The sequence below is a fragment of the Thamnophis elegans genome, chromosome 17 (assembly GCF_009769535.1).
Source record: "Thamnophis elegans isolate rThaEle1 chromosome 17, rThaEle1.pri, whole genome shotgun sequence".
In the NCBI taxonomy this organism is placed as follows: Eukaryota; Metazoa; Chordata; class Lepidosauria; order Squamata; family Colubridae; genus Thamnophis; species Thamnophis elegans.
The window spans coordinates 7,918,881-8,202,860 of record NC_045557.1 but is presented as its reverse complement, the minus strand read 5'-3'; the positions used below and the strand labels follow the sequence as shown (position 1 = coordinate 8,202,860).

At 45.6% G+C, this 283,980-nt stretch overlaps 10 protein-coding genes across 14 annotated transcripts in view; 3 read left to right on the top strand and 7 right to left on the bottom strand.

Annotated features, from left to right (window-relative positions):
• LOC116519847 (solute carrier family 22 member 6-A-like) overlaps positions 1-13,395 on the top strand; it is a 13,951-nt gene extending 556 nt beyond the window's left edge. Inside the window, exons 1-10 of the mRNA XM_032233910.1 lie at positions 1-154; positions 4,242-4,345; positions 5,276-5,430; positions 6,951-7,119; positions 7,673-7,796; positions 9,152-9,267; positions 9,388-9,602; positions 10,257-10,365; positions 11,425-11,628; positions 12,263-13,395. The exon at positions 1-154 is cut by the window's left edge and continues 556 nt beyond it. Coding sequence (XP_032089801.1) covers positions 1-154; positions 4,242-4,345; positions 5,276-5,430; positions 6,951-7,119; positions 7,673-7,796; positions 9,152-9,267; positions 9,388-9,602; positions 10,257-10,365; positions 11,425-11,628; positions 12,263-12,362 — 1,450 coding nt within the window. The 3' untranslated portion in view covers positions 12,363-13,395. The remainder of the gene's footprint in view (positions 155-4,241; positions 4,346-5,275; positions 5,431-6,950; positions 7,120-7,672; positions 7,797-9,151; positions 9,268-9,387; positions 9,603-10,256; positions 10,366-11,424; positions 11,629-12,262) is intronic.
• Positions 13,396-16,221: 2,826 nt separating this feature from the next.
• On the bottom strand, positions 16,222-37,647 carry DPF2 (double PHD fingers 2). 4 transcript variants are annotated; one of them, XM_032233911.1, is made up of 12 exons: positions 37,395-37,647; positions 33,315-33,475; positions 32,732-32,839; positions 31,781-31,944; positions 29,939-30,031; positions 27,721-27,799; positions 26,629-26,670; positions 20,712-20,849; positions 19,874-20,002; positions 19,570-19,682; positions 19,183-19,264; positions 16,222-16,705 (listed from the first exon to the last, which is right to left on the bottom strand). In XM_032233911.1, the coding sequence occupies exons 1-12, from the start codon at positions 37,424-37,426 to the stop codon at positions 16,629-16,631; spliced, it is 1,218 nt and encodes a 405-aa protein (XP_032089802.1). In that variant the 5' UTR covers positions 37,427-37,647; the 3' UTR covers positions 16,222-16,628. The 4 variants fall into 4 exon arrangements, with proteins under 4 accessions (XP_032089802.1, XP_032089803.1, XP_032089805.1 ...); XM_032233912.1 differs by lacking the exon at positions 37,395-37,647 and adding an exon at positions 37,242-37,328 and having other exon boundaries at positions 16,513-16,705; XM_032233914.1 differs by lacking the exon at positions 37,395-37,647 and adding an exon at positions 36,106-36,230 and having other exon boundaries at positions 16,513-16,705.
• Positions 37,648-43,387: 5,740 nt separating this feature from the next.
• CDC42EP2 (CDC42 effector protein 2) lies at positions 43,388-60,238 on the bottom strand. Its single transcript, XM_032234074.1, has 3 exons — positions 60,150-60,238; positions 49,282-49,554; positions 43,388-48,198 (listed from the first exon to the last, which is right to left on the bottom strand). Exon 3 carries the CDS (start codon positions 48,185-48,187, stop codon positions 47,501-47,503), a length of 687 nt encoding a protein of 228 aa, XP_032089965.1. The 5' UTR covers positions 48,188-48,198; positions 49,282-49,554; positions 60,150-60,238; the 3' UTR covers positions 43,388-47,500.
• A 13,747-nt stretch (positions 60,239-73,985) lies between these two features.
• Positions 73,986-101,263, bottom strand: POLA2 (DNA polymerase alpha 2, accessory subunit). Its single transcript, XM_032233837.1, has 18 exons — positions 101,118-101,263; positions 100,279-100,403; positions 99,142-99,221; positions 98,422-98,479; positions 97,142-97,248; positions 96,414-96,595; positions 95,078-95,166; positions 94,764-94,919; positions 93,691-93,753; positions 93,319-93,361; positions 91,993-92,117; positions 90,384-90,422; positions 89,401-89,474; positions 88,030-88,135; positions 84,483-84,589; positions 77,980-78,039; positions 76,160-76,286; positions 73,986-74,536 (listed from the first exon to the last, which is right to left on the bottom strand). Exons 1-18 carry the CDS (start codon positions 101,212-101,214, stop codon positions 74,390-74,392), a joined length of 1,785 nt encoding a protein of 594 aa, XP_032089728.1. The 5' UTR covers positions 101,215-101,263; the 3' UTR covers positions 73,986-74,389.
• A 13,929-nt stretch (positions 101,264-115,192) lies between these two features.
• On the bottom strand, positions 115,193-137,059 carry CAPN1 (calpain 1). The gene is made up of 20 exons (XM_032234305.1): positions 136,939-137,059; positions 134,130-134,248; positions 132,832-132,965; positions 131,584-131,752; positions 130,753-130,836; positions 129,757-129,842; positions 128,745-128,819; positions 127,401-127,561; positions 126,157-126,332; positions 126,030-126,041; positions 122,607-122,818; positions 121,827-121,866; positions 121,510-121,575; positions 120,517-120,574; positions 119,287-119,351; positions 118,906-118,974; positions 118,322-118,400; positions 117,207-117,323; positions 116,545-116,603; positions 115,193-115,348 (listed from the first exon to the last, which is right to left on the bottom strand). Exons 1-20 carry the CDS (start codon positions 137,057-137,059, stop codon positions 115,322-115,324), a joined length of 1,929 nt encoding a protein of 642 aa, XP_032090196.1. The 3' UTR covers positions 115,193-115,321.
• A 4-nt stretch (positions 137,060-137,063) lies between these two features.
• SPDYC (speedy/RINGO cell cycle regulator family member C) lies at positions 137,064-144,186 on the bottom strand. The gene is given in 8 exon segments (XM_032234303.1): positions 137,064-137,158; positions 137,161-137,221; positions 137,915-137,982; positions 137,985-138,085; positions 138,986-139,071; positions 140,790-140,848; positions 141,809-142,066; positions 144,125-144,186. Coding segments are annotated over 7 exon segments (684 nt in total). The 5' UTR covers positions 142,023-142,066; positions 144,125-144,186.
• Positions 144,187-154,115: 9,929 nt separating this feature from the next.
• Positions 154,116-175,324, top strand: SYVN1 (synoviolin 1). The gene is given in 19 exon segments (XM_032233838.1): positions 154,116-154,160; positions 154,162-154,267; positions 155,719-155,746; positions 155,748-155,796; positions 157,811-157,963; positions 159,086-159,134; positions 162,857-162,960; positions 164,580-164,706; positions 165,858-165,957; positions 166,126-166,191; positions 167,635-167,751; positions 168,838-169,001; positions 170,522-170,674; positions 170,756-170,898; positions 171,066-171,083; positions 171,085-171,175; positions 171,178-171,252; positions 171,830-171,970; positions 174,188-175,324. Coding segments are annotated over 19 exon segments (1,872 nt in total). The 3' UTR covers positions 174,331-175,324.
• A 7,862-nt stretch (positions 175,325-183,186) lies between these two features.
• On the bottom strand, positions 183,187-191,668 carry SLAMF8 (SLAM family member 8). Of its 2 annotated transcripts, XM_032233778.1 has the most exons (5): positions 191,612-191,668; positions 188,805-189,134; positions 187,167-187,457; positions 185,365-185,481; positions 183,188-184,033 (listed from the first exon to the last, which is right to left on the bottom strand). In XM_032233778.1, the coding sequence occupies exons 1-5, from the start codon at positions 191,646-191,648 to the stop codon at positions 183,984-183,986; spliced, it is 825 nt and encodes a 274-aa protein (XP_032089669.1). In that variant the 5' UTR covers positions 191,649-191,668; the 3' UTR covers positions 183,188-183,983. The 2 variants fall into 2 exon arrangements, with proteins under 2 accessions (XP_032089670.1, XP_032089669.1); XM_032233779.1 differs by lacking the exon at positions 185,365-185,481 and having other exon boundaries at positions 183,187-184,033.
• A 5,043-nt stretch (positions 191,669-196,711) lies between these two features.
• Positions 196,712-207,226, top strand: VSIG8 (V-set and immunoglobulin domain containing 8). Its single transcript, XM_032234302.1, has 7 exons — positions 196,712-196,760; positions 197,769-197,944; positions 199,794-200,097; positions 202,002-202,166; positions 204,252-204,368; positions 205,284-205,428; positions 206,785-207,226. The coding sequence occupies exons 1-7, from the start codon at positions 196,712-196,714 to the stop codon at positions 207,224-207,226; spliced, it is 1,398 nt and encodes a 465-aa protein (XP_032090193.1).
• Positions 207,227-253,604: 46,378 nt separating this feature from the next.
• CFAP45 (cilia and flagella associated protein 45) lies at positions 253,605-272,611 on the bottom strand. The gene is made up of 12 exons (XM_032234152.1): positions 272,553-272,611; positions 269,761-269,892; positions 268,963-269,099; positions 265,720-265,864; positions 263,813-263,983; positions 262,225-262,403; positions 261,356-261,485; positions 260,365-260,511; positions 260,001-260,114; positions 258,683-258,876; positions 254,093-254,317; positions 253,605-253,798 (listed from the first exon to the last, which is right to left on the bottom strand). Exons 1-12 carry the CDS (start codon positions 272,553-272,555, stop codon positions 253,729-253,731), a joined length of 1,647 nt encoding a protein of 548 aa, XP_032090043.1. The 5' UTR covers positions 272,556-272,611; the 3' UTR covers positions 253,605-253,728.
• Positions 272,612-283,980: the final 11,369 nt, after the last annotated feature.

Here is a 283,980-nt window from a genome sequence, read left to right as displayed (position 1 = left end):
ACCCGAGAAATGCCTCCGGTTTGTGGCCCCCGAGGGGCCTCCACTGAATGCCAGCGCCGAAGTTGGTGGCAACGGCACGGGCACGGCGACCGAACCGTGCAAGGATGGATGGGTTTATGACCGAAGCATCTTCGCAAACACCATCATTATGGAGGTGAGAGGGCAGAGGTGGTGGTATAGTGTGTGTGTGTGTGTGTGTAGAACGACAATTGGGTTTGGGTTTTGTTGAGGTTTAGAAGTCCAGTTTTGAACCCCTGTGAAAATCCAGCCTCCAAAGTGTTGAGTTATCTTTTGTGGGTCGCTAAATTTTGGAAGGGGGGAGAGATTGCATTCTCAGAAGTAAGCCCGCGTTTTGAACCTTCTCCAGGACTCGATGGGTTGGAAGGGAACTCCAAAATGTCCCCCACACCCCCATGGTTGCAAAGGAAGCTTCCACAGAGGGAGGTGACCGCAATTTTTGTAGGGGCAGGGAGAGAGAAAATCAACATGTATAAGACTAGGATTGTAAAAACCAAGATTCTGGCAGAAACTTTCTTCCTTTTTTCCCTTCCTCCATGCCAAGTGTACAGAACAAAGAATGAAAGTGTTGGAAAGGAGCTTGGGAGGTTTCTAGTCCAGCCCCTTGCTCCAGCATCCAAGGCTTGACTTGGATTAGATGAAGAGAGTCGGAAGGGACCTTGTAGGTCATCTAGTCCAACCCCCTGCCCGAGTAGGAGACTATACACCATTTCTGACAGAGGGCAGTCCAGTCTCTTCTTGAAAGCCTCCAGGGATGAAGCTCCCACAACTCCTGAGTAACAGAATAATAACAGATTAACAGAGTTGGAAGGGACCTTGTAGGTCATCTAGTCCAACCCCCCCTACCCTACACCATTTCCGACAGATGGCAGCCCAGTCTCTTCTTGAAAGCCTCCAGGGATGAAGCTCCCACAACGTCCCAAGGCAACTTCTGTTCCATGGGTTGATGGTTCTCCCTGTCCGAAAATTCCTCCTTATTTCCAGGTTGAATCTCTCCTTGGTCGGTTTCCATCCATTATTCCTTGTCTGGCCTTCAGGTGCTTTGGAGAATAGCTTGATCCCCCTCCTCTCTGTAGCATCCCCTCTATCATTCTGGACAAATCTCTGTCCAATCACTTCTTAAAAACTTCCAGTCAAAGTTATCTTGGTGTGTATGTATGATGGCTTTATTGTAAGAATCAGGGACTTTATGCAATCCCCCCCCCCCCCACTAATTGCTGAAATTGACTAGGAAGGGAGCAATGGTATTTAACCCATTTATCCTGTTCTCTTTCTAGTCAGTCGAAGAATTTACACACAAAAAACCCCCTATGTTTTTAACAGGCATTCAGTCTCAGAGCTGAATGAGATGGATGTGGAGTTCACCGAACATCCTTAACTAGGATGCAAGGAGTGAAGTTAGAAGATCATGTGAAGGAGAAAGAGAAGAGATTCTACCAGCTAATCCAGAGAGGGTTTAGATGTAACCCTGAATAGATTATTCAGCCCTGGAACAATTTGTCTCCAGAAGTTGTGGGTGCTCCCATCACTGGAGGTTTTAAAGAAGAGATTGGATAGCCATTTGTCTGAAATGGGCATAGGGTTTCCTGCCTGCGTAAGGGGTTGGACTAGAAGACCTCCCAGGTCCCTTCTAACTCTGTTTGTCCTTCCTTCCTTCCTTCCTTCTCTTTTTCTCCTTCCTTTCTTCTCCTCCTCTTTATCCTTCCTTCCTTCCTTCTCCTCCTTCTCCCCCTTCCTCCTCCTTCTCAAATTTCTCCTTCCTTCTTTCCTAGAAGGTTTTAAAGAAGAGATTGGACAGCCGTTTGTCTGAAAATGGCATAGGGTTTCCTGCTTGAGGGCTAGAAGACCTCCAAGGTCCCTTCTAAGTCTGTCCTTCCTTCCTTCCTTCCTTTTCCTCCTTCTCCCTCTTCTTCCTCCTCTTTCTCATTTCTCCTTTCCTCCTTCCTTCCTAGAAGGTTTTTAAAGAAGAGATTGGACAAGTTTGTCTGAAATGCTATAGGGTCTCCTGTTAAATCAGGGGGTTGGACTAGAAGACCTCCAAGGCCCCTTCCAACTCTATTGTTCTATTAAATGAATTTTTCTGCTCCTATCTTCCTATGTTGTTTCCCCCTCCCCTTCCTATTGTTTAAGTAAGTTTGTGTTTTTGTAGCCTTTCCCCCCCCCCCCCCCGTTGTTTCTACTTTGGATACATTGCAATTGTTGCAAAACACCAGCAGTTCTTTGAAATATATTTATTAAATTTATGTGGACGCCTGTGGCGCTTTCCAAAGTGACTCTGGGCTGCCTGCAAATCGAGGACATCAGTCATTCCCTCACAAGTTAATGCCCCTGAGGCTGTCTTGATTTTATTGGCGGGCTAGATCCGGGGGGGATCTCCAAAACTTTGGGTGACTTTTAAGACTTGCAGACTTCACAAACCTAGCTGAGATGGCTAAAATATCAGCATATCCCAAGGACCATTCAAACGAGAGATATAAGCTGGAGTGGAGAAGATGGATTGACTATACTCAAAATAAATATGGGACTAAGAAATTCCAGATAATTTATGACTGAAGAAACAAGGAATGATATAATCTGTTTAGAGCTAGCCTAGCAAAGAGGAGTTAAAGCTCAAATGAAAGATGATACTAACTTTCTTTAAGTTCATTTTAGAATATATTTGTTAAAGATTTATACCCTGTATTGGTTCTGGGAAGTGGGGGGGGGGAGATTGGGGGGGGGGGTTGAGTGGTGAGGGCAGGGGGGGGAGGTAAACATTTGTAAAAGTTTTTTTCCCCTAAAATTTTCAATTAAAAAAAAAAGACTTGCAGACTTCAACTCCCAGAATTCCTCAGCCAGCATGGATGCAAGGAATGACTTAGATTAGATCACGGGAAGGAGGAAGAGGAGAAATAGACTCCGCCAGTTAACCCAGGGAGGGCTTAGATTCAGCCCTGGATGAATTACAGGTAGTCTTTGATTTACAAAAGAGGGATTCTGGGAGTTGAAGTCCACAAGGCTTCAAGCCGCCAAGATTGGAGATCTCTTGATCTAGAATGACCCCCAGAGCTTTCACTTAATGCCGACTGGGGAATTCTGGGGGTTGAAGTCCACAGGGAAATGCCAAATTTGGAGACCCCTGATTGACATCCCGCCTTGAGCTCGGGAGTTCAAGTGTTCCCTCCTCCCAGTTTCCCTGGCACAACAATCCTGCGAGGGAGGGTTAGCAGTCCATTGCACAATGTGCACAAATTAAAGGTTAATTTTGTTTTGCTCCTTGGGGGGGGGGTGTTTTATTTGCTTTTGTTTGCATGTTGCTCTTTTGATTGACTTATTTTTATCAGATTGTTTTTTAAAGTTGTTTAGGAGTCTAGTGGTCCACTTCAGGAAACTCAGTTCTGCAGCAATTCTTCTCATCCCCAAGGAGCTTACAACCTCTCTCCCCCCCTCTCTCCTTCCCTCCCTCTCTCTTTCCCCCCTCTGTGTCTGTCTCGTCTCTTTCCCTCCCTCCGTCTTTTTGCCTCCCTCTGTCTGTCTGTGTCTTGTCTCTTTCCCTACCTCTTTTCCCACCCTCTTTCCATCTCTTTCCCTCCCTCCCTTTCCCCCGTCTCTCCGTGTCTTGTTTCTCTATCTTTCCCTCCCTCTGTCTCTCTTATCACTTTCCCTCCATCTTTCATGTCTCTCTTTCCCTCCCTCCATTTGTCTGTCTTTCTGTCTCATCCCTTTCCCTCCCTCTTTCCCCTCCCTCTTCATCTTTCCTCCCCTCCCTCTTTCCTTCCCTGTCTGTCTTTCCCTCCCTATCTCTCTCATCTCTTTCCCTCCATCTTCCTTGTCTCTTTCCCTCCTTCTGTCTCTCATCTCTTTCCCTCCCTCTCTTTCTTGTCTCTTTCCCTCCATCTCGTCTGTTTTCCTCCCTCCATCTGTCTTTGTTTCATCTCTTTCCCTCCCTCTCTGTGTCTCGTCTCTCTTTCCCCCTTCCTCCCTGCCTCTGTCTCTCTTCCCCTCCTCTCTGCCTCTTCCTCTCCATCTTCCTTGTCTCTTTCTCTCCTCCTGTCTCTCTCTTGTCTCTTTCCCACCCTCTTTCTTGTCTCTTTCCCTCCCTCCATCTCTGTCCGTCTCTTTCTGTTTCATCTCTTTCCCTCCCTCCCTCCCTCTCATCTTTTCCCTTCCCTCTCTCTTCCCCCACTCTCTCTGTGTCTCTTGTCTCTCTCTCTCTTTTCTCTAACTGTTTTCCCTTCCACCAGTGGGACCTGGTTTGCAACCGGAAGACGCGGAGACAGATGGCCCAGTCCATTTACATGGGAGGAGTTCTTGCTGGTGCTCTTATACTTGGGAGCTTAGCAGACAGGTGGGTGTTTATAAGCAGAGCCATGCATTGAAGGTGAACATAGCCAGAAACTGGGGAATGCAACAATGATGGATTAGTACGTATCCCACTTCTGCCACCAATCCTGCCCCTCTAAGTTTGTGGAAGTCACTCTCTTGGCCTCAGCCTTCTCCCCTGCCTCTCTGCGGGAGTAATTGTGGCCTCTCATAAAAGAGAAGGAGTAAGAGAAAGGGAAAGGGAAAGAGGAAAAAGAAAAAAAGGGAAAGGGAAAGAGAAAGGAAAGAGAAATGAAAAAGTAAGAGAAAGAAAGAGAAAAGGTGAGGAAAAAAATGAAAAGAAATGGAAGGGAAAGAGAAAGAGAAAAAGGAAAAGGAAAGGAAAGGAAGGGAAAGGAAAAAGAAAAAAGGAAAGGAAAAAGAAAAGGGGAAAGGGGAAAAAAGAGAAAAAAGAAAAAGGGAAAAAAGAAAAAGAAGAGAGAGGACCAAGAGAGAGATCAAGTTAAGATTCCACAGGTGGAAGATGAATGGCCCCTCCCATAGGACATAAAAGAGGAGCGAAAGGGGAGTGGGCTTTTGCAGGAAACAATCCGTTTGTTCGGTCATTAGATTCGTTTCAGGAGTGTGGAGATCTGTCCCTGAATCTCAGAAACTCTGCCCAGTCTTTCCTTGCATTCGGAAAATATTGACATGGCAGCTTTCCAAGATAGATAAGGTCTGTGGTCATAAATACTCCTTTGAAAGATTGTTTGCCAGGCCTTGGCTGAAGGTGAATGAGAGGAATTCACATTCGTTTAATAAAAAGGGTTTTGTCGGGACCAGGACTCTGCCTCCTGCTTTTTGAGGAAGCCTAGATCAGAACCACTGCTAATAATATCAATATACCTATTATGACTGCAACCTCTGAAGAGGAGGAAATGGTTCCCATGGATTGACGCAGAATTCTGTGCCGCAGGTTCGGCCGCAAAGCAATCTTAACTTGGTCCTACCTCCAGATGGCTGTTTCGGGGGTGTGCACGGCTTTTGCTCCCAATTATGCAGCCTACTGTGCCTTCCGATTCCTGGTTGGCATGGCGCTCTCTGGCATTGTCCTCAACTGCATGTCTTTAGGTAAGAGGGGAGGAAGTTGGTCAAGCGTGGGTGGGGGGGTTGGACTAGATGACCTACAAGGTCCCTTCTAATTCTATCAATGTTAAACATCTGTTAAACAAAACCAGCTCGGGAGGGGGAGGGAGAGAAATGGTCAGGATGGGAAAAACAAGATATTTACAGGATTCCAGAGTATTAAAGGCCACTTTTAAGAGTTTGCAGCCTAAACAAGGGTTTCCCAGTCACTTTTAAGATGGATGGATTCCAGTTCCCAGAATTTCCCAGCCAGCCATACGTGGACTTCAACTCCCAGAATTCCCCAGCCAGCAAGTTTTCAAATGTATGGACTTCAACTCCCAGCATGCAGCTGGGAAATGCTGGGAGTTGAAGTCCACGTATCTTAAAGTTAGCAGAAACTTTTAAAATAGATTTTCCCAGGATTCCCCAACCAGCATGCTGGGAGTTGAAGTCCACGCATTTCAAAATTTGCTGGCTAGGGAATTCTGGGAGTTGGAAGTCCACATATCACAAAGTTAACTGAAACTTTTGAAATAGATTTTCCCAGAATCCCCCAACCAGCATGCTGGGAGTTGAAGTCCACGCATTTCAAAACTTGCTGGATAGGGAATTCTGGGAGTTGAAGACCAGGTTGGATTCGGGCCTGACAGACTGCTGTCGGGAGCAAACAGCTCGTGAGGAGGGGGGATGCCAAAGGTTATTTTGCAGGCTTGCAATTTTGCGCATTCCTCACTCCTCAAGCAATGTTTGGTCCCCAGCGTGCTGTCGACCTATCCAAATATTTATCTCTGCGGTTTGCCATACCTGACTCTTAATTTGATTAAGACCCACTGGGAACAACAGGTCATATGACCTGCAGAGATTGCAGGAATAATTGAGCGGGGGGGACACATCACGCTCCCTCAGAGCCAGGGAAGGAAATGATGCAAGCAGAACCTCAGTGTCTCTTGGATTGCCAATTGAAGTTAGGGAAAAGGCACCATGTGGTGCTGTTGTACGCTCTCTGGCCACTTTTGCATTATTCAGGAATGACTGAAAAAGACTTTTTTTTCCCCATGGTATGGAGCAAGGTATTATTGCTCGCAGAGAAAAGGGGTTTTAATGTTGGAGGAGAGGAGCCTTGGGTTGGAGGTAAGGTGGCAACCAATTTGGAAATCAGTAGTGTGTCAGCGTTCCAAGTATCATGTAGAATTAAATCAGAGTCCAAGGCAAAACAATCCTTAAAGTTCCAATTTAATAAAGCAGACATCTTAGCACAACTTGAATCAAGTTTTCTCAAGGTTGACAGCTTCAAGAGGACTTCAACTCCTGGAATTCCCCAGCCAGCCATGCTTTAAGAAGAGTGGGCTTCAACTCCCAGAGTTCCTCCACCTGCACGCATGGTCTTCAACTCCCAGAAGCCTGCTGGCTGGCTGGGGAATTCTGGGAGTTGAAGTCCACCCATCTTAATGTGGTCAACCTTGAGAAAACAAGGTGTAAACTAACAAGATTAATGCCCATGCTTTCTTCTTCCTTTGCACTAGTCCTGGAATGGGTACCCACCAACACCCGCACCATTGCTGGCACACTGGTGGGGTATTCTGCCACCTTTGGGCAAATCATCCTTCCTGGTCTGGCATACGCGCTTCCAGATTGGCGCCAGTTACAATTCACCGCATCCATGCCGTTCTTCATTTTCTTCATATACTCGTGGTGAGCAAGGAGGCCTTCCCTAAAAACCTTATTGTTAAGAGAATCACTGCAGTTGTCAAGTTAGCAACCTGGTTGTAAAATGAAACTGGCTTCCCCGTTGACTCGGATGGTCAGAAGGACGCAAAAGTGGATCACGGGACACTGGAAACCCGTCATGAATATGAGTCAGTTGTCAAAGGGTCTGAATTTTGATCATGTGGGATGCTGCAATGGCCGTTAAATGTGAAAAAAACGGGTCACAAGTCACGTTTATCAGCGCCGTTGTCATTTTGAACGGTTTATAAGTTGAAAGCTGTTATTCCTGGCCCTGGATTCAAATCTCACCTCCTCACCGCCACAAATTTACATTTTAGAGATTGATTTTGCTCGTTTTCCGCTCCTGGTTCCGAAGCCATTTTGAACAGTCGCTAAATGGACGGTTGAGCGGTCCCCCAATTTTGTGATGTGGTGGCCCAGAGAGGGGAGGGTACCCCGATCTAGTTGAAGCGGCCTGTTTCTGGTGGAAGAAGCTAGGTCTTTCCAAAGTCACCAGAATGGTTTTTTTTTCACACAGGTGGTTTGCAGAATCGGCCCGGTGGCTGGTGCTGTCCGGTAAAGCAGAACAGGCAGTCGACGTGTTGAAGAAGGTGGCTCAGCTGAATGGGAAGAAAGACGAAGGAGAAAAACTCAGCACCGAGGTACGAAGGGATAGAGCAAAGTAAATATAGATTAGTGGGGTTGATGGTTGATGCTCTTTGTTGTGGCCCGTCAGCGGACAGTGGATCTGGCAGCAGATTCGGAGAGTGAGGAGGGTTGGGGAGGAACCTGGGCCAGTCCTGGAGTCTGGGGAAGGCTCTGATGAGGGCTCTGTGTCGGAGGCAGAGAGGGGAGCAGAGCCATCCAACAGTTATCAGCTGCCTTCAGAGTCAGACATCAGTGAGGCAGAGGAACAGCTGGAGCCTGTTCCCAGTGTGCGCATGCGCAGAGTTGCCAGACATGAAGGGAAGAGCTAAAGAACAGGGGTCGACTTGGGAGTAAGGCCACAGGTGGACGGTGAATGGCCCCTCCCATAGGGAATAAAAGAGGAGCAAAAGGGGAGTGGAGCTTGCAGGAGTTCCATTCATCAGAGTGAAGATCTGTTCCTGACTTCTTGCCAAGTAATTGCTGCTACAGCATGGCGTTTGGAAGATATCTGCCTGCCAGCTCTCCAAGCCTGATAAAAGTCTTTAGTTGTGAAATCTCTTGAAAAGACTGATGGCCAGGACTTTGCTGGAGAGGAATTAAACTAAATAAAAGGGGTTTTATCAGGATGAGGAGTCGGCTTCCTGCTTTTGAGAAGCCTAGGTCAGAATACTCTCGTGGAAATCGTCAGTTCCTATTTGATGGTGGGAACTGCGTCTTTTAGAAATGGGAGGCTTCCGAACTTCAGTTTGAAAGAAACCAGTTTAAGGTTTGACGATTTAGTCCGGGGTGCCAAACCTCGCCGACTTTTAAGACCTGTGAACTTCAACTCCCCAAATTCCCCAAAATGCTGGAAGTTCATGGCCATGCCATCGTAAACAAACCTGGTTGCAAAACCTAAAACCCAGGTAATAATTAATCTCCTAATAATTAGCCACCCTGTAGAAACACCCAAGTTTCTAGTCCTTATGGTTGCTCCGAGAGCAGGATCTTTAGGGATGCGTGGCTGGGGAATTCTGGCAGGTCTTAAAAGTCGCCGAGGTTGGACACTCTTGGTTTAGTCTGAGTGGCACATTTGCTGAGTCAGTCCCTCGGTTTTGAAAGCTAGCAGATTCCTATTTGGTGGGATCTTATAGGGGTTGACATCGTTTTGAGAATCCCAACCGAATTTCTCCTGGTGGATCTGGTTCCAGAGCCAAGGTCCTTATGGGAAGGGATAACAGGGGCTGGGTCTTTCGAACAAAAATTTAAAAGCCAGTTCCATGGGGCCAAATGAGATAGAACCTTACGAGAAAATACTCCAAATGGCAAGAGACGCTGAGCAAAACACTGGTTGTGGCACTCGCTTCTCCCCTTTGTTGTTGGGTGTTAGGTCTTGAAATCCAGCATGCAGAAGGAAATGACGTTGGCCCAGTCGTCCTACACCTTCGCCTCCTTGGCCCGGACGCCCACGGTACGCCGGATCTCCTGCTGCATTTCCAGCGTGTGGTACGTTTCAGTGGGCACCCTTCCTTCTCTAACGACCTCGTTCTCGGAGCTGCCATGAGGACTAGAAACCTGAGTGTCAACTTCTACAAGATTCACGAAGATTCCAATTAATTTTTTTAGGTTTGCAACCAGTTTCGCTTACTACGGCCTGGCGATGGACCTCCAACATTTCGGCTTCAGCATCTACCTCATCCAGGTGGCCTTTGGTACTATTGATATCCCTGCCAAGCTGGGCTCGGCCATCGGCATGAGTTACATCGGAAGGAGGGCCACACAGGCTTCATCTGTTATCTTGGCCGGGCTGGCCATTTTGGTCAATATCTTGGTACCCTCAGGTGAATCATCTGAAGTTGGTTCAGGTGCCGAGGGAAGCCATTTTTAGCTCCCTGGGCCCAAAATTAATGTGACTTGAATGCCACCAGCTCACAAAGAACAGAGCTAGTCCTTGGGTTATGACGGCAAGTGGAACTGGAATTTCCAGATATACTGTAAGCAGTGCTGTTATCAGCCTCCTTTTGCAAAACTGGGTTGTTAGCAAAAGCTAAAATAAAAAAGGCACCGTTTTAACAAGAGGGACATTTTGTTAAATTTAAATTAAGGCTTATCCTGAAACAGGTTATCCAACTTTGGCAACTTTAAGCCATGTCGATGTCAAGTCTCAGAATTCTGGGAGTTGAAGTCCATCCATCTGAAAGAATGTCAGCTGGGGAATTCTGGGAGTTGACCCCCCCCCTTAAAGCATGCCAGTTGGGGGATTCTGGGAGTTGAAGTCCACCCATTTTAAAGCATGCTGGCTGGGGGAGTCTGGGAGTTGAAGTCCACAAGTCTTCAAATTACCGAGGTTGGATACCCCTGCTGTAAAAATGTATTGTGGCTCCTACTTTCCAATTTTGACAGTATAGAATTTGTTTTAGCATGGAGTGTCCGGGCATTCCTGTTTTCATCTCCCCTTTTTTTCCCCCTCCTCTGCTGTTTTCACCCGACCGAAGATTTACGGACACTGAGAACGTTTTTGGCTGTGCTTGGCAAGGGATGCCTCGCGTCTTCTTTCAACTGTCTGTACCTGTACACGGGAGAACTGTACCCCACAGTGATCAGGTATGTCGCCCTAATACCTCCGAGGCTCTTGAACCCTCGACTGGTTTTCAAGTCTTCATAACAGCACTTCGATGTTTTCTGTTGTATGATCCAAGTGGCCAAATTATTCCCTCTTTGAGTCAAGTTTGCACTATCACATACCTGGTGCAGAACCAGGAGTGAAAAATCAGCAAAACCAATCTCTTAAAATGTGAATTCGAGGCAGGTGGTGAGAATTTGAACCCACGGCCAGGAATGAGAAGTTATACAGGTAGATCTCGACGTATAACCAGAGTCGGGACCAGAATTTCCATCGCAGAGCAAGACGGTTAAGGGAGCTTAATGACCCTTTTTTTTACCACCGTTGTTAAGCAAGTCTGCAGTTGTTCAGCGAATCTGGATTGCCACACTGATTTTGGTTGTCGGAATCTGGCTGGGAAAGTCTCAAATGACAATCACGAGACATGGCACACATCGTAAATACAGGCTGCTTCATAAATACAGGTAGTCCTTGACTTACAACAGTCCGTTTAGTGACCGCTCAGTTACAACAGCACTGTAAATGTTACTTATGGCACATTTTGCAGAATCTCTCTGGTCATGTGATCAAAAATTCAAATGCTTGGCAACTGCTTCATATTTACGACAGTTGTAGCATCCTGGGGTCATGCGATTCCCTTTTGCGACCTTCCAACAAGCAAAGTCAATGTGGGAAGCCAGATTCACTTAACAACCGTGTTATTAACTTTCCAACTGCAGTGATTCCCTTAACAAATGTGGCAAGATAGATTGTAAAACGGGGCAAAACTCCCTTGGCAAAACGTCGCGCTTAACAGCATCAAATTTGAGCTCGATCGAGGTCGTAAGCCGAGGACTACCCGTACCTGAATTTTGATCACACGACTGTGGGGATGCTGCCCACAGTGGGGATGCTGCCCCCATAAGGGCAAGGCGGAAACCCACAACAAGCCAAGATCAAACATTCCTAAAAGGCAGGCCGGAGTGAAAATTCAGCTATTTATTTTTCCTTTCATCGGTTTGTGCCTTCTGTCCTTCAAAGGCGGTTTGTTACTGTTGCAGACAAACCGGGATGGGGCTCGGGAGCACCCTGGCCCGTGTGGGTGGCATTGTGGCACCCATGATCAAAATGACGGGTGAACATTGTTCCTATCTTCCATCACTCATCTACGGGACGGCCCCCATCCTCTCGGGTATTGCCGCCGTCTTCCTGCCCGAGACCCTCAACGTGCCGCTTCCTGATACTATAGACGAGGTGGAAGGGAGGTGAGTTTCTTGCACACTCAGAAAAGCAAGTGTGATGCCAATAGGGCTTGGGGGGGGGGAGGTGTTGGAGTAGGGTCCAGGAATGAGGAGAGCTGGGTTTCTCAAATTTTGACTTCAATTCCCAGAATCCCTATGCAAGCTGGAGAATTCTGGGGGTTATAGGGAATTCTGGGAGTTAGTTAATATATTTTATTCGTATCCTACCTTTATTATTTTTATGAATAACTAGCTGATAACATGGCGTTGCCCGGGTATTCATTTATCCTAATCCTCAAAAATCCTCATTTGTCCTCAAAAATAATCTTGGACCAAACGTAATGCCTAATGTTGGATTTTCCACCTTATCAGAGGGAGCCCCCTTGTGGAGGACTGTTAAGCCGCTACCATGCCAACTCCACTACGCTGTACAGTAGAAGCCATTTTACGACAGTACAGTAGAAGCCATTTTAAAGCACAACAGGCTGTATCTTAACAGAACACACCCCAAGGATGTTAGGGGTGTCTTACCCCCATACTATTAATTTCCAGAGAGTAAACTGGCTCTCCAAATCGCTCGCTGGGGAATTCTGGGAGAGGGAGTACACTCAATTTAAAAGCATCTCCTGAAATTTCTGCTTGTTTTTAAATATTCCAGAATAACCCCGGAGAGACAGTCCCTTACCCGTCAGAGCCAAGAACCAGTTTTGCTCCAGAAATTGGAGCAAAAGAAAACCCTGGATGGCGAAATTTGCTAAAATGGGGAAAACAAGGAATCAGAACTTACTGCAAGTTCATTAGATGTGTTTAATTGTCTTATTTTTTTTTTGCCTTTGGGTGGGAGGTTGGATTTCCAGATTTAAAAAAAAATCAACCAAATAAATGAATAAGAATTGTTGAAAATTGTAGTCATGCCTCTCTGATATTTTGACGACTGGACTAAGTCCCATCTCTAAGAATGTGCTAATATGCAAGTAGTCCGCAACATACAAATCATTCATTTAGTGACATTTCAAAGTTATACAGGTGTTTTCTTGACTTATAGCCATAGTTGGGACTCAATTCGCACTAAAATATGATTTTAGAATTCTGAACGAACGACCACCTTTTGCGATCACCTCATAACAAAGGGAAGTCAAGGGGGAAGCCTGATTCACTTAACAACCGGGCTAAGAAAATCCATAAAATGGGGCGAAACTCACTTAACAAATATCTCACTTAACAGAAACGTTGGGCTCGATTCGAGGATTATTTGTAACATTTTTAGAAAGTGAAAATATCAAGGTTGCCCAAGCTTTTGCAATCAATATTGGAATAATGCATCTCCTAAATATCACTCTTAACAGCCCCCCCCCCCCCACAACCTCCCACCCCAGTGTTGCCAATCCCCTCTTCCAAACCCAGACTGGCTGAAGAGGATCTCTCTGGCTTGGCCAGCTTTAAACAAACTGGACAATAAACAATATTGCCTGTTCCCTTATAGCAGCCGCATGTTAGAGACAACCTTGATCTGAGCTCTGTGGCTCAACTGTTGCAGCTTAGAAGAAAAGAATTAAAATCCACATCCAATTGCTGGACCGACACCACAGGAGAAAATAAAAGCAGTATTTATTCGCTAATGCTTATTACAGCCTTAAAATAAAATCAGGGAGGAGGGGAGGGAGCCAAAATATATCTCAGCTTCTACTGCAAGAATAAAAGATGGGGTCGGAAGCAGTGTTCCCTCTAAGCTGCGCACCTGCGCGGCCGTGCACATAACAAGAAAACACCGCGCACAAGTTTCAAACTGCAGCCCAGTGTCTCTTTAAATGTGACTGAAAATATCCCCCCTCCCTTTCCTTTTCTTCTTTCCCATTTCTTTTCCTTTCCCTCTCTTCCCTTCCTTCCTTCCTGGGGGTCTGAGGGAGAGGACCCTTTTCCTCCTTGCCCCCCCCCCCCCAACTCCTCTGATGGCAATTATGGCTAAAAACAATTCAGGTGCTCAGACATGAAAATGTGCCGCTCAAACACTATACTTTTCCGCACACACTGAAAAAAAATTAGAGGGAACATTGGTGGGAAGGTATGGAAAGTCTCAATATTTACTTCTTTATTTTTAAAGAAAGGAAGCCCAAATTCCAATCAAGAGGGTGCACAAATCAATTACTCGGAAAGGAAGGAGAAAAAAGAACAAGCAACCAACTCAATGGAGAACGGGTACTCGTGGGGGGGGGGCAATCAGACACATTGCAGAGGAGTTGCGAAGCTGCACAACTATTTGTGGGCATCACAATGAGAGAGCGAGAGAGAAATGAGGTATTACAGCCCATCCTACCTCCCACACCCCTGCAAACCGACAGAACTAACCTGAGCATGAAACCCCACAATGTCGCAGCGCTGAACAGATTCACACACTATTCCCCCCCACCCCACCCTCCCAAGCCAAAGAGCCAGGCTACCATAAAACTGGTTCCAAGAAGCCATTTTGGTTTTTTTATTTGGGTAGCTATTTTTTGTTTGTTTAAGACACAGGTGTGATGCTTCAAATGAGGACCTAACAACCGAGCTGGGGATGAGACATGTAAACCCCACCTCGCCCCACCCCACCCCATCCCATGGGAATGTTTCTACAACTTTCTCTCTGTTTGGTGCACGGGGCGGGGGGGGGGGGGGGTGACAGCCAGCCCTTGCTGCCTCTCCCTGGGGTATGGAGAGAGAAAAGAATTAAAATGAATTTTTAAAAAAAGAGTACAGCTAAAAGGGAATCCAGAGCCAAGTAAGTGCACAAGTCATAGATATCTCTCCCCTACGCATAATTCAGAGATATACTAAGTTCCCAAGAATCATAAGGGAATCTTTTAGTCCTCTAGTTTCAAGTCCTCTTGAAGGTGACTGGATCAAAGCTTCCACTGGTCACTTTGTTCCTGGCGTGGGCCAGATCTGTCCCACTAGGACCCACCGCTGTCCTTTCCACTATTGGGTATCCTCCAGCAGGCTGGGCCCCACAGCCCATCATCCTAGACAGCACAGCAATTAAAAGCGAGGCTCCAAGTCAAGAAGGCTGATCTCTCCTGCCAAATAGGGTAGGGAGAATCAAGGAGAGAGATGCCCCCGCCCCCAGGCCTTTGCGAAGTTCAACCTCGCATCAACAAATTCCAGAACTTGTGTGCAGACTCAACACCAGAGAGAGAGGGGGGGGGGGGGGGACGGACGGACAGACACAGAGAGAGAGAGACAGAGAGAGAGGTAAAGAGAGAGAGAGACAGAGAGAGAGAGCAGATCCCATTTGCTTTGGCAGTCCCGAGTCTCCCCTCGCTTTTGGCAAAGATGGAAGAAGAGAAGACGTCTTTGGAGAAGACGTGGAAGGATGCGTGTGAAGGGGAATGTCGGAGGTAGGTTTTAAAGACAATCTTAGAAAAATCAGGCACGTTACAAGTATAATATTACACAAAAACCCTATTCCAGAAAAAAGGCCTCTCCTTCTGCAAGTGGGGTCTTGCAGAAAACCTTGCCACTGGTGGGGAAAGAGGAATAGGAGTGGGGATTCAGATTTTTTTTTTAATTTTGTTTTTTTAAGAAAAGCATCACTTGTTAGCAAGACCAAATCCTCAAATTGGGGCCAAAGGGGAAGGGGGGAAAATATTGAAAGTGGGTTTGTTCCTGCAAGAGAAGTTCAACACCCTGAGTCCCATAGGATCAGGTAGCAGCAGAGTGGGAAGAAATAGCATGCAGCAGGGACATGGGTCACTCTAGGCCCTGCCTCTGGTGAGATGGGAGACTCAAAATAGATTTTAAAGCAGCTTATTTGAATAAGCTCAAAGCTTGAGGGAAGCAGAGGTGTCCAACTGTGGCAACTTTTAAGACTTGTGGACTTCAATTCCCAGAATTTCCCAGCCAGCTAAGACTTGTGGATATTATTTCCCAGAATTCCCAACAGCTATGCTGGCTGGGGAATTCTGGGAGTTAAAGTCCACAGGTCTTAAAGTTGCCAAGGTTGGGCACCCGTTTTAGAGTCAGCATCCACCCAAAAGTTGCCCAACGAATCACCAACCCTCCAAATCTTCCGCACAACTTACGCATCCCGGCAGACTCCCCGAATGAAGGGATTAACTCCGGTGTGTTAAAAGCCTGAAGGAGCTTTAAATGCCCGCGCACACCGACATATGCACAAATGGACCTCCCGAGGAAGAAAGCGTCTTGAAACACGGATGGATCGACGCATGTGGGATTGGTACCCAAGCCCCATACTTAAGGAATTTGGAGAGGAGAAAGATTAAACCGTGCAGGATTTTCCTAACTCATCCAAGACACGGATTTGGCAAAGTTTTGAGATGATTGTTTTGAACGAGGCAAATTGAATTACTTTGCTGTCGCGCTTGCTTGGGCCAAGCCTGGAGGATGCCTTTGATTTGGGTTTCCATGCCACCCACGATCCTCTCAAAGGCTGCTGTGGTGCCACTTCTGAACCACGTTAGGGGTGTGTGTGTAAAATAAAGGTTTCTTACAGGGACGAAGGAACAAGTGAAGTTTAGAAGCACGAGACGGCCCAGACCACTGCAATGGGGCTGAACAGAGGAAGCAGATGGAAAAATCAGTAAAAAACGATTCAATAGGTTTTCTTTCTTTTTGCTTCCGGTCTCGCTTGTACAAACAAAGTCCTCAAGCTGGGTGTCAGTCCGAGACCTTGTTAGTGAGAAAAGAAAGAGCATTTATGCTCCCAGGCCAGCTGTGGTGCTCCTCAGCCTATCATGGATGCTGGAGTATTGTTATTATTTTTGAGGAAAGGGTCTCAAAATTCTTAGGTAAAGGTTAAGGAAGGAGGGAAGGGGTTTTAAGCCCCAACTGCCAGAGAGGAGGCAGGGGGAATGACAGAAGGAGAGGCGGTGAGGCAGAGGTGTGAGTGTGTTTGTGTCTGCGTGCGGATGTGTGATCCAACCAACAAGGGAGACACTGACCCAAAGTGGGAAGTGGGCAGCAGGAGAAAGATTAGAAGCCCAAGAGAGAGCCTGGACAAGTGAAGGTTCTCGTCGAAGACTGAAAAGCCATCAGGAGGCATTCTGGTTCTGGAAGATCGAGGCTTTCTCCTTCAGCAAATCCAGGCAGAGGTGGCAGCTCCAGCTTCCTGCCAGGGGAAAAGCATTTTCATTAGTCAAGTCCTTTTTATTGTACATTTTTCTTTATAATACATCACATTTCCACTTGTGCTGGCTCTATCCACTGCTTTTTGAGTAGACAAGAGTTTTATACACCCTGATTATAACCAACATTCTCTTAATCATACATTTATAGTCTCTTTTAAATACATAATCTTGTATGTCATAGTTATAGGCATTATTTTCATAATTGTACCATCAATGCTATATATTAATCTCTCTCCTTTCACCTTTCTCCTTCTCCCTTTTCCTCTTCTCCTCTCCCCTCGTCTCTCTCCTCTTTTCCACTTCCCTCTCTCTTATTCCTCTCCTCTCAGCCATTTCCTTCTCCTCTTTCCCCTGTCTACTTCTACCTTCTCGTCTTCCCTCGACTTTTCTCTCCTGTCCTCCGCCCTGTGTGTGGGTAGTTCTTGACTTACACCCATAACTGGGCCCAAAATTTCAGTTGAGAAATTTGTCAAGTGAGTTTTACCCCATTTAACCCCCTTTCTTAGCCACGGTTGTTAAATGAATCACTGCAGGTGCTTAAGTCTTGTGGTTCTTAAGGGACTGTGGTTTCCCCCCATGGACTTTGCTCATCGGAAGGTCGCAAAAGGGGATCAGGTGGACTGGGGGCACTGTGACCGTCATAAATGTGAGTCACCTGCCAAGCATCCGAATATAAATCATGTGATTGCGGGGATGCTGCAACGGTCATAAGTGTGAAAAAGCTCACTATTTTCAGTGCTGTTATTAAACTTCAAATGGCCACTAAACAAACTGTTGTAAGTCGAGGACTACATATAATGTGACTCAGTCCCTTTCCCCCTTTCTCTGCTTATTCCCATTCCTTTTAGGATTCTCGGGTCAGAGCAGAAGCTTATGGGTGGTAAATCAGAGTGACAGGTCTGGAAGGGACCTTGGAGGTCTTCATAGAGTCACAGGCCTGGAAGGGACCGTAGAGGTCTTCATAGAGTCACAGGCCTGGAAGGGACCTTGGAGGTCTTCATAGAATCACAGGCCTGGAAGGGACCTTGGAGGTCTTCTAATCCAACCCGCTACCCAAGACAGGATTCCTGATACCACCCCAGACAAACCCAGTCTCTTCTTGAAAATCTCCAGGGATGGAGCACCCACAATTCCAAGAGGTTAATCTCTTCCACCGATTAACTGCTCTCACTATCAGGAGTTAGGGGCTAGAGATCCAATGTAAGCTGGTTTGGGACACTTTGGGATGAGCAAATCATTACTGCCAGGTTGGCATCGATATGTGTCAAATTCTCGGGCAGAGGTCGTTACCTCCTCCAAACTAATGATTAACTGGAGATGTAAAGATTAATTCCAGGAACTTTTAAACCGGACAATGCATTGGCTCACATCCTGTGGAGCCCATGCAATCGAGGGCCTTGTCTTCTAATGAGGAGGTGACTCACACAGAACCATCCCGGGATGGTTCTGTGTAAGTCACCTCCTCGTTAGAAGACAAGTTGCAACAGGAGTGAAGACAGACAGACAGGCAGAAAGACACACACACACACACACTGCATCTATAATTGAACCGGAGCCGTCATAGCCTGAGTGCGACTCATGATTTTCTTTGTCAAGTGATGTAAAAATGAACAGACTCTTTGAAATTCACATGAGCTGAAAGGATCCTCTCAAATCCCTGAGTCAGCCCTGGCTCTGGGAACAAGGAGCTTGCTGCAAGCCACCATTTTTGCCTTGTCATGATACAGGAAGTGAATGCATGTAACATATGTCTTAATTTTGAACTTCCTTCCCTTCTTCTCCTTCCTTCCTTCCCTTTTTAAATTCCTTCTTTCCTTCCCATTTTTAAACTCCTTCCTTCATTTTAAATTCTTCTTTCCTTCCCTTTTTAAATTCCTTTTTTCCTCCCCTTAAACTCCTTCCTTCCTCTTTTCCTTTCCTTCCTTCCTTCCAATCCTTCCTTCCTTTTTCAAATTCCTCCCTCCCTCCCCTTTTTTCATTCTATCTTAATTTATAATGCTGCCATTCCTCCAATAGGATGACCCTGGGCAGCTTGAAATCTCATGAGGTTTCGTGACGGAAGGCCTAAAATCTTGTAAGTTGGAGGCTACAACAAGATTCGAGGCTTCAAAATGCTATTTCTTACATAACATCCGGGTGCTGGCCATTTCATCTTGGAACATCACAGGCACTGAGACCCTTAATGGAACAGGTATCTAACCTGCAAGTTAACTCCCACATTTTGATTTTAAAAAAGAGAATGAGTCACAGCAGTGGGCCATAACCTGGGCTCTTCCTGATGAGCTGGACCACCAATTTTAGGGCAGCCAGGAGAAAGAGAAGGAGGGAGGAAGGAAGATCAAAATGAAGGAAGGAGGCTGCTCAACAATACTAGGGCTGCACAGCCCTTCACAACTCCAAAATCTCACCCAGGGGAAAGGTGGGGGAGCCACAAGAAGGGGAGCAGAATGGCACTCACCTTCTGGGGGTTCAGACATAGGTGGGGTGAGGCAGTACATATGATAACCACGGTCACAATCATCACAGAACAGCAGCTGGTCCTGAGGAAGATGGGGAGGGAGAAACAATGAGGAAGGATACTACTTAACTCCCCCTCCTGTTGGACTGGAGAAAACAACACCCAGAGGACTTAAGTACTCCCCTTTCTTTTTATGAATCCCCCAAAATGTGACATTTCCCAGCATGCAAAAGACCATGGAAGGCTCTCCAGAAAGGTCAGACCCATGCTCCTATCCAACCTCCTCACTGTCCGAATCTGCTGCCAGATTTACTGGCTGCTGGCGGGCCACGACAGAACCAGATCAGCCTTTGGGGGGCAGGAAGGTAGGGGAAGAAGCACACTCACATCATTCTCCGAGGTGCCACAGATGTTACAGCACTTGCATTCAATACACTGCCAGCGGTAGGTCTTCACGGCAGCCATCATGACTGGGGTGAACTGCAAGCAAGATGGATGCCCTAGAGAGGCAAGAGAGAGAGAGAGAGAGAGAGAGAGAGAGAGAGAGAGGCAGCGTTAAGATGTATCCTGGGAAAGGCGGATGAGTTATTTGGTAGGCGGGCAGCTAAGGTGAAAGAGAGCCTCCCCCCCCAACTTCCTTTTCTCAAGGGTGCACCCAAGGAGGGGAGAGGGCTCCCATTGGCTCGTGTACCTGATCGCCCACAGTCCGAGCACGAAACCAGCTCTTCGGGTTGACCCGTCTTCTTGTTGATCTTCGAGTCTCCCAGACAGAAGTCGCAGTAATTATTGGGCAGGGCCAAACCATCGGGACCCTTCTTGGCTATGGGGGAGGAAGGGGTTCGTCTTTCAAAGCAAGGCACAGAATCGTCCTCTTTAGCAGCACAGCTAAACCCTGAGACACCTCCCCCATCCCCAAAATGGGCAAATCCTGCACGGAAAACTTTGGGCAGCAAAACTGTGAGATCAGAAACATAACTTGGGCTCAGCAAGTTTCCTAACCAACATATTGGTTGCAAATTATTTCTGTTTTTTAAACCTTGGATGGTCCCTTTTAAACTGTTATAGCCGAGCCCATTTCTAACCGCGGTGGGTAACTGTAGCCTGTCAATTCTCACGGCTGGAGGTGGGCACCATGATCTTCTCTGAAAATGGGACCAGTGAGGGAATTGGCCGGGGTGGAAGAAAACCCCCCCCTTGCTGGAGAAGGTTCCCGTTGTTAAGCATAATTGGGCAACAGAGCTGGAGCCCTTTCGGACTCCGGCCGCTGCAGGTGATTCAAAAACAAGAGTCCCAGCGAGGAGTTGGGGGAAGGAGGGAGTGGAGGTGACGAATGCCAAAGTGGACCAATGCAACCTGACAGCAAGGCTGTTCCATGACCTCCGTTATGCAAGGACCAGCAGGGCTGAACAAAGGGGCTGTCCTGATTGGTAGGGAACAGGCTGAACAGCAGCACAGAAAATCAGCCCTGGGATTCGCCCCACCGACTCCAAACAAGTCAAAGGGAGGGGCAGAAGCTCCCCGCAGCTTACTTTTCTGCTCCTCTGATCTCTGGGAGACGGGTGTGGGGGGCTGCGAGTCCTCCTTGTCTTCCCCTTCTTCTTCTGCCAGGTGACAGTGAGCGTAGTGGTAGCTCAGGCCGGGACGATTCTTGTAGCGCTTCCCACAGACTGCCCAGGAAAGGATCAAAAGGAAAGACTTCAGAGCCACGTGGGATGTAAAAGAGCAGCCCCAGCCCCCTCCCCCCCACGCCCCTTCTCAGCAAAACCCACCAGTGGGCTAAGCCTTCGTTCAACATCCACCCCAAAGCCTGCTTCCCCAAACAGGTAGTCCTCAATTTACAACCGGTCACTTAATGACTGTTCAGAGTTATGACAGGCCTCCTCAGAGCTACCTATGACCTGTCTTGGGAGTTACGACAGCCGTACACCCCACCCTGCGGTCACATGATCACATTTTGGGCCCCTCGGCAACCGGGGCACTTTTGCAGCATCCTGCGGACACACAACTGCAATTGTGACTGGGGGGGGGGGGGGGGCTGGTTTTCAGCGTTTTCTTCTGGTTTCCAGCAAAACAAAAACAAAAAAACCCCAAAAACCAATGCCCATTGAGGAAAATGGATTCGCTTAACAACTTCTGCATTCATTTAATGATGATAACTTTGAACCCGGTCACCCGATACTTCGAATGACGGCTCCAATGACTGAACGATTGCAATCCGGCCTCAATTACGGTTGTTAAGTTGAGGACTACTTGCACAGAAGTGGAAGGGGTGCCTATATAGTTGCAGAGTTGCTGGTAGCAGGGTAAGAGGTATTCCCTCTTCTCACAGAACAGAACCTGATCCCTTCTGCGACACCCAAGTTCCGCCTGTCACCTTGTTCCAGGGAACTCGGCGAACTCCCAAGGCAGCTCATTCAGGGCCACAAGCAAAACAACTCTTGGCCACAATAGTGGAATGGCCAACATTCCGTACCCCAACCCAGCATTGCAAACAATCCATAAAGTGCATGCAGACGACAGATGATGAAATTCAACCTTCTGGTTTTCATGAAACAGAGGACTGAAATTCTACGGATGTTATCTGATGTCCAAAAAGCAAAGGTTAAGGATATTCAATGGACAGCGAGGATGTTTTTCTGCCCTTCCACATGTGCGGGAATAATGTGTCTTGGGGGGAAAAAATCATGTTTACTCAAGACTCCATCCTTTATGCAAATCTCAGGTATGACCCTGATTTGCCACCTGTTCTGACCTAGACTTCCTTAACAAGCATGAAGCAGAGAATTGGTCCTGGCAAAACCTGTTTTATTTACACGACTGTGAAATCCTTTCGTTCACAGCCAGCAAGGCTTAGCAAACAGTCTTTCAGAGGAATGTTTATCCACACGAACTTTATCTCGCTTGGAGAGCTGCCAGATAACTAGTTTCCAAACGCAGGGCAAGGCAACCCTTGGCACAGAGTCTCTTATAGTCACAAACAGAACTTTCTGCTCTTGAAGCAACCAAAGGGATGAATTGCCTCCTGCAAAAGCCCCCTCCCTGTTTGCTCCTCTTTTGTTTCCTATTGGGGTGGGGGGAATCACCTCCAAGGTGTAGCTTTACTCCTAAGTTGACCCTGCTTTCTTAGTTGTTCTTGTCTTCTGGCTGCCCTGCGCATGCGCACACTGGGAACAGGCTCCAGCTGTTCTTCTGCCTCACTGCTGTCTAGATCCCTCTCTGTCTCTGACGCAGAGCCCTCGTCTGAGCTTCCCTCAACCCCCAGGACTGGCCCATGTTCCTTCCCAACCTCCTCACTGTTCGACTCTGCAGGCCATAACACCACCTCCCTTCCCAAATCCAAGCCTTCCCTGTAAGTACTTTTGCATAAATATCCCTATTCTAGATTTTGCTATAATTAAGCCTATACCGCTGTTCTCATAATTAAAAAGACTTGCACAGTTGTTTGGTTTTTTATAATTTACCCCTATTCTATTTTTTGTTGTCTTCTTCATGCCGAATTTTGGCTCATGTGGTGCTTGGAACACGAAGCCACCCCCTGTACTTCTGTGCAGCCTTGTGCTTTCTAACTTAACAGTATTTCTGTCAGTTTAAGCCCAGCCTGGCAAATGAGCTTGCAAAAGCTATGCACTTGGTTAATGCATTTTAGCATTAACAGGTTAGAATAGAATAACAAGAGTTGGAAGGAACCCTGGAGTCCCTTCCAGTCCAGCCCCCTGCCTAGGCAAGAAACCCTACACCACTTCAGACAAATGATTATCCAATCTCTTCTCAAAAATTTCCAGTTGAAGCATCTACAACTTCTGGAGGCAAGTTGTTCCACTGATTAATTGTTCTAACTGTCAGGAAATTTTTCCACAGTTCTAAGTTGCTTCTCTCCTTGATTAGTTTCCACCCATTGCTTCTTGTCCTACCCTCAGGTGCTTTGGAGAACAGTTTGACTCCCTCTTCTTTGTAGCAATCCCTGAGATATTGGCACAATCTTATCATGTCTCACCTAGTCCCTTCTCTTCACTAGACTAGCCGTGCCCAGTTCCTGCAACCGTTCTTCATATATTTTGTTTGCACTTTTTCTAGAGTCTCAACATCCATTATATATCGTGGCGACCAAAACTGGATGCAGTATTCCAAGTGTGGCCTTACCAATGCATTATAAAGTGATATTAATATTTCATGTGATCTTGAGCTTTCTAACTTACGGTATTTCTGTCAGTTTAAGCCCAGCCTGGCAAATGAGTTTGCAAAAGCTATGCACTTGGTTAATGCATTTTAGCGTTAACTGGGATTTCCATGCCAGCTTTGGGGGGGGGGGGGGGGGAAGAGAGATTCCTTCTTCTGCACCCAGCATGGACTCTTTCGGTAATGCTTTAAAACTAGCTCCTTATTTAAGGGAAAGCATGGCATAAGCAAACATAACCACTCTTTGACTCTGATCATAAGAGGAAAGGTGGGAGTTAGTGGAACAGGGAATTCTGGGATTAAGAGATTAGGAATATGCCTGCCTCATATTGCTGAATTACAACTCTCAGCATCCATCATCAAGGCTATCCAAGGAGTGTTAGTTAGCAACATCCGCGAGTCCACAACTATCTATAGCAGGGCTCTCCAAATTTGGCAATTTTAAGTCTTGTGGATTTTGACTCCCAGGCAGCCCTGCTGGCTGGGTAATTCTGGGAGTTGAACTCCACAAGTGTTACAGATGCCAAGTTGGGAGACCACCTAAACTGCAGAAAGAGGCCCGGGCTACATTTTAGCTGCTCTTTTCTTCCCTCAACAGAAATGTATCTTCTTCATTGCTTACTATCCTTCTCTGCAAAATACTGGAACGAAGAAGACCTGATAGAACTAACTCCTAGCTTTAGATTGTGCCAGGAACATATTTAGTGGCAAGGAAAGCAGAATAAGTAATCCATCACCTTCTCCGCGGCTCAAATTAATCCACCAAACAATACCTCCTAAATCTGGAAACAGCTCAGGCCAGGAACAAGAAAACAGACCATATTTAGAAGGAAGCAGTAGAGCTGCTGGTGGGAGGGAAGTGGCGGATAAAAAGGAACAAATCCTTTCCAAATCCTTTTGAGCTATGTAGGTCTCACGACTCAGGGATGTTTCAGTATGGATGTGTGTGTGTGGGCACACATGAATATGGATATGTGTGTTTGATCAGCAACTGGAAATCTAATTTGCCAAGAAGAAAAAAGTGACAGCTCTCTTAAGGGTTGCGTAAACCCAGCTGATTACGGAAAGGCCATGCTCTATGCAGCTACTATAGTCAGCAACCAAAATGGATATGGAAAAAGATCTGACTCAGTTCTTCTGCTGGTGGGAAAGAAAAACCCAGCCCTTCTCCTTCAAACCTACACATTTACGTTCCACAGAGGAGGGAAAAAGGCAGAAGGGGAAGAGATCCTGATTATTGCATTTCTGTGACCAAGGATTGTCTCTCGTTATAGCACTCAGCACTTAGCCTTATATACCACTTCTTAGTGCTTTACAGCCCTCTCCAAGCGGTTTACAGAGTCCACCTCTTGCCCCCAACAATCTGGGTCCTCATTTTACCCACCTCGGAAGTATGGAAAGATGAGTCAACCTTGAGCCTGGTGGAATTTGAACTGCCGAATTGCAGGCAGCCAGCAGAAGTAGCCTGCAGCACTGCACTCTAACCACTGCGCCACCAAGGCTCAGTTATCGCTACCAACAATTGAATTCAGGCTTAGAACTGTCTTTGTCAGGGAGAAACCAGCAGCACTGGTTTCACAGGTAGTCCTCGGCTTGCAACGGTTCATTTAGGGACTGTTCAAAGTTACAACAGCACTGCAAAAGGTGACACGACCATTTTTTACACTTACAACCCTTGCAGCATTGTCATGATGGCGTGATCAAAATTTGGATGCTTGGTGACTGGTTGATATTTATGATGGTTGCAGTGTCCCGGTGTGTGTGTGTGTGACGTGATCCCCTTTTGTGACCTTCTGACATGCAATGGGTGAGCCAGATTCACTTAACAACCGGGTTATTAACTTAACAACTACAATGATTCACTTAACAACTGTGGCGAGTGAAGTCGTAAAGTGGGGCAAAACTGACTTAACAAATTTCTCACTCGGTTAACATAAAGATTTGGGGCTCAGTTATAGCTATAAGTTGAGGACTACCTGTATTCCCAACAGTCTGACAGAATTGAGAAACTTCCATTTTTGCTGTGAGCAGTGAGGAAATCCAGCAGATTATCTAGGATCACCTGGTTGCTGGGGAAAGAAAAGGGCTGCAAATAGCTCAGAGGTCACCTAACGAAGGGAATGAAGAGCAAAGACTCGGGCCGTTGGGCTATTAGTAACAGAATTTACAAAACCCGAAGACCTTTTGCCCTGTTCCTGTGCTAACAAGTCTCTTCAGCTGGAGAAGGCAAAGTCCCAACTCAGTTGCCCCCCCCTCCCCACACTCCATGAGGCATAAGCCCAGCAGGCCGGAAGAAAAAACAATCCTCTCAACGCCAATTAAGATTATTGGTGTATTAAAAGAGAATTTTACAGATTCTAGCAACGATGGAAGTAAACGCAAGCTCCTGCCACGTCCCAACATCCGGCAGAACAGATTTGGAATGGCAGCTGATCTGAATGACGCTGGGGGTTTGCCACAGCCAGTTATGCTCTACAACAGTGTTTCTCAAGACGTCTGGACTTCAACTCCCAGAATTCCCCAGAAACCGTTTTCTCTTTGGCCTCAATTTTGCAAAGCTTGACACTATCTCAAATCCGTCCTTCTCTAGAGGGAAAACGTCAAATTCTCAATTCAACACATTCACCACCACACTTCAAAAGAATTCATATCTTTCCCCAAACCCACAATTCGTGCGCAAATGCCATGTTTGCCCCCACCCCTCTCAATATGTCACATAATGTAAAGGTTCCCCTCGCACAAATGTGCTAGTCGTTCCAGACTCCAGGGGGCGGTGCTCATCTCCGTTTCAAAGCCGAAAAGCCAGCGCTGTCCGAAGATGTCTCTGTGGTCATGTGGCTGGCATGACGCAATGCAGAAGGCGCAAGAAATGCCGTTACCTTCCCATCAAAGGTGGCCCCTGTTTTTCTACTTGCATTTTTTACCTGCTTTCAAAATGCTAGGTTGGCAGAGGCTGGGACAAGTAATGGGAGCTCACTCTGTTACACGGCTCTAGGGATTCGAACCGCCAAACTGCCGACCTTTCTGATCGACAAGCTCAGCGTCTTAGCCACTGAGCCACTGCGTCACTTTTATATGTCACATACATAAAACCAAAATAGATATCATCGGAAGGGAGGGATTTTTGGCACTCTGCACGAGAAGACCCAGGGGTTTTATTTGGAAAAGGGGGGAAAAGGGGGGGGGAGGAAAAAGTGTTTTTAAAAACGAACATTTCAGAAGAACAAGATCAGGAGGAAATTAAACAGCAAGACAGAAAGAATGGAATACCTCGGTCAGGAGGTTTGGAGGTATGCTTTTGTTTGTAACTATCTGAAACACAGAAAGAGAATGAGAGAAAGGTGAAAGGCAGTCCGTAAGATCACACACGTCACATGCACACAAAGTCAGCTATTCAGAGCGATTAAAAAAGGAGGAGAGGAAAATAAAAGCTCACTGGTGTTATTTCAAATTAAGAGGGGGTTGCAGTATAAAATCCTTACAGGAGAGTAAAGGAGGAGAGAAAAGAAAAGAAATTTCAGGGTACTCATGATTTGCCCCTTAGAAAGGTCTTGCCAATTGCCCTTCACTCCCTACTTTTCCATTAATCACCAAGTTTTCATTCATGGGCATTTATTTTTTTTTCCTTTGGCAAATCGGTGTACAGAGAACAGGTCAAAGATCAAACCGTTGTGAAATGTGGAGCCAAAGGAGACGCTGTCTACCGTAACTCTGGGGGTCTGCATGTGAGGTGCAACAAGAGACATATAACAGTAGCAAAAAGGAGAAAGAAGCAGCCCAGGATAAAGACAGCTTCTCCTCCCTTTGCTGTGTGTGTGTGAGAGAGAGAGATCCAATCCCAGGATCTGCCAGAAGAAATGGGTTAGAACTTTTCCCAGAATCCCACGGGTGGGACGGAGAAGACGCCCAACTCAGAAATGAATCTGTTTCCAAGATGCTCTCTTAAGGGAGCCAATTTCAGGCAGCAGAGAAGCGGCCAATGCTGCGTGTTTCTGCATCTCACTGAACCCATTGGGGCAAAACTGGAAAAAAAAAACACCTCTTCATCAGGCAAAACTGCCATTTATTTTTGGGGAAGTTGGGTAAAGAAATGTTACCTCCTTCACACTGCGTGATAAATGATGTCTTTTGGCTCACCCCAAAAACGGCTCTCAGCCCAGTGCATGATAAATTGGGGGGGGGGAGGGGAGCAAGTAAAAGAAGGTGGGCGTAGCCAGCCTGTGGCACATCTTCCCAAGAGACCCCCCCCTCATCTGGGCAATCGCACACAACCCCATCCTGACACCAGGAGCTATTCCCGGCTTATACACCAGTAAAATCGAGAAGCTGTTTACTATAACCCGGCTCGCCCTTCTTACTCACTGTCGCATGCGTAAGGTTTGTCTCTGTCTTCCAAAATGGCTGCATCCAGCTTTTTCCGAGCGCTCCCAACTCCTTTACCCTATAAGGAAATTAGATATTTTTTGGGGGGGAAATTGAAGGTAGATACACAGTATGATTTTTTTCTGGGTTTGGAGGAAAAAGTACAAAATCTAAGATGGAACCACATTCCAGTTAGTATACATTGTACTGTATTTGATTTGTGGTCTCTCTCTCTCCCGTTCTCCGCAGAACAGAGACTCGAGAGAAAGGATTTGAAGAGTAAGCTCTTTGGTCTTCTGCAGTCACAACATAAGCCTAAAGACTGAAAATCAGGCTTGTCAGACGTTACGTCTTTTCTATCCTGCTCTACGGAGTAGAGAGTTGGTCTTGGACAGAAAACCACTTCAAGAAACTAGAAGCATTTGAAATGTGGATTTACAGTTGGTTGTTACGTATAAGCTGGGTTGACAAAATCAGAAACAAGGAGGTGATAAGCCGCTGGGAAAGCCAAGGAAAATCATCAAAACCATAAAAAAGCGAAAGTTAGAATATTTTGTACATGTGATGGGATACCCAGAAAAATATACCATCCTTCGCTTCATCCTACAGGGAAAGATTAAAGACAATGGAAGTCCAGGCAGAAGAACATCGTGGCTTCAAAATCTAAGGGACCGGTTTGGACAAAACTCAGCAGCACTTTTTCGTGCGGCTGTTGATCAAAATAGGATCGCCAACATGACCGCCAATGTCCGATGACGGATAGGGCACTATAAGAAGGAGCCGTTTGTGTAGCATGCCCACAGCTCTCAGCCCCAGGCTGTCAATGCAATCGCATTGCCTTCAATGGGTACAAGACAGGAAAAGCAAGCATTTGAACCTTCCAAAGGAGAGGGAAAGGGTTAGGAGGACGGCAAACAAAAGATGAAGATATGAAACTGAATAGTCTTGTCCGTTTTCAGCTAGAAAGCACAGTTATGTTCATGAGATTTCCTCATTGTCACGACCACTTTGCTTAGGGGCAAAGCAGCTGCTCCTGAGGAAGATGGGGAGGGAGAAACAATGAAGAAGGATACTACTTAACTCCCCCTCCTGTTGGACTGGAGAAAACAACACCCAGAGGACTTAAGTACTCCCCTTTCTTTTTATGAATCCCCAAAATGTGACATTTCCCAGCATGCAAAGGACCCTGGAAGGCTCTCCAGAACGGTCAGACCCATGTTCCTATCCAACCTCCTCACTGTCTGAATCTGCTGCCAGCTCCCCAATTAGCGTTAAGCGAGGACTACTTGCATGTAGGTGGTTAGTTCTGCTAATCACACTAAGAAAATATGTAGACCAAGGCTGCCACCCAGTGAAAGATCTTTGTAACAATCTTAAAATGAATATTTATTCATTTCTCTAAACCACTCTAAGATCTTTTTCAGACGGCAGGTAATAATAACTTGGATTAACCAAGACTCTCAGCATTTTGATTTTTAGATGCTCAGAGTAACACCTGCACCTTGCTAATGGCTTCTACTCTAAAGCACCTGTGTTCCCAGCATCTTTTGGGAGATTTCAGGTATCTCCTAAAACCCTAGTAAGATCACACCTGGAATGCTGCAACTAATTTTGGTTACCAGACTACAAAAAAAAAGATGTTGAGGCTTTGGAAAAAGTTCAGAGAGAAGAGCAATTAAGATGATTAAAGGCCTGGAGATTAAAACATAGGAAGAACAGTTGCAGGATTTGGGTTTGGCTAGACTAGAGAAAAGAAGGACTAGAGATGACACGATAGCAGTCTTCCAGGATTTGAGGGGCTGCCACAAAGAAGAGGGGGTCAACTTATTTTCCAAAGCAACAGAAAGCAAGACAAGAAACAATGGATGGAAACTAATCAGAGAGAAGCAACCTGGAACTGAGGAGAAACTTCATAACAGTGAGGACAATTAACCAGTGGAACAGCTGGCCATCAGAAGTTGTGGGCGCTCCGTCACTGGAGGTTTTTAAGAAGACACTGAACAGTCAATTGTCTGAGATGATATAGATTCTCCTGCTTGAACAGGGGGCTGGACTAGAAGATCCCCACGGTCCCTTCCAGCTGTGTTCTATTCTATTCCTTGCCTAAAGTGTTCAGAGGCCTTCCTTAGTCTACATTACAGAAGCAGATGTAGGATTCAGGGAGCCTACAGAAGTCGAAACGGAGGAAATTTTTAAGGGAGGCACGTTCACCCCTTACCTTCGCCTTTCCTTTGCCTCGTCGTTTTGGGGTGTCTTCCTCGTAATCTTCATCATCCAGATCATCCAGGAAGTCATCGGGTTCCAGGATTCGCTGAAACAAAAAGGATGCAAAAAGCTGTGAGAAACTGATGCTTTCATTCATCCAAAGGAATATTCCCATTAAATCACAGCTTTGCAGGCGTCGGGTTCTTTGACAAGCTATCTAATAACAACCCTCCCTTGTCTGGTCAATCAATGCATTGATAGTTTTTCTGTAAAAACCAGGCAAGCGCAGTTTGCAAGCAGTTGTGCAGGACAAATGCTAAGAGCAACGATATTCCTGCTCAATCAGGGACCATTTTCAGTGCAGCTTCTGAATCCAAAGGCAGATGTAGGTAGTCCCCGACTTACAACAGTTCGTTTAGCGACCGGTCAAAGGTACAACTGAAAAAAAAATGACTCATGGCCATTTTTCAGTTACGACCTTTTCAGCATCCCCCATGGTCACGTGATTTACATTCAGATGCTTGACAACTGGTTCATACTTATGACGGTCACAGCGTCCCGGGGTCACGTGATCCCCTTTTGCGACTTTCTGACAAGCAAAGTCAACGGGGAAAACCAGATTCACTTAACAACTAGGTTACTCACTTATAAACTGTAGTGATCCACTTAACTGTGGCAAGAAAGGTCGTAAAATGGGGCAAAACACACTTAACATCTGACATAACAACAGAAATTTTGGGCTCAATTGTGGTCGTAAGTGGAGGACTACCTCTACAGCCTGATTGATAAATAGGACTTATATAGGATCCAGGCTATTTGCCACTGTACCTCTAGGTTTTTTTAAAATCATCTAATAAATATTTTGTGTTCTCTCTCAAATATATGATGGAACCAGTGTATTTGTATGCTGTGGTTTTCCTTATTCCCCTAGTGGCTTCATACAGGTAGACCTCAAGTTACAACAGTTCATTTAGTGACTGCTTGAAGTTACAACGGCCCTGAAAAAAGTGACTTATGACGTGTTTTTCCACACTTACCACCACTGCAGCATCCCGGTGGTCAGGTGTTCAAAGTTCAGATGCTTGGCAACTGACACTTATTTATGACGGTTGCAATATCCCTGGGTCGTGTTATGAACTTCTGGCAGGTAAAGTGAATAGGGAAGCCAGATTCACTTTACAACCGCAAGAGTAACTTAACGACTGCAGTGATTCACTTAACAACTGTGGCAAGAAAGGTGGTGAAATGGGGCAAAACTCACTTAACAATTTTCTCGCTTGACAACAGAGATTTTGGGCTCAACTGAGGTGGCAAGTGGTAGAATCCTTGTCCAAGGTCTCTACGTCTCTTTGCACGGAATGTTAACGATCAGCATGAACCAAGGGGAAAGGAATCGAAAAAGATAGCTATGGATTCTCTACAGGATCCCAGGCAACAGCACTCAGAAAGGAATGAGGGGTGATCCATTTCTAATCCCACTCCCAACAGGAGATCCATGTCGCTATTCTCAAGGGGTGGCTATACAACCCTCAGCCTGAGAGACAAGAGTTGCCACAGGAAGATGGGTAGCATATAGTTAATAAATAAAATACAAATGGTTTGTTCTTGGCAGCTTTGTATTTATTATAATTTTTATATTTTACTTTTAATTTTCCTTGGTGGCCAGAGCAACAGTTGGATGGTGATAAGAAAGCAGGAAGGGAAGGGAAGAGAAGAGAGAGAAAGAGACAGGGAAAAGAAAGGAAGGATGGGGGGGAGAGAAAGAAACAAAAAGAAGAACAATATGTTCTATACATGAGCATCTTTCAAAGGAAAGATGTCTTATTTTACCACAGGCTGCCATTCTCTACACTACCTTCCGGGTGCGGCTATTGGCAACGGGGAACTCGCTGAGGCTGTCTTCATCGGTACGAGGGTCAGGCAAGCTGCGTTTCTCAAGGGGGTCTGTCCTTAAGAGGGCCTCCAAACTGCTGCCATCTTGAGAGATTAAGCCTTCTTTCTTTAGGGCCTGCTCAGTGTCTGCCAAAAACAGAGATTTCATTGTCTTAAAGCCATTAAGACAAAGAATCCAAGCTACCAATAAAAGGAGAATGTTGGTCACTTAAGGTTGAAATGGAGGGCCCCTTGGTGCTCTCTGAGCTTGGTCGTCTTCTGGCAGCTGTTTCCTGACCCAATCTAGATAACAGCATTGAGGATGTTACCTAGTTTGAGTAAAGAAAACATCTGCAAGAAAACAACCAAGCTCAGAGAGCACCAAGGACCCCATAGTCCTCTCCTCCTTTCCCCCCTCCCTTTTAGCATTGATGATGTTTCCTAGTTGGGTCATGAAATGTCTGCAAGAAAACAACCAAGCTCAGAGAGCACCAAGGACCTCTCAATCTAAACTTCCATTGACCTTGGCCAAATAACCTAAGAGACGTTTGATAGGCACCACAGGCCAATGCAGAAATCTACTAGGTCCTAACACAAGAATGACATGATCTCTTCTGTCACCTTTAATGTTGCATCTATACGGAATTCTTACTTGCAACCTGACATTTTTTTTTAAATGTCTGGCTGTCCTGTTGCTCCATTAGTATACAAGTAACAAGATACAAAGGTACTTTCTGTCTGATTTAGAACTACAGAGTTCTCCCCTCAGGTAGCCCCCATCTACCTGTCCAAATTACCCCGGAATTTGCCTGGACAATTTACAAATTCTGTAATATATGCCTGAATGATCACTTCAGCCAGGTGAAAGCTCTGTCATGATTCCCACCTGTAATGATAGAAATTTAAAACTTTATATAATACAGACAGGGCAAACCTGGTTTAATGGTAGGGAAAGAAAGTCTTGGATCCTCTGGAGGATGGGAACGGCGTTTTTTCCGCCAGCGTCGAGCCGGATAAGAATAGAGCTGGCCAGATGCCAAACCTTCCAAAAACAGAAAAAAGAGGAAATCAAAGCCTGCTTAATTATTCAATTTATATATAAAGGGGGGGGGGGGAGCTTATATATAAAGTTAGGCCAACTTTATGGCACACTCTTTTGGTTTGGGATATTGAACACTTCTAGAAGCTCTCTTTGCAGGAATCATTAAGCTGCCCAGAGTTTCTTGATCGCTAGATGGGCAAATAAAATAAAAATAAAGCAATTTTAGTATATACCAGCACTAATTCATGCTGCTATCACGGAAAACCACCACCCCCAAAATATCCCACAGCAGCTTCCTACCATGAGCAAGTGGGTTTCATGAGGAAAATGAGATTTGCCTTCAACCCAAGGTATATATACGTAAATGAACTGAAGCAGGAAAGATGCTGCCCGAAATTGACATCATGGAACTGACATCATGGAATTGACATCCCAGGTAAAGCCCAAGTTTTTGTATGCCATCCTGATGCCCCACCTGGTCCCCTGTGCCGCTTCTCCATCCAAATGTAGCAGTTACTCTGCGCCACCCCAGTCTGTGAATCCAGGAACGGTAATCGGACACTCCTTTCAGCACACAGCCGGGCGTTATAATTGTGACACTGCTCCATTGCATCCTTGTAATATTGTTCACCAAGGCTAGGACAAAAGATTGGGAGGGACATCATTAATGAAATGTCTTTCTGTAGTACAACAGTGTGCATTTGGGGAGTGGAGAATGTTTTAATATAAAGTGGCATGTTGGAAACAAAATTCAGGAAAAAGTTTATTTGATTTCATTTAAACATAATTACAACTCAGTTGTGGTACGGTGGCGTCGAGGTGGAGTTCTTGCCTCACAATCAGGAGACTGTGAGTTTGATCCTAGGTAGAGGGAGATATTTATCTCTCTGGGCACACTGAGAATATATCTGGTGAAAAAACCTTTGCATTGGCGACAGGAAGGGCATCCGGCCAATAAACACTCTGCTAGCTCCATTCAGTTGTCCAGACTCCACCCCGCAAGGGATTATGGGGTCACTAAATGAAGATGATGATGATGATAATTACAACTCAGTTGAATATGGCCGGCCACAACCCTTCTGTAATTTTCTTTCGCATTGTAAAGTACAAACCAGGCCCAGCTTTGGGGAGAATCTGCATTCATCCTTAGGTAGTTTGACTGTCTGAATTATGTCATTGGGAGGCCCTGGATGAGTTTGTACGTAACATAAAGCTATTTTTTTAAAAGCATGATTTATTGTTGAAGCTATAATGTCTTGATTCACTCATCATACTTGACTGTAAGTGTATCACTTTATCGCTTAGTCTGATGATGAACCTGCCTCCATTTAATCCAGGAAACTATAGATGGATGATCTCACTTCCTAAGCATTACAAGAAACCACCCCTAGCAGGATAGATCTTTTGACAGATTGCAAATATTGTATTTTGTTCACACAGCTGACCGCTCGCAGATATTGTCATAATTAAATGCGAAGAGGCTGGTTTGAAATTCAAATTAGAAGCATGGATTTAAGCTTTTCCCCCCCCCTTTCTTCAGAACAAAAGAAGCACCTGTGGAGCTGGTATTGTATATATGGCAACTGTCTTTCAATCTAGTAAATTCACGCGAAGAAAGAAAATGTCCAATTCTATTCAATAAATCCATTAGCAAATAGGCTTATGATGGAAACTTCTAAGAGAAAAGAATGCAGAAATATCTTAAGAGTACACACAGCTTGCATTTTTCCCTTGTTCTTCAAAAATCTGTGGTGCAGCAGCAATGAAGTCTCTCTAATTGAACAGTCCATAATTATAGTAATTTCAATGTTTAAACCTTGCCACACACTAAAAAAAGCTGAAGGAGGGTAGAGAAAACAATGCAACTTGCTTGAAAGAAAGTAACATTACAACTTTGCTGTCTGGGAAGGAAACCAAAGGGAGGGAGAGAAAATTAATGTAGTTAAATCAGAATCCCACTATGTTTACAGTGTTTTATAGTCAATCTTGATCATCAACTATCAACTGAAACAGCTTAAAGAAATTTACCAACACAAAACACATACACGCACAATGTTCTTGGCTCAGTTAGGATCCACAATTTCCTCAACAAATGGCATGGTTTTGTTCAGAAATGTGGGATAACACACAAAGCTCCTTGTTTTAACCATCTCTACTGCAATTCTTCACGGCATTTAGAAATACCTGAGTAGGACGACTGTTTTTACAATTCTGGGATTCTGAGAATTTCGGTTTCTCTCCTTTCTAAGGCCAAAATGCAGCTAGTCTTCATCCTCTCAAAAGAATAAACACATCTTAAACACTCAAAGATCCGCAACGGTCCTAACTGGAAGCTCCCCTGTTCAATTCTGAAGCTGATCGGAAGTCTGGTTCCCCTACTTCCTCCTTGTGTGGCGTCCTTTTCCCTCTACCTGTCCTAACCAAAAGCCCTATCAATTGTGGAGCTAACTGGCAACAGGGAGCCACAGCAGAGGGATGAAAGAGCCACATGCGGCTCCGGAGCCACAGTTTGCTGAGCCTTGTTCTATGGGGCAAACTGCTCCACTCCCACTTTGTCCCTCCATCTCCTTCCATATGTAAGTTTTTATTTCTCTCAAATATTTCAAGTCCACCCGTCTGTGTCATGGGTTCAGAGTTTTTTCCTATATCCTGCCTTTCTCATCCCAGACCAATTCACATAAAAAGCAGTGGATGGGATGTTATGAGTTTGCCTCACATGGAAAATATAACAGCATCCCCAATCATCCAATTTGGTCTTTGAAGATGGAATATCAATGCATTATACGTAATTCTCTTTACTTTCCCTAATCAATCAGGAACATTGGAGAGCTGTGGGAAGATTGAGAAGCTGCACACAACACAACTTGCAACTTCGCAACACTTTTTCCACTGGAAATAAGCTTTCCCAAATCAACTTCAAACTGATATTTTAAGTGGAGCTTGTAAATTTGTGCCATTTTATTTTTAAGACAGCTACTCTCGTCTCTCTTCCCACCATTATTTGTACAAGTTGCAATTACAGGCAGTCCTCGACCTTCAACACTTCATTTAGTGACCGTTGTAAGTTACAACAGCCTTGAAACATGTGGCTTACAACCATTTTTTCACACTTGCGACCATTGCAGCATCCCCGTGGTCACGTGATCAAAATTCCGACGCGTGGCCACTGACTCATATTTATGACGACTGCAGTGTCCTGCGGTCATTTGATCCTCTATTGCGACCTTCTGACAAGCAAAGACAAGGGGGAAGCCGGATTCACGTACCAACGGCAGTGATTCCTTTAACAACGGCGGCAGGAAAGGTCATAAAATGGGGCAAAATTCAATTCAAAACCTGGTTCACTTTAGCGACGGAAGTTTTGGGCTCCAATCGCGGTCGTAAGTCAAGGACTACCTGTACAACAAACCTCAATAAAAAATATTTATTAAAAATTGATTATTTTTTTAAATCTCCTTTTCACCCATGCAAAGAGACCCTCCCTTTCCAAAGGCTGCGTTTCTTCTCCAATCCTTTGCGTTTTCCCCCCTCTAAAACTGTAAATGCTTTAAAGAACAAGGGGGGGGGAGACCAGAAAAACTTTTATTTTCCCATTTTGTGGGGTGCCTAGGAAAGAAATTCAGGACTTTCTCTCAAACTTCCATTAAGGGTCTTGACCTTTTTTTGGGGGGGGGGAGCTCATTTTCTCCAAAGAGCTGCCCAAATTTTGATTATTTCAACCCCTTTTCCCGGTGAAGTTTGCCAGGAAGACAAGCTAAATAGCAAGGGCAGGGCTTAGGATGATGGGAGTTGTGATCCAAACATACTAGGTGGGAGAAGATGCTCCCCAAAATCTCTCAATTTTCCCCCTTTCCCCCCAGTTTTCCCCTCAGAAACCTACTCCTTAAGCACATTATATAAATTTATATATACGTAAATATAATGTGTTTAAGGCTTCTGAGGGGAAAGCTAGGTTGTGGAAGGAAAGGAGAAAAATAATACACACACACACACAAACATATATTAAAGGGGATTTTTTTTCGCCTCTACAAGTCCCTCTATTTACTGTATTTCATCCAAGGCTTTTTTGGGGGGGGAGCGGGATTTACCTCAGCCCCCTCAAAAGATTCATAATTGGGGTTCGGGGTTTTTTTTTAAGGTTTTTTTTTCCTCCTTTTTAAAAAGCTCCTCCCCATCTTTAAAAGGCATCTTGAGGTGGCCGGCCGGTCTTTTTTCCCCTCACGTACCTCACTTTTGAAACTTTAAGGTGCTTTCTTGCCCACCTCCCCCAAACATACACACACACATATATATATATACACATACAAAGGCTCCGTCCGCTTTTTAAAACCCACTTTTTAAAGATATCGCTTCAGTCCTAAGCAATGAGCAGAGGAGAAAAAAAAGAGATTCAATTGCTAACCCCTCTCCTTCCATTATCCTGTCAGGAACACCCCCGCGAGCGGAATGGACTCTTCCCCAACAACCCTCCTTGCGCGCACTTCGTCTAAGGTTCGGGTTGTACCATTGCAAGTAAAGGGGGGATGGGGGGAAAAGAGGGGACAGTTCCACTCACAGCTTCACCACATTCTGTACCATCGCCGCCATCTTCCCCTCTGCCGCCTGTGGCCGCGAAGCACGCGAGGGCGCATGCGCCGAGTGCCCGTTCTCGCTGACTCCGGCGACCGCTCTCCATGAAACCTTCCGATCAGGTTCGAAGACGGCGCATGCGTAGTGGGCCCCAACTTGTCCTCACGCTCCAGGAAAGAGAAGGCAATTACACCCACGCTCTTCCCGCGGTGGGAGAGGACAGGCGCAAAGAACACGCAGGCGCAAAGGAGGCCGTCGACAAAAATTCCATTCACGTGTGTTGCGCATGCGGCAGATCTGCCATCGAGAGCGCATGCGTGAAAAGTTCCGGGAAACAGAGAATTAAATTTTCGATGTAATATTTTGTAGTATTTAGAAAAAAATATATAAAAAATACCTCACTGCTGCCCTTACATATATCTGTCTAGAAAAAAAATACTAGGCATTTTAAATGATGCTTTTCTTTTGCAAATAAATATTTATAAATAGGTATTTCTATAAAAATACCTATTTATATATAAATATAAATAAACTTAATTACTTACATTTGATTGTGGGCTTACAACAACAGTTGGGGACCAGAATTTCCATTGCTAAGCAAGGAGATTGTTAAGTGAATTGCACCCAATTTTATGATTTTTTTGCCAAGTTTGCTAAGTGAATCACTGCCATCTTTAAGTGAATCATGCAGTCATTAAGCGAATCCAGCTCCCCCCAATTGATTTTGCTTGTCAGAAGTGGCTAGGAAGATCACGAATGACCCTGGGACACTACAACTGTCATAAATGCAAGCACCTGAATTTTGATCACATGTTTGTAGGGATGTTGTTAATGGTCATAAATGTGAGGACTTGTTGCAAGTCGCTTTTTCCAGTCCCGTTGTAACTCTGAATGGTTACAGTGAATGCTAAACGAATGGCTGAAAGTCGAGGGTTACCAGTATGCAAATATACATCCATGCATATTATGTTGAAGAATTAGAATCAAATGCACCACTGATTAAAGTTATACTATTCTTAAAGAGAAAATGCACAGATCCATGCTCTCCACCCAAAAAAAGCCACAGATTTCTACAGTCATCTAGTCTAACCCCCCCCCCTCTCCCCTGCCCAAGCAGGAGACCTTACATTTCTGACAGATGGCAGTTTGTGGATTTTCTACATGTTAAATACAACAACGGATAGTTAACAGAGGGATTTGACTGTTTGATTTGATGAGAGGCCTGTTTTTCCCCTCTGTTTTCTACATATATAATTCAATATGGAGTCAATTTGATTATTAGATATTCTCTCACCTGGAATATTGGTTTACTTAATATGGTATTTTTGTCAAAAATGTAGTATTTTTGCCAATTAAGGATGGAAAAATCTTAGGGAGTTTTCCACCTAGAGGTGGCGCTCTCGCCTCACAATCAGGAGGCTGTGAGTTCAATCCAAGGTAGAGGCAAATGTTTTTCTCTCTGGGCACAATGAGAATTTATCTGCTGAACAAAACTCTTCATTGGCAACAGGAAGGGCATCTGGCCACTAAACTCTCTGCTAACTCCAGTTGCCCACTCTACCCCGCAAGGGATTATGTGGTTGTTAAGAGATGATGATGAAGGCTGGGAAAAGTTATAAGTACAGCTAGTCCTCGACTTGCGACAAGTGAGCCCAAAATTTATGTTGCTAAGCGAGACATTTGTTCACTGAATTCTGCCCCATTTTACCATCTTTCTGGCCAGTTGTTAAGTGAATCACTGCTTGTGATAAGTTAGTAACCCTGTTTTTAAGTGAATCTGGATTCCCCGTGCTTGTCAGAAGGTCGCAAAAGGGGATGGTGTGACCCTGGGACACTGCAACCATCATAAATATGAACCAGTTGCCAGGCGCCTGAATTTTGATCATATGACCACGGGGATGCTGCAACGGTCGTTAAGTGTGAAAACTGATCATAAGTCACTTTTTTGCAGTGCTGTTGCAAGTTAGGTCACTAAACGAACTGTTGAAAATTGAGGATTATGTTAAAGAGAGAGAGAGAGACAGAGAGAGAGACAGACAGACAGAGGGAGAGAGAGAGAGAGTTATGCCAAAACACCTGGTATGCCCAAATATGGGAGGGGGCATACTGCTTCCCTTTGGCCTTTCAATACAATACAATACAATACAATAGCAGAGTTGGAAGGGACCTTGGAGGTCTTCTAGTCCAACCCCCTGCCTAGGCAGGAAACCCTATCCCGTTTCAGACAAATGGCTATCCAACATCTTCTTAAAGACTTCCAGTGTTGGAGCATTCACAACTTCTGGAGGCAACTTCTGTTCCACTGATTAATTGTTCTCACTGTCAGGAAATTCCTCCTTAGTTCTAAGTTGCTTCTCTCCTTGATTAGTTTCCATCCATTACTTCTTGTCTTACCCTCAGGTGCTTTGGAGAATAGCTTGACTCCCTCTTCTTTGGGGCAACCCCTGGGATATTGGAACACTGCTATCATGTCTCCCCTAGTCCTTTCAGCTCCACCCTAGGAGCCTTCCCGGCAGAAAACCATTTTTTGTGTTGTATTTTTGCTGATAAACAAATAAAGGGGAGTAGTTATAGTAGTATAGATCTACACTAGTCTCCCTTCATTTATTTATCAGCAAAAATGCAACACGCACAATAACACACACATAAAACGGCGGTACAATTCCACGTTCAATTGATTTCTCTATATTTCCTCCTTTTTCCAAACTGTCTTACTGGCAGCTTTCTTAGCCATAGGAAAACTGTGCTTCCATGCACCCTAACCTGTTGTTGCTTTTGGTTTCCTGGTAGGACACAACTAGGTGATTAAACAGCATTTTTTACTGCTTTCAGTGGCAATTCCAAGCCTTGTAAAGCTGCAAAGAAGGATCGTTTTCAAGCCAGGAGGTGGCAGAGCATTGCCAAAATTAATCTGATCCCTTCCTATAATTATTCTAGCGGATCTGTGTGCGTTTATGTCAGCAGTGACGTTTGAGGATATCCGAGACCCTTTCAATGAGGTTTCAGCCAAAAAAAAAACCCCATATTTTTAACATTGCTCATTTTTTAAAATTTCTAACACAGCCCAAAGTTTCGCCTCATTTTACCCACCTTTCTTTGCCACCGTTGTTAAATGAATCCATGCAGTTGTTAAGTGACTCGGGTTGCCCCCTTGACTTTTTCTTATCAGAAAGTCGTACGAGGAGATCACGCTGGAGTGCAGTTGAGAAGGGCCACCTGTGTTACTCTAGCAGTGTTTCCCAACCTGAGGAATTTGAAGAGGTGTGGACTTCAGTTCCCAGAATTCCACACCCGGCATGGGAATTCTGGGAGTTGAAGTCCGCCCGCCTTCAAGTTGTCTAGGCTGAGTAAGAGGGTTGTTGTGTCCATCGGGCGTCTCCTTCAACTTGGCTTGGCAGGAAGTTGTAAAAAGGGATCACGCAACTATTTGGATCGGGAGGCACTTCAAACGGTCACTCACGCCCTCGTCACCTCAAGACTCGACTACTGTAACACGCTCTATGTGGGGCTGCCCCTGAAAAGTGTTCGGAGACTACAACTAGTCCAGAATGCAGCCGCGCGAGCGATACTGGGTGTACCAAGATACACCCACGTTACACCTATCCTCCGCGAACTGTACTGGCTTCCTATTGGTCTCCGGACGCAATTCAAGGTGCTGGTTATTACCTTTAAAGCCCTACATGGCTTAGGACCTCGATACCTGCGAGACCGCCTACTGCCGCATACCTCCCAACCAGAGGTGGGTTCCTACCAGTTCGCACCTATTCGGTAGAACCGGTTCGTCAAATCTACCGAACCGGTTAGAAGAGGTTCCACCAGTGGACCCAGAAAGCAGGCCACACCTACAGAAGAGGTTCCAAATTTTTTTGAAACCCACCACTGGTCCTTGGATATGATTATTCTACACTATCATGCTCATATTTATAAAACTCAGTGCCTCTGTGAAAGGTAAGGATGACTACTGCATTTGTGGTGCAATCAGAACATTGCTTCCGTTGAAGTTGTTTTAACGCAAACCAAAGATGCCTTTTAAAAAACAAGTTTACATCATATTCTTATGCATGCCAGTGCTGTGTGTCAGGTAATTTAAGGTGGTTTTTGACAAGTGTCGTCAGCATCTTCATATCCGGTCACATGGGCGGCAAGCCACTCCCATCCAGTCACATGGGCGGCAAGCCACTCCCACAAAGGAGGCCACACCCACAGAGTGGGTTCGAACAATTTTTGAAACCCACCACTGCTCCCAACGGCCGATAAGATCGCACAGGATGGGCCTCTTTCAGGTGCCGTCAGCCAGACAGTGTCGGCTGGCGGCTCCCTGGAGGAGGACCTTCTCTGTAGCCGCTCCGACCCTATGGAACGAACTACCCCGAGATCCGGACCATTCCCACTCTCATGGCCTTCCGAAGGGCTATCAAAACCTGGCTATTCCGGCAGGCCTGGGGGCTGACCTCATGACTGAGGTCCAGGCCCGACCAGAGTGGGTGCATGATGTGGTTTTAATCTATTTTCTCTGGTTTTTTTAATTCTTTATATTTTTTAAGATTTGTTTCTTTTCCGTAAGCCGCCCGGAATCCTCCGGGATTGGGCGGCCTATATATCTATTAAATACAATACAATACAACTTTGGGGAAATTCTGGTCTTGGGTGTGGCTTTATTGATCGAGGGCTTTTTGTGTCTTCCAAAAATTACGATGGTCAAATCACGTATCGCTAAAAGGGTGTGTGTGTAGATTCCATCATTTTAAAAATAAATTTATAGGGGAGATGGCCAAAGGAGACGGTTTTTTTACCCTTTTTAAAATGTGCAGTTAAAACGCTCCTTGAAATAGGCAGTTAAAACATTTCTGCGTGTTTTAAGGAAAGAGAAAGGAAACAGTCTGCATAATTTAATTCTGGAAATTGACTTTTGACCATGCATTAGATTAAAATCCACATTCCTTCGGGATCCTTTAGGAATTCTGTGCATATCGTATGTTTTCGTGGACCAGCTGCTTCGAGACACTTTCTTGGCATATGGAGCAGAAAAGAGGAGGGGAAGGGAAATAAATTCCTTTTTTTTTTGTTTCCACGTTGATAATTCATTCTGTTTGCTTGGAAGGAACTTTTTAAGAGCCACTGTCTTGGGGAAAATACCCCGTTTCCTTAAAAATAATAAGGATAATAAGCCCTATTGGGCTTTTGCACTAAAATAAGCCCTCCCTGAAAATATTGTAACACCGCAGCAGCCATGCGGTGATCATGCTCACCGCCTCCTGCACCTCAAAAATAGTAAGACCTCCCCGAAAATAAGGCCAAGTGCTTATTTCAGGGGTCAGGGGTTTCCTCAGGGAAACACGGTAAATATTAGGGGCTGCTTTGAAAGAATAAGACGGTTTCTCTCTTCCATTGAAACATCCCTATGGGAAAAAATGTTGTTTCTAAAGTTTGTAGAAACTTCTACTATAGATGAAATCATCTATAGGTAGTCCTCAGCTTACTTACCATTCAAAGTTACAACGGCGCAGAAAGTGACCGATGACTGTTCTTCATACTTACAACCTATTGCCACATTCCCCTCCCATAGCCACAAAATTGAAATTTGGACACTTTTGTCTCAATAAACAGCTAGGATTAAGAGTGGTCAAAATGTATGTTAACATTTTTCTTTAGATAAATAAATGAAAGAGGCTACTTGAATGGAAACGATGCTGTTGGGCCTTTCATCCCAGAATCACTCACAGTTCCACCCTGAAAACTACTTAGCAACTTAGAACTAAGGAGAACTTTCCGGACAAAACAATTAATCAGTGGAACAACTTGCCTCCAGAAGTTGTGAGTGCTCTAACACTTGAAGTTTTGAAGATGATGTTGGATAACCATTTGTCTGAAGTGATGTAGGATTTCCTACCTAGGCAGGGGGTTGGGCTAGAAGACCTCCAAGGTCCCTTCCAACTCAAATCGTCACCGCAAAACAAAAACACCCAGCATTGGCACAGCTCATTTTAACACATTTTAATTTATGCTTTTATTAACTTTTTACAATGTCTGTTAGAGTTTAATGGAGTAGAATGGCAGGATATATAAATCAAATTTAAAAAAAAAAATAACAATTCGGGAAAAGGCATCTCGGCACCATATAATTCATAGTAACTAGCAGCAAACGAAACAGTGGCAAAATGCTTTATAAACCAATAGCTATTGTTTTTCATAGCTATTAGAATAGTCACCATTCCTATAGTTGAATCTAAACTTAAATATGTACACATTAAACCAGAATTTAACTTTTGTTTATTGAAAAAGAAAAAAAAAAGCATGCCATAAACCAAGAGTTTCAACCTACAACGGTTGGGGTATACTATGCTAAATTCAAACACTTGTGCCTTGAAGAGGTTGGACTCGATCTGTGTTGCTTAAACTTGGATATTTTCAGATGGGTGGACTTCGACTCCCATAATTCCACTGGCTGGGGAACTCTGGGAGACGAAGTCCACCTGGGGAATTCTGGGAATCGAAGTCCACGCAGCTTAAAAGTTGCCAACTTCCAGAAATACTGGACTAGGTGGTCTCCAAGGCTTTTAAATATGATATGATGGCTTAGTGAAGGGCTCTCCAACCTTGACCACTTTAAGACTTGTGGACTTCAACTCCCAGAATTCCCAGAGGAATTCTGGGAGTTGAGGTCCACAAAAGTCTTAAAGGGACCAAGGTTGGAAACTTCTGTTGTGTTGCGTGAATGCGTGAAAGGTTGTGTGTGTGTGTGTGTGTGTTGCAGAGAAGGAAAAAAGGACTTTCTCTAAAGAACTCATGGATAACAGGAATTGTACCATTATTTTCCTTTTAGTGCCCAGTTTTTGCACACCATGTGTTTCGCAACCTGCAAATTTGTAAACGGATGAAAATATTATAAAAGAGGAATTTACAGCAAACCAACTCAGCTATGGCCTTTACCAACTTCTCTTTCTTGGAAAAGTTCTGAGGCAAACACTGTCTCTTTGCTGGGGCCATTTCGCTTTCCTTCAATCAATGCTTCCCTGACAATTTTCCTGGGATTTCTCAAAAAAATTTTTTAAAAGGTAGAGACGCGGCGAGAACCCAGCTTTGCTTATGGTTGGGTTGGGAAGCAAATTGGCCAGGTCTGCCTGTTAGGTGCAAAGATTAAGGTGCAGAGGAATAAATTAAAATGAGTGAAATTACTCAAAAACTAGAAAAATATGCTTGTAAAATTGAAAAGCCTGCCTGTGGGCGTGCTCACAAAATGTCTGCCATGGTGGGCGTGACCAGGTGTGATAAAGCACTCATCAATCAGCAGGTGAGGAGGCCTTTCACCATCCTAGCGGAGCCTTGAAGCTAGTGCTTAGCTCTGTAGCAGGTCAAATTATCTGATTATTTAGAAGGATTTTTTGCAGACGAGACACACGGAGGAAAGAGACTTTCACAGCATCAGGCAGGCAAAGGATAAAACGATTGCAGACAAAATAAAAATTCAAATGAGAAGAGCTGATTTTGCTCCTTGTAGTAACCCTCCTTAAGGGATTTTATTCAACTGTCCAAATGGAAAGCGTAAATTAAAAGCGCAGAGCCAAAATATGGCAAAACTACAGACAGCCCGGTTTGGTCATTCGGGGAGGCCAAATGAAAGAGAGAGAGAGAAAGAAAAAAAAAACAGGAGACCAAGAGAAACATTTCTGTGGGTAGCCAGAAATGAACGGTGGAACTCCCTGCCCCAAGATTATTGAGTGGAAGGTAGAAAGAAAAGGTTGCCTTCGCGCACCGCACTCAACCGCAGCCAATTTGGGCTTGGCGTAGTGCAAACTCGGCCGTTGCAAATTGCAAAATGCTACAGGACACACGCCGTTAATTGCGGCTCATCCGTGATTAAACAAATCATAATTCATTCAAACTCGTTAACAGAAGCTAAAGCGATCTACAAAACAGCTCCCGGCTTAAAAGGAGAGCGCAGATTTGTGAAACTCCCCCTTTGCTCGTTTTTAAAACTTTGAAAGGGGGGGGGGAGTTCAGAGCGCGTCCGACTTGGCAAAAACAAAGGGAGAAAACTACAGAGGTGGCATTGGCAACACGCAACGGTTTTCTGCTTTTTATCCTTTTTCTTTTGCTCCCCAGCTGAACAATAAACCAGCTGCCTTAGGGAAAACAGCAGGGGCTGAAAAACAGAAGTGGGGGCCCAGAAATTAATTGGGAACATTAAAACCACCAATGCTTCTCTTCCCCCCCCCCCACCCTGAAAAAAGAAATTAAATTTTGAAACATGGATACAGTTCTAAATTATGAGAATTTTGCTACTGGGTTTTAAGAGCAAACATTTGCATCGTCGGGCAATGTTTGAAATCCTGGATTAGGCGCCTCGGCTAAATCACAATAAATCGACCGATTTAAGAGGCCCCGCTGAATTATTTTCGAGCGGTTAGACACCGTTTCCTTGGCCCAAGAGAACGGAGGGGTTCAAACCTCGCAAACCCAGGCCTCTCTGCATCTCACAAGGACCGTCAGCGTTATGCAAGCAGGACGCGCGTTCTCCCCAAGCGAAAACAGCTTTCACAACAGCAGATGGACAGGATAAAAAGGAGTGTGAAGACAACCACGAAGGGACAAAGAGTCCCTTTGTTGGTCGAAGGAGGGATGCGTTTGTGGCTCTCTTGAAAACACGCTCCACAAATCTTTCTAGTTTATCCTGGACACGGAGGCAGATGTCGGATAAACCGTTAACAAGACTCTCGGGGAAGAAGGAAGGGGCGGGGAAAAAAATGAAAGTAAATAAATAAACGGAAAACAGGAAGACCTCCCCCACAAAAAAACAGTTTTAAGTGTCAGCCGTACCTGGAGAAGTGGGGTGTTTTCCTGACCCCGTGTGTGTGTGTGTCTGTGTGTGTGTTTGTGTGCAGTTCGCTCTAAAAAAAATCACCCCTCCAAATTTCAGCCCAAAAGATTTGAAAAATCTTTACACCTTGGCTCAATTTAAGATTTAATTCAGACACATGGGGAAGACGGTGGCTTCGCCAGGGATCACATCGTTTCCCCGTCAAAAATAAAATAAAATAAAATAAAATCACGAATTGGCAGCCACGTGGGACGCTTGGAAAATTTGTGCAAGCATCTGTTCGGCATTCTGAGATGATGTAGAGCCAGAAATTGTGCAAGCTACATTGGGGGGGGGGGGGGGGCGATGTGCATTGTGAAACCCGAGCCTTTGTTACCCCAAGGAGCGCTGTGACGCTTCATTTTTTTTTAAAATCAAAACCACCGAAATTTAGCCCGATTCTGATTTTTCTTTGCATTGCAACACAGATGGCCTCTTGGTGTGTGTGTGTGTGCGTCACGCAGCTCTTTCGCAGGGGTGTTTCGAAGACTGATTAACAACCGTAGGCGACTAAGCCAACATTAACCTAATTCCCACCATCCCCATAGCACAAAAAGAAAAGTACGGCCGACAAAACTTTTGGCTGCTACGATTTGTGTTTCCCCCCCCATCCATCCGCCTTCTTTCTTTAGGTAAAGAAGGATGTGTCCATAATTATAGGAATTTGTGGTGCACGATTAGGTCGCGTGGCAGTGACGAAGGAGGAACGTGTTTCCAGGTTGGGTGGAACGACGGACTACATCTCCCATGCTCCTCCTCCTCCTCCTCTTCCAGTAGGCCAGCAGTTGTGCTGGAAGAGGGCAACAAAAGCAGTTTCGTTGACAACGTTGGGGTGCATAGTTCATGGAAAGCTGGGGACAAGAGTACCATTCTTAAATCGAACTCCTCGGTGATGATGAAGAAGGAACATGTTTCCAGATATGGTGGAAGGCTATATCTCCCATGCTTTTCCCTCTTCCTCCTCCAGCACACCTATGCTGGAGAAGGGGCAAGAAAGCTGTTTTAGGAGAAGGTTGTTGTGCCCGGGGTGTCAACATCGGGAGTTGCGACGCACAACGCGTCAAAGTTAGTTAATGGAGAGATTGGAAGCAAAGGTACCCTTCTTAAGTTGCGTCTTTCCTCAGACGTACACACAGAGCCTCAACTTCCACTTCACAAAGCTCACTCTACAACAACGACAACACCCCTCTTCCATACATGGCCTTGTTCTTAGGAGTCCTTTCGTAGACATGCCCTCATGTCAGAATCTCCTGCACATCCGCGTCCAAAGTCTGGTGCTTCTCCATCACCCCCAGAACATCATCCAAAATGGAGGGTCCCAGATCTACGTGAAGGGAGAGCAGGGATCCGGCGTGGGTTAATAAGGGTTCGTCTCTTTTCTGCCCCTCGGCAAAGCCGTTGAGAGGGGCAGGGGGCTTGGAGGCCTCCGGGGCTTCGGAAGCCCAACCGTTGTTGGCCAGATGTTGAGCGTGGGCTTCCGTCGGCGGAGCAGCATGGTCCTTCTCATCCAAGTGGAGGCGGGGAGGCTTGGGCGGGGCTTGGGCGGAAGGTAAGGTCAGCGCCTGCAGGCCGCCGATGATGGGCAGAGAAATGGCATTCTTGAGCAGCGGCGAAGGGAGGTCCAACGACAGCGGCTCGTATCCCGAGAGCGTTGAAGTCCGCGAGAACTCGAAGGGCACCATGTAGTGTCCGTTCCCGTCGGCGTCTACCTTCTCCGATCTGGGCAGGAGATGGAACTTGCCTTGAAGGAAAGAGATGTCCCCGAACATGTCGTTCTCCCCCTGACTCCCGATGTGGATCGTGTGCCGGAAATCTCCCAGGGGAGGGCTGATCATCTCGGAAGACAGAATGTCGCGCAGTTTCTCCTTTTTGCCTCGGCGGCTCCCGCGCTTCAGATAGATGGGCACTTTGGTGGCAGCCATCTTGCCCAACACTAGAAAGGGGGAAGAGAAGAAACTGAGGATTCAAGGGTCAAGGCGGACCGTCAGAAGCTAATCGAGTGAGCTATAGCTGTCCTAACTGGATCCCGCCACGTTTGAGTTTAGCGGTTAAAGGCTCCAAGCTAGAAACCAGGAGAAAGGGAGTTCTAGTCCCCATCTTAGGCATGAAAGCCAGATGGGTAATTTTGGGCAAATCACCAGGAGGTGGTGAATTCTAGTCCCGCCTTAGGCATGAAAGCAGACTGGGTGACCTCTTAGGCTAACAACCAGGAGACCGGGAGTTCTAGTTTCACTTTAGATATGAAAACCATCTGTGTGACTTTGGGTCAATCACCAGGAGACGGTGAATTCTAGTCCTGCCTTAGGCATAAAAGCAGACTGGGTGACTTCTTAGGCCAACCACCAGGAGACTGTGAGTTCTAGTTTAGATATTAAAACCATCCGGGTTACTTGGAGCCAATCACCAGGAGATGTTGAGTTCTAGTCCCATCTTAGGCATGAAAGCAGACTGGGTGACTTCTTAGGCCAACCACCAGGAGACTGGGAGTTCTAGTTTAGACATTAAAATCATCCGGGCAACTTTGGGCCAATCAGCAGAAGACAGTAAGTTCTAGTCCCGCCTTAGGCATGAAAGCCAGCTGGGGGATTTTGGGTGAATCACCAGGAGATGGTGAATTCTAGTCCCATCTTAGGTATGAAAGTAGATTGGGTGACCTCTTAGCCCAATCACCAGGAGACTGGGAGTTCTAGTCCGGCCTTAAGGCATTAGAGTCATCCAGATACTGCGGGCCAATCACCAGGAGACTGGGAGTTCTAGTTTAGACATTAAAACCATCTGGGTGACTTTGGGCCAGTCACCAGGAGACGGTGAATTCTAGTCCCGCTTTAGACATTAAAACCTTCTGCGTGACTTTTGGGCCAGTCTCTCTCAGCCCAACTCTCTCATCACAGGGTTGTTGTGGGGGAAAAACAGGAGGAGGGAGGTGCGTTGGCATCGTTTTGCCACCTTGACTCATTCGCAGAACCAATGAAGGCAGGATATAAACAAAGAAAATAAAAACGCAAGCAAAACTCACCTCGGAAAGACCAATTTCCCCAACACTGCTCAGCGCACGGGGGGGGGTCTTCTGGGGAGGGGTTCCCCCTTTCGGTGTGAGGCTTCGAAGAACCCACAGGTGTGATCCACAGATGTGAACCCACAGGTGTGATCCACAGGTCAGCAGGCACCCCTGAGCACCATTCTGAACTTCTGCAGATCAATCACGCTTCTTCTTGTGCTTCAAAAATGGAGGAGAGAATCTTGGCAGGATTTTCAGCCGAGTCCCATCATCTCATCCACGTGCCAGGAACTGAAAAGGGAAAATAAAAACAGCCCTGTGAAATTAAAGTAATCAGTTTTGAAGGCTGGCCGGATCTCTCAGTCAGGGATTTATACCCAGCTCTTGCCAGGCAAATGTTGCGTAATCTTTGGTTTCAGGAGAGAAGCCATCTTCAGGCTGAACATGACCTCTAAATCGGGGGGTCCCCAACTTTTTGGTCCTCAGGGACCACTAAATTTTAAATCCCGCGGACTGCTAATACGATCTGCCTAATGACCGGCTGGGTGGGCGTGGCTAGGTGGTCATGTGACTAGGTGGGTGTGACCAACTCAATGTCACTCGTGTTGAGGGGCGTCTCATCAGCCTCTACTCACCCCTCCCCTCCCAGCCCCTCCTTGCCTGCCCGCCCGGGCTCCGTAGGGCCCCAACAGGACGCAATTGCTGGAGCTAAGCAGCCACCCGGAGAAAGAGTTGGCAAAACAGCTCAGTTCAAATTGGATCTGAGTGAGAAGGAGGCTCAGCAGAAGCACCTCACTGAGGACTAGGAGCATGGGCTTTCCAAGCAGAGGGAAGACCTATGGGAGTGCAAGGCCAGGTACTGGTGCCTGGAGGCTCAGCGGGCTGAGATGGTCAGCCAGTTCAAGGCCATGATGCAGTCCCACTGGAACGAGGCCCTCCGGCTCTTGCAACTGTCAGCCTTCTCAGGTAGGCAGGAAACACAATCAGGTGAGCTAATTCCATTTTATGGCACGGCTACATTAATAAGAATCTTGCCAGGCTAAAAGGACGAACCTCCTTCCTGTTTTTTTTACAGGCTAAGAAACCAGGGAAGGTTTCTTTCTCCACCCTTGTACAGCTCCGGGCAATGTCCTCTCTTATCTGATTGTTCTAGCTTTTCCTTGCTCCGCCTTGCAATGCTTTTTTCCCCTCTCACCTACCACTTCACCAAAAATCCATCTGCAAAGCCCCTGAGCCACTTCCATTCCCAAAGTTAGGTTTGATGGAGGGAGGGAGGGATGGATGGATGGATGAATAGACAGATGGATGGATGGATGGAGACAGACAGACGATAGATCGAGAATAGATGATAGATATTTAGATGATAGATCGATTATAATAGATAGACAGATGATAGATGGATAGATAGATCGATGGATGATTGATAGATGATATAGATGGATGGATAGATAGATCGATAGATAATAGAATATAGATAGACAGATGATAGATAATGATATAGATGGATAGATATAGATAGATAGATAGATAGATAGATAGATAGATAGATGGATGGATGGATGGATGGATGGATGGATGGATGGATGGATGGATGGATGGATGGATGGATGGATGGATGGATGGATAGGTGGATGGATGGATGGATGGATGGATAAGATAGATAGATAAGATAGATCAGTGGTAGTCAACCTGGTCCCTACCGCCCACTAGTGGGTGTTCCAGCTTTCTTGGTGGGCGGTAGAGGTTTGCTGTAACTCTGCTTTATAAATTTATAAAGTAAAGTTGCTTCCCTACTTTATAAATCACCATTACTGTGAAACTGGTGGGCGGTTAGAAAATTTTACTACTAACAGAGATACAAAAGTGGGCGGTAGGTATAAAAAGATTGACTACCCCTGAGATAGATAGATAGATAGATAGATAGATAGATAGAAGATAGATAGATAGATAGATAGATAGATAGATAGATAGATAGATAGATAGATAGATAGATAGATGATAAATAGATCAGATAGATCAATAGATGATATAGATAGATGGATGGATGGATAGATAAGATAGATAGATAAGATAGATGGATAGATGATAGATAGATGGATAGATAGATCAAATAGATCGATAGATGATATAGATGGATGGATGGATGGATGGATGGATGGATGGATGGATGGATGGATGATAGATAGAGATAGGCAGACAGATGATAGATGATGAAGGTAGAGATAGATAGATCAATAATAGATGATAGACAGATGATAGATAGATATGATATACATTTAGTTAGTTAGATCGATAATAGATCGATAATAGAATATAGACAGATGATAGATAATTATATAGATGGATAGATAGCTAGATAGCTAGATAGATAGCTAGATAGCTAGATAGATGATATAGATGGATGGATGGGTAGATAAGATAGATAAGATAGATAGATAAGATGGATGGATAGATGACAGATATAGGCAGACAGATGATAGATGATGAAGATAGAGATAGATTGATAATAGATGATAGACAGATGATAGATATATGATATACATTGTTAGTTAGTTAGATCCATAATAGATCGATAATAGATGATACACAGACAGATAATAGATTGATATATATATATTTATATATATATACATCCAATCAATCACACATCCAATCAATCCACTTACTGAAACAAAGCCAGCACTCCACACACCCCCACCAAGATTTACAGAAAGACGGCAGTTCCGACCACGCTTTTAGCCGAAAACACCAGCCTGAAGATGGCGAGTGGGACCTCGCCGAAACGTTGCCCAGACAATCTCAATCTTCCACGGGAAAAGACCCGAATACAACAAGACCAGCATCCCTACCCTCGTGAAATCTACGAATATATAGTACTTTGACTTACAACGGTTTCATTTAGTGCCTGTTTGAAGTTACAAAGTGCTAAAAAAAAAAAAAGGACACAACCATTTCCCATACTTACGACCCTTCTACCACCCCCATAGTCAAAGTGATCGAAATTGGCAACTGGCTCATATTAATGATGCTTTATAAGTGAGCCACAATTTATGGCCAGCCCAGGGAAAGGAAAATGTGTCGTTAAACAGCACAGTCCTTAAATGAAGTAAATAATGAAATCAAGTGACTGCGTCCGATTTTCTTTTGCCACGGCCGTTCAGTGAAACCATGGCCGTTAAGCGAGCCATCACACAGAAGCCTGAGCTGGGAAGGACTCCAATGGTGATCACGCAACCCCGAGAAGCCGCAATGGTCACAAGTGCGGGGACCGGTCCCGAATCGCCTTTTTCTCAGCGCCGTCGCGACTCAAAACGGCGGTGGAACGAACGGTTGTAAGTCGAGTAATTGCCTGTAATTTTTGTTCTGAATTAAAGTAAACCAGAGCAACCGTAAAAACAATGATTATTTTGTAAAATAGGCTGTAAAAATCTTGCTCTTGAGCTGACCTGTCCAGTCCTATTTATTTTTCCCCCTGCTTGATTCAAGCTGCATTAAGTCCTACCCAGCTTTTAACTGAGATAATTACGGGTTTTCTCCAACTGGAATGATCATTAGTTTGACTCAGCTCTGAGACAGCTTCCTGGGTGGCCCAGGGCAGCCATCGTCCTTCACAACATCCCTTTGCCACTTAGCCCGCCTCGCTGGCTCGTTGTGCGGGGAAAGGAGCCTGGAAGGAGTCTGCTTGGGATGTTAGCAACAGGTAGTCCTCAACTTACGATACTTCACTTAGTTTGAAATCACCACGGCACTGGGAAAAGTGACTTTTACCAAGGTTTTTCGCACTTAACAACCGCCGTAGCCTCTCCCCACGGTCAAAACTGAGACACTTGGGAACTGACACACGTTGTTGACGGTTGCAGTCTCTCCCGGGGTCATGTGATTTTTGGCGACAAGCAAAGTCAATGCCAGATTCACTTAACAACTGTGGTTTTAAATTTAACAACTGCCGTGATTCACTTAGCAACGCAGTGGTGCAGTGGGTTAGAGTGCGGTACTGCAGGCTACTTCTGCCGGCTGCCCAGAAGTTTGGTAGGTCAAATCTCACCAGGTTCAAGGTTGACTCAGCCTTCCGTCCTTCCGAGGTGGGTAAAATGAGGACCCAGATTGTTGGGGGCAAAAGGCTGACTCTGTAAACCGCTCAGAGAGGGCTGGAAAACACTGAAAAGCGGTATGTAAGTCTATTGCTAGTTCTCCCCTCCCTCCCTCCCTCCCTCCCTCCCTCCCTTCCTTCCCAGTGATTAGTACGGCAGGCTAACTCTACACACTGCCAACAGTTCAACAATTGGCTCAAGGTTGAGTCCGCCTTCCATCTTCCAAGGTGGGTAAAATGAGGACCCAGATTATTGGGGGTAAGAGGCTGACTTAGAGAGGGCTGCAAAGCACTGTGAAGCGGTATATAAGTCTAAGCGCTATTGCTATGGCAGGAAAGCTCGTAAAATGGGGCAAAATTCACTTAACAAATGTTTCACTTAGCAACAAACACTTTTGGCTCAATTGGGGTCATAAGTTGAGGACTATCTGTGTCCAGATTTGGATGCTTTCGGGACTGCTAAGTGGCCAGGAGCTGGAGCTCACCCCATCTGTTGGAGGTTTCGAACCCGGGCTGTTCTCCAGCTGACATGCTCAGTGTCTTTAATAATCGCTGAGCTATTGCGCCCCTATCTAAAATATGGGGGGGGGGTTGCAAAAAGATTAATTTGGGGTCCCTTAAGCTCTCTACTTGCATTTCTTATGTGCTTTCGAACTGCTAGGTTGGCAGAAGCTGGGACAAGTCACGGGAGCTCACTCCGTTATGCGGTGCTGGGGATTCGAACCGCCGACCTTTCTGATTTCTGATCAGCGTCTGAGTCACAGAACTATAATTGCTGTAAAGAAGCTCAAAGGTTATTTCTATTTCTTTCGTTTCTATTTTTCTTTCGCACTTCATTTCATTTTATTATATAAAAATATGCGTATACACGCACATATACACACACACAAACACGTTAAGTATATATGTTTGCAAATACACAAAACCCAGCTGTAATTGACCCATAAAAGTGACTTCTGTGTTTTAATAGTTAATGGAACCTTTTCTTTAATTAAACCTTTTTTTAATTAAACGTAATTAAAAGCCTTCCTTTATGTCTGTTCCTTCCGGATGGCCTTTTCTTCCACTAATCAGGCCCAAGTTTGAAATTATCACCTGTTGGTCTGCATCCAAGGGATGAATCTCTGGTTAATTCTATTTCTATTTCGGACAGACTGGTACCCAGGGCTGTATTTACTGGGCCTCTGGCAAGGGCCGCATCCTGGTCTGAGGTCCAGCTGGTCACCTCTGCAGTTTTGGGCTGACACCGGATGTTTCTCAACTTCAATTCCCAGAATTCCCCAGCCAGCCTTCCCTCCTTCTCATCTATCTTCCTCCTTCCTTATTTTTTTCCCTTTTATCTTCCTTCCTTCCTCTCATCTTAATTCCTCCACCATCTTTATTTCCTTCCTTCCTTCCCTCCAATCTTTATTTTTTCCTTCCCTTTTTTTTCTTTCCTTCCTTCTCCCTTCCATTAATCCCATCTTTATTTTTTAAATCTTCCTTCCTTTCTTCTTTCCCTTCCTCTAATTAGGAATCTAATTCCTAATTCCTTCAATCTTTATTTCCCTTTATATTCCTCCCTTCCATCTTTTTTCCTTCCTTTTATCTTCTTTCTCCTTCCTCCCTCCCCTTCTTTTCTCTATTTCCATCCATCTCTTTCTATTCCTTCTCTCCCTTCCTCTCACTAACCTTCCTTCCTTCCATCTTTATTTTTTCCTTCCTTTTTATTTCCTTTCCTTTCTCTCTTCTCTTTCCTCCGCTCCTTCTTTTCCCTATTTCCCTCCTTTTATTCCTTCCTTTTCTCCCTTCCTCTAACTTTCCTTCTTTCCATCTTCTTTCCTTCCTTTTATGCGCTTTCCTTATGTTCCTAACCTCTTTTTTACCTTTTTACCTTCTTTCCTTTCTCTTCTTCCTCTCCTCCCCTCTCCTTTCCGCTATTTCCCTCCATATCTCTTTCTACTCCTTCCTTTTCTCCCTTCCTCAAACCTTCCATCTTATTTCCTTCCTTGTATATAGCTTAGGTTCTTAAACTCTCTTTTTAACCTTCTTTTTACCTTTTTACCTTTCCTCTTTCCTCCCTCCCTCTTCTGCTCTCCTTCTTTTCCCTATTTCCCTCCCTCTCTCCAGTCTCCTTCCTTCCCTCCGTCTCTTCTATTCCCTTCCCTTCCTTTTGCTCTGACTTCTCCCCACAGCCAATATTATTCGGATTACAATCGTTTTTGTTCTGAGGCCTTACCACCTTTTTATTCCTGCTAAAACAGCGACAGATTTTCTGCTTCCAAAGAAGCAGGAGGGCAAAGAATCTGGGCCAAACTGGAACCAGCCGGGGCAGCCTGCCAGCCTTGCCAACGTGCCCGCTTAATCTTTCTAGACGTTTCCGTGCGATTTGGAGCCACACCCAACGTTTTTACAGCAGCTGCCCTGGAAAACCAACTCAACCTTTCTCATCTGACCCAGGTTATGACCTTACAGGTAGAGAGAGAGCAAAGATATGGGGTTTTTTCCACTGCTATTCTAGGCAGTCCTCAACTTACGGCCGTAATCGAGCCCTGGTTAAGTCACTGTGGTCATTAAGTGGAACACTCTATTTTTTTGCAGTGGTTGTTAAGCAGATCCATTTTACTCAATGAGTTTTTTTAAAATTTTGCCAGAATACGTCAAAAATCGCGGCCACAGGATGTTGCAAATGGCCATCCTCACCTTACAGCCACATTCGTTTAGCGACCGTTTTAATTTAAACAAGTAGTTCGCAACCAGCCTTTGCACTTACGACCGTCGCGTGATCAAAACCCAGCAATTTGGCAACTGCCACGTATGTATGACGGCTGTGAACGCCGTTTTGCGGCCTTCCCAGCCAGCTTCCGAGAAGAGACGGGGGTGAAAAACGGATTCGCTTAAAGGCCACCTGATTCACTTAACAACCGCAGTGATTTGCTTAGCAACCTCGGCACACGCAAAAAGGTTGTAAAATCGGGCACAACTGACTTAACCCCCTTAAACAACCTTGCTTAGCGATAGAAACTCTGGCCGGAATTGTGGTCGTAAATCGAGGACTATCTGTCTGTGAATGTAAGGGCGAACTCAAGGAAATTTTCAATCGTGAACTTTCGGCCCAGATGCTGGCTGAGGGTGGGAAGTGGCTCTTAAAAACCTCATCCCACAAATACACAAAAACCACAATTCAACGTAATCCCAGACTGACAGATTAATGGAGCCCGCTGCCTTAACCAGGAAGCATTTATTTATACCAAACATATACACAACTTTTGTGTTTTACAAGCAAACCTCCCAGCCAAACCGGTAACACGGCATAAAAACCTTTCCTATCTGACTTTCACACACACACACACACATCCAAGTTGTGAGCACGGCCAGGACCACCGCTAAACGTGGCTTTTAACGCTGTTTCCGTAGCTCAAAACTTTTAAAAAGACTTTCGATCATCCCTTAAATTTCAGCAACTTCCTTCCACAGTCCGCATTCGAAAGGACAAGCCGGGAATTCACGGGTGGCTTTCATCGCAGAGCCATAAACCGCGGTTTGAACAAACCACAATCCAAACTTTGTGGCCAGGGGCAGAAACAAACACTCCGTGAGAACAACAAGCATCAAAATTGGCAATTGCATTGGAATATCCTCAACGTGGCCCCACTCCCGCCCCATGGCAAAACACGAGTAAACCTAGTTAATGCTTTAAACCGCCTCGTTTCACAATCCTGCAGCCACCCAGGGATAATCCAGACGCCCCCCCCCTCCTCTCTTTTAAGATCTGATCCCTGTTTTAAGTCCTGAGCACGAATCCAGCCCAGCTGTCCCTCAAATCCACCAGCAGGCCAGCTCTAAAAAACCCCAAACAAGCCACAATTATCCCACACCCAACTTTTCCGTATCCATTTTAAGAAGATCTTCCAACTTAACACCCCCCCCCCCCAAATCATCCCCACAACCACGCCCTGGCTTAATTGCAGCTTAAACCAGGATGGGGCAAAGCAGAACGGGGCGTGTAAATTATAGAGAGAGATTTGCACCAAAAGCTTTTTGCACGCTTGCATGCCATGGGTGTGTCTTGCCGCCGACCCGTGGAGCTGGACAGGGCCCAGCAGGGGGGGGGGGGAGATGAGGAAGGGGTGCTCTCCCCCCCCCCCGCGCATGACGTCGTTTTCTTGGGATGTGAGTCAAGCCGCTCACACACCAGAGAGAGTGTGTGTGTGTATGTTACACGATTTGGCTGTGTTTGGAGCCAAACACATCAGATCAGAGCGGCGTTAAGAAGATTCCACCCCTGTTGCGTAAGGCTCGGCGTTACAACATCTGGAAAACAACACACACACACACAGACACACACACAGACGCTCCAACCTCCCCACCCTCCCCCGAGCTGTCAGGTTGCCGAAATATAGCCAAGGGGTGCGAAACACGGCTCCCAAACTAGAGGCCTGTTCCCCCCCACACCCACCCTGCTGATTTTTCTGCTTCTTTTGTACAAACATTGTTATTTCGTTGTTGTGCTTGTTAAAAGCTTTCCAGAATCTTCCTGCACAGAAGAGAGGAAAGGGGGTGGGGGGCGGAAATGCCTCCCCCCACCCACGTTGGTTTGTGGAGGGGGGGGGGCTGAAAGGGGAGGAGGTTGCCGAAAGGTGGAAATGCTTTTGTGCTTTGCTGTTGGCAATGCAGTTTTGTCCTCGGTTTACGACAGCTGGTTTAGCGACCGTTTTCGCCACTGGAAAAAAAAGGGGGGGTGACTTCCCCCCCCCCACACTTTACGGCCGCTGTTGCAACATCTCCACAGTCAAAATCCAGGCCCTTGGCCACCGACTCAGATTTACGACGGCTGCAGGGTCACATGGTCCCCCCTCCTGCGTCCCCTTCAGATCGAGTCCATGGGGGAGAAAGCCAGATTCACTTTACAACCGGGGGACGGGGGGGACTAACTTATCAACGGCAGCGGTTCAGTTAACAACGGCTGCGAGGAAAGGTCGTAAAACGGAGCAAGGCTCCCTTGAACAAAATGTCTCGCTCAGCAACGGAAAATCTGGGGCTCGATTGCGGACGTTTTAAGTTGAGGACTACCTGAAAGGAAAGGGGGGTGGGTGGAAAAACAACCCCACAATATTTTGGGACCTTTAATTTTAGGATCTTTTCTCCGATCGGATGTCGCTCGGCGGATGTCGGGACTAGCAATTCCCAGAAGGGTCAAGATTTTGGAAAGAGGGGTGTTGTTTGAAAGGTTGGAGAAGGCTGATTCAGAACACACACAACACAACACACACAACACAAGAGTTTTCTCCCTCCAATTTTTCACCCCCTTGGTGACTTGCACCCATCCCCTATTATCTACGGCTTTGGGGGGGGGGGGAAATGAGACCAGGTTGAAATATTTGGGGCAAGGCCGGAGAGGAACAGGGGAAGCTTATCAACGGCTCCTTTTTTTAAAGCCATTAATGGAGCCTCCAGGTCCAGGAGCAGTCTACCAGGGAAAGAGGGCAAAACTGGGCAGGCATCCAGGAGGGTTTGTTCGCTTTCCTACAAGACCAACCATTGAAATCCTAGCAGCCTATCATTCCCTACCCACATCCCAAATTTGGATGAGATTTTGTCTGCAACGGCTGTTGGGCCCAGGGAAAGGACACCCCAGATGACAACACCCCCCCCCCCAGGCCCGTTTGCCAAACACTGGCTGGGTTCACACGACCCTCTTAAGATAAGGATCCCCCTCCTGCACAAACCCACCCAGCGATTCCACTTCCCCCCCCCCCCAGCAAACTAAGTTGATTGGCTTATGGTCCTGGAGGAGCAATCTTCCAGAGGATGAGAATCCTGCCTCCTGTAAGCCAATTAACCAGGGTTAGACCAAGATTAACCCAGCCTGGGTCACGGGGGGGGGGGGGGGGACGGGACGGGACAAGAGGGCAAGGCTTCCGAAGGGGATTTTGTTGGGTTTTCTGAATGTTGTGTTGTTTGTTTGAATTTATGGAGCGCTGCCGAGGTTGAAGTGTTTTGGAAAGAAAGAAACAAACTTGCGGAAACGGATCGCAAATAAATATATATATATATATATATATATATATATATATATATATATATATATATATATATATATATATATATATATATATATATATATATATATATATATATATTACAACATAACAGAAAGCGAGCCAGCCCGAAGGAGGGAGGGAGGGAGGAGGAAAAACCCGGAAAAAAATAAATAACCCAAGCAAACTTTAAATCATGGTTAGCGTTGGGGGCTCCCAGCTTTCTCACCCACCCCCTCAAAAATAAAGTTTAAACACCACATTATTTGAATTCAAGTGAGGGGGAAGCAAAATAAATACATAAAAAAATGCGGGTTTATCACTCCGTTCCCAAGAGGCGGGAGATGAACCCCGCGTTCACACGTTACGCCCCGCGGGAAGGTGGGAAGCGCGTCCGGAGCGCCCAAGCTCGAAAACGCCGAGTATCAGGATTGCAATTGATCCCCCGGAGTGGTGGGGTTAGTCCAGCAAGAGCGCCTCTGAGCATGGGCAGAGCGCTTTCTCTCCTTCCCAGCCACCTAAAACCGGACCTAATCCGAGTCGCGGGCCCGCTTTTTGGAATCAGTAAAGGAAGACAGGGACGGACGGACGTGGAGAATCTCCAGCAAGACCTTCTCTGAGCATAGGCAGAGCGCTTTTCTCTACTTCCCAATGGGGGGAAAAAAGAGGAATAAAGAAAGAAAAATGAAGAAGTAAATGCAAGGGGGAGGAGAAAAAAAAACCAAGGAATTTCCGTGCATGCAAACTGGCGTTTCTTGCCTTGCGCAAAGACTTACCCAGCCGAGCGGAGCACGCCAAGCGAGCTGCGTTCCCACGATCAATTCCCAGCAGAAAGATTAAAAGGCTCGCCGGGCTGCGCTCGCCACCCCTTCGGCCACGCCCCTCCTCGCGCCCCAGCCAATCCGAGCTGGCTGCGATAAATGCGGACCGCCTCTCCCAGCCCCACCCCTACACACACACACACGCACATAGAGAGAGAGAGAGAGAGAGACAAAAAGAGACACACACACACACACACACACACACACACACACACACACACACACACACTCTCACAGAGAGAGAGAGAGAGAGAGAGAGAGAGAGAGAGAGAGAGAGAGAGAGAGAGACATTTTTCACTTCGGAAGCTTTTCTTGAGAAACTTTTGCCCTCCGTCCTGGCTTCATTTGGCTCGATCGTGGTCAAACGCTGGCTCGGTCGTGGCTTATTCAAGGACGAGGGTGTGTGTGTGGTTTGCATACACACACACACACACACACACACACACACACACACACAGAGTTTGCAAATCAAAGATTTGTCTCTAAACCCAAACCCATCGATCGTGGTCAAACGCTGGCTCGGTCGTGGCTTATTCAAGGACGAGGGTGTGTGTGTGTGGTTTGCATGCACACACACACACACACACAGTTTGCAAATCGAAGATTTGTCTCTAAACCCAAACCCGGCGTGAGAGTTTTCGTTTCACGCAGGATGCAAAGTTGAGGGGTCCCTTCGTAGTGAACTAAACCATGGTTTGAGATTTAACCCTGATGTATGTTAGATGCTGAGCTTAACATTTTCCAACCGTTTTGTGGAGTTTACTGTCTCTGTGCAAACTTAGGGTGTTTCTCTTTTAGAGTTCAGGTTGTTTTCTTTAAAAGGAATTAAAAAATAGAAACTAATACAAATATAGACCTCGAAGGAACCTAGAGGTCTTCTAGTCCAACCCCCTCTGCCCAAGGCAGGAGAGGAGACCATATATCATCATGGACAAATACATTGTCTGGAATCTCTTGCCAGCATTCAGATGGTTTTTGAGGGGATCTTGGATCTATTATTCTAACGCTCCTTGAAACACCAGATTGGTTTAACCATGGTTTGATGTTCTATCTTAAGACATCAATTCTTGGCTAAGCCAGAAAGAGAATATGATTCTTCTCCCCAAAGTAGCTCTATTGATCTGTCCTTCTAAGCCAATGGTTCCCAACTTGGGGCCCATGCCCCACAGGGAGGGCAATTTGATTTTTAATGGGGGCAATTTGAACCTTGTTTAAACCATGTTAATGGCCTTTTAGGCTTCCTCCATGTGAGTACAGTTCACTTTTTGAGTAAAGTAAAAATTATATTTGGTAGGGGAGAAGGAACAGGATTTTAGAGATGCTTAGATGGGGCATGGCTAAAAAAAGGTTGGGAACCACTGTTCTAAACTCTTTGCAGGTTTAGAAAAGCAATCCCATTTTGCAAAAAGAAACTGGCAAGAATAGCCAATACTCCGGAAGACAGGTTTAGGATACAGAAGGATCTTGACAGACTTGAACGTTGGGCTCTATCTAACAAAATGAAATTCAATGGTGGAAAAAGTCAGGTTCTACATTTAGGCAAGGAAACCAAAATGCACAGGTACAATATATGCGGTACCTTGCTCAATAGTAGTAACTGTGAGAGGGATCTTGGAGTCCTAGTGGACAACCATTTAAAGAGGAGCCAGCAGTGTGCAGCAGCTGCCAAAAAAGCCAACACAGTTCTAGGCTGCATCAACAGAGGGATAGAATCAAGATCACGTGATGTGTTAATACCACTTTATAAGGCCTTGGTAAGGTCACACGGTTCCACCACAAAACCGCGTTCGACTAAAGTGCGCTCGATGAAACCGCGTAGCTGACGTCATCACAGGGCGACAACAGCGCGGAGACAGAAGCACGCTGTAAACGCTAAACCTAAAATTAACCCCTAAACCTAAACCTAACCCTAACCCTAATCCTAACCCTAAACCTAACCCTTAACCTAACCCTAAACCTAACCCTAACCCCTAACCTAACCATAAACCTAATCCTAACCCTTAACCTAACCCTAAACCTAACCCTAACCCCTAACCTAACCATAAACCTAATCCTAACCCTTAACCTAACCCTAAACCTAACCCTAACCCTTAACCTAACCCTAAACCTAACCCTAACCCTAACCCTTACCTTAAGTTGAATTGGCTTGCTTTCAAAGCGCTATTTAAAGCGCCCTTCTTTCTCCGTGCTCACTGTTGTCACCCTGTTGATGACATCAGCGACGCGGTTTAATCGGGCGCGCTTTAGTCGAGTGCGGTTTTGTCGTGCCACGAGGTCACACTTGGAATACGGCATCCAATTTTGGTCGCTACGATGTAAAAAAGATGTTGAGACTCTGGAAAGAGTGCAGAGAAGAGCAACAAAGAGGATTAGGGGACTGGAGGATAAAACATATGAAGAATGGTTACAGGAACTGGGTATGTCTAATTTAATGGAAAGAAGGACCAGGGGAGACATGATAGCAGTCTTCCAATATCTCAGGGGCTGCCACAAAGAAGAGGGAGTCAAGCTACCCTCCAAAGCACCTGAGTGTAGAACAAGAAGCAATGGGTGGAAACTAATCAAGGAGAGAAGCAACTTAGAACTGAGGATAAATTTCCTGGCAGTGAGAACAATTAACCAGTGGAACAACTTGCCTCCAGAAGTTGTGAATGCTCCAACACTGGAAGTTTTTAAGAAGATGCTGGATAACCATTTGTCCGAAGTGGTGTACGGTTTCCTGCCTAAGCAGGAGGGGGGGTTGGACTAGAAGACCTCCAAGGTCCCTTCCAACTCTTTATTCTATTCTATTCAACTTGGGGAAAATGTGCAATTTCAGGACGGATGTTGCTTTGCCTCTTAAATTCCTCTTTTGCAGGTGTCTGGGCAAGCATCACCCAAAGGGTTTTGAGAAGTGGTGCTCTGTTATTATCCGTTGAAGTCCTCAAATGCTACGGAACAAATAAAATGCTAGGTTCAAAAGTGAGAGCTTTCAACAACAACAACAACAAAAATTTAAGCTGCACCTTGGGTGGCCTAGGAGAACTTAGCATTTAAATTTCTGCTGGAGCCGATCCTCACAAGATTGCCGTAATCATTAAAATGCTATTAAGGGATCTATAGGCAGAATTCTTGGGAAGATTATTTTCCTTGATCGCATTTCCGTGTGCCGGTGTCTGCAACGTCGGAAGAATCGGGGGGAAATAATAATAAAAGCTAACGTCCCTAGAGCAACGGAGTGGAAAATAAACAGATTCAGGATCTGCTTTGAGGAAATGACTTTGCTGGATCAGCTAAAGATGTACAGTGTCGAGATCTCAAGGACGGTATTGGAGTCATATGGGTAGTCCTCTACTTACGACCACGGTTGAGCCCCAAACTTACCTTGCTAAGTGAGACATTTTAAGTGAATTTCGCCCTATTTTCTTACCACTGTTGCTAAGTGGGTTTTGCCCCAGTTCTTGCCACTTTGGTTAAGTGAATCACGGCGGCTTGTTAAGTTAGTCACATGGTCGCTAAGTGAATTTGGCTTCCCCCGTTGACTTGGCTCGTCAGAAGGTCGCAAAAGGAGATCACGTACCCTGGGGACACTGCGGCCGTCGTAAGTATGAATCAGATGCCAAGGATCTGAATTTTGACCGCGTGACCACGGGGATGGTGCAATGGTCGTAAGTGTGAAACAATGGCATAACTCACTTTTTTTCAGTGTCGTAACTTTGAACGGTCATTAAACAAACTGTGGTAAGTGAGGACTACCTCACTTAAATCAAGCTTTTTTTTCTGGGACAACGGATTCTGCTGTGCCTTGACAATTTTCCCACTGGTTGACTTAAATCAAGGGGAATTTTAAAATGACAGGCTGCAAGAATCAGGGAAGCTTTTATAGGTTCTAAATCACACGGGAGAGAGATAAAAAGAGGAAGAGATTCAATGAAAATGCCCTGTGTTGCAAAACTTTCCATTGAATTCATCCTTAGTGGCTGCTGAATGCGTCGCACTTTTGATTTCTCTATCCTGAAACTGGGTTTCTAATTTTGCATCGTGCCAATGACATTTTTTTTTCCCTTGGGAAAAAAACAACAACAACAATCTGAATTTCTAGCATCTTAAAGCGAAATTTAGAGCAGGGTTTCCCAAATGCTGCAACTTTAAGGTGAATGGACTTCAACTCCCAGAATTCTCCAGGTTTTGAGATAGGAGGACTTCGGCTTCCAGAATCCCCCAGCCAGCATGCTTTAAGCTGGGTGGACTTCAGCTTCCAGAATCACCTGGCTAGCATGCTTTCAGATGGGTGGACTTCAACTCCCAAAATTCCCCAGCCAGCATGCATTAAGATGGGTGGACTTCAACTCCCAGAATCCCCCAGCCAGTATGCTTTAAGATAGGTGGACTTCAACTCCCAGAATTCCCCAGCCAGCATGCTTTAAGATGGGTGGATTTCAACTCCCAGAATCCCCCAGCCAGTATGCTTTAAGATGGGTGGACTATAACTCCCAGAATCCCCCAGCCAGCATGCTTTAAGATGGGTGGATTTCAACTCCCAGAATTCCCCAGCCAGCATGCTTTAAGATGGGTGGACTTCAACTCCCAGAATCCTCCATCCAGTATGGTTTAAGATGGGTGGACTTCAACTCCCAGAATCCTCCATCCAGTATGGTTTAAGATGGGTGGACTTCAACTCCCAGAATCCCCCAGCCAGCATGCTTGAAGATGGGTGGACTTCAACTCCCAGAATCCCCCAGCCAGCCTGCTTTAGGATGGGTGGATTTTGACTCCCAGAATTCCCCAGCCAGCATGCTTGAAGATGGGTGGACTTCAACTCCCAGAATCCCCCAGCCAGCATGCTTTAAGATGGGTGGACTTCAACTCCCAGAATCCTCCATCCAGTATGGTTTAAGATGGGTGGACTTCAACTCCCAGAATCCTCCATCCAGTATGGTTTAAGATGGGTGGACTTCAACTCCCAGAATCCCCCAGCCAGCATGCTTGAAGATGGGTGGACTTCAACTCCCAGAATCCCCCAGCCAGCCTGCTTTAGGATGGGTGGATTTTGACTCCCAGAATTCCCCAGCCAGCATGCTTGAAGATGGGTGGACTTCAACTCCCAGAATCCCCCAGCCAGCATGCTTGAAGATGGGTGGACTTCAACTCCCAGAATCCCCCAGCCAGCCTGCTTTAGGATGGGTGGATTTTGACTCCCAGAATCCCCCAGCCAGCATGCTTTTAAGATGGGTGGACTTCAATTCCCAGAATTCCCCAGCCAGCAAACGGTCTTCCCCCCTCTCTCTCTTCTTCCCCTTCTAGACACACTTTTTGTATTTCAATATTTTTCTTTGCCATAGCAACAGTTGTTTTAGTTAACAACCAAGCTTCCCTCTGCCTGTTGAGGAAAATTAAACTTCTGAACTTACCAACTGTATCCCTGGTAAGAGGTCGAACAAGCTACGAGCACTGGAAGGATTCTGCGCAGGGAGTCCTTGACTTATGACCAACTTGTTTAGTGACCGTCGTTGCAACGGAACGGGTAGCCCTTTAGTAACCGTTCAAATTTATCACGGCACTGAAAAAAGTGACTTAGGACTGTTTTTCACACTTAACGACCGTTGGGGCATCCCCGTGGTCAGGTGATCAAAATTCAAATGCTTGGCAACTGACTCGTATTTATGACGGTTGCATTGTCCCGGGGTCATGCGATCCGCTTTTGCGACCTTCGGACAAAGCAATGAGGAAACCAGATTCCCTTAACTTAACTAATGTTGTTAACTTAACTGCAATGATCCACTTAAGAACGGTGGGAAGGGAGGTCGTAAAACGGGGCCAAACTCCCTTAACTAACGTCTTACTTTTAGCAACGTAAAATTTCAGTCTCCATTCTGGTCGCCACTCGAGGCACCAGCTGTTTTGTAAACACGGACCTATGACCGGACTTCGCACTCGTGACCCATAAGCATCTCTGCAGTCATGGGAACCAAATCCCGGGGTCACGTGATTCCCCATTTGTGACCTTCCCAGCTAGCTACTGGCCAGCCAAGCGAATGGGAACAGCTGTTTTCGCTTAAAGACCGGACGCTTTGCTTAACGACGGCTGCGGCCGCTGAATGATTCTTGCAAAAAAAAAATCTGCTTTGCTAGTTGTGGGTTTCTTTCCCCAAACGGTTTCCTTCCCTTGCAAAGGGAGGCTTCTGGTTTCCTGCCTCATTCTAGGGATGCTTGAGAAAAGGCTGCACAGATTTAATCTTGGCTTGGCTGCTGAATTTATATTTCAAATTTAAAAGGAAGAATTCAGATCGAAGAGGGGGGGATAGAGCCATTTAAGGCAGGGGTCCCCAACCTTTCGGACCTCAGGGACCACTAAATTCATAATTTTAAAACCCGCGGACCACTAATATATGATCTGCCTAATGACCGGCTGGGTGGGCGTGGCTGGGTCGGCATGTGACTGGGTGGGCGTGGCCAACTTGATGTCACTCACATTGAGGGGCGCCTCGCCATCCTCTACTCGCCCCTCCCCTCCCAGCCCATCCTCGCCTGCCCGCCCGGGCTCCTTAGGGCCCCAACAGGAAGCAGTTGCCGGAGCTAAGCAGCCACCCGGAGAAAGTATTGGCCAAACAGCTCAGTTCAAATTGGATCTGACCGAGAAGGAGGCTCAGCAGAGGCACCTCACTGAGGACTAGGAGCATAGGCTTTCCAAGCAGAGGAAAGACCTGCGGGAGTGCAAGGCCAGATACCAGCGCCTGGAGGCTCAGTGGGCTGAGATGGTCAGCCAGTTCCAGGCCGTGATGCAGTCCCACTGGAACGAGGCCCTCCGGCTCTTCGCCACCAGCGTCATTTCCCTCCAGCCTTCGCCCAAAGCCCCCCACCAGGAGGCTGAAGCAGACCCTGAGTCGGAATTTCTGCCCCCCTCTGACCCCCACAAAAAGACCCCGAAGGGGGAGACTCTCTGCAGCAACACAAACGTTCATTGCACGTATCCGTCCCAGGGGCCGTAGTTTGAGGACCCCCGATTGAGTGCAATATAAAAAAGGCAAATAATTTTTCTGAGGACCCCCAAAATTTTCTCACGGACCCCCAATTGGTGACTGCTGATCTTAGGAACCACAGGGCTCATTCCCAAAAACACCATTTGGAGCCTCTTAACCCTTCCAGAACTTCAAAGCCAAGGTGCTAACAATCCATCAATCAACTGAAAGGGGACTTGAGAGGTCATCTAGTTGCTGCCCCTTCCGAGAATTTTGCAAGCATTTCACTTCTGGTTAAACGTTTCCGCAGAATTGTTCTCCCGGTAGGCTTCGGATCATCCTCCCAAATTTCAGTGTCAGTTTTCCACATCAGCATTCAGATAAATTTCGGCGGAATAAAACCTTGGGAATATGTCTTGGCGCATAGCCTGCGGAGTTACGGCCGAGAGCTTTCCTTATCTATCTTTGAGCATGTCTGATTAAGTGTTATGTTTGCAGAAGCTGTTTTGTGTGTGTGTGTGTGTTTGTGTGTGTGAGAGAGAGGGGGGGGATGGGGGAGGAACTAATCTTTCTTTGAATGCCGTCCAAATTCTAGATTTTGCAGATTATCAGACAGGCCGGAAATGAGAACAAATTAAAAAAAAATCAGAGAAAGCGTTTCGGAAATTAAAGAGAGGATGTTAAAAAAAAAAAGTCAGCTTCTTCGGTTTTTTAGGAAAGTAAAAACATTGTGGGGAACTGAAGATTACAGAAAGAATTCTGGACAGAACAGACAAAATGGATTCATATTCTAGGATTAGCAGATTGCCTCGGCGCCTAAGGTGGGACATGATTTCAAGCCTTGGAAAGGAGACCACCAGGACATCATGCCGCCAGCTGCGGACTACACCCTGGGAACTGAAAATACGTCCCTGCCATGGCTCGTGGCTTCCATATTACAGGCAGTCCTCGGACTATGGCCACATTGAGCCCAACGTTTCTGTGGCTAAGTGAGTTCCCCCCCGCCTTTTGATGAACATTTCTGGCCACCGTTGTTAAGTGAACTGCTCCCGTTGTTAAATTGAGCAACACAGTGGGGTTAAGCAAAGCCGACTTCCCCCCTCCACTTGGCGCGCCGGAAGGTCCCAAAAGGCAATCGCGTGACCCTGGGACACGGCAATCGTCGTAAATATGAGTCGGTTGGCAAACATCCGAATTTTGATCCCGTAAATCCGGGATACTGAAACCGTCATAAATGCGTGCCAAGCGTCGGCAGTTTGGATCCCAAGACTGTGGGGTGGGGGGGATGTTGCAAGACTGAAAAATGTCCCACCTCACTTTTTCCGGCGCCGTTGCAACTTCGAATGGTCACTAAACAAATCGTTGTACGCTACTTCTATTTTTTAAAACCTCCATACGCATTAATGCGCGCACACTGAGGATTGAAGGGAAAATACATTTCCTGCGCTTACGAAGGACTTTCTGCAGAAAATGCCGCTTTAACGGGAAAGCTTTGGCAAGGGAAATCTGATTTTTTGATTTCCTCTACGGCTGGGCAGGGCTGGGCTAGGCGGGGGGGGGGGGGGGAGAAATATTCAGGCTGGGCTGACCTTCGCTCTGCAGATTATGGCCGGCTGACTTCTGACGTGTCTCTCCGTGTCTCTCCGATATGACTTCAAGATTTTGGCATTTGGGGCAGGAAAAACAGCCCGTTTGGGGGGAGGGGGTGGAGAGAAAGCCTTGGCCAAGGGTCCCTGCGTCACTGGAGGAAAGAGCGGGATGAGCATTAGACGGGGAGGGGGAAATCCAGAAATCTCTCAAATTAATTCAGGGGGAAAAGTGGATTTTCTCCAACAGCAAAAGGAAATATGTTGTTGTTTTTTTTCCTTCCCCCTTGTTCGTCTCTTGTTTTTTTCTGGGTAATATCGTACCCAGATTTTGCACTGGAAATCCCATCCTCTGAGATACACGGAAGGGGTCAGTTAACCCGAACAAAGAACATAGGGTTGGAAGGGACCTTGGAGGTCTTCTAGTCCAACCCCCTGCTCGAGCAGAAGACTCTCTAAACCTGGCAAGTTTTAAGACCAGTGGACTTTGACTCCCAGGATGCTGTCTGGGGGATTCTGGGAGTTGAAGTCCACCCATCTTAAAAGCTGCTGGCTGGGGGATTCTGGGAGTTGAAGTCTACCCATCTTAAAAGCTGCTGGCTGGGGGATTCTGGGAGTTGAAGTCCACAAGTCTTAACATTGTCAGTTTTGGAAACCCCTGCCCTCTACTATCCTCACTGGCTTGATTCAGGTAGTCCTTCGACCTACAAGTTTGTTGAGTGACCCTTTGAAGTTACGACAACAGTAAAAGAAGTGACATAACCATTTTCACCTGGCTTGGAGAGCTGACAGGCCGATCTCTGCAAAACTTGGCCAGGAGTCTCGGAGAGTCGCGAACCAATGAAGCGAATGAATGGTCTCCTGCAAACTCCACTCCCCTGTTGCTCCTCTTTTATTTCCTCTGGGCGGGGCCATTCACCGTCCACTTGTGGCCTTCCTCCGAAGTCGACCCCTGTTCTTCAGCTGTTCCCTTCGTCTGGCAACTCTGTGCATGCGCACACTGGGAACAGGTTCCAGCTGTTCTTCTGCCTCACTGATGTCTGACCCCAGCTGATAACTGTCAGACGGCCCTGGCCCACACTCTGCCCACTCTCTGCCTCTGATACAGAGCCCTCATCAGAGGCTTCCCCAGACTCCAGGACTGGCCCAGGTTCCTCCCCAACCCTCCTCACTGTCTGAATCAGCTGCCAACTCTGCTGGCTTCTGGCTGGCCACAACACATCCCTTTTAGAGCACACTCGCTGGGGGATTCTGAGAATTGAAATCCACTCATTTTAAAGAATGGAGGCTGAGGAATCCTCAGGAACTGAGGAACAAAATGTCAGCTAATCGAAGAAGCCAGTTTTGGGCTTAATCCCTAATGCAAAAACCAGATTCATGCTGAGTTTCTGAGTCATCTGTCTCATGTCACAGGATGCCAGCTTGGCTGATCCAAGATAAGGGGCTTATCTATGGGGTAGCTTCCCTCTTAGAACAGCTTCCCTAAAGAAATGAGTATTTTCAGGAGCGTCCGTGAGCTTCCAAAAAATGCATTGTCTTCCCCTTTCAATTACAGGCCGTCCTCGACTTACAACCGATTCGTTTAAACGACCGAAGTGACAACAGCCCTGAAAAAAGAGTGTCCTACAATCACACTCTTAAGACCGTTGCAATGTTGAAACACCCCCCCCTCAATCTTCTCACGAACACAATGCAGACGCTTGGCAACCGGCAAAGTCAATGGGGGAAGCTGGACGCGCTTAAGGACGTGATTCACTTAACAACGGCAGTGATTCGTTTGAACAATGAAAGCCAAAGAGTCGTAAAATCAGGCCCCAGGGACACGGCGACCGTCATAAATATGAGTCGGTGGTCGAGCATCCAAATGTAGATCAGATGACCACAGGTGATGTTGCAATGGTCGTGTGAAAAATGGCCATGTCATTTTTTTCAGCACCGTTGTACCTTTGGTCACTAAATGAATGGTTGTAAGTTGAGGACAATTGGTATTTATCGCATTCACATGTAAGAGTCAGTCACTTAGCTGAAATCGTACAGGTTCTCCTGCTTGAGCAGAGGGCTGGACTAGAAGACCTCCAAGGTCCCTTCCAGCTCTATTCTTATTGAAATGGTTTCAGGTTCTCCTGCTTGAGCAGGGGGCTGGACTAGAAGACCTCTAAGGGTCCCTTCCAGCTCTATTCTTATTGAAATGGTTTCAGGTTCTCCTGCTTGAGCAGAGGGCTGGACTAGAAGACCTCTAAGGGTCCCTTCCAGCTCTATTCTTATCGAAATGGTTTCAGGTTCTCCTGCTTGAGCAGGGGGCTGGACTAGAAGACCTCTAAGGGTCCCTTCCAGCTCTATTCTTATTGAAATGGTTTCAGGTTCTCCTGCTTGAGCAGGGGGCTGGACTAGAAGACCTCTAAGGGTCCCTTCCAGCTCTATTCTTATTGAAATGGTTTCAGGTTCTCCTGCTTGAGCAGGGGGCTGGACTAGAAGACCTCTAAGGGTCCCTTCCAGCTCTATTCTTATTGAAATGGTACAGGTTCTCCTGCTTGAGCAAGGGGCTTGGCTAGAAGACCTCTAAGGATCCCTTCCAGCTCTATTCTCTTCTGAGTTAATGTAGGGCAAGGACGCAGCAGCTGTTTCGGCAGATGTTGCCGGTTGCTCGAAGTGGTTTTAGCCATCGTAAATAAATTCATCTTGGGCCTCCCGGGAGGGAAGGATGACTCGGAGGGAAAGGAATTTGAGGGCGAGAAGGACGGCATTACCAGAAGCGCCTTCAGGCCAGGAGGCAGCGACCACGGGAGGCAACTGCTCTCGGCACAGATGTGGGGTGGCGGCTTTCGCATGCGTGCCCCGAAGGCTGAGGGGTGGAAACGTCAGAGGCAAAAGGGATCCAGAGGAAATGAGGCGTTTTCTTGGAAAAGTCAGAAACCGGAACACAATCCTGTCCCAACGCTTCCCTTTCTCCGAATCTTTTCTTCCTTCCCTCACTTTTCCCCCCTTCCTTTACTTTCTGCATTTTTCCTTCTCTCCAGTTTCCTCTTTCCCTCTCTTCCTTTTGTTTCCATGTCTTTTCTTTCTCTCCCTTTTCTTTCTGCATCTTTTCCATTCTTCTTTCCATTTCCTCCCCCTCTTCCTTCCTTCTTTCCCTTCCATTTCTTTCTCTGTATCTTTTCCTTTCTTTCACTCTTCCTTTTTTCTCTGCATCTTTTTCTTCTCTCCCTTTTCTTTCTGTATCCCTTCCTTTCCTTCCCTCTTCTTTCCGTCTTTTCTTCTTTCTGTATCATTTTCTTTCTTTCCCTTTCCCTATCTTTCTCTCTTCCTTTTTTCTCTGCATCTTTTCCTTCTCTTCCTTCCTTCTTTCCCTTCCTTTACTTTTCTCTGTATCTTTCCCTTTCTTTCTCTCTTCCTTTTGTTTCCATGTCTTTTCTTTCCCTTCCTTTTCTTTCTATCTTTTCCTTTCTTTCACTCTTCCTTTTTTCTCTGCATCTTTTTCTTCTCTCCCTTTTCTTTCTGTATCCCTTCCTTTCTTTCCCTCTTCTTTCCGTCTTTTCTTCTTTCTGTATCATTTTTCTTTCCCTTTCCCTTTCTTTCTCTCTTCCTTTTCTCTCTGCATCTTTTCCTTCTCTTCCTTCCTTCTTTCCCTTCCTTTACTTTTCTCTGCATCTTTTCCTTTCCTTCTTTCCCTCTACTTTTCTTTCTGTGCATCTTTTCCTTCTCTTCCTTTTCCTTTCTTCTTTCCCTCTTCCTTTCTTCTTCCTTTTCCTTCTCTCCATTTTCTTTCCTTCTTTCCCTCCTTCCCTTTTGTTTTCCTTCCTTCCTACCCTTCCTTCTTTTGCTCAATCACCGGGTGATTCACTTAACAACTGCAGTGATTCATTGAACAACTGTGGCGAAAAAGGTCGTAAAATTAGATAGGACTCACTTAGCAACCTCTTCGCTTAGCAGTGAAAATCCTGGCCTCAATTGCCATTGTAAGTTGAGGACTGCCTGTACCAAGGAAAGACACTTTAATTTTTCTACCCTGACCTAAACCTTTGCTGCCAAAAGGAGCGAATTTATTCATGACAGGAAGGAAATAAAATTAAAACTTCTCACCAAGTTTTCAAACCTGCCTCTGACGCCGAGGCGCCTTTTAAATTGCTTCCATTAAACTCTCCCTGCGTGGACTCCCTGAAAACCGGAGCACTCTTATCTGATAGGCTGAGGGCCAGGTCTCTTATTAAAATTACTGGGCTGTGCTCCAAAAAAAAAACATTAAAATATAAAACGTCAGAGGAGGAGCAAAAAATAATCAACAAGGTTTTAAAGCCCGAAGGGTACCAAGCAACTTTTGCATGCAAGTCACCTTGTATAAAACAGTCCCCTGAATTTTGCAAAGGTGTCGGATTCAGGCAGGCCTGAAGCTAAGATTCACTTTCAAACAATTTGCTAATTGTTATTTAGCACTGGGGTTAGGGGGCTTTGCGGGCCTTTAGAGTGGGGGGTGACAGGGGGGATCCAAATTGGATTTTGACCAGGGCTTTAAAAACGGATCAGATGAATAATTATGGCAAAACTCAAAACTGGGATTTTATTCACTAAAAAACCGACGTGACTCCCTTTCCAAAACTTAGGATTTAACTAGGTTAATTCTGGCCGGCAACCTTCCTGATTGCAGGAAGGTTGAGAAACTGTTTTTAAGAGTTGAAAGATATATTTCAGCTCATCATCAACTTCATTCTTAACCACAAGCATCCTTCCACTAATTTTAATTATTTTTTTTGGCCCATCAAAGGCAACAAATGGCTTAGCCTTGGTGGAATTGTGGAGGGGGGAAGAGGGACCCCCCCCCAAATATTTGCCCTCCTGCTATGGATGTACTTTAAAATGAGACAAATGGATGGCAGCGATCCGTGTTATGAAATTTATGGTATGAAAATCACTGCAGTGCCAGGATTAATGCAGAGTTCTTGATCCTGGCAACTTGAAGAGGGGTGGGCTTCAACTCCCAGAATCCCCCATCCAGCATGCTTTAAGATGGGTGGACTTCAACTCCCAGAATCCCCCATCCAGCATGCTTTAAGATGGGTGGACTTCAACTCCCAGAATCCCCCATCCAGCATGCTTTAAGATGGGTGGACTTCAACTCCCAGAATCCCCCATCCAGCATGCTTTAAGATGGGTGGACTTCAACTCCCAGAATCCCCCAGCCAGCACACTTTAAGATGGGAGGACTTCAACTCCCAGAATCCCCCAGCCAGCATGCTTTAAGATGGGAGGACTTCAACTCCCAGAATCCCCCATCCAGCATGCTTTAAGATGGGCAGACTTCAACTCCCAGAATTCTCCTCCTTGGAGAATCAAAGCAGCCCATTGCACATCTGCCAAAACTTCATTTGTGGGGCAATTCGGATTCCATAGGGCTCGCTGAGAAGCAGGATTTGAACCTAACTAACCCAAATCAACAAATTCATATATTTATATGGTTTGATATCAGAAACAGGCCTGGATAATATATATATTTTATCCAGAAGAACGATGGCGACATTATCCAGCTGCAGAGAATGAAAAAACCAACATCAAAGAAACTCAAGGAGATGCAGTCCAGATGTTTAGGTCACCCAGATTTTGGGATCTGCCCATTGCTGCCGAAGTCTCTTAGCTCATCCCCTTGATGGCCTTTTGTCCAGCTTCAGATCTAACCTGGTTAGATCTTGATCACTTGTGCAGCGAGGCACGGGCTTTTCCGCTGGGCCCCAGGGAGCTGTGGCTGGATCCACAGCTGCGCGTAGCTGCCCCCCACTTGTCCTTTCGTCAGCCGGCTGGGGTTAATGCAGACACACCCCAATATGTCCTAGAGGAGAAGGCGAGAGGTTTTAAACCAAGTTTGTTTGTGTTCTGACCGAGGCTTCCCAAGAGGATGAATCAAACTCCTTGTCCCGATAAAAAACCCTGTATTAATTTCCTGTGAATTTTGCTAGAATTCTATTCTATTCTCTCTATTCAATTTTCTATTCTATTCTAATTTTCTTTTCTTTTCTATTCTATTCCACTCCATTCTCTCTTCTCTTCTCTCCTCAATCCTATCCTATTGTCTATTCTATTCTATTTTCTATTCCATTCCATTCTATTCTATTCTACTCTAATTTACTCTCGTCTCTCTACTCTTTTCCCCTATCTTATCCTAATTTCTATTCCATTAATCCAATAAACCTAAACCTATTCTATTTTCTATTCCATTCCACTCCACTCTACTCTCTATTCTATTCTACTCTATTTTACTCTCTTCTATCCTACCCTATATTCTATTCTACTCTATTCAATTTTCTATTCTATTCTAATTTTCTTTTCTATTCTATTTCACTCCATTTGACTCTCTTCTCTTCTCCTCTATCCTATCCTAATTTCTATTCTATTTTCTATTCCATTCCATTCCCTATTCTATTTCACTCCATTTGACTCTCTTCTCTTCTCCTCTATCCTATCCTAATTTCTATTCTATTTTCTATTCCATTCCATTCCCTATTCTATTCTACTCTATTTTAGTCTCTTCTATCCTACCCTATATTCTATTCTACTCTATTCAATTTTCTATTCTATTCTAATTTTCTTTTCTATTCTATTTCACTCCATTTGACTCTCTTCTCTTCTCCTCTATCCTATCCTAATTTCTATTCTATTTTCTATTCCATTCCATTCCCTATTCTATTCTATTCTACTCTATTTTAGTCTCTTCTATCCTACCCTATATTCTATTCTACTCTATTCAATTTTCTATTCTATTCTAATTTTCTTTTCTTTTCCACTCCATTCCACTCTATTCTCTCTTCTCTTCTCTTGTCCTCTATCCTATCCTATTGTCTATTCTATTCTATTTTCCATTCCATCCCATTCCACTCCTCTCTCTATTCTATTCTACTCTACTTTACTCTCTTCTCTCTACTCTTTTCCCCTATCCTATCCTATCCTATCCTATCCTATCCTATCCTATCCTAATTTCTATTCTATTTTCTATTCCATTCCATTCCACTCCACTCTACTCTCTATTCTATTCTACTCTATTTTACTCTCTTCTATCCTACCCTACCCTATATTCTATTCTATTCATGTGAACCCCAACATGGAATCAAGGAAGGTTCAAACTCAGCAAAGGACACCTTTTGCACGGCACAGAGTTCCAAATTTGATCCTGCGATAACGTGGGGAAGAGCTACGCCCCTGTGCCCCCCACCCCACCCCACCCCCCATCACCTCCCACACGGCATGAGACACCCCGTCGCCCTGGGTGCTTGCTATCTGAGCCCATCCTTCAACGAAAACCATGAGGTCTGGAATCTTGGGTTATTTTTAGGAGCCAGGCCTAACAGCTTAGGTATCCGGGCACGAAAGCCCCAAGGGGGCGAGGCTGCCTTCCTAATTTTTCTTCCCCCCCCCACAACCCCCCGAACTCAGCCGCATAGCTGGCGTCTGCCCCCACCTTCACGAAGTATTTCAAGTCGGAGGGGGTGATCAGAAGGTCCGGCGTGACGGGCAGAGATGCGTAAGGGTAGAAGCGCTCGTAATCCACACTCATGTCCTCGGGGGGCGGGTAGAGAGGATAGTAGCTGTTGAGAATTTAAAAGAGGGGGGTGGGTGGGAGAAAAGAGATCGAGTTATACCCCCCATGAATGCTTTGCCCGAGCTTTGGCTGGCATTCAAGGCCGCGCCCGGCAGCTGTTTCTTCTCCTCTACCCATTGAGTGCCAACGCAATGCCAAGCTGGCATTCCAGGATTGTCCCCTCCTGGGGTTGGGGAGGTTGGCATCTCAAGCCTCAGGGCCAAAAAAAGGGGGGCAGTGTTCCCAAGGCCGGCCGGTGGCACGTTTCGTCCCCGAGGAGGAGAAGCAGCTGCGTTTCTGGGGCTTTTCGACCCGAGGGCAGCTGGCATCGGAAATGCCCCCTGGACTTCTCTTTGGAAGGGGTTCAAAAAGAGAACGAGAGAGAGAGATGGAGGTGGAATGAGAGGAGCCATAATGGTTTATTTCAAAGGTGGTTTGTCGATCGGCGGCGAAGGGCAGAAGTTATCGGAGTGGGTCAAGCCATGTTTACAAACCACCATGGCTTGTGGGGATTTGTGAGGCACATGGAGGCAAAACCAAAGGAAGCATGATTGGCCTAAGAAATAAACCAGGATGTAAAGAGGTTAATCTTTAGGGGCACTCAGGGATGGGATGGTGGCTCTTCCCGCCCTCTGGCCAGTATTGTCTGATTTCTCCCCTCCCTCCCTTTTCCTTCCTTCCTTAGCTCTTCTTTCCTTCCTTCTATCCCACTCTTTCTCCCTCCCTTTTCCCCTCTTTCCTTTCCTTGTCTGTATTTTTCCTCCTTTTCTCCATTCCCTTTCTTTTCCTTCCTTTCCTATCTCTTTCCTTGCTTCTTTCCCTCTCCCTCCCTTTTCCTTTCTTTCTTTTTCTTTATCTTTCTTCCTTTTCTCCATTCCCTTTCTTTTCCTTCCTTTCCTATCTCCTTTCCTTCTTCCTTTCCCTCTCCCTCCCCTTTCCTTTCTTTCCTTTCCTTTTCTGTATCTTTCCTCCTTTTCTCCATTCCCTTTCTTTTCCTTCCTTCTTTCCCTCTTTCTCCCTCCCTTTTCCTTTCTTTCCTTTTCTGTATCTTTTCTCCTTTTCTCCATTCCTTCTTTTCCTTCTTTTCCTTCCTTTTCTATCTCTTTCCTTGCTTCTTTCCCTCTTTCTCTCTCTTTTCCTATTTCTTTTCCATTTATCTTTTCCTTCCTTTCCTATCTCTTCTTTCCTTCCTTTCCTTTCTCCCTCTCCTCCCTTTTTCTTCCTCCCTTCTTTCTCCCACATCTCTCCTCCTCCTTTCCTCTCTCTCTTCCCTTTAACTTTTCCTCCCTCCCTCCCTTTTGCTTTCTTTCATTCCTTCCTTCATTCCTTCCTTCCTTCCTTCCTCTCACTCCTCTGATGCTTTTCTTGAAGCATTTTCCACACCATCAACAGCCATGCTTCTTTGTACATCTTCTGTTTGGCCATCTCCTGGAAAGCCACGTTTGAAACTTCACCAAGCCACGGCTGATTGGGCATAGATTTGTTTTAAAATACATAATTAACCAGTGCTCTATTCATAACCATGAGGACTAGAATCTTCCCTTAGTCCCATCCATTGTTTGAGAATGCCTTTTAAATCCCAGTCCTCCCCACCTGGGCCCAACATGGACACAAAACAGCATTTGGAGTTTGTTTTCGTGTATTTGTGGCAGGCTAAAAATCTAGGACAAAACCCAAACCCGCGTTCCGAAATGCCTTACCTCCGCTGAGTCAGGATGTGTTTGAGGATACGAGAAAAACGGTCCTGAAGATTGGAAGAACTGAGCAGGGAGGGGAAAAAACAGAGTAAGAAAGGTAGAAAAAAAATTTAAGAGTTTGATCACTGAGCTACCTTACAGGATTGTGTTGAGGGTAAAAATGTAGGGAGGGATTAAAGTTGACGGGGCTTAGAAAACTTTTTATCAAAGAGGGTTAAACCTGGGCTCTTAAACAAGCCTGTGATTGTATCCATTGTTTTTCCCCCCCTCCGTTGACTTTTCCTACTTGAGCAGGGGGTTGGACTAGAGGACCTCCAAGGACCCTTCCAACTCTCTGTTATTGTGTTGTACGTACTCCATATATTTATTCTGTTATTTATAAGAAGCTCTTATCTTTTTTATCAAAAAGAGGGTTAAACCTGGGCTCTTAAACAAGCCCGTGATTGTATCCATTGGTTTTCTTTCCCCTCTGTTGACTTTTCCTACTTGAGCAGGGGGTTGGACTAGAGGACCTCCAAGACCCCTTCCTAACTCTCTATTATACCTGCTCCACATATTTATTTTGTTATTTATAAGAAGCTCTTATCTTATTTATCAAAAAGAGGGTTAAACCTGGGCTCTTAAACAAGCCCATGATTGTATCCATTGGTTTTCTTTCCCCTCTGTTGACTTTTCCTACTTGAGCAGGGGGTTGGACTAGAGGACCTCCAAGGCCCCTTCCTAACTCTCTATTATACCTGCTCCACATATTTATTCTGTTATTTATAAGCTCTTATCTTATTTATCAAAAAGAGGGTTAAACCAGGGCTCTTAAACAAGCCCGTGATTGTATCCATTGGTTTTCTTTCCCCTCCGTTGACTTTTCCTACTTGAGCAGCGGGTTGGACTAGAGGACCTCCAAGGCCCCTTCCAACTCTCTGTATTTCTGTTGTACCTACTCCACATATTTATTCTGTTATTTATAAGAAGCTGTGGCTTTCCTGTCTCTTGCGTAACAGGAGAACAACTCAAAAAGAGAGCTGCCCACAGAATTAAGGTAATAGGAGCACAAAATGATATGGCTTTCCTTAGTAAGGTGGGTCACTTGAAATGGCTGAGCAAATAGAAACATACTTTTCATGTATGGCTAGCTTCGTATTGTGTGTGTGTGTGTGTTTTTAATGTCATGCCTATTGCCTAGAAATGTTACAGTGAGTTGGGCACCGTATAAACCAAATAACCAACCAACCAATCAATTAATATGTACCCAAATCTATTGTGTTTTTTTCCTTTTTGAACAAACTATGTTTTATATAAAGCATATCAAAGGAATCAGAAGTACAGCAGTAATCCAAGCAGGAAAGAACTAGGAATTATGGTTAAGTCTAGAGCCATAACCATTTGCTCCACCTCTCCATACTCCTTCCAAACTCATCGACTTCATTCAAGTACATAATTCTCCTTCTCTGTCTCCCTCTCTCTGCCCACTGCCAGGGAGACGGCGATTGGAAGTTACAACTGCCAAAACATCTTAGGGAGAGATTGACGCGAGCGGGATTCGAACCGCTTGACCCCAATGGTCAGATACGGAAGACGCCATTCTATACCCTAACAATGAGCGTCTTCTGCATTTGTGGAGTGGCAGAGGTAGAGGATCTGGCTCACATCCTATTTGGCTGTTGCTTGTATAAGGGGGTGAAAGACAGGTCTATATAACGAATGAATGAAACCCATTGAGATCCCCTATATCAAAACAACTTACTTTATATGCAGCCATAGCAATAGCAGTTAGACTTATATACCGCTTCATAGGGCTTTCAGCCCTCTCTAAGCGGTTTACAGAGTCAGCATATTGCCCCCAACAACAATCCGGGTCCTCATTTTACCCACCTCGGAAGGATGGAAGGCTGAGTCAACCCTGAGCCGGTGAGATTTGAACAGCCGAACTGCAGTCAGCTGAAGTAGCCTGCAGTGCTGCACTTAACCACTGCGCCACCTCAGCCATAATTCGGGAAATAATATTTAACGCAGCACAGTCCTTAAACAAAATGGTTCGCTTGAGATCTGCATAGGTGGGACTGATTGGGGGAGATTGTAAGGGTGACACCGGAATATAATTTTATGTCATTCCATTCTATTTATATATCTTATGTATTAAATTATATTGTACCTTATCGTATAACTATTGTATTTTATTGTACCTTATTTTAAGTTGTTTGTATAAGATTTTATTGGCGATAGGGGTTTGAACCTTGGGCTTTGACATGGCCTATGGGCTAATCAAGAAAGCTATTATATGGGCCTGGAGAGGAGGTGAGATAATTAGTAAATAACCTTTAGTTAACTACAATAACAACAAAATGTTAATGGGCAATATTTAATGATACATACAGGTGTGTTACGGGGAGGCGGGGGGGGGGGGGGAATGCTCAGATATCCTACTTAACCGAATTAATTTTAGAACATGTCATAAAGGAGTAATGGTATTGGAGATCAATTGAAATTGCAAATGAATGGCAGTAGGTGGTTGTGTCTTCTAATATAAATGATAAAAAACATGTTTAAACAATGGTAACCAAATGAGAATTATGGTACAGGGCGTGGCACGACAAAACCGCGGTCCACTAAAGCGCGCCCGATTAAAGCGCGTACCTGACGTCATCAGCAGCGCGACAAATACGACCGCGGAGAAAAAAGGGCGCTTTAAAAAGCGCTTTTAAAGCAAGCCGATTCACGTAAAGGTAAGGGTTAGGTTTAGGTTTAGGGTTACGTTAAGCGTTAGGGTTAGGTTTAGGGTTAGGTTAAGGGTTAGCGTTAGGTTTAGCGTTAGAGGTTAAGGGTTAGGGTTAGGGTTAGGTTTGGGGGGGTTAGGGTAAGGTTTTCACGTTAATTTTAACTTTACCGCTCACAGCGTGATGTTTTCGTCGCGCTGTGATGACGTCAGGTATGCGCTTTCGTCGAGCGCGCTTTAGTCTACCGCGGTTTTGTGGTGGAACCGGTACAGGGATAGTAAAATATATAACTTTTCTTTCTTGATTTAAAACTTACAACATGATTTGAATGAAGCATATGTTAAGGACTGTGGAAGAAATGCACGGAATATATTTGTAACCAATCGATATGCTTTCAGCAAGATGCAACGAAAGATGTTTTTTTTTTCTTATTTTCCTTTCTGTTTAACTAAAACAATAAAAAAATTTCTCAAAAAAAAAAGAAAGCTATCATATCATACTCTGTTATTCCTGCTTTGTGATGCTCCATTTTGAGCCCTGCATCCCTGGGTCGCTAATGATGTATGAGGTCATAAAAACGTAGTCACATTTTTAGGTTTTTTTTGCAAACCTTTCATATGTTAGTCACATTTACTTGCCGACACCCACGGCTTAGTCATGGCTAATCAGTAATTATTTTTAAAAATATCTCTTTGTCACATTAGCTCTGGACAGAAGAGTTCATCTCTTTTTTTAAAAAATAAAATAAAATAAAGCATCACAAGATTCTAGTCCTTAAGGCAGCTCTGCAAAGGCGAACAACCTACATCCTTTATTTACGACCACAATTGGGAGCATAAGGCAGTTGCTAAGTGAGTCGTGCCGGATTTCACGACCTCTTGCTTTTGTCCCTGGTTGTTCAGCGAATCAACTGCACTTGTCAACCACGCGGTCGTTAAATGAGTCCAGCTTGCTCCATTGATTTTTGCTAATTTAGGGACCGTTCAAAGTTACAAGGGGCTCTGGGAAAAGTGACTGAGGAACAGTCGTCATACTTACGACAGTCCTGGAATCCAGTTATGTGATCAGAGTTTGGGCACTTGGGAAACTAGCATGTACTTATGGAGGGTGGAGAGTCCTGGAATTACGTGATCACTGTTTGCGGCTTTCCCAGCTGGTTTCCGACAAACAAAGTCAAGGGGGCAAGCCGGGTTCGCTTAAGAACCACATTCCACTTAACGACTGCAGCAACCTGCTTAACCCCTTTGCTGACTTCCTGGCGGCGGCCAATGAAGACCAACAATCATATCTGTAATCTAGAAGTACGTTTATAATATTTTATATTTCATAGCTCCAAATATCTATAATGTTTCTAGATTGTATATAATACAAACTTTTTGTATTTTTAATGAAATGCGATGTACTCAGAATTCAGAATGGAGGTGGAAAGGGACCTTGGAGGTCTTCTAGTCCAGCCCCCTGCTCAAGCAGGAGACCCTGTACCATTTCAATCGATCTGAATAGAGCTGGAAGGGACCTTGGAGGTCTTCTAGTCCAGCCCTCTGCTCAAGCAGGAGACCCTGTACCGTTTCAATCAATCAATCAATCAATAGAGCTGGAAGGGACCTTGGAGGTCTTCTAGTCCAGCCCCCTGCTCAAGCAGGAGACCCTGTACCGTTTCAATCGATCAATCAATCCAAATAGAGCTGGAAGGGACCTTGGAGGTCTTCTAGTCCAGCCCCCTGCTCAAGCAGGAGACCCTGTACCGTTTCAATCAATCAATCAATCAATAGAGCTGGAAGGGACCTTGGAGGTCTTCTAGTCCAGCCCCCTGCTCAAGCAGGAGACCCTGTACCGTTTCAATCGATCAATCAATCAATAGAGCTGGAAGGGACCTTGGAGGTCTTCTAGTCCAGCCCCCTGCTCAAGCAGGAAACCCTGTACCGTTTCAATCAATCCGAATAGAGCTGGAAGGGACCTTGGAGGTCTTCTAGTCCAGCCCCCTGCTCAATCAGGAGACCCTGTACCATTTCAATCGATCAATCAATCAATCCAAATAGACCTGGAAGGGACCTTGGAGGTCTTCTAGTCCAGCCCCCTGCTCAAGCAGGAGGACCTGTACTATTTCAGCTGTGACTAGATTCTTCTTAAATGTGAATGTGATACTATATAATCCTCAATTTACAAGAGTTCATTTAGCGACCGAAGTTACAATTGCGCTGAAAAGTGTCTTACAACCATTTTTCACACTTACGACCATTTTTCACACTTATGACCATTGCAGCATCCCCCGTGGTCATCTGATTTACATTTGGATGCTTGACCACTGACTCACATTTCCGACGGTCGCAGTGTCCCAGGCTGTGTGTGTGTCCCCTTTTACAACCTTCCGGCAAGCGAAATCAACGGGGAAAACCAGACTGACTTAACAACCATGTGACTTGACTTAACCAAGGGCATGGATTCACTTAACAAACGCGACAAAGTCATAAAACAGAGCAAAACCCGCGGAACAAATTTCATCCTCAGCCACAGAAATTGTGGGGCTCCCTTGCGGTTCGTGGACGAACCTGTAATAGCGCTCAGCAGCGGAGGCAAAAAGAGGTCATCCAATCGGGTGCCGCTCCCTTCATCACCCACCCTTGCTTAGCAACGGAAAATCTGGCCGTTAAGGACTGGTTCCACCACAAATGCGCGAATGACAAAAGCGCGCCTGACTAAACCGTGGTGACAAAACCACGCCGACAAAACCGCGCGACGAATGAGCCCAGAAGCGCGCCGACAACAGCGCGCCAACAGAAGTGCGCTGTAACCTAACCCTAACTCTAACCCTTAACTTAAATCGCGCTTCTGTCGGCGCGCTTCTGTCGGCGCGCTGTTGTCGACGTGGTTTTGACATCGCGGTTTTAGCGCCGCGGTTTTGTCAGCGCGCTTATGACGTTCGCGCTTTTGTCGGGTCACATCGAGGACTAACTTCTAAAGGCAAGAGCAGCGTTTCTGGAAGGCACGCAAACTTTTCCTGACTGTCTGGGAAAGCCACCAATGACCCCGCAGTTCCGAGTTTCTTTCTTCTTCCTCCTGTCACTTGTGAGCTGCGTGTGAGTCACATCTTATCCCCCCACATCTGTGCGAGGGATGGCATTTGTATCTCACACTCGTTGCTCTCTCTGCAGATCACCAAAGTGTTTCTTGGCTTACGCAACTGGGATTGTGCAAGAGGCCAATCGACAAAGGGTTGACGCTCACTCCTGAATCACTCCACAACCCCATAGCAAGGAGGGAAGCGGGCAGTGTTAGCTTGCTTTGCAGGCTAAAAATCTCTCTCTATATATATAAATGGTGCTATGGGTGTATGAGTGTATGTGTACACCAGCATAACTCTGGAATGCCTGGAGCAATTTCAACCAACACACCGATGACTTGCCCTCTGGAGAAAAATACTGTGGGGGTAAGACATCCCTAACACCCCTCAGGGTGTGTGTTCTGTTACGATACACCCTGTTGTGCCTTAAAATGGCTTCTACTGTACTGCCGTAAAATGGCTTCTACTGCACAGCGCTGTGGGGTTGCCCTGGTAACGGCTTCACAGTACTCCACAAGGGAGCTTCCTCTGGTAAGGGGGAAAATCCAACATTAGAAATTACGTTTGCTCCAGACATTTTCAACCCCCCTATAAATAAATACCTGGACGCTTGGTTAAAAAAACGAATAAAAATTTTGAACCGCGTAAAACCTTTTGCCCTTTTCCTCGCTCGCTTGCTCGCCTGCGTGCAATTGAACAGGGTGTTTTTTGTTTTTTTTTTGCAAGGATCGTACCGGCTGATTTCTTCCGCTCCCATGTGAAAGAGCAAATCCACCGAGGTTAATCCGAAAATCACTCCGTCGATCTCTAAGGTGCAGGGATCGGAGACGAAAAGCACTCTCTGGAATTTGGGGGTGGGGTGGGGGGGAGAGAAACACCAATAGAGGGATTAATTCAGCAAACTTTTTTGAATACCGTCGCCAAAGTAAACTAAGGAAGGGGCTGGCAACCTTAAACACTCAAAGAACCACAAAGATCCTAACTGGAAGGCTCCCTACCCCCACCCCCACCCCGTTCAATTCTGAAGCTGACCACACCATAGAGTCTCCTCCTAGTGCAGTGTCCTTTCCCCTCTACCTGTCCTAACTGAAAGCCCCATCAATAGTGGAGCTGAACCGGCTACAGGGAGCCGCAGCAGAGGGATGAGAGCCACATGTGGCTCCGGAGCCGCAGATTGCCGACTCCTGAAGTAAGGAGTTAAGTGAGATTTTGTAAACCTTGGTTAGCACTGACAACCAAGCCAACGTTTCCCCAAGCCAACGCTCTTCCAAAGTGCTGGCATCGCAGCTCCCACGATTCCTCAGCTAGCAGGGGATTCTGGGAAATGAAGTCCCAAACCACCCCAGGTCTACTTTCCTTCAACAGCCACAGACAAGACCGTGGTTAATTCTGCTGGGGAATTTCGCCGCTTGAGCAATTATTATTCAGGGATATATTATTTCCCTAGGGAGTTGCCCCAGCAAAATAAACACCCCCGCAGCCAAGGTTGCACCCAGGGAGGTTTGAGAAAGTATAGTCTTCTTGCTGTTCTTGGATCGGGCCCAGCAGAAGGGATTCCCCTTGCTTGTCACTTTTGAGAAAAGGAACGGGTGTGTTTGTGTGTTCCTGATTGCACACCCAGTTCCCCGCTGCCTTTTCTGAAAAGGAGATTTAATACAGTGTTTCTCAACCTCGGCAACTTGGAAGATGTGAGGGACTTCAATTCCTAGAATTCCCCCAGCCACCAGTCACCACCCAGCCAGAATAAAAGTTGCCCATTTTCCCTTTTAAGAACTTTAATAAATACAGTAGAGCAGAGTGGAGTGGAATGGAGTGGAGTAGAGTAGGAAAGGAATATGGGAATATACTAGACTAGACTAGGAATAGAATAGAATAGAATTAGAATAGAATAGGGAAAAGAATATAGAATAGAATTCAGAATAGAAATAGAATAGGGATAGAGAAAAGAATATAGAATAGAATAGAGAAAAGAATAAAATAGGAATATGGGAATATACTAGACTAACTAGGAATAGAATAGAATAGAATTAGAATAGAGAAAATAATATAGAATATAATTCAGAATAGAATAGAAATAGAATAGGAATAGAATAGAGAAAATAATATAGAATAGAATTCAGAATAGAAATAGAATAGGAATAGAGAAAAGAATATAGAATAGAATAGAATAGATTAGAATAGAATAGAGAAAAGAATATAGATTAGGATAGGATAGGTTAGGATAGAATTTCTTTATTGGCCAAGTGTGATTGGACACAAGGAATTTGTCTTTCATGCAGATGCTCTCAGTAAACATAAAAGATACATTCACCACGAATCGTAAGATACAACAGTGATAGTCATAGGTTACGAATAAGCAATCAAATTATACTAGGAAACAAATAAAACAATATAAATTGTAAAGATACAAGCAACATGGTTTCCCCCCTAAAAATGTAGAGTGTGGCCTAAAAATAAATACCTGGGCAACGCCTGGCTATTGGCTAATATAAGATAGAAGGGACAGCAAAGCAGGGAGAGGGGAAGAATTTGTAAAAAAAAAATGCAACTGAACAACCACGTAAGTTTTCTTAAAGTTGAAAGGGGGTGGGTGGAGGAAAATCACAATAATTTCCTCCCTTCCAAAACGTTACGCTTTGCACTAAAGCCTGAGTCACTCTCTGTTGAATTGTCCTTTCCTGGAAAAACATCTTCAATTTCTCTTCCGAAATACAGGAAATTCCTAGCTTTTCTTGAGAGAGAGAAAAAGCACATTTTTTTTTTGCAAGTCAAAGCCAGAAGGTAAGCACTATCGCCCTCTGCTGGTGTCTGAAACATCTTTCTGAACCAGCTGGTGAGATGCAGCACCTGTCGGCAACACCTGGAATTGGGGGGGGGAGCCAACAGCTGCAAATCCAACATTTAAAATTGGCCTTTCAATCTAGATTTCAGACTGGTCTGAATTAATCTTTTGAAATTAAATATGAAATTTAATTAAATACAAAAATATAGGAACGCGGCAGCTCAGTGGCTAAGACGCTCAGAAAGTTTGGCAGTTCGAATCCCCTAGTGCCGCATAACGGAGTGAGCTCCCGTTCCTTGTCCCAGGTTCTGCCAACCTAGCAGTTTGAAAGCATGTAAAAAATGCAAGTAGAATTAGGAATTATGTCGGTGAAATACAAAAAAGAAATCCAGTATTTAATATTACATATACTTACGGCGGCAAGGATTGCCTTTGCCCAGAAATGGAAAAACAAATTGATTCCAAGCGAAGATGAAATAATAAGAAAGATTATGGACTGTGCCGAAATGGATAAACTAACTAAAGAAATCCGGGGAAAGGAAGAATCAGAATTCTACCAGATATGGGATAAATGGTATAGGTGGATGGAGGAAAGAAACAAGAATCAATGAAGGAATATAACAAAACTCAAAAATAATTATTATGAGTAAAATAAGAGGGTTAAGAATGGTGAAATCTAAATGAAATACAATAGAAGGGGAAATAATATAAGGTGAACGGTATCGATTGATGATTGCTATTATAAGAAACAGGAAGTTCCTGTTCGTACTGTATTGTATAAATGTGGTGTACGTCTAATTTTTGTGTGTGCGTATTTTACATGTTTGTTAATAAAAATCTTTTTTTTAAAATGCAAGTAGGAAAATAGGAGCCACCTTTGGTGGGGAGCGAACGGTGTTCCGTGCGCCTTTGGGGGTGTTGAGACATGCCGGCCACATGACCCCAGAGACGTCTTCGGACAGCGCTGGCTCTTCCGCTTTGAAACAGAGATGAACAGTGCCCCCTGGTGTCGGGAATGACTAGCACACATGTGCGTGGGGAACCTTTACCTTTACGTATATATAGGTAGTCCTTGACTTATATTCATTTAGTGACTACTTGAAGTTATAATAGCATGACTGTATTTCACTCTTACGACCGTTGCCGCGATACACACCGCCATGTGACCAAAATTCAGACACTTGTCCACTGACTCCTATTTATGACGGTCGCAGAGTCCCGGGGGGGGGGGTGTTGCACTTGATCCCCCTTTTGCAACCTTCCGACACATCAAGTCGACGGGGAAGCCGGATTCGCTTAACGAAGGTGTGACTAACTGAACCGCTGCAGCGATTCACTTAAGAACCGTGGTGAGAAAAGTTGTAAAAAGGGGCGAAGCTCGTTTTGACAACCGTCTCGCTTAGCCACGGAAACTTCGGTCTGAATGGTGGTTGTAAGTGGAGGACTGCCCGTAGAAAGCCCGAGGAGGTGGAGCTTGCCTGAAAGGTAGGGAAATTTACCTGTTGGTCCTCTTTGGCGAGATCGTAGACGAACGGAGGTTGGGGATAAATACACACGTGATGGACGTCTCTCAGCGAAGGTACAACCACAAGTTGGGAGCCGGCACTTTGTGGGATAAAGGAGAGACACAAGCTTGTGAGAATCAGGAATGCAGGTTAAGTCCCCGCTTAACGACCGTTCAAACTTACAACAGATCTTAAGAGCTAGTTATGACCTGTTTCTTTTTTTGTAATTTGGATGGCCACATGATCACATTTTTTTGGGGGGGGAGGGGTTGCTTGGTACCCCACTGCCTTGGTAACCCCATTCCCTACTAACCCTGATGATGTTACCTAATTGGGTGATTAGACGTCTGCAAGAAAAACACCCAACTCTGAGAGTACCAAGGACACCACAGTCCTCTTCCTCCTCTCCTTCTCCTCCCCCACTTCCTCCTACTCTCTCCTCCTCCTCTTTCTCCTCCCTCCCTCCTCCTCTCCTCCTCCCCCACTTCCTCCTCTCCCCCTCCCCTTTTCCTCTCCTTCTCCTCCTCTCCCCTTCTCCTCCCTCCTCCTCCTTCTCCTCTCCTTCACCTCCCCCTCCTCCTCTCCTTCTCTTTCCCACTTCCTCCTCCTCTTTCTCCTCCCCCACTTCCTCCTACTATCCTTCTCCTCCCTCCTCCTCTCCCCCTCCCCTTCTCCTCCCCCCTCCTCCTCCTCCCCCACTTCCTCCTCCTCTCCCCTCCTCCTCTTTCTCCTCCCTCCTCCTCTCCTTCTCCTCCCCCACTTCCTCCTCCTCTCCCCCTCCCATTCTCCTCCTCCCTCCTCCTCCTCCTCCCCCACTTCCTCCTCCTCTCCCCTTCTCCTCCCTCCTCCTCTCCTTCACCTCCCCCTCCTCCTCTCCTTCTCCTCCCCCACTTCCTCCTCCTCTCCCCTCCTCCTCCTCCTCTCCTCCTCCCCCACTTCCTCCTCCTCTCCCCCTCCCCTTCTCCTCCGCTCATTCTCCTCCTCCCTCCTCCTCTCCTTATCCTCCCCCACTTCCTCCTCCTCTCCCCTTCTCCTCCTCTCCTTCTGCCCCTCCTCCTTGCTTTATCCCCTCCCCCTCCTCCTTTCTACGACTTCCTCCCTTCTAGCACTGATGATGTTACCTAGTTGGGTGGTGAAACATCTACAAGAAAAACACCAAACTCAGAGAGCACCAAGGACCCTATGAATTTTTTTTTTTTTAAATTTCAGCTGTGGGCCATCTCCATTCTACCCCCCACTTAAACCCACAACTTTTCCAGGGGGAGCAAGGAAATATACTCCTTGCCCGAAACTGAGCTTGCAAAGACGCCCCCAGCCTGATACAAGCAACCCAGGTCCTCTGGACAGAACAAACCATCTTCTCACCTCCTTGTGCCTTCAATGATGGTCTTCAAACACCGCTTGAAGACCTCGTCGTACAACATGATCAGCTGCCCTTCCTGTAAACAAACCCATTCGGTTGGTTGATCAAGAACTGAATCTACGATCCCCCCTCTCCGCCCCCCGATTTAAATCAGGGTGTTCAGAAGCTAATTGGATTTTTTTTTATCTAAGATTCTGCCAAGCATCAACCTCTCTCTCAATTTAATGCTGTTCAGATTTAAGGAACTCTCATCAAGCGCAACAATTACTTTTGACTAGCTGGTGGCTCAGGGGCTAAGACACTGAGCTTGTCGATCAGAAAGGTCGGCAGTTGGGCGGTTCGAATCCCTAGCGCCGCGTAATGGAGTGAGCTCCCGTGACTTGTCCCAGCTTCTGCCAACCTAGCAGTTCGAAAGCAGGTAAAAAATGCAAGTAGAAAAATAGGAGCCACCTTTGGTGGGAAGGGAACAGCGTTCCGTGCGCCTTTGGGGGCGTTGAATCATGCCAGCCACATGACCACGGAGACATCTTCGGACAGTGCTGGCTCTTCAGCTTTGAAATGGAGATGAGCACCGCCCCCTAGAGTCGGGAATGGCTAGCATTCATGTGCAAGGGGAACCTCTACCTTTAGCTGGGGACAGGGCATCTGGAGAGCATCCCTCTTGTGGGAAAAAACAAACCTTTTTTTTGCTTTTTTTGGGTTTCTCTCTGCCAAGAGAAACAAGTTTGTTGATATTTGATTTTGCTTACTTAAGGCCAGCTGCAGGATTTGGCTGAGGTTGTTTGTTTTATTGTACTGTTTTCAAGTGAAAAAATGATGGTCAGGAGGAAAGAGAGAGAGAGAGAAAAAAGGAAAGCCCCTGCAAAGTTTTTAGGGATCCGGTGCCTTGGTTTTGACTCCCCAGCCAACTTCTGAACTCACACAGGGGCAAAACACTTGGGAGCCCCCCAACTTTTTATAACATCTGTGTCTCTTCTCCACTCACCTCCACTTGTTTATGCTTTGAATCGACGAAGGGACCGAGCTGCAAACAGTGAAAGGAAGCCATGGTTAAGGAGGATGGACAGAGGAGGGAAACGCATCCCAAATCTCCTGCAAACTCCACTCCCCTTTCATTCCTATCTCCTCTGGGAGGGGCCATTCATTGTCCACCTTTGGTCTCCTGCAAACTCCACTCTCCCTTCACTCCTCTTTTATTCCCTCTGGGAGGGGCCATTCACCGTCCATCTGTGGCCTTCCTCCCAAGTCGATCCCAGTTCTTTAGCTCTTCCCTTCATCTGGCAGCTCTGCGCATGCGCACACTGGGAACAGGCTCCAGATGTTCTTCGGCCTCACTGATGTCTGACTCTGAAGGCAGCTGATAACTGTCAGACGGTCCTGGCCCCCCGCTCTGCCTCCAACACAGAGCCTTCCCCAGACTCCGGGACTGGTCCATCTTCCTCCACAACCTCCTCTCTGAATCTGCTGCCGGGGCCACAACAGGACTCTCACACCAAACCTGGAGGTTTTTAAAGCCATCAATTCTTCCCAGTTGTCAACCCACAAACCAGACCAGGATGGTATAAAGACTCCTGCCTTAAACAGAGGGTTGGACTAGAAGACCTCAGAGGTCCCTTCCAGCCCTAGGACGCTGTATTCTATAGGCAGTCCTCAACTTACGACAATTGAGCCTCAAATATTTGTTGCTACCTGGGACATCGAAGTGATTTTGGCCCCATTTTACGACCTTCCTTGCCACAGTCGTTAAGCGAGTCACTGCAGTGGCTAAGTTAGTAACACAGCCGCTAAGCGAATCTGGTTTCCCCCCGTTTGATGTTGCCTGTCAGTCAGCCGCCAAAGGGGATCAGATGGCCCCAACCATCAGAAATGTAAGTCAGTGGCCATGCGTCTGAATTTTGATCCCCCGATTCTGCAACGGTCGTAAGTGGGAGAAATGGTGACGTCACTTTTGTCAGTGATGTCGTCACTTCAAACAGTCACTGTTGTGGTCCAGCAGGAGCTGTTGGAGCTGCCACCAGATTCCGACAGTGAGGGGCTCTATGAGTCGACTCTGGAGGATGTGGAGGACCCTGGACAGGGTTCCAACTCCGAGCAGGGCGCAGAGAGGCTGGTTGACCACCAGGAGGCGCCTGAGCCTTGGACCAGTGGGGAGGAGACAAGGGAGAGTGAGCCGGACGCCAGTAGTGAGTTGTTCCTGGATGCCCGGCACCGAAGAGCTAATGGGCATCAGGAACTTGCGCAAGTACAGTAGGTAATTGTACTCAACTGCTGGTAATTAGGCTCCTCTCCAGACTATAAAAGGACTGCTTGTGCACACGCCCCTTTTGCAGAAGTCAACGCATGAACTAATGTTGGAGAACAGTATTGTGAGCCTGGCAGGCTGGATTGCTGCCAAGGCTTATCTGTGCCGGTTTGCTGCCAAGGACCTGTCTGTCTGTTAATAAATTCCGTAAAGTATCTTTGGCTTGGAGTGTGTTGGTGTGGGACGAATGGGGGTCAGAGCAAGTCACTAAATGAACTGTTGTAAGTCGAGGACACCCTGTACGTTGTAAAGTTCTAACAAATCCTGCACATTTCAGAAGCGTCTCCATTACCAAAATGCAAACATCGGGCTTGTCCTTATTGATGGTCTCAATCAAGTCCACCATGGGCTCGTAGGCGATGCTGTCCGATGTGGTGTACGGCCCACAGGCAACCAAGACCAGCCAAGGTTCCAGATCTGGAAGGATTAGAAGCTTAGTTGGTTTTCATTTCCAGAAATCCCTGGGAGTGGTTTGGTCTGCATTGTCATCAAAGGATTATTAATGCAAGTGGATAAGGATATTTGCAATTTTGGAGAAATGACGATCCTTAATACATTTATTCGTTATTCATTAAAAAGTTGGCTTGAAACTCAACATTAACAAAATGAACATCATGGCATCCGGCCCTCTCAATTCCTGGCAAATAGACGGGGAAGAAAACCGCAGATGGGGACGGCAGCCAAGGAATTAAAAGAGGTTTGTTGCTGGGGAGGAAAGCAATGGGGAATCTAGACAGCATCCTAAAAAGCAGAGATATCACCCTGCCAATCAAAAGTATGTCTAGTCAAGGATGTGGTTTTCCCCGTTGCAATAAATGGCTGTGAAGGTTGAACCATAAGGAAGGCTGAGCGCCAAAGAATGGAGGCCTTTGAACTCTGGTGCTGGAGAAGACTCCTGCATTGAGTCCCTTGGACTGCAAGGCCATCCAACCGGTCAGTCCTAGAGGAGATCCACCCTGGCTGCTCTTTAGAAGGCCAGATCCTGAAGAGGAAACTCAAAGACTTTGGCCACCTGATGAGAAGGAGGAAGGACTCCCTGGAGAAGAGCCTCATGCTGGGAACGATGGAGGGCAAAAGAAGAAGAAGGGGACGGCAGAGAAGGAGGTGGCTGGATGGAGTCACCGAAGCAGTCGGCATGAGCTTCAATGGACTCCAGAGGATGGGAGAGGACAGGAAGGCCTGGAGGAACGTGGTCCATGGGGTCGCGATGGGTCAGACATGACTTCACAACTAACAACAACAAATTCATAGTTGTGGGCGTGCAAGCAAACCTTGCACATGGTAATTTTTTCCCAGATTTAATGTAAACATGATTAGATAATTCGTTATTACTGACGGCAGCGCAAGCGACCCATTCCGCTGTTGATTGCAACTTTGCAAGAAATAAAAATCACTGATGTATGTTTAGGATTAAGTAGATGGCAGCAGAGGCAAAACCATTGCACTCTTTATTTGCCATGTCTCAGCATACTGTGCGAACGTAGTCAACGTGGGAATGGCTCCACTAACCACGTTTCAACAAACCCATGTTCTTAAGGTAGGGAAATCCTGAAATAAGCCAGGATTGTATTTAAAGTCCCATGACGGTTGAACCAAGTTAACAAAAGGGGTACGATACCTGCGGCTGCTTCTGTGGGCTTGTGGAAAGGAAGGGGCACCCCCTGGAGAGAGAAGAAAAATTATTATTATTTTACATTTATTTATTCGCAGGGAGGTCAATTAAATTCAATTGCCGGCTGGAGTTTGTCACTCCTGCTTAGGAAATAAACAAGGAACAGTTCATCCCCTTTGTCCAGGAAAATAAAAAAAGACCACGAAAACCTCCAGAGCTTAAAACAGACATTACATACAGGTAGTCCTCCACTTACGACCATAACTGAGCCTGAAATTCCGGTCATAAAGTGGATCCGTCACCGCAAGTTGTAAATTAATAGGTAGATCCACTTTGAGGAGTATGGCAGAGCAGGGATGCTTAGCGTGTTTTAATCACCTCGTAGAGTTTGGATGCAATGAACTTCTTCCCAGTGCTGTTTATCCCTTCCATGACCACAACCTGGGAAATTAAAAAAAATGGAGGGTGGGGGAGATATAACTTCAATTCCCAGAATCCCCCAGCCAGCATGTTTCAGCTCCCAGGATCCCTCAGCTTCCAAGGTTTAAAGCGAGTGGACTTCAACTCCCAGAATCCCCCAGCTAGCATGCTTTAAGACGGGTAGACTTCAGCTCCCTGGATTCCTCAGCCTCCATTCTTTAAAATGAGTGGACTTCAATTCTCAGAATCCCCCAGCGAGTGTGCTCTAAAAGGGATGTGTTGTAGCCAGCCAGCAGCCAGCAGAGTTGGCAGCAGATTCGGAGAGTGAGGAGGGTTGGGGAGGAACCTGGGCCAGTCCTGGAGTCTGGGGAAGGCTCGGAGGAGGGCTCTGTGTCGGAGGCAGAGAGGGGGCCAGGGCCGTCTGGCAGTTATCAGCTGCCTTCGGAGTCAGACATCAGTGAGGCAGAAGAACAGCTGGAGCCTGTTCCCAGTGTGGCCAGACGAAGGGAAGAGCTAAAGAACAGGGGTTGACTTGGGAGGAAGGCCACAGGTGGACAATGAATGGCCCCTCCCAGAGGAAATAAAAGAGGAGCGACAGGGGAGTGGAGTTTGCAGGAGACAGTTAGTTTGATTCATTGGTTCGTGACTCTCCAAGACTCTTTGCCAACTTTTGCCGAGATCGGCCTGGCCACTCTCCAAGCCAGATAAGGTCTGTGACTGTAAATCCTCCCTTGAAAGACTTTGCTGGATGTGAATGAGCAGAATTCACAGTCAATTAATAAAAGGGGTTTTTGTCGAGACAAGGAGTTGGCTTCATGCTCTCGGGAAGCCTTGGTCAGAACAAGATGGATTTCAGCTCCCCAAATCCCCCAGCCAGCACGCTTTAAGAGGTGTGAACTCCACTCCCAGAATCCCCCAGCCTCAAAGTCACACCCACTCAAAGTACGTTGGCTAGCTAGGGAATTCTGGGAATTGAAGTCCAAACCTTACTAAAGTCACTATAGTTGAGAAACACTGGTTTAAGTTCTCACCTGTCCTGGGAACAGAGAATAATCCGTGAGCTCAGAAATGTCGACCGGGATGAAGCCCCCGGATGAGTGTTCGCGGTCCCCTTCTAGGATAACGGATTGGGCGTTCAGTTTCCCGTTCGAATCACACCCAATCTGGCCTAAGACGGTTACCGTGTCCTTCCGGTGGGCGTTAAAAAAAATGAGAATGCAGTCAGAGATGCTGATTTCTTCCAGACACGCCCCCCCAAAAGGGCCACAAGCTTGGGGCAATGGGGTTCTCCCCACCCTCCTTAGCCGCACTTTTGCTACAAGCTCGTAGCCGCGTTAAAACATACCTGCGCAGGGACCGCCACTGAGGAAAATTCGTCTATGTTGTAATGGGCCTTAAGAGCGTCACCCAGCTCTTCGATCTTGGAGGACAGGACTTTTAAAGGAAGAAAAGTAATCGAAAAGTAAAATAATAATGAAAGCATTTGCATAACCTGCCCATTAAAATATGGGCTTTGTTTTCCCCAGCGTTTCAAGAGAGCAGTTAAGACCTGGTTTTCTTCCATCTAGCCCAAATGTGTGCTACCTTTCATCTATCACTTATTTCTACGTCTGTCCATCTATCCACTTACCTTTCCAAGTATTTATCCATCTATTCCCTATTTATCTATCCAACCCTCTCTTATTATATCCATCCATCCATGCATCCAGTTATCTATGCATCCCTCTCCATATCCATCCATCCATCCATCCTGTGTCTATCTATTCTGTCTAGCTATCCTATTATCTTTCTATCTTCCTTCAAAATCAATCAATCAATCTATTCATCTATCCATCATGTCTCTATTTATCCATCCTATTATCTCTATCTTCCTTCCTTCCTTCCATCCAGCCATCCATCCATCCTGTCTCTCTACCTACCTATCTTTTCCATCCATCCACCCTGTCTATCTATCTATTCATCTATCCATCCTGTATCTATCTATCCTGTCTCTATTTACCTATCCTATTATCTCTATCTTCCTTCCTTCCTTCCATCCATCCATCCTGTCTGTCTATCTACCTACCTACCTCTTTTCCATCCATCCATCCATCCATCCATCCACCCTGTCTCTATCTATTCATCTATCCATCCTGTATCTATCTATCCTGTCTCTATTTACCTATCCTATTATCTCTATCTTCCTTCCTTCCCTCCATCTATCCTGTCTGTCTGTCTATCTACCTACCTACCTTGTCTATCCTATCCTATCCTATCCATCCATCATCTATCTATCTATCTATCTATCTATCTATCTATCTATCTATCTATCTATCTATCTATCTATCATCTATGGTGTCTGTCTGTCTGTCCGCCCATCCATCCTGTCTATCATATCCACGTGTCTATTCATCCCTCTTCCATCTCTCTCTCTCCCTCTCCCCCCATCTATTTATCTAGCTAACCCATCGATCCCTTCCCCACTCTCTCTATCATCTAGCTAGCTAGCTATCCACCTCTCTGCCTGTCTCCATCCATCCATCCATCCATCCATCCAGTTGCTAAGTGACTGGCTGTCAGTCAGTCAGTCAAGAACTGCCTGTAGAGTGGGTTATATCAATCAGCAAGAAGTTGTGCAAATAGGCTTGAAAACATGCCGGTTCTCCTCCCCCCCCCCCCCCAAGCTCCAAACCCCCCCTCACCATCACGGGTCTCCATCAAATCCAGGAACATGAATTTGTACGCTTTGGTGAGCGAATGGGGGGAGTTGTAGACCTGAACCGAAGGGGCACATCTGTCCCGTCCTCCAACTGGTGCTGATCCAAAAGAGGCCGCGACTTCGCCTCGGTTCTTCCTGGTGGCGTATTTTTGAGAAGGGGTCGCGCTTCCGGGGAGGAGAAGAGAAACACTTGAAAAGTCTTCCCCCCATGGGATAAAAGCCAACATGTCAGCGTTCTAAGTATCATGTAGAATTAAATCAGAGTCCATGGCAAAACGATCCTTAAAGTTCCAATTTAATAAAGCAGACATCTTAGCACATCTGTGTTAATCCCAATTCTGGAAATGACATCAGAATTCCACCCAGTTAAAAGTTCATGATCTTGTCCCCACACCCACAAATCCATCACATGGTCCAATCATCTTCTTCCTTGCTGGCGTCTCCACCCAGCTGCTTCCGGTCAGGTGTAAAAGTGCAGAGACAAAAGACGACCTTGGCTTCTAGTAGAGAATGACAACAATACATTCCACAATCCTACTCCTGTCTATTCCCCCCTCCCATCAACTATACAGAATAATGAAATAAGAGAAAGTGTGGCAGGCCAAAATTCTAAAAGGAATATAATTGCAGGCCTGACACAACGGTTGTGTGAACTTGCCTCCTCGAAGGAACGGGAGGGAAAGCAAGTCAGGGTCCTTTGAATCGGCCTACCTGGGAGAAAAGCTGTTGGGCGAGAAGTTGAGACGGGGGCTGCGGCCAGAGAGGGTCCGCTTGGAACGGGGGTTCTCTGGGGTGGTGATGGCTCGTTTCTGAGCACACTAGGAAACAGGAGAAATTCTTGGTTTTTTTTTCTTCTCTTGCTTCCTTCTATAGTTTTCCTCCCTCCCTTCCCTGTGTCCCTTTCTTTTTTCTTCCTTCCTTTCTTCTTTCTCCCATTTTTTTTCTTCCTCCCTAGGTCATCAGCTCAATAATACACAATGATCCAAAAGGAAGCGGGGGGGGAGAGAGAGAAGGAAATAGAAAGGAAAAGGAAGGAAACGATGGAAACGGGAGGGAGAGGAGAAAAGAAAAAATGGGAAAGGAAGGAAGGAAAACTGAAAAGAATGGAAAGGAGGAAAAAAAGAAGGAAAGAAATAAAACTGGAGAGAATGGAAAGGAGGAAGAAAAACTGGAGAGAGAATGGAAAGGAGGAGAAAAGGAAGGAAAGAAAGAAAACCGGAGAGAGAAAGGAAGGAAGGAGGGAAGGAAAACTGGAAAGAATAGAAAGGAGGAAAAAAGGAAGGAAAGAAAGAAAACTGGAAAATGGAAAGGAGGAGAAAAGGAAGGAAAGAAAGAAAACTGGAGAGAGAATGGAAAGGAGGAGAAAAGGAAGGAAAACTGGAGAGAGAATGGAAAGGAGGAGAAAAGGAAAGGAGGAAGAAAAGAAAGAAAACTGGAGAATGGAAAGGAGGAGAAAAGGAAAGGAGGAAGAAAAGAAAGAAAACTGGAGAGAGAATGGAAAGGAGGAAGGAAAACTGGAATAGAAAGGAGGAGAAAATAAAGGAAGGAAAACTGGAGAGAGAATGGAAAGGAAGGGAAAAGGAAAGAAGGAAGGAAGGAAGGAAAGGACAAAGGCCACATATCTATTTCTCAGAAATTTTAAGTACAAAATGAACAGCGAAAAAAAAAAGATTTTTCAGCAACGCTGATAAAGTGACTTCACTTTTCATCATGCCGGTTAAATGTCACTGAATCTTAGTTTTTGGAACTGGCTGCAGGAGACACAGAACAAGCTTTGTCAATCCCAGAGGGCTTTTCCAAAAGGGCTCCTCTTCGCTGCAATCATTGGAATAGAACCTCCACTTTGAGAGGCAATCTATCCCCAGATTTCAGTTGCTGAGCCACAAAAATAGGTTTTTGTGCCATTCTTGGGCCCTTGCCCCCGCCCCTCCTCCCCTCCTTCTACAAGTCAACCCTGAAGGGGATATGTGACTTGACTGTCACCCGCTTACTTTTGAGGGCGATGCGTAGGTATCCAGCAAGTCCTCGTCTTCCTCGTTGACCTCCAGACTGCAAAGAGTTAAGACGCAACCACAAAACAGAAGTGGCTCTCTCAAAACCACACAAAGCTGCAAGCTCTGCTTCAATCAAGCCAGGGTGGGTGGACAAAACTGACATGTCCATCAGATCAAAAACCAAATGAGCAGAGGGTTGGACTAGATGACCTCCAAGGCCCCTTCCGACTCTTGCTATTCTATGTTCTAAATTAACTGCCATTTATTCCCCACGTAGTCTTTGACTTATAAACACTCACTTAGCGACTGTTTGAAGTTATAACAGCACTGAAAAAAGTGACCCATGACCGTGTTTCACACTTACGACCGCTGCACCTGTGGTCACGTGATCAAAATTCAGACCTTTGGCAACTGACTCGTCTTTATGACGGCTGCATTTCCCAGGGACACGTGATTCCCCTTTTTATGACCTTCGGACAAGCAAAGTCAATGGGGAAGCCAGATTCGCTTAACAACCATGTGACTAACTTAACAACTGCCAGCGATCCGCTTAACAACCATGGCCAGAAAGGTCGTAAAACGGAGCAAAATTCACTTAACCACCATCTAGTTTAGCAATAAAATTTTTGGCCTCCAGAGTGGTCATACGTCGAGGGTTTCCTTATTGTCTGACCAGTAGGGACCACTGCCATGTTCTCCCATCTTTAAAGAGGATACGAGTCTTGAGCAGAGCCGATGTCCCCCACGTTGGACCAACGATCCTCCTTTTTCCTGGAGGGCTTTGTTAGCTTCTTGCTCTGAAAGGAAAAAAGAAACGCAAAAAATTGTGGTTGTGTCGGTTGTTTGTTCCAATAAAACATGGGAGTTGGAACCTAGGCAATTTGAAGTTGTTACGGTCTTAATAGTTAGCCTTACTGTAAGGTAAAGATTCACCTCGTACATATGTGTTGGTCATTCCAAACTCTAGGGGACGCTGCTCATCTCCGTTTCAAAGCCGAAGAGCCAGCGCTGTCTGAAGACGTCTTCGTGGTCCTGTGGCCGGCATGACTCAATGCCGAAGGCGCACGGAACACTGTTATTACCTTCCCACCAAAGGTGGCTCCTATTTTTCTACTTGCATTTTTTACCTGCTTTCGAACTGCTAGGTTGGCAGAAGCTGGGAGAAGTAGCAGGAGCTCACTCCGTTACGCGGCGCTGGGGATTCGAACCACCCAACTGCCAACCTTTCCGATCGACAAGCTCAGCATCTTAGCCCCTGAGCCACCACGTCCCTAGCCTTCCTATAAGTTCAGCTTTATTATGATGGAAAAGATCCATCTTATCAATATCATTTTTTACAATTACAGAATTGTAATAGTAGAATTTTCTATCAAGAGAGAGACCGGAAAAAAGATAAAATTGGTAAAAAATACAACGTAGGTGCAAATACAGGTGGCACTCGGCTTACAGCAGTCTGTTTAGTGACCATTTATTAACGGCACTGAAAGAGGTAACATAGGACTATTTTTCACACTTACGACCGCTAAAGCAGCCTCAATAGCCACATGATCAAAATTCAGATGCTTTGCAATTCACTCATACTTATGACAGTTGCAGTGCCCCCGGGGTCACGCGATCCCCTTTTGCGTCCTTCTGACAAAGCAAAGCCAGTGGGGATGCCACTGAACCGTGTTACTAGCGTAACTGCAGTGATTCACTTAACAACAGTGGCAAGAAAGGTTGTTAAATGAGGCAAAACCCGCTTTGCAAACATCTCTGTTAACGACAGAAACATGGGGCTCAATCATGGTGGTAACTCGAGGGCTCCCTGTCATTGCTAGAAGTGGGGTCAAGCCCACCGCCGTTTTTTTCTACCTCGTGTTCGAAGACAAGTAAGTTTTCCAGAGTCAGGAGAAGCACTTCCTTGCGCATAGCAAAAGCAATCAGCTCGTTTCCTAAGTCCGACTTCGGTACCCATCCCGTCATGCAGATTTCTTCCACTGTAAGAGAGCAAATGACAAGGAAACGGTCTTTTTCTTTTTCTTTTTTTTGAGCCAGCGGGCATTAAAAAGAGAAAGTGCCACTCCTGCCCACAACTCATCGCCCCCCCCCCAAAGCAGTGGGATCGGTCTTGCAGAATTCGAGTTGGTTTCCATGCTTGTTCATTTTTCTTGGATGATCTTCCATTTCATTCTTCTTGTCCTTTTTATACCTGGCTTGGCCCTCATTGTGTCAACGTGGCTATTTGCAATATAGTTAATTGTAGGAGGGAGGGAGGGAGGGAGGGAGGGAGGGAAAGAAAGAAAGAAAGAAAGAAAGAAAGAAAGAAAGAAAGAAAGAAAGAAAGAAAGAAAGAAAGAAAGGAGGTAGGTAGGTAGGAGGGAAATTGTGTGCGGGATTCAAGGTGGACTCGAAGAGCCAAGTTCTAATCCTTGCCTGAATTTCTTAATAAGGTGTCTACATTTCACACATAAACAAATCCATAAAACGGGATAACAATGGACTGTAGTATCTAGAGTTTGGGTTGTTTTCTCTGTTTGGGCTCACAGTTTTCTGAGCTGAATTCATTTCACTGTTCTATCTTTGTATTATTAATTGCCCCCAATCCTTGGATGCTTAAACCACGCCCCTATCCCAATATTTCATGAGGATAGCGCCCGGATTAACCCACTGCCCTTTATCTCCTTTTCCCCCACCTTCCCCCTTTGCCTTACATTTCTCGGCAATAGCGTCCTGGTCTTCCCCCTCCGCGAAATCCAGCCCGAAGACCTTGAGATCGGCCACTACAGCATCCATAATCCCCGACCCCATCACCGCTTCCTTTTCGCGCCACTACCGGAAAAAAAAAATCCCGAAAGAAAAAAAAACCCGCGCGTCCATTTGACTATTTACGGTCCCGCCCCGCGCTCTGATACCCAATCAGATAAAGGTGGGCGGAAGCCACGCCCTCTGAGGCTTCGGCTTGTGAGTAGGCGCCTTCCGGAGTGGGCGTGGCGACCGAGCCTTACTCCGGGGAGGGAGAGAGGTTTTGTTCCTAGAGCGGCCAAGTCTGTGTCGAAGGGGCGATTCAGGGAATGAGAGTGTTCATTCCTAGAGCGTAATGCACAGAAACTTTTTGCAGTATACCTGTCCATGAAAACTATGAAAATATCTAGGAAATTATAATTCCCACATTTTTATGTATAATTCAAGGTGGCCCATCATACTTAATGCACTCAAAAGGCAGCTGAGCCCCCAGCAAGAGGGTGAGGTGGGGGAGGGAAGGTCTGGTCTACCTCGCAGGGTTGACAGGAAGCCAACTAGGCTGGTTTTGAATGAGACACATCTTTCTCACTCAAGTTATTAAGCCTATAGGGTTTCTCCTTTTTAAAGTGAGGGGTGGGTGTGTTTTATTGCGGGTTTTTTTGCACACATTTTAAAAGAATATTTTTAAACTGTAATCTTCCCAAAACTGGTTGGAGTTGGGTGCCTTCTAAATTTAATAAAAAGGATAAGAGAAAGTAACCCAGCATGCTTATGAAGGGTAATTGGCAAAACCCTTAGTAATGTGAGCATCAGCCGTGTCTAAAACGGGTTTTCCTGCTTGAGCAGAGGAGGAATTAGACTAGAAGACCTCCAAGATCCCTTCCAATTCTGTTATTCTGAATGAGAGGGACTTTCTCACCCACATAGGTGGCAATATTGTTGAGCTCCTTGGATTTCCTTTTTAAAGTTGTGCGTCTTTTGTAGGGTCCCGTCCCCGTCCCCCCTAGTTTAAATACTTTTTAAAGTGTAAGTGGCCTACAACTTGCTTGGAGTCAGTTGATCTCTAAATTTAATACAATGGCTGGAGAGAATGGAATCCACCCTTCCTATCAAGGGGAAGTGATGAAACACGTTGTGATGCCAAATTATGTACAAACATGTGGACTCATGTCACACCTCCCGTGGCCCGTTTTGGGTCATCATGAGAATATTTCTAATAAAGTATTGTTTTTTTGACATACCCACCAATGGAAACAAAAATGAAAACGCAACAAGGAAATCGTAAGCACAGCAGGTTTTATTATAGAAGAATTTGTAGGACAGAAGTGCATTTTTCCCCATGAGGTTGTTGTTCCGTTTTTATTTTATTTGCTTAGAAGATGCAAGTGACCAGGCGTTGCATAAGATATGTCTGAAAGACCATCCACACAACGCCAAAGGGTATATACGGTAATTTATTTCTTTTTCTTTTCTTTTCTTTTTTATAAATGTGTTTTTATTTTCCATTTTCATTTCATACAGTCACATATATACTGTGCATAACCGGGGCCATATAACAATAAACAATAAACACAGCCATTCCTCTTGTCAACAATACCCCCCAAAATAGAAACCCAATGTACCTCTTCGACCCTCCATACACCCTTTCTTTCGCCCCCCCTCCAACTTTCCCTCTTCCCTCCATCATTCCCCTCTACCCTACTTCCCCTCCCCCTCTACCACTCCTCTCTCCCAGTCCACTCCCTCCCTTCCTTCTCACCCTCCCTCCCATCCTCTCTCCTGCCCTCTCTACCCCTCTTTCTACTTTCCCTCTACTCCTCCCTTCGGTGTATTTCTACTATCTATTAATATATTCAGCTTGTCCTATTTTTACAGTGGAATTAAAGAGCAACAGTATACAAGTGCAGTCGCGTTACTTTAAAATCTAACACATACTATATATCCCCCCTCCCCCCTAACACCCCACCTCCCTTCCCCCCCAACTTCCCAGAGCCCGTACACGGTATAAGTTTTTAACAAATACAGTCTAAAATATATTAAGACAAAGGAAATAAAAAAAAAGAAGTTAATAACATCTCTGCATTAAACTCAGCTTCTTCCTGTTGCACTAACTTTAAGCAGTTTAGATTATTCCTAATCTTAAGCATAGGCTATCTGTAATTTCTTAGTCCCGTATTTGTTTTGTATATAGTCAATCCATTTTTTCCAGTCTCTTTTATATCTCTCATTTGAATGGTCTTTAAGATATGCCGATATTTTAGCCATCTCGGCTAGGTTTGTTACTTTCAATGTCCATTCTTGAGTTGTAGGCAAGTCTTCCTTCTTCCAGTATTGCGCCACCAACAGTCTTGCTGCTGTTATTAAGTGCAGAACCAAATTAGTCTCTACCGCTGTAAATTCAGTACATATACCTAGTAAAAACTGAGGAGTAAACTTTATCCTTCTTTTAAAAATATTTTGCATAATCCACCACATTTTTATCCAAAATGCCTTAACCTTTTGACAAGTCCACCATATATGAAAATATGTAGCATCTAGAGAATTTATTTCTTATCGAATTTCTCAGTGGACAGGAAAAAAATGAGACTTATCCATTTTGCACAGCCTTAGAAACAAAAGCAGAAATTGAAAGGACAGAAAATCCCTTTTTTTAAAAAAACAACAGAAATACTAAATTACCTCTCCACCCCGTATAACAAGGACTGCTCCACATCAAAGCAAGTCCCGTAGGAATCCTGTTCCTGCCCCAGCATCACCATCAGATCCGTCTTGACCTCATAACCCAAAGCTGGATTACCCCAGCAGCCAAATCCCGAGTGGTACAAACCGATTCCCAGTGGAAATGAGATCTTTCTAGAAGGATGGGAAGTGGGGAAATGGCGCACTCACCACCCACCCACATTTCAAAACCGTGGGGATTTTGGAAGAGGAGGATCTCGTTGCCGTGGTCTCGGGAAGCCGTCGAGAAGAGGGAGAAGCTGCGGGTCAAGTTGGTGAAGAAGCGGAGACGCAAGCGTTGATCGAGGTTGGGCTTCCAGGAGGACGTAGGAGTTGGCAGAAAGCTTGGGGAACACGAGAGCCTTTCCATCCAAACCTGAGGAAGAAAGAAGGGAGAGAAGACCATCAAAAGGTGGACTTTTAGCTCACAGGGCTATTCAAACACACCTTGCGTGAATCCATGGTGCTGGGAAGGTGAGGTGAAAGTTCTACCATGAAGTCTTACCTGTGTTGGTCAAGGTTCCTGAGATGCAGAAGATCGCAAGAAGGACTGTATGAAGCAACGGGCGCCCCTTCGTCATCGTTTCACCCAGCATCGCCCACCGGTTTCTGGAGTCCGTTGCTTGAAGAGGCCACCAGTGAGGTCCTTTCTGTAGCTTGGCTGTCTTGGTTGAGGTAGAGAGACGTTCTCAACAGTGTAGAAGGTTCCTCCTGCTTTTGAACAGAGTCCTCAAAACACCCTTCCAGGGCTCGTTTGCAGAGATAGCAAAGAAGCACCAAGCAAGGGAGGCAGAGCAGGGGGTTGGACTAGATGACCGCTGAGCTCCTTCCAACTCTGTTACTGTTAAGTTGAGCCCAGAAGTAAGCAAATGTTGTAGTTATTAAGCCAATTCATTTTATCCAGTGGTGGTTTTTATGCCAGAAATGGAAATATATGCCAGGAACTGGCAAAAAAACCATCAAAAATTGCAGTCATGTGACTACAGGACATTGCAGACAACTGAAAAGATGAGCTGGTTGCCAAGTGGCCAAAATGCAGTCACGTGACAAGCATGGACCTGTCTGGCACACTATGGAAAGTCCGAAAATTGAGTTGTAAGTGGCTTTTGACAGGGTGTGTTGTAAATAACAATTGTTATAAAGTAAACAGTTGCAAATTCAAGACGACCTGTAAGAGAAGGGAATCCACCTTGCCTATGAAGGGTGGTGGTCTTACGTTTATGCAGAATTTGGCATATTGATGCACCCATCGCCACTGATTAGACCAACTCCCCTTCATGGGCTGGAATGGGACAATTGAACGCAGTGAGATTTTCGCACCCATGTCCCCCCATAGCATCTGACCTAGCTTGGGCAATTATTGGCCATCCCTGGCCACTGGGGTCCACTGTCCTCCCCCCCTCCCCCACAGCTGCATGATCACAGCCGATTTACACCCGGGGAGACTTAATAATGGCCAATTCGCAGTACAGGAAAACTAAATGCCAGCCAATACCCTTGCCGAGCGATCAGTCTCTGCCTTCTCAATGGATGGTAGAGGTCTCGGGCACCGGAGAGGCAGGGGACAGAGCGTTGGGGTCTGGAAAGGCCCACGGGGGGCGGTCTGGCACCACACCTCTCCCTTTGCTGCCCCGAACTTTGCATGAGCCCCGAAACACCTCTAACCCAGCACAGGAGACCTTGAGGGGGGGCAAGGTGGCCTGCAGCGTGGGAAGTGGAGTTCAGGGCTAAATGCAAAGGTCAGGGGCAGCAGTGGAAGAAGCATGGTGCCAGACCGCCACCGGTGGGCCTCTCCAGATCCCATCGCCCTGCCTCCCGCCTCTCCGGTGCCCGAGGCCACTGCCCTCCACCAAGGAGGCAGAGGCCAATCCCTCGGCACAGGGATTGACTTGGCCTTTAATTGTCCTGCAATACCAATTGGGCAGAAGTAGGTTTCCCTGGGTGAATTGGCCGTGATCACGTAGCAGGGAGGAAGGAAAGTTGACCAGTGGCGAGGGGGCAAGGGCGAGCACAGGGCCAGCCGAGAAAGAATGCCCAGGATAGCTCAGACTAACATGGGCGCGAAAATGTAACCGCAAGCAATTGTCCTTGTGGGGCCTTCTCAAGCTCCAAGAATCATCACCATGGCCAAATTACACCAGGCAGGAAATCTATAAAATCTTATCATCCTTCAACAGCTATGGCTAGCATTAAAATGAGCCGTTGAGGTTTTCTGTCTGGTTCTAAGAACCATCGCCATGGCCAAATTATTCCAGGCAAGGAAACTATAATATTTATTTCTGCCTGGTTCTAAGAACCATCGCCATGGCCAAATTATGCCAGGCAAGGAAACTATAATATTTATTTCTCTGTCTGGTTCTAAGAACCATCGCCATGGCCAAATTATTACGCCAGGCAAGGAAACTATAATATTTATTTCTCTGTCTGGTTCTAAGAACCATCGCCATGGCCAAATTATTACGCCAGGCAAGGAAACTATAATATTTATTTCTCTGTCTGGTTCTAAGAACCATCGCCATGGCCAAATTATTACGCCAGGCAAGGAAACTATAATATTTATTTCTCTGTCTGGTTCTAAGAACCATCGCCATGGCCAAATTATTACGCCAGGCAAGGAAACTATAATATTTATTTCTCTGTCTGGTTCTAAGAACCATCGCCATGGCCAAATTATTACGCCAGGCAAGGAAACTATAATATTTATTTCTCTGTCTGGTTCTAAGAACCATCGCCATGGCCAAATTATTACGCCAGGCAAGGAAACTATAATATTTATTTCTCTCTCTGGTTCTAAGAACCATCGCCATGGCCAAATTATTACGCCAGGCAAGGAAACTATAATATTTATTTCTCTGTCTGGTTCTAAGAACCATCGCCATGGCCAAATTATTACGCCAGGCAAGGAAACTATAATATTTATTTCTCTGTCTGGTTCTAAGAACCATCGCCATGGCCAAATTATTACGCCAGGCAAGGAAACTATAATATTTATTTCTCTGTCTGGTTCTAAGAACCATCGCCATGGCCAAATTATTACGCCAGGCAAGGAAACTATAATATTTATTTCTCTCTCTGGTTCTAAGAACCATCGCCATGGCCAAATTATTACGCCAGGCAAGGAAACTATAATATTTATTTCTCTGTCTGGTTCTAAGAACCATCGCCATGGCCAAATTATTACGCCAGGCAAGGAAACTATAATATTTATTTCTCTCTCTGGTTCTAAGAACCATCGCCATGGCCAAATTATTACGCCAGGCAAGGAAACTATAATATTTATTTCTCTGTCTGGTTCTAAGAACCATCGCCATGGCCAAATTATTACGCCAGGCAAGGAAACTATAATATTTATTTCTCTGTCTGGTTCTAAGAACCATCGCCATGGCCAAATTATTACGCCAGGCAAGGAAACTATATTATTTATTTCTCTGTCTGGTTCTAAGAACCATCGCCATGGCCAAATTATTACGCCAGGCAAGGAAACTATAATATTTATTTCTCTGTCTGGTTCTAAGAACCATTGCCATGGCCAAATTATGCCAGGCATGAAAACTATAACCTGTGGAGAAAAGTACAAAATCTATTATCAATCATAGCACCAACTACGAATCAAACTACAATGGGAAAACTCCTTAGTTTCACAACCTGCCAAGACACTCAATCATCTGAAATTTCTAAACGCCTGGCAGTCTGACAAATTAACCGTCAGCAGCCACATTGGCATAAACAATATCTATCTCTGTGCACAAGTGACCATCAAGAAGCCCAAAAGGAATCAAAAGGACCAAAACACCTGCTCAGCAGCAAACAACACGAATCAACAAGTAGTCCAATCAAAGAATCTCTAAAGACCATTTTTAACAACACTGAAACCACAAGCCACTGGAAAGCAAGTTGAGAACAAACCTCACTCTCTCCTAGCACTGATACTCCCTAAATAACAAAGCCTCTGCGAAAGAAACTACCAAGCTCAGAGAACACTAAGGACCTTTCAAACCGCAAGCCGCAAATCTTCTCCTTTGTTCATCACCAACTTCACTTTCAGCTCTAAGAAGTCTGACTGGTACTGTGGCCTTCTTTCTCAGAAAGAGAAGGTGGGAGGGGGGGTGATCCAGAAGGATCCCCTTCCAGTCGGAGTACCGAGGGAGTCCTCAGGGACTGGAGGAGGCTTGCGGCTGAGCGCCCGTTGCCTCCTCCAGGTTGATTCGCCCTCACTGCTCGCTCAGGGACTGAAAGGGTCACCCAGTGGAAACCCCCGAGAGGCTGTCCAGTATGAGTCTCTTCAGTGTGGGTGTTCAGGGACTGAATGACCTCCACATGGGGGGGCCATCACCCCTATCCCCACACTGTATTGATATGGGGAATGCTTGTGGGGGGAGGGGCTCTGGTTCTACCACAGCCAGTGGCTAAAATGATTTCACATCTGAAATTGTTTATACGTTTTACTTTTGTTACATTACTTTGCATTCCCCCCCCAAAAAAAACTTCGCTAAAGCATGCCTTAGGGCGCAACCTCTGCAAACCTATGGTATGCATGCCTAAAGTGCCATGCGGAGCCATGTCACTTGGCATGTGCGACATCACCTGTTCCTCTACTGGTTTCCAGCAGGCGCAGGTGCAACAGCCAGCTAGACTGCCGGTTATGGGCTTGTGGTCAGCTGGCCAGTGTGCATGCTCACGCCGGAAAATGGAATCCCGGCTCTTCCAGTTTCCGGCAGTGCCACACGCACAAAGGACAGCTGATTGTCGTGCGTGCATGTGCACCAGAAACCCGAGAGGAATGGCCAACACCACACAAGCCAGGCGACATGGCTCCGCATGCCACTTCGCACACGCATGCCTTGGGTTCGCCATCACAGCCTTAAGGTAAGCTTTATAGCAAGCCCCAAAGATTTTTGCAGTCATAAACCACATGTTGCCGATAGTACCTGTCAGGCTTCTTGGTTAAACCCAGCACTGAAAAGTTAGTACACCTTTGACTTAGCTTTGATGTCTTCGACTGCTTGTCTGAGGTTATTCCCTTCATGTAGTGCGCCTGTGAAATAAGAAGAAGAAATCAACATCAGCAAATGACCATCTGATATTCAGAGACTAGAAAACCAATTCATCAATTTTACAAAGCTTTTATGTTCTTTATCCTACGAGTGAAAGAAGGCAAGATACAATGAATTGGAAAGTTGTGCCCTTGAGAATACCAAAAACTATTGGTTTTTACTGTTCCCAAAGATATGACCTCCAGCTCCAGGAGTTTCTCTTACTCTCCAGGAACTGGAAGCCATCCCTAAAATTGCTTTAATTTACCTTCCTGCAAGAAAGTCAGGTCGGTTCCCGGACCTGATGCAATTTTAGGTAACTTTTGCCTAACTTTTTTAAATTTAACTAAATTTTAGGTAACTTTTGTAACTTTTGTTCCTTGAAGTAGCTAGCCCTCTACATGTTTTGTTTGAGGACTTATAATTACCTCAGGTCCCTAGAATTGACTATTTCTGAGAACAAGGTCAACTCCTGGACCTAAACTAATTTTAGTTAGGCTTTTGCCTTTTCTTGAAGTAGTCAGTCATCCACATGCTTATGTATACTTTATTTGGCCAAGGAATTTAAGAACTTGAGCCTTGACTTAAATCAGGACCTTAGGCCCTAAAAATTCACTTTATTCCTGAAAGCAAGGTCAGCTCCTAAGGTAATTTTTAATTATGACTCACCTGTGGTGGTTTGGTCCTTTTGAAAGGACATGGTTGAGATTACCTCAGGTTCCACTAGTATTTTATTCTAAAAAATTAAACTTTGGCTAAAAATTACCTCAGGCCTCAAGGTGGGATTATTTCAAGAAAGCAAGGTCAGCTCCTGGACCTGAAGTAATTTTAGTTCACTTTTACACCTTTAGTTCCTTGAAGTAGCTAGTCCTCTACATGTTTTCTTTTAAGGACTTGAATCTGGGCTAAAATTTATTTTCTCAGGTGTCAAGAGTTTAAATTTAATCAAGAAAGTAAGGTCAACTGCAGGACTGAAGCAATTTTGCCTTTAAGCCAATTTTAACACCTGTGGTAGTTTAGCTCTTTTAACTGCATCTGGCTATAATTGCCTCAGCTGTATTCCTCCTTTTAAGCTACTTTTAACTGATACTTGTCTGGGGTAGTTTGGTCCTTTGAACAGGACACAGCTGAGATTACCTCAAACTCCACCTAGTTCCACCATTTTACTCCTAAATACCAGAGCCTTGGTTAAAATTATCCAGGACCCAGAAATTTGCCTTATTTCCCTCAGGGGAAGTGGGACTGAGGTAACTCACCATAGGTGAGCTGTGGCTTTGGGAGGCCTGTAAATAAGATACCCTTGAGGTATTATCTCAGTCACCACTGGCATTTTACTCCTGAGGAAATATACACCCTGGTTAAAATCACCTCAGGTGCTGTCCTAACTCCCTGAGTAGGCTAATTTTTCCTCAGGAGCTGTCCTTACTCCCTGAGAATAGGCTAAAATTATGTCAGGCACCGTCCTTACTCCCTGAGAATAAGCTAAAATTACCTCAGGCGCTGTCCTTACTCCCTGAGAATAGGCTAAAATCACCTCCGGTGCCGTCCTTACTCCCTGAGAATAGGCTAAAATTACCTCAGGAGCTGTCCTTACTCCCTGAGAATAGGCTATTCCTTAGCTCCCCTCAGCATCCCACAACGTCTAAGAGCCTCAAGCAGGGATTACCTCAGCGTGCAAGACGCCACCTCACGGCCTAATCTTTGGCTGCGGAAACGCCGTAGGGAGAGGGGATATTTGCTCTCCCCACGGCCCGCAGCGTCGTCTCTTTCGAAGGCGGGGGAAAGAGACGAAGCGAAGGCGGCAGCGACGGAACGCGCTGCTTCTGCACCGCGCTCGCGCTTTTGCCTCAGTCGGATGAGCCCGCCGATTTTTTAAAGTGTTCCCGCCCCTCGGAGGAGGAGGGGGGGGAGAAATAGAGGCCGCTCAGCCAATCCGAAGGACGAGTTTCCAAAGCAGCCAATCGCAGCCGAGGTGGACGGGGGAGGCGTTCCGAAGGCGCTTGGCGGGAAAGGCACGTGGCTCATCAAGGCCAGGTGTGCCGCAGCCTCACAGGTGAGGGCGTTTGGAGGCAGGCACGTGGTCTGTGCACGTGTGTGTGTAAATAAAATAAGGTAATCTTGATTGTCATTTTTTTTTTACTTTGAGCACATTGTCCCACGTTAAAAAGTGAAATTCTGTTGCCTGCTCTCAAAAGAATATACAATCTATACATTTTAATCTATTTAGTCCAATAATGCTATTGCTTACAATATCTTATAAACCTTACAAATAAATATCTTGCTTGAGAGGTAACTTTGGGGTTTTTATTATTCAGTTGGAGGCTGCCTTACAACAATGGCGGCACTGAAAACAATGTTTCACTTAGCAACATAAATTTTGGGCTCATTTGTGGCTGTAGCTGGAGGACTCCCTGCACTGGGGATGCTTTGGATTGCAAGTCCCATCAGCCACTTCCAGGGTGGTGGGGTGGTGGATAGGGATCTTCCCTTCTTGCAACAGGTCCCTCCCCCCCAAACAAAATACTCATTGTTTAAAGAAAATCTGAACATTTAATAAATAAAATTAAATTATGATTCCTATTTTGACACACATACACACACACTATAGGAAATGCTTTGGACTTCAGATCCCATTAATCAGCTTTCCAGGGTGGGGGCTGATGGGGATTACAGCCCCCACCTAAAATTCAAGCCCCTTTTTCTGTGGTTTTTGTGTTTTGCTTGCACTTGTCCCGCCTTGTTACAATCTTGACAAGAAGCTTTAAGAAGTTTTATTGTCTCCTGCAAATATTGCATTTGTTATATTTTCCTGTTTCTTTCTCAAGAAAAAAATATATCCAGGACTGGTTTGCTTTGCTTTCTAAGAATTCTGCTGAACTGTTACAAATGGAGGAAGTTTGGATAAATGATGTCTTAGCCTCCTGAAAGAAATTGACCCAAATTTGAAACGGTTTCCTTCTTTCGCTATTACAGGAACTCTTTCCTCCCAGTACACCCCCAGTTAAATGTTTTCAGAGGGGGTGCTTGCCCCCAAATTGCAAAAGAATAGAGCAGCGATGGCTAATCTTTTTCTCCTTGTGTGCCAAAATCACTTTCTCGCACGCACCCACAATGCAATGTGCACCACCCCTGCGCATGTGCACAGGACCATGTGTGTGACCCCCACATATGCGCATGCGACCCCCCCCCCCCCCGGCAACCTGCTCAGCCTCCTGCACCACAGAAGGGAGACGCTTTTGCCTATCCCAGGTGCCGGAGGCTTTCCTTGAGAGAAAACAGCCTATCCTGGGCTCCGGAGGCTGAAAACAGGCCCGTTTCCGGAATTCTGGAGAAAGGGACTGGCCCAGTCACCCAGCTGACTTTCATGCCTAAAGCAGGGATTAGAACTCAACCTCTCCTGGTGATTGGCCCAAAGACACCAGCTGACTTTCATGGCTAAAGCAGGGACTAGAACTCCCCATCTCCTGGTAATTGGCCCTAAGTCACCCAGCTGACTTTCATGCCTAAAGCAGGGACTAGAACTCACCGTCTCCTGGTGATTGGCCCAAAGTCACCCAGCTGACTTTCATGCCTAAAGCAGGGACTAGAACTCACCATCTCCTGGTGATTGGCCCAAAGACACCCAGCTGACTGTCATGACTAAAGCAGGGACTAGAACTCACTGTCTCCTGGTGATTGGCCCAAAGTCGCCCAGCTGACTTTCATGCCTAAAGCAGGGACTAGAACTCCCCATCTCCAGGTGATTGGCCCAAAGACACCCAGCTGGCTTTCATGACTAAAGCAGGGACTAGAACTCACTGTCTCCTGGTGATTGGCCCAAAGTCACCCAGCAGAGGGGGGTTTTGTCCCCAAAGGGGTTTTTGTCGGGACAAGGAGTTTGTTTCTTGCTCTCGGGAAGCCTCAGTCAGAACAATTTCTACATCTACAGTCTGAGGACACCCCCCACCCCCCATTCTCGGTGGAAAGTACGACAATAATCATAAGTAGACAAAGCAAGTGTAGTGGTTGTTAAGCATTATACCAGAGTTTCTTTTATTTTTGGCATGGAAGTAAAATCCATTTCTACATACAAAAACACGCTGAAGAACATAAATGGTGCCCCCAGAGAACTTTTAAGAGACATCCTGAATATGGGACCATGTCCAAGAAGTGATTCTGAGGCTTTTCGGGGTTCTCCGATCATGGGGTACCAACGAACAACCCCGGATGGGGGCTATGACGCAAACGCTCATTAAAAAAATGTTTGGCAGCAACTGCATTAGACAGGCAAGGAGTGTGTAACAACTGAAATCTTTAGGCACCGAGTTTCCCAAAGCCACCTTCGCAGGAAGGAAAAATCTTACCGCAAAGGCCTGGGAGGTTGATGAGGCCCTGAAATGCTTCCAGAAGCTTCCAGGAAATTACATATATATATATTACAGAAGTGAGTACACCCCCTCAAGTTTTGTAAATATTTAAGTATATCTTTTCATGTGACAACACTGAAGAAATGACACTCGGCTACAATGTAAAGTAGTGAGTATAGAGTTTGCACAACAGTGTAAATGTGCAGTACCCTCAAAATAACGCAACACACAACCATTAATGTCTAAAATGCCGTAGCCGAGTGTCATTCTTTCAGAGTTGTTCCATGCAAAGGCATACTTAAATATTTACAAAATGTGAGGGGCTGGACTCACGTCCATGATCTACTGGTATATATTTATATATAAACACACACATGCATAACAAAAGGCATGAAATATTGCTTGCTCCGCTGGGGACAAGAAGGCTGAAGATAATCCCTGGTTTTTAGCACCCCTTGCAAACAGGAGGGGTGGCCTGTAAGAGAAATCCGAAGGGTGGACAATACGTAAAGTAGGTCATTTCGTTGGTCACTTGAGTTTATCAGCAATCATGGCGTTCCCTTAGCTGTAAATACAGGTAGTCCTCAACTTACGACCACAATTGGGAGCAAAGTTCCCATTGCTAAGCAAGGGCTTTGTTAAGCGAGCCACACCCAATTCTGCAACCTTTTTATGCCGGCGTTGTTAAGAGGATCACTTCAGTTGTTAAGTGAATCAGGCAGTTGTTAAGTGAATCCATCTTCCACTCTTGACTTGGCTTGTTAGATGCTGGCTGGGACAGTTGCAAATGGCAAACACATGACCTCCGGATGCTACAACTGTCATATGTGTGTGTGTGTGTGTGTGTGTGTGTGTATGTATATGTATGTATGTATGTATGTTTGTTGGCAATATAAGCCAATTGCCAAGTGCCTGAATTTTGATCACGTGATCATGAGGATTTGTGCAGTGGTTGTAAGTGCGAGGAGTTATTTTTTCGTAAGTTATTTTTTTCAGTGCTGTTGTAACTTTGAATGGTCACTAAATGAACAGTTGTAAGTTAAGGAAGTATTAAAAAATGAAAAGGAGTCACAGATTGAAGGGCTCAACTATAAATGCTTGATTCACCATCATTGTATTTATGTATGTATGTATGTATGTATGTATATATAATTTTGCAGTTCCCAAAAATGGGTCAGTTTTCCAGGCACAGGTAGTCCTTGACTTACAACCTCAATTGACTCCAACATTTATGTTGCTAAGTGAGAATTTTGTTAAGTGACTTTTGCTCCATTTTACAACTCTTCTTGCCACATTTGAATAAGGCTTCCCCATTGACTTGGCTTGTCAGAAGGTCGCAAGTTGGAAGTGTGTGTTGTGGCAGCAGATTCGGACAATGAGGAGGGTTGGGGAGGAACCTGGGGCAGTCCTGGAGTCTGGGGAAGGCTCTGAGGAGGGCTCTGTGTCGGAGGCAGAGAGGGGGCCAGGGTCGTATGCCAGTTATCAGCTGCCTTCAGAGTCAGACATCAGGGAGGCAGAACAGCTGGGGCCTGTTCCCAGTGTGCACATGCGCAGAGTGGCCAGACGAAGGGAACAGCTAAAGAACAGGGGTCGACTTGAGAGGAAGGCCACAGGTGGACGGTGAATGGCCCCTCCCAGAGGAAATAAAAGAGAAGCAACAGGGGAGTGGCGTTTGCAGGAGACCATTAGTTTGCTTAATTGGTTCCTGATCTCCAAGACTCCTGGCTAAGTTTTGCAGATATCAACCCAAGCCAGATAAGGTCTGTGACCATAAATCCTCCTTTGAAAGACTTTGCTGGAGGTGAATGAGAGGAATTCACAGGAAATTAATAAAAGGTTGTTGTTTTTTGTCAGGACAAGGAATCTGCTTCGTGGTTTGGGGAAGCCTACGGTAAGTCAGAACAGTGTGTTTGTGTGTGTGTGTGTGTGTGTGTGTGTCCTCTACTTGTAACAGAAAGCTGCGAAAAGCGTTAACGCAAGGCACTTGCAGGTTAAGAATCTCCTCCACTTTCAAAATAAAATGTCCAGCGAGAAGAAAAGTCCAAATAATTGCACAGGATGTGATCCGCATCTTTTTCAGGCAAACATGGTCAGTTGTATCCACTGTGAAAAAAAACACAGAGATTTTTTTTCCCCCAACAATGCCACAACCAAAAAAGATCCCCCATTCCCCCCCCAGAAAAGGGGTCTTTGAGAGCATTCTGCATTTCACACTTTGGCCCCCCAAAGGGCTGGTCCAAGAGGTTACAAATATCCAAGCGTTTGGGATCAGAAGTGGAAAGACACAGCACAAGAGGAAGAGGGCTGGGGAGGGAAGAGGAAAAGAAAGGATAAAGGGACAAAGAAGAGGAAAGTGTGCCCTGCGTGCAAATTTGCTCCAAATTTGTTGCAAGGGCCCTACAAGTGTGAATTTGCACACCCCGTTCCCAAATCTATTCTCAGTGCACTCAACAGAGTTACCGTATTTAACCTTTCAGACCTCAGGGACCACTAAATTCATAATTTTAAATCCTGCGGACCACTAATATGATCTGCTAGGCTGGGTAGGCGTGGCTAGGTGGTCATGTGACTGGGTGGGCGTGGCCAACTCAATGTCACTTACTTTGAGGGGTGCCTCGCCAGCCTCTACTCGCCCCTCCCCTCCCAGCCCCTCCATGCCTGCCCGCCCGGGCTCCTTAGGGCCCCAACAGGAAGCAGTTGCTGGAGCTAAGCAGCCACCAGGAGAAAGAGTTGGCAAAACAGCTCAGTTCAAATTGGATCGGACCGAGGAGGAGGCTCAGCAGAAGCACCTCACTGAGGACTAGGAGCATAGGCTTTCCAAGCAGAGGGAAGGCCTGCGCGAGTACAAGCCAGGTGCCAGTGCCTGGAGACTCAGTGGGCTGAGATGGTCAGCCAGTTCCAGGCCATGATGCAGCCCCACTGGAACGAGGCTCTCCGGCTCTTCATCACCAGCGGTGCTTCCCTCCAGCCTTTGCCCAAAGCCCCCCACCAGGAGGCTGAAGCAGACCCCAAGTTTGAATTTCTGCCCCCCTCCGACCCACACAAAAAGACCCCGAAAGGGAGAGACTCCCTGCAGCAACACAAGCGTTCATTGCACATTTCCGTCCCAGGGGCGTTTGAGGACCCCTGATTGAGTGCAATATAAAAAATGCAAATAATTTTTCTGCGGACACCAAAACTTGGTGACCGCTATCGTAGACAGCATGCTTTAAGATAAGTGGACTTCAACTCCCAGAATGCCCCAGCCAGCAAGGTTGGAAACTGTAGGCCTAACTATCTGGACACTCTGATGTGGTTACCTTAATCAAGTCAAATGTGACAATCCCGTCTTTATCCGTATCCAGAGCTTGGAAAAATCCTGGAAAGAAAAGAGAGGTAAGGATTGATCGACCAATCAATACATTCAGAAATCATTAGATTAGAAGACAGCATCACAGGGCTGGAAGGGGCCTTGGAGGTCTTCTAGTCCAACCCTTGTAATTAATAGAAGAGAAAAATAACGTAAAACCTGGAGGCCACCGAGAATACAAGCAATCCTCGACTTACAACTGTTCATTTAGTGACTATTCAAAGTTACAACGGCACTGAAAAAAGTGACTTGGGATCCATTTTTCACACTTATGACCATTGCAGCATCCTCATGGTCACATGATTAAAATTCAGGCATTTGGCCACTGGCTCATATTTATGACAGTTGCAATGTCTCCAGAGTATGTAACCATCTTTTGTGACCTTCTAACCAGCAGAGCCGGATTTACTTAACAACTGCGGCAAGAATGGTCGTAAAAATGAAGAGAACCCCCCCTTAACAAATGTCTCACTTAGCAATGCAACTGTTAGGCTTGCTTGTGGGTTGTAAAATCGAGGACTCCCTGTACAATCAGCCGGCTTAATTTGGGATCGTCTGGTTATTCAGCCATGCCCTTCCCTCCCCCAAACACCAGGGACGGGGAGAACTCACGGAACATGGTTTCGAGCCGCACCAAACAGCAGACAAAGTTGTCGAAATCTAAGGCCAGGTCAGGCTCGGCGTAGCGAGTGATGATCAACTCGTAGAGTCTCTTGTTCAGTTTGAAACCTGCCGGGGGGGGGGGGGGGGGGTCAAAGAGAGATGTCAGTTTCCCATTTAGGGGGAAATTAACTAAAGGGGAACTATGGGAGAAAAAGACTAAAAATTAACATGTGTGCAGAGTGCACACGTTTTCAATTGGGATTATAGTAGCTCAAGGCAGTATTTTCACCACCTCAGCAACTTTAAGGAGGTGTCCACTTTTACACCAAGCATGCTGGTTGGGGGACTCTGGGAACTGAAGCCCACCCATCTTAAAAAATACATGAGTAAGGCAATTCTGGGAATTCCACTCATCTTCAAGCATGCTGGCTGGGGGAGTCTGGGAATTGAAGCCCACCCATCTTAAAGCATGCTGGCTGAGGAATTCTGGGACTTCATCCATCTTAAAGCTTGTGCGCTGGGGGTTTCTGGGAATTGAAGTCCACCCATCTTAAAGTTGCTGAAGTTGAGAATCACACAGTGAAGACAGAGGATTAATAGCAGGAGACCCAATCCAGGTTCCCCACTTATTGCGGTGATGTGGGGCCAAAGAGACATTCCTAATGCAATCAACACCACAGGACTGTAATTAAAGAGGATTTAAATGCAATGGATCAAATCGGACTAAGCCGAGGTGGCGCAGTGGGTAGAGTGCAGTACTGCAGGCCACTTCAGCTGACTGCTAGTTCGACAGTTCGGCGGTTCAAATCTCACCGGCTCAAGGTTGACTCAGCCTTCCATCCTTCCAAGGTGAGTAAAATGAGGACCCGGATTGTTGGGGGCAATATGCTGACTCTGTAAACCGCTTAGAGAGGGCTGAAAGCCCTATGAAGCGGTATATAAGTCTTAACTGCTATTGCTATTGCTAAATTACATTAATCCTTGTCCTCCAATTGAAAACCTGGCAGGGCTTTAATTATCACTGGTTGTTTTGTTTTTTTTAGCCCTCCTTGAGGACTAGTCTGCTGCGCGGGCGGCTGAGAAATGGAAAGAAAACCCAATGTTCCAAGAAACGGGCATGTCACCTGTAGATTCCAGAGCCATTCGCATTTCATAGGAACTCATGCTTCCCGACTTGTCCAAATCAAACTTCCGGAAGACTGCCTGAAAAGTTTTTAAAGGGAAAAGAAATGAGAGGGAAATTCAACGGCAATAAAGGAGCTTATTGTAGAGAAAAAAAATAAATCAAATATATATAGAAAAACTACCAACAAGAATCAAACCCCAAATCTACACCAAGTCCCTAGCTTCAATCCTGATTCTCTTCTTCCCTGCTGTCCAGGTCAACATGTCTGAAATGTTATAGGGTTTCCTGCTTGAGCAAGGGGGGTGGACTAGAAGACCTCCAGGGTCCCTTCCAGCCCTGTTATTGTGTTACACCTACTACATAGCAATAGCTGTGTCCATGCCCATGTTTATACTTACACCTGCTGTCTCGTACATGTTTGACAAACTAAATAAAAATAATAAACGTTTTTGCTGAGAATGTCGTAACACCCTGAGAAAGGTATTATTTTAGCAGTCAATGGAACGCAAATATGGTTGGTGCAAACTTGGCTAAGATATTTCTGTTTGCTCTTTTAAAGCAGCCGAGCGGATGAAAACGTACCAGATACTCTTTAATCTTACTCCAAAGGACATTAAACTCCACCAAACCGAGTTTTCCATTCCCGTCTTTCTGAGAGAGGAAGGGGCTGTTAAGGAAAACACACTTGAGAAAATTCACCCCCAACCCTTCACTTAGAAAAAGGAATTTCCTGACTGTGGGGACAATTAATCAGTGGAACAGCTTGCCACCAGAAGTTGCGAATGCTCCCGTCGTTGGAAGCTTTGCTCTGAGCAGCCATTTGTCTGAAACGGTACGGGGTCTCCTGCTTCAGCAGGGGGTTGGACTAGATGATCTCCAAGTCCCCGTCTAACTCTGTTAGATTCCGCCACTCTGAAATGACAAACGGGGCTTCCCCTTCTCATGCTGTGAAAAATAGGATACATCCATCAGGTTCACCATACTTCGGCAGGACTCCAAGCTGAATCCTTTCGTGCGGAGGTCTTTATCTACAATTTACAACGAAGAAAGAGGATGACTTTATTCTTCCTTTTGTGTGTGTGTGTGTGTGTGTATAGTATATATATACATATACATACATACATACATACATACATACACACACACATACATACACACATACATATACATAAATACACAAAGGTAGTCCTCGACTTACAACAGTTTGTTTAGTGACAGTTCAAAGTTACAATAGCAAACTAAAAAGGTGAATAATGACCATTTTATATACCTACTAACCGATAACCCAGCATTGCGTCCGGGTATTTATTTATAGGGGGGAAATCTCTGGACCAAACGTAATTTCTAATGTTGGATTTTCCCCCTTACCAGAGGTTGCCCCCCCCTTGTGGAGTACTGTGAAGCCGTTACCATGGCAACTCCGCTGCGCTGTACAGTAGAAGTCATTTTACGGCAGTACAGTAGAAGCCATTTTAAGGGACAACAGGCTGTATCTTAACAGAACACACACCCCGAGGGGTGTTAGGGGTGTCCTACCCCTACAGTATTTGTTTCCAGAGAGTAAGTCATCTGTGTACCAAGTTTGGTTGAAATTGCTCCAGGCGTTCCAGAGTTATGCCGGAACACACACACACACACACAAACGAATACACACACACACACACACACACACAGCCATTTATATATATATAAGATGACCACTGCAGCATCCCCATGGGCATGTTATCAGAATTTAGATGCTTCGCAACTGGCTCTTATTTGTAACCGTTGCAATGGCCCAGGGAGTGTTACATGATCCCCTTTTGCGACATTTCGACAAGCAAAGTCAACAGGGAAGCCGGATTCAATTAACAACCATGTCACTAAGTTAACAACTGCAGTGACTTCCTTAACAACTATGGCAGGAAAGGTGGTAAAAATGGAGCAAAATTCACTTAAATGCCTCGCTTAGCAACTGAGCTCTATTGTGGTTGTTAAGTCGAGGACTAGCTGTATATAGGTCAACCCAATACTCCTGCCACCTATTTTACCCACAACAACCCTGCGAGGTGGGTTGAGCCGAGAGCAGCCTCCGCCACTTCCCCAAGTTCCAGGATTTGCAGCAAAACAGATAATTTTTCTCTTTTATTACGGCACTGTTTATTAAAAAAATAGAACGGCTACAGAGAGGTGAGATGTTATCTAGGCACTTACGTTTTCCAATTATCCTATTGAGGATGGTTTGCAGTTCCCGTGGGCTGATCTCCATATCCTGGAAGGAACAGTAAACCAGATTAGATTATCATGTGTTACTAGGGGGCGGTGCTCATCTCCGTTTCAAAGCCGAAGAGCCAGCGCTGTCCGAAGACGTCTCCGTGGTCATGTAGCTGGCATGACTCAACGCCGAAGGCGCACGGAACGCTGTTCCCTTCCCACCAAAGGTGGTCCCTATTTTTCTACTTGCATTTTTTATGTACTTTCGAACTGCTAGGTTGGCAGAAGCTGGGACAAGTAACGGGAGCTCACCCCGTTACGCGGTGCTAGGGATTCAAACCCCCGAACTACCGACCTTTCTGATCGACAAGCTCAGCGTCTTAGCCGCTGAGCCATCACGTCCGTGTAGTATAGTATAGTATTAGTATAGTATAGTATAGCCTTTATTGTCATTGTAAATCATGTATACAGCGAAATTGGTTTTAGCCTCATTGGTGCAATCCATGACAAAAAATACAAACAACATAAATAGTATAAAGAATAATCCCTATGCAAGTAATTAGGAAACGAAAAAAAAAGAAAAGAGAAAAAGAAAAGGTATCTGAACAGGTCTAGAGGTGGCGCTCTCGCCTCACAATCAGGAGGCTGTGTGTTTGATCCTAGGAAGAGGCAGATATTTTTCTCTCTCTGGGCACACTGAGAATTTATCTGCTAAACAAAACTCTGCCCTGGCGACAGGAAAGGCATCTGGCCAGTAAAACACTCTGCAAGCTCCGTTAAGTTGCCCAGACTCCACTCCGCAAGGGATTATGGGGTTGTTATATGACAATGATTAGAATCTCTCTCGCTTTAAGTAGACAAATTTAAATAGAGGCAAAATGATCTCCCACCTCCTTCTCTCCCCTTTTACTGGCAGCTCAAGTTTTAGTTTTAATTCTTTAATTTTAATTTTTTTTTTAGAATTGGTGCTCCTTTTCATCTTGGCATACTTACCGCCCCTGCCAGCTGCTTAAACAGCTGTTTAAAGCCTTCGTCGATCTCTCTTTCCGAAAGTATTTTCTAGAGAAACGGGGGAAAGGAGACGGCGTCAGAAAACGAGGACTGGATTTCCCAACTGGCTTCCGACGGATAAAATCAACGGTGGAAGCCGGATTAAAAAAAACCCATCTTATCTCAAGTGGATCGTCTTGGAAATACGCCTCCCTTTAAAGGAAGACGTGTATTTCTCCTTTCAATGGAGAAGGGACATTTATTTCCTGCTCCTGAATTCCCCCAAATGTCGAGAAAAATTTGTCACCGGAAGCTTCTACCTCATCGGGAAGGTTGGCTTGGATCTGATCATCCATCTCCCTGCAGAAGGACGGAAATTAAAAACAAAAGAACAAAATGACTTAGAAATAACCTCCTTGAAAAATACAGATAGCCCCTGTTTTACGATCTCAATTGAGCCTGGAATTATGGTCACAAGCCATGCTGGCCATTAAGCAGGTCACCGCGAGACTGGTCTGATTTTAGGACTATTTTTTTTTAATTCAGCGGTCGTTAAGCGAACACAGTTGTTGTAAGGTGAACATCACAATAATTAATTGTCTGCAATTTAAAAAACCGAAGACAAATTCCTTGTGTGTCTGTTCACACTTGGCCAATAAAGATCATCATTTGGATTGTGAGCCGCCCTGAGTCCCCTCCGAGGAAAAGGGCGGCATATAAGTGCAATAAATTCCAATTCCAATTCCATCATCATCATCATCTCTTCCAGAAAAACCAGAACTGAAGCTGCGTTTCCAGCAAAACAATTTAACTTGCAATCTTGTGACAGTAGGATGTAAATTTGCTTAGCGTAATATGATTGCACGATCGCAAGGGGTGGAGTTTGGCAGCCGTCAAAACTTTGAATCCAGATTATAAGTACTTTTTTTTGGGGGGGGGGGTTGAATGGTGGCAGCTCCTCAAATATTGGAGGGCTGCTATCATGTCTCTCCTAGTCCTTCTTTTCATCAAACTAGACATACCCAGTTCCTGCAACCGTTCATTGTATGTTTTAGCCTCCATTCCTCTAATCGTCTTAAAAAAAAGACGGGATGACTTACACCGTCCCAGCTTTGTTCTCCGAGAACACGCGAATTACGAAGTCTCCTTCCTTGTTGGGCTCGAAAGTCGACGGGACCACGATATATTCCCCGGGGGGCAGCCTAAAACGAGTGCTCACTTCGCGCAGGTTGATGAACTGCTCCGATCGGGCCCGGGAAGAGTTAGAGAGGAAGAAATCCCGCTTCAGATGGACGGACGGCTGCCCCTTGCACTGCCGAGGAAGAGGAATCGAGATTTTAAAAAAAATAAAGAAAAAAAGGAAATCCATTTTGCCAGAGATTCCCTCCCACTAAGATTCCCCCGGAGATCAAAAGGAATCCAGAAGCCAAGACTTGCCTTCAAAGATGGAGATTCCGTCAATCGTAAGCACAGAGCTGAATGAAATAGGTCGATTTGGACCTTCCTAAGCCTGGTAAAACCATGAGGACTAGCATCTTAGGGTGTTTTTTTTTGAAGCCATGGACCACACACAGCCCAAAATTACAGGTAGTCCTCGACTTACGACCCACATTTCCGTTGCTAAGCAAGACAGTGGTTAGGTGAGTTTTGCCCCATTTTACGACCTTCCAGGACACAACGCTTAAGTGAATCACGTTGTTAAGTTGGCAACACGGTTGTAAAGTGCATCTGGCTGACTTTGCTTGTCAGAAGGTCGCAAGAGGGGATCACACGCGGCAATGATCGTAAGTGTGAAAAACCATGTCGCTTTTTTGAGTGCTGTAGTAACTTTGAACCGTCACTAAATGAAGGGGTTATAAGTCGAGGACTACCTACACTGGGAGGGCAGGAGTCTACCTATACCCCACTGAGCAAAAGACTGAACTACATTTAACTCAGCAATTGCTCTATATTTGAAGCGAAGAGGTCTAGAATCTTAGAATCCCAGTTTTATTCTTTCCATGCTGGGGAAAAGATTTATTGCCCTGGAATCCTGGAAAATCTTTACTGACATTGAGACCCAAGTGGATCTGGCAGCAGATTTGGATAGTGAGGAGGGTTGGGGAGGAACCTGGGCCAGTCCTGGAGACTGGGGAAGGCTCGGACGAGGGCTCTGTGTCAGAGGCAGAGAGGGGGCCAGGGCCGTCTGGCAGTTATCAGCTGCCTTCGGAGTCAGACATCAGTGAGGCAGAAGAGCAGCTGGAGCCTGTTCCCACTGTGCACATGCGCAGAGCTGCCAGAAGAAAAGAACAGCTCCGAAATCAGGGTCGACTTGGGAGGAAAGTCACAGGTGGACGGTGAATGGCCCCTCCCATAGGACATAAAAGAGGAGCGAAAGGGGAGGGGGCTTTTGCAGGAAACAATTCGGTTGGTCGGTCGTTTTCAGGAGTGTGAAGATCTGTCCGTGAATTTGATTTGATTTGATTTTATTAATATTTGTATGCCGCCCTTTTCCCTGAGGGGACTCAGGGCGGCTCACACAAAATCAGGGGAAGGGAAAACAAACATTGACAAAGAAACATACAATAAAATAGTCAGCAACATACATTCATCATTCGGGAGGGGCAGCTATCCTTGTCCCCAGGCCTGACGGGCTAGCCAGTTCTTAAGGGCTGTGCGGAAGGCCTGGACGGTGGTGAGGGTACGAATCTCCACGGGGAGCTCGTTCCAAAGGGTCGGGGCTACTACTGAGAAGGCCCTCCTCCTTGTAGTTGCCAGCCGACACTGGCTGGCCGATGGAATACGGAGGAGGCCTAATCTATGTGATCTTATTGGTCGCAGGGAGGTAATTGGCAGAAGGCGGTCTCTCAAGTATCCAGATCCACTACCATGTAGGGCTTTATGGGTGACTAGTAGCACCTTGAAGCGCATCCGGAGATCGACAGGTAGCCAGCGCAGCTCGCGGAGGATAGGTGTTATGTGGGTGAACCGAGGTGCACCCACAATCACTCGCGCGGCCGCGTTCTGTACTAGCTGAAGTCGCCGGATGCTCTTCAAGGGCAGCCCCATGTAGAGCACATTGCAGTATTCCAGCCTAGAGGTCACAAGGGCCCGGGTGACTGTTGTGAGAGCCTCCCGATTCAGGTAGGGTCGCAACTGGCGCACCAGGCGAACCTGGGCGAAAGCCCCCCTGGTCACAGCCGTCAAGTGGTGGTCAAACGATAGCTGTGAATCCAGGAGGACTCCCAAGTTGCGAACCCTCTCTGAGGGGTATAAAATTTGACCCCCCAGCCTGAGTGATGGAATATTGATCGAATCTTTGGGAGGGAAGCACAACAGCCACTCGGTCTTTTCTGGGTTGAGCACAAGCTTGTTAACCCTCATCCAGTCCATAACGGCTTCAAGGCCTCGGTTCATCACGTCTGCCGCTTCATTGAGTTGGCACGGGGCGGACAAATACAATTGAGTATCGTCCGCATATTGATGGTATCTAATCCCGTGCCTGCGGATGATCTCTCCCAGCGGTTTCATGTAGATGTTGAATAGTAGGGGGGATAAGACCGAGCCCTGAGGCACCCCATAAGTTAGGGGCCTAGGCGACGATCTCTGCCCCCCCACTAACACCGACTGCGACCTGTCCGAGAGGTAGGAGGAGAACCACCGCAAGACGGTGCCTCCCACTCCCACCTCCCGCAGTCGTCGCAGAAGGATACCATGGTCGATGGTATCGAAAGCCGCTGAGAGGTCAAGGAGGACCAGGATGGAGGAATGTCCTCCATCTCTGGCTCTCCAGAGATCATCGGTCAATGCGACCAAAGCGGTTTCAGTGCTGTAACCGGGTCTGAAGCCTGACTGGAAGGGGTCTAGATAATTTGCTTCCTCCAAGGACCGTTGGAGCTGGAAGGCCACCACCTTCTCAACAACCTTCCCCAGAAAGGGGAGGTTGGATACTGGGCGATAGTTATTGAGAACAGCTGGATCCAAAGATGGTTTCTTCAGGAGGGGTCTCACCACCGCCGCTTTCAGTGCGGCGGGGAAGTTCCCCTCCCGAAGAGAGGCGGTAACAACCGCCTGGATCCAGCCTCGTGTCACCTCACTGCTGGTAGTAACCAGCCATGAGGGACACGGATCCAGTACACAGGTGGAGGTACTTACAGCCCTCATGGCCTTGTCCACATCCCCGGGGGCAACGTCCTGAAACTCAACCCAGAGATGTTCTACTTGATCCTCCTGTGCCTCGGCTGGAACTGCGGGGGTGGAGTCCAAGTCCGACCGAAACCGAGCAATTTTGTCCGCTCTGAATCTCAGAGACTCTGTGCCCAGAGTCTTTCCTTGCACAGCCCCTCGTTTGGGAAAATATTGACAAGGCAGCTTTCCAAGCTAGATAAGTCTGTGACCATAAATACTCCTTTGAAAGACTGTTTGCCAGGCCTTGGCTGGATGTGAAGGAGAGGAATTCACGTTCGTTTAATAAAAGGGGGGGTTGTCGGGACCAGGACTTTTGGGGGGGGAGCCTAGGTCAGAACAGCTCTTTGCAAACATACCTCCGGGGGCACCTGGCAAAAAAAAACAGAAAAAGAAAATCAGCCCGTTTCGAAAGAGGAACCATCCCAGTTCAGAGAGACTTCTGGGGAGAGGCGGGGTAGGGGGGAACCCCTTTGGAGAGACTACCTCATAGATGGCGTAACCAATGGTCTCCATGTCCTTCCCGAACCGCCTCTCTTTGCGACGGTTTTTCTGCATCAGGGCCAAAAGGAAGCTGCAGCCGGGCTCTCTCCGCCCATCCTCGTCCTCGTGATCGACCTCCTCAAGGCGAATTTTAAACTGGGGGTTAATCCAGAACGTGGCTGCAGGAGGAGAGAGCGCGGGAGAAGAAGATGGAAGAAGGCCAGCGCGAAAGATCGGCGTGGTCAGGCATTGGCCAGGGGCCCCTTAACATGTCTTGCACACAGGTAGTCCTCGATTTACGACCATAATGCACCCTGGAAATTACAGTCCTGTTGCAAGGGTCGTAAAGCAGGACAGCAGTCCTTGATTTACAACCATACTGCACCCCGGAAATTAAACTTCTCTTGTAATAGTCGTAAAGCAGATCAACCAACACTGGTCAACCCAACTTTGAGCGCTGGTCGTAAGCTGTTTTGTTTTTTTCCAGCACTGCCATAACTCGGAACTGTTGTTGGAACGAATGGACGATAACTCGCAGATTCCTTGCTAATTCAAACAGTGAACTCAACAGCTTCGCATCCCACACGTACATAGCTCCCTTAACAATTTCCCCTGCGTTTCATGATGACTGTCGGGCTGGAAAGAGATGTGGGTTTATTCTTGCAGGGTTTTTAAAAAATATATTATTTATTAGAGCTTGAGCAAGGGGTGGGACTAGAAGACCTCCAAGGTCCCCTCCAATTCTTTTATTGGATTTCTATCCTGCCTTTATTGATTTATAAGTAACTCAAGGTGGCAAATGTATCTAATATTCCTTCCTCCTCTTCCTTCTGCTCACAACAACCCTGAGAGGTGGCGTTGTGGCCCTCCAGTGGCCAGTGAAGCTGGCAGCAGACTCAGACAGTGAGGAGGGTTGGGGAGGAACCTGGGCCAGTCCTGGAGTTTGGGGAAGGCTCTGAGGGGAGCTCTGTGTCGGAGGCAGAGAGGGGGCCAGGGCCGTCTGACAGTTATCAGCTGCCTTCGGAGTCAGACATCAGTGAGGCAGAAGAACAGCTGGAGCCTGTTCCCCAGTGTGCTCATGCGCAAAGCTTCCAGACGAAGGGAAGAGCTAAAGAACAGGGGTCGACTTGAGAGGAAGGCCACAGGTGGACAATGAATGGCCCCTCCCAGAGGAAATAAAAGAGGAGCGAAAGGGGAGTGGAGTTTGCAGGAGACCATTCGTTCGCTCCCTCTGCCACGGGAGATACCTGGGAAATTCCTGCAGCCCCCAGCCGTGCTCCCTCGTCGCCAGGTGCCATCATACAGCGTGGTGTTCCATTTTCGGAATTTGCGAGCCTTCAGGGCATCGGGGGTGAGGTTGCAGATCTCCAGGCGGTTAAACTCACGGAGGAAATCTTGGAAGGACATCCTGCGAGCAAAGGGAAGAAGGGAATTCCGAAGTTGAAGAGTGCAAAGTTACAACAGGAGAGCAGAACCTGTAGGCTTCAGATGTTTGTCGGGGAGGAGGGAGAACTTGGGAATCTCTCGTGATATTAGAAAAATAGTGTCCGCGCACGCACACACACACACACCAATAACACAGATTTTTTTCAAATGACTCATGCATTTATTTTATTTTTTAGAAAAAAAAAAAGAAGTTAGCTGTCCACCATCCAAGGCCAGATATCGCAATCATTAATTCACCTCATTGAAATAAGTGTTATAACTTTTATCTATCTATCTATCTATCTATCTATCTATCTATCTATCTATCTATCTATCTATCTATCTATCTATAATCTATCTTTGTTTATCTTTCTATTTATCTATATCTGTTTATCTATCAATCTATCTATCAATCTATCATCTATCTGTTTATCTTTCTGTTTATCTATATCTGTTTATCAATCTATCTATCTATCATGTATCTTTGTTTATCTTTGTTTATCTTTCTATTTATCTATATCTGTTTATCTATCAATCTACCTACCTACTTACCTACCTACCTACCTATCTCAATTGTCCCTTCCTTCCCTCCCTCCCCTTCTTTTCTCCCTCCCTCCCCTCTTCCTTCCTTCCTCTTCTTTCCTTCCCCTCTTCTTTCCTTCCGTCCCCTCTTCTTTCTTCCTTTCTTTCCTCCCTCCCTCCCCTCTTCCTTCCTTCCCTCTTCCTTCCTTCCCTCTTCTTTCCTTCCTTTCCCTCTTCTTTCTTTACTTCCTCTTCTCCCTCCACTCTCTTCCTTCCTTTCCCCCTTCTTCCTTTGTTTCCTTCCTCCCTCCCCTCTTCCTTCCTTCCCCTCTTCTTTCCTTCCTTTCCCTCTTCTTTCTTTACTTCCTCTTTTCCCTCCATTGTCTCTTCCTTCCTTTCCCTCTTCTTCTTTTCTTTTCTTCCTCTCTTCCCTCTTTCCTTCCTTCCATACACCCCCCACTTGTGCTGAAAAGCAAATCCAGGCAGCTAAAAAATAAAAATCATAAATATTAAAATAATATTAACACTCGTTACAAAATTAAAAACCACCCCATGTGACAGTACGGCGGTGGCATCTTCCCCATTAGTTGTTCATTTTAAATATTTAATGTCCTGCTAAAACTCAGGTAAAAGCCAGGACCTACCAAAATTCCCCATCCTCCATTTTCACTCTCAGCTGCTGCCCCACAGCCGGCTCCACTGCATTCCACTCTCCAGAACTGTTAAAACAAAATAAAAAGAAGGGTTGTGAAAAGGCTCCTTAAATTCACCAGAGGGAAAAAAACAGATTTTAGCCAGGCTGAGGATGGTTAATGAGGCCGGCCAGAAAAAGAAACTGGCAGAAGCTTGTAAAATTTAAATTATGTAAACAAACAAGGAAACCAGAAACAAGCTCTTGAGCACCAAATTTCACTGGGCCTGGTTTTTCGAGTTTATCGTTTATCGATAAGACTTAAATGGTAAAACTCTCTACACTACAGAGAGCTGGGTCGGATTCTAGCTTATTAAAATGTTCATTAAGTATGATGCCCAGGGATGTTTTGAGAACAGGTAGGGAGACCACACACAAACACAAAAGGATTGATTGATAAGCTCTGGGTTGGTCTATTCTAATGTTTTCCAACTTTGGCGGCTTTAAGATACATGGACTTCAACTCCCAGAGTTCCCCAGCCAGCATGCAAAATGGCTGCCTGAGGAATTCTGGGAGTGGAAGTCCACCCCTCTTAAAGCAGGCTGACGGGGGAATTCTGGGAGCTGAAGCCCAAGGTGGCGCAGTGGTTAGGGTGCAGTACTGCAGGCCACTTCAGCTGACTGTTATCTGCAGTTCAGCGGTTCTAATCTCACCGGCTCAAGGTTGACTCAGCCTTCCATCCTTCCGAGGTGGGTGAAATGAGGCCCCAGACTGTGGGGGGCGATATGCTGACTCTGTAAACCGCTTAGAGAGGGCTGAAAGCCCTATGAAGCGGTATATAAGTCTAGCTGCTATTGCTAAGCCCACCCCTCTTAAAGCCACCAAGGTTGAGAAATACTAATTTATCTTTCTATTTTAAGACTGAGGAACTTTGATGGAAATGAATGGATAATTCTGCTTCATTCATTCTGGTGATTGGCAAGGCCACCTCAGGACAAAAGGATGCTGGGAGCTGTAGTTTCACCTGTCACTCCATGCTCCCGTCCATTCCACCTCTCCCCAAGGGTTCCGGATCCGGATCAGGTTGACGCGCTGTCCTCGGTAGTTGATCTATATCAGAAAGCAGAGATTGTCAAGAGTCAATGAATTCCCATCATGGTGGTTTTATGCAATTAAACCACAGCCAGTCCGATTCTTAAGACAGAAACCAGAAGTGAGCAAGTTGATGTCTTGATTGCTGAGTGCAAACCTTAACCCTGGAGTGGTTCTTAGTGCCAAAGAATAAATTCCTGAGAAAAATCACGTTACAGGTAGTAATTCTCAACTTACAACCCCAATTAGGCCGCAATTCCAAATTGCTAAGCAAGGGGGCCGTTAAGTGAGTTGTGCCTGATTTTACAACCTTTTTTTGGGGGCCCCCGGCCGTTAAGCAAATCCTTGCAGTTGTTAAGTGAATCATACGGTCATTCAGTGAACCTGGCTTCCCTTATTAACTTCGCTTGTCGAAAGCCCGCTGGGAAAGTCCCACAGGGTGATCACATGACCTTGGGATGCGGTAACTATTGTAAAATATATTTTGTAACAGTTGCCAACCGCCCAAATTTTGAGCGTGGGACCATCGGGGATGCTGCAACGGTCATAAGTATGAGGACCAGTCCTACGTCAGGGCTGCTGTAACTTCAAATGGCTGTTAAACGAATGTTGTAACTCGAGGACTACCTGTACATGGCATGCGATATTATGCTTCTATAGGAGATGGCCAACTGAGCGCAAAGGGTCAAATGGGTCACCAGTCATGAATCCCTTCGCACCCACTAGAGACCTAAGTCCAGCCCACCATGAATTCCTTATCTCCCGCTAATTTCCCTTGGCTGTTAGTAGTTCAGGTTCTCGTAGAGACCTTAAGCTTATGATAAATCTTTACATCCATTTGAACGGCCTGGATCTCCTGATTTCCCTTGGGCTTGACGTTACTCTTCGCTTTCTAGTTTGGTTCTTATGATGGTTTAACGATTCTCACCTGCTCACCTCCGGTGACTGAGTAAGCATGGCCCTTCACCAGTTTCTTGAAAGTGACGGCTTCCATGTCAAATGCACTGGTGATCTGGAATTCAAAATGGGAAGGAAGAAGGGTTAGAAGAGGAAACACCCACATCACAAATTTTGAATGCCCACAAAGAAGTGGAACGGAGCTACTACAGGTAGTCCTCAACTTACAACCAGTCTGAAGTCACAACAGACTTCCGCAGCATTTGCTTAACGATTGACTGTAAAATCTGGTCGGTCTTGTGGATGATCTGACTTAAGACTGTCATGAATTATGATTGAGATGATCATAATCATGGTTGTAACTCAAGGACTCGCTATAGAAGTCCATCTATTCCCTCTGGTTTTAGTACAGCCTTTAATATTTTAATCTGTGTAATTTTGATGTGTCCATGTTTTAATTATATTTACTTGCTTTGTCTCCTTGCATAACAATTCAATAAATAATAAAATAATGAGAGCAGGCATCATAATTTCATTTTTTAATGGGTGCCAATGTATTCACTGAAAAAAAGTGACAATAAAAGTTATCTTACCTTATCTTATTCCTATCCTAGCCTACCTTATATTACCTTACATTACCACCTTCTCTTCTCTACTCTCCCCTCCTATCATCTTATCTTAATCTTGCCTTACCTTAACCTCTCTCCTCTCCTACCTTCCCTTCCCTCCTATCATCTTATCTTAAACTCGCCTTATCCTACCTTCTCATCTTCTCTTCTCTTAGGAGTCGACCCACCTGTGCCCCTCTTGCTAAGATGCCCATCTTTAAGCGAAGGCAAGATGACCTCCCCAATGTACTCACGTCAATGGAGCATCCCATAAGAGATCCTCTCTCCAGGGCTTTCAAAATGATCTGGAAAAGGTCGCTGGGAGGCTTCCGGAGATCGTACCACTCGGTCACCCCTCCTGTAAAGTCCTCAAACCCCTCGGAGGTGCTTCCTCCAGATAAGGCCTCATAGCAGCCATTCACCCTAGGGAGACATCGAATCATAGCATCTATCCCATGGCCACACGAGGGTGATGTTATCACGGCTCGAACCTTAATTTAATACTGTTGTTTGCTGGTGCTGCACTTAAGACTTATATTTGTGATTATATGTACAGTATATAATGTGTTTCGTTAGATAGCAGTTAGCAATAGCAGTTAGACTTATATACCGCTTCATAGGGCTTTCAGCCCTCTCTAAGCGGTTTACAGAGTCAGCATATTGCCCCCACAGTCTGGGTCCTCATTTCACCCACCTCGGAAGGATGGAAGGCTGAGTCAAGCTTGAGCCGGTGAGATTAGAACTGCTGAACTGCAGATAACAGTCAGCTGAAGTGGCCTGCAGTACTGCACCCTAACCACTGCGCCACCTCGGCTCTTCCGAGTGGTGCGGTGGCCTAGAGGTGGAGCTCTGGCCTCACAATCAGGAGGCTTGTGAGTTCGATCCTTGGTAGAGGCAGATATTCCTCTCTCTCGGCACCATGAGAATATAGATGCTGAATATAACTCCGCATTGGCGACAGGAAGATCATCCGGCCAGTAAAACATTCTACCAGCTCCATACAGTTGGCCAGACTCCACCCCACAGGGGATTATGGGGCCATTAAAAGAAGATGATGATGATGATAATGTGTTTTATTACAGTGATCCCCGACCTTTCTGGCTCTGTGGACTGGCAGCTGTGGCGGTGGTCGGGGGAGAAGGGATGGTTTCATGCTGCTTGAGCCAATGGAGCTTCCCACACCCATCACTTCTGCAGACCAGTTCCCGATGGGCCGCAGGCCAGTACTGGTCTACAGACTCGGGGGTGGGGACCCCTGTTTTATTACTGTTGTATATCACTGACTGCATGATTCCTGTTGGTGTCATATGAAATCACAGACCATCAGGCTGCAATTTCTCTGCCCATTTCTCAGGCGGGGAACATGGAGTCCCCCTCCAGAAGCCAATTCTTGGAAGAGGGTGGAAGAATGCCAAATCTTCTGACGGCTAAGATCAACTCTGAAACACCTTCCTCCTCATCCCCTCTACTCCCCCCAAAAAGGAAAATAAAACGATACGTACTTGGCGTAAGCTTTTTCGAGCAGGGCGCTCCAGAACTCGTTCCCTTCGGCTGAATGAACGAAGACCAGCTTGCCGTCTTTCGTCGGGAGCAAATCGTCCACCACCACATCTATCCATTCCCCAAACTGCCAGATCTGTTTTCAGAAGGCAAAAAGAAGTCAGGAATCCTAAATTTGCAGGTCAGCCGGACTCAGTGGCTGTTCTGTTAAGGAAACGTGTGATAATAATAGACCACAATTGTGCAACCGTAATAAACCAACAATCTCGGCCCTTTTTTTTAAGTGCCTTTGGTCAATCCAGGTGGTCCTCGATCTACGACCACCACTGAACCCAAAGTTTCTGTTGCTAAGCAAGACTGTTGTGAAGTGAGTTTTGTCCCGTTTTTACGAACCTTCCTTGCCACCGTTGTTAAGTGAATCACTGCAGTTACGTTAGTGACACGGTTGGTAAATAGCTTCCTCAGTGACTTGGCTTGTCGGAAGGTCGCAAAAGGGGATCACTGTGACCGTCATAACTATGAGACAGTTGCCAAGCCTCTGAATTTCAAGCATGTGACTGAGGGGATGCTGCAAAGTTCGTAACTGTGAAAAACAGTCATAAGTTGCTTTTTTTCAATGAGGTAACTTTGAACAGTCACTAGGTGAACGGTCGTAAGTCGGGGACTACCTGTAGTTTTTCTCACTCTAAAGGTGATGGGGAATTTGCAAGATTCTGCTAGTGGAAAGTTATGATGCATATAGAGCTATACAACTCCCCGTTATAATTCTGGTTGGAATACCCTGCTTGTATTTCAAAATAGAATAGAATAAAATAGAATAGAATAGAATTTAGAATAGATAATATGGAATGGAATGGAATAGAATAGAATTTAGAATAGAATAGATAATATGGAATGGAATGGAGTAGAATAGAATTTAGAATAGAATAGATAATATGGAATGGAATAGAATAGAATAGAATTTAGAATAGAATAGATAATATGGAATGGAATGGAATAGAATAGAATTTAGAATAGAATAGATAATATGGAATGGAATGGAATAGAATAGAATTTAGAATAGAATAGATAATATGGAATGGAATGGAATAGAATAGAATAGAATTCTTTATTGGCCAAGTGTGATTAGACACTCAAGGAATTTGTCTTTGGTGCATTATGCTCTCAGTGTCCATAAAAAGACAAGATACATTCGTCAAGAATCTTAAGGTACAACACTTAATGATAGTCATAGGGTAGAAATAAAAGAAAGAAGAGATGAATCCGTAGGCCCTGGACAAAGGATGGGGGAGGTATTTACCTGGAAGTGGAAGATACCAGCATATCCGTTCTGGAAGCTTTGTCCGTGGGGGACCACGCGATGGAGAAGGGGGTCGTTCAGCGTGAGTGACGCAATGGCAGCTAACAGCCAACAGTCCCCTAAAGAGAACGATAGCAGAAAATTCAGCCAGAAAAAGCCCATAAAAATTAGAACATGGAATAACAGGGTCAGAAGGGACCTTGGAGGCCATCTAGTCCAACCCCCCCCCCCTTGCCCAAGCAGGAAACCCTACACCCTTTCTGACAGATGGCAGTTCAGTCTCTTCTTGAAAGCCTCCAGGGATGAAGCTCCCACAACTTCCGAAGGCAACTTTTGTTTCATCGAATATAGATTATCCACCCCCTCTGCCGAAACTAGAAATATACATCAGTTTCCAGGAGGGGAAAATTACTATACAGCCATTTGCATCATCCACAATTTAGAAAGTGTTTTACAGATCATCCATTTGCTTAATGACGTCAGTATTCGCTTAACGACCACTAAAAACATGGCCGCAAACGTGGATGCGGTTATGTGGTAACCCATTTAATGACTGGCACAACTTAGGACAACCACAATTCTGGTTGCAAATTGTAAGTTTATCTTTACTCTAAATCCATATAGACTCACATAGATTAAAAAGGCCTAATTTTTGTATACGAAAGCTCGCCGGATCCATTCTCGACATATCCAGACAAGACTAGACAAACTAAATCAAATAAAACTCACAGTGCTTCTATCGATCAAGAATGCTGGGCCACAAAAGTTTGCTTGCTTGGTTGACTTGGTTGCGACCTGATTCACACATCTTGTCAGTTTGAAAGGCTGTGTTGTTTGGAAACCCAGCCAGTTGTGGCTTGTTGGACACACTACGCTTAAGCCAAGCCGGGGTTTGCGTGCAAGATGCATCTTCCAATTGGTTTGCAATTTTGTAGGCTCACGATCGATCGGGAAGTCTTCTGACCTCGGCTTCCCCAACTGCACAAAGCCGAATCCTCATCCATATAAACCCCTTTTATTGAATTGACGGTGAATTCCTCTCCCACAAAAGTCTTTCCTCTCCCATAGTCTTTCAAGATAGTTTACAATTACCGACTTTGATCAGGCTTGGAGAAAGGCCAGGCCGGTATCTTTCAGACGCCGCAATACTTGGTAAGAATGCAGGAATGAACTAAATGCCTCCTGCAAGCTCCACTCCCCTTTCGCTCCTCTTTTATTCCCTCTGGGAGGGGCCATTCACCGTCCATCTGTGGCCTTCCTCCCAAGTCGACCCCTGTTCTTTAGCTGTTCCCTTCGTCTGGCAGCTCTGCGCATGCGGACACTGGGAACAGGCTCCAGCTGTTCTTCTGCCTCACTGATGTCTGACTCCGAAGGCAGCTGATAACTGTCAGATGGCTCTGGCCCCCTCTCTGCCTCCGACACAGAGCCCTCCTCAGAGCCTTCCCCAGACTCCAGGACTGGCCCATCTTCCTCCCCAACCTTCTCACTGTCCGAATCTGCTGCCAACTCTGCTGACTGCTGGCTGGCTACAACACATCCCTTTTAGAGCGCATTAGCTGGGGGATTCTGAAAATTGAAGTCCACTCATTTTAAAGAATGGAGGCTGAGGAATCCTGGGAGCTGAAGTCTACCCATCTTAAAGCATGCTAGCTGGGGGATTCTGGGAGTTGAAGTCCACTCGCTTTAAACCTTGGAAGCTGAGGGATCCTGGGAGCTGAAGCATGCTGGCTGGGGGATTCTGGGAATTGAAGTTATATTGCCCCCCCCCCCATTTTTTTAATTTCCCAGGTTGTGGTCATGGAACAGCACTGGCAAGAAGTTCATTGCATCCAAACTCTACGAGGTGATTAAAACACCCTCAGCATCCCTGCTCTGCCATACTCCTCAAAGTGGATCTACCTATTAATTTACAACCTGCGGTGATGAATCCACTTTATGACCGGAATTTCAGGCTCAGTTATGGTCGGAAGTGGAGGACTACCTGTATGTAATGTCTGTTCTAAGCTCTGGAGGTTTTCGTGGTCTTTTTTAAATTTTCCTGGACAAAGGGGAATGTTCCTCCCCAACCTCCTCACTGTCCGAATCTGCTGCCAGCTCTGCGGTTGGGCCACAACAGGAAGGACCACGGAGGGGTGGTAGAACTGGCAAATGCGTCTGGAATTGCTACAAGCTTCAACCTGTCCTTTAGCCCCAAAGTTGGCTGGGTGCCAAAGGGTGGGGTGGCAGCGCTAGGCAGCCGCTGATCAGATAATTGAGAGGAGGGTGTGGAAACAACCAGAAAGGGGGCGGGGGGAATTCCCTGCAACTTCTGGGGCCAGAAGAAACGGTTAGAAGCTGCTCAGAGGCAGATCCAACCTAGGACTAAGAAAGGATTTCCCGACCGTGAGAAAAATCAATCAGTGGAACGGGTGTTGCCTCCAGAAGTTGTGAATGCTCCAACACTGGAGGTTTTTAAGAAGATGTTGGATAACCATTTGGCTGGAATTGTATACAGAGTTAACAGACTTGGAAGGGACCTTGGAGGTCTTCTAGTCCAACCCCCTCTTCTCAGGACGGAGACCCTATTCCCATCTCAAACAAATGGCTGTCCAGCCTCTTCTTAAAAAGCCACCACTGATGGAGAACCCACCATTTATGGTGGCAAGCCGTTCCACTGAGTTCATTGTTCTCACTGTCGGGAAATCCCCCTGCCCTTAGTTCTAAGTTGCTTTTCGGTTCCCGTCTGATTGGGTGGGTTGGGTGGGGAGACAGAAAAGATCCCAAGGATGTGGAAACCCCTTGTGGTTAGGGTTAGGGTCCCACCACTCACCCAGAGCTCCCTGACAAACATCGGTCCGTGTGGCGCCGTCTACGATGAAAAGTGGGTTCCGGCACATTTCCTGAAAGATTGAAAGAGGCAAAGCTGTTGACAGAAGAACGAGAAACAGCATGTGACTAGTTCAGCCAGGCAGAAGAAAAGGCACACCGGGGGCGTAACACCAGGCCCTCTGGGGAAGAGTCGTCTTCATTCTTCAGGTAACTCCTCAGCCCCCGCTGTGGTGAGACGCCCGTTCACGGGACCAGGCCCAGTGAGAGGGCTCTCTCAGCATTATCTAGATAACAGGAAGATAACTGACAGTTATAAAGAGTCGGTTTCAGGAGACCGTTTTGTCAATATCGAACAAACATCTCCCTTTTCAGGGGAAGAGACCTGCTGCTTTGCCAAGGTACAAGCAGGCAGTTAGAAAGAAAAAAAAAAACATTTGTTTTGGTTTAACATACTGGAATTTACTGGTTCACATGGTTAACCATTAACATGCAGGAATCTTTCTGTAAACCCCATCTCTTTTCTCAAAACCTTGCTAAAGTTGGCATGTGTTTTCTTTTTTCTTTTTGTGCCTGGCATCTTCAACTTCTTTATCAACACGTAAAGATGCCACGAAAGGTATGAAATATCACTAGACTTCTAATACAGTATGTATTAAATGAACATTTGCATCTTGTAGTGTTTAATGTGGAATGTTACTCTTAATCTTACACCTAATGAGAATATTTGCAGAACGTCAGGGAAGTATCTTTCTTCTAAAATCTAACCCAAGGAGAATGACTCTGGACATACCATATGCATACCATGCACAACATTAAATTTCATTCCATTATTTGTTGTTTTCCCTCAGTCATCCTCCATCACTCCCCCATCCCACTGCCAGTATCTACTGTAGAGTTCCTTTGCAGTATTGGAAATAATTATGCCCTTCCCTCCATCATCAAGCCACCGGTTTTAATCAGATTAAACTGCAGCTGACCTCATCACAACATCGCTGGCTAACAAACGCTCTGTACTTCATTTTAGCCCAAAAGCCATCTCTCATTTTAAGAATTGTGGAAATAGTTTCCTCCAGTTGTCGCCAAGGGCCCAGGGGAAGATTTCATATTTATAGTCTTCCGTGTCTTCTTCCATGTCATTGGCTAAGTACCTATAATTAGGACAGAGAGATGTTGGAAGCAGGGAAAGCCGCCGGGATTCCTTCGGTGACAATACTACATAATTTTTTCAAGAAAAGCTGAGTCACTTTCTCAGTTTGAAATAACCCCTTTTTACAACTGCACAAAGTTATAATAGTCAGAGTAGAAACTCAGATTTTGTTCACATTCAAGGATAGCTTAGAGCAGGGAATAAGATAGTGGATCACCTATCTTCCACTTGTAATAACAGCTTAAATAGGTACCAAGGACAACCCCACCCCACAATGACGGCAAGTACTGTACATAACAGAAAACAAAACCCACTTCCTTTTTCCACTGAAGATGTTATCTAATTGGTAATAAAACATCTAAGAACAAACAACCAAGTTCCGAGCAATAGCAATAGCAATAGCAGTAGACTTATATACCGCTTCATAGGCCTTTCAGGCCTCTCTAAGCGGTTTACAGAGAGTCAGCATATTGCCCCCAACAATCTGGGTCCTCATTTTACCCACCTCGGAAGGATGGAAGGCTGAGTCAACCCTGAGCCGGTGAGATTTGAACCGCTGACCTGCTGATCTAGCAGTAGCCTGCAGTGCTGCATTTAACCACTGCGCCACCTTGGCTCTTAGGTCAATCCCTCAATCAGGGATTCCACAATTCAACTCTTAAGCTACAGATACCCTCTACTGTTAGCATACCAAATGGCTTATGTCAATATAATGCAGCAAATGTTTTCCATTTGTACAGTATGTACTTTGCTCTACATCATCTAAAGATTGCTTATGATTATTTCTGAATAAGAATGTGAAGTCAACAGCCTGAGCCAAACATTTTGGAAGTATTTAAAGCAAAACAAATGAATAACTATAGGACAAACATGAAGCTCAAAAGATAACTGTGCCACTTACAGAGCTATGAAGAAATTGATCCGTGTATATTCTTTTGTCTGTAGGCCAGCTCGTTTAAAGTACATCATAGTCATGGCTATAAGATACTGAATGAAAAAGTGAGTTTTAATATTTTTAAAGACTGGAATGGGGGAAGGAAAAAAATCATCCTAAGTACATGCATAGAAACAGAACTGAAGAGCCAAAATACCACCTGCTTTTGTTAGGAAAGCCATTATTGCTCTGTGGATTTCCAGATGAGGGTTTAATAGCCAAATTACCCTGATATCACAGAAGGTTATTGAAAGGGAAAACTAAGTGGCAGCTTGCCAGCTAAGCCCTCCCTAGTAGGCTGTTTTTTTTATTTCCTTTTCTAAAGAAAACCATTAACAACACAAAAGTCACGGAAAAACCCAACAACACGTTTTCAGTTATAGCATCAGGAGCTCTGCATTGGGAAACCTCTTCTCTTGAATGGTTGAGTTTGGGTTGCTAAATAACATTATCATTGTAATGTAAATGTTATGTAAACAATTAAGCATGCTGTTGCAATACTGCTTCCTGGTGCCAATGCAAAACATTGTGAATTTAAATCCAAACTAAAGATATCACTATTGTTAGCTGGTTTCATTCCTACAGCAGGACTAGAACTCATGGTCTATTGAATTTGATGCCTTTACCACTAACCAACTGGCTTTAGTTTTGGGTTACCAGTGTCCAATTTAAGAACAGGGTTTTATTTCTGACATGCTTCTAACTATGATCAGTACAGCTATAAAACAATTCTCACACTATATTGCAATTACTCACATAATATAAACAAGGAGCTTCTACCTTAAAAAGAAAACAGAATATAATAACCCTTCCTTGATATATAGGTAGCCCTCAACTTACAATTGCGCCTAACATTTCTGTTGATGAACAAGATAGGTAGATGAGTTTTCCCCCATTTTACCACCTTACTTTCCACCGTTGTTAAGTGAATCATTGCAGCTGTTATGTTAGTAACACAGTTAAGTGGATCTAGCTTCCCCATTGAGTTTGCTTGTCAGAAGGTTGCAAGAGGTGATCACGTGATCATGGGACACTGCAGCAGTCATATGAGCCGAGATGGCGCAGTGGTTAGGGTGCAGTACTGCAGGCCACTTCAGCTGACTGTTATCTGCAGTTCAGTGGTTCTAATCTCACCGGCTCAAGGTTGACTCAGCCTTCCATCCTTCCGAGGTGGGTGAAATGAGGACCCAGACTGTGGGGCGATATGCTGACTCTGTAAACCGCTTAGAGAGGGCTGAAAGCCCTATGAAGCGGTATATAAGTCTAACTGCTATAAGTATGAAACAGTTGGGAAGCGTCTGAATGTAGACCGTGTGATAAGGGAGATGCTGCCACACCATGCCACAGACTTAAATATGAAACACGGTCATAAATCACTTTTTCTGTGCCCTTGTAACTTTGGTTACTAAATTAATGATTGTAAGTTGAGCTCTACCTGCATTTGTTTAGGTGGGGGAGGCGTTTGGGGGAACATAATGTATAAAGAAAAGAGATAACTATTATAACCTATTTTTCTGGAAACTGGAACAATATACACTGGAAAATGGAGGCAACCATCATTTTATCCAATCTGCTGAAAATTGTTTTTTTTTTTTTTTTAACAACAGCTGTTAAGTCTCTTATGAAAACAAATAAAAGCCTATTCTGGAACATCCTGTCTTATTTGTGTGAAAAGTAAGCTTCCAATATTGTCAATTAAAATCGAGTTGTAAAACTACAATATTGATCTAATACTGGAAGTGTTGACACATTAACATAGCAGGAAGCATACCTTATCTGAGATTCTGTAACACGTGTCTGTGGACAGGAAGTCTTGTACCAAGCCATCCTCTGAAGAAATAGAGGGACCCAATTTAAGCTACACGATTCATATAACAGACAAAGTTTAAATTCAGGTAATACCTTACAGTATGTTATGCTATTTTATAGCATCTGAAAAATATTAAATAAATCCAACTGTTGATCATAACGCACAATAAGAGCATGACATCCTGTTACTATAGAATTTCCCATGCTAACGAAAAACAGGAAAAACTGGTGGAATTAAGAGATTCAATATATTAGCGCCACCCCCACCCACCCACCAAAAAACAACCACATACGGTAATGACCCATTTTGAGTGGAAAAGAGGAGATCCAATATTTTCCTGGACATATTTTAAAATTTCATTAACCTTAATTTTTGTTAATTTCACATAAACATTCCCAGACATAGCTTTTAGTGATACCACCTCAAAGCTACCTATTCTAAAAAATATTTTGTCTTTCCCTAATCAACTTCAAATCAAAAATTTTGCCATTCTGAAATGCGGATGTCTTAAATCAGCTAATCCATGATTTACTGGAAAAACACATCTCCCAAGGCCATAAACCAGAGGTTGGACAGCAATCATTTTGGATCCTATAAATCATTATGTGATTTTAATTAAAGATCCAACTGGCCTTCCATTAAATCCCATCACATTTAAGTGACTGTGTGATTGCATTTTTTATCATGGATTAGCTGATTTAAGTTCAGAATGGCAAAATGTTTGATTTTAAGTCAATTAGGGGAAACAAAATATTTTTAGAATATTTTAATGGGGGGGGGAGAGAAATTTGAAGGCAAGGTTTGCAATCTATCAGGCACTGTGCTGCCATACAGAAAATTGGACAAATGACACACTGGTTAAACTTTATGTATCAATTAAGTTAAAGGCTCCCTTTTGCAGGCCAGCTGTGCTTTGAATGCTGTCCATCTCTGTCCCAAGCAGAGCTGAGGCCTAGCACAAGTAGATACAACTACTAGACCTAGGAGATTGAAGAATGCTTCTTGTTCTTCTCTGCGTAGCAGGAAAAATGGCTGCTGCGAAATTTTCAAGGTTGTCGTGGAAAATTCCCTCTCAAGCCCCTGTGTAGAACCACCAGTAACCAAAGCACCCTGCGTGCTACGTTGTCGTGCGCTCCCTGGCTTCACTACAGCCGTGAGTGTAGGAGGAACACAAGTACTATGACTGTCTCGCATTTTTCTTTGAAGTGGTTGATAGTAGAGGCCTCAAAATGGCCTTCCTGGGAGGGGAAACACATTCATGCATCAAATGTAAAGCAGACACATTGAATATTAGTTTTTAGAAACTTTTCTTCCCAATACATTTAAACCCTTTCAAGACTCACCTAGCACTATAGTTAAATTACATTCCAATTTCTAACATCAGATTTACCCATGTTGTTTCTCCATCCCCCCAGCAGGAGAAATGAGAAAGTCTCAAAATAGCTACCTAAGGTTAAACTATTTGCTTAACACAAGATGCATATATTGCTGAAAAGACACAATTATTCCATATATACTATACACCAAGCATTGGTGTATACTATTCTACAGTATACTGAAATGCAATAAAAGACAAACTTATATTTTGGCCTTTAACCAAAAATAAGCAGCATAAAACTGTCCCCTAACAAAAACTATTAGCAACTACAGCCCATATTCTTCTCTATTGCCAGCTCTATAGGGACAGTCAATTGCCTGTCTTATTTAAATTTCTGGGGCACCTTAATAGCTTTTATCTGCATTGTTTCATAAATAAGATAAATTTATCTCTAGCAGTAATAAATTTTTGCTACATTACGTGTAAGTTTGCCCACAAATGATCACTAACAGTTCTTGTTGTTAGGGGATAGTTCTGTATTGCTCATTTCATTGATTGTATCTTTACTGGTCAATGGCTAAAGTTCTGTCTGCAACAAAAGCAACACTTCATTTAAAAAGACAGCTTATTTAAGGAGATTTCAAGACTCAAAAGCAATGTTGCAGCTATTCTGAATTTGTACCACCACAGCTTAATATTAGTGCTGAATTAACCCTACTATCCACTTAGACAAGATCTATGTTGTGTACATATATTTTTGGTAAACTCCCAAAACACTTAAGTAAAATGGGCAGTATAGAAATTTAAACAAATAAATAGGACACACACTGTACTAAGCAAGGATTTGCCCCAGCTGTGGTATAAATTATTCAACTGGCTTTATCAAACATTCTAGGCTACAAACCATAACACCATAATGGTGACATTTATGGGCTAATCTTATATTACAGATTATCTAGGAAAAAGGAGTATTATTCCTATTTCATAACTCAACGTACATGGACAATACAGTATTCAAAAACAGCTCCGAGTTTGTTTTGAATTATAAACTATAAAATCCCATCTAATTGTAGCCCTTAACACACTTTCTGGCGGAAATAACAGATTCATAACTTTGCCTGAAGCTCAATTAGATTTTTTTAATGCAATTTATAATACAAGGAGGATCTGTATGGAAGGGAGTCCATAAAACACAGTAAATAGTTTGCTACCCCCCAAAAAATCCCGTATTAGTGTTTTATGCTTGGGGTTAAAATGGGTCCAAGCAGGACTCATCTGAAGTTATTCCCAATTAATATCTACATTTTCATTTCTAACACCAACAGATACAAATTAAGTATTGCATGGAGATGGTCAATTTTAAAGATACATTTTCATACTATTTCCAAACACTAAACCTTTCAGAACTGGGATTATCTCCTAATCTTTAATTAGGAGATAATCCCTAATTGATTCAGCCTCAAACTGAATCCCTGCCATTTTTTCCTCTTTCGTTTTTTTTTTTTTAATGGGCTAGCCCATTTGAATTCCTCCTAGTTATAAAAAAAACATCCTTTGAGTTGCATTTCTCCCCCATTTGAATAAAACCACAGCAGGTACATTTCCTTTGGGGACTGCTTCTCTTGCTATCCTGACAGGACTGCAGAGTTTAGGATGAGGGGGAAAAAAAACCCTCAAAGATGCCTTATTTTGCTGTTTTCTGGGTTAAATTGAGCTTCAATTACCCCCACAAAACACACCCTCAAATGGGAGCGTATTCAACCAGGCTTTTTTTTTCATGCAAAAAGAGCAATGATTAATGCCAGTCTCTGTGGAGAGCGCGAGAGACACCAATAGAAGAGGAGGGGAAAATGGCCACGCTCCTCTTCCTTCTTCTTCTTCCACCACCATTCCCCACCAAAGCCGTTTCCCGCCAAAATTTTCCCGCCCTTTTTACACTCTTCCCCCCCCCCCCTCCACCTGAGCACAGCGAACCCACCCAAAGAACAGAAGCAAAGGGGGCGGTTCGAAGAGCACCGCTAGCCTCGCCCACCTCCTCAGCGCACCGTTTATAGGCTCGGCTGCCTCTCCGGCTGCACCAATCCCCGCGAAGAGGAGGCGGGGATAATTGGGATAAGTCTCCCTCTTGCCATTCGTCTCTCCCCTCCCTCCCGCCCCGTGTTTCGGGCGAGCTGTCAATCAAGCGTTGCTGACGTAGCTACTGCTTTGGGGAAAACTTTAAAAAAGTTTGCAAAAGTTTTTTTTTTTTAATGCCAAATTGTGCTTCGTTTTAGGACAGGTTTGCTTGCCAAGCCGGGAGAGCTTGTACATTTTTTCTTAATAGCAATAAAAACTTAAACTTATATACCTCTTAATAATTATCTGGTACTTATTTGGGGCTACCAGGCAACCAGCGTCAGATGGCAAAGCTATCATTTTTAAACAGTGTTACCCGTTCAAATGCAACCCTTATTATCCTTGGCTAGCCTAGCGTGGATTTTGCAGATGATACCACTCTAATGGCAGAAAGTGAAGAGGAACTAAAGAGCTCTTGATGCGGTTGAAGAAGGAGAGTGCAAAAGTTGGGTTGAAACTCAACATTTGTGACCCCATGGACCACATTCTTCCAGGACTTCCTGTCCTCTCCCATCCTCAAGCTCATGCCAACTGATTCAGTGAATCCATCCAGCCCCCTCCTTCTCTGCCGTCCCCTTCTTCTTCTTGCCCTCCATCGTTCCCAGCATGAGGCTCTTCTCCAGGAGTCCTCCTTCCTTCCCATTAGGTGGCCAAAGTCTTTGAGTTTCCTCTTCAGGATCTGGCCTTCTAAAGAGCAGCCAGGGTGGATCTCCTCTAGGACTGATCGGTTGGATGGCCTTGCAGTCCAAGGGACTCAATGCAGGAGTCTTCTCCAGCACCAGAGTTCAAAGGCCTCCGTTCTTTGGCGCTCAGCCTTCCTTATGGCCCAACCTTCACAGCCATCCGTTGCAAGTGGGAAAACCAGAGCCTTGACTAGACACACTTTTGATTGGCAGGGCGATGTCTCTGCTTTTTAGGATGCTGTCTAGATTCACCATCGCTTTTCTCCACAGGAAGAAGTGTTTTTTAATTTATTGGCTGCAGTCCACATCTGCAGTGATCTTGGAGCCCAGGAAAATAAAATCTGTCCCTACCTCCATTCTTCCCCATCTATTTGCCAGGAATTGAGAGGGCCGGATGCCATGATCTTAGCTTTCTTAATGTCAACTTTTGCACTCTCCTCCTTCACCCGCATCAAGAGGCTCTTTAGTTCCTCTCCACTTTCTGCCATTCGAGTGGTATCATCTGCATATCTGAGGTTGTTGATATTCTCCCGGCAATCTTAATTCCAAGGAGGAATCCTCCGGGTTCCGTCCACCAGCCAATGCCACCTGGCTACTACCCGGGGGAGGGCCTTCTCTGTGGCAGCTCCGGCCCTTTGGAACGAACTCCCCGCGGAGATTCGGACCCTCACCTCTCTCCAGGCCTTCCGGAAAGCCGTCAAAACCTGGCTGTGCCGGCAGGCCTGGAGTTGATGAGTTCCCCTCCCCTCTCGACTGGTATGGTTGTATGATTCTTGTTTATTTTAATCACATGTATTGTGTTTTATGTTCCCTTTTTCCCCCTCTGAGTTGTTCGCCGCCCTGAGTCCCTCCCGGAGAAGGGCGGCATACAAATAAACTAAATCTAATCTAATCTAATCTAATCTTTTGATTTGTCTAGACCAGGGGTAGTCAACCTTTTTATACCTACCGCCCACTTTTGTATCTCTGTTAGTAGTAAAATTTTCTAACGGCCCACCAGTTCCACAGTAATGGTGATTTATAAAGTAGGGAAGTAACTTTACTTTATAAAATTATAAAGCAGAGTTATAGCAACCCCCACCGCCCACAATTTATATTGTTTTGTTTCCTAGTGTGATTTGATTGCTTATTTAAACCTATGATATCACTAAGTGTTGCATCTTTTTATTCTTGATGAATGTATTTTATTTTTCTTTATGTACACCAGGGGTAGTCAACCTTTTTATACCTACCACCCACTTTTGTATCTCTGTTAGTAGTAAAATTTTCTATCCGCCCACCGGTTTTCACAGTAATGTGCAGGCGTTGTTGCCACACTGGCGGGCCGCTCATGTGTCCTTGGCCGAATTGAAAGGAAAACACAGGCAGAATTCCTCAGGATGAGCGAGCTTCGAAGTACATTCGAAGACCTCTTTTATTAGAAAAGTTAGTTACAGCGTCATCAAAAAGGAACGTATAAAGGCAATATAGTCATACACGATACAAGTAAACTAATGAAAAGTTCACAGCATTCTACAAATAAACCAATAGAAAATCACAGCATCGCATAGGGAGGGCAGAGGGGGAATAGAAAGTTACAGCCTAGCATAGGGGTGGGAGAAGGGGCAGGTGTGGGAGTAGCTGGCTCACATAGTTCATGTTACAGGAGGCTGCATAGTGAGTCCTGACCGTTAGGCCGGAGAGATGTTTCTGGTGCGATGTTTTTGCATCCCTGTGTTTGTGTGTTTCAGACACTGCCCTGCACACAGACACCCAGAATGAATTCCAACAGTAATGGTGACTTATAAAGTAGGGAAATCAATTAAATTAAAAGAAGGAAAGTGCTTCAGTATCGGACAAAACCCCGACTGCCCACCATGAAGAAGGAACGCCCACTAGTGGGCGGTAGGGACCAGGTGACTACCACTGGTCTCGCCCCACCTTTCTCTGATGTGCTCTGCAGGAAGTTAAAATAGGCAGGGTGACAATATACAACCTTTGCCTAAATGGCTTATTAAGGACAACATATCTGCACCTCAGCATTGAACTGGGGTCTTCTTGGGACCCTGGCCATGTTTTCCCAATGGGGTAATGAAACGCCTGCAAGCCAATAACCCAGAAGCACCAAGCATTCCATGGTTTGCACTGGGCAGGGGGTGGACTAGAAGGCCTCCAAGGTTCCTTCCAAGCCTTTGTTGAAAGAAATGTCCTTCTGGGTTCAGCTCCAAGTGGGGAAGAAGACACTGGAGACATGGAGGCTGCTTGGAAAGATGGTTTTAATGGTGGACAGGACCACATGGCTTGAGTCCTGAACAGAAAAGGTGATCACATGCTTCAACGTTGATGGAGAAGAAGAGAAGGGCTGAGGAAGGGGCTTGCTAGGCTTTTTATACCCTGTTTAGTCCCACCTCTGTTTCCTGTTCCTGTGTAAGAAATGTATTCTGATTGGTTGTCAGACTCCCATGGTGCCATGCAGGGGGCTACTCTCTAGGCTGTTTTGAATACAGGTATGAGTTCTCAGTTGCCATGTGGAGAGTTGAGTAATATCCCTTCCCCCTACAGCTGCAGTGGGGAAGTCTTTATTATGTAAAGTGGGCTAGCCTGGCCTTCTCAATGGCCTATTGACAAAGTGTGGATGGGCAGGAAGCTACAGGCAACTATTCTGTCTTTTAAAGCATGTTTCTTTTTTTTTCTCACATCCAGAGAAATATTCTGCCTTTTCATATTTCCTAGGATATTTCATTTTTCTGGGAGAGGGCTGGATGATAACTTCCCATACCTTTATGCTTCTATGTTCTAGAATGCATTCAAAGGGATATAAACACAGCCAGGAAGATGGAAATCAATGCCAACTAATGCATAGTTGCATTTTTTTTCAATCAAATTTTTATTTTTTATAATCTTTATACATATCAGTGTGTGAATGGTTAGGTAACTGGGCAACATACATTTCAGTACACATAAATATAGTCTTATTAATATAATATTTAGGAAAAAATAAGCATAACGTTGCATTTCTTGTAACTGGGCAGTGGGCTCGCTTCCCTCCCGAGTAACACCTCTGCTCCAGCGTAAAAGAAAGCTGCAGACAGAACACCGCGTCGGCGCATGCGCAACATCCCCATCGAATTCGAACCCAGAACCACCAGGCTTTTCTCCGCTGCCTTCGCTTCCTTCGCCTAGCAACAGTTATTCCGTCCCACTCGCCCTAACTCGGCAACCATTTTCCCATTGGAGGAGAGGCCAGACTTTCAGCCAATCAGCGGGAGCCACGGGACCCTCTTCCCCCCCGCCCCCGTCCAGCTCGGGAGGAAACACCTCGGGACCCTGTTATGGGCTGTACTATTAAGCAAGCTCTAGAAAGGGGTGGAAAAGGACGGAGAGAAGGCCGAGAACCTGAGAGGCGTTCGAAAAGATTTGGTTAGAAACCATCCTTCCGAGACGCTCCAAAAAAGCAGGAAAAGAATAGCGGGAGAGAAAGAGAGAAAAATAATTAAAAGGGCTCGACCGACGCGCTTGGTATATCCCGGGCGGAAGTGAGGTGTCTTCTGAGCGTCGGGACTTCCGGTTGAGCAGAGGAGAAGAGTTGGTGGTTCAGGCTGAGGGGCGCAGAGTCTTCCGAGGCTGGGTGAGTGAGGGGCCGGCTTTGTCAGCGGGGGAAGGGGAGGCGGGCCTGGCGCTGGCCGCTCCTGAGGACCCTGCGCGGCGGCTGTCATGGCTATCGGGGGCGAGGTTGTCTTCCCTCCTTCCCTTATGAACCCTCCCCTCAAACCTATGTAGGTAGTCATTGAGATAGGTAATAATGGGAGAGTAATAATCGTCATACTATCCTGTTTTATTTGCAGCCTTTTTATTTGGCAGCTAGGAAGTGCCAGCCAGGCCCAGCCAGCCGGGTACGCCCCATTCCTAGGTACCATTTCTGCAGCTAGGACGTGCCAGCCAGTCAGAGAAGCCGCCATTCCTAGGTACCATTTCTGCAGCTAGGAAGTGCCAGCCAGTCAGATAAGCCCCCATTCCTAGACACCATTTCTGCAGCTAGGAAGTGCCAGCCAGTCAGATAAGTCCCCATTCCTAGACACCATTTCTGCAGCTAGGAAGTGCCAGCCAGTCACAGAAGCCCCTATTCCTAGGTACCATTTCTGCAGCTAGGAAGTGCCAGCCAGTCAGATAAGCCCCCATTCCTGGACACCATTTCTGCAGCTAGGAAGTGCCAGCCAGTCACAGAAGCCCCTATTCCTAGGTACCATTTCTGCAGCTAGGAAGTGCCAGCCAGCCAGGTACGCCCCCATTCCTAGACACCATTTCTGCAGCTAAGAAGTGCCAGCCAGTCAGAGAAGCCCCCATTCCTAGGTACCATTTTTGCAGCTAGGAAGTGCCAGCCAGTCAGACAAGCCCCCATTCCTAGCTACCATTTCTGCAGCTAGGAAGTGCCAGCCAGTCAGATAAGCCCCCATTCCTAGACACCATTTCTTCATCTAGTAAGTGCCAGCCAGCCAGGTACGCCCCCATTCCTAGACACCATTTCTGCAGCTAAGAAGTGCCAGCCACTCAGATAAGCCTCCATTCCTAGCTACCATTTCTGCAGCTAAGAAGTGCCAGCCAGTCAGATAAGCCCCCATTCCTAGGTACCATTTCTATCTAGGAAATAAATGCCAGCCAGCCAGCCAGTTACACTGGGAGGTCACTTAACCCCAGGGTACTGAAACTGTATAACCAGTTTCCAAGCATCTGAATTTTGATCCCATGACCTTAGGGATGCTGCAATGATCGTAAATGTAAAAAACAGTCATAAGTCACTTTTTCAGCATTGTTGTAACTTTGAACAGTCACTAAATGAACTGTTGTAAGTTGAGGACAACTTGTAATGTTGATTCTTTCTGAATAGTGTTGGGGGTGTGTGCGTGCCTTTACCCTTGCTTATGAGTGTACCCATTTTTAGCAGTGGAAAAACTGATTTAGGAATATGCTAAAACTAAGCACCTCAAATAAATTTTCTTCTTTCTCTGTTCAATTCATTCTACAGATTCCGCACGTAACACTAACTGTTTGCAAGCCATTTTAATAATTCCCATATGTCATGTGACTGTGAGTCTGAGTGTAAATCATATGTACAGAGTGGGCCATGTAGATACAATAAGTGTTGTTATTGGTGGGCGTGAGAGCAGATAGGTCTTCTCAGCTCCCAAATCTAAACTGACAGTGATTAATATTAGTGCAAATTCTTACAATAAAAATGTAGTAATGAAAGAAGCGACTCAGGATTGCCATATGTTAATTAACACCTGTAGAACATAACATTGATCTATGTTATGCATCAAATATATCATGAACAAATGTAAAAACAGTAACCTAGAGTTTAAAATTGCCGTAGTCTGCTTCCTTGATACATAGACCTTTTTTAAAAAAAATAAGATTTATTGAGCTTAACTTTAGCCTGTTTACCTTTCTAGAATAGAATAGAATAGACTTATTTATTGGCCAAGTGTGATTGGCCACACAAGGAATTTGTCTTTGGTGCAGATACTCTCAATGTACATAAAAAGACAAGATACATTTGTCAAGAGTCATAAGGTACAACACTTAATGATAGTCACAGGGTACAAACAAGCAATCAGGAAACAAGCAAAATCAGTATAAATGGTAAGGATACAAGCAACAAAGTTATAGTCCTGCAGTCATAAGTGGGAGGAGATGGGTGATAAGAATGATGAGAAGACTAATAGTAATAATAATGCAGCCTTAGTGAATGATTTCACAGTGGTGAGGGAATTATTTGTTTAGCAGAGTGATGGCGCGGGGGAAAAACTGTCCTGTTGTCTTGGTGTGCAGTGCCCTGTAGCATCGTTTTGAGGGTAGGAGTTGAAACAATTGATGTCCAGGATGCGAGGGGTCTGTAGATATTTTCCCAGCCCTCTTTTTGACTCCTGCAGTGGGCAGGTCCTCAATGGAAGGCAGGTTGGTAGCCATGGTTTTTTCTGTAGTTCTGATTATCCTCTGAAGTCCGTGTCTGCCTTGTTGGGTTGCAGAGCCAAACCAGACAGTTATGGAGGTGCAGATGACAGACTCAATAGAACTGTATCCAATGTGTGTTATAATATGCTATCAAACAATTTTAAGTAAGTATAAACATGCTAAGGTACCAGTGGCTACAGATTACATAGCCAGGTTTATAAGATCTTTGATAAAGGTAAATATTTATAGTTTTAATAGGCATGGAAGCTGGCTGAGTGGCTTTGTCCAATCTCCGGGAGGCAAGGAGTTCTAGCCCTGCCTTAAACACAACAACTGGCTTGGGTGACTCTGGGCCAATCATCAGTAGACGGAGAGTTCTAGTACCATCTTAGGTATGAAAGCCACCTGGGTGATTTTGCACCAGTCGCAGTTGGATTGATAGAAAGTTAGGAGAATTTATTTTTTTCCTATGGGAGACCCTTCAGCCATTTTTCTGTGCTTGAAATTCTCTTCTCTCATTCAATAGTCACAGGTAGTGTCAGTTAAAGATAGTCCTCCAGTTATGACCACATAGGAGCCCGACATTTCTGTTGCTTAGCGATACAGTTGCTAAGTACGTTTTGCCCCACCTTACAACTTTTCTTGGCGGTTGTTAAGCAAATCACTGCACTTCTTCAATTAGTCACATGGTTGTTAAGTGAGCTTGGCCTCCCCATTGACGTTGCTTGTCAGAAGGTCGCAAAAAAGGGGACACTGCAATTGTCGTAAAGACACGGCAAACGTCTGCATTTTGGCCACATGTCCACAGGGATGCCTGCAATGGTCCTAAGTGTGAAAAACGGCCCATAAGTGTTGTAATATAGTTGCAGAGTCACGCTGAACCACACAGGAGAAAACAAACTCCTAAAATGCCATAACATCCTGATAATGCATAACATAACATTCTGATATGTGCCCTACCATTGACGTCCAGGATTTGACCATATATAGACTGAGCAGTAGATTAGAAATTGTACTTTTACAGGCTGTTTTTAAGCACATGCTGATTGCTCCTCCTGCCTTTGTCCTATCTCAATAAAAGGGGCTCTCAGACCCCCAATCTGGGTCGCTCCATCCCGAGAAAGGTTGTCTCCTGTCTTTTCTCAACATTGGCCTCATGGGCGAACCACGTTACACATAAGTCACTTTCGTCTGTGCTGATGTATCTCTGGACAGTCACTGAGCGAAAGGCTGTAAGTCGAGGCGCTCTCTTGCTTGCTGCACAGTGAAGGGACGATAACCTTTCCGTTTAAAAATAGTGTACTTCTCCCCGAATGAAACTTGTTATGCTTATTTATAGGGGTGTTATGCGTGCGTAGCTCAAGCACATTCCCAAGCATTAAGCATGTCTATTTCAAGAATAACACACACAGATGCTGTTGCGTCTTCCTGCAGTTCCTAGTGAACTCTTGATATATATATTGAGTTTCACATTACAGCTCATTATGTATTTTATCTTTTTCTTGTTCAACCCAAGTCACAAAGCTATCTCTTGCTGCAGAGGCCTGCAAATCCACCGTATCTTGTTTACGACTCCTTGGCCCGTTGGAAAGTAGGAAAACAGTCTCAGTCTAGTGTAGGTTTCTCAGCAGCTTTAAGATGCATGGATTTCCAACTCCCCAAATGCCACAGCTGGGAATCGTGAACCTACAATTTTCTGGTGGGTTTTGTTCTGACCCATGAAGCAAACTCCTGGTCCCGACAAAAATACCCTTGTATTAATTGACTGTGAATTCTGCTCATTCACATCCAGCCAAGTCTTTCAAGGGAGGATTTGCAGTCACAGAACTTATCTGGCTTGGAGAGCTGCCAGGCCGATCTCTGCAAATCTTGGCCAGGAGTCTCAGAGAGTCACGAACCAATTAAGTGAACTAATTGTCCCCTGCAAACTCCACTCCCCTTTCGCTCCTCTTTTATTTCCTCTCGGAGGGGGCCATGCCAAAAGAAACTCAACTTTGTTTTTCCTTGAAGACGTTTCGCTTCTCATCCAAGAAGTTTCTTCAACTTCTTCTTGTGATGAGAAGCTAAACATTTTCAAGGAAAAGCAAAGTCCATTTTCCCTTGGAAAAAGCATCTTTGGAACACCCATGACCTGGATGGAGAATCTACCTTTATTGTAAGGTCCCAGTAACAGAAACAGTTAGCATTTCAGATACAATCACAATTAGCAGAGGTCTGTCTGTCTCTTTCTGTCTGTCTCTCTCCCTCTCTCTGCCTCTCTCTCTCTGTCTCTCTTTCTCTTTCTCTCTGTCTCTCTCTCTCTCTCTCTCTCCTCTTTCTCTGTGTATCTCTCTCTATATCTCTTTCTCTTTCTCTCTCTCTCTGTATCTCTCTTTCTTTCTCTCTGTATCTCTCTTTCTCTCTCTCTCTGTATCTCTCTCTGTATCTCTCTCTGTATCTCTCTCTTTCTCTCTCTCTGTCTCTGTGTGCTCTATTATGGAGAACCGAGTCAAACATTAAAAATTGTGTTGCTAGTCATATGTTATATTCCTGTTTGACTTAACTTTCGGTAGCTTTTAAGATAAACTTTGAAATATGTAGGTAATACCTATTGTTATGAGCAAGATTTAGGCTTCAGGGTTGTTTTTTTTTTAACCAATAGCGTTTTCCCCATGGCTGTTTCTATAATTTTTAAGATAAACTCCGGCAACGTGTAGGTCGCACTTACTGAATTTTACGAGCAAGGTTTTTAGGATTCAGGGATTTTGAACAGTAGCGTTTCCTCCCCCCCCCCCCCCCCATGACTGTTGGCAGTAAAATCAGTCTTATCAGCTGAAGAAAGAGGCTGCTTGAATTTAAGTTAAACCCTGCTTGTTTCTCAGAGCTCGGCTTTCGTTATTGCTGCAGCTTTAGTGAATTCCAGCACTTGCAAGGATAGCTACAGAGGTGGCTAACCCAGGGGAAAACGGATATGACCGCCGCTTTCCCTCTGCAGTTGATAGGTTTGGGGTTAGTTGCCATGACAGACCCTCGTTTCCCCATAGGCGAGGGACGCTGGAGCACGTAAATGTCCCAGCAAGACACGCTTGTATGAAGCGGTGCGGTATGTCAGAGGTTGAGAATAGAAGCCTGGGTGCGCTGAGATGCAGCATGCAAATCCAGCAGCCAGCTCTGTTTTTATTTTTCAGAGAGTGTCAATTCAGGCGTGTCCATCATTCAGCTCCTGTCTCTCTTCTTTGCAGTGCGCCGGACGTTGGGGAGATGTTCCGGACCGCCATCATGATGGCTGCCAGCTTGGCCTTAACCCTCAGCCGTGATAGCTCACGCCTATACCTGAAGCAACCAGTTCTACCCCACCGTGGTCTACCTTACCAAGTCGAGTCCCAGCATGGCGGTGAGTCTGCCCCTCGCCAGTCGGTCCCCCGGGAGTAGCGCAGTAGCCCTTATATACCGCTTCACAGTGCTTTTACGGCCGTCTCTAAGCGGTTTTACAGAGTCAGCCTCTTGTCCCCCAACAATCTGGGTCCTCATTTGACCCACCTCGGAAGGACGGGAGGCTGAGTCAACCTTGAGCTGGTCAGGATCGAACTGCTGGCAGTGGGCAGACTTAGCCTGCAATACTGCATTCTAAGGAAGGAAGGAAGGGAGGAGGGAAAGAAGGGGTGGAAGGAAAGAAGGAAGGATGGAAAATAGCAACAGCACTTAGACTTCTAATACCGCTTCAAAGTGCTTTTACGGCCCTCTCTAAGCGGTTTACAGAGCCAGCCCATTTGCCCCCAACAATCTGGTCTTCATTTTTCCGACCTCGTAAGGACAGAAGGCTGAGTTAACCTTGAGCTGGTGAGATTCGAACTGCCAAATTACAGGCAGCAGATGTAGCACTCTAACCACTGTGCCACCGTGGCTCAGTGTAGCCTTGAAAAGGGCCTTTGGCTTTCTCCAGTTCCTTGCCCCTTGGGACGTGCTATGGTCTTAAGCGAAGATTTCTAGTCAACGTAGGCAGTGGAGTTGTAGTTCCAGCCAGGTTAAAAAATATTGATTCTTTATTACTTATATTTTATTTATTTAACCACCTAACTAGCTAAAGAGCCATGGTTGGCTCAGTGAATAGAATGCAGCATTGCAGGGTAATTCTGCTGCCTTAGGCATGGAAATCAGCTAGGTGCCTTTGGGCCTCTGGGCTGAATATGTGCAATAACGCTTGTGTTGCTGCAGAGAGTCTCCCCCTTTGGGGGTCTTTTTTGTGGGGCAGAAATTCGAACTTGGGGTCATGCTTCGGCCTCCTGGTGGGGGGCTTTGGGCGAAGGCTGGAGGGAAGCACCGCTGGTGGCGAAGAGCGGAGGGCCTCGTTCCAGTGGGACTGCATTCACAGCCTGGAACTGGCTGACCATCTCAGCCCTGTGAGCTTCCAGGCGCCGGCACCTGGCCTTGCACTCCCACAGGTCTTCCCTCTGCTTGGAAAGCCTAGCTCCTAGTCCTCAGTGAGGTGCTTCTCCTGAGCCCTCCCTTTTCAGTTCAGATCCAATTAGAACTGGGCTGTTTTGCCAACTCTTTCTCTGGGTGGCTGCTTAGCTCCAGCAACTGCTTCCTGTTGGGGCCCTAAGGAGCCTGGGTGGGCAGGCGAGGAGTGGCTGGGAGGGGAGGGGTGAGTAGAGGATGGCAAGGCGCCCCTCAAAGTGAGTGACACCGAGTTGGCCACCCCCACTCAGTCACATGACCACGCCCACCCAGCCATTTCATGAGGCAGGTCGTATAGTGGTCCACGGGATTAAAATTATGGATTCCGTGGTCCCCGAGGCCTAAAGATTGGCGACCCCCTCCTCTAACCCATTTTTCTTTTGCGATGCCAGGTGCGTACATTCAGGCTTCGTCTTGGTGTTCCTGCTCGGTAAATCATGGGCAAGTGTTTTTCGGACAACTCGAGCGGCCAGAAGAAATGGAGGTGAGTCTTGCCGAAGCATAGAGGGAGGACCTGCTTAAGTGGCTTTTAGCAAACTTCGCTCTCCTTTTGCAAAGAAACGTCTATTTTGAAGCTGGGAGCATCAGTTTAAGACATCCCTTTTTTCTATCCCCCAAACCACAAGTCTTATCTTATGAACTTCAGAAAGAGCCAATTTGTACACAGCTAAGTCTTTATTCTCTTGGCTACAATTTTTGTAGAGTGTAAATTAACATCCACACCACACACACTTAATAATTTGGAGCTCCTTTTGATTGGAACTGTTTTGACTGTGGAAATGAGAGACGTGAAGAGATCCAGTTGCAGGACTGAGGAATACAGGTAGTCCTCGACTTACAACGGTTCATTTAGTGACCATTCAGAGTTACGACGGTCTAAGTTACAAAAGAATCCTTAGGACTGTTTTTCGCACTGAGGACCGTTGCAGCAGCACCAGTGATCACATCCGGGCATTTGCGACTAACTCGTGTTTATGACGCTTGCAGCGTCCCCGGGGGTCCCGTGATTCAATTTTGTGACCTTCTGACAAGCAAAGTCAACCGGGGGGGCTACCCAGATTCACTTAACAACGGGGTGACTAGCTTAAGAACTGCAATGATTCCCCGTAAGAACCGTGGCAAGAAAAGTCATAAAATTGGGCCAAACTCACTTAACAGACATCTCGTTTAGCAACAGTTGCGGTCGTAAGTCGAAGACTCCTGTATTCAGGATCTTTGGTGCCCAGTTTTTTTTTTTTTTAAAGTTCATTGTTCACTTGGAGCCAGAATGACAAAAGAGTATACTTTTAATCATAGAAAACTACGGAGGGGTGACTGCTTCAGCATATCGCTTGTCGCTGGCTGGATTTCCTTTGTCAAAACCATTTAATTAGCTGTTAACCAATTCTGGTTTCACTTCCCTTCGCAACAGACACCTGGAAGGAGAGAGAGAGAGAGAGAGAGAGAAAGACAAAAAAAGCCCAGCCATTAAAAACCGATTTACATTTACAGCAGCAATTAAAAAGCCAGATTCATAAACGAATCTTGTAAGAAAAATGTGGGGAAAGGGAGGCAATTGTAGTAAATATTTAGCGATATAAGAAGAACCCTGTGAGATCCAGCTGCTGGCCAGTAGAGTCCCTTTATTTATTTATCAGCACAAATGCAACACAAATGTAACAAAAGGGCAACATTAAAATAATGGCTTTCTGTCTGGATAGTCTCTTGGGATGAGCCAATAGACAGAGAAAGGAAGCAGTATGTTTCCTCCCATATTTGGGCATACCAGGGGTATATATATATATATATATATATATATAGTGTCACAACCCCTGGTATGCCCAAATGAGGAAAACATACTGCTTCCTTTCTCTGTCTATCGGCTCATCCCAAGAGACTATACATACATACATACATACATACATACATACATACATACATATATATATATTCGATTTTTACAACCCCTAGTAAGCCCCAATTATGGGAGGAAGCTAACTGCTTCCATCATCTGTCAATTGGCTCATCACAAGAGTCCATCATGACAGAAACCCAATATTTTTACTGTTGCCTTTGTTATATTTGTGGTTTTTTTTATTTGTGCTGATAAATAAATAAAGGGAGACTAGTATAGATCTATTTCAAGCTATTTAGCTCTCATCAGCTAGCCATACCCAGGTTCAAATCCCAGTAAGGGTATATACATACATACAACGCAACTTACGTGTCTGGGATTTATGACAATTGGCATGCTACTTCCTCTGGGTGATGCCAGCTTGAGGGGCACTAGTGCATTGCCAGGCATACAAATTTGGAGGAATGGCACCAGCACTGGGTGGGATTCTGATGTAATTTCCAGAATTGGGATTTGCACAGATGTGCTAAGATGTCTGATTTATTAAATTGGAACTTTAAGGATTGTTTTGCCTTGGACTCTGATTTAATTCCACATGATACTTGGAGCGCTGACATTAGTTTGGATTTAGCGGCATCTTATACCCCCGTCTTTTCACACCCAGCATCTGCTCGAGCGCTCGTGGTACGCCGTGACCGAGACCTGCCTGGCCTTTACCGTCTTCAGGGACGACTTCAGTCCTCGGTTTGTGGCTCTCTTCACCCTCCTCCTCTTCCTCAAGTGCTTCCATTGGCTGGCTGAAGACCGGGTGGACTTTGTAAGTGCAATCCCTACTCGAGGTGATGGGTGCAGACACGAGACATTAACCAAATCAAGGGAAAGCTGGTTTCCCTGCTTGAAAGGGTTAAAGCCGTGTTTCTCTAGTCATGTAGTTTTTATTGATTTAAGGAGCAGTGGTTAGAGTGCAGTACTGCAGGCTAATGTCTGCTGACTGCCGGCTGCCTGCAATTTGGCAGTTCACATCTCACCAGGCTCAAGCCTTCCATCCTTACAAGGTGGGTAAAATGAGGACCCAGATTGTTGGGGGCAAGAGGCTGGCTCTGTAAACCACTTAGAGAGGGCTGTAAAAGCACTGTGAAGCGGTATATAAGTCTAAGTGATATTGCAGTTGCCCTTCCTTCCTTTTTTCCTTCCTTCCTTCCCAGTGATTAGTACCGCAGACTAACTCTGCACTCTGCCAACAGTTCAATCTGACCAGCTCAAGGTTGACTCAGCCTTCCGTCCTTCCTAGGTCGGTAAAATGAGAACCCGGATTGTTGGGGGCAAGAGGCTGACTCTGTAAACCGCTTAGAGAGGGCTGTAAAGCACTGTGAAGCTGTATATAAGTCTAAGCGCTATTGCTATTGCCCTTCCTCCCTCCCTGCCTCCCACCTTCCAAGTGGTAGAATGCAGTATTGCAGGCTAACTTTGCTCACTGCCAGCAGTTTGATCATGACCGGCTCAAGGTTGACTCAGCCTATCGTCCTTCCGAGGTGGGTCAAATTGAGGACCAGATTGTTGGGGGCAAGAGGCTGACTCTGTAAACCGCTTAGAGAGGGCTGTGAAGCGGTATACAAGTCTTAAGTGTTCTTGCTATAATGTGAAATGCAAAGAAAACACAAAAGCAAATTTTGGGGAAATTAGGAAAGGAAAAAGGGAAGTGGGTATTGGGGGAAAGCAAGGGGAAAAAGGGGGGGGGAAGCATTGACTTCCGACTCCTTTGGTGCAGTAAAATAAGGCATTATCATCTATCCTCAACCTTTTTTACTTTTTCATAATAATAGAAACCATTTCTATAACAATTAAAGCCATGGTTCTTACCCTTGGCCACTCGAAGAGGTGTGGACTTCAACTCCCAGAATCCCCCAGCCCCTTAAACCGTGATGTTTCTTCATTCTAGATGGAGAGAAGTCCCAACATATCTTGGCTCTTCCATTTCCGCATTGTCTGTAAGTACTTTTTTAAAATTTATTTTATTAAAGTTCTGTCAAGTTTTTTTTTTTTGGACTGTCCTGTGATCTCTTTCATCTTGTTTTCGCTCCAGCTGATTGGTTGTGGCTTGAGACTGGATCCCAGTTTGGCTTCTTGAGAATCGAGCCATAAAATCTACCTGAAAACAATTTCCCCGGGTAGAGTTATTCTGTTTCTCTTAGGGTTATTTTTACGTGTGTGGCTCATTTCACAACAGCTTCATCGTTTATATGTCTAGTTACAGCTAGCAGTCCTCGACTTACAACTGCAATTGAGCCCAACATTTCTGTTGCTGAGCAAGAGAGTTAAGTCAGTTTTGCCCCATTTTATGGCCTTTCTTGCCACTGTTGTTAAGTGGATCACTGCAGTCGTTACGTTAGCAACACGGTTGCCACAAAGGGATGGCCAGAAAGAAGAGGGTGTGTGTGTGTCAACCTCTTCTCCAAAACACGAGAAAGCAGAACAAGAAACAATGGATGGAAGCTAATGAAGTAGAGAAGCAACTTGGAACTAAGGAGAAACTTCCTAACAGTAGAAGATTGGCCAAGTGTGATTGGACCCACAAGGAATTTGTCTTTGGTGCAGATGCTCTCAGTGTCAGTGGTAGTCAAACCTGGTCCCTACCGCCCACTAGTGGGCGTTCCTGCTTTCCTGGTGGGCGGTAGGGGTTTTATCCGATACTGAAGCACTTTCCTTTTTTTTTTTTTAATTTAATTGATTTCCCTACTTTATAAATCACCATTACTGTGGAACCGGTGGGCGGTTAGAAAATTTTACTGCTAACAGAGATACAAAAGTGGGCGGTAGGTATAAAAAGGTTGACTACCCCTGGTGTACATAAAGAAAAATAAAATACATTCATCAAGAATAAAAAGATGCAACGCTTAGTGATAGTCATGGGTTATTAAATAAGCAATCAAATCATACTAGGAAACAAAACAATATAAATTGTAGAGATACAAGCAACATGGTTATAATCATAAGTGGGGAGAGAGAGGTACTAGGAAGGTAGAGAAGAAGAATAGGAATACAGTCTTAATAAATCGTTTGACAGTGTTGTGGGAATTGGTTGTTTAGCAGAGTGATGACATTCGGGGGGGAAAACTGTCCTTGTGTCTAGTTGTCTTGGTGTGCAGTGCCCTATAGCGTCGTTTTGAGGGTAGAAGTTGAAACAATTTATGTCCAGGATGCGAGGGGTCCGTAGATATTTTCCCAGCCCTCTTTTTGACTCCTGCAGTCTGTTAGGTGTCCAGTGAGGACAATTAACCAGTGGAACAGCTTGCCACCAGAAATTGTGGGTGCTTCGTCATTGGAGGTTTTAAAGAAGAGATCGGACTGCCATTTGTCTGAAATGATATAGGGCCTCTGGCTTGAGCAGGGGGTTGGACTAGAAGACCTCCAGTGTCCCTTTCAAACTCTATTATTTTGGTAAATGTTGGATCTAAAATAGCCCTTCGATGTCTTTCTCAGCTGAGTCGCTGCTTTTGCTGGTTGCCTTGTTAAAAATACTTGTAGCTGGGCAGTGACAGAGCCATTCTTGTCTGCTGTGGGTTATTTCCAAGGTTAGATGAGGTCAAGGGACTATCAACACCAACACTGTTTGAACTGTAACTGTAAATAAGGCAGATGTTCTGGAAGGCTAATTGTGGGTGGTGATTTGCATATCGAAAATATGCAAAATTTTGCATGCAAATTTTTTTGGTTATTTGCATGCAAAAGGCCCCAAGATGTTCTTGATAGTTCCTACTTTCAGTTTTTTTTATTATTATTTTCAAACTTGTTAGACACCTTCTGCACCTCATTTTTCCTTCTGGCATGTTAGCTGTTACAGAGAGTCCTTGATTTACAACCGTCACTGAGCTCAGTATTATCATCATTGAGCAGGTCACTTACACTATTTATACCACTTCCCTTGTCTATTGTGAGTCGCCCGGAGTCCTTCGGGAGTGGGCGGCATACAAGACAAATAAACTAAACTAAACTATATTGCCAAAAGTATTCGCTCACCTGCCTTTCCTCGCATATGAACTTACTGTAAGCGACATTCCACTCCTAATCCATGGGGTTCAACATGACGTCGGTCCACCCTTTGCCGCTATAACAGCTTCCACTCTTCTGGGAAGGCTTGTCCACAAGGTTCAGGAGTGTCTTTCTGGGAATCTTTGGCCATTCGTCCAGAAGCGCATTTGTGAGGTGTTGGACGGGTTTACGTGGCCTACCACTTCATGGCTGAGCTGCTGTCGTTCCCAAAAACTTCCACGCTTTTATAATACAGCTGACAGTTGACTGTGGTGTATTTAGGAGTGAGGAAATGTCACGACTGGGTTTGTTGCACAGGTGGCATCCTATCACACTTCCACGCTGGGATTCACTGAGCTCCTGAGAGCGACCCCTTCTTTCACAAATATTTGTAAAAACAGTCTGCACGCCCAGGTCCTTGGTTTTATACCCCTGTGGCCGTGGAAGTGATTGGAACACCTGATTCTGATTATTTGGATGGGTGAGCGAATACTTTTGGCAATATGGTGTATCTGACTTGATCTTATGACGTCGTTTGTGAGGGTGGGGTCATCCAATAAACCCTGCAATTATTAAGGGAATCAATTTTAACTTATGGGCATTTTTTGGCAGAAACTGGAAGTTACTTCCAGAAACCGGAAGTAAACACCAGAAACCAGCAAATAAACTGGAAAAAAAAATTGTGCTTGTGTGACCACGGGATGCTGCAAACTGCCCCAAAGAGTAGAACGTCTACACCTGTGGTGGCAAACCTATGGCATGCGTGCCATAGGTGGCACACAGAGCCCTCTCTGTTGGCACATGCGCCCTCACCAGCTGTTAGCAGGTGCCAGAAAATGGCCTGAAAATGCCCCCCAAAAAACCAGGGCGCTTTTTGAGCCGTTTTTCTTTGCAGCCAGCTGGTCTTCGTGGGTGCCCAGAGGGCCAAAAAATGGCCTCAAAACAGTCCCAAAAAGAGGCATGCGTGCGCTTGGGCGCTCGGGTGCCGAAAAGGTTCACCATCACTGGTTTACACCTTTAGCAATTGTCTCAGCGAAATCCACATCCAAAACCCATGTAGGTTTATGTCCCCTTCTTGGAGGGCCGTAGCTGAGGATTCATCTGATGAGGAGATGCTGGGAGAACTTCTGACTCCAATGAGGGTGGAAGCTGGGTGCTATCCTTAAGTGTTTGTCGGATGTGTGGGTGAAGCCCTTTGTCTCGCAGCTGTTTCTCAGACTCTGGGACCGTCAGTGCAGTGACCCCACTGTCGGCCTGAGTGACGCTATCTTTTTTTTAAAGTATTGAAAATGCCCCCAAAACAGGATATTTTGGGGGGTGTTTTCTGGGCCTTTTTTGAGCTGTTTTCAGGCTTTTTTCAGGCCATTTTTAGGTGCTCTGGTGGAAAAACAAAAAAACAGCCTCAAAATCACCCCAAAATGGCCCCAAAACCAGCCCCCCAAAACTTGCTGGCAAACTGGTCTTCAGGTTTCCGGTGCGCGCAAAGACCAGCTGGTCTTTGGGTTTCCAGCAACCCCTGCCTGTGTACACATGCATGCGCGATCCGGTTTGGCCACCTCGGTGCCGAAAAGGTTTGCCATCACTGCTCTAGGACGTTGTGAGTTCTCTGGCGTGTTGTTGTGTGTCTCCTTCGCTCCTTTCTGCTTTTCCAGTGACCGAACGGCCTCTCTTTTTTCCCTAGCTCTCATGGTCCTTCTGGCCATCCTCGATTTCCTGTTTGTCAGCCACGCTTACCACAGCATCCTGACCCGGGGGGCTTCCGTCCAGCTGGTCTTTGGCTTTGAGGTGAGCAGATACCCATAATAATAAGAATAATAAAGAATAATAATAATACCCTGTTTCCACCCCCAAAAAATAAGCCCTCCCTGGATAATAAGCCCAATCGGCTTATTATCCCCGAAAATATTGAGGTGACCACATTCACCGCCTCCTGCACCTCAAAAATAATAAGACCTCAAAAATGTTTATGGTTTAGGTTTGGGTTTATTGGTTTTATATGCCGCCCACTCCCGAAGGACTCCGGGCAGCTCACAATAAACAGGGGAGGGAATAAATAAGACAATACAACAATTTTAAAATCCACAACAGTCACAATTAAGACGGGGCTGGGTGCTTTAACAGCCCCCAGCCTGCCGGAACAGCCAGGACTTAGTAGCTTTCCGGAAGGCTGGGAGGGTAGTAAGGGTCCGGATCTCCACGGGGAGTTCGTTCCAGAGGGCCGGAGCAGCAACAGAGAAAGCTCTCCCCCGGGGGGTGGCCAGCCGGCATTGGCTGGCAGATGGAACCCGGAGAAGGCCAAGCCTGTGCGATCGAATTGGTCTTTGGGAGGTAATTGGCAGGAGGCCAGTTACCTCCCAAAGACCAATTTGGACCAATGGATAAATCAGCTAAATGTTGGAAATGTCGCCAATTGCCAGAAACGTATTATCATATGTGGTGGATATGTAGGCATGCAAAAAGCTATTGGGTTAAAATACAAACATGGTTAGAGAAAATGATACATCAAACCCCTGGAGTTTAAGCCAGAGATATTTTTATTGGGTATTCTACCAGAGAAATACAGTAGATCAGATTCATATTTGATTGTACAAATAATAACAGCAGCTAGAATTGTATTTGCACAAAACTGGAAAGCAGAGAAAATCCCATCGGAAGGGGAGGTAATAAAGAAGATATTAGATTGTGCAGAAACGAACAGGTTGACATTGAGAATAAAGGACAAAGAGGAATCAATGTACTACAGGACATGGGGGCGATTTTATGAGTGGCTTGAAAAAAGATATAAATAGAAGGAAAAAGGAACAAAACCTGAAATAAATATCTCAGCCGGCACATGATTAAAATAGGGGGAGGGGAAATAAGAAAATATCAAAATGTGAATATACAGGCGGAAAAATGATATGAATTGACATATGTTAAATAACAATTATAAGAATGTATATCTAAGAATGAATTTGAAAGGAAAAATAAACTTTGTGCAATAATAATAATAATAGGCTTTCAGGTGAGCAGAAACCTATAATAATAATATATAATAATAATAATAACACCCCATTTCCCCGAAAATAAGCCCTCTCCGGATAATAAGCCCAATCGGGCTTTTGAGCATATGCGTTAAAATAAGCCCTCCCCCAAAAAATATTGCAACAACAGCAGCAGCTATGAGGTGACCACACTCGCCCCCTCCTGCACATCAAAAATAATAAGACCTCCCTGAAAATAAGGCCAAGTGATTATTTGGGGGGGGGGGGGGGGCGGTAAAAAGAAAATAAGCTATCGCTGTCATTAAATAAACTGGACTGGCTTTACAATCTTTACTGCAGTGTTAGAAAGAAGCCAAGCCTGTTGGCATCTTGTTCCACTAAGTTTTGGTTGGAAATGCTTTTCCTCTTGGCTCTCCACAGTATGCCATCCTCATGACGATGGTGTTGACCGTCTTCATCAAGTACCTGCTGCACTCCATCGACCTCCAGAGTGAAAACCCCTGGGACAACAAGGCCGTCTTCATGCTCTACACAGAACTCTTCACGGGTAAATAGATCCGGGGGGTGAAGGAAAGAGACACGACCCCCCTGGCCCACCTATCCCAAGAAAGTAGGAACTCTGGCAGCTGAGCCATACAGGTGGCCCTTGACTTTAATAGCAATAGCATTTAGACTTATATACCGCTTCAGAGTGCTTTTCAGCCCTCTCTAAGCGGTTTACAGAGTCAGCCTCTTGCCCCGCAACAATCTGGGTCCTCATTTGATCCACCTCGGAAGGACGGAAGGCTGAGTCAACCTTGAGCCAGTCAGGATTGAACTGTTGGCAGTGGGCAGAATTAGCCTGCAGTAGTAATCGCTAGGAAGGAAGGAAAGAAGGAAGGAGGGAAGGAGGGCAGGAAGGAAGGAAGGAAGGGCAATAGCAGTTAGACATATACCACTTTGCAGTGCTCTTACAGCCCTCTCTAAGTGGTTTACAGAGCCTCTTGCCCCCAACAATCTGGATCCTCATTTGATCCACCTCAGAAGGACGGAAGGCTGAGTAAACCTTTAGGAGGAAGGAAGGGAAGGAAGGAAGGAAGGGAGGGAGGGAGGGAGGGAGGGCAATAGCACTTAGACTTATATACCGCTTCACAGTGCTTTACAGCTCTCTCTAAGCATTTTACTGAGTCAGCCTCTTGCCCCGCAACAATCTGGGTCCTCATTTGATCCTCATTTGATCCACTTCGGAAGGATGGAAGGCTGAGTCAACCTTGAGCCAGGTCAGGATCAAACTCCTGGCAATAGGCAGAGTTAGCCTGCAATACTGCATTCTGACCACTGGGAGGGAGGGAGGGAGGAAAGAAAATAGCTGGCTTCCGACATCAAGAAGACAAAACCATGGGAGCCAAGGACCCTTCTGCAGGTGTTTGCCGAAAACCAGAGACTTTTTCTCATATGACCTGCGCTAATAGAGGGAGGGAGAATCCTATACTTTAATGATGTGGGTTTGTGCGGGAATTATCTAGATCTGGTTTTTCCCTCCTCAGTGCCGAAATGATGTACTCAATAAAGTTTTGCACTCAGAGATCGGATCGTCTCGACCGTGCTTGCTTCGGTTGGGTCCGTCAGTCGGAACGTTGACCAAGAAGGGTCTTTTTGGCAATGACCTGGAAGTAAAAAACAAACAAAAAAATGAAAATATTATCCTTTCCTCCTCAGGTTTCATCAAGGTCCTCCTCTACATGGCCTTTATGACTATCATGATCAAAGTGCACACCTTCCCTCTCTTCGCCATCCGGCCGATGTACCTAGCAATGAGGTGAGTCCGGCGCGGGATAATTGCGAGGATGCATACCTGCAGTTCGGCACCTGTCTGCAGGTGAAGGGTCTTTTCAGCTCCCTTGCGCCGCCGCCCCGCCGCTGCCCACTCCCCGATTGCCTGCCTGTTCACCCCCCTGAAGCCTAACTCTCGCTATCTCCATTCTAGGCAGTTCAAAAAGGCAGTCACAGATGCCATCATGTCTCGTCGGGCGATCCGCAACATGAACACATTGTGAGTATTTGCTGTCCCCCAGGAGCGCCCGATACATAGACAGCAAGATTTTTATATTGACACTGGCTGACAACCTGGCTGTCAGCGTCCCAAATATCATCCAGAATTAAATCAGAGCTCAAGACATTGCCTGGGTATTTATTGATAGAGGGGAAATGGCCAGACCAAACGTCATTTCTAATGTTGGATTTCCCACCCCCCCTTACCAGAGGGAGCTCTCTTGTGGAGTACTGTGAAGCCGTTACCATGGCCACTCCACTGCTTTGTACAGTAGAAGCCATTTTATGGCTCAATAGGCTGTATCTTAACAGAACACACATCCCCGAGGGGTGTTAGGGGTCTTTTAGCCCCACAGTACTTGTTTCGAGAGAGTAAGTCATCTGTCTACCAAGTTTGGTTGAAATTGCTCCAGGCGTTCCAGAGTTATGCTGGAAAAAACACACACACGGACACACACACTAATCTATTTCCTAATTGAAGGTGTGTGTGTGTGTGTATGTGTTATCATCTACTTATCATTCATTTATCATCTATGTTATCCATCCATCCCATCCATCCATCCATCTACTGTATCTATTTCTCCGTCCATGATCTCTTACTGTCTGTCTGTCTGTCTGTCTGTCTATCTACATACATACATACATACATACATCTACCTCTTTCTATCTGTCTTCATCATCTCTCTCTATTTATCTATTTTTTTCATCTACATCCATGATCTCTTTCTTTCTTTCTTTCTTTCTTTCTTTCTTTCTTTCTATCTATCTATCTATCTATCTATCTATCTATCTATCTACATCCATCCATCCATCCATCCATCCATCCATCCATCTACCTCTTTCTGTCTGTCTTCATCCATCATCTCTCTCTCTCTATCTATTTCTTTCATCTATCTACATCCATGATCTATTTCTTTCTGTCTGTCTGTCTGTCTGTCTGTCTGTCTGTCTATCTATCTATCTATCTATCTATCTATCTATCTATCTATCTATCTATCTATCTATCTCCATCCATCCATCCATCCATCCATCCATCTACCTCTTTCTGTCTTCATCCATCTGTATCTATCTATCTATCTATCTATCTATCTATCTATCTATCTATCTATCTATCTATCTATCATCTCTCTATCTATCTATCTATCTATCTATCTATCTATCTATCTATCTATCTATCTATCTATCTATCTATCTATCTATCTACCTACCTACCTACCTACCTACCCACCCACCCACCCACCCGCCCACCCACCCATCTCTTTCTGTCTCATCTCCATCCATCATATATCCATCCATCCATCCCAAGGAAAGGGCATGAAATCACACAGAGCTGAGCAGAGGAAAATTCCCAGGCAGCCTTTCTGCTCTCCGCAATGTCCACCAGGTCAGCTGTAGGCCCGCTGGATGAGGAAGGAACTGAGGTGTCTGGCTTTATTCCCCTCAGGTACCCTGATGCCACCCCAGAGGAGCTGCAGGCCATGGACAACGTTTGCATCATCTGCCGGGAGGAGATGGTGATGGGTGCGAAACGCCTGCCATGCAATCACATATTCCATACCAGGTGGGGGAGGGGGGGAGGGGTGTTTTTTTTAAAATAGAAAACCCGAGTGAATCTGGGTGCACTTGAAAGCTTGATTTGTCTGCAGGAGTGTGTGACAGAGAAGGGAGGGAGGGAGGAGAGAGAGAAAGAGAAAATTAGAGATAGGGAGGGGGAGGGAGGGAGAGAAGAAGAGGAGAGAGAAAAGAAGAGAAAATAGAATGAGAGAGAGAGAAAAGGAAAAAAGAAGACAGAAGGAGAGAAGAGGCAGAAGGAGAGAGAGAAGAGGGAGGGATAGAGGGAGGGAGGAGAGAGAAAATGAGAGATTGGGGAGGGAGGGAGAGAAGAGAAAAAAAGGAAATAGAATGAGACAGAGAAAAGGAAAAGGAGAGGGGAGAAAAGGAGAAAGAAAGAGGGAGGGAGAGAAAAGGAAAGGAGAGAAAAGGAAATAGAACAAGAGAGAGAAAAGAGAAGGATAGAGGGAGAAAAGGAGAAAGACAGAGAGAAGAGGGGGGAGATAATGAGAGAGAGAAAAGGAGAAAGAAGGAGAAAGAGAAAAGGGGAAAGACAGAAGGAGCGAGAGAAGAGGGAGGAGAGAGAAAATGAGAGAGGAAAGGGAGTGGAGAGAGAAAAGGAGAAAGAAAAATAGAACAAGAGAGAAAAGGAGAAAGAAAGGGGAGAGAGAAAAGGAGAAAGAAGGAGAAAGACAGAATGAGAGAGAGAGAGACTGAGAGGCAGAGAGGAAAAGGAGAAAGGAGGAGAATGGGAGAAAAGGAGAAAGACAGAAGGAGAGAGAGGAGAGAGGGAGAGCTAGGAGAGAGAAAAGGAGAGATAGAGGGAGGGAAGGAGTGGCGAGAAAGGAGAGAGAAAAATAGAACAAGAGAAAAAAGGAGAAAGAGAAAGGAGAGATAGAGAAAAGGAGAAAGACAGGAGAGAGAAAGAGAAGGAGAGAGAATGAGAGGGGAAAAGGAGAAAGGAGGAGAATGAGAGAGGAGAGAAAAGCAGAAAAAAGAAAGGGAGAAGGAGAGAGAGAGGGGGGGGAGAGAAGGACTTGGAAGGCAGTTTGGAACTCACCCATTAGAACTGCAAGGGCTTCTTCATCTCCTTTAGCTGCCTCCGATCCTGGTTTCAGCGCCAGCAGACCTGCCCCACCTGCCGGATGGACGTCCTGCGCGCCTCCCTGCCCACCCAGTCGCAGCCGCCCCCCGAGCAGCCGGAAGGAGGGCAGCACCCGCCCCCCCATCAGGCCCCCTTGATGGCTCAGCCACCCAACTGTGAGTCCCACTTTGTCAGCTGCTGCTACGACTAATTAATCTTTCTCACCTATATCCTCTTTAAAGAGGGGTGGGGGGCGTAGATTTCGACTCTCAACATTTCCGAGACAGTCCCTACAACAACTCTGTGAGGTAGGCTGGGGTGAGAGAGAGGGACTGGCCCAAAGTCACCCAGCCTAAGGCGGAACTGGAACTCACCGTCTCCTGGTGATTGGCCCAAAGTCCCCTAGCTGGCTTTCCAGCCTAAAATGGGACTAGAACTCTCTGTCTCCTGGTGATTGGCCCAAAGTTCCCTAGCTGGCTTTCCAGCCTAAGATGGGACTAGAACTCTCTGTCTCCTGGCGATTGGCCCAAAATCATCCAGCTGGCTTTCATGCCTAAGGCAGGACTAGAACTCACCATCTCCTGATGATTGGCCCAAAGTCCCATAGCTGGATTTCCTACTAAGGCGGGGCTAGAACTCTCTGTGTCCTAGTGATTGGCCCAAAGTCACCCAGCCTCCTTCCATGCCTAAGAGGCGGAACTAGAACTCTCTGTCTCCTGGCGATTGTCCCCTAGTCAGCCAGGTACCTTTTGTGCCTAATGTGAGACTAGAACTCGCAGTCTGTCGTCTGGTTCTTCATCTTTTCGCCTGCATTTGTCTTCACTGTCTCGCAGGTACGATTCAGATTGGGCTTTTCTGATTCAGAAAAGGGGGCTAGGGATAATTTTAAATAATGGCAAATTGAAGTTCTTGGATGGCTGGGATGATCCAGTTCTCTTAGAACCAAGGTGGGAAACGATGGCCCTTTTATGACTTGTGGATTTCAACTCCCAGAATGTTCTGACCGAGGCTTCCCAAGAGCATGAAGCCAACTCCCAGTCCCGACAAAAAACCCTTTTATTAATTGACTGTGAATTCTGCTCATTCACATCCAGCCAAGTCTTTCGAGGGAGGATTTATGGTCACAGACCTTATCTGGCTTGGAGAGCTGCCAGGACGATCTCTGCAGAACTTGGCCAGGAGTCTCGGAGAGCCATGAACCAATGAAGTGAACTAATGGTCTCCTGCAAACTCCACTCCCCTTTTGCTCCTCTTTTATTCCCTATGGGAGGGGCCATTCACTGTCCACCTGTCGCCTTCCTCCCAAGTCGACCCCTGTTCTTTAGCTCTTCCCTTCGTCTGGCAGCTCTGCGCATGCGCACACTGGGAACAGGCTCCAGCTGTTCTTCTGCCTCACTGATGTCTGACTCTGAAGGCAGCTGATAACTGGCATACGGCCCTGGCCCCCTCTCTGCCTCCGACACAGAGCCCTCCTCAGAGCCTTCCCCAGACTCCAGGACTGGCCCAGGTTCCTCCCCAACCTCCTCACTGCCTGAATCAGCTGCCAGCTCTGCTGGTGAGCCAGAACACAGAATTCCTGAGGCAGCCATGCTGGCTGAGGAATTCTGGGAGTTGCAGTCCACAAGTCATAAAAGGGCCATTGTTCTCCAACGTTTATCTTAGAAGCAGCGTTGATGCCCTTCTTCTCTTCCTCCAGTCCCTCAAGGCCTGCTGCCTCCGTTTCCCCCCGGGATGTTCCCTCTGTGGCCCCCCATGGCTCCCTTCCCTCCAGTGCCGGGCGCCCAGCCCCCCAACAATGCCGACGGTGCCGCGGCGGCTGCGTCCTCCCCGCCAGGATCCCAAGGGGCAGGTGAGACACCCCCCCACAGTCGGCTGTTCCGCTGGGGAGCCACCCAAGGGGGGTCTTAACAGGGCTGCGTTTCCTCAACAGGCGCCCCCAGGCCCACCGGGGATTCGGCCACCACGTCGGACGCCACGACCTCCGCAGGGACCGCCGTGCCGGGTTTCCCCTTCCCTCCTTGGATGGGGATGCCGTTCCCCCCTCTCTTTGGTACGTTCCAAGGGTGCCTGGGCGTGGCTTCCCACAAAGGGGCGGAGAGATCGGTGGTCATGTTTTTCTGTCGGCGGCTTCTGATGCCCGGTTTGATGCCACTCGGGGGGGGGGGAATTGAGGGGATTGGTTTCTTTTTTGTTGGGGGCGAGTCCTTCTCTGCCATGTCCCCCTCCTCTCCTGGTTTTAGGATTTCCCTCCGATGCCTGGTTCCCCCCTCGGATTTTGCCGGGCTGACGGAGGAGGAGTTGCGGGCCATGGAAGGCCACGAACGGCAACACTTGGAAGCCCGGCTGCAATGCTACAGAATATCCACACCCTTCTGGACGCCGCCATGCTCCAGATCAACCAGTATCTGACTGTGCTGCCACGATGGGTGAGTTTCTTTCTCCCTTCCTTCCCTTGTCTCTTTCTGTGTTTCACCCCTCCCTTCCTCTCTTTTTTCCCTTCCTTCCCTCTCACAATGTACGCCTCTTTCTTCTTTCTTTCTTTCTTTCTTTCTTCTTTGCTTTCTTTTCTTTTCTTCTTTCTTTTCTTTCTCTCTTCTCTCTTTCTTTCTTTCTTTCTCCCTTCCTTTCTTTCTCCCTTCCTTTCTTCCTCCCTCCCTTTCTCTCTCTCTCTCTCTTTCCCTATTTCTCTTTCTTTCTCTCTTAAGTTTACTTTGTCATTTTACCTCATGCAATGAAATTAAATGCCATCTTCAATGTACAGTATAACTATAAAAATAAAACACAAACACACATCGTTCAGATTCTATACAATTAAATTGAAACACGATGTTGCCTTCTCTTTCTCTCTTTCACTTTCTTTTTTCCTTCCTTCCTTCCTTCCTTCCTCCCTCTCTCCCTCCCTCCCTCCTTAAATTCCTATTCTGCCCATCACACTTGTGTGATTCTGGACAGTTTGCAAACACATTTTCCCCCCCACCCACTGGGTTGCTGTGTCTCTTGTACAGGATGCCTCGAGCTGCCCCAACGCCCCCCAGTGCTTCTGCCCCTTCGATGGCCCCTCCCGAGACCCCGGCTAGCCCTGAATCGAATTCCAGCGAAGCCACCACCTCCACCTCCCAGCCGGCGGACAGCACCTCTTCACCAGGTAGCCTCATCTGAACTCAGGCGGGCGGTGACAAGGGGGAGGGAGCTTTAAAAGGAGGGGGGTCTGGAGTAGAAGCCCCGGCGTTGCTTCCAGTACAGGGAGTCCTCGACTTGTGGCTAGTATTGAGCCTCCAATTCCCGTTGCTAAGTGAGATGGTTGTGAAGTGAGTTTTGCCCCATTTTACGACCTTTCTTGCCACAGCCGCTAAGTGAATTGGTGCAGTTGTTAAGTTAGTCATCCGATTGGTAAGCAAACCAGGCTTCCCCCGTTGACTTTGCTGGCCGGAAGGTCGCAAAAGGGGATCCCACGACCCCCGAGAGGCTCTGCGACCGTCGTAAACATGAGCCGGTTGCCAAGCGTATGAATTTCGATCCCGTGACCATGGGGATGCTGCAACGGTCATTAAGTGTGAAAAACGGTCTTTTTCAGTGCCGTTGTAACTTCAAACGGTCACCAAACAAAGGGTTGTAAGTGTCCGCGTTCCAAATATTATCCAAAATTAAATCAGAGTCCAAGGCAAAGCATTGCTCTAAGTTCCAGTTTATGAAGAGAGACATGTTGGCACATCTGTGGAAAACCCGAATCTGAAAGCTTCCCAGTTGAAAGTTCATGGTCTTTTTTTCCCCCCAATATATTTTTATTATTTTTATATTTAAAACAATGCATATGAGCCGAGGTGGCGCAGTGGTTAAATGCAGCACTGCAGGCTACTTCAGCTGACTACAGTTCTGCAGTTCGGCTGTTCAAATCTCACCGGCTCAGGGTTGACTCAGCCTTCCATCCTTCCGAGGTGGGTGAAATGAGGACCCGGATTGTTGTTGGGGGCAATATGCTGACTCTGTAAACCGCTTAGAGAGGGCTGAAAGCCCTATGAAGCGGTATATAAGTCTAACTGCTATTGCTATTGCTAATGCATGATCTTGTCCCCACACGCACAAAGTCCATCCCATGGTCCCATCTCCCACTGCCACGCTGGCAGTTCCACCCATCCAATTCCGGTCAGGTGCAGAAGTGCAAAGACAAAGGATGACCTTGGCTTTCTAGAAAGAATGTTGTTATGGCTACATCGCATCTAACTCCATGCAATCCCCACCTCCCAATTACCCCACAGCATAGTAAAATAACAGAGAGTGTGGCAGGCCAAAGGTCCTAACAGGAATATGGCTGCAGGCCTGACAGTAAGTTGAGAACTACCTGTAGACGGGCGTTTCTCAACCTTTGGCAACCGTCAAGGTGTGTGGACTTCAACTCCCAGAATCCCAGTGTGCATTTGCAGGACAGTGGCAGCATCCCACGGCCACATGATCGCCATTCGCAACCTGCCCAGCCGGCTTCCAACATGCAGTGTCAATTGGGGAGGGGGGAGGGAGCCAGACTCAATTAACAACCAGAGTAAAGTGGTTTTAAATGTTGTGGCCTGCCAGCAGAGCTGGCAGCAGAGTCGGACAGTGAGGAGGGTTGGGGAGGAACCTGGGCCAGTCCTGGAGTCTGGGGAAGGCTCTGAGGAGGGCTTTGTGTCAGAGGCAGAGAGGGGGCCAGGGCCATCTGACAGTTATCAGCTGCCTTCAGAGTCAGACATCAGTGAGGCAGAAGAACAGCTGGAGCCCGTTCCCAGTGTGAGCATGCGCAGAGTGGCCAGACGAAGGGAACGGCTAAAGAACAGGGGTCAACTTGGGAGTAAGGCCACAAGTGGACGATGAATGGCTCCATCCAGAGGAAATAAAAGAGGAGCGAAAGAGGAGTGGAGTTTGCAGGAGACCATTAGTTTGCTTAATTGGTTCGTGACTCTCCGAGACTCCTGGCCAAGTTTTGCAGAGATCGGCCTGGCAGCTCTCCAAGCCAGATGAGGTCTGTGACCGTAAATCCTCCCTTGAAAGACTTTGCTGGATGTGAAGGAGCAGAATTCACAGTCAATTAGTAAAAGGTTTTTTTTGTCGGGACGAGGAGTTTGCTGCATGCTCTTGGGAAGCCTCGGTCAGAACAGTAAAATCAGATCTGGTGCCATGACAACTCACTCAGCAACCGCATCCCTTAGGGATTTGTAACTCCAGTCCCATTGTGGTCGTAAGTCGAGGGCTTCCTGCTGCGCCGAAAGCAATTTTTAACAAATGCAACCAAGAAGGGGGGGAGGGGGGGAAACCAGGCACTTTTAAAACCTCTTTGTCAGAGCCCCCAAACCCCTCGTCAAATTATTCTTCCTTTCCTTGGCCTTTCCAGATACATCCCCAGACCAAGGAGAGGGGTCAACACAGCCCTCCAGCCTCAACGGAGACCCTTCCTCCCCGGAAGAGCCCAACGCAGCTGAGCTGCGCAGACGCCGACTTCAGAAACTCGAACTGCCTTCTTCTGCCTCCCATTGAGCGAGAGCCGTGACTCCCTTGCCAGAACCGATGGACATTTTTCCCCCCCTTTCTCTTTGCCCCACCCCAAAATAAAATGGGGAAAAAAACCCCGGATCTAAGAAGACCCAAGCCCCCTCCCCTCCTCCTCTTCCTCCTCCTCTTCATTGCGGCCGCAGAAACCAGAAGAAAACCCAGCTGTCTTTTAAACTCGGGCACCAAACGTGGACCATGATCCGTTCTACAGGACCTCCGTGGTGGGGGGACAACAGGCCATGTTTTAATCACGGCTTACACCTTTCCGAGGAATAATTTAGCGGTGTCTTCTACAATAACAGAGACCGCGCAGACTGGCCCTCGTGGCACCAGCCTAGCCTGCTGCCCGAGGTTTCAAAATCTCTTGCGTTTTTGACCCGGATGGAGCGTGAGCTCGCCGAAAACCGAGGTTGGAGGGCGAGGGTCTCATTTGGGGAGGGGGAGAAAGAGAGAGAGAGAGACGCTGTTTAAAAAACCGTGGTTCTTAAGCTTTGAGAATTTCTCTTTAATTTGACAAGGGTAGAGCTATTTTTCGACAACCCTATTTTGGTCCTTGTGACTCCCCCCCCCCCTTTTTTTTTTCCTTCTTCCCTAGGCTGGGAACCGCATTGCCCACCTGTAATGTTTTTGGCTGGGCCCGTCCTTAAGGGGAAGCAAGAAACGGTCCTTTTGCAAGAACGAAGGAGGAGCGGGACGGAGAATTTATATTTTTGTAAGGCGGGTGGGTAGGTGAGATGGATCTCTGGATCGTTTTGGTCTTGCGGAAAGTTTTAGTCCTGTTCTCTTCGATCCCTCCCCCCCCCCCCCCAATGCAGCCAGCCTGGTTGGGGTGGGGTGGGGGTGCAGAGAACAGGGGGCGTTGCACAGCTTTTGAACGAATGGGGGCGTTGCACAACTTTTTTTTTTCTCTCTCTCTCTCTCTCTACGGAGCTGAGCAATTTTGCACCGCAGTAAACCTGTGACTTGAATCTTTCTCCCCCCCCCCATGCTTCGTTTTTTGGCTCGCTCTCAAAAAAAAAAGTTTTAAAAAAGAACATTTCTCGAGAAAATGGGAGCAAGGTGAGATCTGGGCTTCGTCTCGTGTAGGAAACCGCTGCTCCGCTGGCATTGATGGGTCCCGGAAATTCGATTTTCACCGCTTCTGATTTGCAGCCGTGTGGGTTTTGTCGCCCCGAATTCTGAGCTCGGATATCTGGCCAGCAAGGAGAGAAATTGGGGGTCTTGGTTTGGAGGAGGGAAACGACACCCAAATCCTGGAGAGATTTGAGAGCATTTCCCCAGCAGGTTTTCAGCCCGATTTTTCTTTTCCTTCCTTCCTTCCTTCCTTCCTTCCTTCCTTCCTTCCTTCCTTTTTTATTCTTTCCTTTTATCCTTTCTTCTTTCTTCCTTTTTTCTTCCTTCCTTTTTCCTTCCTTCCTTCCTACCTACCTACCTTTTTTCTTTCTTCCTTTTTTCTTTCTCCTTCCTTCCTTTTTTCTTCTTTCCTTCTATCCTTTCTTTTTTCTTCCTTCCTTTTTTCTTTCTCCTTCCTTCCTTTTTTCTTCCTTCCTTTTTTCTTCCTTCCTTCCTTCCTTTTTTATTCTTTCCTTTTATCCTTTCTTCTTTCTTCCTTTTTTCTTCCTTCCTTTTTCCTTCCTTCCTTCCTACCTACCTACCTACCTTTTTTCTTTCTTCCTTTTTTCTTTCTCCTTCCTTCCTTTTTTCTTCTTTCCTTCTATCCTTTCTTTTTTCTTCCTTCCTTTTTTCTTTCTCCTTCCTTCCTTCCTTCCTTCCTTCCTTCCTTCCTGAATGGACTCAACCTGCTCTTTCTGGTTTTGCTGCTGTCTTTATTTATTTATTTGTTTATTTGCAAAGCTTTCTTGGCTTCTGCTGCTCCGCCTTGATATTGCTGAGATGATGTGATTCCGGGTCTTATGCCCATTTTAGTTTTGGTTCCTGGACAAAAATAGGCCTTTCCCAGAGAGTTTTTTTTTGGGGTGGTGGTGGTGGAGGAGGAAGCATTTCCTAATGAGGTGTGATGGAAGGAAACACCTTTGATAAGAGAGGTGTCCATTGGGGGAGAGGAGGAGGGAGAGAATCCATCCCCTATTCTGATAATTGGCTTCCCTTTGGGTTTTAGCCATGAAAAGGCTTGGAAGGATAGGAGAGGATAGAACAGGATGGAATGGGAAGGGAGAAGGGGAGGAAGGAAGGCAGTGGTGTATTAACCGTTTCGCAGATTAAGCACATGCTTAGGGCACCAGGCCCAAAGGAGGCACCACAAAGTTGAGGAAAAAAAAATGAAGATTTGTACAAAGGAAGGGGGGGCAGCAAGATTTGTCAGTGCTTAGGGCATCGGTGAGCCTTAATCCGCCACTGAAAGAAGGGCTAAGGGAAGGGAAAGGGAGGAAGGAAGGACTAAGGGAAAAAAAGGAAAGGAAAACAGGCAGGAAGGAATAAGAGGAAAGTAAAGGGAGGACTAAGGGAAAGGAAGGAAGGGAAGAAGGAAGGACTAAGGGAAGAGAAGGAAAGGAAAATGGAAGGATTAAGGGAAAGGAAAGGGAGGAAGGAAGGACTAAGGAAAGGAAAGAATGGGAGGAAGGAAGGACTAAAGGAAAAGGAAAGGAAAATGGGAGGAAGGAAAGAATGGGAAGAAGGGAGGACTAAGGGAAAAGGAAAGGAAAATGGGAGGAAGGGAGGACTAGGGAAAAAATGAAAGGAAAATAGGAAGGAAGGATTAAGAGGAAAGGAAAGGGAGAACTAAGGGAAAGGAAGGAAGGGAAGAAGGAAGGACTAAGGGAAGAGAAAGAAAGGACTAAGGGAAGAGAAAGAAAGGAAAATAGCAAGGATTAAGGGAAAAGGAAGGACTAGGAAAAAGAATGGGAGGAAGGAAGGACTAAGGAAAGGAAAGTGGCAGGAAGGAAGGACTAAAGGAAAGAATGGGAGGAAGGAAGAACTAAGGGAAAAGAAAAAGGGAAATGGAGGAAGGAAGGAAGGACTTAAGTGAGAGGAAAGGGATTGGAGGGCAGAGGGAAAGGAAAGGATAGAAGGATAGACTTGAGAGGAAGGTGGGATCAGATAAGAGAGAAGGAAAAGGAGGTTAGGATATAGGATAATATTCCAGGGCCTTATTTTTCTTCCTTTGAACTCTAGGAATTCTAGACAAACTGACCTCATGTTGAGGGAGTCCCCTGGCGTGGGATTTTTCTCCTTCCAGATGTTTGCTGCTGTTTGTACCACTCCCTCCCCTCCCCCCACACAGGGAAACAATCTCTGAATAAGAGGCACTTTTTTCTGCATAAGCAGCCTTCCTGCCAAAGCATCTTCAGTAACTTTAGTATTTTTCCCTTTTTTTAAAAAAAGAAGCCTGCTGCTTTTTCTTCTGCATCCCTTCTGAAATACTGTCTTTAAAAAAACCAGACACTCCCTCCAGGAAGCAAAAACAGTCAAATATTTGTTATTTGGGTGCTGTTTGTTTGTGCCCCCCCCCCTTTTTTTTTTTTCCCTGAAGGGCTAACATTTTAACTTGGGTTAGTGAACAGAATTATTCTTCGGCGGTTAGATCTGGGGTCAGGACAGGAGGGGCAGAAATGTCGATATCAATTTTAAAAAGGCATATGCTCAAAAACCTCTGTCCATCTGTCCGAGGGTGGGAGCCCCGCTCGTAAAGCGAGACAGAGTCACACACCCTGGGCAGGGTGGGGTGAATTTGATCCGTTCTCCGGGAGACCTGGGAAAGTAGCAGCAGAGACCGATTGTCCTTAAGACCGCAAGAAAATTCAAGGTAGCTGGATTGAGGCTTTTAAACGTCAGAGCAGCCTGGTGTGGAAAGCATAAAGCATAAACCTAAATCTTAGCCTATTTAACCAGCATCTCATTAAATCGTCCTGTGTTTTGAATGTTGTGTGCCAAAAGGAACAAAAAGCAGACACAGCCCCCAAGTCAATATTTTGAGAATTGCATGCTGGCTGGGGAATTCTGGGAGTTAAAAGCCACCCATCTTAAAACGTGAAGCCTAGGGAATTCTGGGAGTTAAAAGCCACCCATCTTAAAGGATGCTGGCTGGGGAATTCTGGGAGTTAAAAGCCACCCATCTTAAAGGATGCTGGCTGGGGAATTCTGGGAGTTAAAAGCCACCCATCTTAAAAGATGCTGGCTGGGGAATTCTGGGAGTTAAAAGCCACCCATCTTAAAGGATGCTGGCTGGGGAATTCTGAGAGTTAAAAGCCACCCATCTTAAAAGATGCTGGCTGGGGAATTCTGGGAGTTAAAAGCCACCCATCTTAAAGGATGCTGGCTGGGGAATTCTGGGAGTTAAAAGCCACCCATCTTAAAGGATGCTGGCTGGGGAATTCTGGGAGTTAAAAGCCACCCATCTTAAAGGATGCTGGCTGGGGAATTCTGAGAGTTAAAAGCCACCCATGTTAAAAGATGCTGGCTGGGGAATTCTGGGAGTTAAAAGCCACCCATGTTAAGAGATGCTGGCTGGGGAATTCTGGGAGTTAAAAGCCCATCCGTCTTAAAGCGTGATGCCTGGGGAATTCTGGGAGTTAAAAGCCACCCATCTTAAAGGATGCTGGCTGGGGAATTCTGGGAGTTAAAAGCCACCCATCTTAAAGGATGCTGGCTGGGGAATTCTGGGAGTTAAAAGCCACCCATGTTAAGAGATGCTGACTGGGGAATTCTGGGAGTTAAAAGCCCATCCGTCTTAAAGCGTGATGCCTGGGGAATTCTGGGAGTTAAAAGCCACCCATCTTAAAGGATGCTGGTTGGGGAATTCTGGGAGTTAAAAGCCCATCTATTTTAAAGGATACTGGCTGGGGAATACTGGGATTGAAGCCCATCCCTCTTAAAGCATATTGGCTGGGGAATTCTGGGAGTGGAAGTCCACCCATCTTAAAGTTGCCAATATGGAATACCCTTCATCTATTCTACACCAAGCCAAGTCTTCCCAATGCCGTATTTCTTGGAAAACAAGGGCCCTCTGTTTTAGGCAAACTCAAATCTCACATTCGTCTGGAAAAAAAATATGTGTTGAGGGAGGGGAAAAAGAACCACAAGTTTTCCCCCAATGAGGAAGTCAGTTTTAGTTCCGAACTAAAGCTGGCATTAAAAAAAAGAATCTTCAAAAATGTTTTATTTTCCCACAAGAAGGAAGTGCAATTGTTTAGGGGAGAAAATGCTTCTGGTTCTTCTTCAGCAACTTTTGAACTCCTATGTTACACATGGAGAGATAAATTTTAATTGAATGTACACATTGCATTCCTTTGAGTGTCATAAGTTTCCATGGCAAATGTAGACAGCCTACTAAAAAGCAGAGCCATCACCCTGTCAATCAAAAGTGCCTCTAGTCAAGGCTGTGGTTTCCCCAGTTGCAATGGATGGCTGTGAAAGTTGGAGCATAAGGAAGGCTGAGCGCCAAAGAATGGGGGCCTTTGAACTCTGGTGCTGGAGAAGACTCCTGTATTGAGTCCCTTGGACTGCAAGGCCATCCAACCGGTCAGTCCTAGAGGAGATCCACCCTGGCTGCTCTTTAAAAGGACAGATCCCGAAGAGGAAACTCAAATCCTTTGGCCACCCAATGAGAAGGAAGAAGGACTCCCTGGAGAAGAGCCTCATGCTGGGAAGGATGGAGGACAGAAGAAGAAGAAGGGGACTTCTACCTACCTATCTGTCTATCTGCCTGCCTGCCTGCCTGCCTACCTACCTATCTATCTCCTGAGAATCCCTTGGACTGCAAGGCCATCCAACCGGTCAGTCCTAGAGGAGATCCACCCTGGCTGCTCTTTAGAAGGCCAGATCCTGAAGAGGAAACTCAAAGACTTTGGCCACCTGATGAGAAGGAAGAAGGACTCCCTGGAGAAGAGCCTCATGCTGGGAACGATGGAGGGCAAAAGAAGAAGGGGACGGCAGAGAAGGAGGTGGCTGGATGGAGTCACCGAAGCTGTCGGCCTGAGCTTCAATGGACTCCAGAGGATGGGAGAGGATAGGAAGGCCTGGAGGAACGTTGTCCATGGGGTTGCGATGGGTCGGACACAACTTTGCAACTAACAATAAGAAGCTTCCATGACGGAAACTGGGCAGCCCAGCCTCATCTACTAACTTGATCAGGGAGATGTCTCTCTTTTAAAAGCATCACTGCCTCCATTTTCTGGTTGCAAAGGGTAACGGCTATTTTTCTGGAGTGTGTTTTGTTTTCCACCTGGGCCAGCAAAAAAGGAGCAAGGCAGAAACTTTTTGAAGAAGAGATTGGACAACCATTTGTCTGAAATGGTATAGGGCTGTGATGGCGAGCCTATGGCATTGCATGCCAGAGGGGTCACATAGAGCCTTCTCTATGGGCAGATGTGCCATTGCCAGCTTCCGGCCAGCTGGTCTTCACGAGGGCTGGAGCGCCTGAAAAACAGCCAAAAAATACGGCTGTTTCTGGGCTCCCTTCAAGCTGTTTTTTGGATGGTTTTCAGGCCATTTTGGGGGGTCATTTTCAGGAGATGGAAGAAAAGGACCTGTCTTTCCATCGCCAGCAGAGGGCAGTATTGGCTTATAAAATAACACATCTGCAGTCTCCTTAGAACAGTGTTTCTCAACCTAGGCAACGTGAAGATGTCCGGACTTCAACTCCCAGAATTCCCCAGCCAGCATTCGCTGGCTGGGGAATTCTGGGAGTTGAAGTCCGGACATCTTCACGTTGCCAAGGTTGAGAAACACTGCCTTAGAACAAACGGTCGCGAATTTTTTATAAAAAGGCCTTTTTCTTCCTGCTGATTTCTTTGCAATTGTGGTGTTTTTGGCGCTACAAATCGTCCCGGGTTCTTTCTCGGTGGGGAAACAACGAACCAGCTTTTGACCAGCCCACCGAGGTAAGATTTGCTCCCCATCGTTACAGCTACCTACACCTGGACCTACACCTGGCATTTAATTTCGTTGTACAAGGTGCAACGACAATAAAAAACTAAACTAAACTAGAAACTCTTTGCAAAAAAAAACTGTTTGTTGCCGTTTTTCATCCCCTTGATTTTATTCTCTGGTTTACCTCCGAGGAAACCACAGCGGATTTAAGCATGCAAGTGACTTTTGAAGGGTTGCAACAGAGGGCTGGGTGATCTCTCAGTCGGTCCTAAATCGAGGACTACCTGCATCTTTCCTATCAAGTAGGAAATATCCAGCAAGGTGTGTAGTAGGGCAATTGGGTTTGAATTTTGGCTCTCTGCCTCCCTCCCCACAAGTATGTAGAATAGAATAACAGAGTTGGAAGGGGCCTTGGAGGTCTTCTAGTCCAACCCCCTGCCCAGGCAGGAAACAACGTCCCATTTCAGACAAATGGGTATCCAACATCTTCTTAAAAATGACCACTGTTGGAGCATTCACAACTTCTGGAGGCAAGTTGTTCCACTGGTTAATTGTTCTCATTGTCAGTTATAGGTTGCTTCTCTCCTTGATTAGTTTCCACTCATTGCTTCTTGTCCTGCACTCAGTTGCTTTGGAGAATAGCTTGACTCCCTCTTCTTTGGGGCAGCCCCTGAGATATCAGAAGACTGCTATCCTGTCTCCCCTGGTCCTTCTTTTCATTAAACTAGCCGTGCCCAGTTCCTGCAACCGTTCTTCCTATGTTTTAGCCTCCAGTCCCCTAATCCTCTTTGTTGCTCTTCTCTGCACTCTTTCTAGAGTCTCCATATCTTTTTTACATCGTGGCGACCTAAACTGGATGCAATATTCCAAGTGTGGGTCTTACTAAGGCTTTAACAAGCGGCATTAACATTTCACGTGATTTTAAAATTATTATTTGACTGGGATTGTTTTTGCAAACTGAAGCTTTTGTATGCACCCTTTTTTTAAATAATGGACTGACAGGTCATTTTTCATTCTTGCGGAAACACCACAAAAGTCCAATAGCAATAGCAGTTAGACTTATATACCGCTTCATAGGGCTTTCAGCCCTCTCTAAGCGGTTTACAGAGTCAGCATATTGCCCCCAACAACAATCCGGGTCCTCATTTTACCCACCTCAGAAGGATGGAAGGCTGAGTCAACCTTGAGCCGGTGAGATTTGAACCACTGAACTGCAGATAACAGTCAGCTGAAGTGGCCTGTAGTACTGCACCCTAACCACTGCGCCACCTCGGCCTTTGGCCACCCCAAAGGCCACTGTTGTGTGTGATAGCATTTGAATGAATTGTTCATTCAACAGATCCCTCCTCAGAGCCTTACTCCAGGACTGGCCCAGGTTCCTCCCCAACCTCATCACTGTCCGAATCTGCTGCCAGCTTCACTGGCTGCTGGCGGGCCACAACAACAAGCAAAACTCCCCCGGGGGAGACTGGACTCGCTTAACAACTGATTCACTTAAGAGCTGCAGTGATTCGCTTAACAGCCGTGGCAAGAAAAGAGGTAAAACTGGGCACAACTTGCTTAGCAATGAAAATTCTGATCCCAAATCTGGTTGTAAATGGAGAATTAGCTTGGCGTCCAATCACGAGGAGTTCGGAGACTTGCAAATTCCTTTTTTTTTTTTAAAAGCCGATAGATGGTGCTGTTTTGGAACAAGAAAAGGAAGCTTTTTAAAAACAACAACAACCTGTGACTTCATTTGACCTTTGGAAATAAACATGACTAGTTCAAAACTCAAAAGTGAAACTGAGCACATGATAGGAAAATTCTCTGCTTCCTTTTGTGAAAATCTGAAGGTTGGGGGCTCTTAAAGGAATTTCCCCAACCAGCTTCCCGGGAAAAGAGAGAAAGAGAAAGAAAAATAAGAGAGAGAGAGAGAGAGAGAGAGAGAGAGAGAGAAAGTAGAGACAGAGACAGAGGATACACACACACACACACACAGTGACACACACAGAGAGAGACAGACAGACACAGAGAGAGAGAGAGAAGGAGGGAGAGAGAGAGATTTTAAAAATAGGCATTTATTTGTCTTACAGCTGATTAAAACAAAATGGGAACTGCTAGAATTTTGGCTCAGAAATTAAAAGATGGACTGCTGACGGATTTGAAGGGCAGTCTCCAGCTTCCAAAATTCTCAGGGGAAACCTGGGAATTGTAGTTCACAGTATGCTGGTCTATGGCTGTAATCAACCTTGGATTGATTTTAGTTCACAGACCTCAAGGACAAACTTTGGTTCCTCAGAATTCTCCGAAGTGGTTGTTTCTTGGCTGGGGAACTCTGGGAATTGTAGTACCCATGCCTGGGAGATAATCTTTGCTTCCCAGAATTCACAACAGCGCCTCTCTTGGCTGGGGACCTCTGGGAGTTGTAGTGCCAAACCCAAAGGGCAATCTTTGACTCCCAGAATTCTCAGGGGTTGCTGTGCTACCTGGGGAACTCTGGGAGTTGTAGTATTGAGATCCAGAGGGCAATCTTCAGCTCCCAGAATCCTCAGTGGTTGCTGTGGTGCCTGGGGTACTCCGGGAGTTGTGGTATCGAAATTCAGAGGATAATCTTCAGCTCCCAAAGTTCTCAGTGGTTGCTGTGCTGCCTGGGGAGCTCTGGGAGTTATAGTATCCAGACCCAGAGGACAATCTTCAATTCTCTGGAGGGGTCGAAGGGAAGTCTTTTCCCACCAAACACAACTTCCTTCCCTCTTCTCAATTCCCCACGAAACACCTTCCACCGTCTCAGTCGGAGTAACCCAAGGAAGATCCGTGTTCCCCATCTGCTAAAGCTGGATCGACTCATTTCCGGGAACCGTGTAGAACATTTTCTTCCCTATAAAGACATATTAACATTTGATGCGTAAGTATTCGCTCCCCTGCCTTTCCTCGCATAGGAACTTACCGTAAGTGACCTCCCATTCCTAATCCATGGGGTTCAATATGACGTCGGTCCACCCTTTGCAGCTATAACAGCTTCCACTCTTCTGGGAAGGCTTGTCCACAAGGTTCAGGAGTGTCTTGATGGGAATCTTTGGCCATTCTTCCAGAAGCGCATTTGTGAGGTCACACCCTGGTGTTGGACGGGTTTACGTGGCCTGCCACTTCGTGGCTGAGCTGCTGTCCTTCCCAAACACTTCCACGCTCTTATCATACAGCTGACAGTTGACTGTGGGGTATTTAGGAGCGAGGAAATGTCACGACTGGATTTGTTGCACAGGTGGCATCCTATCACACTTCCACGCTGGGATTCACTGAGCTCCTGAGAGCGACCCCTTCTTTCACCAATGTGTGCAAAAACAGCCTGCACGCCTAAGCCCTTGATTTTATACCCCTATGGCCGTGGAAGTGATTGGAACACCTGATTCTGATTATTTGGATGGATGAGTGAATTATTTGGCAATAGAGTGTATGACTAATTCAATGATGGAGAACCTTTTCGGCACCGAATATCCAAACCAGAACACATGTGCATGTACGTGCACTGGAGCACTGGATAACCTAAAACCAGCTTGCCGTGTGCGCGCATGCCTATTTTGGGGGGCAATTTTAGGCCAATTTCAGGCCGGTTTTACCCAACACCTGGCCCAAAACCAGCCTGAAAACAGCTCAGAAAATGGCCTGGTTTTTGGCTGTTTTTCAGCCAATTTCAGGCCATTTCTGGCCAGAAAAAACAGCCCAAAAGCGGCTGAAAAACAGCCTGGGAAACAGGCTGTTTTCTGGCCTTTTTCTGGTGCTCCAACACCTGCAAAGACAAAGAATGTGCGTACCGGAAACCAGAAGAGCAGCTGTCGACGGTGTGATGCCCACAGAGAGCCATAGGTTTGCCATCATGGGTTTGGTGCAACAAAGACAAGGATTAGGGGGTGATAGGATAGCAGTCTTCTAATATCACAGGGAAGATGGTGTCAGCCTATTCTCCAAAGCACCCGAGGGCAGGAGAAGAAGTATGTCGAGGTGATAATTTAAGAGCTGAGCGGCTGATGCAACGAAGGGAATGAATCAGCAGCGTCTTTGGCTGCTGTCCCTTTAAGAGCCTGTGTAATAAGAAGAGGCCCTGCTAGAATGTTCGTAGGTTCGTCGGAATTATCAGAAAGAGATGCAACCGAGAACCAAGGAGAAATTTCCGGCGGGTGAGATCAATGAATCAATGGAATGGCTACTTACCGGAGTTCTGTTTGTAGCACACGCAGGAAAGGACTGCCAGCATGAAGAAGAAGGAGGCCACGGGGATGACGATCAAGAGAAGCTCTCTGAAACTGTACGCCGTCTTCTTCCCACCTTCTGGAGAAGATAGAATAACAGAGTTGGAAGGGGCCTTGGAGGTCTTCTAGTCCAGCCCCCTGCTCGAGCAGGAGATCCTATGCCATTCCAGACAAAAGGACGTCCAGTCTCTTCTTAAAGTGCTCCAGAGATGCTACTTCTGGTGGGAAGTTGTTCCGCTGTTTAGTTGTCCCCACTGTCAGGAAGTTTCTTCTTCGTTCTAGGTTTCTTCTCTCCTTGATTAGTTTCCATCCATTATTCCTTGTCTGGCCTTCAGGTGCTTTGGAAAATAGGTTGACCCCCTTCCTCTCTGTGGCAGCCCCTCAAATATTGGAACAGTGCTATCGTGTCACCCCTGGTCCTTCTCTTCATTAAACTAGACATGCCCAGTTCTTGCAACCGTTCATCATATGTTTTAGCCTCCAGTCCCCTAATCCTCTTCGTTGCTCTTCTCTGCACTCTTTACAGAGTCTCAATATCCTTTTCATATTGTGGCCACCAAAACTGGATGCAATATTCCAAGTGTGGCCTTACAAAGCCTATACTCAGTAAAATAAAAATAAGGCATATTCTTACTAAGCAGAATACGAAGGATTGTGGAAACTCAGCTGGTCTTGCATTGTTGAACACTGCAAATCAGCCAGGCTTAGGTTGTGTGACTTCACACACATCGCTCTTAACGAATTTCTTGGGAAACCCAGGCTTGAAGGATAAGGAGAGGAGGCCCTTTGCGCATGCTCAGAGCAGCTCTTCCCAAATGCATTCTTCCCCATCTCCACTGTGAGGAGCAAATGCCATATAGGAGATTTTAAAGGAAACGGATTCAGTGATAAACGAAAGAGCAAGAGGGGAAAAATGCAGAGATTCCAGGAACAATTTGAGTGTCCCTTTTTTCCTTCCATCCATCCAACCTTCTCTCCTTCCTCCTTCTCTTTCCTTCCTTCTCTTTCTCTTGACTTCTCTTCCTTCCTTCACTATTTTTCTTCCTTCCTTCTTTCCTTCCTCCCTTCCTTCTCTTTCTCTTTACTTCTCTTGACTTCCTTCCTTCATTAATTTTCTTTCCTTCCTCTCTCCCTTCCTTTCCTTTCTCTTGACTTCTCTTAACTTACTTCCTTCACTATTTTTCTTCCTTCTTTCCTTCCTCCCTTCCTTCTCTTTCTCTTTACTTCTCTTAACTTTCTTCCTTCACTATTTTTCTTCCTTCCTTCCTTCTTTCCTTCCTCCCTTCCTTCTCTTTCTCTTGACTTCTCTTGACTTACTTCCTTCATTAATTTTCCTTCCTTCCTTCCTCCCTCCCTCCCTCCCTCCCTGCGTCTCTCCCTTCCTTCTCTTTCTCTTGACTTCTCTTAACTTCCTTCACTATTTTTCTTCCTTCCTTCCTTCTTTCCTTCCTCCCTTCCTTCTCTTTCTCTTGACTTCCTTCCTTCCTTAATTTTCCTTCCTTCCTTCCTTCCTTCCTCTCTCCCTTCCTTCTCTTTCTCTTGACTTCCTTCACTATTTTCCTTCCTTCCTTCCTCCATTCCTCCCTCCATCCCAGAGTTATAGGCCATCCTTGCCTATAAGGCGAAACTCGCTGAATGGTCTCCCTTAGCCAAAGAAAGTTGGGGGGGGGGGCAATTGAGGCCATAAGTTGAGGACTACCTCATTGTCCCAATATCTTGCAATTGGGGAAAGGGACCCCCCCACCCCCCAAATTGGCCGCTTACCTGAAGGTCGTTGGCAGGAGTCGCGGAGCTCGACAGTCGCTGATTTGAGGACCATGGGGTTAGAGGCCGTGCAGGTGTAACTCGCCTGGGGAGATTCCTTGGGATCCAGTTTGATCCGTAGCAGCTGCCCCTCCTCCATCATCCAATGCTTACCCCCCAGCCCTGCCCATTCGTAAGTGACGTTAGTCCTGCTGGCTGCATGGCAGCTTAAGAAAAGGAGACACGATTCGGAGGAGCCATTTACGGCCTTTTCTTCGGGGAACACCCGGATCACCGGGGTGGAAATCGTATCTGGAAGAAGAGAGAGGCCAAAAATCAGGGGAGGGGGCAACGTGGGGAAGGGGATTAAAGCAGGGAAGGTTTCCATCCGGCCTCCCAATTTGATACCCCTGCTAATTAGGGTCAGTGGCCAGATGTCCTAGCAAGCAATTGTGCCGAGCGAGAGACATAACTAAGGTGCTCATCTCCGTTTCAAAGCCGAAGAGCCAGCGCTGTTGGAAGATGCTTCCGTGGTCATGTGGCCGGCATGACTCAATGCGGAAGGTGCACAGAACGCTCTTCCCACCAAAGGTTGTTCCTATTTTCCTACTTGCATTTTTAACGTGCTTTCAAAATGCCAGGTTAACAGAAGCTGGGACAAGTCACGGGAGCTCACTCCGTTACATAGCGCTAGGGATTCGAACCGCCAAACTGCCGACTATTCTGATTAACAAGTTCAGCGTCTTATCCCCTGAGCCACTGCGTCCCTCAGTGTATCTTTACTCATATAAATTCTCATACCAATCCTTCCACATCAGCGGTGTCTTCACCACCTCTTGTGGCAATGACGAGAGCTCACTCAGTTACGCGGCGCTGGGGATTTGAACAGCCCAACTGCCGGCCTTTCTGATCAACAAGCTCAGCATTTTAGCCACTGAGCCACTGCGTCCCTTCCTAAAAGCAGTGTAAAATAACATAGAAAGACCATTTAAAGTCAGAGTGAATGTAAAAGAGAATATAGGCCAAGAAAAATTAAGTAAAAAGATAATGTAAACAAAAACCAAAGTTAAAAACCAAATAAAACACAGTGAAGCAAATCAAATCAAAATAAGAAGCAGGGAAGTAAAGTGCAGGGGAACAGGAATTCCTGACTGTTGCAACGCGGAGAAAAACAACACTTGAAGAATTACACATAATTTACTCAGTGCTAACGTCTTCCTAGGTGACTCAGTGGCTAAGACATTGAGCTTGTCGATCAGAAAGGTCGGCGGTTCGAATCCCCAGCGCCGCGTAACGGAGTGAGCCCCCGTTCCTTGTCCCAGCTTCTGCCAACCTAGCAGTTCGAAAGCAGGTGACAAAATGCAAGTAGAAAAATAGGAACCACCTTTGGTGGGGAGGGAACAGTGTTCTGTGTGCCTTCGGCGTTGAGTCATGCCAGCCACATGACCACAGAGACGTCTTCGGACAGCGCTGGCTCTTCGGCTTTGAAACAGAGATGAGCACTGCTCCCTAGAGTCGGGGAACGACTAGCACAGATGTGCGAGGGGAATCGTTATCTTTACCTAAGATCTTCTTGATGACAGGTTATCAGCTAGTAAAAAATAAAAGCAATAAACACGGGTTCTGACACCCCCCCTTTTTTTTTATAGCGCAACACACCGTAAACCTTCAGCCTGAATGCTTGTTGTTTCATCTGTCCTCCGGTGTCTACCAGGAGAACGGATAAGATCCCAGCATCTTCTAAATCCACTGGATTGATCTCTAAGGTGAAGTTGTCGTGGAGACGAGTCCTTCCGTAGAAACGGGACCGGTACTGGATCTCTGTCCTTCCCTTAAACGAGGTGGCCACCAACTCTTCCAAAGGCGTCTGGGAACGCCAGATGAATTCCCGGACGTGGAAATTGGGAGGGGGGGCTGCTTTGAATAAAACCGAGCTCCCCGCTACTCCTAACACCGCCGTTGGTGTGTAGGCCCTCGACATGCGTACAGCTACAAGGAAAAAATATATATCTCTTAAGCGTCGAGGTGTATATAATTCTATTCTACATTGCGGAGATCTCATTTTGGGTCAAATCCACAAACCCAGCTCAAATATGTTCTAAGTGAAGAAAGGTAGAATTATAAGTCTGGAAGGGACTTCGGAGGTCTTCTAGTCCAACCCAAACAAAACATATGAAGAATGGTTGCAGGAACCGGGCAGGGCTGGTCTAGTGAAGAGAAGGACCAGGGGAGACAGGATAGCAGTATTTGAGACAGGATACTTCCATTATTTGAGGGGCTGCCACAGAGAGGAGGTGGGGGCTCAAGCTATTCTCCAAGGCACCCGAAGGCCAGACAAGGAATAATGGATGGAAACTAACCAAGGAGAGATTCAATCTGGAAATAAGGAGGAATTTCCTGACAGTGAGAAGAATCCACCCATGGAACAGAAGTTGCCTTCAGAAGTTGTGGGAGCTTCATCCCTGGAGGATTTCAAGAAGAGACTGGACTGCCCTCTGTTGAAAATGGTGTAGGGTCTCCTGCTTGAGCAGGGGGTTGGACTAGATGACCTACAAGGTCCCTTCCAAATCTGTTATTCTAATGTTCTCCAAAAGATGAGAAGAAGACCACAGGAAGCTCCTATCGATCGTCATCCCCGCAACTTCCTTATTCTATATCTAACCAAGCTGCAGTTCCCTGGAGTCACTCCCCATCATTGGAAGCTATCTAACAAAATGAAATTGACTGGTGGAAAGAATAAGGCTCTACATTTAGGCAAGAAAAACGAAATGCACAGGGACAGTATAGGTGGTACCTCACTCAATAGTAGTAACTGGGAGAGGGATCTTGGGAGTGCTAGTGGACAACCATTTAAATAGGAGCCAGCCGTGTGCAGCAGCTGCCAAAAAAGCCAACACAGTTCTAGGCTGCATCAACAGAAGGATAGAATCAAGATCACGTGAAGTGTTAATACCACTTTATAAGGCCTTGAGAAGGCCACACTTGGAATCCTGCATCCAGTTTTGGTCCCCACGATGTAAAAAAAGATGCAGAGACTCTGGAAAGAGTGCAGAGAAGAGCAACAAAGAGGATTAGGGGACTGGAGGCTAAAACATAGGAAGAACGGTTGCAGGAACTGGGTATGTCTAGTTTAATGAAAAGAAGGACCAGGGGAGACATGATAGCAGTCTTCCAATATCTCAGGGGTTGCCCCAAAGAAGAGGGAGTCAAGCTATTCTCCAAAGCACCTGAAGGTAGAACAAGAAGCAATGGGTGGAAACTAATCAAGGAGAGAAGCAACCTAAGATTAAGATTTAGTTTATTTGTATGCTGCCCTTCTCCGGTAGGGACTCAGGGCGGCGAACAACTCAAAAGGGGAAGGGGATACAAACACAATACACGTACCGTATATACTCGAGTATAGGCCGACCCGAATATAAGCCGAGGCACCTAATTTTACCACAAAAAACTGGAAAAGTTATTGACTCGAGTATAAGCCTAGGGTGGGAAATGCAGCAGCTACCGGTAAATTTCAAAAATAAAAATAGATACCAATAATGTTTTTGAATATTTATTTCAAAGAAAAACAGTAAACTAGCGGTGTATTCAATGAAATACTTCACTCACCTCATGATGCTGATGTCCCGCTGTGATGCTGATGTCCCGTGCAGCCGCGGGAGCGATGTCCCGCCTCCTATGACACACGGCACAGTGATTCCTATCATTGGATCACTGTACCAGAGGAGGTGGGACATCGCTATGTGGCTGCTTGCCATAACAAGGAGGAGGTGGGACATCGTTGCAGAGCGGCAGGAGGGGGAGGAAGGGGAATCGTAAGACAGCCCTGCATTACATTAGAACGTGAGGAGGGGGGATGGTGCGGTGCGCGCTGCGCGGCAAACTGACACAGAGGGAGGGGAAACTCACAGGGGCACTGGGCCATTCACGAGTGTCACCCAGCGGCATGGCCCCGCCCCTTTTTCTCCTCCATTTCGGGCAAATTTTTCACTGACTCGAGTATAAGCCGAGGCGGCTTTTTTCAGCCCAAAAAGTGGGCTGAAAAACTAGGCTTATACTCGAGTATATACAGTAATTAAAATACACAAGAGTCATACAGCCATACAAGTCGAGAGGGGAGGGGAACTCATCAACCCCTAAGCCAACTCATCAAGCTAAGAACTAAGGAGAAATTTCCTGGCAGTTAAAACAATTAATCAATAGAACAACTTGCCTCCAGAAGTTGTGAATGCTCCAACACTAGAAGTTTTTAAGAAGATGTTGGATAACCACTTGTCTGAAGTGGTGTAGGGTTTCCTGCCTGAGCAGGGGGTTGGACTAGAAGACCTCCAAGGTCCCTTCCAACTCTTGTTAGTCTATATTCTGTCATTCTATATTCTAAATCCTGCCCACAATTCTGTGGGGCGGCCCCTCTCTGTTTTCCTCCTCTCTGTTTTTATTTTGTTGTGAATGTAAGAGATTCCTCTTACCTGAAGCGATCATCCATGCAAGGGCCACCCAACCCATTTTAGCTCCGTCCTGGAAGGCAGCAGGAGCAGAAGTGACATCGGCAAAGAGAAAGTAAAGTCTCACATGATGGAGAGCCTTTTTTTCCACAGGAAATCCCCTTTTACGCTATCTCTTAAGGAAGAATTCAAGGACTCCCACAATATGTTTGCAGAAAGCAGAACTGGCAAAAATAAAAAGTCCCAGGAATCTGGAGGCTGAACTTTTAAGAATACTTTGCAAGTTCTGATAATTGTTTTTGGTATATATTTTTTTCTGGCTCAGGAAAAGGGAATTGTGTGGTTACAAAAAAAAAAAAAATCACCCTTTTTTTCTGGACTGAAAAGATTTAGCCTTGTGACCGGGGAAAAAAAATTCTGCCTGGTAGGATGGTGAAATCGAACAGAGATAAAACCCCAGGAAAAAATAAAGGAAAAAGAAAAAAGAAATCAGTCCGAATAACAGTAAACGAAAGAGGGAACAACGTTATTAAAATCTGGTTGATATCATGCAAAATGAGGATAATTTGGTAAAACAAATTAGGGACCAGTGTCAAATGCATATAAAAAGGTTGTGTAATATATTGATAGAAACAGATTCCGAAACAGAGTTAGTTAAAGACTGCATGATAAAATGGGCGCAAAACTTTGAAGAACCAATAATGATGGAAACATGGGGAAAGATTTGGGTAAGAAATGTAAAATTTACGCAAGCTGAAAACTTGAGAGTCCAAGGCTCAGGCGCCTCCTGGTGGCCAACCAGCCTCTCTGCGCCCTGCTCAGAGTCAGAACCCTGTCCAGGGTCCTCCACATCCTCCAGGGCCGACTCAGAGGGCCCCTCGCTGTCGGAGTCTGGTGGCAGCTCCAACGGCTCCTGCTGGGCCACAACAGGTTCCTAGCAGGGGTGGGTTTCAACCGGTTCGCAGCGGTCCCTGCAAACCGGTTGGTCGGCGAACCCGGAAGTAAGTAACTTCCGGGAATGGCGAAGGGCGCGCCCGCCCGCCCGCGGTCCTTACCCGGTTTTGACGAGTTCTGCGCTTCCACGCATGCGCAGGACGCATACAGCGCCTGCGCGATCCTCCAGGAGCAGCTGGAGCATCGCGCAGACGCTAGTACGTATGCGTGCACCGCGCATGTGCACAAGAACGCCGCCGGCCCAGTTCCAACCGAACCGGTTGGAACGGGGCGAGAAACCCACCCCTGGTTCCTAGGGACTGACTACATTTCCAACACTTAGTGGACAGGTTACTAAACATTTTAGCCAATCTTGCAGGCGGCAGATTTGGAATTTTAATGGGTCAGAATCTTGTAAGGTCTGAATGTCACTCGGATGATTTGATACCAAGCTACCTTTGTGCCGAGTTTTGGCAACTCTTCAGGGTGAAATCGAAGCCGAATTCGAGTCCTCAGTCGGAGTGAGGAGCGAGATCAAGTTGGGACCGGAAAATCTGGCAGCGCCACCGACTTTCTTGTTAACACCTGCCAACTCACTTCCTTTTGGCAGGATGCATTAGCTGTGTAATATACGCTGTCGCATGTGAAGCTGTTGCATACGGCCAGCCAGGAAGGAGAAAAGTCAACGAATGCAGGAACAGGATCCAGTAAAAAAATGGTTTGCACTCAAGAGGAAATAGTGTGTGGAACTCCCTTGGCCTGGTGCAGTCTACCTTAGCTGCAAAAAAAGGGCACGTTTGAGGAAAAGAATGCTGGATCTTGGAAGCGGGGGAAGGAGGGGCTAACCTCCCTTTCCCACGTCCCTCGCTTCTTACTATAGGACTCTCTTCATCCCTCTCTTTCACTCAAGTGTACTGTACATGTGTTCACACATGTGAAAGGCAGGCAGGCATTGAATAAAATAAACGTGCTGGCTGGGGGATTCTGGGAGTTGAAGTCCACCCATTTTAAAGCAAGCTAGATGGGGGATTCTGGGAGTTGAAGCCCACCCGTCTTAAAGCATGCTGGCTGGGGGATTCTGGGAGTTGAAGTCCACCCATTTTAAAGCAAGCTAGATGGGGGATTCTTGGAGTTGAAGTCCACCCCTCTTAAAGCATGCTGGCTGGGGGATTCTGGGAGTTGAAGTCCACCCATTTTAAAGAAAGCTGGCTGGGGGATTCTGGGAGTTGAAGCCCACCCGTCTTAAAGCAAGCTGGCTGGGGGATTCTGGGCGTTGAAGCCCACCCATCTTAAAGCACACTGGCTGGAGGATTCTGGGAGTTGAAGTCCACCCATCTTAAAGCATGCCGGCTGGGGGATTCTGGGAGTTGACGTTCACCCATCTTAAATCAGTTGTGCTAAATCAACAGGTCATCCCCTCCTTCCTCTTGAGGAATAAAGAACGCAGCCATTCCGCTGCAGCCAGTTAAACAGCACGAACATTTAGGCTGTTTATTTTAACAAAAATAATCAAACGGACGTAATAACAGGTCACGGGGAGCCAAAACCAACACCCAAGCGGATATAACAACTAACCCCAATTGAAAGGGCCGTTGTGTTGATTTCTGAGTAGTGCATTTCATTCACATCCTGTTTATCTACCGTCAGTCCTCGACTTACGACCGTATTTGAGGCCGGAAATTGCAGTCGTTAAGCAGGTCGCCACATCCCTGCACCCGAGTTTACAACCTTTTTCATTAAATGAACCCCCCATTCCAGGACCTTTATTTTCTTTAACGGGTGTTTTTTGTGCTGGTAACAAGACGTAAATGCCGAACATCCACCCCAAATATCAATCAGGTGGCTGCTGGAGGTTGCAAACGGTCATAATTGCGGGTCAGAGCGTGGTCGTTGAGCAGGATTTTTCACAGGGCTGCAACTGAAGTCCTTTTTTGGGGGGGGGGAATGCAAAAACATCTGGGCATTTTTTTAAAACAAAAATTTGCTGCCAATTTTTGTGCCGAAGTTTGCAAAGCGATGCCAAGGTTTGAGGAGGAAGTCAATGGTTTACCGGGGAGAAAAACGGTTCTGCCGATTCCTCAGCCATCCCCACCCCTCCTGATTAGACACCTCCTGGGGCAGCACCCAGGCCGGGTTGTTACAAGCCGGGGTTAATTGTGGGTTTGTAGAGCTGGCGGCAGGGATCATATCCTGCCAGCTGTGGACAGCGGTAGAGTCACGGGTCCCTCCCTGGTGAGCCCAAAATGAGACTCTGGAGAGGTTGGCAGGTCAGAGAGAGGCACCTGTAGCTCATCTCTTTCCGTTTCTGCTTCCTCTTCTTCCCCATCCCCCTTTCCCAGATCCTCCTCTTCTGTTTTCCCTTTTTATTTCTCTTTTTGTCATTCTTCCTCTTCCCTTTTTTCTTCTCCTTCCTTCCTTCCTTCCTTCCCCCATCCCTTTCTCTTTCCTTCTTGCCTGCCTTCCATCCATCCAAACTTCTCTCCTTCCTCTCTTCTCTTTCTCGACTTCTCTTGACTTCCATCCTTCCCTATCTTTTCCTCCCTTCCTTCCGTCCCTTTCTCTTGACTTATTTCCTTCTCTTTTCCTTCTTTCTTTTTTCCTTCCTTCCATCCATCCGACCTTGTCTCCTTCCTCCTTTCCTTCCTTCTCTTTCTGTTGATTTCATTCCTTCACTATTTTCCTTCCTCCATTCCTCCCTTCCTTCTATTTCTCTTGACTTCTCTTGACTTTCTTCCTTCACTATCTTTTCCTTCCTTCCTTCCTTCCATCCATCCAAACTTCTCTCCTTCCTCCCTTCTGTTTCTCAACTTCTCTTGACTTTCATCCTTCCCTATCTTTTCCTCTCTTCCTTCCGTCCCTTTCTCTTGACTTATTTCCTTCCCTTTTCCTTCTTTCTTTTTTCCTTCCATCCATCCATCCATCCAACCTTGTCTCCTTTCTCCTTTCCTTCCTTCTCTTTCTGTTGACTTCCTTCCTTCACTATTTTCCTTCCTCCCTTCCTCCCTTCCTTCTATTTCTCTTGACTTCTCTTGACTTTCTTCCTTCACTATCTTTTCCTTCCTTCCTTCCTTCCTCCCTCCCTCCCTCCCTCCCATCCTTCCCTTCCTTTCTCTTGACTTTCCTTCTCTTCTTTCCTTCCAGCCATCCAACCTTCTTCCTCCTTTCCTTCCTTTTCTTTCTCTTGACTTCCTTCACTATCCTTCCTTCTTTCTTTCCTTCTTTCCTTCCTTCCTTCTTTCTCTCCTTCCTTCTGTCCGTCTTCCCCTTCTCACTCCTCTTCTCTTCCTCCTCTTCTCCATTTTCCTTTTCCATCCCCTTCCTCCTCCTCCTCCATATGATCTTGGCTGCGGTCTTCCTTCCTTTTATCTATACACATCATCCCAGTGGGGTAGGCCGCTAGGCAGAGAGAAGGAGACAGGCCTGACCTTTGAACTTTCATAACCGAGGGGAGACTACAATCTGGGTCTCCCTGGCCTATGGCTGCCCCCTTGGCCAGCACCCCACATTCTCACTGCTCCCCCTGCCCCTATTTCCAGGTTATGCCTCACATTGCACATATCCAGCTGCCCACCCCAGGCACTTCCCACCACCACCACAAGGGGGTGGCCTAGAGCAACGCTCACCAACTGGTGATCCACGAGAAAATTTTGGTGGTCCGCGGAAAAATGATTTGCCTTTTTTTTATATTGCACTAAATACTATTTATCTTTTTTTTAAAAAAAAAATCATATTAGGGGGATTTAAAATTATGAATGTAGCGGACCCTGAGGTCCGAAAAGTTGGAAGCGTGGAAGAAGACGTCTCCTTCCAGAGGCTTCAGCCTCATGTGTATTGACTGGGGATGGGATGGATGACCTCTAAGGCACCTTCGCTTCTTTGGAATCGGAAGCAAAGCTGAAATGAAGCGTGACGGACCCGTCTTCTAAGCCTCTGGGGCATCCACGGTGAGAGGACAACCGCTTGTCTTTCCGCGACTGAGTGAAAATGTGACTCGAAGGGCGAGCGGGCGGCGGCTGTGCCAATTCACCCTTGGGAAGTGGCGTGGCAGCTCCTCAATTCACCCCAAAGGCATCCAAAGGGGCAGGGAGGGGCCAGGCCCGCGGCATCAAAAGCTCGGCTGCTCCAACTTCTCCCCAGTCTGGGGACAAAGACGCTCTCGCTCTCTCAAGCCTGCCAACTCCAGCTCGGAGCATGGCTGGAATTCAAGCCCTGAGGTTCTTCCTTCTCTGCCTGGCACCGGGTAAGGCTGGCATCGTCCGTTCTTGGCAAGCAGCAAAAGGCATCCCGTCCCAGGTGGCTTTCTCTGGCTGGGGAGAAGTTCGGCGGTTGGGAAACGAGGGGAGCTTCTGAACTGTACTACATTTTGGAAAGTGGCAGACAGTCAAGTTTCTAGTTCTCTTTGTTGTTGGGGGGGGGGTTGAGGTTAGATTTTGTAAAGGCAGGAGAGAGAAATATGATCCAAAATTAATTACTGTATTAAGGTAGGAAAGAGAGGAAAGGGAAGAAAGAAAGGGAAAGTAAAGACAAAAGTGAGGAAAGAAAGAAAGAAGAAAAAGAAAGAAAGAAAGAAAGAAAGAAAGGAAGGAAGGAAGAAAAAAGCAGGGAAGGAAGGAAGGCAGAAAGAAAAAAAGAAAGAAAAAAAGAAAAAAGGAAGGAAGGAGGCGGAAAGAAAAAGAAAGACGAAAGGAGGCAGAAAGAAAGAAAAAAATAGAAAGGAAAGAGGAAGAAAGAAAGAAAGAAAGAAAAAGAAAGAAAGGAAAGAAGCAGGGAAGGAAGGAAGGCAGAAAGGAAAGAGAGAAAAAGAAAGAAAAAAGAAAAAGGAAGGAAGGAGGCAGAAAGAAAGAAAGAAAGAAAGAAAGAAAGAAAGAAAGAAAGAAAGAAAGAAAGAAAGAAAGAAGAGAGGTAAGAAGGAAGGAGGTAGAAAGAAAGAAAAAAGGATAGAAGAGGAAAAAAGAAAAAAAGCAGAAAGAAGGAAATGAAAAAGGAAAGAAAGAGAGAAAGAAAAAGAAAAAGAAATGAAGGAAGGAAGGAAGTAGGCAGAAAGAGAAAAAAGGAAAGAAGGAAAAAAAGAAAAAGGAGGGAGAGGGAAGGGAAGGGAAAGGAAAGGAGAGGAGCTGAAGCTTTCTGGGTGTAAGCATTCAAATCTGCTGGAATATTTTTGGAGAAATTAAATTATTTTGTGTAGTAAGTTACTCTCCGGTGCTGTACAAGCAAGTAAAGACACGTCTCTCTTTGTTTTGACCATCAGCTCTTTCACCTGCTGTGAAGATCAATGCCAAAGGCCGGGAGGTCATCTACCTGGCCAAGGGGGAGTCGGTGAAGTTGGGGTGTCCGTTTGAACTGGAACCCCAAGATGATGGCCCCAGTGACTTAGATATTGAGTGGACACAGATGAATGCTGATCCCACCAATTTGGACAATGTGGTGAGTTTTTTCCCCCAATATATTTTTTATTATTTTTACATTTAAAAATATTGAATAAATATTGAAAGAGTTTCAGAAGGGACCCTCCCTAGTTTCCCAGGCTGTAAAGGAGACAATGGGAGATTTCTATTTTCAGATGTGCTAGATTCTATTAATGTAGCTTTAGGCAACTGGTAGATAAGAGGCAGCTTAGCCCTCAGCTGCACAATGGATGGAGAAAGAGGCTCAGAAGGGACCCTCCCTAGTTTCCCAGGCTGTAAAGGAGACAGTGGGAGATTTGTACTTTCAGATGCACTAGATTCTATTCATGTGACTTTAGGCAACAGAGAGATAAGAGGCAGCTTAGCCCTCAGCTGCACAATGGATGGAGATTATTTTTACATTTTTACATTTAAATGCAGTACCGCGAAGAGGTGACCATACATTCACATTATATACAGCTAGTCTCAACCATTAACAATTAGCCTACTTAATACATTATCTATCCTTCTGTCCAATCACAATATATACAGTTGGTTCCAGTCTTCTCACCTTGTCTTATACCAGTCATAAAATCTGTTCCAGACTTCAAAATATTCTGATTCCTCTTCATTTTTAAGTTCAAGAGTCACCCTATCTGCTTCCGCACAGGCCAACACTTTTCTGATTATATCTAGCTCTGATGGTGTATTTTCTTTTTCCCAATATTGTGCATAACTTATGCGTGCCGCAGTTAGTACATGTATAATTAAATAAAGTGTACCTTTCTTAAACCCCTCCGGTATTATACCTAGGAGAAAAATTTCCGGTTTAAACAAGATTTGGTCTCCCACCATTTGTCCTAACCATGATTGAATCATTTTCCAATAATTTTTTGCCTCATTGCACGCCCACCACGTATGATAAAAAGTGCCTGGTGTTTTTTTTACACTTCCAACAATTTGGGGCCAGATTTTTAAACTGGTGAGTTTGTTGAGGTCATCCAGATTCGATACTTATTCCAATGTTTCCTAACTTTAGCGACTTTAAGGTAGGTGGACTTCAACTCCCAGAATCCCCCAGCTGGCATGCTTTAAGATGGGTGGACTTCGACTCCCAGAATCCCCCAATAATTCGACTCCCAGAATCCCCCCCGGTAAATTTGCCTTAATTTGCCAAATTTGAAGTTCAGTTTACATGACTGCAGAGGAGAAAGTTGCCTTTCCCAAGTCTAATTAATTGGAAAATTGATTAAATTAATCAGTGCATAATTCTGGGTGGAGAAAAGGCACACAGTCCCCCCCCCTAGAGTCGGGAACGACTAGGACATATGTACAAGGGGAACCTTTACCTAAAAAGAGCCGAGGTGGCGCAGTGGTTAAATGCAGCACTGCAGGCTACTGCTAGATCAGCAGTTCAGCGGTTCAAATCTCACCGGCTCAGGGTTGACTCAGCCTTCCATCCTTCCGAGGTGGGTAAAATGAGGACCCAGATTGTTGGGGGCAATATGCTGACTCTCTGTAAACTGCTTAGAGAGGGCTGAAAGCCCTATGAAGCGGTATATAAGTCTAACCGCTAAAAGTTATCAAGGTAAGATTGCTTGATCGGAGTTTGCAAAGCCGAGGGAGAATAACAAATCAAAGCTTAATATCTGAAACAAACAAACTTGATTCCTGCAATTTTGGATTTGGAGAGCGACCTCTGCAGACTTGCAGAAATGAAAGGATATGACCCACAGTTCCAATTTCCAGATCCAAATGGGGAGATCGAATCTGATCGGGGTTTGCCAAAATTGCAGCCACCAGATCCCATTTCCCCTGAAGCCAATCAGAAACCTCTTTCTCTCTCTTTTTTGATTCAACAGTGTTGTTCTATGCTTCCTGCCCATCAGATCTTGAGCTACCAAGGCCAACAAGTGATACATCCCGGATACCCATATTTTCATCCCAGGGGAGCGTCAGGAAGCCAAGATGCCGTCCGTTTTAGTAATCCGAGCGAAGACGGTCGCATGTTTGGGTCGGCCAATGATTGCTGCAATGGCTTACAACAGCGGGTCAACTTCGCGGTCCCGGATCCGAGCAAGTACGACGCATCCATCAACCTCCAAAATGTTCAGGTTTCCGACTCGGCCACCTACGAGTGCAAAGTGAAGAAGACTTCGGTGGCCACTCGTAAAGTGACTGTCAGGGTGCTCGGTGAGTGAGTATGAATACTGGACAGGAAGCGGAGCACAGGCCCCTAACACAATAGCAATAGCGCTTAGACTTATATACCGCTTTACAGCCCTCTCTAAGCAGTTTTACAGAGTCAGCCTCTTGCCCCCAACAATCTGGGTCCTCATTTTACCCACCTCGGAAGGACGGAAGGCTGAGCCAACCTTGAGCCGGTCAGGATCGAACTCCTTGCAGTGGGCATAAGCGGTTTACAGAGATAGTCCATTTGCCCCCAACAATCTGGGTCCTCATTTTACCATCCTTGGAAGGATGGAAGGCTGAGCCAACCTTGAGCCGGTCAGGATCGAACTCCTTGCAGTGGGCATAATTAGCCTTCAATGCTGCCTTCTATCCACAGGGAGGGAGGGAGGGAGGGAGGGAGGAAGATAGCAATAGCAGGCTTATATGCCACTTTTACAGCCCTCTCTAAGCATTTACAGAGTCAGCCTGTTGCCCCCCAACAATCTGGGTCCTCATTTTACCGACCTCGGAAGGACGGAAGGCTGAGTCAACCTTCAGCCTGGTGAGATTCAAACTGCCAAATTGCAAGCAGCTGGCAGTCAGCAGAAGTAGCCTGCAGTACTGCACTCTAACCACTGTGCCACAGCGGTCCATACGATTACAGGAAGTCCTCGACGTACGACTACAACGAAGCCCAAAACTTCTGTTGTTAAGTGAGAAATGTGTTCAGTGAGTTTTGCTGTAAAGGAGACAAGTGGGAGATTTGTACTTTCAGATGCGCTAGATTCTATTAATGTAACTTTAGACAACAGAGAGATAAGAGGCAGCTGAGCCCTCAGCTGCACAATGGATGGAGAAAGAGGCTCAGAAGGGACCCTCCCTAGTTTCTCAGGCTGTAAAGGAGACAGTGGAGATTTGTACTTTCAGATGCACTAGATTCTATTAATACGGCTTTAGGCAACTGGCAGATAAGAGGCAGCTGAGCCCTCAGATGCACAATGGATGGAGAAAGAGGCTCAGAAGGGACCCTCCCTAGTATCTTCAGATGTAAAGGAGAAAGACCCTGGGAGACTGGACGAAGGAAGGCTGCCAAGGGAAAAGTCAGATAAGAGGCAGCTGAGCCCTCGGCTGCACAATGGATGGAGAAAGAGGCTCAGAAGGGACCCTCCCTAGTTTCTCAGGCTGTAAAGGAGACAGGGGGAGATTTGTAAATGAGCCGAGGTGGCGCAGTGGCTAGGGTGCAGTACTGCAGGCCACTTCAGCTGACTGTTATCTACAGTTCAGTGGTTCTAATCTCACCAGCTCAAGGTTGACTCAGCCTTTCATCCTTCCGAGGTGGGTGAAATGAGGACCCAGACTGTGGGGGCGATATGCTGACTCTGTAACCGCTTAGAGAGGGCTGAAAGCCCTATGAAGCGGTATATAAGTCTAACTGCTATTGCTATTGTATTTTCGGATATGCTAGATTCTATTAATGTAGCTTTAGGCAACAGGTAGATAAGAGGCAGCTTAGCCCTCGGCTGCACAAGGGATGGAGAAAGAGGCTCAGAAGGGACCCTCCCTAGTTTCTCAGGCTGTAAAGGAGGAGGAGGAGAATCTAGATCTATGGAAATGGTTCAGAGTGGTGCAGGTATGTGGAGACGACGTTGGGAGACCGATCTCAAGAACAGTCAGATAAGAGACAGCATAGCCCTCACATGTATAACAGGTAGGGCGAGAGGCTCAGAAGGGACCCTCCCTAGTTTCTCAGGCTATAAAGGAGGCAGCAAAAGAATTATACCCTCAGACTTACAAGATCCGGCCGATGTAACTTTACATCGGAAACTAGAATAAGCTCAATCCCAGTTGTGATTCCCGTCTGGTTTACCCGGCGAGGCCGACAATACTTTTGCTAACCGACGCCCCTGTTTTCGTCCTTCTACCAGAAAAGCCCTCCACGCCACATTGTGCCATCTCAGGCAAGGTTTTCCTCGGCAACGAAGTCACGCTCCGCTGTAGCTCTCAAGCCGGCAGCCCTCTGCTCATGTACCGCTGGACCAAATTGGCAGACTACCCCATAGAGAGTGGGCTGCCCGCGAACACCATGGCAGGTAAGATAAACCGCAGGAGTGCCCCTAAAGTTGGCATGATGGGGCGCAGGAAGTGTTGCTGGAAAGGGAGGGAGAGAGAGAGCGAGGCCAGGGACGGGAGTGGGGGAACGCGATGAAACTGATTTGTTGAAAAGTCTTCATGCGGGACTCAAACAATCCCTGTTTAGAGCACCAAATGGAGTGCCCTGGGGTGTGCTTGGACTCCAATTCCCATCTGCCCCGGCCTCCAAAGGAAATTATGCTTTAACACAACGGCCACCAACCGGAGGTCTGTGAGAAAATGTTGGTGGTCCGCAGAAAAATTATTTGCATTTTTGTATTGCACTCAGTCAGGGGTCCTCAAACTACGGCCCCTGGGACGGATACGTGCAATGAACGCTTGTGTTGCTTCAGGGAGTCTCCCCCTTCGGGGTCTTTTTGTCAGGGTTCGAAGACAAAATATAAAGGAACCTCTGGGATAGATGGATGGAGAGAGGAATGAGTGGATGGATGGATGGACAAATTGTTGATGGATGAATGGATGAACTGATATATGGATGAATAAGTGGATGATTAGATAGATAGATAGATAGATAGATAGATAGATAGATAGATAGATAGATGATGGACAGATAGATGGATGATGGATGGACTGATATGTGGATGAATAAGTGGATGATTAGATAGATAGATAGATAGATAGATAGATAGATAGATAGATAGATAGATAGATAGATAGATAAATAGATAGACAGACAGACAGACAGACAGACAGACAAAAAGATAGATGATGGATGATTAGATAGATAGATAGATGATGGACAGATAGATGGATGATGGATGGACTGATATGTGGATGAATAAGTGGATGATTAGATAGATAGATAGATAGATAGATAGATAGATAGATAGATAGATAGATAGATAGATAGATGATGGACAGATAGATGGATGATGGATGGACTGATATGTGGATGAATAAGTGGATGATTAGATAGATAGATAGATAGATAGATAGATAGATAGATAGATAGATAGATAGATGATGGACAGATAGATGGATGATGGATGGACTGATATGTGGATGAATAAGTGGATGATTAGATAGATAGATAGATAGATAGACAGACAGACAGACAGACAAAAAGATAGATGATGGATGATTAGATAGATAGATAGATAGATAGATAGATAGATAGATAGATAGATAGATGATAGATAGATAGACAGATAGATAAGATAGATAGATAGATAGATAGATAGATAGATAGATAGATAGATAGATAGATGGATGGATAGATAGATAGATAGATAGATAGATAGATATATAGATAGATAGATAGATGATGGACAGATAGATGGATGATGGATGGACTGATATGTGGATGAATAAGTGGATGATTAGATAGATAGTTAGATAGATAGACAGACAGACAGACAGACAGACAAAAAGATAGATGATGGATGATTTGATAGATAGATAGATAGATAGATAGATAGATAGACAAAAAGATAGATGATAGATAGATACAGATAGATAAGATAGATAGATAGATAGATGATAGATAGATAGATAGATAGATAGATAGATAGAGATAGATAGATAGAATAGATAGATAGATAGATAGATGATGGACAGATAGATGGATGATGGATGGACTGATATGTGGATGAATAGTGGATGATTAGATAGATAGTTAGATAGATAGACAGACAGACAGACAGACAGACAGACAAAAAGATAGATGATGGATGATTAGATAGATAATAGATAGATAGATAGATAGATAGATAGATAGACAGATAGATAGATAGATAGATAGATAGATAGATGATAGATAGATAGATAGATAGATAGATAGATAGATAGATAGATAGATGATGGATGGATGGATGGATGGATGGATGATAGATAGTAGAGATAGATAGATAGATAGATAGATAGATAGATAATGGACAAATAGATGGATGATGGACGGATGAACGGATGGACGGATAGAGAGAAAAAACAGAGAAGCAGATAGATCTTTTGGTAGATGGAAGGATGGATAGGCAGACAGACAAATATACACTTATATCTTTCTTCTCTCTCTCTCTCCTCTGAAGGTTCCAGTCCTGGGGATTTGGTCATTCACAAAGTATCACCTAACCATCTTGGGGTTTACCAGTGCATCGTCTCCAACAAAGTTGGGTCAGCTCGCTGCACCTTGGAAGTCTCCCATGGTAAGTGAAAACCCATTTGCTATCTATTTCTCAAGCCTCAAGCTTGAGCGAGGAAGGAAGGAGGGAAAGAAAGAAAGAAAAAGAGAAATGGGAGGAAAGAAAGGGAAAGAAAGAAAGAAAGAAATAAGGAGAAGGAAGGAGATAGGTGAAGAGGTAGACAGGGAGGGAGGGTGAGTAGGAAGGAAAGGAAAGAGAAAAGGAATTAAGGAAGGAAGGGAAGGAGGAGATGTAAGGAGATAGGCAAAGAGGTAGACAGGGAGGGTAGGAAGGAAGGAAGAAAAGGAGAGAAAATAGAAAAAGAAGGAAGGAAAGAAGGAGAAGGAAGGAGAAGGAAAGAGATAGATAAAGAGGTATACAGGAGGGAGGGTAGGAAGGAAGGAAGAAAAGGAGAGAAAATAGAAAAAGAAGGAAGGAAAGAAGGAGAAGGAAGGAGAAGGAAAGAGATAGATAAAGAGGTATACAGGAGGGAGGGTAGGAAGGAAGGAAGAAAAGTGGAGAAAATAGAAAAAGAAGGAAGGAAAGAAAGAGATAGGTAAAGAGGTATACAGGAGGTACGAAGGAAAGAAAGAAAGAGAAAAGAGAAATGAAGGAAGGAACGGAGGGAAGGAAGGAGATACTGTAGGTGAAGAGTAAACCGGAGGTGGAGGGAGGAAGGAAGGAAGGAAAAGAGGGAGGGAGGAAGGAAGGAAATGTAAGTCTTCAGACACAAGGAAAACAACATCACGTTGCCTAGAAAAATATCCGATCCCAGAGTTAGGAAACGTAGCCAGCTTTATCTTTCACTACGGTATCCATGATCCTTGATCCTTGGCCCAAGCCAGCCCCTTCCAGCCAATGGCATCTCACTTTGGTCTCCTCCTCCTCCTCCTCCTCCTCCTCCTCCTCCTCCTCCTCCTCCTCCTCCTCCTCCTCCAGATTCCCCCCTCCTGACCATCATCGTGGGAGCGGTGCTGGGCTCCCTGCTTTTCCTGGTGCTCCTCATCTGTCTCATCGTCTGCCTTCTCCGCTGTTGCAAGAAGAAGAAGAAGAGGGATTGCGGGAAGGAATCCAGCCAAATCAGGTGAGGTGGGGGAGGGGGAGGCCAGGGGGGGAGGGAGGGGGTTTGGGGGAGATGTCCCTTCTTCCCGACTTGCTCCTGGGACCCTTTTTGAGGACCTCGGGGTCTCCTTCTCAGAGCCCTGGGAGACCAAATGAAGGAAGCTGTCATCGTGGTGCCATGATTAATCCATCCAGAGCGTTGGAGTGATTTGATAATATTTATTTTATATAATAAATGAATGCTCCTGGGGTCTTGGGCTTTTGGTCTCTACTGGATTGTAAGCTCTTTTCCAAGGGTTCAGAATTAACTTTCCTTCCTTCCTTCCTTCCTTCCTTCCCTTCCTTCCTTCCTTCTCTTTCGCACAAAATTTTCCTCCTGCTTCCTTCTTGTCTTCCTTCTCTCTTTTCTTGCACACACAATTTTCCTTCCTTCCTTCCTTCCTTCCCTCTTTCTCCTTTCCTTTCCCTTCACAAAATCCCTTCCTTCTTTTTTCTCCTTTCCTTCTTTCCCTTCTCTTTCACCCAGAAATTTTCCTCTTCCTTCCTTCTAGCCTTCCTTCTCTCTTTCCTTTCACGCACAAATTCCCTCCCTCCCTTTTTCCTTTCCTTTCCCTTCACAAAATTCCTTTTTTCCTTCTCCTTTCCTTCTTTCCCTCCTCTTTCACGCAAATTTTTCCTCCTGCTTCCTTCTTGTCCTCTTTCTCTCTTTTCTTGCACACACAATTTTCCTTCCTTCCTTCCTTCCTTCCTTCCTTCCTTCCTTCCCTCTTTCTCCTTTCCTTTCCCTTCACAAAATCCCTTCCTTCTTTTTTCTCCTTTCCTTCTTTCCCTTCTCTTTCACCCAGAAATTTTCCTCTTCCTTCCTTCTAGTCTTCCTTCTCTCTTTCCTTTCACACACAAATTCCCTCCCTCCCTTTTTCCTTTCTTTTCCCTTCACAAAATTCCTTTTTTTCCTTCTCCTTTCCTTCTTTCCCTCCTTCTCTTTCACACAATTTTTTCCTCCTGCTTCCTTCTTGTCTTCTTTCTCTCTTTTCTTTCACACACACTTTTCCTTCCTTGCTTCCTTATTTCCTTCCTTCCTTCCTTTTTTTATTCTAACATTTTCTTCCGCTTCCTTCTCCAACTGAGGAATACCAGCAAAATCCAGGTGGCCATCTCTGCAGGATGTTTTAATTTAAATTCTTGCACCGGGCAGAGGTCAGACTGGATATCCTCAAGGGTTCCTCATTGCTTCCAACTCCAGGGTTCTAAGGGTGCCCAAAAGGTCTTTTAAATCTCCCTTTGCGCCACGTCTCTCTCTCTCTCTCTTGGCTGGGCTTCCTTGGAAACAGATTCCCAAATTGCCCAGAGAAGTAAGATTTTTCCTTCCCGTCTCCAGAGTAGACACCGCTGCACCCCGTCCCAGACAGGAGAGCCGTAACAGCAGTTTACGATCCGTTTTGGGGTACATCCCCCATAACATCAACTTCATGCAACGCCGGAAATACGAGTCCCCCCGGGAACAAGAAGGGGTGGAGATGGTCTCTGCGAGTCAAGACCCAGAGCCGAGTTCGAATTCCTGCGCCTCGCCCCCATCCAGTGGCCATCCTTCCACGGTCACCACCAAGGCTCGGGTTCACTACGACCCCTGCGGACCTTCCTACAGCCACGGAAAATCCTCCGCCTCGGCTTCTTCTAACCTTCCGTGCCATGAGAGTCCGAATTCAGATTCTCCCACTTGTGACCGGGAGGCAACTCACGGAAAAAGGAGTCACCCGGGACAATTTGGCGGTGTTCCCGTAATGATGCAGGCTAAAACCCGCGAAGGACTCGTCATTTAAGTCTCCTGCTTTTGATTTCCCCCCCGTCCAGCCCCGAACATTTGCAAACGGTGCGGGTTAGAGTTACAAAAATGGCAGGGAATATCTAATCTAACCTTGCCACCGATTATTATTATTTTAAAATGCAATAGTTCAATGTTTTTCAATCTGCTATCTGGAGACTACAATTCCACACAGACAAAGCCTACATTGTTGTTGTGAGTTGTGAAGTCGTGTCCGACCCATCGCGACCCCATGGACAACGTTCCTCCAGGCCTTCCTGTCCTCTCCCATCCTCTGGAGTCCATTCAAGCTCATGCCGACTGCTTCGGTGACTCCATCCAGCCACCTCCTTCTCTGCCGTCCCCTTCTTCTTCTGCCCTCCATCGTTCCCAGCATGAGGCTCTTCTCCAGGGAGTCCTACTTCCTTCTCATCAGGTGGCCAAAGTCTTTGAGTTTCCTCTTCAGGATCTGGCCTTCTAAAGAGCAGCCAGGGTGGATCTCCTCTAGGACTGACCGGTTGGATGGCCTTGCAGTCCAAGGGACTCGCAGGATGGATAGATAGAAAGATGGATAGATAGATAGATAGAGTAGTTGTTGTTGGTTGCTAAGTCATGTCTGACCCATCGCGACCCCATGGACAATGTTCCTCCAGGCCTTCCTGTCCTCTACCATCCTCTGGAGTCCATTGAAGCTCAGGCCGGCTGCTTCGGGGACTCCATCCAGCCACCTCCTTCTCTGCCGTCCCCTTCTTCTTCTTTTGCCCTCCATCGTTCCCAGCATGAGGCTCTTCTCCAGGGAGTCCTTCTTCCTTCTCATCAGGTGGCCAAAGTCTTTGAGTTTCCTCTTTGGGATCTGGCCTTCTAAAGAGCAGCCAGGGTTGATCTCCTCCAGGACTGACCGGTTGGATGGCCTTGCAGTCCAAGGGACTCAATGCAGGAGTCTTCTCCAGCACCAGAGTTCAAAGGCCTCCGTTCTTTGGCCCACAGCCTTCCTTATGGTCCAACCTTCACAGCCATCCGTTGCAACTGGGAAAACCAGAGCCTTGACTAGACACACTTTTGATTGGCAGGGTGATATCTCTGCTTTTTAGGATGCTGTCTAGATTCACCATCACTTTCCTCCCCAGGAGCAAGCCTCTTTTAATTCCTTGGCTGCCGTCCCCATCTTCCCTGATGTTGAAGCCTACATAACATGTTGATATATCAGCAGGATCTGCATGCAACCTTCTCAAAACACCAAATTGCAAAAAAAGACGGACACCATTCTTGCAAATTATTAAAGGTTTAATATTTTTTTTGTTGCATTTACATTTTTGGGTCTTGCCCTTTTATTTGAACTGGCCCCACCTTTTCAAGGAGAATGTAAACTCATCAGCCAGACGTTTGGGCCAGATGTTGATATGTATTTTTTTTTGGGGGGGGGGGGGTCCTGCCGATCAAGTTCTTCCCACGGATTTCAAATCACGATAGGACAACGATGAAGAATCGGCTCTCCTGGATTTGAGAATGGCGAGTTCTCGAATTTGAGAAAACTTAAGTTGCTGGTGTTTTTTTTTTCCTTTTCCTTTCACCCAAAATGTGGAGACTTTTAACTCCGCCTGTGGTCTCGCTGCAAGGTTATTTATTTAATTGTAGTAACACAGCACTCTCCAGCCTGTGATTGACAGGCTGACTGAAGGGTGAGCTTTCATCCTGTTGAAGGTAAAATAAGTCATTCCTTAAAAACTTTGCCCTCGGAAGGAAAAGGCGTAGAAATTCTCTTAATAAACAAGATATTGTTATCCACATGACTCAGGTCCTGTTTTTATAAATGGCCATTTAAACATCCGCTGAGGATGAAATAGGGCAGAAAAGTCTCTTCCTGGCTTGATGGTGAAGTCAGTCCTTGACTGAGCCCAAAATTTCTGTTGCTAAGCAAGACAGCTGTTTACTGAAATTTCCCCCCCTGTTACGACTAATCTTGCCGCGGTTGTTAAGTGAATCACCACAGTTATTAAATTGGCGACACCGTTGTTAAGTGAGTCTGGCTTCCCCCATTGGCTTGGCTTGTCGGAAGGTCGCAAAAGGGGATCATGTCACCCTGGGATGCGGCGACCGTCGTAAATATGAATCAGTGGCCAAGGGTCCGAATTTTGATCACGTGATCACCAGGATAGTGCCAATGTCGTAAGTGTGAAAAATGCTCCTAAGTCCCTTTTTTTGGTGCCATCGTAACTTTGAACGGTGGCTAAATGAACTGTTATAAGTCGAGAACTACCTGTACTGAAAAAAGTGACTTATGGGACACTGGAAAATTTCAGTAGCTTACTGAAATTTGCCCCCATGTTACGACTATTCTTGCCACGGTGCTTAAGTGAATCACTGCAGTCATTAAGTTAGTGACCCCGTTGTTAAGTGAATCTGGCTTCCCCATTGACTTGGGGTCGCAAAAGGGGATCCCGCGACTTCCCGGGACACTGGAACCGTCATTAATACGAGCCAAGTGTCTGAATTTTGATCATGTGAACGGTCGTAAGCGTGAAAAACGCTCCTTAAGTCACTTTTCCCGTCGTAACTTTGAATGGTCGATAAATGAACTGTCGTAAACCGAGGACTGTTGATACACCCTGACAGTCTGGATTGTATTTCTCACAGGAAATGCTCGACTAATGAGCTGGCCTGCCAGAGAAACTCCCAAAATTTAACGTGACAACCAGCTGCGTTCTCAAAACAGATCTGACCCATTTTCTGATTCAACATAAACCTGAATTGCAAGCCGCCCTGAGAGATTTTCTCGTTTTGTCACCAGGCAAACAAACAATGTTTGTTCCACGTTCAGATTAGGCCATGTTTAAGAGACGCAATGGGATTTATGGCAGTGGGTTTATGGGACGCGGTGGCTCTGGGTCTAAGACGCTGAGCTTGTCGATCAGAAAGATCGGCGGTTCGAATCCCCAGCGCCGCGTAACGGAGTGAGCTCCCGTTCCTTGCCCCAGCTTCTGCCAACCTAGCAGTTCGAAAGCACATCAAAAATGCAAGTAGAAAAATAGGAACCACATTGGTGGGAACAGCGCTCCGTGCGCCTTCGGCGTTGAGTCATGCTGGCCACATGACCACGGAGACGTCTTCGGACAGCGCTGGCTCTTCGGCTTTGAAACGGAGATGAGCACCGCCCCCTAGAGTCGGGAACGACTAGCACAGATGTGCGAGGAGAATTTTCACCTTTGGGTTTTTCCACTTTGAAGAAACCATCTAAGTATCTTGGGCAGTCAAGGCGACGGGGAAAAGATGGACTTTCCCACCCGGGAGATTCTATTAATCAAACCCCACAATCAAATACGGATAATCCTCGACTTACGACCGGAACTGAGCCCCAAACTTCTCGTTGCTAAATGAGACAATTGTCAGATGAGTTTCGCCCACCCAGCCCCGTGTCATGACTTTGCTTGCCGTGAGGGAATCCCTGCAGTTGTTAGTCACACGGACGTTAAGTGAGTCTGGCTTCCCCATTGACTTGGCTTGTCGGAAGGTCGCAAAAGAGGGTCGCATGACCCTGGGAACACTGCGACCGTCATAAATACAAGTCATTCGCCAAGCATCTGAATTTTGATCACATGACCACGGGGATGCCGACATGGTCATAAGTGTGAATAAACTGTGCCTGTCCCTTTTTTTCAGTGCGTTTAAATAGTCACTAAACGTGCCCAAATGCTGCATTTTGATTAGATGGGATGTTGCAATGGTGATAAGTCTGAAAACTGGCTGTGAGTTACTTTCTTCAGTACAGGTAGTCCTCAACTTACAACGGTTTAGTTTAGTGACTGTTCAAAGTTACGCCGGCACTGGAAAAGGTGACTTATGACCATTTTTTGCAGTTACGACTGTTTTTTGCAGTTATGACAGTTATGATCATGTGATCAAAATTCAGAGGCTTGGCCAGTGGTTCGTATTTACGACGGTCGCAGTGTCCTGGGGTCACGTGATTCTCCTTTTGCGACCTTCCGACAAGCGGAGTCAAGGGGGGGAAGCCAGATTCATTTAACAACCATGTCACTAACTGAACCACTGCAGTGGTTCGCTTAACAACTGTGTCAAGAAAGGTCATGAAACGGGGCAGAACTCACTTAACAAATGCCTCACTTAACAAGGGAAGTGTTGTGCTCAATTGGGTCATAAGTCGAGGACTACCTATTGCGACAGTCACTAAATGAATGGTCGTAAGTGAAAGACAACCTGTATTGGGTGAGAAAATGCTTCACAAGAGTTGTTGGAAAAGTTGTTGGCCACCTCGATTGAAAACCAAAAAGAGAAACTAGCAACTTTAGCAGATCTTTCGATGACGTGGAAAAGTCTGGCCTCCTCTGACTTCTAACCACATCAGTTTCGGTGTGTCTTTACCGCAAACAACAGGAGTTGCTCCCCACACATCTCCTTCAGATGCTAGGATGACAACTTGCAACACAAAATCAGCTGTTTGCACCAAAGACCTAGATAAGAACTACTGTATATGAATTCCAGCCAAGGGAAGGAATACAAAGCTGGCTTATTTGATCAAGATTAAAATACCTAAAATCCCCGATTTACGACCCTCAAGGATCCCAAAGTTTCTGTAGCTGAGCAAGACAGCTGTTTAAGTGAGTTTGGCCTCATTTTACAGTCTTGTTTCCCCAGTTGCTAAGTCACTTGAGTTCGTCACATGGTTGTTAAGTGAAATTTTTTTTAAGGCTGTCATCATGCCCAAAGAATGATAGATCTCTCACACAATGACACCTCTTCTCTTTATTTCTGACATCCGATTGGAATGAAGCATTAAAAAGGGAACTTAAAACAAATACTCCAAACACAACATCCATCAGTGAAAGCAGATGATTTATTGACAACGGATCAATCCTGAAGGACGCACCGTATTTTAGGAAAAAGGCCCTCTTACTCATAAAACTCTACAAACAAACTACATTTTAAGAATTTTTTAGAGACTGCACACTTGGTTTTTGGTTAAAAACACACATGAACCCAGACAGACAGCAGGCCGATGCTAAAGTCATTCAAATCCCAATTTGCAAGACTTCCAGATAACAAAATAAAGTATTTTTTTTTTTTTTAAAAAAAACAGACACAAGATCGCACCGCGGAGGAATGGCGGAATGCGTGTTCTGTCTCGTTACAGATTTTGCAATCCCTGTACAGTATCTTAAAAAAAAAGAAAGAAAGAAAGGAAAAGAAATAATAATAATAAAAAATAAAGTTGCACATGTAAACGGATGAACTAGAAGCAATTCCTTATTTGTACCGGTATATTTCCTGCCTAAGCAGGGGGTTGGACTAGAAGACCTCCACGGTCCCTTCCAACTCTGTAAATTGCCCATTTTTTTTATTTTTGGAGTTTCTTTACAACAAATCTTACAATAAAAATTGCAGCTGGCGGATTATCTAAGCCAGATAACTCGTTTGGTCCATTGGGTTCTGAATATATAGATATATGTGCCACTAATTCTTTTCCTTCTCCATCACGAGTGCAAATCCAGGAATTTCCAGATAGATTGGACGGATTTTTGCAACTATTTTGCAAAAATTTTTGCTCCATGTTTTTCAGAATAGGAAGAAACAACATGGTGTCAACGCATCATTGGATCTTTCTAGCCATCAAACAAATTTTTGACTGATTAGGAAGCAAATTTTATTTTCCCGTTTCCGCTGCTCAAATAATCCAGTTTGGATGAGTATGTAGACCAATGAATTTTGCTCTGAAGGCAAGTTGTCCCCCCCCAAATCTGCTTTTGCAAGAGGTGATGGAGTCATACTTGCCTCTAAAAAAAGTGAACCCTGAAATTGTGGGGAAATAGAGGGGTGGGGGGGGAAACCATGCAGGCAGGTATAAATTTAAAATAATCTACGGTAATTCTGGGTTTTTCAAAGAGTGTAATTTCACCAGAAGCTTTTTAAAAGGAAAAAATAAAAGTAGCAGTACTTTCTAGAGGTTTTTTTTTTTTTAATTGATCCATTCTGGGGGTTTTCCCCTTTTTTTATGACCAGATTTGTGAAAAGTTTGCAATCCAACGTTCTCCTTTTGGATGGAGCTTATTGGATAAGCCTATTTTGCATTGCAATGTAAAACATTTTAAAGGTAAGATTCTTCCACTGCCAAGTTGGGTTTTGCAGTTGAATGAATACTGGTGGGTTTTTCTCCACGCCTGCTACTGTTTTTACAAAAAGTCTTTTTCTTTTTTTAAAAATATTGCTAAGAAAGGCAGCCGAATCTTGCTCTCTAACGATCTCGGTGCATTTCACACACAGGGCAGACGCTTCTCTTGTGCTTAAATCTTCTCTTGAATGCTTGTGGGTTGCCTTGAGGCAAAGAAGGATTTTCCTTGCTCCCGAATTTGCTAACAAGAGAGCGTAACTCTTTTGCGAGGAAAAAACTCAGGTTGCGCTCCAGGCCTTTCGGTTAAAAAAAGCAAATAAAACGCACATTTTCCTAGCTTTGGCGAGGCAAAATGAAAACATTCGCTCTTTAGGGGTGAGCCAATCAGGCAGGCATCCAACATGATCCACACACTTTTGCTTGGAGTAAGTCATATTTAATGCAGGCTTATTTTGGATAAAATCACGCAGGTTTTATTTTCACGCAAGATCCCTCTTGATCCTACATTCTTTAAACATCACTCCCGGTTTTTCCCCCACCCCGACTCGTGGCTACTGTGCGGTGCAGATAACTTTTAAAGGTTATCGTTTAAAAGTTGCAAACTTATTTGATTCCCACCCACCCACCCACCCACCCCCGGTATCGCACTGGATCAAAACTATCTGGGAATCTGGAAGAAGATTGCTACCAATCAGTGGAACGGCTTCCTTCTTAGAAGTTGTGGATGCTCCATCACTGGAGGTTTCTAAGCAGAGATTCTAACCGGAATGGTATCCGTAGAGTCTCCTGCTTGAGCAAGGGGTTGGGCTAGATGACCTCCAAGGTCCCTCCTCACCCTGTTATTTGATTCTAATGTTGCCAAGACTGCCCGGAAGATTTTCCTCTTCTTAGCAGGTTGGCTCATTCGTACGGGGAGCATCTGAGTCGGTAAATTGATGGGAAAATTAAGGTGACGTTTAAGGATTCTGGGATTGGCAGGCAGAAACCTACCGAAAAATCCCGATCCGTCATCCCTAAAGAGCAAAGGGTTGGCCTGCCTCTTGGTTCGTGGGCTGGGGATGTCTGGATGGAGAAGAACAGGTGGTCTTCGTGGCCCCCGCCCCCATCTTCAGCTCATATTAAAAGACCATCCCTGCTGGAGGACCTCATCATAAGCACCGCACTCTTATACTGCCGGCTGTTTCCGTCCTTCCAGCGGAGGCCGGTGGGGTCCGAGCAAGCCGAGGTGTAGTTATGGGGCTCGCAGTAGATTTGGGACCGCGAGCCTTTGATGTTATCGACTTTGATCTGGTCGCAGCAGGGGCCAGCTTCAGGGTACATGGTGCTCCCTTTGGGGGGGTAGTAGGGCTCGGAGATCTCCCCTTGTTCTGAATCGGGGGGCGAAGGGATCTCGAGAGGCAGGACCACGCTGACGTCACTGTCCGGAGGAGAGCTCATCTTGACCTGGACGATGGGAGGGGTGTACTTGCGGCCTTGAGTGTACGAGACGCCCTTCGATTGATAGCCCAGCAAGGAGTGGAGGCTGCTGGCCCGACTGATGGCCTGGCTGCAGGGTCGGCTGGGGGGGGCGTCAGCATCCACACTGGAGCGGGGAAGGAGCACGGTCAGTCCAGGGAGAGAAAGGGGCAGAGAAAGGGGCGCACAGTCAGTCGAGGAAGGGAAAGGAGGACCCCGGGCGGCCCAGGAGGAGCGGGGGCCCACGGTTACTCCAGGAAGGGAAAAGAAGATGGTCATCCCAGGGAAGGGAAAGGATCCTGGACGATCCAGGTGGAGGAAGGCCCACGGTTATTCCAGGAAGGACCAATGGTCAGTCCAGGAACATGGTCCTCCCAGGGAGGGAAAGGACCTTGGTCAAACCAGGGAGAAAAACCATCAATTGAGGAAAGGAAAGGAAGATGGTCATTCCAAGGAAGGGAAAGGACCCTGGACGATCCAGGATGAGGAGGCCCATGGTTATTCCAGGAAGGGAAAGGAAGATGGTTTGTCCAGGGAGGGAAAGGACCTTGGACGATCCAGGGAGAAAAACCATCAATTGAGGAAGCGAAAGGAAGATGGTCATCTCAAGGAAGGGAAAGGACCCTGACGATCCCGGAGGAGGAAGGCCCACGGTTATTCCAGGAAGGGGAAGGAAGATGGTCATCTCAAGGAAGGGAAAGGACCCTGGATGATCCAGGAGGAGAAAGGTCCACGGTTATTCCAGGAAGGGAAAGGAAGATGGTCATCTCAAGGAAGGGAAAGGACCCTGGATGATCCAGGAGGAGAAAGGTCCACGGTTATTCCAGGAAGGGAAAGGAAGATGGTCATCTCAAGGAAGGGAAAGGACCCTGGATGATCCAGGAGGAGGAAGGCCCATGGTTATTCCAGGAAGGGAAAGGAAGATGGTTTGTCCAGGGAGGGAAAGGACCTTGGACGATCCAGGGAGAAAAACCATCAATTGAGGAAGCAAAAGGAAGATGGTCATCTCAAGGAAGGGAAAGGACCCTGGACGATCCCGGAGGAGGAAGGCCCACGGTTATTCCAGGAAGGGAAAGGAAGATGGTCATCTCAAGGAAGGGAAAGGACCCTGGATGATCCAGGAGGAGAAAGGTCCACGGTTATTCCAGGAAGGGAAAGGAAGATGGTCATCTCAAGGAAGGGAAAGGACCCTGGATGATCCAGGAGGAGGAAGGCCCACGGTTATTCCAGGAAGGGAAAGGAAGATGGTCATCCCAAGGAAGGGAAAGGACCCTGGACGATCCAGGAGGAGGAAGGCCCACGGTTATTCCAGGAAGGGAAAGGAAGATGGTCATCCCAAGGAAGGGAAAGGACCCTGGACGATCCAGGAGGAGGAAGGCCCATGGTTATTCCAGGAAGGGAAAGGAAGATGGTCATCCCAAGGAAGGGAAAGGACCCTGGACGATCCAGGAGGAGGAAGGCCCACGGTTATTCCAGGAAGGACCAATGGTCAGTCCAGGAACATGGTCATCCCAGGGAGAGCAAAGCTACAGAAAACGTAGGAACAGATCAGCCAAGAAGGAGATAGGAGCTACCACAGGAGCATTCTTTCTTTCCCTCCCTCCCCTCCCCTCCCTCATGGAGAAAAGTGGTGGTGGGAGACCCATTTTTTTTTTGGTTCTTAAAAAAAAAAAAGTCAGGGAACAATTTGAACTCACCAAGTCAGCCTGTGTCATCATAAGATCGGACCAAATTCGGATTCCACCTAGCCGCTCTTCCAAGCGGCTACCTTTTCCCCACCTCATGGGGCAGTGAGTTCCCCAGACCCTTTGCAACCTCCTCTGTTGCCTTCTGGTGCTGGAAGTGATTCAACGCTAAAGGCAAGTAGGCTCCCGTCGGGGAAAGGTTCTTCCCCCCGATGCCAACCCGCGCATTTGTGCAGTGATGCTATCCATCACTGCGGAAATAAATTAACCGACGCATCTTGTCAGGTGCCCATTATGTCCTCTCGGAAGAAGGGAATTTAATTCCGCTAATGGCTGCCTTTCTGGAGTCGGCAAGAGCTTGGGGGGGAATCCGTGCGAAACACGAATCGTGGTTTAAGAATTATGCCTTTTGCTCTTCCGTGCCTGAGGGCTGCATCAAGTTAAGCGCTTTTTATTATTCATCTGTTAATTCTACCTTCTCCTAGTTAGGCTTTTCGTAGGTCTGCATTCCTCATTCCTTTCGCACCCATCACCGTGGATGTCTATGGCCTTATTTTGAAGGAAAAGTCTCTCCGGATAATTCATATTAATCACTGCTGTTCATTTCTCCCCGGGGGCTGTAATGTTTCTCCCTCCCTTTATGGCTTTGGAAGTTCTCCTGCCTAACAAAATAAATTTGTCAGGCACCCGGCTGGGGTTCAAAAGCAGGAAAAATGGATGTTTTATCCAAGCTGGGCAAGTTGTGGAAATATGCTAGACTTGATCTTAAGATAAAGGTAAAGGTTCCCCTCGCACATATGTGCTAGTTGTTCCCGACTCTAGGGGGCGCTGCTCATCTCCATTTCAAAGCTGAAGAGCCAGCGTTGTCCGAAGACGTCTCCGTGGTCATGTGGCTGGCATGACTCAACGCCGAAGGCCCACGGAACGCTGTTCCCTTCCCACCAAAGGTGGTCCCTATTTTCCTACTTGCATTTTTTACCTGCTTTCGAACTGCTAAGTTGGCAGAAGCTGGGACAAGCCACGGGAGCTCACTCCATTATGTGGCGCTAGGGATTCGAACCACCCAACTGCCGACCTTTCTGCTCGAGAAGCTCAGCATCTTAGCCACTGAGCCACTTTATATTAGTGGCTAATATTAAAAAGATTTTTCAACTTGGCTTGGGTTCTGAATGAGTTCATTTGTTTAAGGCAGACCAGGTTGTGTCTCTCTGCGTGGAGGCTTTGCGCTGTGTTAAGACAGGTGTGAGGCTGCAGCTCACACGTGTGTGTGTGTGTGTGTAATTATTGGCAAGGCACCCAGAAAGTGAGCTCCGAAGTAGCACTTCCCAAAGGGAATGGAATTGGTGGAAAGGAGAAAAAAATGGAGGGAGAGAGGGAGGAAGCAAGGAAGGGAAGAACTGGGAAGGAAGGAGAAGTGAAAAAATGAGTGGGAGAGGGAAGAAGGAAGGAAAAAGAAGGAAGGAAGGAAGGAGGAGGAAGAAGGAAAAGGAAATGAAGGGGGGAAGAAGGAAGGAAGGAAAAAGGAAAAAAACAAAGGAAAGGAGGAGGAAGGAATGAGAGAAAGGGAAGCAAGGAAGGAATGAGAGAAAGGGAAGGAAGGAGGGAAGGAATGAAAGAAAGAAGGAGAGAAGGAAGGAGGAACAGGAAGGAATTGGGAAGGAAGAGGAAATGAAGGGGAGAAAAGAAGGAAGGAAGAGGAAAGAAGTGAATGAAGGAAGGAAAAATGAAAAAACAAAGGAAAAGAGGGAAGGAATTAAAGAAAGAGAAGGAAGGGAGAAAGAGAAGGAAGGAAGGAATGAGAGAAAGGGAAGAGGGAAGGAATGAAAGAAAGAAGGAAGGAGGGAAGGAATGAAAGAAAGAGAAGGAAGGAGGGAAGGAATGAAAGAGAAGGAAGGGAGAAAGAAAGAGAAGGAAGGAATGAGAGAAAGGGAAGAGGGAAGGAATGAAAGAAAGAGAAGGAAGGAGGGAAGGAACGAAAGAAAGAGAAGGAAGGAAGGAGAGAAAGAGAAGGAAGCAGGGAATGAAAGAAAGAGAAGGAAGGCAGGAAGGAGAGAAGGAGAGGAAGCTCTGGACCTTTGGAAGAGAACTTTCGGTCCAGTGTAGATTGGAAGACGAAATCTCTGCCGGCCTCCTGGGGCTCTTGGGCCGCCCCCATGCACCCCCCCCCACTCCCCGGGCCCAGGGGGGGGCTCACCAGATGTCGCTGGCCTTGGTCTGGGAGTACTGCTGATGCTTCTCGGGGGTCTCGGAGCCGAAGTTGCAGCAACAGTCCCAGCAATAGTCCTTCCCGCAGTAGCAGCTGGGACACTGGTCCCCGCAGCAGCCCCCGCCTTTGCCCCAGCAGCACCAGCAGCACCAGATCACGCCCCCGATGATGAGCGCCATGGTCAGCAGCGCGATGATGATCGAGCCCGCGATGATCCAGCCTCTGCTCCAACCTGCAGCAAAGGCAAGCGGGGCAACATGAGCTTCGGAGCGGCAGATTCGGCCTTTGGCAGCCACAACCACCCTGCGAGGTAGGACTCACCGGCAGTATGGGACGCACGACCGTTCACTTACTGGGTGTTCGAAGTTACAAAGGCCTGAGGACCGGTTTTTTCACACTTACGACCGTGGCAGGCCTCCCCCCGCGGTCACGAGAGCGGAATGCAGACCCTTGGCATCTGGTACTTATGACGGCTCGGGGTCTTGCGATCCCCTTTTGCGGCCTTCCGACTAGCAAAGTCAGTGGGGAAGGGAGTGTTGCTACTGAGGCTTCCCGAGAGCCTGAAGCCAACTCCTTGTCCCGACAAAAACCCCTTTTATGAATTCTGCTCATTCACATCCAGCAAAGTCTTTCAAGAGAGGATTTATGGTCACAGACCTTATCTGGCTTGGAGAGCTGCCAGGCCGATCTCTGCAAAACTTGGCCAGGAATCTCAGAGAGTCACAAACCAATGAAGTGAACTCATAGTCTCCTGCAAACTCCACTCCCCTGTCGCTCCTCTTTTACTTCCTCTGGGCGGGGCCATTCACCGTCCACCTGTGGCCTTCCTCCCAAGTCAACCCCTGTTCTTTAGCCGTTCCCTTCGTCTGGCAGCTCTGCGCATGCGCACACTGGGAACAGGCTCCAGCTGTTCTTCTGCCTCGCTGATGTCTGACTCCGAAGGCAGCTGATAACTGGCATACAGCCCTGGCCCCCTCTCTGCCTCCGACACAGAGCCCTCCTCCGAGCCTTCCCCAGACTCCAGGACTGGCCCAGGTTCCTCCCCAACCCTCCTCACTCTCCGAATCTGAGGGCCACAACAGCCAGATCCACTTAACAACCGGGTTCACTAACGTAACAAGTGCAGTGATTTGCTTAACAACGGTGGCCAGAAAGGTCATAAAATGGGGCCAAACTCCCTGAACAACTGTCTCACTTAGTGTCAAAAATTCAGGGCTCAATTGTGGTCGTACGTGGGAGGCAAAACGGAGGGGCTCAAGCCACTTTGTGAGCCTCCTGACAAGCCAGAATCGTTCTTCAGCTACAAAACGTTGGGGGGAACTATAAAGTCCGGCTGGGGAAATTCTGGGACTTGAAAGTCCTCGAAATTACGACCACCAGAGAGCCCCGAATTTCCATGCCTACGCAAAGCTCTTGTTAAGTGCCTTTTAACACCCCACCCCCTTTTGCAATCTTTTTGCCATGGTCGCTAAGCGAATCACTGCCGTCGTTAAATGAATCCCGCGATCCGTTACTCCGACCTGGCTTCCCCTATTGACTTGGCTCATCAGGGGGGGGGGGGAAAGAAGGTTACAAAAATGGGGAACACAGGTCCTCAGGACACTGCGACCGTCATAAATGAGAGTCAGTTGCCCAGCTTTCCAAATTCTGATCATGTGACCACGGGGGGAGGGAGGGGGGACGCTGCGCGTGTGTGAAAAGCAGTGCTAAGTCACTTTTTTTCAGGGCCGCCGCGTCGCCACTTCAAACCGTCACTAAGCGAGTGGTAGTGGAAACACTTTCGCGCCTGCCAGTTTTCTGCATCCCGGCTTTGCCTTACCTTCGCCGAACTGAATTTCCACCGAACAATAAGCCATGCCGACGTTGTTGCCCACGCTGCATTGGTAGGTCCCCACGTGGTCATCGCACAGATCCCGGATCTGGAGTTCCCCTGGAATGATACCTGAAGGAGGGAGAGGCACAAGAGTTACAAGGCTGCAGGTACCAAGAGGTTGAAATGGCATTAAAGCACAGCTCCTGAGCATGTGCAGAGAGATTTCCATCCATGCACAGAATGGCCATGCTGGCTGGGGGATTCTGGGAGTTGAAGTCCACCCATCTTAAAGTAGGCTGGCTGGGGGATTCTGGGAGTTGAAGTCCACCCATTTTAAAGCATGCTGGCTGAGGGATTCTGGGAGTTGAAGTCCACCCATCTCAAAGCAGGCTGGCTGAGGGATTCTGGGAGTTGAAGTCCACCCATCTCAAAGCAGGCTGCCTGAGGGATTCTGGGAGTTGAAGTCCACCCATCTCAAAGCATGCTGGCTGAGGGATTCTGGGAGTTGAAGTCCACCCATCCTAAAGCTTCCAAGGTTAAGAAACTAGTCCTAGATTCATCTCTGACATCTTTTTGGTAATGTGGCGACCAAAGCTGGATGCAGTATTCTAGCTGTGGTCTTCTTAATCCTATCTAGTGGCAAGGAGTGCCATACGCTGGATGACGCCTATCTTCCCAGCCTATTTCTCCTTCTGTTTCCAACCAGCCCAAGGTGCAGCTGCAGGAAGGCGGGCACTCACTTGCTGAGGGCATCCAATCTTGATGACTGCCACCAGACATGGACCAGTGATAGCTGAACGGCGGAGTCCCCATTTCAGCGATGCAACGGAGAAGGACGTCTCCCCCGTAGACGACCTCACCAATGATCAAGCAACGAGGAGCGGCTGGTTTTTCTAGATAGGTCAAGCAGAGACAATAAATCAGTATTTTTCCCCCCACCCTAATTTTTAAATACGGCTGCTTCTGCTCCTCCACAAGGCCTTTGCCTTGGCTGCCTAATTCTAAACTCTAAAAAGGAAGATGAAGAAGAGAAAGGGAAAGAAAAAGAAAGGAAGGAGAAAGAAAGAAAGAAAGAAAGAAAGAGGAAGAAAGGAAGGAAGAAAGAAAGAAAGAGAAAGAAAGGAAGAGAAAGAAAGGAAGAGAAAGAAAGGAAGGAAGGGAGAGAGAAAGAGAGAGAGAATGAAGAAAAAAGAAAGAGAAAGAAGAAGAAGAAGAAGAGAAATGGAAATGGAAAGAGAAAGAAAGAGAAAGAGAAAGAAAGGAAGATGAAGAAGAGAAAGGGAAAGAAAAAGAAAGGAAGGAGAAAGAAAGAAAGAGGAAGAAAGGAAGGAAGGAAGAAAGAAAGAAAGAGAAAGAAAGGAAGAGAAAGAAAGGAAGGAAGGGAGAGAGAAAGAGAGAGAGAGAATGAAGAAAAAAGAAAGAGAAGAAGAAGAAGAAGAGAAATGGAAATGGAAAGAGAAAGAAAGAGAAAGAGAAAGAAAGGAAGATGAAGAAGAGAAAGGGAAAGAAAAAGAAAGGAAGGAGAAAGAAAGAAAGAAAGAGGAAGGAAGGAAGGAAGGAAGGAAGAGAGAAAGAAAAAGAAAGAAAGGAAGAGAAAGAAAGGAAGGAAGGGAGAGAGAAAGAGAGAGAGAGAATGAAGAAAAAAGAAAGAGAAAGAAGAAGAAGAAGAAGAGAAATGGAAATGGAAAGAGAAAGAAAGAGAAAGAGAAAGAGAAAGAAAGGAAGATGAAGAAGAGAAAGGGAAAGAAAGAGAAAAAGAAAGAAAAGAAAGAAGAAAGTAAGAAAGAAGAAAGTAAGAAAGAAGTAATCCATCCTTTTTGGATGGATATCGAAATGTGTATCGGTACTGTGCTGCCAAACACCCCCATTCTCTTTGCAGCTGAAAAACACGAGGTGCTCAACGTACAACCCAGAATTTCCACGGTTTCACAGGGGGAAAAAGAAGAAGAATTAGGTGGGTGACATGAGAGCAGTCTTCCAGTATTTGAGGGGCTGCCCCAAAGAAGAGGGGGGGGGTGTCAACTCATTTTCCAAAGCACCAGAAGGCAGGAGAAGAGACGACGGATGGAAACTAATCGGAGAGAGAAGAAACCCGAACGGAGGAGAAACTTCCTGACAGCGAGGACAATTAACCAGTGGAACAGCGTGACACCAGAATTTGTGGGTGCTTCGTCACTGGAGGTTTTTAAGAAGAGATTGGCTAGTCATCTGTCTGAGATAATATCGGTTCTTCTGCTTGAGCAGGGGGCTGGACTAGAAGACCTCCAAGGTCCCTTCCAGCTCTATTCCATTCCATTCCTTTCCATATTCTCTATTGTATTCCTATTCCATTCCATATTCTTTATTCTATTCTACTCTGTTCTCTTCTATTCTGTTCTTTATTCCAATCTCTATTCTGTTTTATTCTATTCTATTTTACTCTACTCTACTCTACTCCACTCCACTCCATTCATATATTCTATTCTATTCTATTCCATTCCATTCCATCCCATCCCATCCCATTCCATATTCTCTACTACTTATTCCATTCCATTCATATTTTCTTTTCTATTCTATTCTATTCCATTCCATTCATCTTTTCTCTTTTCTTTTCTATTCTATTTTAGTCTACTCCACTCCACTCCATTCATCTATTCTATTCTATTCTATTCTATTCTATTCTATTCTATTCTATTCTATTCTATTTTAGTCTACTCCACTCCACTCCATTCATCTATTCTATTCTATTCTATTCTACTCTATTCTATTCTATTCTATTCTATTCTACTCTTCTCTACTCCACTCCACTCCATTCATCTATTCTATTCTATTCTATTCTACTCTATTCTATTCTATTCTATTCTATTCTACTCTTCTCTACTCCACTCCACTCCATTCATCTATTCTATTCTATTCTATTCCATTCCATTCCATCCCATCCCATCCCATTCCATATTCTCTACTACTTATTCCATTCCATTCATATTTTCTTTTCTATTCTATTCTATTCCATTCCATTCATCTTTTCTCTTTTCTTTTCTATTCTATTTTAGTCTACTCCACTCCACTCCATTCATCTATTCTATTCTATTCTATTCTATTCTATTCTATTCTATTCTATTCTATTCTATTTTAGTCTACTCCACTCCACTCCATTCATCTATTCTATTCTATTCTATTCTACTCTATTCTATTCTATTCTATTCTATTCTACTCTTCTCTACTCCACTCCACTCCATTCATCTATTCTATTCTATTCTATTCTACTCTATTCTATTCTATTCTATTCTATTCTACTCTTCTCTACTCCACTCCACTCCATTCATCTATTCTATTCTATTCTATTCCATTCCATTCCATCCCATCCCATCCCATCCCATTCCATATTCTCTACTACTTATTCCATTCCATTCCATTCCATATTCTCTATTCTACTCTACTCCATTCCATTCATCTTTTCTCTTTTCTTTTCTATTCTATTCTATTCTATTCTATTTTAGTCTACTCCACTCCACTCCATTCATCTATTCTATTCTATTCTATTCTATTCTACTCCACTCCACTCCATTCATCTATTCTATTCTATTCTATTCTATTCTACTCTATTCTATTCTATTCTATTCTATTCTATTCTACTCTTCTCTACTCCACTCCACTCCATTCATCTATTCTATTCTATTCTATTCTATTCCATTCCATCCCATCCCATCCCATCCCATCCCATTCCATATTCTCTACTACTTATTCCATTCCATTCCATTCCATATTCTCTATTCTACTCTACTCCATTCCATTCATCTTTTCTCTTTTCTTTTCTATTCTATTCTATTCTATTCTATTTTAGTCTACTCCACTCCACTCCATTCATCTATTCTATTCTATTCTATTTTAGTCTACTCCACTCCACTCCATTCATCTATTCTATTCTATTCTATTCTACTCCACTCCATTCATCTATTCTATTCTATTCTATTCCATCCCATCCCATCCCATCCCATCCCATTCCATTCCATTCCACTCCATTCCATATTCTCTACTACTCTACTCCATTCCATTCATCTTTTCTTTTCGTTTCTTTTCTATTCTATTCTATTCTATTTTACTCCACTCCACTCCACTCCACTCCATTCATCTATTCTATTCTATTCCATCCCATCCCATCCCATTCCATTCCACTCCATTCCATATTCTCTATTACTCTACTCCATTCCATTCATATTTTCTTTTCTTTTCTTTTCTTTTCTATTCTATTTTACTCTACTCTACTCCACTCCACTCCACTCCATTCCATTCATCTATTCTATTCTATTATATTCTATTCCATCCCATCCCATCCCATTCCATATTCTCTACTACTCTACTCCATTCCATTCATATTTTCTATTCTATTCTATTCCATTCCATATTCTCTATTCTATTCTACTCTACTCCATTCCATTCATATTTTCTTTTCTTTTCTTTTCTTTTCTATTCTATTCTACTCTACTCTACTCTACTCTACTCTACTCCTCTGCTCTGCTCTGCTCTGCTCTGCTCCACCCCACTCCACTCCACTCTACCTTGAACAGTGATGGTGACTTTGCGAGTTGCTTCCGTGGTCTTCTTCACCGTGCATTCATACGTGGCGGAGTCGCTCATCTGCAGATCCCGGAGTTGCATGGAGGCGTCGTAGAGGCTGGGGTTGGAGGAGATGAACCCCACTCGTTTCTGGAGATCAGGGGGGCCCGGGTAGATGATACGTTGGCCGTGATAACCCAGGAGCTGGCGAAAAACCGGAGGAGAGAATAGAATGGAACAGAATAGAATTCTTTATTGGCCAAGTGTGATTGGACGCACAAGGAATTTGCCTTCCGTGCATAAGCTCTCAGTGTACGTAAAGAAAAATGAAATACATTCATCAAGAATCCACTTAGGGATAGTCATAGGGCACTAAATAAGCAATCAAAACCACACCAGGAAACTAAGTAAAACAATATAAATTGTAAAGATACAAGCAACAAGTTTATAGTCATACATAGAGAAGGAGATGGGTAATAGGAAGGATGGGAAGAAGAAGAGTAATATAGTCTCAAGTAAATAGTTTGACAGTGTTGTGGGAATTAGTTTTTTTAGCAGAGTGATGGCAGAGAGGAAGGAAGGAAGGAAGGAAGGAAGGAAGGAAGGAAGGAAGGAAGGAAGGAGGGAAGGAAGGAAGGAAAGAAAATGAGAGAATGGAAAGGAGAAGAGAGAAAAGGAAGGAAGGAAAGAAAATTGGAGAGAGAATGGAAAATAGAATAGAATGGGATAGGGATGGAATAGGAATAGGAATGGAATGGAATAGAATAGAATAAGAAGTAGAGAATAGAATAGAATAGAATAGAATAGAATAGAATAGAATAGAATAGAATAGAATAGAATAGAATAGAATAGAATAGAATAGAATAAGAAGTAGAGAATGGAATAGAATGGAATGGAATAGAATAGAATAGAATAAGAAGTAGAGAATGGAATAGAATGGAATAGAATAGAATAGAATAGAATAAGAAGTAGAGAATGGAATAGAATGGAATGGAGTGGGGTGGAGTGGAATAGAATAGATTAGAATATAATATAATAGATTAGATTAGATTAGATTAGATTAGATTAGACTAGACTAGACTAGACTAGAATAGAATAAGAAGTAGAGAATAGAATAGAATAAGTAGAGAATAGAATAGAATAGAATAGAATAAGAAGTAGAGAATGGAATAGAATGGAATGGAGTGGGTGGAGTGGAATAGAATAGATTAGAATAGAATAGAATAAGAAGTAGAGAATAGAATAGAATAGAATAGAATAGAATAGAATAGAATAGAATAGAATAGAATAAGAAGTATAGCATAGTATAGTATAGAATAAGAAGAATAGAATAGAATAGAATAGAATAGAATAGAATAGAATAGAATTCTTTATTGGCTAAGTGTGACACACAAGGAATTTGTCCTCGGTGCATAAGCTCTCAGTGTACATTAAAAAAAAAATTCATTATGAATCATAAGACACAACACTTAGTGATAGTCATAGGATGTTAAATAAGCAATCAATACCAGGAAACTAAATAAAGCAATGTCATCATAAAGATAAAAGCAACAAGGTTACAGCCACAGGTAATAGGAAGGATGAGAAAAAGAATACTAATACAGCCTTAGTAAATAGCTTGACAGTGTTGTGGGAATTAGTTGTTTAGCAGAGGGATGGCATGCAGGGGGAAACAACTCTCCTTGTGTCCAGTTGTTCTAGTGTACGGGGCTTGGATGTCATTGGCGCCGAGGCGCGCAACACCCAAGTTCCTAGTCCTCCTGAGTAAGAAAAGAAAAGAAATTCCAGGCGACAGGTAATGCCTGATTAAGCTTTCAGCAGCTGCTAAGGTGTTTCCAGACAAATTCCCCAGGACTGAGACAGCCCTTAGTCCACCCATGTTTATCGCAAACCGTGAAAAGATAATTATCTCATTGAAATTGCAGATTACCAGATGCCAAGGCGAAGAGGAGGTTGGAGATGTCACATTTTCCTATCTTCCCTATCGCTGCTGTTTATTTTTTTCTTCTCTAAAGGAGGACACAGGTGTGCAGACGGCATGCACTTTTGCCACCATCCCTTCCTTATCTCCACCCAAACCAGAGAATCACCATATTTTCGAATCGGTTTCCTGGTCGGTTAGCAGGAGCGGTTCAAAACTTTTTTCTCTTTTTGGAACGAGAGAGAGAGACAAAGACTGGCGTGGCCCATAAATTGTATTTTATTTTTTAACATATTAAATTGTGCCTCCCGTCGCTCCACCCGACGACTCTGGGTGGTTTGGTTACGATTCTGATTATTTTATAATCAGGGAGTCCTCAATTTACAACCGCAGCCAACTCCAATATTTCCATCCTCAAGCAAGACCGTTGTTAAATAAGTTTTGCCAGGTTTACGATCTCTCTCGCCACCGCTGTTAAGTGAATCGCTGCCGTGTTCAGCTAGTAACACGAGTGTGAAGTGACTTCCCCGTTGACTGTCAGAAATGGGGTAAAGTCACCCTGCTTGGGTGGAGGAGGGGGTTGGACTAGATGACCTACATGATCCCTTCCAACTCTCTTCATACAGATTTTAAAAGGTAAAGATAAAAGTTCCTCTCGCACATAATCTGTGCTAGTCGTTCCCGACTCTAGGAGGCGCTGCTCATCTCCGTTTCAAAGCCAAAGAGCCAGCGCTGTCCGAAGACGTCTCCGTGGTCATGTGGCCGGCATGACTCAATGCCGAAGGTGCACGGAGCACTGTCATTACCTTCCCACCAAAGGTGGTTCCTATTTTCCTACTTGCATTTTTTACCTGCTTTTGAACTGCTAGGTTGGCCGAAGCTGGGACAAGTCATGGGAGCTCACCCCGTTACGCGGCGCTAGGGATTCGAACCGCCAAACTGCCTAAAATAAACTAAAATATCCATCCCCCAGATGAATGAGTGATTCAGAAAATTCTAAATTGCGCCAAAATGGATAAATTAACATTAAGATTAAAGGACAAAGAAGAGTCTGAATACTATGGAATTTGGGGCAATTGGTATAAATGGTTAGAAGCAGAAATAAAGTTAATTTAGCCAAGAAGCAATCGAGAAATGAATGTATATAAATATAGAAGCGATATAAGATTGATATTGATGTATGTATGTATGTATGTATGTATGTATGTATGTATGTATGTATGTATGTATGTATTTAGTGTCACAACCCCTGGTATGCCCAAATATGGGAGGAAACTTACTACTTCCTTTCTCTGTCTCGTTATGTGATGAGCCGATAGACAGAGAAAGGAAGCAGTAAGCTTCCTCCCATATTTGGGCTCAGCTGATAAAGGAGGAGAACCTTGTGGTTAACACATCTGCCTAATATGTAATACAGCCCCAGTTCGAATCCCAGTAAGGGTATGGCTAGCTGATGAGAGCTAAATACCTTGAAATAGATCTATACTAGTCTCCCTTTATTTATTTATCAGCACAAATGCAACATATCTCTATCTCTATCTATCTATCTCTATCTCTATCTCTATCTATCTCTCTCTCTCTCTCTCTCTCTCTCTCTCTCTCTATCTATCTATCTATCTATCTATCTATCTATACATCTACATCTACAGATAGATAGATGATAGATAGATAGATAGATAGATAGATAGATAGATAGATAGATAGATAGATAGATAGATAGATAGACAGACAGACATAGACATAGACATAGACATAGACATAGACATAGACATAGACATAGATATATGTATTTAGTGTCACAACCCCTGGTATGCCCAAATATGGGAGGAAGCTTACTGCTTCCTTTCTCTGTCTATCAGCTCATCATAAGAGACCGTCCAGACAGAAACCCAATATTTTTACTGTTGCCTTTTTGTTACATTTGTGTTGTATTTGTGCTGATAAATAAATAAAGGGAGTCTCCCTTTATTTATTTATCAGCACAAATACAACATATATATGTGTGTGTGTGTGTATGTGTGTGTATGTATGTATGTAATGTATGTATGTATGTATGTATGTATGTATGTATGTATGTATGTATGTATTTAGTGTCACAACCCCTGGTATGCCCAAATATGGGAGGAGGCATACTGCTTCCTTTCTCTGTCTATCGGCTCATCATAAGAGACCGTCCAGACAGAAACCCAATATTTTTACTGTTGCCTTTGTTACAAATACAACATATGTATGTATGTATGTATGTATGTATGTATGTATGTATGTATGTATGTGTATGATGACACAGCAATGTCAATGTGATGACTGAAAGTTGTTATAGATGGAAAAAGCAATAAAAATCTATTAAACCCAAAAAGATAAAAAAAATCTGACTTACGGGATTGTACTGGGGATGCGCTCCAGTCTTCACCTGATTCCACTGAATGTCCCAGTCATTATCCGGGGTGTTATCTTCAGGATCTGAAGAAAAGGGGCACCCCAATTTCACAGACTCCCCTTTAGGCAAGTAAATGATTTTATGCCCGTCTTCGTTAATCCTCACAGCAAGACCTGCCCCTGGAAAAAGGAAGACGCCACGCTGTGAAATTCCTTCCGAAATACAGTTGCCTTCCTAACACAACTGCCTTCCCTTTACCCCGGTTTGACTTGTGGCGGTAACAGAGTTTGGAATTATGGTTGTAAATAGAAGACTGCTTTCCATCTTGCCCCTGCTCCTGCAGATGCCCCTGCTTATCAGAAAAGATAAATCAAATCAAGATAAACTACGTCAGCTTAATTCCCCCAATCTACCAGCAAGGCGACTGATGGAAAACGGAAGCTGGGTGATATATTCGGAGCGACATATTCTTCCCACCTCTTCATAATCAATGCATGCTTTCCAAGATAATAAACAAGTCAGCAGTTTAATTATCCATCCTACAACTTAAACTAGGATTGAGTTAGCCTTCCGGTCTATAATTTCCCAGGCAGGATTCCCCCCCACCCCACCCCAGTTCCATCTCATCCTCCTGTTTCAGGATATCCGGGGCCCATTTCTGATTTTTTTTTCAAAGAATTCTTTATTTTTATTCTCTTACATACCATTTTAAGTATATACATTCACATGATTGTTATTCTTCTTTACATTTATCATTCTTATACATTTATTATTTCATTTAATAGGTTATAATATACAGTTTGAGTTGCTTTAGCATCCTTTCCTCCTGTTGTAACATCACCTGATTTCCCCTTTCTTTCCTCCCTCCCTTCTTCCATCCTACTTCCTACTTCCTTCCTTCCTCCTCTCCTTCCCTTCTTCCCTTCCCTTTCTCCTACTCCTACTCTTCCTCTTCCCCTTCTTCCCCTCTCCTTCTCTTTCTCTCCTTTCCATCCTCCTCTCCTTCCCTCCTTCCCTTACCTTTCTCCTACTCCTACTCTTCCTCTTCCCCTTCTTCCCCTCTCCTTCTCTTTCTCTCCTTTCCATCCTCCTCTCCTTCCCTCCTTCCCTTACCTTTCTCCTACTCCTACTCTTCCTCTTCCCCTTCTTCCCCTCTCCTTCTCTTTCTCTCCTTTCCATCCTCCTCTCCTTCCCTCCTTGCCTTACCTTTCTCCTACTCTTCCTCTTCCCCTTCTTCCCCTCTCCTTCTCTTTCTCTCCTGTCCATCCTCCTCTCCTTACCTCTTTCTTCTTTCCACCATCTTCCTTTCATTCTTTCCTCCTCTCTCCCTTTCTTTTTCTATCGTTGTTGGCGTATATTTCAAAACTCCCTTGGGATAGTATTCCCACCAACCCAGATATAATTTAATATCATTTCTTATTCCCTTACCTTCACTAGTCTACCCTAGTTATGTTCCCCCCTTTTATATCTTGCTCTTGAATATATACTTATATATTTCATATTTTCTTTTCTGTTTTCCCCTCCCATGTCTGATTATTTGACATCTCTTAAAGTTCTCGGATTCCTTCCTCATGACGGCGTGCTGATTGGATGGATTCTTTTTTTTTTCTCACCGACAAACTACTGATTTTGCTGCCAAAGCTGGTTACTTGGTGGCTTCAATCCCCAGCCAGGTATATTTGAAGCTGTGCAGATCTGATTTATTAGAGTCAGACATTGTAAAGTCCATCATCATCGTTGGAAGGGACCCACAGCTGACTTTTGACCATCATTTGTCAGCTGTGACCAGGGGGGCATTTGCCCAGGTTCGCCTGGTACGCCAGTTGCGGCCCTACCTGAATCGGGAGGCCCTCACAACAGTCACTCGAGCCCTTGTGATCTCCAGGCTGGAATACTGCAATGTGCTCTACATGGGGCTGCCCTTGAAGAGCATCCGGCGACTTCAGCTAGTCCAGAATGCGGCCGCGCGAGTGATCGTGGGCGCACCACGGTTCGCCCACATAACACCGATCCTCCGTGAGCTGTGCTGGCTACCTGTTGATCTCCGGGTGCGCTTCAAGGTGCTACTCACCATTCATAAAGCCCTCCATGGTAGTGGATCTGACTATTTGAGAGACCGCCTTCTGCCAATTACCTCCCTTCGTCCCATCAGATCGCACAGAGTAGGCCTCCTCCGAATTCCATCCGCCAGTCAGTGCCGACTGGCGACTACGCGGAGGAGAGCCTTCTCAGTAGCAGCTCCGACGCTCTGGAACGATCTCCCCGTGGAGATTCGCACCCTCACCACCGTCCAGACCTTCCGCACAGCCCTCAAGATCTGGCTATCCCGTCAGGCCTGGGGATAAGACCCTAACCTCGCCCCACCCGAATGCTGAATGAATGTTGTGTTTTACTGGTTTATTTTTTTATTCACATTTTTTTTTCTTGTGTTTTGTCTTGCACTCCCTTCCCATTAATTGTAAGCCGCCCTGAGTCCCCTCAGGGAAAAGGGCGGCCTATAAATGTCAAATAAATGACTAAAATGACTAAAAAGGGACCTTGGAGGTCTTCTAGTCCAACCTCCTGCTCAAGCGGGAAACCCTATGCCCATTTCAGACAAGCGGTTATCTGATCACTTCTTAAAAACCTCCAGCGATGGAGCACCCACAACTTCTAGAGGCAAGTTGTTCCGCTGGTTAAATTGTTCTCACTGTTCAAAAGTTACTCCTTTGATTTAGGTTGCTTTTCTCCTTGATTAGTTTCCGGAGTCTTTGAACAATCCAGCAGTGATGGCAAAGAAGGCGTTTGGATGGCTGCAATTCTGGGAGGCCTGGTGTCTTCCATCTTGCCAAACAATCTTTTGATTGATGATCAGTTGACTTCTTACCTATTTTATAACCCCTTGCTGGACATCTCCGAAGGTTCTCTATAAAATTATTCAGCGTTTGTTTGTGTGAGAGAGACTCTCTTCTATCTGGAAAGAGTCAAATTTTGCCGGCTGTTTACGCATCGCATTTAAGGATCTCCCTTTTCCCCCCTCTGCTCCCCCAAATATTCTTTCTTTTTTGCTCGAGAAAAAGATTGCTCTTCTCACCATCAATATAACCTTGATTGAATACCTGCAAAGCTTTTGAAACGAGGTTGGTTATTTATTATTATTGGTTAATCTTTGGTGAGATTCACAGCCTTTGGGGCTGGTTGGTAGCTCAACAGCTCGAGTACTAACCAAGGACCTAGGAACTGTTAAGGTAACGTCGGAAGATATAAGTTGTTCCAAGTAGGGTGGATTTTTTAGGAATCAGAATGTTCAATTCCGATAAATTTAGAATTTCCAAATAGCGAGGTAGGCCTTTAGGTATTGCTCTAAGGGCTCCAATTACAATCAGGACATAACACAATTTCTTTTTCCACAGTCGCTTAACTTCAATTTGCAAGTCCCGGTACTTTGTGATTTTTTTCTTGCTGCTTATCTTCAATTCGTGCATCTCCAGGTATTGCAATGTCAATGAGCCAAACTTTTTTCTTTTCAACTATTGTTATGTCAGGTGTGTTGTGGGCCAAGTGCCTGTCAGTCTGGATTCTGAAGTCCCACAAGATCTTGACTTTCTCATTCTCTAAAACCTTCTCAACCTGATGGTCCCAGTGGTTTTTGCTGTACTCAAATCCCAAACTTTTGGCACAATTTCCAGTGAATGATCTTAGCAACGCGGTCATGGCGTTGTAGGTAGTCAGTTTGTGAAATTTTGCTGCACCCACTGATCAAATGGCCGACTGTCTCATCTTTCTCATTACAGAGGCGACATTTGCTGTTGGTGGTAACATGCTGAATTTTTGCCTTCATGTAATTTGTGGCTAAGGCTTGTTCTTGAGCTGCCAAAATAAAGCCTTCTGCTTCTTTTTTCAGTGCTCCTGATCTTAACCAGTTCCAAGTTAGCTTTTGGTCAGCTTTGCCTTCAATACTTTTCAAGTATTGGCTATGCATAGCTTTGTTTTTCCAATTTTCAGCTCGCTTCTCAATTACTTCTTTCTTGTATTCAGCTTTTGACTTAGTTGTTTTTGAAAGGCCTCCTTTATTTACTTCCTTAATCATTGGTTCTTCCCTTTTCTGGATGTAGTCATTCAAGCTGTGTCTTTCTTCTTCCCCAGTTTACTTGTAGGAGTCCTTGACCAAGCTCTGCTCTTGGGAGATATAATTGGTCAACATCACTTTTAGGGTGCAAAGGCATGATTCAATGTCATGAGCTTCTGTCCAAATCGTCCAATTCCATCTGGGTCCAGTCAATTATTCCTGCAGAGTATTATTATTTAATCCTGCCTTTCCGTTAAAAGCCAAATCGCTTGTGGGCTTGCCGGCAAAATTAAAACCTGATCTCAAGTATACCAATTATCTTGTTGCTCCAAAAAAATAAAAATAAAAAAATCCAGGGAGAAAACTCCACGCCTGTTGAGATTGTGGTTTCAGGTTGTCAAAGTGGCGGATCTTCTCCTCTTTGTTTTGCTCATCTTAGTCATTCCTGGCTTTGGCGAGTGAGATCTTGGCGAAGGATAAAGATAATGCCAGCCTTGCAACCTTCATTAGCCGTCGTGCTCCCTAACTTGTTCCTCTGCTGTGTCTAATAATTAAGATGATGGCAGGGTATAATCCCCTTCGGAAGCCTTTGTTTACAGGAATTAAGTTCTTTTCCTCCTTCGCGGTGGGTTAGGAAGCTGTACACGGAGGACTGTGCTTGTTCTGTGCGGTTTATTTATTTATCTTTATCTAGGTATCGCAACAGAATATTTGTAGCTCAGGATTGAAAGGAGGGCTCCTTGTGGAGAGGGGGAGGACTGTGGAGTTCTTGGTATTCTCTGAGTTTCCTTGTTTTCTTGCAGATGTTTCATTACCCAACTAGGTAACATCATCAGCGTTAGAAGGGAATGGAGTTAGGAGGAGGAGGACTGTGGGGTCCTTGGTGCTCTCTGAGTTTCCTTGTTGTCTTGCAGATGTTTCATGAACAAACTAGGTAACACCATCAGTGTTAGAAAGGAGTGGGGATTATGGAGAGGAGGAGGAGGAGGAAGATGAGGAGGAGGAGGAGGCGGCAATGGAGGGGAAAGAGAGGGAGGAGTATGGGGTCCTTGGTGTCCTCTGAGCTTCCTTGTTTTCTTGCAGGCGTTTCATTACCCAACTAGGTGACATCATCAGTGCTAGAAGGGAGTGGGGAGAAGGAGGAGGAGGAATATTGTGTGGTCCTTGACGCTCTCTGAACTTGGTTGTTTTCTTCCAAACATTTCATGACCCAACTAGGTAACATCATCAGTGCTAGAAGGGAAGAGAATTAGGAACAGCCTCCAAAAAAGCAGGATTTGATGACACACACACACACACACACACACACACACAGAGGAATAAAACCCACCCGAATGGATTGTTGCGAACGTATCGTAGCTCGCCTCTTGCATGATTCTTAAAAATGCAATTTTAAGGGATTTAACACAGGGAGGCCGGTGATGGTCTCAGACCTGGTAGCTTTGGTTTAAGATAAACCTCTGACAAGATTTGGAGAGGGGAAAAGCGAGGAGGTAAATATTTCAATATCTGATCGGGAAATCCAGGCCGTTGAAATGAGGCGACATCTAGCTAACCTCGGCCAACCTGTGGAAGGTAAAACGGGGACAGATTTGGGAAGCTGCAAGAGAGCTTGGAAAAAAGCCAAGACAAAGGACTCTTGCCAAGAAAACAAGAGGAACTAGCAAGATAATTAGAATAAGAATAGAGTAGAATAGAAAAGAAATTAGAGTAGAGTAGAGTAGGACAGGACAGTAATAGGAATAATAATAATAGAAATAAGAATAACAATAGAATGGAATGGAATAGGATTGAAATTAGAATAGAATAGAAATAAGAATAGAAATAAAAGTATAGAATAGAGTAGGACAGGACAGGAATAGGAATAGGAATAATAACAATAGAAATAAGAATAACAATGGAATGGAATAAAATAGAATAGAATAGAAATTAGAATAGAATAGAAATAAGAGTAGAGTAGGACAGGAATAGGAATAACAATAACAATAGAAATAAGAATAACAATGGAATGGAATGGAATAGAATTGAAATTAGAATAGAATAGAAATAAGAATAGAAATAAGAATAGAAATAAGAGTATAGAATAGAGTAGGACAGGAATAGGGATAACAATAACAATAGAAATAAGAATAACAATAGAATGGAATGGAATAGAAAAAAGAATAAGAAGAGAAATAAGAATAGAAATAAGAGTAGAGTTGAATTTGAAGTCCAATCGTCTTAAAGAAACTGGATGGAGGATTCTGGGAGCCGAAGCCCACCCATCTTTAAACTAAGCCAGGCAGACGATTCTGGGAACTGACGTTCAACACCCATCTCAGCGCTGCCACATTTTGAAAAGCCCCAGCGTCAAGAAATGGAGACATGCCACGAAGACATAAATCCGGAACGTGCGTCTTACCTAAAAGAATGCAGGAGATTAAAAACCGCCATCCTTTGTTGCTTCCCATGCCCAAAACTAGATGGTAGCTGGATCCAAGGCAGGTATGGTACTTGGCACAGAAACCTGGAGCCCCACGACGTTTTTTTTACTCCCCCACTTTGGGTCCTTGCGAGCTGGTTTCGAACAGACGAGGGAGGCACCTCCAAACTGCAAAAACTAAGCCAGAGAGATCAACCTCAGCTTCCCTTGATGTCCTGAGACATCCTCCACAATTAAGCAAGATTTTTATCCCAATGTTTTTTTCTCCACCCACAGCCAATCCGCTCCCCAAGATTTCCCACAGAGGAAAAAATCAAATCTGTCAATTCCCTTTGGGCGAGTGAGTCAATTTCCTTGGCCACCAGTCAATTCCCTTGGCCATCAGTCAATTTCAGTTTCTCGTTGTTTTTTAAGAATACGGTGAAGGCAAGGTCGGCATCCTTAAACATTCTAAGAGAATTTCCCACAGGAAAAAAAACACACACAGGGAGCCACAAATCCCCTCCCGTGCCTGACTATTTCCTGAGCGGCCACAATGTAGTTGAATTGAACATTGTTTTCTTCTGCAACTCTTCTTTTCTGGGATTTAACCATGATTGGCTGACCGGGGGATTGCAAAGCTCAATAAATCACGTGCCAGCGGGTGTCGCACATTGGCGGTCGTGACACATAGAAAAATGAACAAAAAAACAGATTCTTCCCTTAACTGGAGCCGCATGTGGCTCTTTCGTCCTCCTGCTGCGGAAGGGAGCCACAGCAGGGGGACGAAAGAGCCACATGCGGCTCCAGTTAAGGAAATAATCTCTGTTTTTTGTTCATTTTTTAAGAAAATTCTCGCTTTCTCACGTGACCGTCTGGCGGGCATTGTCCTTGCAAACTTTGCAAATCTCTGGATTTGCACAGATCCTATTTTGCCTGCTACTTTCATGAGCCGATCGGTTGCCGAGATCCGAAACGAACAGAGGCTTGGCGTGGCTCCGATTTTTGGGGACAAAAAGTGGGCGGCGTGGCATGCCTCGCCGAGCCCCGGTTTGGGAACATAATTTTCGTTGCTGAACCGCGGTGATAAAAATGCGAGATGAAGTCAGATTGCATTGAAATGCAAATGACACCGGTTTCTCAGCCCACACCTAGTTGAGGGAGAACTGGGCTCACACAGTCCCAGATTTTGAGGGTAGAGTAGTTTCATTCCGTTTAGGCTAAGTTGATGGCTGGTTTTAAGAAGGTTGTGATTTCACACCAGTGGCATTTCAAGGCAACTCTGATTTTGGGCCTGTCCTCCCTCCCTCCCTCCCCTCCCCTCCCTCTCCCTCTCCCTCTCCACATTTCTTTCCCTCTCTTTTCTTTTTCCTTCCTCCCTCTCCCTCTCTCTTCCCCTATTTCCCACTCCCTCTCTCTCTCCCTCTCTTTTCTTCTTCCACCCTCTCTCTCCCTCTCTCTTTCCCTCTCTCCCACTCTCTCTCTCTCTCCCTTTCTTTTCTTCTTCCTCTCTCCCCCTCTGTCTTCCTTCCCCCTCTGTCCCCCTCTGTCTCTCCCACCCTTTCTCCCTCCCTTTGCCTCTCCCTCACTCTTTCCTTCTCTCCTACTGTCTTTCTTCTTCCCTTCCTCTCCCTCTCTTTTTCCCTCCCCCCTCTCCCTCCCTCTCTCCCTCTCTCTTTCCTTCCCGCTCTGTCCCCATCTGTCTCTCCCACCCTGTCTCTCTCCCTCCCTTTGCCTCTCCCTCTCTCTTTTCTTCTCTCCCACTGTCTCTCTCCTTCCCTCTCCTTCTCTCCCTCTCTTTTCCCTACCTCTCTCTCCCCTCCCTCACTCCTTCCTTCTCTCTTTCCTTCCCACTCTGTCCCCATCTGTCTCTCCCACCCTGTCTCTCTTCCTCCTTTTGCCTCTCCCTCTCTCTTTCCTTCTCTCCCACTCTCTCTCTCTCCTTCCCTTCCTCTCCCTCTCTTTTTCCCTCCCACTCTCCCTCCCTCTCTCCTTCCTTCTCTTTTTCCTTCCTGCTCTGCCCTCTGTCTCTCCCACCCTGTCTCTCTCCCTCCCTTTGCTTCTCCCTCTCTCTTTCCTTCTCTCCCACTGTCTCTCTCCTTCCCTTCCTCTCCCTTTTCCCCTCCCCCTCTCCCCTTCTCTCTTTCCTTCCCACTCTGCCCCCTCTGTCTCTCCCACCATGTCTCTCTCCCTCCATTTGCCCCTCCTTCTCTCTTTCCTTCTCCCCCACTGTCTTTCTCCTTCCCTCTCCTTCTCTCCCTCCCCCTCCCTCTCTCTTTTCCTCCCTCTCTTTCCCCTTCTCTCCCTCCTTCTCCCTCCTCTCTCCTTCCCTGTCTCCCTCTCTTTTCCTGCTCTGCCCCTCTCTCACCCTCCCTCTCTCTTTCCTTCCCCCTCTTTTTCTCCCTCTCCATTCCTCTCCCTCCCTCCCCTCCCCCCTCTCCTCCTTTCTCCCTCTCTCACACAAAAGCCCAGCCTACCTGGCAGGGTTGTCTTGTTAGCAAAAAGTTGGGATAGGAAAGCATATTATTTATGCTGCCTTGATTCCCGAAAAGGAAATGAGCTACAATAAAACTAATGAATAACTATAACGGGCATGGCCCATGTTCTTTTCAATATGCAATTTCTCTTCCATCATCACAGCTATATGTGGTTCTTCCCAATTCCGTGACCCGTCAAAACCGCGGAGGACAAAATCACGCTCGCCGAAAGCGCGCATTTGACGTCATCACAGCGCGACGAAAAAAATTAAAAATTGAAATGAAATTAAAATTAAAGCAAGCCGGTTCACATAAAGGTAAGGGTTAGGGTTAGGGTTACGTTTAGCGTTAGGTTAAGGGTTAGCGTTAGGTTTAGCGTTAGGTTAAGGGTTACGTTTAGGGTTAGATTTAGGGTTAGGTTAAGGGTTAGGTTTAGGGTTAGGTTTAGGGTTAGGTTTGGTGGGGTTAGGGTAAGGTTTTCGCTTTATTTTTACATTTTTCGATCACAGCGCGATGTTTTCTTCCTGGCCATTCTATTTAGTTTCACATCATTTTGCTGATCAATTATATTTTTGGGGGGATGATGGAGGGAAAATATTATTAGTGGGGGAGCAATAAAATAAATTCCCAAGAAATTCCTCTATGTCCCCCGTCGATGTCTTTATTCCGTCTATATGTATGGATGGTCCTCAACTTACAACTATTTGTTTAATGACTGTTGGAAGTTACAACAGCCTGAAAAAAAGTGACTTATTTATTTATTACTATATCTTCGCCCTTACGACCACCGCAGCATTCCCCAAGTTCACCTGATCAAAATTTAGCAACCGTCACGTAGTTATGGCGGTCGCGGCCTCACCTGGTCACTATTTGCGACCTTGCCCGCCTTGGCTTTCGAGAAACAAAACTACTGTCATGTCTCCTGCAATGACTATAGGGATTCACTTAATGACCGCAGCAGAAAAGGTTGTAAAATTGTGTGCAGTCACATGAGACCTCGTTTACCAACTGCACTGATTTAACAACACTGATTTTCCCATCCCAATTGTGGTCGTAAGTCGAGGACTACCTTAGTATATCCCTAACCCTAACCCTAACCCTAACCCTAACCCTATATCGATCGGCTGGGGAAATAGATTTATCCCCAAACCGTCAAACATGGGGGGGGGGGGAAATCAGAACTAAAAATTAAACCAGTTTTGTTCCTTATAACATTAGTACATCCAAATCTGGGTACCTAGAACCAGAAAATTACAATACAAGCTTTACGTCGTAACCCCGAAACACTTGAGCCGTCGTTATAAAAAGTTGTGTCCGCAGCAGGGACCGTTTCTGACAAATCGAATCAACAAACCGCCATCAAACAACTCAATAAACCTGGAAACTGAACCCCGTTGGTGTAAATTAGGCTGCCTGCTGAATAGCCAGGTCAGATTTCAGGATCAAATTACACGAATGCCCGAAATTATAGTTCTATTCTACGCTTCCTTACACACACACACACACAAACACACACACAAATGCACAAACACATACCCTGTTTGAAAGAACTAGATTGCAGAGAATTAATTTGACTCGTATTTGGAGCACCCATCCTTAAGTACGATTTTTGCACATCGTACGACGAGATTAAAGTGCCACCTTCAGTCTTCCCACTGGTTTTTAACTGCGCCTAAATGATTTCAGCCCAGCCTGCATAGCAAAACTCTCTCCCACTTCTCCAAATTAACATCCAAATCCTTGCAAGCAGAAATGTAGAGTGTCAAGGGGGGGAAAAGGCTCGCCTTGACTTGCCAGATGTCTACAATCTCTTGCTTGCAAAGGGGTTTTCTGCTGCCCCGTCTCTCTCCTGCTCCCCTTGTGCCTTGCCAGGATCTGCAGCGGGTACCTCGTTCCACTCCGGCGATGCCTCGGTGAGCGCTCGGCTTTGTGCCTTGCCAGGACGGATGCCACCGGCCTTCTAAGAGCCTCATCAGGAAGGAAGAGGGGGGAAATAACACCTGCACCGTGCAATTAGCTAGACACCCCGGAGCGAAGAGGGCGGCGCCCTCTTTTTTAAAAACCAAATCAAGATATGAGTTATGGAGCAGCAGAGGAAACCTGCGTTTTGGGATGCTGTCGGGTGAGCGGGGTGAGGCGTGAGCAATCTTTTCTCTCCTCCTTTCCAAGGCTTCCCCGTCATGTCACAAAACTGCACGCCAAATTTAGCAGGCGTGCGACACACGGGGCCTCCAGGACAAAGCTGCCCAGCCCTACCGCTCGCCAATTAGGCCATGCCCTCCATCATCCTTCCTCCCTCCCTCCCTCTCTCTCTCTCTTTCTTTCTTTCTTTTCTTTCTTTCTTTTCTTTCTTTCTTTCTTTCTTTTTTTCATTCTTCTGTCTTTCTTTATTTATTTCTTCTTCTTTTCTTTCCATTCTGTCTGTCTTTATTTCTCTCTTCTTTTCATTCTTTCTTTCTTTTCTTTCATTCTTTCTTTCTTTTTCTCTTTCTTTCTTTTCTTTCTTTTTTCTTCTTTCTTTCTTCTTTCTTTTTTCTTCTTTTTCTTTTCTTTCTTCTTTCTTTTCTTTTCTTTCTTTCTTTTTCTTTCTTTTTTCTTTCTTTCTTTTCTTTCTTTCTTTCCTTTTCTTCTTTTCTTTCTTTCTTCTTTCTTTTCTCTTCTTTCTTTCTTTTCTTTTCTTTCTTTCTTTCTTCTTTCTTTCTTTTCTTTTCTTTTCTTTTCTTCTTTTCCTTTCTTTCTTTCTTTCCTTTTCTTTCTTTCTTTTCTTTCTTCTTTTCTTTTCTTTCTTTTTTCTTTCTTTTCTTTCTTCTTTCCCTTTTCTCATTCTTTTTTCTTCTTTCTTTTTTTCATTTTTCTTTTTTTTTTTTCTTTCTTTTTTCTTTCTTTTTTCTTCTTTTCTTTTCTTTCTTTCTGTTCTTTTTCTTCTTTTCTTTTTCTTTTTTTCTTTTCTTCTTTTTCTTTCTTTTCTTTCTTTTTCTCTCTCTCTGCTTACAACTGCCCTAACAGGTAGGCACAAAAGGCAGGGTGTCACCGTTTCCTTGGCTGTGTTTATGAAATGACACCAATGTCGGTTAGACAGAAATCGGAGAATGCAGGAAAATGATCAAAATGGCTGCATCGTCAAATCCCCCCCCCCTGTTTAGAACATTCAGACATTTGCATTCTTTTTTTCCCTTTCTTGAGGGCTAGTAACTTGCTTAAAAAAAAGCCTTAACCCCTAGTTAACTATAATAATAATAATAAAGATATGTTAGAGAGAGGAAATGTTAGATGTTAGAACTGGGGCAAGGGGGAAAAAAATGCCAGCAGGTGGCTGTGTTTTTGAAATCTTAACTAAATGAAAAGTGTGGTATGGTGATAGTAAAATATATAAATTTTTAACATATGCAATTTAAACTGAATGGAATATATGTGATTGTGGAGAGAACGCATGAAATGTACTTGTGACCAATGGATACGCTTTCTACAAGATGTAATGAATGATGATGCTTTTCTTTTTGTGTTTTTTCCTGTAATAAAACTAATAAAAAATTATATATATATATATATATATATATATATATATAATATATATATGTGTGTGTGTGTGTGTGTGTGTGTGTGTGTGTGTGTGTGTGTTTTTATTTGTGCTGATAAAAATCTAATATATATATATATATATATATATATATATATATATATATATATATATATAAAATTTTGGGTTTCTGCCTGGATGGTCTCTTGTGACGAGCCGAAGGACAGAGAATGGAAGTAGTGATCTTCCTCCCATATTTGGGCATACCGGGGGTTGTAAAAATCTAATAGATACCTTTCACCCTGGCTTTGCTGATATCGGATAAGAGCCTGTGGCCTAATGGCTAAGATGTCTGCCTAGTATGTAATATAGCCCAGGTTCGAATCCCAGTAAGGGTATGGCTAGCTGATGAGAGCTAAATAGCTTGAAATAGATCTATACTAGTCTCCCTTTATTTATTTATCAGCACAAATACAACAAAATGTAACAAAAAGGCAACAGTAAAAATATTGGGTTTCTGCCTGTGATCCTCCTCCCATATTTGGGCATTTGGGCATACCGGGGGTTGTAAAAATCATATATATATATATATATATATATATATATATATATATATATATATATATATATATATATATATATATATATATATATATATATATATATATATATATATATATAAATATAAATATAAAAAGCCTTGTAACATGCATGCTAAATGCACACGTTTCTCATCTGGCCAAATTCCAGGGCTCAAGGTGCACGACTTCCTCCATGCAATTTGAGGAAGGAAGCATGAATAAACAATTGGTAGCCAGGTAAGCGATCCAGGATGTCTGTGGAACAGGAAAACAACTGTCCGTGCAAATGCCACTACGGTAAATTAGCGTGGTGCCTTCTTTGCCTCCGATGCCTACAATTGTCTTGCAGGATGCAGTTGGCAAACTCAAGAAGAGAAGCATTTATTAAAAGTCGTTCTCAGCTTGCAACCGTTCATTTAAGCATCCGTAAGAAGCTATCAAGGGACGTGGTGGCTCAGTGGCTAAGACGCCGAGCTTGTCAATCAGAAAGTTTGGCAGTTCGGCGGTTCGAATCCCTAGCGCTGCGTAACAGAGTGAGCTCCCGTGACTTGTCCCAGCTTCTGCCAACCGAACAATTCGAAAGCAGGTAAAAAATGCAAGTAGAAAAATACGAGCCACCTTTGGTGGGAAGGGAAGAGTGTTCCGTGGGCCTTCGGGGTTGAGTCATGCCGGCCACATGACCACGGAGACGTCTTTGGACAGCGCTGGCTCTTCGGCTTTGAAACGGAGATGAGCAGCGCCCCCTAGAGTCGGGAACGACTAGCACAGATGTGTGAGGGGAACTTTTATCTAAGAAGTTATCCAGGTGCTGAAAAGAGCAGCTTATGACTGGTCCTCGCATTTTTATGACCGTCCCAGTGTCCCCATGTTCACGTGATTGCGACCGGCCTGAATTTATGACGGTTGTAGCATGCCGGGGTGACGTGATTCCTGCTTGCGGCTTCCGAGGAGCAAAGTCAACGGGGGAAGACAGGTTCGCTTACTGACTGCATGATTGACTTAACACCTGCAGGATTGGTTTAACAACATTCTTCTGCCCTAACCAGGGTCATTAGCCGAGGACTAGCTGCATTTGAGATCAAAGACCTCAAATGCCTGACGAAACGATTGTTGTTATTGCCGGAGCACGTTTGTGGCGCAAGGAACGTTTCCACATCCATTCATTTATTTAATTTGGTCCCGATGGTTCCCTTCGTTAAGGATACTCAAAATCCCTCAACCAAACTGAAAGTTAATTGCTTCATGGTGGCAGGGTTGTTTACACAATTGCACAACCATCTCACAACCCTGTTTCTAAGCCGTACTTTTCATGTGGCTCCCTCCTGCTTCAGATTTACATATGAATGTTGCATGGTATGGCTTCACTGGGCCGTAAATACCTGACACTCATCACAAACACGTTCACCGACGCACTCCGGTGTTTTCCTGCCTTTCAGTTTTACACACACACACACACACACACAAACACACACGGGGACTCTGTTCCACCAAAGCCCAGTGGGATGGCAAAGTTGAAATTCACACATTCAAAGGAACCGGGGGAGTTAAGGGGGCCAGAACTCAAAACACAGAAAATGCAAAGGTGCTTTATTAGAAAGTCCCGTTTAATGGATTGATTGATGTGCCACCCCATCTCCCTGTTGACTGACGATGACAGGGAAGGCGGACCTTTTCAGCACCGAGGGACCAAACTGGAACAGGCGTGCCTATGCGCATGCCGGAGGGCTAGAACCCCGAAGACCAGCTGGCCGGTGCGCGCATGGCTGTTTTCACCCCCGTTCTTTAGGCCGTTTTTCAGGCTGTTTTCAGACCATATTTCAGGTTGTTTTTAGGCTATTTTCCAGGCATTTTCAGGTCATTTTCGGGTTATTTTCAGGACATTTTCGGATTATTTTCAGGACATTTTCGGGTTATTTTCAGGACATTTTCGGGTTATTTTCAGGACATTTTCGGGTTATTTTCAGGACATTTTTCAGGCCGTTTCCAGGCCACTTTTCCAGCTGTTTTCAGGCCAGTTTTCAGGCCATTTTGGGTCCTTTTCAGGCCACTTTTCAGGCCGTTTTCAGACCATATTTCAGGTTGTTTTTAGGCTATTTTCCAGGCATTTTCAGGCCATTTTTGGGTTGTTTTCAGGCCATTTTCAGGCCACTTTTCTGGCTGTTTTTAGGCCATTTTTCAGGCTGTTTTGAGACCATTTTTCAGGTCGCTTTCAGGGTGTTTTTGGGTTATTTTCAGGCCATTTTCAGGCGACTTTTCAGGCTGTTTTCAGGCCACTTTTCCAGCTGTTTTCAGGCCATTTTTCAGGCCGTTTTCAGGCCACTTTTCAAGCCGTTTTCAGGCCACTTTTCCAGCTGTTTTCAGGCCATTTTCAGGCCGTTTTCAGGCCATTTTTCAGGCCGTTTTCAGACCATTTTTCAGGCCGTTTTCAGGCCACTTTTCCAGCTGTTTTCAGGCCATTTTCAGGCCACCTTTCCAGCTGTTTTCAGACCATTTTTCAGGCTGTTTTTAGGCCATTTTTCAGGCTGTTTTGAGACCATTTTTCAGGTCCCTTTCAGGCCACTTTCCCAGCTGTTTTTAGGCCATTTTGAGACCACATTTCAGGCCATTTTCAGGCCATTTTGGGTCCTTTTCAGGCTACTATTCAGGCCGTTTTCAGGCCAGTTTTCGGGCTTTTTTGGTACCATTTTTCAGGCCAAAACCAGCTTGAAAATGGTCTGGAAAACAGCCTAAAATGGACTGGAAAACAGGGTGCCCATAGAGAGGGCTCTGCATTCCACCTCTGGCAAGCATGCCATAGGTTCGCCATCATGGGAATATGACATAAGATTGTGGCCTGACTGAAGGTTGCGTATTAATTTTTGAACATACAATCCTAGGGCCGGAAGGGATCTTGGAGGTCTTCTAGTCCAACCTCTTTTTCAAGCAGGAGGCCCTATACTCTACCGGTCAAATGGTTGTCCAATTTTTTTCTTCAAAAACCTCCAGGGTTGAAGCGCCCACAACTTCTGGAGGCAAGCAGTTCCACTGGTTAATTGTCCTGAATGTCAGGGAATTTCGCCTTATTTCTAGGTTGGTTTTCTCCTTGGTGAGTTTCCATCCATTGCTTCTTGTTCTGCCTTCGGGGTCTTTGGAGAATAGGTTTTTGGGGCGGCCCCGCAAATATTGGAAGAGCCGAGGTGGCGCAGTGGTTAAATGCAGCACTGCAGGCTACTTCAGCTGACTGCAGTTCAGCAGTTCGGCTGTTCAAATCTCACCGGCTCAGGGTTGACTCAGCCTTCCATCCTTCCGAGGTGGGTGAAATGAGGACCCGGATTGTTGTTGGGGGCAATATGCTGACTCTGTAAACCGCTTAGAGAGGACTGAAAGCCCTATGAAGCGGTATATAAGTCTAACTGCTATTGCTATTGCTATTGGAAGACTGAAGATGGCATTTAATTTCGTTGTACGATGCACAATGACAGTAAAGTAAATTAAAATGTTATCATGTCGACCCTCAGTCCTTCTTTTCATCAAACTAGACGTACTCAATTCCTGCAACCGTTCTTCATATGTTTTAGGCTCCAGTCCCCTAATCCTCTTCGTTGCTCTTCTCTGCACTCTTTCTAGAATCTCCACATCTTTTTTACATCGTGGCAACCAAAACTGGATGCAGGATTCCAAGTGTGGCCTTACTAAGGCATTATAACGTGGCATTAATCCTTCACGTGATCTTGATTCTCTCCCTCTGTTGATGCAGCCTAGGATTGCATTAGCTTTTTTGGCAGCTGCAGAGCACACAGCTGGCTCATACATAAGTGATTGTCCAATAAAACACGCCGAGAGAGAATAAATCTACAGCTCACTGAATCTTAAGTTTGCTGACTAGGCAGAATTGATGCAACCCGCGTGGCTGGCTGCAACAGGAAATCTCAGGCTGAAGAGGATGGCAAGGCGGATCACCTGCAAACGTTGGCTGGATATAAGGTTTGGGCTGAGTCGACATTGAGTTTGCATTTATACGACGCAACGAGTACCTTGTGAACTTGCAGAACTCATTGCCACAAGAGGCGGTGAGGACGCCGCTGATGTGGAAGGATTGGTATGAGAATTTATATGAGTAAAGATACACCGAGGGACGCAGTGGCTCAGGGGACAAGACGCTGAGCTTGTCGATCAGAATAGTCGGCAGTTTGGCGGTTCGAATCCCTAGCGCCGCGTAACGGAGTGAGCTCCCGTTCCTTCTCCCAGTTTCTGTTAATGTAGCAGTTCGGAAGCAGGTTAAAAATTCAAGTAGAAAAATAGGAACCACCTTTGGTGGGAAGGAAACAGCGTTCCATGCGCCTTCGGCATTGAGTTATGCCGGCCACATGACCACGGAGACGTCTTCGGACAGCGCTGGCTCTTCGGCTTTGAAACGGAGATGAACACCGCCCCCTAGAGTCGGGAACGACTAGCACATACACTATATTGTCAAAAGTATTCGCTCACCTGCCTTTCCTCGCATATGAACTTACTATAAGCGACATCCCACTCCTAATCCATAGGGTTCAATTTGACGTCAGTCCACCCTTTGCAGCTATAACAGCTTCCACTCTTCTGGGAAGGCTTGTCCACAAGGTTCAGGAGTGTCTTGATGGGAATCTTTGGCCATTCTTCCAGAAGTGCATTTGTGAGGTCACACCCTGGTGTTGGACGGGTTTACGTGGCCTACCATTTTGTGGCTGAGCTGCTGTCCTTCCCAAACACTTCCACGCTCTTATACTACAGCTGACAGTTGACTGTGGGATATTTAGGAGCGAGGAAATGTCACGACTGGATTTGTTGCACAGGTGGCATCCTATCACACTTCCACGCTGGGATTCACTGAGCTCCGGAGAGCGACCCCTTCTTTCACCAATGTGTGCAAAAACAGCCTGCACGCCCAGGTCCTTTGATTTTATACCCCTGTGGCCGTGGAAGTGATTGGAACCCCTGATTCTGGTTATTTGGATGGGTGAGCGAATACTTTTGGCAATATAGTGTATGTGTGAGGGGAACCTTTACCCTTACCGAGGTTGCGCAGTGGTTAGGGTGCAGTACTGCAGGCCACTTCAGCTGACTGCTAGTTCAGCAGTTCAGCGGTTCAAATCTCACCGGCTCAAGGTTGACTCAGCCTTCCATCCTTCCGAGGTGGGTAAAATGAGGACCCGGATTGTTGTAGGGGGTAATATGCTGACTCTGTAAACCGCTTAGAGAGGGCTGAAAGCCCTATGAAGCGGTATATAAGTCTAACTGCTATTGCTATTGCTACCTAAAGATACACTAATTCCCACAATGAAAGAACGGATGGTAAAAGTGACGGACTTGGCCCAATTTGTTGTTTTAATTAAAGCCAATAATTTATCTACTTTGGTTTCTATAAGGACTCTGCTTGTGGATTTTTGTACTCGAAACTGAGGGGGAAACTCCCCCAAAACTCTTAATTTTAGATTTGGATGATTAAAATGAGCTTTTTAATAGGGCTTGAAATACAGATATTCCTCGGCTTACGACCATAATGGAAATTAGATATTTCCGATGCTAAGCGAGGCAGTGGTTAAGTAAGTTGCTATGCCCAATTGTATAACCTTTCTGGATGCGGCAGTTAACCAAATCACTGCGGTCGTTAAGCAAATCACGCAGTCCTTAAGCAAATCCATCCTCTCCCATCCTCTTCGCTCATCGGATGCCGGCTGGGAAGGTTGCAAATGGTGACCCCGGGTGCCAAGCAACAAATTTTTGACCCTGTGACTGTGAGGATGCTGTGGTGTAAGTTCAAGGCCTGGTCCAAAGCCCCCTTTATCAGTGCTGTTGTAAATTTGAATGGTCACTAAAGAAATCGTTGTAAGTTGAGGACTATCTGTATTTAGAAATGTGAAGCAAAAAGTTGAGGTTGTAGTTTTTTTGGTATTTTACTACTATAAAAAAAAAGTTGGAAGTTCCTTCCTTCCTTTCCTCCCTCCTTTTGCATTTATTTCTCCTTTTAACTTTGCTAAGTGTTTTCTTTCATTCTTTCTTTTTGTCCTTTCTTCCTTCTTTTCTTCTCCCCACCAATCTTCCTTCCTTCCCTCCCTCTTTTTGCACCTATTTCTCCTTTCAACTTTGCTAATTTTTTTCTTTTACTTTCTTTCTTTTCATCCTTCCTTCCTTCCCTCCTTTTGCACCTATTTCTCCTTTCAACTCTGCTAAATTTTCTTTCTTTTACTTTCTTTTTGTCCTTCCTTCCTTCTCCCCTTCAATCTTCCTTCCTTCCCTCCTTCTGCACCTATTTCTCCTTTTAACTCTGCTAAAGCTTCTTTCTTTTACTTTCTTTCTTTTCATCCTTCCTTCCTTCCCTCCTTTTGCACCTATTTCTCCTTTTAACCTTGCTAAATTTTCTTTTACTTCTTTCTTTTCATCCTTCCTTCCTTCCCCTCCTTCCTTCTCCCTTTCAATCTTCCTTCCTTCTTTCCTTCCTTCCTTCCTTCCTTCCTTCCTTCCTTCCTTCCTTCCTTCCTTCCTTCTCCCCTTCAATCTTCCTTCCTTCCCTCCCTCCTTTTGCACCTTTCTCCCTTTAAGTTTGCTAAATTCTCTCTCCCTCCCTCCCTCCCTCCCTCTCTCTCCCTTCTAAATTTTGTACCTACTGTCATTTTACCTTACAATAAACTTGACTAAAACTTTTCTGGGGGGGGAAAAAACAAGAAGGATTGGTCCAGCGAGAGAAGGACCATCTCTACCAAGAGTTCACAATCTGGAAGATCCAGAATTATTATCGGGTTGCAGGGGATCACTAACAGACGAGGCAGCTCCGGCCCCCATGGGGGAGCACCTCAGGGGGGAGCAAAGGTTAACCTGGAGAAGAACATCAACCTGATCTACTCGGGCGACTTTTTCTGTTCCCAGCGGAAATCCGAAAATGATTTTATTTTTTTTAGGGTTGTACTGCTGTGGGCATCAACATCTGGCAGTTTACGTCGTTCCCCTTGCCTCCTGGGGTGCATTTTTCTAAATTGGGGTGAAGGAACATTGGAAAACAATGGTTCAGCCGCACTCATCACCCGTCATGCAGAGAGAGAGAGAAATATCAGGTGTGAGATGTCTTCCAGCTTCCCCAAAACCTGCTCCGTCTTGCTTTCCAGGAAGACTGCATTCCATACTTTTGAGCAGCAGGAGGAAGGGCTGGTGCAAGGCACTGGCGTTGCCAATTGCAACCTCGTTAAAAGAGTTCGTTTTAATTAACTTCCAGCTCTAATTAGAGCTTAGAAACCCAGCGAGTCAGATAGCTACGAGCTTGGGTGAGGGCCTCAAACACGCATTTCCCAAAATAAACGGGGGGGTTGAGCGACAAAAACCGCCCTCCTGGAGCAAAAATAGCTTTATTTTTATTTTTATTATTTTTGGAACTCATCCCAGGTTCCCTTCAAGTGGGGGGGGGGGGAGAAAGAAACAAAGCAGAAAAAAAAATGAGATTGCAAAACGAGATGAAGAAATTCCTACAGAGGAAAATGTAATTGGAAAAACATTAGTCTGGGCAGGAATGGATAGGTTAACACTAAAGATAAAGGACAAAGACGACCCAGAATATATATATTTTAACATGGGATTTGTTTTATCAATGGTTAGACAATAGAGGTAGAGTTTTTAAGCTTTACTTTACTTTACTTTATTGTAGAAAGGGATATGGTGGCTCAGTGGCTAAGACGCTGAACTTGTCAATCAGAAAGGACGGCAGTTTGGCAGTTCGAATCCCTAGCGCCGCGTAACGGAGTGAGCTCCCATGACTTGTCCCAGCTTCTGCCAACTTAGCAGTTTGAAAACAAGTAAAAAATGCAAGTAGAAAAATAGGAACCACCTTTGGTGGGAAGGGAACGGCATTCCGTGCGGCTTCGGCGTTGAGTCATGCCGGCCACATGACCACGGAGACGTCTTCGGACAGTGCTGGCTCTTCGGCTTAGAAACGGAGATGAGCACTGCCCCCTAGAGTCAGGAACGACTAGCACAGATGTGTGAGCTGAACCTTTACCTTTACCTTACTTTATTGTCTAAGTTTTATTTATTGTGTTTATTGTCTAACTAAGATCGATGAAACAGAACCTAATCAATACTTTAGATGGAAACTTCAGCTCACTGACCCATGGTAGAGAAGGAGGTAGCTGGATGGAGACACCGAAGCAGCCGGCGTGAGCTTCAATGGACTCCAGAGGACGATAGAGGACAGGAAGGCCTGGAGGAACGTGGTCCATGGGGTCGCAATGGGTCGGACACAACTTTGTGACAAACAACAACAACATCTCTCTCTCTGTCTCTCTCTCCCTCCCTCCCTCTCATCGATCTATCTATTTATCTACCTACCAACCTACATACATACCTATCTACCTATCTACAGGAAGGCCTGGAGGAACATTCTCCATGGGGTCGCGATGGGTCGGACACAACTTCGCAACTAACAACAACTACTCATCTGTCTGTCTGTCTGTCTGTCTGTCTGTCTGTCTGTCTGTCTATCTATCATCTATCTATATCTATCATCTATCTATATCTATCATCTATCTATCATCTATCTATCTATCTATCTATCTATCTATCTATCTATCTATCTATCTATCTATCTATCATCTATCTACTACATCCCTCCCTCCCTCCCTCCCTCCCTCCATCCATCCATCCATCCTGCGAGTCCCTTGGACTGCAAGGCCATCCAACCGGTCAGTCCTAGAGATCAACCCTGACTGCTCTTTAGAAGGCCAGATCCCGAAGAGGAAACTCAAATCCTTTGGCCTTTGAGAAGGAAGGACTCTCTGGAGAAGAGCCTCATGCTGGGAACGATGGAGGGCCAAAGAAGAAGAAGGGGACGGCAGAGAAGGAGGTGGCTGGATGGGGTCACTGAAGCAGTCGGCGTGAGCTTAAATGGACTCCAGAGGATGATAGAGGACAGGAAGCCCTGGAGGAACGTGGTCCATGGGATTGCGATGGGTCGGACACGACTTCGCAACTAACAACAGCAGCAAAGATAAAGGACAAAGAAGACCCAGAATATAATTTTAACATAGGATTTGTTTTACCAATGGTTAGACAATGGAGTTTTTTTTAAAACTTTACTTTATTGTCATTGCATCTCGTACAACGAAATTAAATGCCACCTTCAGTGTCCATTATAACTGTAAAAATAAAACTCAAACACACATCCTTCATATTAGATGTTGAAAGATTACAACTAGGCATAAGGGAATATTATTATTATTATTACTATTATTACGTACAAGTCAATTGGCCCAGACAATACATTGTTTATTAAGCACTTAAAAAAAATCAGATTACGTGATTGAGTAATCTCGGATCAACTCAAGTGGGAGAGAGAGAGAGATTAATATTTTTTTTTTAAATTCCACCATCCATGGCACATCTGCGAGTTGCTAGGTGGAGCCTTGGAGGCTGGGTGGCAAAAATTGGTCATGCTGGCAAACGCCGTTTGTCCTAAGAACTTAATTACAGATGGATGGATCACACTGATTCCTTGACTCAAAAAACCCTCAACCATGGCTTCTTAAGAAAACCCGATCAGGATAGAGATGAATCAGAAGTATTGTTTACCGCCCGGGTTTTTTTGGAAATGGTTGGCAATTAAGATTAATTGGTGGATGGCCAAGGAGTTGGATTTAACGCTTCCTGGCTGCCCACTCCTCTTTGAAGCATTAAAGAGGGTGTGTGTTTGCGTATGTGCTTACACCGATAGTGTGGCATTTTAAAGCGGGCATTTGATCATAATCGCTAGCAATAGAAGCGGTGGGGGGGGGGACCACGGTCGGTGAGCTGAAGTTTCGATCTAAAGTATCGGTCAGGTTCTGTTTCATCAAATATCCGGAGTTGATAAACCGGGAGATGGTTCGAAAAGTTTTCAATTAAATCAAGCTGAGCTCGGGAGGGTGTTCCCGGATGCGAAAGCTGAATTGAATTTCAGAATTCAGATGGAAGCATAATTATTAGATTCGACTGTGTGGAAATATTAGTCCCGTCTTAGGCACGAAAGCCAGCTGGGTGACTTTGGGGCAATCACCAAGAGATGTATTGTGGCCCGCCAGTGGCAGCAGATTCGGGCAGTGAGGAGGGTTGGGGAGGAACCTGGGCCAGTCCTGGAGTCTGGGGAAAGCTCTGAGGAGGGCTCTGTGTCGGAGGCAGAGAGGGGGCCAGGGCCGTCTGACAGTTATCAGCTGCCTTCGGAGTCAGACATCAGTGAGGCAGAAGAACAGCTGGAGCCTGTTCCCAGTGTGCGCATGCACAGAGTCCCCAGATTAAGGGAAGAGCTAAAGAACAGGGGTCGACTTGGGAGGAAGGCCACAGGTGGACAGTGAATGGCCCCTCCCAGAGGGAATAAAAGAGGAGCGAAAGGGAAGTGGAGTTTGCAGGAGACCATTAGTTCGCTTCATTGGTTGGTGACTCTCCGAGACTGCTTGCCACGTTTTACAGATATCGGCCTGGCAGCTCTCCAAGCCAGAGAAGGTCTGTGACCGTAAATCCTCCTTTGAAACACTTTGCTGAGGTGAATTCACAGTTAAATTAATAAAAGGGTTTTTTTGTCAGGACAAAGAGTTTGCTTCATGCTCTTCGGAAGCCTGGGTCAGAACAAAACGGTGAGTTCTAGTCCCGTTTTAGGCATGAAAGCCAGCTGGGTGACTTTGGGCCAGTCACCAGGAGACGGTGAGTTCTAGTCCCGGCTTAGGCACGAAACCTGGCTGGGTGACTTTAGTCCAGCCATACTCTCTGAGTGTAATCCATATAGTTGCTGTTTTGGGAAAAATAGAAGTAGTACGGAGTATTTGATATGTTTGCCGCCTTGAGTTATTTGTAAAGTTAATACAAATTGGGATATTAAAAAATATAAAATATAATAAGATATTAAAATAATAGTAAAATAAAAAATACTAAAATAAATAAAGTACTGAAATAAAAAATAAAAAGCTAAAATAAAATACTAAAATACTAAAATGAATAAAATAAATGAATAAAATGAATAAAATAAATAAAATGAATAAAATAAATAAAATGAATAAAATGAATAAAATAAAAATAAATAAAATAAATAAAATAAATATAAATAAAATAAATATAAATAAAATAAATATAAATAAAATAAATAAAATAAATAAAATAAATAAAATAAATAAAATAAATAAATAAAATAATAAGATAAACTAAAATGAATAAAATAAGATAAAATAAAAAAAAAATAAGGAATAAATTTAAAAAAAAAACCACTTGGCATTTCTGTGTATCTTAAACTTTTGGGAAGAAGGAAAGAATGAATTCCACACCGATCCATCCAGAAATAGATCTATTCAAGTAAGGATAAGAAAATAAAAATCTAGGCTACACATTGAGAGTTTAACTAGTTAAAAAACACCCCTGCGGCTCAGTGGACGGACTGAACGAAAGCTTTGCGTTCCACCTGCACACAGTATTTCTCAGGGAGCCCGGCAGCCCTGCAGACAGAGAGAAAAGAACACGGGAAAATTTCACCAATGGTTGAAACAAGGGCCTAGTCCTCATGGAGGGACAACATGCAGGCAGCCCTCGACTTAAGGCTGGCCGCTTAGTGACTGTCGAAATGGACCCAATAAAAAGTCCACATACCAGAGAGACGCCATTGTTAAGTAGCAGCCACCAATTGGCCAGGGTCTGCCTGGGCAGGGGGTTGGACTAGATGACCTACAAGGCCCCTTCCCACTGTGTTTAAACCTGAACTTTCCCATGGACTCCGGGAGTCGGCCGCTTACCGCAGCTCGTCCAACTTCCTCCTCTTGATCTCGTTCAGGCGATCGCTGCGCCGGCGGGCTTCCTCCTTGAGGCGCTTGCCCTCTTCAAAGATGGCGATGCGCTCCTGGACCTGCTGCTGCTGGTGTTCCCGCACCTGGCGCCGGAGCTCATCCGCGTGCGTCATCTGGAGGGCCAACCGGCGCTCGTGTTCCTTTCGCTCCTTCTCGATCTGCTCCCGCTGGATCCTGGTGGGGGGAAAGGGGGGAGAGAAGGCGGCGGGGACTGGAGGTCAGCCTGGCAGCAAGCGAGGACTTTTAGAGATGGTCTCCCCAGGGGAGATCCTCAACGTACGGCCATAAGGGACCTCAGAGTGACTGCTACTAAGCAAGTGGAGAGGGTTTTGTCCCATTTTACAACCTTTCTGCCCACGGCTGTTAAGTGAATCACTGCGGTGGGGAAGTTAGTCACACGGCTGTTAAATCAATCTGGCTTCCCCACTGACTTGGCTTGTCCGTCGGTCGCAAAAGGCAATCATATGACCCCGGGACGTTGCAACCGTCGCGAGTCAAGTATCTGAATTTTGATCATGTGACCACAGGGAGGCTGCCTACGGTCGTTAAGGGCGAAAAATGGTCATATCGTCACTTTTTCCAGTGCCGTTGTAACTTTCAGGCGTCATTAAACTCAAGTGGTTTTTTTTTGGGGGGGGGGGGAGACAGACAGAGCATATCCTTGGCGGATGGATGTGCACCCAGCACACTTTAGAAGCCAACTTAAAGGAGCAGCAGAATAACAGAGAGGGACCTCGGAGGTCTTCTAGTCCAGCCCCGAGCTCGAACGGGATAAACCCTTCTGGACAAACGGGATGTGGTTCAGCCGTCCTCACAGCTTCAGAAGACGTACAGCGCTTCGTCTCTGAGGATGAAAACTCCAAATTTCTTGTACAGGGAGATCTTCCCTATCTCTCCCCCCCCCCCGCCCTGGCGGGTTGAACTCAACGCCCTGGAAGGATCTATGAGCTTCCTTTCACAACTGTGTCGTCCTCGTTATGAGGCAAAACGTCAATCTTATTCAACCCCGTTGATTAGACACCTTGTCATCCGATGACTCTTGCCAGTCTACCTGGTTTGACGATCGTTTTTAAGTGAATCCCCCCCCCTCCCAATCCGAAACCGATGTGTGATAACTATAATTCGCCCTCTTCCCGAGTGATTCCAATGGGTGGAACCAAACATTTGCATAGGGCTGTGATGGAGAACCCATGGCCAGATGTACCAGAGGTGACACACAGAGCCTTCTCTATCAGCTCGGGCATCGTCACTGGTTGCTCCTCTGGTTTCTGGCATGCGCATGTGCGCCAGCCAGCTGGTCTTCACAGGCGCTTGAAAACGGCCAAAAAACAGGTCGTTTTTGGGGCCGTTTTCAGGCTTTTTTGGGGGGACATTTTAAGACTGTTTTTCAGGCTGTTTTCAGGCCGTTTTCACACTGTTTTTCAGGCTGTTTTGGGGCCCATTTTCAGTCTGGTTTTTTGGTAGTTTTCAGGCTGCTTTTAGGCTGTTTTTCAGGCCATTTGGGGGCCATTTTAAGGTTGTTGTTCAGGCTGTTTTCGTGCCATTTTCAGTCCATTTTGGGGTCATTTTCTGGCTGCCTTTGGGGCTATTCTCAGGCTATTTGGGGGCCATTTTTGGGCCCGTTTTCAGGCTGTTTTTTTGGGCTGTTTTCAGGCTTTTGGGAGGTCATTTTCAGGCTGTTTTTTGGCTGTTTTCAGGCTGGTTTTGGGGCTATTTTAAGGCTGTTTTTCAGGCCATTTTCACGCTGTTTTTCAGACCATTTGGGGGCCTTTTTCAGGCTGTTTTTTGGGCAGTTTTCAGGCCGTTTTTAGGCTGTTTTTCAGGCTATTTTGGGGTCATTTTCAGGCTGTTTTGGGGCAGTTTTCAGGCCATTTTTAGGCTGTTTTTCAGGCTATTTTGGGGTCATTTTCAGGCTGTTTTGGGGCAGTTTTCAGGCCATTTTTAGGCTGTTTTTCAGGCTATTTTGGGGTCATTTTCAGGCTGTTTTGGGCAGTTTTCAGGCTGTTTTTAGGCTGTTTTTCAGGCTATTTTGGGGTCATTTTCAGGCTGTTTTTGGGCAGTTTTCAGGCCATTTTTAGGCTGTTTTTCAGGCTATTTTGGGGTCATTTAAAGGCTGTTTTGGGCAGTTTTCAGGCCGTTTTAGGCTGTTTTTCAGGCTATTTTGGGGTCATTTTCAGGCTGTTTTGGGCAGTTTTCAGGCTGTTTTTAGGCTGTTTTTCAGGCTATTTTGGGGTCATTTTCAGGCTGTTTTTGGGCAGTTTTCAGGCCATTTTTAGGCTGTTTTTCAGGCTATTTTGGGGTCATTTAAAGGCTGTTTTTGGGCAGTTTTCAGGCCATTTTTAGGCTGTTTTTCAGGCTATTTTGGGGTCATTTTCAGGCTGTTTTTGGGCAGTTTTCAGGCTGTTTTTAGGCTGTTTTTCAGGCTATTTTGGGGTCATTTTCAGGCTGTTTTTGGGCAGTTTTCAGGCCATTTTTAGGCTGTTTTTCAGGCTATTTTGGGGTCATTTAAAGGCTGTTTTTGGGCAGTTTTCAGGCCATTTTTAGGCTGTTTTTCAGGCTATTTTGGGGTCATTTTCAGGCTGTTTTTGGCAGTTTTCAGGCTGTTTTAGGCTGTTTTTCAGGCTATTTTGGGGTCATTTTCAGGCTGTTTTTTGGGCAGTTTTCAGGCCATTTTTAGGCTGTTTTTCAGGCTATTTTGGGGTCATTTAAAGGCTGTTTTTGGGCAGTTTTCAGGCCGTTTTTAGGCTGTTTTTCAGGCTATTTTGGGGTCATTTTCAGGCTGTTTTGGGGCAGTTTTCAGGCCGTTTTTAGGCTGTTTTTCAGGCTATTTTGGGGTCATTTTCAGGCTGTTTGGGGGCAGTTTTCAGGCCATTTTTAGGCTGTTTTTCGGGCTGTTTTTGTGCCATTTTCAGTCCATTTTTGGGCCATTTTCTGGCTGCTTTTGGAGCCATTTTCAAGCTGTTTTTCATGCCATTTTCCGGTTGTTTTTAGACTTTTCAGGCCATTTTCCGGGCCATTTTCGGGCTGTTTTTCGGGCTGTTTTCAGGCTATTTTGGTTTTTTTTTTTCCTTTTTGACACAAAAACGGCCCAAAAAACCAGCCTGACAACATCCAAAACCAGCCAAAAAAACAGGCAGGTTTCTGGCCCTCTGGCATGCATGTGCATTCCACTTCGGGCACTCTGTGCCAAAAAGGTGTCACCGTCCCTGGCATAGGGTAAATTTTGTTCCGGGAAAGGAGAACTGCAGCTCATTGGATTTAGCCCCAAATTAAAGAGCATATAAATTCATATCTTCGGCTCTTAAAAAAAATAAAAAGGACGGTTCTGCTGGGCTTCCGTACCTTGAGCAGTTAAGTTTGCTTTAGGGCAGAGGAAGATGGATGCCAAATTCCCGTTTGTCCTCTGCCTAGGTTGGCGTTTATCAAAATTTTAAGGTGTGCGGACTTCAACTCCCAGAATTCCCCAGCCAAGCGCGTGAGAGTGTTCGGAAACTACAGTTGGTCCAGAATGCAGCCGCGCGAGCGATATCAGTGTACCTCGGTACACCCATGTTACACCTATCCTCCGCGAGCTGCACTGGCTCCCTATTGGTCTCCAGACGCGCTACAAAGTGCTGGTGATTACCTTTAAAGCCCGACATGGCATTGGACCTGGATATATGAGAGACCGCCTCCTGCTACACACCTCCCAACGTCCGATAAGAACTCACAGGCTAGGCCTCCTCCGGGTGCCGTCGACCGGACAATGCCGGCTGGCGACCACTCGGGGGAGAGCCTTTTCCGTAGCTGCTCCAGCTCTGTGGAACGAGCTACCAGCAGAGATCCGGACCCTTCCCACTCTCGTGGCCTTCCAAAGAGCCACCAAAACCTGGCTGTTTCAACATTGAGCCGAAGTGGCGCAGTGGTTAAATGCAGCACTGCAGGCTACTTCAGCTGACTGCAGTTCAGCAGTTCGGCTGTTCAAATCTCACCGGCTCAGGGTTGACTCAGCCTTCCATCCTTCCGAGGTGGGTAAAATGAGGACCCGGATTGTTGGGAGCAATATGCTGACTCTGTAAACCGCTTAGAGAGGGCTGAAACCCCTATGAAGCGGTATATAAGTCTAACTGCTACTGGGGTTGCTGATTTTTAAATCAGGTCCAACCCGCAGCTAAGCCAAATGTATGTTGTGTGTTTTTTAAACTTTGCATGTTTCTTTCCCCTATGTGTTATTTTATTTTATTTCGTATTTGTAAGCCGCCTGGAGTCCTCTGGGATTGGGCGGCATATAAGCTCATTAAATTGCGAATTGAGTTGAAGTCCACCCTTCTTAAAATGTGTCCAGTATCCTGTTTCTCAACCTTAACAGCTTTAAGGTGTGTGGATTTCAACTCTCAGAATTCCCCAGCTAACATGGCTGCCTGGGGGAATTCTGGGAGTTGAAGTCCACACTTTTTAACGTTACGGAGGTTGAGAACGCTAGGCCGATCCTTCTCCCCCTCCTCAGGGTTTATTCCCACCAGGACCAATGGGGGAAAATTTACAGGAAGGCGACCCCACCTGACGATCCTTTCGAACTCAGCGCGGTCGCGCTGCACCTGGATGGCCAAGTTGTGCTCCTTCTGCGCCACCTGCTCCAGCCGACTCTGTTTCAACATGGCCTCCGTCTGCAGCTTCTTCTGTACGGCGTCCTTCTCCTTCCGCCGCCATTCGCGCTCATTGGCCTCCTGGTTGCGCTTGGCCCTCAGGGCGTGCTGGAGGGGCAGAGAATAGCAGAAAGACAAGAGTTGGAAGGGACCTTGGAGGTCTTCTAGTCCATCACCCTGCCTAGGCAGGAAACTCCTACACCACTTTAGACAAATGGTTATCCAGCATCTTCTTAAAGACTTCCAGTGTTGGAGCATTCACAACTTCTGGAGGCAACTTCTGTTCCACTGATTAATTGTTCTAACTGTCAGGAAATTTCTCCTCAGTTCTAAGTTGCTTCTCTCCTTGATTAGTTTCCACCCATTGCTTCTTGTTCTGCCCTCAGGTGCTTTGGAGAATAGCTTGACTCCCTCTTCTTTGAGCCCCTGAGATATTGGAAGACTGCTATCATGTCTCCCCTAGTCCTTCTTTTCATTAAACTAGACATACCCAGTTCCTGCAACCGTTCTTCATATGTTTTAGCCTCCAGTCCCCTAATCATCTTTGTTGCTCTTCTCTGCACTCTTTCCAGAGTCTCCACATCTTTATTATAATGCGGGGACCAAAATTGGATGCCGTATTTTCCATGTGTGGCCTCATCCATGTTATTAAAAAGGGTAGTTAAGTGGGCCTGGCTTCCCCATTGACTTTGCTGGGTTAGGCCAGTGGTCTCCAACCTTGGCAACTTTAAGACTTGTGGACTTCAACTCCCAGAGTTCCTCAGCCAGCTTTGCTGGCTGAGGAACTCTGGGAGTTGAAGTCCACAGGTCTTAAAGTTGCCAAGGTTGGAGACCACTGGGTTAGACAGTCACAAAAGGGGGAATGACGTAACCCCTGGGATGCTGCAACCGTCATAAATATGGGTCGGCGGCCAAGCGGCTGAATTTGGATCGCGTGGCTGTGGAGTCGTAAGTGTGACCAACGCCCGTAAGTCCCTTTTTTTGAGGACTGTCGTAACTTCAAACCAATCACTAAATTGCCTCTATTTATTTATTTAGCCACTCTCTGGCCAAAATGATTGTATTTTAATAAATTATTGAACGAAAACTGGGTTATATGTCAAGTGCCTTCAGAGACATTCTTTGGAGCCATGGAGCAGGTCTGACTGGCCCACAAGGTTTCATGGCCCCCTTTTGGGTGGGTGGGTGGGCAATTGAGGCAGAAGACCCCCCCCCCAATAACCAGGCCGCACCTGTTCTGCTTGGTGATCCTGGGCTTTTTCTTGTAGAGCGCGCAGACGCGCCGTCTCCATTTCCTTCTCCTTACGGATCTTCTCCTGCTCGGCCTCAAATTCGGCTTCCCGTGCCTGCGTTTCAGGAAGAAAACGAACCACAGACTTGGAGGTCTTCTAGTCCAACCCGCTGCTCGAGCGGAAGAAAACTGCGCGATATTTTTTTCCCCCACCTCGGAACCTTCGGCGGGGGGGGGGAGGGGGAAGGACCAACCGTCGCGCTTTGTGGGAAGGGAATTCTGCCACTCCAGAAAAGGCCCCATGGAGCTTTCCTCACAATGAGGCCCCTTTTTAGCCCCTCGGCTTTCTGCGTCCCACACCGTACCATTTTCTGCCTCTGGTACTCCAACACCCGCATGTCGGACATCTTCTCCTGGTAAAGCTTCTCCTCTTTGCGCCTCTGGTTTTCGTCGTTGATGTTCCGGATGTCAGCCTGGATCGTCAAGCGCTCCAATCTGCGGCGTTCCATTTCCTAGGCAAGACTCGAAAGAGAGAGAGAGAGAGAGAGAGAGATAGAAGGGAAAGAAGGGATAATGAAAAGAAAGGAGAAATAAAGAGAGAGAAGGAAGGAAGGAAGGAAAAAGAGAAAGAAGGAAGAGAGAGAAAGAAGGAAAAAGAAGGAAGAGAAAAAAGGGAGAGAAAGAAAGAAGAGAAAGAAGGAAGAAGAAAGAAAAAGGAAGAGAAGGAAGGAATAGAGAGAGAGAGAGGGAAAGAAAGGAGTGAAGAAAAGGAAAGAAGGAAGAGAAGGAAGGAAAAAGAGAAAGAAGGAAGAGAGAGAAAGAAGGAAAAAGAAGGAAGGAAGAGAAAAGAGGGAGAGAAAGAAAGAAGGGAAAGAAGGAAGGATGAAAAGAAAGAAAGAGAAAGAAGGAAGGAAGAAGAAAAAGGAAGAGAAGGAAGGAATAGAGAGAGAGAGAAAGAAAGGAGTGAGGAAAGGGAAAGAAGGAAGAGAAGGAAGGAAGGAAGAACTCATGACAGGTCCTTTACCTGTTAGGCGCTCATGCCTAAAGTGGGACTAGAACTCACCATCTCCTAGTGATTAGCTCAACATCACTCAGCTGGTTTTCATGCCTCAAACAATACTAGAACTCCCAATCTCCAGGCGATTGGTCCAAAGTCACCCAGCCGGCTTACATGCCTAAAGCAGTACTAGAACTCCCCGTCTCCTGGTGATTGGCCCACAATCACCCAACTGGTTTTCACGCTTAAGGCGGGAATAGAACTCACCGACTCCTGGTGATTGGCCCAAAAAGTGACCCAGCTGGTTTTCATAGCGGGACTAGAACTCATCCCCCTGCCCATCTGCTTCTGGGACTCACCCTCTCGTCTTCAAACTGCAGCCGTTCCAGATACTCCAGCATGTCCTGGGCTTCTTGGTCACGTTGCTCAGCCTTCATCGCTCGCAGTTCCTCATTTTTCTCGATCTGTTCGATGAGGTGGCGCCTCCCCCTAGAAAAGAGAAGAGAGAAGAGAGAGAAGAGAGAGAAGAGAGAGAGAGAGAGAGAGAGAGAGAGAGAGAGAGAGAGAGAGGGAGAGAGAGAGAGAGAGTGTGAGTGAAGGAGGCTTTAGAGAAGCTGCTTGCCAACTCCCAGATTTCCCCAGCCACCATGCTTCAAGATGGGTGGATTTCAACTCCCAAAATTCATTCCTTCCTTCCTTCCCTTCCTTCCTTCCTTCCTGTTAGAATGCAGCATTGGAGGCTAACTCTGCCCACTGCCAGGAGTTCAATCCTGACTCAGCCTTCCGAGGTCAGTAAAACGAGGACCCAGATTGTTGGGGGCAAGAGAGGCTGACTCTCTAAACCGCTTAGAGAGGGCTGTAAAAGCACTATGAAGTGGTATATAAGTGCTATTGCCCTTCCTTCCTTCCTTCCTTCCTTCCTTCCTTCCTTCCTCCCTTCCTGTTAGAATGCAGCATTGGAGGCTAACTCTGCCCACTGCCAGGAGTTCAATCCTGACCAGCTCAGGGTTGACTCAGCCTTCCGAAGTCAGTAAAACAAGGACCCAGATTGTTGGGGGCAAGAGGCTGACTCTCTAAACCGCTTAGAGAGGGTTGTAAAAGCATGGTGAAGCTTTATATTAATCTAAGGGCTATTGCCCTTCCATCCTTCCTTCCTTCCTTCCTTCCTTCCTTCCTTCCTTCCTTCCTTCTTGTCTGCTAGAGAGCAGACCACGGCCAGCTCCTTCACCTGTACATTTCCTCTTTCCGCTTCCGTTCCAGCTCGTCCTGCATCTGATTGGCCTTCTGCCTCTCGGCCTCCATCAGGTGGGCCACTCTCTTCTCCTCCCCGCTCAGCTCTTTCTCGATCTGCTTCTTCTCCAGGATCTGAGCGTCCCGGATGGCGTGGCACTTGGCTTCTAGGATAATCTGGCGGAGAGAACGGTAGCCCTCGACTTACAGCCGTTTGCTTAGGGAGCGCTTGGAGTTACAACGGCACTGGGGAAAAGGACCGTTTCTCCCAGTTACGACCGTTGCAGCCTCTCCTCGGGGGGAGGGGTGTGTGTCAGGTGATCAAGAGTCAAAGGCTGGGCAACTGGCATGTACTGATGACGGTTGCAGTGTGATCTCCTTCCGCGGGTTTTCTGACAATGGGGAAGCCAGATGCATTGAACAGCCGTGCTACTAAACAACCGCAGTGATTCGCTTAACAACTGAGGCAAGGAAGGTGTCAAAATGGGGCAAAACTCACATTTACAAACGTCTCGCTTAACGACAGAGGTTTTGGACTCTATTTTGGTCATAAGTCACAACCCCTGGTATGCCCAAATATGGGAGGAAGTTCACTGCTTCCATTCTCTGTCCATCGGCTCGTCATAAGAGACCATCCAGACAGAAACCCAATAGTGAACTTCCTCCCATATTTGGGCATACCAGGGGTTGTGACTTTAAATATATACCTTTCTCCCTGGCTCAGCTGATAAGGAGAGGAACTCTGTGGCTTAATGGTTAACACATCTGCCTAAGATGCAATACAGCACAGGTTCCAATCCCAGTAAGGGTATGGCTAGCTGATGAGAGCTAAATAGCTTGAAATAGATCTATACTAGTCTCCCTTTATTTATTTATCAGCACAAATACAACACAAATGTAACAAAGGCAACAATAAAAACATTGGGTTTCTGTCTGGATGGTCTCTTATGACGAGCCGATGGACAGAGAATGAAAGCAGTGAGCTTCCTCCCATATTTGGGCATACCAGGGGTTGTGACATACCAGGGGTTGTGATATATATATATATATATATCCTCTCAGGGTGTGAACTCTATTAAGATACAGCCTACTGTGCCTTAAAATGGCTTCTACTGTACTGTTGCAAAATGGCTTCAACTGTACAGCACTGTGGAGATACTACGGTAGTGCCTCGAAGCCATCTTTTACCCTTTGGGCTTCCAGGCCTGCCACGTTCAATGCTGTGGGGAAACGGGAGGGAGAATTACACGGCGTATGGGTGATACACAGCCAAAATAACATTCCTTTCTCAGAGAGTCAAGGACGTCTTGCCCTGCACCTTGAGTGGTGTGACTGGGAGGCATCTCCAGTTTTGGATGGTGCCTGGTTGGGCCATGAGATGGACATGTGGGTGCCGGGCAGGGACTTGAAGTTTCTTTTGAGTGAGGAAAACCTGGAAGCTGTCAGATTCGGGTTTTCCCAGATGTGCCAATGTGGACATCTCTAATAAAATGGAACTTTGAGGAAACTCAATCTTCTTTCATTGGGAGAGGGGGGAATGTGTTACTTGGAACCCTGACGTAACGTTTTTAGCTCCTTCAGCCCACCTCGGCGAGGGTTTTGACCTCGTCCTCCTGCTCCATCCGGAGGTTATTTGCTCGTTCCAAGAGGTACTGGGCCCGCTCCTTGGCTTCCTCTTCCAGGTCGTTGAGCTTCTCGTTTTTCTTCCGTAGGATCTCCTTGAGCTTCATGGATTTCTTGCGCTCGTTCGCAGCCACCTGGGAGGGTGGGGGTGAGAAAACGAGGAAGCCGTTTGGGTGCGTTCCCCTCCCCCCCCTCGACTCGGTTTCGACTCAGCCTGGAACTAGGAAAAACGCCTCCGGCTTCCTTTCGGGTGGAAAGACCTGCCCTGTTCCATGGAAATGCTTCTAGCCAGCATCGCAATAGATAGGATCGACAATGAAGTCAGATAAGAGGTGTTAAAAGATGCACCGAAATGGGTGCAGGGGAAAAAAAAAAAGACTGGGAAAATAAAAATAAAAACTCACTCAAACGAAGGGCTTTGAGAGGGATGGATGCAGTGACGTGCGGTGAGGTTTATGGCTGGTGAGGCAAAAAGAAAGAAAGCGGCTTTTGGCCGCCCCGCTGCTATGTCCGACATAGAGGCGTCCCGCGACTGCACCTGTCCCAAGCCCGGCCCTTCTCTCTGGCTCCTCTGCAGAGTGGTGCCCAGTTGGTGGCTCTGCCGGCGGGCTTGGGACAGGTGCACATTAATTTTGAATTCCCTTCCCTCCCTCTCTACATACCTTTTCCAGCTGTTTCACAATCACAGAGGATTTCAACTCTGCTCTTGCCTGCCATCATGAAAAGGTAAAAATGTAAAAGGAAAAAGGCAAGAGCTGCTGAGGTCAGGCTGGGCTAGCTGCTGCCAGAGTCCCCCAATGGATGACTCTGCTTAACTGTTTAAAAAAGCCTCTAAAAAAGCGCCCTCTACAGGAGGAGGCAAGAGAACCACGTGCCTCATCTACATAAGGAATTTTTCGGCTTTTAACCCTTGCTTAACTCTGCTCGAGTGATCATAAAGTCAGACTAAATGAGGCACATGGTTCTCCCGCCTCCTCCTGTAGACGGCACTTTTTAGAGGCTTTTTTAAACAGTTAAGCACTAAGCAGAGTCATCCACTGTGACTCTGGCAGCAACTAGCTCAGCCTTTTTCCTTTTACATTTTTCTTTTCATGACGACAGTGGTGAGGCTCTTCCTCCCCTGACTGCACGTCACTGGATGGATGGATGGATGGATGGATGGATGGATGGATGGATGGATGGATGGAGAGAGAGACATACAGAGAGAGAGAGATAAATAGAGATAGATTAAGAGAGAGATTAAAAGATAGATGAGGAAATAGACAGACAGACAGAGACAGAGAAATGGATAAATAGAAATAGATTAAGAGATAAATAGATGAGATTGACAGAGAGATATAGATATGATAGAGATAAAGAGTTAAAGAAGTACATAGATTAATAGATGATGAAATATAGATAGACATTTAGATAGAGAAATGGATAGAAATAGATAGGTAATAGATGATAGAGATGGATGGATGGATGGATGGATGGATGATAGGGTGGGTGGGCAGACGGGTGGGTGGGCGGGCAGGCAGGCAGGCACAGAGAGACAGATGTAGAAGTAAAGAAAAGAAAAGAGAACCCAATACAACACATCTAATTTAGATAGGACATATTTGAAGCTCAATCAGGAACAACGGCCTATCTCCTTCTATCTTGTGAATGCTCCAACACTGGAGGTTTTTAAGAAGAGACTGTATAGCCATTTGTCTGAAGCAGTGTAGAGTTTCCTGCCTGGGCAGGGGGCTGGACTAGAAGACCTCCAAGGTCCCTTCCAGATTCTATTCTATTGTATAGAGAAAATGCAGAATAACAGAGTTGGAAGGGCACCTCAGAGATCTTCTAGTCCAACCCCCTAAAGGTTTTTTTAAAAAAACAGACTTACAATGGTGGCTTCTCGCTCTGCCCTGACGGCTGCTTGCTGGTTCTCACGCTCCTCCTTCGTCAGGACTCGAGAGGATTCTTTAAGCCGCTGAAAATCCTCCGGGCTGATGATCAGGGATTCCCCGGAGGGATCCACAGTGGGGACGCTGGGGAGGGGAAGGGGAGTGGGGAGAAAGCCAGAATCAGCCAAGAATTGCAACCAGCAGGGACAAAAATCCATCCAACACAGGTCATCCTCAACTTACGACCACAACCGAGCCCGAAATTTACGTTGCTAAGTGAGAAATCTGTTAAGTTCCGCCCCTTTTTATGACTATTCCTGCCACGTTTGTGAAGCGATTCACTGCAGTGCTTCAATTAGCAACACGGTTGTTAAGCGAATCGGGTTTTCCCCATCGCTTGTTGCTTGTTGTAAGGTTGCAAAAGGAGATCGCGTGACACTATGACCGTCATAAGTGTGAGCCAGTTGAAAAGCATCCAAACGTAAATCACATAACGGTGGGGAGGCGTGTAAATGGTCCTAAGTGTGAAAACAATGTTCGTCGCTCACTTTTCCCAGCAACGTTGTAACTTTGAATGGTCACTAAGCAAACCGTCATAAGTCGAGGACTCCCTCTATTTTCTCCAGGGTGGATCTTCTCATTTAACATCCGTCCCCAACATTTCTCAACCTGGAGATGCTCTAGATTGAGCAGATAGAAACAAGGGAGGTAGTCCTCGACTTACGACCATTTGTTAAAAGGACATTTGAAATTGCTGAAAAATGGGACATATGGGTGATCGGGGTGATTAATTTTCCCCAAGGAATCTTAGGAGCAACTAGGGCTGTCGTGGAGGGCTGAGCCCATAAGCTGAACTGAAGCTCCTCCTGTTGTGGCCCACCAGCAGAGCTGGCAGCAGATTCGGACAGTGAGGAGGGTTGGGGAGGAACCTGGGCCAGTCCTGGAGTCTGGGGAAGGCTCGGAGGAGGGCTCTGTGTCAGAGGCAGAGAGGGGGACAGGGCCGTCTGACAGTTATCAGCTGCCTTCGGAGTCAGGCATCAATGAGGCAGAAGAGCATCTGGAGCCTGTTCCCAGTGTGGGCATGCACAGAACTGCCAGACGAAGGGAAGAGCTAAAGAACAGGGGTCGACTTGGGAGGAAGGCCACAGGTGGACGATGAGTGGCCCCTCCCAGAGGGAATAAAAGACGGGCGAAAGGGGAGTGGAGTTTGCAGGAGAGACAATTAGTTCGCTTCATTGGTTCGTGACTCTCCGAGACTCCTGGCCAGGTTCTGCAGAGATGGGCCTGGCAGCTCTCCAAGCCAGATGAGGTCTGTGACTGTAAATCCTCCCTTGAAAGACTTTGCTGGATGTGAAGGAGCAGAATTCACAGCAAATTAATAAAAGGGTTTTTTGTTGGGGCAACAAGGAGTTTGTTTCATGCTCTCGGGAAGCCTCAGTCAGAACACCTCCTGGTGTCCAGGTGTGGAGGGAGGAGGAGGGAGCCCGGAGCCTCACCTGTTGGCCGGTTTTCTGCTGCAGGTGTGCAATACCTCTTCCTCTTGCCTCAAGCTACACATTTGGCTTCTTCCCCTGTGGCACATTTATTTACATTTTATTTCCTAACTGCCAATTGACTTCACGCGGGCCAGACACGGATAGCCGAAGGGCCGGATGTGGCCAGAGGCCGTGAAACTCCCCGGTCTGTTATATTTTCTTCCGTTTCGTTATTGCAAGGCGCTTAGGGTAGCACCACAGTGAGACAGGCGGCAAATAAAGTTAACAGATAAGTAAATATCCACAGGGGGAGGGGGGGGCACGATGGTGGTTGATGCCCTCCTGATTGCTTCCTAGAGGGAGCTGTAGAAAAAGGTGCTTTTTTTTTTCAGGAGGCAACTGGATTTTCTTGTTTTTTCTTGTGAAGACGTTTCGCTTCTCATCCAAGAAACTTCTTCAGCTCTGACTGATGGTGGGGAAGGGAAGGATTGATCCTCCTTCAGACAGCTGGTCATTTGCATCCTTTTAGAGGGTCGTTGAGGCCACTTGGAGGTTTATTTGTGTCTTCTTTAAAGACGTTTCGCTTCTCATCAAAGAAGCTTCTTCAGTTCTGACTGGATGGTGAGGAAGGGAAGGATTGATCCTCCTTGCAGACAGCTGGTCATTTGCATCCTTTTAGAGGGTCGTTGAGGCCACTTGGAGGTTTATTTGTGTCTTCTTTAAAGACCTTTCGCTTCTCCTCCAAGAAGCTTCTTCAGTTCTGACTGGATGGTGAGGAAGGGAAGGATTGATCCTCCTTGCAGGAAGCTGGTCATTTGCATCCTTTTAGAGGGTTGTTGAGGCCTCTTGGAGGTTTATCTGGGAAGGATTTATATTCCTTGTGGACAGCTGGTCATTTGCATCCTTTTAGAGGGTCGTTGAGGCCACTTGGAGGTTTATCTCTGTCCTCAGGGTCACCAGAGTGGTGCCAATGGTTCCTGTGTTCTGCAATTTTTTCCCCTCTGGAAATCCATTCCTACCCAACACCATTCAAAGGGTCTCCATCTTAAATTGTGTAGCTAAAAGTCTCTAGAGGTTCACCGTCAACCTCTTAGCTGTACAATTCCAGAGAAAAATTGCAGACTACAGGAACCATTTGCACCACTCAGGTGACCCTGAGGACAGAGATAAACCTCCAAGTGGCCTCAACGACCCTCTAAAAGGATGCAAATGGCCAGCTGTCTGCAAGGAGGATCAATCCTTCCCTTTCCCCACCATCCAGTCAGAGCAGAAGAAGCTTCTTGGAGGAGAAGCGAAAGGTCTTTAAAGAAGACACAAATAAACCTCCAAGTGGCCTCAACGACCCTCTAAAAGGATGCAAATGGCCAGCTGTCTGCAAGGAGGATCAATCCTTCCATTCCCCACCATCCAGTCAGAACAGAAGAAGCTTCTTGGAGGAGAAGCGAAAGGTCTTTAAAGAAGACACAAATAAACCTCCAAGTGGCCTCAACGACCCTCTAAAAAGGATGCAAATGACCAGCTGTCTGCAAGGAGGATCAATCCTTCCCTTCCCCACCATCCAGCCAGAGCTGAAGAAGCTTCTCGGATGAGAAGCGAAACATCTTCAAAAGAAAAAAAAAACAAGGAAGTCCAGTTACCTCTTGAAAAAAAGCACCTTTGAGACAACCACGGCCTGGATGTCTGAGAATCTCTCACAGACTTGTAGAAAAGGAGGAGTAAAGCCAGAGTTGGAAGTGGGGTTTTTTCCAAGACCCCCGGTGGACTTACACCAGGTCCCGAATGAGGTCTCGAGTAATAAGCCGGATGGTCTCGGGTTTGCGGCCCCATCCCAGAGGTTTCCCTTTTATTGAACCCACATCATGGAGGACCACAATGGGGCTGCCGGGACGAGAGAGCTGCACATTCTGGAAAGGAGAGAGAGATGCTCAGAACGGTTTCGGAAATTCACGGGGAGGGTTTTAAAAACGTGCTTAATTATATATTTTTTAAAATACATTTACAAATAACTTCAGCGAATATATCCAATGTGGCTTCCTCCTGCTATTTTCCCCACAACAACAATCATGTGAGGTGCGGGCTGGGCTAGCCCACCCAAAGTCACCCAGCCAGTTTTCGTGCCTAAAGCAGTACTAGAACTCACTGTCTCCTGGTGGTTGGCCCAAAGTCACCCAGCTGGTTTTCATGCCTAAAACAGTATTAGAACTCACTGTCTCCTGGTGATTGGCCCAAAGTCACCCAATCAGCTTTCGTGCCTAAAGCAGTACTAGAACTCACTGTCTCCTGGTGATTGGCTCAAAGTCACCCAGTTGGTTTTCATGCTTAAAACAATACTACAACTCCAGGTCTCCTGGTGATTGGCCCAAAGTCACCCAATTAACCAGTGGACGAGCTTGCCACCAGAAATCGTGGGCACTCCACCCCTGGAGGTTTTTAACAAGAGATTGGATAGCCACTTATGGTATAGGTTCTCCGGCTTGAGCAGGGGGCTGGACTAGAAGACCTCCAAGGTCCCTTCCAGCTTCTATTCTAAGAAATCAGATCCCAGCAGCCTTCTCTCGCCCTCACCTTGGAAACCCCAAAGAGGCTCTCGTCGACTTCTGAACTCGCAGCCTTGGTCCGGTAACGGGTGCGAGAATGAGACCGGGATCTGGCTGAGGAAGTGTTGGACGAGCTGCCCAGCGAACAGACACTGCTCGGCTGCGGGGGAAGGAAGAACAAAGGTGTGAATACAAAGGTGCGTGTTCGAAATACGCACGAAACCGGCGCTTGGCGAGCTGTCCCCATTAGTTTCACAAGTCTTCTTAAAAAGCCAGGATGGCTCATATACAAGCGAGGTCCTCGGTTGGAGACCAGCATTTCCACTGTTCAGCAAGGCGGTTATTAATTGAGTCACATCCAATTTTTTTTGGTACGGTTGTTAAGCGGCTCAGTGCAGTTTGTTAAGTGAACCACGCAGTCGTTAAGCAACTCCGGCTTCTCCCATTCCGGCTGGGAAGATCCTGAATGGTGATCACATATCTCCAGGATGCGGCAACCGTCATAAATAGATGTCGGTTGCTAAGCGCCTGAATTTTGAGTGTGTGACTGTATAAGAGAGGGCATAAGAGTGAGTACTGGTTGTAAGTCACTTCTTCCCCCAGTATTAATTAATTATTTATCTATCTATCTATCTATCTATCTATCTATCTATCTATCTATCATCTATCGCTCTGTGTGTGTGTGTGTGTGTGTGTACACCAGCATAACTCTGGAACGCCTCGAGCAATTTCAACCAAACTTGGTACACAGATGACTTACTCTCTAGAAGCAAATACTGTGGGGGTTAAACACTCCTAACACCCCCGGGGGTGTGTGTTCTGTTAAGATACAGCATGTTGTGCCTTCAAATGGCTTCTACTGTACTGCCGTAAAATGGCTTGGACTGTACATCATGGTGGAGTTGCCATGGTTAACGGCTTCACAGTACTCCACAAGGGGACTCCCTCTGGTAAGGGGGAAAATCCAACATTAGAAATTACGTTTGGTCCGGACATTTTCACCCTATAAATAAATACCTGGACAACGCCTGGTTATCGGCTAGTTATTAATAATATTTGTGGTCTGTTCCCAGTGCAGGAAAATCATAACTGCCAATTCTTTAGAGGCATTGCCTTGATTTGTATCATCTTCTTCCCAAGAAGCAAAGATGTTGTAATGTATTCGCAGAAGTAGGTTATCTGTGGATCTAAGCAGCGTAATCTTTTGCAACTGGCAGATGGAAATCTTGTCCCCTACACAGGTTTTCTAAGCGCCATTCAAGATTTATTTATTTTAATATGGTACTCAGTGTGCCGATAACTTTATCAGCACCCTAAGTTATCGGTTTATGAAGTCTGTGAATTGTGGGTAGGAGTTTGAGTGAATGCAACCTTTAAATCTCTTATCAACCAAATGGGATTTTCTTTCTTTCTTTCTTTTTTTGCAAATCAGCCCTGCCAGCAAGAATTAAGCCAAGGTTTATCCTTCATTCATTTTTATCTTTCTTATGAAGGCAACTAGCCAGTGTTTGGCTGGCTTTTACCCCTGTGGTGCATGCTTCCAGCCACAGCAGATCTGCAAAGCATTTAAAACATCAAAGTTAAATTATTAAATTAAATTAAGTTAAATTAAATTAAATTAAGTTAAATTAAATTAAGCTAAATTAAATTTAAATCACCCAGAGTTGGAGGAAGGAATGAAGGATAAAAGAAAGAAGGAAGGAAAAGGGAGGGAGGGAGAAAGAAAGAAAAAAGGAAGGAAATGGGTGGGAGGAGGGAGAGAAAGAAAGGAAGGAAGGAAGGAAGGAAAGAAGAGGGTGGGAGGGAGGCAGGGAGAGAAAGAAAGGAGGGAAGGAAAAGGGAGGGAGGGAGCAAGGAGAGAGAGAGAAAGAAAGGAAAAGGGAGGGAGGGAGGCAGGGAGAGAGAAAGAAAGAAAGAAAACAAGAAAGGAAAAGGGAGAGAGGGAGAGAGAAATAAAGAAGGAAGGAGGGAGGGAAGGAAGGAAAGGGAGGGAGGGAGAAATAAAGAAGGAAGGAAGGAGGGAAGGAAGGAAAAGAGAGAGAGAGAGAAAGAAAGAAAACAAGGAAGGAAAAGGGAGAGAGAAATAAAGAAGGAAGGAGGGAGGGAAGGAAGGAAGGAAAGGGAGGGAGGGAGAGAGAAATAAAGAAGGAAGGAAGGAGGGAAGGAAGGAAAAGAGAGAGAGAGAGAAAGAAAAAAAGGAAGGAAGGAAAAGGGAGGGAGGGAGAATGAAAGAAAGAAAAAAGGAAGGAAGGAAATGTGTGGGAGGGAGGGAGGGAGGGAGAGAAAGAAAGGAAGGAAGGGAGGAAAGAAAAGGGAGGGAGGGAGGCAAGGAGAGAAAGAAAAAAGAAAGGAAGGAAAAGGAAGGGAGGGAGGCAGGGAGAGAGAGAAAGAAGGAAGGAAGGAAGGAAGGAAAAGGGAGGGAGAAAGACAGACAAAGAAAGAAAGACAAATCAGATTTCCAAGATATCCAAGAATTAAAGCCCCCTGCTAATAAATAACCTATATTCATTTCTATCCATGGCAATTTTCCCAACGCAGAACTTTTGAGGCTTAGACAGGCCTTGTTGTTTGTTTGTTTGTTTTCGTTTTTTTAAAAAAAACACAAACTCATCCCAAAATAATTAAAAAAAAACAAAAAACCAAAGATTGGGTACTGAGGGCGGGGGGGTTTCTGAGCATGTGCAGAGGGCTTGGGGTTTTATCCCTCCTCCTGGGATGATAGGCACGGGTTGAAAGGTACTCCGGGCTGATCGGATGAGCCGATCAGCCCGGCGGTTTTGCGGGCCAAGAGGGGGAAATAAACGCCCAGGCGGGTCTCACCATCTTCCGCCGCTTCCTACGCCGCGGCCCGGCTCCGCGTGTTTACTGGTCGCCATGGCAACGGCGCTCACGGCCGTACGTCTCGCCATGGCAACGACGAGGCGCGCGGCGGAAGTGACGTACTTCACCTCCTTCTTTCCCCCCCCTTTTTCCCCTTTCCCTCAGGCTTTCCTCGTGTCGGACGCGGCCTCATTCCCGCTCCGAACGGCACCGGGAGGGAAAAGCGAGCGAGCGCTGCGGTGACGGTGACGGTGGTCGCTCGAGTGGGGTTAAAAAAACAAAACACCCGCCGTTTCTCCTTCGAGACGAAATTCGGGCCTTTAAACGGCATTTCCGTCTCCGAAACGGCATTTCGAGTCCGCGTAGATCTACTAATGGGAGAGAGGCGCATCATCTGGTTGGGAGGCGGAGTTTCCGAGATGTGAGTGTTTTTCATCTCCAAAGCCACGTGGGTGTTTGTTTACCTTCAAGGCGACTAATAGGTGAATGGGCGCATGCAGAGCGTCTCTCTGTATTGCATATGCATGTCTGAAAATGCTTGTAGAAATGCGTGTTAAGAATAATAAACGGCTGAGTAGGAGCTAATGGGGATTAATCACTTTTTTATTATATCTGTATAATGTGTTTATACGTTTTACATAAAATGTTAATTCAATTTAACCCAAATACACACACACACACACATATACATACATGCATATGTGCAGTAAATTATATATACCTTGTTTTACTGAAAATAAAACACTGTCTTTTCTTTTGACTCCCGAAATAAGCACTTGGCCTTATTTTCTGGGAGGTCGTGTGTGTGTGTGTGTGTGTGTGTGTGTGTGTGTGTGTGTGTGTGTGTGTGTATTTGTGTGTGATAAATATAATTTATTAGATTTGTGCGCCACCCATCTTATCTAGAAGTGTGTGTGTGTGTTTGTGTGTTTGTGTGTGCATTGCACGCACCCACAGAATATATATACATACATACATAAATACATACATTGCATACACATACACTCATATAAGTATGTGTGTTTATGTATGTGTGTATGTGTGTGTATTAAATTTATATGCCACCCATCTCACATATATATGTAAGAGTTGCCTCTAAGCGAGTTGTTTGGCATATAAATTTAATAAATAAATCAGAATTTTTCAATGCAGTAATATATATATATATAAAGCAGAACAACAAAGAAAGTAAGAAATAGAAAAAGAAAGAATGACAACCTGTTATGTCTTCTGCCCTTCTTTCTTTTTGTTAAAAATGATTTTATTGATTGGTTTTTTTCCTTTTAACATATATGAGTGCTTAGTGAACAGGACTTTGTCTGGGTCAATTTACTTTATATAAAATACTGATAATAATACTGTTTAGGTAAACCTGATAGGCTCATTCCATGTCAAGTGGCCTGGGCCTCCCTGCTCGACCATCGTGAATTTTGATGAAATTTGGTGTTAACATGCACACATCCCCAATGAACTTTGGATAAGCGTTATGTTTGCCGATGCAATACTTGAGGAGATGTAGTCATTTGTTTGACCTCATACTGCAGCCTTATGACACTGAGATTTCAGCAACTTTGAGACATAATATCTCCGGCAATATTTTGTTGAGGGAAACAACTTGTTGTGCTCTATTAAACAAAATAATAATAAAAAAATGCTCATGAGCGATCTCCATCTAGATAAGTTGGACCAAAGTTGGCCGAAAATGACTGTGGCTCGAGAAAAGGTTAAAGCTTGGCTTTTTATATTTCCGGAAGGAAAGGTATGAGAAACATGAAACTTTGTGCGTAATAACAAGGCAAGGTTGTCGGATATAAAATTTCATTCTCCTACTGCTTTCCAATAGTTCACAAATGGAGTGTAAATTTGACGGTTTCTGTAAAAATGCCCAAAATAGGGTATTTTCACCCTGCTTTTACACACACACACAAAAAAAGGCCTTCTGGAAACTCTGTGAAACCATCCTCATTAGAAAGAACATGTTTCAAACCCCCTAAAAAAGTAGGGTTGGTGTTTCACGCAAGCCCTAAAAATAGGGACAAATTTGAGGACTTTGTATGGCAACGTCACATGCATTCAATTATTGTTTCATCTTGTTTGTTTTATATGGACTATATAATACTACTATTATATTGCATCGGTCCATGGTGCCTTGTGTGGGTTCCCAATTGGGCAGCTTATCCTACATTCCCAAGCCTAAAGTGGGTATATTATATGGTTCCCAAGCCGAAGTCCGTACTGTTTGTACTGCCAAATTCCGACGCTCATTTATTTATTATTGAATTTACGCGCCATGTTCTGTAGCGTCGCTTTTGGGAATTGATACTGTTGATCCGAAGGCGCTGGAAGCACACAAATAAGATGCGGTTCGGGGACACAACAAACGTCTTGTCTTTCAGGCCCATAAAATGAAACGAGCAAGGCCTCCCGGGGGCATAAATGTTACCAACGCATCGTTGTGTTCGAAATTTTCACGGCCTTGGGAAATTATTATTGATTCAATAATAATTGAATTAACATTGAATCAATAATGCATTTATTATTGAATCAATAATAAATGTAATTAATTATGTGGTGCGAATGCAGCCTGTGCATTATTCTGTTTCCTCACTGTTTTCATGGTCTACATATGAAGCTTCTCCTAACCGGAATGGCTGGAGAAGTTGTGATTGAAAACAAAGCGAAATATTATTTTAAAGTTTGTGCACTGGCGCTTGCAGTGGCTGGAATTTTTAACTGCAGTTCAACTCCCAGGTTGCCAGGCTCTTGTTTGTTTTCTTAAAAAGTTTTTTAAAATTTTTTTTGGTCTCATACATACATTTACAGGTCTACATTCTCATAGTTATTCTTCTTGTTGTATTTTCAACATTCATTTTTTCCATATAAAGAATTAAGATATATAATCGAGATTGCTTTGCTTACCATCCCAATATACCTGTTTTATTTTAACACCAACCTACTTTTCTTTCCTTTTCTCCCTCCCTCCCTTCTCTATTTCCTTCTTTCCTCCTCTCCTGTTCCTTTCCTTCTTCCCCTCCCTCCCCACTACTCCCCTCTTCCTCTCCCCCTTCATACCCTCTCTCCTCCTCTCCCTATCCCTCCCAGTCCTCCTCTCCTTTCCTCTTTCTTCTTTCACTCTCCTTTCCTCTTCCTCTCCTCTTCTGTTGTTGTGGTTGTCTATTTTCCTCTTCCATCTGGTGTATTTTTGGGATGGTATTCCAGCAAAAACCCGGCTCTAACTTTATATTTACCATTTTAGATTCCCTTTTCCTCGTTATATTTTTCCGGTCTGTTTTGTACCTCATTCTCTGAACGTACATGTATGTATTCATACTTCGTGACCCGGCAATTGCGCGATAGACATATGCGTGCTGACAAAAAAGCGCCGATTAAAACACGACGTCAAAATCGCACCCACAAATTCGCGACGTCAAAATCGCGCCGACAAAACCGCGATGACAAGCACAATAAAATTGAAAAAAAAATTAGGGTTAGGGTTAGGGCTATAATGTACGTATACGCGTTTGTCACTGGGCTGTCTATAGTTTGTTGATGACGCGATTTTGTTGTCGCGCATTTGTCGGCGCGCTATTGTCGAAAATCAATTAGCGATTTTGACAGCACAATTTTGACATCGCGGTTTTGTCGGCGCGCATATGTCTACCACGCATTTGTCAGTGAACCTTCATACTTTACTACTTTTTCTATTTTAACCCTCTTCCCCTATTCTTTTTCATTGAATAGTGTCATCTGGGGTTCTATTTCTCCCTCTTCCTTTCTTTTCTATATTCTCATTCATATTCTTTCTCTAAGCAATCATAAAACCTCTTGTTGTTGTTGTTATTATCAAGCTTGCAAAATGTGCATCATGTCGGTCAGAAGGGAATTATACGGTGAAGTGTTGGTACTTTTTGGAAGGACTGCATTTAGTTGCGGGTGATGCCATTCGGCTTCATGCCTTAACTACAGTTTGTATTTTTTACAAACACCTCTGATGGTGCAGTTTGAGGAAGTTTGAAGTGGAAGTGAGTTAGAGGTGGAAGGTTTTAATTGGAGGACAGGACAGGTAACGCTAGTGATGAACGATGAAAAGCCCAAGAATTAATGATAGTGAACAAGGAAAAAAAACTCCCATACTGTAGTAGAGAGAAGGGAAATGACTTTGTGGGAAATAAGGAAGATTTGATTTCACAAATAAATGTCATGTGGCAGGATCGGACAGCGATGGTGAAATTCAGGAAGCAAATCTGTTTAATGTTTTGTCTTTGTGCCAGGAAACACAGGTAGTTCCCCTTACTTACGGCCATTCGTTCAGTGACTGTCCAAAGTTACAACGGCACTCAAATAAAGTGCGTTTTTCACACGACGGTTGCAACATTCCTAAACGGTCACGTTACATTTACGTTCTCGGATGGTTGACAACTGGTTTATATTTATGACGGTTACAGTCTCCCTTTGCGACCTTCTGACCAGCAAAGTCAATGGGGAAGCCAGATTCACTTAACGACGGTGTTACTAATTTAACAACTGCAGTGATTCACTTAACAAATTTGGCAGCTGTGAAACGGGGCAAAACTCACTTAACTAATTTCTCACTTAACCACAGAAATTCTGGACTCAATTGTGGTCGTAAGTCGAGGACTGTACCTCTATTTGTGATGGTTGCAGGGTCCCTTTTGCGACCTTCTGTCAATGGGGAAGCCAGATTGACTTATCAACCGTGTTACTAACTTGACAACGGCAGGGATTCACTTAACAGCTGTGGCAAGAAAGGCCATAAAACGGAGCCAGATTCACTTAACAACTACCTTCCCTTAGCAATAGAAATTTTGGGGCGCAGTTGTCGTAAGTCAAGGACTACCTGTAGAAGGTCTGTTTTGGAGGAAATGTGTCGGTATCTATACGGATGGTGCAGGATGGGAGAGTATCTTTTTCACAGAGATACTAGGGTGAAAAAAAACCTATAGGGATGAAACTGGGGGGAAAATCCTTTTAGATGATGCTACAAAAATGGTTATTAAACAGTTTTTTTTAAAACATTTCAAGAATAAAACATATGAAAAACTGGTGAATGTACCCTAAGAAATGGAGGATTCAGGAGAACTCATTTGAACTAATTCTAAAAACTAATTTTAGAACTAACTAGCCGATAACCCAGCATTGCCCAGGTATTTATTTATAGGGGGGAAATGTCTGGACCTAATGTTGGATTTTTCCTCCTTACCAGAGAGAGCCCCCTTGTGGAGTACTGTGGAGCCGTTATCATGGCAACTCCACTGCACTGTACAGTAGAAGCCATTTTACGGCAGTATGATAGAAGCCATTTTAAGGCACAACAGGCTGTATCTTAACAGAACACACATCCTGAGGGGCTTTAGGTATTTGTTTCCAGAGGGTAAGCCATCTGTGTACCAAATGTGGTTGAAATTGCTTGAGGCAACTCGGATGTCCTTGCTTCGCTCTGAGCTTTCACAATACGTGGCCAGACCTAGCTGTAGTTTCAACTGGAAAACTGAGCATCCTAGAGCAAGCTAAATCCAAAAACGCTAGTAAATTGTGTAAAAATCGATACACTGTGCATCGGAGATAATTTCATGTGTCCAATCACACCTGACCCATGAAGAATTCTATTCCTTTCTGTTCCACATGGCAGTCCGACAGATCTGTTATCCACCGGTACATAGAGACAAACATTTCCTCATCCTTCAGTTGGAGACAATAAACAAACTAAAAAGGAAACGAAAACACCAGGATGCATCCTCCATCAGCAATCAACAGCTAGATAAGCAGGGCTTAATACCAGACAAATAATCAAGCAATTAATAATACTCTAATCAGGGAACTATCATCTCTGCCAAACAAACAAGCAGTAAATGATAGTCCAATCAAGGAACTACCAAGGAGAAACACCACACCTCCCACCAACACATGAAGCTATTGTATATAAACAGAGAGCAAGCCCCCTCCCTTCTAGCACTGAAGATGTTACCTAGTTGGGTCATGAAATGTCTGCAAGAAAACAACCAAGAGCACCAAGGACCCCACATTATTATTCCTCCTCCTTCTCCTCTCCACAATCCCCATTCCCTTCTAGTACTGATAATGCTACCTAGTTGGGTCGTGAAACGTCTGCAAGAAAACAACCAGCATCAAGGACCCCACAATTTTAGTACTAATAAAAGAACTTGCACTTAGTCCAAGGAATGATGCAATTTAGTTAAAACAGCACGGAATAGATAAATTGCGGTGAATTATATAGATAACACTTATAATCTGCTGGGGCAAAGGTGCATTTCACTCGTAAAGGTAAAGGTAAAAAGGTTCCCCTTGCACATATGTGCTAGTTGTTCCCGACTCTAGGGGGCGGTGCTCATCTCCGTTTCAAAGCCGAAGAACCAGCGCTGTCTGAAGACGTCTCCGTGGTCATGTGGCCAGCATGACTCAATGCTGAAGGCGCACGGAACAGTGTTCCCTTCCCACCAAAAGTGGTTCCTATTTTTCTAGTTGCATTTTTTACCTGCTTTCAAACTGCTAGGTTGGCAGAAGCTGGGACAATGAACGGGAGCTCACTCCGTTAGGCAGCGCTAGGGATTTGAACCGCCGAACTGCCGACCTTTCTGATTGACGAGCTCAACGTCTTAGCCACTGAGCCAACAGCTGATGTTGATATTCCTTATAGGACCGTCGCTATGGAAAGGCCACTATTGCGATACCCTTGCGCAAAGGTAAAATTTGAAGGGAATTTTCCACTTGTGTAGAAAGGGCCACAGAGCAATTGTGTGAAATTGACCCAATTAAGGTCTTTATTTTGTTCTTTAAAAAAAAAAACCCAATCTTTTCTCCAATCATTTCAGGTCAACCTTGTTTTTTTATGGCAAGAATACTCAAGCGACTGACAGCTGAGGGATTCCCCCCCCCCCCTGGTTCAACCCGCAAAACCTCTGGCTGGAATCGATGTTTGGATGGCCGACTCAAAACCCCTCTTCAGTTTTGATCAGAAATGTCCAGTTTTCGGCCATGAGGTGGCACCAGAATTCATCTGCTCCGTTTTCCTTTTCAACCAGCTCTCCAGCTGCTGTGAAGTTGGTGGTTCTAAAAAGCGGAACCAATATCTCAAGTGTTGTTTTCTAATTTAAGGCTAAGCTGCCTCCTCCTCTTCCTTCTCTCTGCACAGCCCTGCAGTCAAATATTTTCTTTTTTCTTTTCCGCTCCACATATTCTCCCGCTCCTTAACTCTACAAGGGAGCTCCCTAATCTTGTCTGGTGTGTCTAATCCAAGACCAATCTTGGAATGCGTGAAACAGCTGTGGGAAGGGGCATTGGCTGGCTGGCCGGCCCCTGCTTTGGTGCCCTTCCCTGCCGAATTGGGTGAAGATCTCCTAGCTACAGATAAAATGTTATTTGTGTTGTTTTTCGGTCGCTAAGTTGGGTTCGACTCCTCGCGATCTGGGGGTCCCTAAAGCACCTGTCCCCTCCACTATCTCCCTGAGTTTGTCCAGATTCATGTTTTATTATTTTTTAAAATTTGTCAAACGTGTAAAGGATGACAGGTATCATTAGCCTTGGAAATTACCGTATATTACCAAGCATCGGTACTTATGCGGGTAAAAGAGTGGGTTAATCTGTGGAATATTCTATTTGTTTATTTTATTTCGTTTGTTAAACATGAAAAAGATAACAGGTATCGGTATGAACATAAATGGGAACACAGGAAATGGGTGCAAATAAATGGGGACAGTAGGACGGGACGGTAGGCACACTGGTGCAGCTTATGTACGCCACCTTTACGGACCTCTTAGGAATGGGGTGAGGTCCATGGTAGACAGTTTGAGGTTGAAGCTGTGGGGGGTTTGAGGATGTAACAACGGAGTCAGGTAGAGCATTCCAGGTGTTGACCACTCTGTTGCAGAAGTCGTATTTTCTGCAATCGAGTTTGGAATGGTTTACTTTGAGTTTGTATCTATTGTTTGCCCGTGTGTTATTTGCGGTTGAAGCTGAAGAAGTCATTGACAGGTAGGAAGTTGTAGCAGACAATTTTGTGTACTGTGTTTAGGTCACACCGCAGGCGGCGTAGTTCCAGGTTGTCCAAGCCCAAAATTTGGAGCCTGGTGGCCTAAGGGATTCTATGGTGAGCAGAGGAGTGGAGGACTCTTCTCGTGAAATAACTCTGGACTCTCTCAATCGTATTAATATCCAATATACGGTGTGGATTCCAGGCAGATGAGCTGTATTCAAGGATTGGTCTGGCAAAGGTTTTGTATGCCCTAGTTAGCAATGCAATGTTACCGGAGAAGAAGCTTTGCAAAATTAGGTTAACAACTCTTAATGCCTTTTGGGCAATGCTGTTATGGTTGCAGGTGTGAAAAGCGGTCACACATTTTTTTCTTCCTTTGCCTTCAGTTTTAACTCTTAGCCTTCGGATTAACCTTGGTTCTCTGGATTGGTGTTCTCGGTGGATCTGGCATCACCCGATGGAAATGTCCTTGCGTGGCACTTCGCCCCACCTGGGTTTTCTGCAACTTGCCCGACCAGATTATTTCAGACTTAAGTAGTTGCTGAGTAGGAATCGTGTTGCATTTGTTGGCTTGTTGAGAGCCCTGGATATGATGTAAACTTGGAAAGGTTTTAATTCAGTAACCAGGTAGAAATGTATTAAGCACACCGAGTGGTTCGTTTTCAAACCAGTAATAAAGTCTTAACATTTTTGTTATTGTGGGCTAACTTGGAAGACAGCCTGAAATACTAAAAATAGTTTTCCACCTTGTTCCAGAGCAGGGAAGGCTAACCTTTTTGTCGTTGCGTGCCAAAAGCACACACCCATAATACAATACTCACACGACCCCCCCTGTGTGCCTCCCACATGCGTGCCCCGCCATGCTTCCCCGCCCCCCCTGGAATGTGGAAGCTTTTAAGAAGATGTTGGATAACCATTTGTCTGAAGTGGTGTAGGGTTTCCTGCCTAAGCAGGGGGCTGGACTAGAAGACCTCCAAGGTCCCTTCCAACTCTGTTATTCTATTCTATTCTATTCTATTCTTTCCTAAGGACCTGGGATAGGCCGATGTGATTATTTGATGAGGTTAGCGATATCATTGCAGGATGTCAGCTATCTGACTCAAGCTGCCTTTTGCAATTGACTGATGGGGAGTTTGTCAATGCCGATAGTGTACAATTATTATGATTATTATTATGATTTGTTGCACAGTCAAGTCTTGGTTATCAAGTCTTTCCCAAGGACCTGGAGTAGGCAGAAATCATTGGCTAGCATGAAAGGTCTCTTCGCGTGATGTAAACACTTCCAAGTCAAGCTGCCTTTTGCAATTGACCGATTTTGTCAATGCCGATAAGAATTCCTGTTGTTATTCTTTGCAATATTAGAATCGGTTTTCTGGGCGGAATTTGGCTTGGGATCAGGGGCACGAGAATGCAAGAATCCATGTGCAGAGAACTGCTGAACAGAGAACATAGCATTGTAGGCCTGGAAGGGACCCCGGAGGTCTTCTAGTCCAACCCCTGCTCAAGGCATCAGACACCTTCCCGATCAAAAGATTGTGCAGTCTGTTTTTTAAAACCTCCAGCGACGGAGCAACTACAATTCTGGGAGTTGAATGATTTGGTCGATCAATTGTTTTAACTTAAATATAACAACAGTTCATTTAGTGACTGTTCAAAGTTACAACGGCATGGAAAAAAGCGACTTGTGACTATTTTTCACACTGTCATGGCATCCCCACGTTCAGGTTGAGCAAAATTCAGGCCCCTGGCATTTACGACTCACATTTATGACGGTTGCAAATGTCCTGTGTGTGTGTGTGAGAGAGAGAGAGAGAGAGTCACGCGGTCTCCTTTTACGACCTTCTGACAAGCAAAGATTCACTTCCCAACCGTGTGACTAACTGAACAACTGCAGGGTTCACATAACAACGGTGGCAAGAAAAACATCATAAAACGAGGCAACGAGTCCTTTAAGTGTCTTGTTTAGCGACACAAACCTGGGGTTCCGCTGCGGTCGTAAAGTCGTGGACTACCTGTATCCTGCATGTGAGCGGCTGGCAGGAAGGAGGAGCAGCCTAAAGACAAGACATAAAGCAAGATTAGCACACACACCCCCATCACAAACACACACAGATTTCTATTTATTTAACGAACCACAAATGCGGGTTAATTCATTCTCAGTTGGAAAAACTGCAAATAAAAGAAGAAGAAGAAGAAGAAAGGGTTTCAGAGAACATTGGGCTTTTAATCTCTCCCTTTATTTGCCATCTTGAAATGACAAGTCAATTCCGGCTCGATAACCGGCTCGGGCAGATGAAGGCTGGGCTCCATTTAAAAAAAAAAAAAAATCATAATAATTTGGCAGTCACCATCGAGCTGCATACTTGGCCTCTGTGCAGAATTGCAAGGTGCCGCTTGGAGTGAGTTCAAGGGCAGGAATTCAGGTACAAACTGTAAACAGGGCGGCACAGTTCTGATCCAGCGTTGCAGAACGAGAGACGAGCGTCTGTGTTTTCCTCAAAGCATTGGCGTCCGAGCTGCCCTCGGCAATTTCTGACCCCTTGCGAGTGCGATGTTATTCCCCCCCCCCCCCAAAATGAAGTTTTTATTTAAAGATGTCCACGGTTTAGGAAATTCAAAGTGGGCCAAAGGACTAAGGGGTGACAGGATAGGCGCCTTCCAATATTTGAAGGGCTGTCAGTATTGTGGCAGCAGATTCAGACAGTGAGGAGGTTGGGGAGGAACATGGGCCAGTCCTGGAGTCTGGGGAAGGCTCTGTGTCGGAGGCAGAGAGGGGGCCAGGACCGTCCAACAGTTATCAGCTGCCTTCAGAGTCAGACATCAGTGAGGCAGAAGAACAGCTGGAGCCTGTTCCCAGTGTGCGCATGTGCAGAGCGGCCAGACGAAGGGAACAGCTAAAGAACGGGTCGATTTGGGAGTAAGGCCACAGGTGGATGGTGAATGGCCCCTCCCAGAGGAAATAAAATAGGAGCAAAAGGGGAATGGAGTTTGCAGGAGACCATTAGTTTGCTTAATTTGTTCATGATTCTCCAAGACTCCTGGCCAAGTTCTGCAGATCTCGGCCTGGCAGCTCTCCAAACCAGAGAAGGTCTGTGACTGTAAATCCTCCCTTGAAAGACTTCGCTGGATGTGAATGAGTAGAATTCACAGTCAATTAATAAAAGGGTTTTTGTCAGGACAAGGAGTTGGCTTCATGCTCTTGGGAAGCCTCGGTCAGAACAGAAGAGGGAGTCAAACTCTTCTGCAAAGCACTTGAAGGCAGGACAGGAAGCAACGGATGGAAACTAACCAAGGAGTGGCCCAACTCAGAACAAAGGAGAAATTTCCCGACAGTGGGGGCGATTAACCAGTGGAACAACGTGCCACCAGAAGTTGTGGGTGCTCCAACACTGGAAGTTTCCAAACAGACATTGGACA

Excerpts from the sequence above, each read along its gene's own strand:
- CFAP45 (XM_032234152.1), bottom strand. Across the intron at positions 269,100-269,760 it reads GCCTCTTTGGGGTTTCCAAG|AATGTGCAGCTCTCTCGTCC; the intron begins GTGAGGGCGAGA and ends TCTCCTTTCCAG. Across the intron at positions 263,984-265,719 it reads CAGAGCGAGAAGCCACCATT|GTGGCTGCGAACGAGCGCAA; the intron begins GTAAGTCTGTTT and ends CCACCCTCCCAG.
- VSIG8 (XM_032234302.1), top strand. The coding sequence starts at position 196,712 with ATGGCTGGAATTCAAGCCCTGAGGTTCTTCCTTCTCTGCCTGGCACCG. Across the intron at positions 196,761-197,768 it reads CCTTCTCTGCCTGGCACCGG|CTCTTTCACCTGCTGTGAAG; the intron begins GTAAGGCTGGCA and ends TTTGACCATCAG. Across the intron at positions 204,369-205,283 it reads CACCTTGGAAGTCTCCCATG|ATTCCCCCCTCCTGACCATC; the intron begins GTAAGTGAAAAC and ends CTCCTCCTCCAG.
- CDC42EP2 (XM_032234074.1), bottom strand. The coding sequence starts at position 48,187 with ATGGCTGCCACCAAAGTGCCCATCTATCTGAAGCGCGGGAGCCGCCGA.
- POLA2 (XM_032233837.1), bottom strand. The coding sequence starts at position 101,214 with ATGGGGTCGGGGATTATGGATGCTGTAGTGGCCGATCTCAAGGTCTTC. Across the intron at positions 98,480-99,141 it reads ATCGGCTCTGCTCAAGACTC|TCTGGAGGTCAACGAGGAAG; the intron begins GTATCCTCTTTA and ends AACTCTTTGCAG. Across the intron at positions 89,475-90,383 it reads CAAAGCATAAACAAGTGGAG|GAAGGGCAGCTGATCATGTT; the intron begins GTGAGTGGAGAA and ends GTTTGTTTACAG.
- SLAMF8 (XM_032233778.1), bottom strand. The coding sequence starts at position 191,648 with ATGGGTTGGGTGGCCCTTGCATGGATGATCGCTTCAG. Across the intron at positions 187,458-188,804 it reads ATTCAGGCTGAAGGTTTACG|ATACGATTTCCACCCCGGTG; the intron begins GTGTGTTGCGCT and ends CTCTTCTTCCAG. Across the intron at positions 185,482-187,166 it reads CTCCTGCCAACGACCTTCAG|AAGGTGGGAAGAAGACGGCG; the intron begins GTAAGCGGCCAA and ends TATCTTCTCCAG.
- DPF2 (XM_032233911.1), bottom strand. The coding sequence starts at position 37,426 with ATGGCGGCGATGGTACAGAATGTGGTGAAGCT. Across the intron at positions 32,840-33,314 it reads GAAGCGGCACAGGGGACCAG|GTTTGGCATCTGGCCAGCTC; the intron begins GTGGGGCATCAG and ends TGTTTTTGGAAG. Across the intron at positions 20,850-26,628 it reads CTCCAAACCTCCTGACCGAG|TCTGTGGGAAGCGCTACAAG; the intron begins GTATTCCATTCT and ends TTTCCTGGGCAG.
- CAPN1 (XM_032234305.1), bottom strand. The coding sequence starts at position 137,059 with ATGCTGTTTCTCGTTCTTCTGTCAACAGCTTTGCCTCTTTCAATCTTT. Across the intron at positions 118,401-118,905 it reads GTAAGATTAAAGAGTATCTG|GCAGTCTTCCGGAAGTTTGA; the intron begins GTACGTTTTCAT and ends AAAACTTTTCAG. Across the intron at positions 116,604-117,206 it reads GCGGCTCGAAACCATGTTCC|GATTTTTCCAAGCTCTGGAT; the intron begins GTGAGTTCTCCC and ends TTTTCTTTCCAG.